The following is a 288,358-nucleotide window of genomic DNA, read 5'->3' as shown; positions in this document are numbered from 1 at the left end:
TTAGCCTTGTCAGGGACACCCACTTCCCATAAAATAATGAAAATAAATCTCTAGCCTCACCTTTGATGTACTTTTAGAATCACAACTGATGTTTTGGAATATAATAAGTAAATGCATTCCTGTGCATCTATGCTGTCGTATTGAAGAATAATAGGCTAAGTAAATGTTAGCTGGTTAGACTGTGCCTGCATAGAGACTTCTTTTTTGTAACTTATGATGACATTAAAATAAACCTCTAGAATCTTTAAAATCCAATACAAAGCAGGATTGATGAACATGCAACAGTTATTTTCCCATGGTCATCGAATTATAAAGATTATTGCATCAGACCACACTTCCAGCAGGGTAATGTTCTAATAGGGAACACTGAGTGGCGAAGAGAGAATGGTGTAGACCTAATTTCCAGCCCATATTCTCTGTAAGAGTGGTTTGCCATTAGAAGCAGGAGATGGTGAAATGATCCTTTGTATGTTTAAGCCTCACCTTTGATGTACTTTTAGAATCACAACTGATGTTTTGGAATATAATAAGTAAATGCATTCCTGTGCATCTATGCTGTCGTATTGAAGAATAATAGGCTAAGTAAATGTTAGCTGGTTAGACTGTGCCTGCATAGAGACTTCTTTTTTGTAACTTATGATGACAGCGTATAAACATCCATATAATATTGATAGAGGTAGGAAATGTGTTCTAAATCACAGCACAATGTTGTATTACAAAAAAGTTAAATTTCTATAAGCGATAAAATGATTGCCTACAATTATTCATCTGCAATTTTATGTAAGTAAGTAAACTTCTTGCATCACATATACTCAGATTAATTGAGCCAGCCACCTTTCCTGTTATCATTTTTTGGTCATTCTTAAGTCCATCAAGGCAGCAATGTCATCATAATGTTGTGAGGTTAAAGCCCTGCTGTTAAACACACCTAAACTTGGGATAATGCTAGAAATTGCAGAGTGGTTGTGGTGAGTAACATCAACTTGAAAGGATAGAAAGACCCTAATGGGAGTTATCTACAGACCTCCAAACAATAGTCTTGTTGCAGGGTTTAAGTTGAATAAGGAGTTGAAATTGGCGTGTTGCAAAGGTATTACTACAGTTGTTATGGGGGATTTCAACATGCAAGTAGACTGGGAGAATCAGGATGGTAATGGACCCCAAGAAAGAGAGTTTGTGGAGTGCCTCCAAGATGGATTCTTAGAACAGCTTGTACTGAAGCCTCCCAGGGAGAAGGCAATTCTGGATCTGGTGTTGTGCAACGAATCGGATTTGATCAGGGACCTCGAGGTAAAGGAACCATTAGGAGGTTGTGACCATAATATGATAAGTTTTAACCAGCAATTTGAGAGAGAGAAGGGAGAATCGGAAGTGTCAGTATTGCAGTTGAACAAAGGGAACTATGGAGCTATGAGGGAGGAGCTGGCCAAAGTTCAATGGTGCAATACCCTAGCAGAGATGGCAGTGGAACAACAATGGCAGGTATTTCTGGGTATAATGCAGAAAGTGCAGGATCAGTTCATTCCAAAGAGGAAGAAAGATCCTAAGGGGAGGCAGGGGTGGCCATGACTGACGAGGGAGGTTAAGGACTGTATAAAGATAAAAGAGAAGAAGTATAACATAGCAAAGATGAGCAGGAAACTGGAGGACTGGGAAACTTTTAAAGGGCAACAGAGGATAACTAAAAAGGCAAAACACGGAGAAAAAATGAGGCATGAAGGCAAACTGGCCAAAAATATAAAGGAGGATAGTAAAAGCATTTTTAGGTATGTGAAAAGAAAAAAAAAAGGTAAAGACTAAAATTAGGCCTTTGAAGACAGAAACAGGTGAATTTCTTATGGGAACAAGGAAATAGCAAGAGACTTGAACAGGTACTTTGGATCTGTCTTCACTGGGGAAGACACAAGCAATCGCCCAGATGGCTGAAGGACATAGGGTAACGGATGAACTGAAGGGAATTTATATTAGGCAGGAAATGGTGTTGGAGAGACTGTTAAGTCTGAAGGCTGATAAGTCCCCAGGACCTGATGGGCTGCATCCCAGGGTACTGAAGGAGGTGGCTCTAGAAATCGTGGATGCATTGGTGATCATTTTCCAAAGTGCTATCGATTCAGGATCAGTTCCTGTAGATTGGAGGGTGGCTAATGTTGTCCCACTTTTCAAAAAAGGAGAGAGAGAGAAAACAGGGAATTATAGACCGGTTAGCCTGGCATCAGTGATGGGAAAGATGCTGGAGTCAATTATAAAAGATGAAATTACAACTCATTTGGATAGCAGTAACAGGATAGGTCAGAGTCAGCATGGATTTACGAAGAGGAAATCATGCTTGACTAATCTTCTGGAATTTTTTGAGGATGTAACTATAAAGATGGACAAGAGAGAGCCAGTGGATGTAGTGTACCTGGACTTTCAGAAAGCCTTTGATAAAGTCCTACATAAGAGATTAATGTGCAAAATTCAGGCACATAGTATTGGGGGCAAAATACTGACTTGGATTGAAAATTGGCTGGCTGTCAGGAAGCAAATAGTAATGATAAACAGGTCCCTTTCGGAATGGCAGGCGGTGACCACTGGGGTACCAGAAGGTTCGGTTTACAATATATATTAATGATATAGATGAAAGCATTAAAAGAAATATTAGCAAATTTGCTGATGACACAAAGCTTGGGTGGCAGGGTGAAATGTGAGGAGGATGTTATGAGAATACAGGGTGACTTGGACAGGCTAGGTGAGTGGACAGATGCATGGCAGACGCAGTTTAATGTGGATAAATGTGCGGTTATCTACTTTGGTGGGAAGAACAGGAAGGCAGATTACTATCTAAATGGAGTCAAGTTAGGTAAAGGGGAAGTACAACGAGATATAGGTGTTCCTGTACATCAGTCAATGAAAGCAAGCATGCAGGTACAGCAGACAGTGAAGAAAGCTAATAGCATGCTGGCTGTCATAACAAGAGGAATTGAGTATAGGAGTAAAGAGGTCCTTCTGCAGCTGTACAGGGCCCTCGTGAGACTGCATCTGGAATATTGTGTGGAGCTTTGGTCTCCAAATTTGAGGAAGAACACTCTGGCTTTTGAGGGAGTGCAGCATAGGCTCACGAGGTCAATTCCCGGATTGGCGGGACTATCATATGTTGAAAGAATGGAGCGACTGGGCTTGTATACACTTGAGTTTAGAAGGATGAGAGGGGACTTGATTGAGACATATAAGATTATTAAAGGATTGGACACTCTGGAGGCAGGAAGCATGTTTCCGCTGATGGGTGAGTCCAGAACCAGAGGACAGAGTTTAAAAATAAGGGGTAGGCCATTTAGAACAGAGTTGAGGAGAAACTTCTTCACCCAGAGAGTGGTGGATATATGGAATGCTCTGCCCCAGAAGGCAGTGGAGATCAGGTCTCTGGATATTTTCAAGAAAGAGATGGATAGAGCTCTTAAAGATAGTGGAATCAAGGGTTATGGGGATAAGGCAGGAACAGGATACTGATTGAGGATGATCAGTCATGATCATAATGAATGGTGGTGCTGGCTCGAAGGGCTGAATGGCCTACTCCTGCACCTATTGTCTACTGTCTATCACTCTGTACTGCAGTAAGGAAACACTGCAGTTTAAACTGATCAAAATAAATTCTGCTCTCTACTGTACTTGAGATGTGGGCAAATTCATTCTTGTTAAATTAATTTCAGGAAATGAAGCTATTTTAATTTCATGCAGTCATAATAATGGAATGTGAAGCATTCATCTCCAGGATAAACTGTTTCCCAGTAGCAGGACTAATGGCTATATTATTGTTTTTTTTTAGTGATGTAGTATGATGTGGCCTTCATAATTTATGTGGGAAGGAATGACATTGTTACTTATGGCAAATGAGAGAAATGGACCACAGGATTATGGGTAATTTAGTGTGCATCTTGTATTGCGTTTATCATTTTATTTATTTCTGTAGATCATGTGTAAAAGTTTCGATTCAAACTCATGGTAAATCATGGAAAATGTCCAGCAGCCTTTTCATTTGTTTGAACTGCATGGCTCCCTATTTATACATCATAAAATGCACCACCCCACATCATTATCAATGTGGTATTGCACCTTCATTATATTTGCCCGCTTCCCATTGTCCGCATATATAAATAGGTAAAAACACTATGGACAGTGCACATCACTTTGTATAACACAGAGGAGTATCTGGTGGGAGGGAATCACACACCAGTAATAAAACTATTCAATAAAACTCAAAGATTCCATGATTCAAATTAATACTCTGCAATGCTATTGGAAATGTTTTCCTGTTGATATGACATTCGATCGAGGCCCTATCTGACTGAACCAGAATGGTAATGATGCCATGACATAATTCAGAGTACTGTGTTCTGTCCTTTCTTGGGGTCTTGCTACCTTTCCTACACCAAACAATACAATACATCTATCTTGTTAGTGTGTGGAAGATCTTTTGTTACTTGCAAAACATTCCCATGATTATCTGTATAATGACAGTTGCTGTATTTCAAAGGAATACATCGTAAGTGAAGTCTTTTGAAATATTTGTAATAAATAAGGTGTGATTCTTTCAGAATAATTTGCCTTTGACTTACCAAAGCTTTATTCAGGAGTGAATTCAGCGTCCAAACTTCACATTTGGTCTTGAGAACACATTTTTATTGCATCAATTTCAATGGAGTTGTCTTTGTCACTTTTTTTGAGAAGCAGTTGGGGGACAGAATATTCCTTTGAAAGGCTGTCCTGTGACATTACAAGCCTTATGGCAACACCTTTCTAAGCATCTAATAACAATGTGTTTTTACTGACAGACTTAAAATATCATTTGAAAATTCAAAGCAGTCTCAGTGCATTGTTTAGAGGTTTCTATTCTTTCAGTAATAATTCCATATAGGTTAAATGTTTTTGTAACAGTTTCCGTTGGACAATTCTCTGGACAGTTTTGGACATATTTTGGTGCAGTTGCGGTTGAGTATTGCCTCTTTTCACAGGGATGGTAAAGGAATAGATAAGTTATCCACATAAGGACATCACCAGATAAAGAACACCAGCAGTAATGCTTCAGATCTATTGTAAAACCAGAAGTCAGAGCAGACCTCCAGTGAGGGTAAACTCAAGGCTGAACTCACCCCCCCGCATACTCCTTGACAGTGACAGGAGTCAGTCCAGGACATTAATTAATGCATCCACCCCCTTGGTGTGAATGTCCATTCATTGCTTTCATTTTTACCAACCAATGGGGTCCTTACCAGAGATCTTTGGCTCCAGGCTCCAGACTTTGGCTCCAGGCTGTTAAATGAACCATCCTTTCATCCTGGACACCCTGTAGCACACCCGTGTCCAGCGACTTAGTCATCTCAATTCTAGAATTAGAATTGGTTTTATTGTCACGTGTACTCACTTGAGTGCAATGAAAAGTTTGAAAAGTATCCACTTACGGCGCCATCTTAGATACAAAGGTACCTATGTATGGGATCTTAGGACTAAATTAGAAAAATAAAGAGAAAAAATACGAAGTTCAACATTACAGTCCTTCAGTTCCGGGCCTTGCCTCACTTCCAGATTGTGCCAGGCCTCATCTCCAGACCATGCCAGGTCTTGTCTCCGGACCATACCAGGCCTCACTTCCAGACCACACCAGGCCTCACCTCCGGACCGTGCCAGGCTTCATCTCCGGACTACACCAGGCCTCATCTCCAGACCACACTAGGCCTCACTTTTGGACCACACCAGGCCTCACTTCCAGACTATGCCAGGCCTCATCTCTGGACCACACCAGGCCTCACCTCCAGATCACACCATACCTCATCTCCAGACACACCAGGCCTCACCTCCAGATCATGCCAGGCCTCGTCTCTGGAACACATCAGGCCTCATCTTCGGATCACATCAGGTCTCATCTCCAGACTTTGCCAGGCCTTGTCTTCGGACCACACTGGGTGTCGTCTCCAGACCACACCACGCCTCACGTCCGGACCACACCAGACCTTGTCCCTGGACCACACCAGGCCTCATCTCCAGACCACTCCAAGCCTCATCTCCGGACCGCTCCAGGCCTCATCTCCGGACCACACCAGGACTTGTCTCCGGACCGTGCCAGGCTTCATCTCCAGACCACACCAGGCCTCGTCTCCGGACACACCAGGCCTCGTCTCTAGACCACACCAAGCCTCATCTCTAGCCCATTCTAGGTCTCATCTCCAGACCACACCAGACCTCATTTCCAGACCAAACCTGGCCTTGTCTCCAGACCACCTAAGGCCTCATCTCCAGCCCACACCAGGCTCATCCGGACCATACCAGGCCTCATCTCCAGACCACACCAGGACTCAGCTCTGGATCACTCCAGGCCTCATCTCCGGACCACACCAGGCCTTGTCTCCAGACCACACCAGGCCTTGTCTCCAGACCACATCAGACCTCGTCACTGTACCACAACAGGTCTTGTCTCCAGACCATGCCAGGCCTCATCTCCAGACCCCACCTGGCCTTGTCTCCGGACCGCACCATGCCTTGTCTCCAGACAACTCCAGGCTTTGTCTCTGGTCCACACCAGGCCTCACCACTGGACAACACAAGGCCTTGTCTCCAGACCACACCAGGTCTTGTCTCCAGACCACACCAGGCCTCATCTCCAGACCACACCAGGCCTCATCTCCAGCCCACACCAGGCTCATCCGGACCATACCAGGCCTCATCTCCAGACCACACCAGGACTCAGCTCTGGATCACTCCAGGCCTCATCTCCGGACCACACCAGGCCTTGTCTCCAGACCACACCAGGCCTTGTCTCCAGACCACATCAGACCTCGTCACTGTACCACAACAGGTCTTGTCTCCAGACCATGCCAGGCCTCATCTCCAGACCCCACCTGGCCTTGTCTCCGGACCGCACCATGCCTTGTCTCCAGACAACTCCAGGCTTTGTCTCTGGTCCACACCAGGCCTCACCACTGGACAACACAAGGCCTTGTCTCCAGACCACACCAGGTCTTGTCTCCAGACCACACCAGGCCTCATCTCCAGACCACACCAGGCTTCATCTCCAGACCAGACCTGGCCTTGTCTCCAGACCATGCCAGGCTTCATCTCCAGACCACACCAGGCCTCACCTCCGGACCACATCTGGCCTTGTCTCCGGACCACATCAGGCCTTCTTCAGACCACTCCAGGCTTTGTCTCCAGTCCACACCAGGCCTCACCACTGGACAATACAAGGCCTTGTCTCCAGACCACACCAGGCCTTGTCTCCAGACCATTCCAGGCCTTGTCTCCGGACCACACCAGGCCTCACCAATGGCGAACACAAGGCCTTGTCTCCATACCACACCCGGCCTCATCTCCAGACCACACCAGACCTCATCTCCAGACCACACCAGGCCTCATCTCCAGACCACACCAGACCTCATCTCCAGACCAAACAAGGCCTCATCTCCAGACCACACCAGGCCTTGTCTCCAGACCACACCAGACCTCATCTCCAGACCACACAAGGTCTCATCTCCGGACCACACCAGGCCTTGTCTCCGGACAACACCAAGCCTTGTCACTGGACCACACCAGGCCTCATCTCCGGACCACACCAAGCCGTGTCTCCAGACCCCACCAGGCCTCATCTCCAGACCACACCAGGGCTCAACTCCAGTCCCCACCAGGCCTTGTCTCTGGACCCCACCAGGCATCATCTGTGGACAACACCAGGCTTCATCTCCGGCCCACACCAGGCCTTGTCTCCAGACCACACAAGGGCTCATCTCCAGACCACACTAGATTCTAAATTAGTGGTTCTGGAACAGCACAGCAGTTCAGGCAGCATCCAAGGAGCTTCAGACCACACTAGGCCTTGTCTCCGGACCAAACCAGGCCTCATGTCAGAACCACACCAGGCTTCACGTCCAGACCACACCAGGCCTCGTCTCCGGACACACCAGGCCTCATCTCTCACCCACACTAGGCCTCATCTCCAGACCACACAAGGCCTCATCTCCAGACCAAAACAGGCCTCATTTCCAGACCACACCAGGCTTCATCTCTGGCCCACACCAGGCCTCATCCCCGGACCATACCAGACCTCATCTCCAGACCACACCAGGCTTCGTCTCCGGACCACACCAGCCTTGTCTCCAGACCATGTCAGGCCTCATCTCTCACCCACACTAGGCCTCATCTCTGGACCACAACATGCCTCATGTCTGGACCACACCATGCCTCACGCCTGGACCACACCAGGCCTTGTCTCCAGACCACACCAGGCCTCATCTCCAGACCACACCAGGGCTCGACTCCAGCCCACACCAGGCCTTGTCTCCAGACCACACCAGGCTTCATCTCCAAACCACACCAGGCCTTGTCACCAGACCACACCAGGGCACATCTCCAGACCACACCAGGCCTCATCTCCAGACCAAACCTGGCCTTGTCTCCAGACCACATCAGGGCTCATCTCTGGACCACACCAGGCCTCATCTCCGGACCACACCAGGCCTCATCACCAGACCACACAAGGCCTCCTCTCCGGCCCATACCAGGCCTTGTCTCCAGACCAAACCTGGCTTAATGTTCAGACCACACCAGGCCTCATATCAGAACCGTGCCAAGCCTCGACTCTGGACCACACCAGACCTTGTCTCTGGACTGTGCCAGGCCTTGTCTCTGGCTGACACCAGGCCTTGTCTCAGGACCACACCAGGCCTTGTCTCGGGACTACACCAGGCCTCATCTCCAGACCGCACCAGGGCTCAACTCCAGACCCCACCAGGCCTCATCTCTGGCCCACACCAGGCCTTGTCTCCAGACCACACCAGGCCTCATCTCCAGACCACACCAGGCCTCATCTCCAGACCACACCAGGCTTCATCTCCGGCCCACACCAGGCCTCATCCCCGGGCCACACCAGACCTCATCTCCAGACCACACCAGGCTTCGTCTCCGGACCACACCAAGCCTTGTCTCCAGACCATGTCAGGCTTCATCTCCAGACCACACCAGGCCTCATCTCTGGACCACAACATGCCTCATGTCTGGACCACACCATGCCTCACGCCTGGACCACACCAGGCCTTGTCTCCAGACCACACCAGGCCTCATCTCCAGACCACACCAGGGCTCGACCCCAGCCCACACCAGGCCTTGTCTCCAGACCACACCAGGCTTCATCTCCAGACCACACTAGGCCTTGTCACCATACCACACCAGGGCACATCTCCAGACCACACCAGGCCTCATCTCCAGACCAAACCTGGCCTTGTCTCCAGACCACATCAGGGCTCATCTCTGGACCACACCAGGCCTCATCTCCGGACCACACCAGGCCTCATCACCAGACCACACAAGGCCTCCTCTCCGGCCCATACCAGGCCTTGTCTCCAGACCAAACCTGGCTTTATGTTCAGACCACACCAGGCCTCATATCAGAACCGTGCCAAGCCTCGTCTCCGGACCACACCAGGCCTTGTCTCTGGACTGTGCCAGGCCTTGTCTCTGGCTGACACCAGGCCTTGTCTCAGGACCACACCAGCCCTTGTCTCGGGACTACACCAGGCCTCATCTCCAGACTGCACCAGGGCTCAACTCCAGACCCCACCAGGCCTCATCTCTGGCCCACACCAGGCCTTGTCTCTGGACCACACCAGGCCTCATCTCCAGACCACACCAGGCCTCATCTCCAGATCCCACCAGGCCTCATCTGTGGACCCCACCAGGCCTCGTCTCCGGACCACACCAGGCCTCATCTCCAGACCACACCAGGCCTCATCTCCAGACCCCAACAGGCCTCATTTCTGGACCACACCAGGCCTCATCTCCGGCGCACACCAGTCCTTGTCTCCAGACTAAACCAGGCCTCATCTCCAGACCACACCAGGCCTCACCTCCAGACCACACCAGACCTCATATCCGAACCGTGCCAGGCCTCATCTCCGGACCACACCAGGCCTTGTCTCCGAACTGTGCCAGGTCTTGTCTCCAGCCGACACCAGGCCTTGTCTCGGGACCACACCAGGCCTTGTTTCTGGACCGCATCAGGCCTTGTCTCTGGAATGTGGCAGGCCTCACCATCTTGCCTCCATGACCTATCATGTGCCCGCTGTGGGCCTATCACGGCCCTGCTCTGGGCACAGGCTCTGCCGCAGCTGACAGCCCACCAAGTTAACGAGTCCAGGCTCCAGGCCTACCGACGCCAGGAATCCTCGATCCCATCACCGCTGCTGCCAACAACCCTCCTACATCGCTTCGGCTTCCCCATAATGTCAGAAGATGAAAGAAAAAGAAGGAAAAGGAGAGAGAGAGAGAAAGAAGGAAGCAGCTGGCCTGGAGCCTATGGGCACAGGAACATGAACACTGCCCATTGTTATTAGCAAAAGACTAGCCTGCAGTACTATGCCAGTGTCTGAGCTGCTGTCAGAGAGTACCAAATCAAGTGAAGGCACCTCTCCATCAGAACTGTGATGTTGTTTTCTCACCTCCTCCTGGACCTGCATTAGCTGGACAGGCAACATTCCCAGGTGTCTGAAAGCAGACAGTCAGATGGAGAGGGTCATTGTTTGGTAAAGAGATACTTAGGGAAGCAAGAAGTCAAAGGTCACCACACAATCAGCAGACAGCAGGATGAGGATGGTCTGGCTGTTGAGAAATGGCATCAGGCAGGATTTTCTTAGAAACACTGGATACTTTGAAGGCCATCACAGTTTGCCCCAAGGTGTAGACAACTGCTTCCACTGTTGGGCTCCAGGGATGCAGGTATCCTTATCTCATAGCCCCCAGAGGACCACCTGAAGCATGAATGCCTCTAGTGTTCCATTCATGATTATGAATCCTTCCGTCTGCTCTGGTATTCAGTCACAGACTTTCCAATGCAGCAATCTTGTTTGTTCCTCTCAGAGACAGACTCCCTTTCAGTCAGAACTTTAAAAAGAAGAGGGAAATGCTGGAGATTTAGCAACTTGTGCCAGAGTCATTCAGATAGAAAAGTAGACAAATACAGTCATTGTGTCAGGCAGCTTAGAAGAGGCCTTTGGCCCACCCACCGAATCTGTGCCGATCTATTGACACGAATTCCACTTTCCAGCACTTGGCCGTAGCCTTGAATGTTATAATATTTCATCCACATACCTTTTAAAGGTTGTGAGGTTCCTGTCTCTACTACTCTTCCTGGCAGTTCATTCCAGATTCGCACCACCCTCTGACTGAAAATACTTTTCCTCAAATCCCCTCTAAACTCCCTGTTGTTCACTTTAAAATTATGCCAAACCCCCATCCCCATTATTGACCCCTCAACTCAGAGGATCATTTGCTTCCTACCGCTCTGTCCAGGAGCCTCATAATTTTATACACCTTACCGGCTCTCCAGACAGCCTTCTCTGCTCTAGAGGAACAGCACAAGCCTATTCACCCTCTCTTCATAGCTAAAATGCTCCATCCCAAGAAATATCTGGTGAATCTATTCTGCACTCCAGTGTAATCACATCCTTCCTGTAGTGTGGTGACCAGAATTGCACTTAGTACTCCAGCTGTGGTCTAACCAAAGTTTTTTACATCTCCAACTGTGACCTCCATTCTCTTGTAATCTGTGCTGCGACTGATCAAGACAAACATCCAGTATGTCTTCTTAACTACTCTATGAACCTGTCCTGCCACCTTCAGGGATCTGTGGACCAGCACCACAAGATTCTTCTGTTCCTCTGAGCTTCCTAATGTTCTGCCTTTTATTGAGCACTCCCTTGCTTTGTTACTTCTCCAAAGTGTATCACCTCACACTTTTCAGGGTTAAATACCATCCACCATTAATCTGCCCCTCTGACCAATAAATTGATATCTTCTTGTATTCTTAGACCTTCTTCTCTACTCTTAACCACCAAGGCAATCATTGCATCATTTGCAAACCTACTTATCATCCCCCACATTCTTATCCATATCGTTTATACATATTTCACAAACAGTAAGGGACTGAGCATTGATCCCTGTGGTACACCATAGCACACTGGCTTCCTGTCATACACAGGGTAAAAACAAGGACTGCAGATGCTGGAAACCAGACTCTAAATTAGAGTGGTGCTAAAAAAGTACAGCAGGTCAGGCTGCATCTGAGTAGCAGGAAAATCAACATTTCAGGCAAAAGCTTTTGCCCGAAACGTCAATTTTCCTGCTCCTCAGATGCTGCCTGACCTGCTGTGCTTTTCCAGCACCACTCTAATCTAGAGTCCTGTCATACACAGTCTTCTCCCACCACCTGCTGTTGCCTAGCACTTAGCTAATTTGCATCTATCTTGACAAGTTACTCTGGATCCCATGTGCTTTCATCTTCTTTATCAGTCTCCCACATGTGACCTTGTCAAAGGCTTTGCTAAAACCATACAAACTGCATCAATTGCACTACCCTCATTTACAAAACTGATCACGTGCTCAAAAAAATCCAATTAAATTTGTTAGCCCTGACCTCCCTCTGATTAAGCCATGCTGACTATCCCAGATCAAACCTTATTTCTCCAAGTGGAGATGAATTCTCTCCTTCAGAATTTTCTCCAGTAGTTTCCCTGCCACTGATGGGAGGTTCACTGATCTGTAATTCCCTGATTTCTCTCTACTACCCGTCTTGAAAAGTGAATCCACATTAGCTGTCCTTCAATCCTCTGGCATCTCCCACATGGTCAAAGAGGAACTTAAACTTTTGGTCAGAGCCCTTATAATTTCCTCCCTGGCCTCCCACAGCAGCCTGGGATTAAATTCATCCAGGTCTGGGATTTATCCACTTCTAAGCCTACCAAAATCTCCAATACCTCCTCACTACCTGTGTTGATCTGCTCAAGAACCTCACAGTCCCCCTCCCCAACGATGAGCCTACATCTTCCTTCTCCCGAGTAAGACTAAAGTGAAGTATTCATTTAACACCTCATCAATGTCTTCCTGCTTCACATTCTCGCACTCTTGGACTCAAATTAATCCTATCTTCCCCTTGACATGCTTAGAGAATATCTTGGGGTTCTCTGTAACATTTTATCCACTGATGTTTCTTCATACCCCCTCATAGCTCTTCTATTTGATTTCTTAAGATCCCCCCCTGTACTTTCTATACACACTTTATATCTGCTGAAAGCCTTTCCTTTCCATCTTAACCAGTCTTGAATATTCCTAGACTTCCAAGGTTCTCTGGGCTTGTTGCTCCTGCATTTCCACCCTGGGTCTGTACTCACCCCATTTCGTTTATACAGTATATGCTACCCCATTGTTCTGCTGTCGATTTTCACACAAGTTGCTGTTCCCAATCGAGTTTGGCCAGATCCTGCCTTATTTTAATAAAATCTGCCTTTTCCTAATCCAAACACCGTTTTTTTTCCTTTCCCTTTTCATAACAAATGTAAATCGTACAGTGCTGTGCTCTCTGTCACTAAACAGCTTCCCCACTGCCATCTCAAACACTGGTTTAGCTTTGGTCCCAGAACTCCCAGCATGGCACCATTGGACCTTCTGCATACTGACATAAAAACCTGTCCTGAATACATTTCAAGAAATCCTCACCATTAACCCTTTGCACTTTGACTATCCCAATTAATTTTTGGTAAAATGATTTCCCCTGATTATTGCTACATACCTCAATGAATTGACTACACATTGCCACAAACTGTTTGGGAGCCTATAATGCACTCCTAGCAATCTGACTGCACTCTTGTTATTCCTAAACTCTATCTGTAAAGCCTTAATTGAACATCCACCCATGGTATCATCCCTCCTTACTGCAGCAATTGAATCCTTAATTAAAAATGCAAACCTATGTCCTCTTTTACACCCTGCCCTATTTCCCCTGAAAATCTGATACCCTGGAATGTTGAGTTGCCAGTCCTGTCCCTCCCTCAACCACACCTATGTGATGGCCGCAATATTGCAATTCCATGTGTCAATCCACGCCCTTAGCTCATCTGTCTTACATATAATACTCCGAGCATGAAAGCAAAGGCCACCCAGCTTTGCCTTACTCCCTTGAATTGCAATGTGGCTGCATTCTCTCTGTCCTAGTTCCTTTACTATATTATACTGTGTCCTTATTGTAATTATCCGTGTCCCCTCCCCCTGTGAAACTCATGTAAGTTCCTCTCAACATCACTAATAAACTTAACCACAAGGATGCTGATCCCAACAAATGTTATACTCGATATGTTCGTTTATTTATCGCTGCTTGAGGGAGCTTGGCTGCTGTGTTTTTTACAAATCAGGCTATGCTTCAAATATTTAATTAGGTATAAAGCAATTTGAGATGCCTTTAGGTTTTGAAAGGCAATATATAAATGTAAGTTGTGCTTTCTTTTTGACAATGCTTGCAACCAACTAATTTATGTAAAGGATAACAACCTGAGCTGGGAGTCAATTCCGATGTTGCAACACGTGTGAAAGACAAGAGCAAAATTGCTTTGTATAGTCAATTGAATCCAGACAGTACTACATGCTCAAACATATTCCCAGCCATCTGTTTTTCTTAATAATCTATACAGTTCTCCTTTTATCCTTTTGCTGAGCTTTCCTGTTGAAATGTTTCCATTGAAGTTTGTTTCTTCTCTGACTGCCAACTTATAACTTATAGTTATGTGTCACCTTGTTGAAGGTTTCATTTCTTAACTGCATTAGGATCCCACAATACAAAGATTTCTCACGTACATTGTGCCGAATTTAACATACTCTGCATATATTCTGCATTTATATAGCATTTATTCAGGACCAGTGGAAATCAACTACACATTTTGTCAGTTCCTATGGAAAATTTGTGGAGTTGTCACAGAGATCTTGGCGCAGAAATAACCTGAGCAACTAAAAAATATAATTGTGGCATTTATGGTGTGTGGATTCCTTCGGATATCCACATTGCTGGTCCGCCTGGAACAGTTTGATTGAGGGAACAATATAAAGTTTATTACATAACTGCAACTATCTACAGATTACACGAATGTGACTTTCATTACTACCAAATAAAACAAAGAAAAGCAAATGCTGGAGATCTGAAACACACAAAAACAAACAGTGCTGGAGAAGCTCAGCAGTGCTGGTAGCATCTTAGAGAGAAAAGAGAGTGAACATTTCAAGTCCAGTGACATCTGACGAAGGATCACTGGAATCAAAACATTAACTCTGCTTTCTTTCTGCAGATGCTGCCAGTATTGCTGAGTTTCTCCAGCACTTCCGGTTCTTATATGTAATTACAGATTCTGTTTGGGGCAGACTAGCTCTGGGGCTCTGTCTCCTATAAGCCCCTTCTTTACCCTGACCAACTCCCAGTGAGATCCCAACAGTGAGTGGTGACAACTGCATTTAATTCAGTATAAACCCATTCAGATCCATTTATAATTATGAGATAAATGGAAGACTAGATTGAATTCAAGCCATCTCACTTTTCAATTGACACACCTTGTGCTTGTTTTATACCCAAAATACAGGTGCAACGCATGCCAATTGCAAGTGTATTGAATGATATCTGAGTGACTGAGCTTCACAAACATATTTTCAACAACAAAAGTGTTGCTGAAGTTCTGCCTGCTGGTGGCTGAGCTTTTCTGAGGATAGTACTGAAAGATTGTGTCTGTGGTGTGCTGGTGACATTACTGACTTTACTGTTGTATCCTTGCTCTGTTTCAGTCAGCCTGATCACTAAACTACTTGTGCCCTTGTACTTAGTATGTGTTGTAAGTGAAGGTTGTGATTTAATGGATTGGCAGAGGATCAAAAATTAGATCAGTTTTCAAAGAACATTTCATAGGTCACCTTGATCTACATTCTACAGTTTCCCAAATCATATTGACCAGTGGAGGAGTCCTCCAGTGTCTACCCGTATGGATTTCATGTGGTCTAGATAGGAGTAGCGGCAGCAACAACTTGCATTTACATTGTCCCTTTATCACAGTAAAATGCCCCAAGGTATTTCATAGCAGCAATTCTTGAACAAATTTGACTGTATGGCTACTAAAGAGAAATTGGGACATAAAGCCCAATGTAGAGGAGAGAATATGTAGACAGATTTTGGAAAGATGTGAAAACAGCAGATTTGTTGTAGTGGGTGATTTTAACTTCTCTTATATTGACTGGGATGCACTACATGCTTGGATAGAGCAGAATTTGTAAGGACCATTCAGAAGGGATTCTTGACATAGTATGTAAACAGTCCAACCAGGAAACGGGTTATGCTTGACTTGGTTTTGGGAAATGAGCTCAGCCAGGTGAGTGACGTTTCAGTGGGGGAGCATTTCAGGAGTAGTGACCATAATACCGTGACTTTTAAGATAGTCATGGATAGGGATAACAGCAGTCCTCAGGTAAAAGTGTTAAATTGGGGGAAGGCGAACTACAACAATATTAGAGAAGAACTGGAGAATTTTGATTGGAGGGCAGCTGTTTGAGGGTAAATCGACTTCGGACATGTGGGAGTATTTCAAGCGGCAGATGATGAGAGTTCAGGAGCAGCACATTCCTGCGAGAGTGAATGATAGGTATGACAAGTTTCGTGAACCTTGGATGACCAGGGATCTTATGACCTTTGTCAGAAAGGAAAAGGAAGCATACTTAAGGACAAGGAGGATGGGAACTGATGAAGCCCTTGAGGTATATTAGGAAAGTAGGAAAGAACTTAAACAAGAAATTAGAAGGGCTAAAAGGGGTGATGCAAAGTTGTTAGCAAACAGGATTAAGGTGAATCCCAAGGCTTTTTATCCATATATAAAAAGCAAGAGGGTAGCTAGGGAAATGGTTGGCTCACTCAAGGACAAAGAAGGGTATCTATATGTGGATCCAACAGAGGTAGGTGAGGTCATAAATGAATACTTTGTGTCGGTATTTACCAAAGAGAAGGAATTAGTGGAGAATGATCTCAGGGAAGGGAATGGTGAGTTTTTAAGCCAAGGTGCAATTAAAAAGGACAAGGTGTTGTGGGTCTTAAAAAGTATTAAGGTAGATAAGTCTGCCTGATGGGGTCTATCCCAGAATATTGAGGGAGGCAAGAGAACAAATTGCTGGAGCATTGATGGATAACTTTGTATCCTCTTTGGCCACAGGTGAAGTCCCAGAGGACTGGAGAATAGCCAATGTTGTCCCACTACTTAAGAAGGGTAGCAGAGATAATTCTGTGAGTCTTATGTTGGTGGTAGGGAAGTTATTGGAAAAAAATTCTGAGGGACAAGACCTATACACATTTAGAAGCAAATGGCCTTATTAGCAATAGACAGCACGGTTTTGTGCAGGTGAGGTTGTGTCTCACTAACTTTATCAGGTTTTTTGAAGAGGTGATGAAGGTGATGGCTGAGGGAAAAGCAGTTGATGTTGTTTACATGGACTTCGATAAAGTCGTTGATAAGGTCCCTCATGGCAGACTGATAAAAAAGGTGAAGTCCCATGGTATCAAGGTAAGCTGACAAGATAGATACAGAACTTAATCATACAAAGTCATGATGTGGAGGTGCTGGTGTTAGACTGGGGTGGATAAAATTAAAAATCACACGACACCAGGTTATAGTCCAACAGGTTTATTTAGAAGTACAAGTTTTTGGAGCGCTGCTCCTTCGTGGGGCAGGATCATGGGGCACAAAATTTATAGTAAAAGATCAAAGTGTCATACAACTGATGTGATGTATTGAACAAACATAGATTGCTGTTAAGTCTTTAATCACTTAGAATGGAGATGCAGGTTTCCATTGATTAATATGTAAATCCCAGAACTTCTTTCAAGTCACAGTCCTGAGATAACTTAAGGTTTTATCAATATAAAAAAAGGTGACATCTCAGCTCAGACAATGCATTAAAGGTGTGAGGTTAGAGTCTGTCTGTATCCCAGACTTGAGTCAGACTGGTTCTATTTCCAAAGTAAAGATTTATAAATAATCATGTGAACTGACTGCCTCCAGATTGTGTGCTTTTTGAACAAAATAGAATATATCTACAAATACAAATCTGCAAATGCAAATTTACACCAAAGACTTGTGTGTGTGTACGCGTGCGTTTGTACATTTGTGCGTACCTGATCGAGTGCGCACGAGTGTGATGGAGTAGATGCCTATGAGAGGGTGTGTATGAGAGAGTTGAAGGACTTGCGGATTGTGAGGAGGATTATCAAAGGATACAGCAGGATTTTGATCAGTTGGAAGCATGGATGAAAAATGACAGATGAAGTTTAATCCAGATAAAAGTGAGGTGATGCATTTTGGAAGGTCAAGTACAGGTGAAACTTATGCAGTGATTGGCAGAATCCTTAGGAATATTGATATGCAGAGGGATCTGGGTGTGCAGGTCCACAGATTACTGAAGAGGGCAGTGCAGGTAGATATGGTAGTTAAAAAGGCCTGTGGCATGCTTGCCTTCATTGGAAGGTACATTGAATTTAAGAAAATACAAGTTATATTGCAGCTTTATAGAAATTTAGTTAGGCCACACTTGGAATATTGCGTACACTTCTGGTCACCACACTACCGGAAGGATGTGGATGCTTTGGAGAGGGTACAGAAAAGGTTTACCAGGATGTTACCTAGTATGGGGGATTTTAGCTATGAAGAAAAGTTGGATAGACTGGGTTTGTTTTCAATGGAATGCAGGAGGTTGAGGGCCAACCTGATAAAGTTTATAAAATTGTGAATGGCATAAGAATGGAAAGTATGAGGCTTTTTCCCAGGGTAGATGGATCAATTACTAGGGGACACAGGTTCAAGGTGCAAGGGGAGATGTTTAAAAGAGATGTGTGAGGCAAGTTTTTCACACAAAGGGTGGTGAGTGCCTGTAGCGTGCTGCCAGTGGAGGTGGTGGAAGCAGACACAATAGCAGCATTCAAGAAGCACCTGGACAAACACATGAGTAGGAAGGGAATGGAAAGATACAGATCCTGTAAATGAGGACAGTTTTAGTGAGGAAGGTCAAAATGTGACAAGATGTGGCAGGGTAGACTTTGAAGGCCGAAGGGTGCTGCGCTGAATTGTTCTTTGTTCTTTGTCCTTAGCCAAAGAGGTAGTTTTAAAGAAACATCTTTAAAGATGAAAGAGATAGACAGGCCGGGAGTTTTAGGAAGATGGCAGGAACAAAGAAAATCAGGAGTGCACAAGAGGCTAGAATTGGAAATGTTCATAGAATCTTGATAGTGTGGAAAAAGGCTATTCAGCCCATTGAATCTGCACCAACCCTCCAAAGAGCACCCCACCCAGATCCAGTCCCCTACCCTAGTCCCATAACCCTGCGTTTGCCCTGGCTAATCCACATAGCTATGGATAGACACTAAGGACAATTTAGCACAGCCAATCCACCTAACCTGTACATCTTTGGAAATCCACACAGGCACGGGGAGAATGTGCAAACACCAGACAGTCACCCAAGGATGGAATCAAACCCAGGAATTTGGTGCTGTGAGGCAGCAGTGCTAATCACTGAGCCACCATTCAGCCCAGGCTTCAGAGCAAGAAAAGGTTTCAGACAGAGAGGGGGTTAAGTTCATGGAGAGTTTTGCAAAGTAAAAAATGATGAGGGCTTTAAAATCTAGGCATTGCCAAACCTGGAGCCAAATAGGTTAGTTAATTATAGGGATATCAGATGAACAGGCCTGGGGGTGGGAGTCACTAGGATATGGGCAGCAGTCTTTTGGGTGAACTCAAATTTGCAAGAGGTGGAAGATGGGAGGCAAGCCAGGAGAGTTAGGGCAGTTGAGTCGAGTGGTAACATAAGAATGAATTTGTGTTTTGGTGGTTAACGCGCTGTGGCAGGAGCAGAGTCAGGTGATGTCATGGAGGTCATAACAGTCAGTCTTGGTGATGGAGAAAATATATATTCAAAAGCTCAATTCAGAGTGAAGTAGAATTTCATGGTGACAAATAGTCTGGCTGAGCCTTTGACAGTGACCAGAAAAAGGGATGGAATTCGGGCTTAGCATTAAAGGCAATGGGTTTCCTATATTTAATTGGAGAAAATTTCTCCTCATACTATACTGAATGATAGACAAGCATCGTTAGATAAATCAGGGTTAGCAGTGGGCTCAAGTGAGCTGGCAGTGAGGTATAACTCCAGCTCATCAGCTACCAAACCATCATCTATTCCCTTGTTGCTACATGTTAGACTATTTAATTCTCCACCTGCTGGCTTCCCAACCTCCATAACTTAGTGTTCATCCAAAAGGCTACTAGCTAAGGCTGGGAGCTTGATAAAATTGCACTGCAGCTAATTCTCTGACTATGAGTGAACCGGCAAAATCTGTATTCAAATAAGAAAGTCCCAGCCAGGTGAACACTTTAAGAGGTCTAAACACAAGCCCTTACCAGTAATACATCCATGTTTCTGTCATGGGTAAGCCCAGAGGCAGTTTATCAAATCTTGTCAAATGGAATTAATTTTTAGGATGACATTTAACAGTAATGGTAGGTCATTGGTAAATTTAAAGTATTGTGGACTCCCTAGTGTAGGCTTATTAACCTGTTATGCATTGGCATACTACCTTTGGGCAGGGTTAAGTATTGTTTATTTTAAACACTGAAGTGCAGTGTTGTGACTCTACACTTGATGTCACCGTGAGGAAAAAGGGTGAACAGTAAGACCTGTGAATGATACATACTGGGCCAACTTTTTGTCTACACTTTAAAATGGTGCTTAAGTCAGACCAGTATGTTCACTTCCAAGCATTACTGTTATTTTTCCTACTGGTTTTATCATCTCTTATCAAATTATACGGCCATTTTTTCATTAACATGTCACTCTTTAATCGAGTGTTATGAACCATCACATTTTCATTGTGTTCATTCTATCACACACCCTGTGACATTGTTGTGGAACATGGTAGCATTCAAGAGCCTAGCTGCTTCAAAATGCATAAATTGTAGGTGAAGGCTTTTGTATATTTTGCCAATTCACATAATGATTAAAGCAACACCATCCATTTTAGTGAGGTGCTCCAGCAGTGATTGGTTTCAAGCTCATGGTTGCGCTTCCCACAGAGTTTCTCTCTGATCTCAGTCAGGCAACTGAGGGAGCTGGGTGAGTGGAGCACAGTGTATTGCTTAAGGGATTAAAAACATCAGATAACTCAGAATTATTTTGTTGGAGCCTTTATTGCACTTCATGTTTCAAGTGTCAGCCTGCTTTGAGAATACAGTGATTCTGTGTCTGTCTCTCTCAGGAGTTAAATTCTGTTTTTCACAAAGATGGAGAAGTGTTTGTTGTGTTTGGTAATTTGTGGCCTCGGTGATGAAATTTCAGCAAAGCAACGTTTTAAAATATGCAATTGGTGAGAATCTGCTTTCATTAGTTGATGATTTCTTACAGAGAAAAACAGGCATTCTCTCACATCACCCCCAACCTCTACCTAATGACAGATATGTGCCAGCTAATTCTGCAGAGAGAGGGAGAGAGAGAGAGAGAGTGACAAAGATTACCCTACAGAAGGCCGAGAACAAGTCCCAAATTTGCCCTCCTCAATGTGGAATGGCTCATGATCCAACAAACCATATGAAAGAAAGAGAAAATTGTATGGTTCAAGAGTTGGGTAAAGCGCTAGATCTCCTGTTCCTGCCTGCTGCCAGCCAACAGTTTTCCAAAGATGGATATTGTGACAGCTGATCCTGATCCTCTGCCATAGCCTAACCCAAAGGTGAAGAATATATTTTAGCTACCAATAAATCTGACATTTTAAATCCAGATCCGATGCCACAAATCTATTGACTGAATCAGCTGAACTACCTGGCCATTGAAGACATCACCTACCATAGGAAGCCATCTATCTTCATGAAACTATATGTGCACTCTGCCTGCTGCTTGCTGGCTACATTTCCTGGCACAAAGAACCTCAGTGCAGCAGAGTACGGTGAATAAGGAGTTGTTATGGAAGTCGTCTGCTCCCCTTTAGGAGGATTGGAAAATAGTCACCTTCAAAATCACAGGCAATGCTATCCTTTCTCCCGCTTCTGTAGGTCTGCCTGCAAGAGGTGATTTCTGAGAGGGTCTCCCATATAAAATAGAGATGGTGCAAATGCTACTTGTGCCTTAAGTTGAGGTGAGAGAAATGGACATGTAAGACCTCAGATGGATACCGCTGAGACACAACATCCTCCTTCTTCTCCCTGTCCCTGTCTAAGCAGCTTGGCCTTTTCAGTACAGGCTTTGTTCAAGACACCTCGCAGACTGCAGCCCAAGGTGGGTGCCAACTGCAGTGCCCATGTCTCAAAGCAAGTGCTCTGACCAGAGCCATGGGAGTCAGAGCCAAAACTTTTATGTTGTTCACTTAAGGAATGGGAGCATCGCTGGCTGGGCCGGTATTTATTGCCCATCCCTAGTTGCCCTTGTGAAGGTGGTAGTGACTGCCTTTTTGAATTGCTGCAGTCCACCTGTTGTTGATTGACACATAATGCTATTAAAGAGGGAGTTCCAAGATTTTGACCCAGTGACAGTGAAGGAATGGCTGATATATTTCCAAGTCAAGATGGTGAGTCACTTGGAGGTGAAACTGCAGGTGTATCAGCTGCCCTTGTCCTTCTAAATGGAAGTGGTTGTAGGTTTGGAAGGTGCTGTGAAAGGATGTTGGTGAATTTCTGCAGTGCATCTTGTAGTTAGACCACCATAATGGTACAGTCCCCAGGACTGATGCCAATGCCTCACAAACTGAAATCCATACCAGTCTCTGAGCTGTGTTAATTTGACTAAACTTGTGTGCTGTCTGCTAATTGGCACATAGCTGATGTAATTATCCAGAGATGATTACCTTTGATGTTCTGTGCTTCAGTTTGGTATGTAGCTCCTCATACTGACTGGCAGAAACTCTTTCCCAGTCCGATCAATGTCATTGATACATTAATTGGCCCTGACAATTGAATTCACCTTCTTCCACTTCAAGTTCCTGTCCAGCCCTGAGCAAATGTCCCGAGCCCTGGCACTAGTTGGCAAGGTAACTTTCTGGACTCATGCTTTTGGTTATTCAGAACAGTATCTATCCTACTCTCTATATTAACCCCGTACCACCATCACATTCTTGTGTATTCCCCCACCTTGATAAATATCCTGAATTAAGGTGCTCTGGTCAGTCCTCTCCTCCTCCCTAGACCTTGCTTTCATCCACACAGCTTGAACCTGTTGGATAGTTGCAAAGACTGAGGCTGCAACACTCCGTTATTCTCCAACCTCTTATCTGCCTCATAAATGGCCACAGACTCCTCCTGTCCCTTACTAGAGATAGAATTGCATCCATCCTAAAACATGTGACCATCTTCTGGATTAGAGTCCAAAGATCTCATAAATAAAACAAGTGTGATGATGCTGCTCCTTGAACAAGATTAGGTTGTCTTTGTTATTTTATTCAGAGGTTCCATTTTGTCTGCATTTATCTACTTGAAGACGCTTTTAAGTTAAAACAAAACACTTGTAGAAAGGGGAGTGGCCAGTTCTCCCAGCTCTGATTTTCTCAGATTTGGTTTGGTTTTAGCAGTCTGGCTGTTCAGAGCTGCTGGTCAATTGTTAGCTGGGTATCCAAAAGAAACAGCTACATGAAAGAAGGTGTTCCAAGGTGAATCCCTCTTCCATCTCTCTTTCTCTGACATCTGTCCTGTAAGACCCTGTGTTTTATGTCAAGGGGTGTTTATGGGGATTGTTGCAGGAATTTGGAACAGCATCATTTAGTTGGGATAATCCATTGGATTTTCAGATAGGTTACATTATTCTGTATTCTGTTCTCTTTTGTTTTTGTTTCATTTGGTACTCTGTAATTAAATTATGTTTTGTGCATCACTCCTGGAGTATCAACCATACACCTGCTTAAAACAACTAGAAAAGTTTGGGTCTGGGCTGCCTTTCTGAAATGTTTTGAGGGGGTCTGGCTTGGTCCATAACATAAGGAACTGTAGATGCTGGAGTTCTGAAATAAATAAAAACAGAAATTGCTGGCCAAACCCAGCAGGTCTGAATGTTTTAAAACATTAAAACAGTTTTAATGTTTCAAGTCTTGTGACGGTTCTTCAGAACTAGAAGAAGGGTCACTGGAACCAGCCAGTTGGTTCTGTATGTTCTTTACAGATGTCACCAGACCTGCTGAGTTTCTCCAGCAATTTCAGTTTTTGTTTGTTCCAAGTATCTCTCTCCATCCTTGATGTGTCACAAAGTATCTGACTCAGCTTCTAGTGGAATCACTCTGAGATGGACTTTCTATTGTTCTCAATGTTTGTTACGGGTGTGTTTGTCCTGGATTGCTTCTGGATGCATATGCTCCCACATTTTACAGAGATAACACAATGTCTCTCCCACCATTATCTGTGCACTAATTAGTTAAATGTAATTAATTTACTTAATTAATCTTGCTCTTCTTAACCACAATTTTACTGAAATTATTAAATGTCAATAGCATTTATAACTCAGAACTCTACACTTCTTAATTAAACAGATAACTGTCTTAGGTATCGGTGTTGAAGTTTAGTGCTTTCTATTTATAAATCTTCCCACTCAGGTGTCTTTAAGAAGGCTACTTACACAGTCCCTTATGTTAAGCACTTACCAACTAATTAGCTGACCACACTCCTATGATATTTACTTTTTGTTAATAACTCAGATTTGTTTCAAATCAAGTGTGTATTCCAGCTCACAACGCCTGAAGTGGTGCACTCCAAAAGGGTTTAAAAATGCAAAGGTATACATCCTTCATCCAACTTTACCAAATTTGCACATTAACCAAATTCCCAAGTTTTCTACTCTGTGCCAACTGAAATACATAGCGCAGTAGTCTGGCTAATAAACCCGAGAAATTTATCTTTGTTGCATTTTGTTGTACTTAAAGTGTAATTTAACGTTCATGTTGAACACATTTCATGCCAATTCATGTTTAATTCATTTTGGTCTTGGTTAAAATGTTAATAAGAACAATGAAATATTGTCCAATGATTTTCTTGTTGGAGTTTTTTTTGATAAATTCAATTATTTTAGTTTTTGGTCCCCAAAGGCATCATAATATCAGCCAGATTGTCCTTGATCACTTCACCCAATTATGGGTCTCATTGAATATGCCCTCAAATCCTCACTCTATATTCGGCACACGCTTTCCCTTCTCTCTGTCACAGTGTCCTCTTGGTCATAATACTGAAAGAAAGAACTCACTAAGGAACCATTCTAAACCCAATTTTGTCAAACTTCAACTAGCAAACTATCCATCATTCCATATAAAAGTCAACTAATCACCCTAATGTGTTCCCTTGCTGTCTGTCTTAAGAGTGCAATTGCACACAGTACTATTCTAGGGGCTCCAGCATGGTTGATGGGAGGGTGTGACTTCCAATGGGTGAGACTGCAGGATGACCTTAAGCAGCTCTAGACATAAATGGCCCCAATTCAGACTGTACAATCTCAGCACAGACAGCTGACAGGGAACAGCAAGTACACTGATGGAGTGACAGGAATGGAAGAACAAATGCTGTCACTTAATTTGATTTGGTTTGATTTATTCTATTATTGTCATATATACTGAGATACAGTGAAAGGTTTTGTTTTGCATGCTATCCAAACAAATCATACCTTACATAAGTACATCAGGGTAATAGAGCAGAAGGTACATAGTATAACAGATACAGAGAAGGTGCAGAGAAAGACCGACTCTAATATACGAAAGGTCCATTCAAATGTCTAATAACCACAGAGAAGAAGCTATTCTGGAATTTGTTGGTATGTGTTTTTGAACTTTTGTATCTTCTACTCGATGGAAGAGAGTAGAAGAGATTATAGTAGGGAAGGGAGGGATCTTTAATTATGTTGGCTGCTTTCACGAAGCAGTAGGAAGTATAGATAGAGTTAATGGAAAGAAGGCTGGTTTTCTTAATGGACTGGACTGTGTTCACAACCTCTGCAGTTTCTTGCGGTTTTGGGCGCAGTAATTGCCAAATCAAGCTGTGATGCATCCAGATGGAGTGCTTTCTATGATGCATATATAAACATTTATAACAGTCATTGTGGACATGCCAAATTTCCTTAACCGTCTGAGGAAGTAGAGGCTTTGGTGTGCTTTCTTAACCGTATTGTCAATGTGGATGGCCTCGGACAAATTGTTGGTGATATTTACTTGTAGAAAATTGAAGCTGTCAACCAAGTCTACATCAGCACCATTGATCCAGATAGGGGCTTGTCCTCCCACTCCACTTCACTTCCTGAAGCCAATGACCAGCATCTTTGTTTTGCTGACATCAAGAGAGAGATGGGCGGCACGGTGGCACAGTGGTTAGCACTGCTGCCTCACATTGCCAGAGACCTGGGTTCAATTCCCACTTCAGGCAACTGACTGTGTGGAGTTTGCACATTCTCCCCGTGTCTGCGTGGGTTTCCTCTGGGTGCTCCGGTTTCCTCCCACAGTCCAAAAATATGCAGGTTAGGTGAATTGACCATGCTAAATGTAGGGGTAAATGTAGGGGAATGGGTCTGGGTGAGTTGTGCTTCGGCGGGTTGGTGTGGACTTGTTGGGCCGAAGGGCCTGTTTCCACACTGTAAGTAATCTAATCTAAAAATGTAAGATTGTTGACTTTTCACTATGCCGTGTAGCTGTCTATCTCTCCCCTATCCTCTGACTTTTAAGAAAGGACAGCAGTTTCTTGGTATACAGAACCACCCACTCCCAAGAGACTGCACCTCAGCAACCCATGTTGGAGAACAAGTTGTTGGACTACTCTGTGGCCCTGCTGCCATGAGAGCATGAGCCTGAGCCTGTTTAACAACAAGATGAGGTTTCATGACCTTAGTCCCAGCACTTTGCAGCACTTTGATGTTAAGAGGCTTCTGGTTGTGTGATAGTAGAAGCTGAGTCCACAGCCATTACAGACTCCATCATGAGGAGGTCCACAAGTGCTGTCCTGCATCTAGATAGTCTCCACTTACTTTCTGGAAAATTGGGTTCTAACTGTGTGCAAAGCTCTGTACCAAGTTGATGTTGGTCTCTTCCATCTTTCTTGACAGCAAAAGGAGACTTTCTGGCAGACCTTCAAATGTATCTTGCTTCACATGAGCATACCCTTCAGCATCTTTCAGAATGCCACCCAAACAAACTTCTCCTCTATGACTTCTGCAAAAGACAAATGTATCAGTGAGTGTGGTGCAATGTGTGAGGCTACAAATTGCTTTGTAAGGATGTAGTATTTTCTAATCTATTTATTTATCTTGATTACTTGTGTAAGGTCATTAAGTGTCCTACTGCACTGCATTCAGCTTTGCAGCTTATTCTGCTGGCTTAAGACTGATTATTTTAACTGCCTCCACAGTGTCTGTCTGGAGGGCTTCCTGCATGGGCTTACTGTGTCTATAGTGTGCCTCATTTCCAGTCCAATTCCTTCACCAAGCCATCCAATGCTGCACCAGAGAAGCTTTGTGCACATTTTCTGCCCTGTTTGTACTATCTTCACTCATCCTTCTATCCAGAGATTCTTCTACAAACAGTCCAAGCACCTGCTCTGGCTGGGATACAGCTCCCTTTGAAGAAGTGCAGGCTGGCTTTCTAACACAGGCTGGCTTTATAATACAGTCTAGTTTTATAGCACAGGCTGGCTTTATACCGCAGGCTGGCTTTATAATACAGTCTAGTTTTATAGCACAGGCTGACTTTATAACGCAAGTTGGCTTTATAACGCAGGCAGGCTTTATAACGCAGGCTGGCTTTCTAGCACAGGCAGGCTTATTGGCAAAGACTGGCTTTATAACACAGGCTAGCTTTATGGCACAGGCTGGCTTTATAACTCAGGCTGGCTTTATAACACAGGCTGGCTTTATAACGAAGGTTGGCTTTATAACACAGGCTGGCTTTATAACGAAGGTTGGCTTTATAACACAGGCTGGCTTTATAACATAGGCTGGCTTTATGGCACAGGCTGGCTTTATAACGAAGGCTGGCTTTATAACACAGGCTGGTTTTGTAGTACAGTCTACCTTTATGTGGTTCTGGCTTCACACAAAAGCAGGGCCCCTTACTGAGATGTGCAGCAAGTCAAATATATACTTTGCACTGGCCTGCACAGTGCTATCATTGGAATGAAAGGCAACATGAGATATTTGAACTATCTATACTGCAACCAACAGTAATGGGTTAATCATGCATTGCAATCTCTGGGCTCATTTTCAGTCCTTATCCATTTTATTCCTTTTAATAAGTCATGAAAACTGAGGGCCTTTAATTCTTCAATGAAGCTATCATTGCATTAGAGATTTTACTCTGGATATGCTTCTGTTAGCTGGTTTACGGTGCTCGACATTATTAAATTTAATTTGAAACCTGCTTTAATGCTGCCAATGGTTAATTTGTGATGAAAAATATTTATGGGCAGTATTCCCGCAATCATGGATTACAGCGATTGATTTAATTGGATTTTCTTGATTCTGGCAAGAACTATTTCTGAGGCCATCAGCAATTAGCATTCAAGAAAATATAATTTCCTCCAGCTGATGTATCAAAAATGCAAAGGCAGAGAAGAATTGAGCTTTCCTTTTTCATTGTTAGGTGATACAATATATGGTTTCCAGTCTACCTGCAAGCCTTAATAAACATATACAAGAATTGTGTTGGTTAGTATGCAGTAATAGTAAAAAAAAGCCCCAAGAAATGGATGAGATGTTCTCTTCCCCACAAACGTTGCTATTCCTCCTACACCCTATAACTCCCCTGACAGCCAGAGTCAGAAGCAATTGCCAGCTGCTGTACCAGATTTGAAATACTGCGCCAAAAGGCTTGACCATTGGCTATAGGTCTAACTGGCTGTTGTTCCATGACATAAACTAATAGAGTACCAGGGGTCCACTGATCCTCTTGAAAGGTTAGAAAAGGCAGAACCTATATTCTGGCAGGTTAATTGTCAGATATATGTAGGCTTGATTGAGATTCTTCGGCATGATGCAGAGATAAGCTGTTTGATGCCTGGTATTAAGACTGTTTATTTCAATGACTGGCAAGTTGCATCAAATGGTATATCCCTTCAGCTGTTCACAAGAAGAATGTACTCACAGTAAACAAGAAGCCTCTCTCCCACAAAATTCACAACACAATGTACAAGATTAAATATGAATCCACAATTAAACAACATTTAATTGTGGATAATCCTGAGTGCATGAAGAATTACACTGATGACGAATTTAGGATTGTCAGTCAACTTCACAGGGTGGTACTCTGGACATTACACATATTAATGCACAGAGGTTTGTTCTTTGCAGACTGAAAGAACATGTAAATGCATTGCATCTGTTCCAACTCAACGTAATAGATAACAGTCCATTTTCTGGCTACTTTCACTGGACAATGCCTTGATCAATCAGAGGCAATCTGCCTTGGTTTAAAATTTAAAATTTGCACAAAGCCTGGCAGTTAATAATCAATCATCATTAACTGGTGCCTTCTCTATGGAGCCACCTCTACCAATCAGAGTCCACTTGCCTACCCATCAACACTTCTCTCACACAGTACAAAAATTGGACTTCTTATTAAATTAGTATTCTTTTGCATTATCCTGATGGATATAAAACAAAGGGTTTTGACAAAATATCTCTTTTTCAGTCATACTCAGATCTTTCATTGTTTTTCAGATATATAGCTTTACTGTTTAATCCTTGCAATTTCAATATTAAATACTGAAATGTGGATCCAGCTAGCTATTTTAGCATAGGCAGGATCAGGACCAGTGGATAGAACATTAGGCTCATTAAGGGCCTTGTTAAATCCAATTAGTCCAAGAGGGATTTTGCAGTTGGCTTCCAGTTTCCTAATAAAGGTTTGAGTTTATGTCCAAGGAAGATGAGTCATAACCTGTCCAGTTTTCTGCGAAAGTGGGGACTTGTTGGTCGGTGTTCCAGCAGGACTAGGAGGGGGGGCAGCAATCATATAGTCATGTCCTGGCTGTAAGACCGCTTTCCCCTGAAAAGGTTGTGAGAGTGTAGCAAATCACCCTCCCTGTTACTTTTTTTTTAGATTACTTACAGTGTGGAAACAGGCCTTTCGGCCCAACAAGTCCACACCGCCCCGCTGAAGCGCAACCCATCCATACCCCTACATTTACCCTTACCTAACACTACGGGCAATTTAGCATGGCCAATTCACCTGACCTGCACATCTTTGGACTGTGGGAAGAAACCGGAGCACCCGGAGGAAACCCACGCAGACACGGGGAGTATGTGCAAACTCCACACAGTCAGTCGCCTGAGGTGGGAATTGAACCCGGGTCTCTGGCGCTGTGAGGCAGCAGTGCTAACCACTGTGCCACCGTGCCGCCCACGATACTTGTTACCATCACAGCATGCTGCTCCTCTCAAGCTGGTAGTCCTTTGATTATCCACCAGCTTTAACAGCCATCCTGCTGCTCTTAATTGAACCAAGAAACCACCTTCATGTGCTCTTGTACCGGTTCCAGTTGAATCGGTTTTTGTTAACCAGTCAATTTGGTGCCAGTTGAGACCAGTGGGCCTGGTTCAAACTGGAAATTACATTAGCTCCAGTTGTGACCAACTAGATAGGTGAAATTGACTGGTTCCATTTGATACCAGTTAAATGTTCAAAACTCAAGACAGGAAATTTAGAGAATAAATTTGCCCACTTCATTGATTTAATACCACTACTAAGTGAAAAAACAATTGTTTAAGAAGGGAGGGAGACAGAAAATGGGAAATTACAGGCCAGTTAGCCTGACTTTGATCGTTGGTTTCCACACTGTAATCTAATCTAATCTAATCTAATTTTAAGAAACTATTATTAAGGATGAGACTGTGGGGTACCTAGAAGTGCATGGTAAAATAGAGCAGAGTCAGCATGACTTTGTCAAGGTAAGGTCATACCTGACAAATCTGTTAGAATTCTTTGAGGGGATAACAAGCAAGTTAGACAAAGGAGAGCCAGTGGATATGATGTATTTGGATTTCCAGAAGGCTTTTGACAAGATGACACACAGGAGGGGTGCTAAATTAGAAAAAGGCCCATGGTGTTATGGTGAAGATACTGGCATGGATAGAGAACTGGCTGACTGGTAACAGGCAGAGAATGGGGGATAAAGGGATCTTTTTCATGATGGCAGGATGGAGTTCCCTAAAGGTCAGTGTTGGGACCACAACTATTCACATTATACATTAACGATCTGGATGAAGGAACTGAAGGCATCATTGCTAAGTTTACAGATGACACAAAGATAGATGGAGGGACAGATCATGTTGAGGAAGCAAAGAGGCTGCAAAAGGACTTGGACAGGCTGAGAAAATGGGCAAATAAGTGGCAGATGGAATACAATATGGGAAAGTGCGATGTGATTGCACTTTGGTCAGGAAAATAGAGATTTAGACTGTTTTCTAAAGGGACTTGGGAGTCCTGGTTCAGGATTCTCTTAAGCTGAACATGTAGGGTCAGTTGGCCGTTAGGAAGGCAAACGCAATATTAGCATTCGTTTGAGACGACTAGAATACAAGAGCAGAGATGTACTGCTGAGGTTGTACAGGACTCCTGTCAGATCGCATCTGGAGTATTGTGAGCAGTTTTGGGCTCCATAACTAAGGAAGTTTGTGCTGGCCTTGGAGAGGGTTCAGAGCAGGTTTACAAGAATGGGAATTAAGGGCTAGTCATATGAGGAGCAGTTGAGGATTCTGGGTCTGTACTTGATGGAGTTTAGAAGGTTGAGGGATATCTCATTGAAACCTAGAGAATACTGAGAGACCTGGACAGAGTGGATGTGGAGAAGGTGTTTCCACTAATAAGTGAGACTCACACCCAAGGGCACAGCCTCGGAATCCCTTTATAACTGAGATGAAGATGAATTTTTTCAGCCAGTGGGTGGTAAATCTGTTGAACTCATTGCCACAGAGGACTGTGTCATTGAGTGTCATTAATAGAGAGATAGGTAGACTCTTGATTAGTGAGGGGATCAAGTGTTTCAGGGAGAAGACAGGAGAATGGAGTTGAGAAACATATCAGCCATGATTGAATGGTAGGGCAGACCTGATAGGCTGAACGGCCTAATTCTGCTCCTGTAGCTTATGGTCTTATACTCTCTCTGTCTGTGTCTGTGCTGTGGGTTATTGGAATATGATGGTGGAGGGATGGAATGTTTAAAGTTGTTGGAGTAATGCCATCAATTGGGCTGGTACATATTGGATGGTATCATGTTTCTTGAGTGTTGTTGGAACTGCACTTATCCAGGCAAATAGAGAATATTGCGTCTCATTCTTGCTATGCATTGTAGCCAATGGGTAGGTTTTGTTGAGTGCCAATGTGAGTTACCCAATATAGAAATTCTTGATCTTTGACCTGTTCTTGTAATCTTAGATTTTTATTGCTGGGTCTACTTACATTTCTGACCAATAATAACATTCAAATTTTGGTGGTTAAAATGAACAAGACATCCCAGTGCAGAAAGTTGATTCCCTATCTGGTAATGATCCTTTTAGTTGAAACTGCATTATCCAGAAATAATTATTAATGATACAGGCCTGCCATTTATAACACATAGGGTGGCATTAATGTGGTTGGTTGCTTTCAGTGGTAATTGGTGAAAATAGTGATAGGAAGGCTGAAGGATACTGTGTGACTTTGTGAAACTGTGACACTGTCCTAATTACTCATCCAAGTGAGAGAGTACAGAAGAGAGGCAGCAAGAAAGGAAAGTGACAATAAACTGAAGTGAACTCTCAAAAATCTGCTGGAAGATGGACATAGACGAGAGATGGACAAAAATTTGCTGCTGGTGGAACAGGACTGAATGGCAGGTCTGCTGGAAGGAACCAGGATGATTAATATACTTTAAGTGAAACCTTTGTAATTGACTTCAATGATACTGGCAAATGATTATTGCCTTTGCCCCTGATATAGGAGGTTTTCCTGATTAGTCGAAATGGTTTGTGGTGGAGCTTATGTTACTATTAATACACTTTAAGAAAATGAATGATATAACTTCATTAACTGTGGTAATGCCGGCATTAACCAGGTCATTTCAAATTTCTGAATGCTTTCACCAAAATAGCAGTTGGACGAATGCCAGATCAACACTTAAACCATACATCTGCTCACATTGGCAACAGTGACTTCATGGTTTAGGAGCAACATTAACTTGTAAGCTATTGTCCCTTGCAAGCAAATATAAAGTTAAAAATTACACAACACCAGGTTATAGTCCAACAGGTTTAATTCGAAGCACTAGCTTTCGGAGCATCGCTCCTTCATCAAGTGGTTGTGTTCCACAAGGAGCAGCGCTCAGAAAGCTAGTGCTTCCAATTAAACCTGTTGGACTATAACCTAGTGTTGTATGATTTTTAACTTTATACACCACAGTCCAGCACCGGCACCTCCAAATCAAGCAAATACAAGGGTGTGAGTTGTTTCGTGAATATTAAAGTCCTCACTGTTTTAACATTGAACCTAATACTTTCTGGAAACAAACAGCTAAGAAGTACAGATTAGCACCATGCAGTTAAACCCCAAGTTAAAGCAAACAGCCAGAGGGATTTTTGCTAAGGGTTGGTAAGCAGATGGAAACATCAAAATTCAGGTTTAGGAATACTTGAATGATTAACAATTGGCAGGAATTGAAAATAAAAGCCCCAGATTTGGGAGAGTTTGGTGTTCTATTTGGGAGAGTTGTTCCAAATATAAATGACGTGTGCTGTTTCTGAAGTACAAAGAATTCTCAAATTTTGACGCTGTATTAAGAGCGAAAAATTAAGCTGCTTTTTCTCTTTGAAGAACTGATAGACCTGTTGTGTATTTCCAGACTTTGAAAACTAGGAGTTTAGTCTATTTAGCACAAATAAGCATTACTTCAAGACAATGTTGATTAGCCATTAACATTAGAATCCCATTCATAAATTTCCTTTGGGTTCTGTCCATTTTCCATTGTAACTGGCAGAAATGCACTTATATCAGGACACTCTGTATTGTGGAGAAGCTGTCTATAACAGGCACTGGACTCTTCATCCATTCACATGCCCCATGTTAGAAAAAACGTTGCAGTTCCCTCTTACAGTTCTGATGCTCTGCATTTATTTCTTATTTGTTGATAGAACCAGTGATGTAATCTCTCGATGTTCAACTGCTAGCATCTGCTATTTCCTAATCTTCCAATTGGGTATATTATGTAGTACCTCCAATATATATCTGGCTTCTTTATGAGATGTGAATTAAGTTGCTTTAGACTTTGTAGTGGTAGTGGCAGTGAAATTGTCAATGTTCAGTACCATTGGTCCATGGAAGCTGACTGCATGCACATATTAAAGAGAAGTCCAGAAGTTGTTGTCAGTGATTCTAGTCTCCTCTCGAGAAATGAACTGCTAAGGTTTCCCCTGTGTGTAATCCCGAAGCAATCCACTGAACTTAAGAAAACATCCACTTTTAACTTTGTTAGTCTTACTGTAAAAGTTATAAATCGTTGTGTGAGGTGTAATCAAGTTTTTGACATTGTTTTAAATCAATAATTAATGCAGAGTACCCTAATTTGCTGTGAAAATTTAAATTGATAATTGTGAAATCAAATTTGTCATTATGATAAAATAGTGGCTTTTATAAATTATTCATGACATTTTAGCATTTATCTTAGTCTCATCATTTATTTTATCTGAAACTTCTAATGAAATGAAAAATGAACCAAATTACTGCTTCTAACTTTCAGATTTGCTGACTATGAAAACACTTCGATATAATTCGCTGCTGATCCTTCTTGTTGATATCATCGGTCCTAAATGCCTGCAGATCCCTTTGACTTGGAGCCTTTGTGAAAGGAAACTTCCTTCAGGGAAGGGAGAATGCATGCCAAAGAGATCATTTGATCTTTATGGGCCACATTCTTAATAGTTGCTTCACCCGTCATTTGACCTTTATGATCTTTATCTTAATAGTTGCTTCACCCGTATATTACAAAATCCAGCCAGTTATGTCAAATTCTGACTCTACACTTTTTCTCACTCCACATTGACCTGGTACCTGGCCTGGTGAGTGTAATGTTGCAGTTCATGATTCAATTAACCTATTTCCACCGGCTATTGGATCTGCCATTGCTTCATTCTCTCTATCTCCATTGAGATTTTTTCTAAGTTTTAACTTTTAGGCAACTTAGAGGAATGAGAAACGTGAGATTCTTCCAATCCATTGTTTCTTTCCAGTCGGTCTCCTGTTCAGGAGAAAGTGAGGACAGCAGATGCTGGAGATCAGAGTCGTGAGTGTGGTGCTGGAAAAGCACAGCGGGTCAGGCAGCACCCGAGGAGCAGGAGAATCGATCTTTTGGGCATAAGCTCTTCATTAGGTCTCCTGTTCAGGGCTACACTTAAAAAGAAAAGGTTGTCAGCACTCATTTTTAACCAATTAAGTTTTATTTCATAAGTGAGTTGATTTTTCACATAATCTTTCCTAAAATCCTTTAGTTTTTCAAATTATTTCTTAGAAGCAGTCAGAACCGCACATCACTTTTAATTACATCGCAAAAATGCTGTAGCAAGTCTGCCAAATAAGAACATTTACTGCATTTATATAAAATCATGAGCGGGCCAAAGAAAAATATCACACAGAAAGCTTGGTACTAATTAAAATAGCATTACAAATTTATCTGGAAATGACTAAATAAATTCCACATTGCTGTTTGATTCAAGATGTTACTTATAAAGTCACATCTGGACATGTGGAACCATCTGGTCTCAGCTAAGAATCAGCAAACCATGAAGAATAATTTAGATGATCTTCTGAGTAAAAACATTTTAGACAATTTGCCCAATGAAAATGTTTTAAGTAGCAAATATACTGCATGATGGAAGAAATCCCAGCAGAACTTTACTGAAACGTAAACTGCTCAGACCTGCATTACACACCAATCTTTCTATACTACTTGGCCTCTTTTCAATAAATAATATTGATGAATTCTAAAGTTTTGTTATACACATGTATTTGACAGCTTTTTTAAACTGAAAAACAATTACATGAAGTATTATCATAAACATTTATTATTTCACGTTGTCACTGAGGCAGCACAGTACTATTTGTTCAGGACTGGCAATTGAATTACTAGTGATCAAGACAGCACATGGGTCACTTCTCATTGTTTGGGTCTGTCATTAACAGGGCTTCAAAAATAACAGCTTCAAAATGGAGTCAATAGCTTACTATTAGTGATTCAGAGACTCAATTTTGAAAGGGACTCACCATTGGCTGGGAAAAGGACCTGCTTGATTCAGAAAAAAGATCACTTTTGAGAAGGAAAACTGGGGAAGGTTTCTCCCCGTGGGTCACTTTCATGCTCAAACAGGGATGAGAAGCCTACATTGTGTTGGAAGCTGTAACTCACATGTGAATCCTTCCAAATTGATCAATTCATGGCCAGTGGGCAGCTTCACCAACCATGGGGATGACAGGCAGAATCTCAAAGCTGCAGAGTCAACAGGGAGCCTCTCCCACTTGAAGGTAGCATCAGGATTCCATGGCAGCTAGGTGAGAGATGTTATCATCTGACATGACATGAAGGAATGCCTGACACTTCGTTGAATGAGGGAACACATGATGGATATTTTAATTAAGGGTTAATTGGGTGTGAATTGGTTGTATTAGTATGAGGAGTTAGTAATCAATGGAGATCACACAGCACTGCCCTTTGATGTGAAGGGCAGTGTTTGTCACTGGCCACCCGGGTGTTTTCCTATCTTCCTGGTGGTGGAATTTGAATAAAGATTGGTGCACTTTGTGTCTTTCACTGTGTCTCACACCTGCACACACACATACCATGGGTGCTGGGGAAGAAATAAGCACTACCACACTTAGGTGGTAGGAAAAAAAAGAAAAAAAAAAGGGAGTCACTTAGGTGGTAGTGTGGGGGTTAATTAAAAAAAAAGAAAAGAGAAAAGAAAAAAAGAGAAAAGTAATCAATGGAGTCATAGCTACTAACTGTCTTCTCTCCTTCCAAGGCTATGATCATACCCGGTTGACTTTGTGGAGGGAGCATGCAGTGCTCACCAATACTCTCAATGCCTTTAGAGAGAGTTGGGCTCTGCAGGGAGTACAACATTTTAGATTAGATTAGATTAGATTACTTACAGTGTGGAAACAGGCCCTTCGGCCCAACAAGTCCACACCGCCCCGCCGAAGCGCAACCCACCCATGCCCCTACATTTACCCCTTACCTAACACTACGGGCAATTTAGCATGGCCAATTCACCTGACCTGTACATCTTTGGACTGTGGGAGGAAACCGGAGCACCCGGAGACACGAGGAGAACATGCAAACTCCACACAGTCAGTCGCCTGAGGCGGGAATTGAACCCGGGTCTCTGGCGCTGTGAGGCAGCAGTGCTAACATCTTTGGACTGTGGGAGGAAACCGGAGCACCACGCAGACACGGGGAGAACGTGCAAACTCCACACAGTCAGTCGCCTGAGGCGGGAATTGAACCCGGGTCTCTGGCGCTGTGAGGCAGCAGTGCTAACCACTGTGCCACCGTGCCACTCTCCCCTTCCAACTCCATTTTGATGTGGAGATGCCTGTGTTGGACTGGGGTGGAAAAGGTCGGAAGTCACATGACACCAGGTTCTAGTCCAACAGGTTTATTTGAAATCATAAGCTTTTTGGAGCGCTGCTGCTTCATCAGGTGAAGTGAAGTGAAGTGAAACTTGTGATTTCAAATAAACCTGTAGGACTATAACCTGGTGTTGTGGAGCTCCATCTTGGTTCAGCCCCTTCCCTCTATCCCAACCACTCCCTCACCTTTGGTGGTCTATATTGTCCATGATAGGTTTTACATGTAAATTAATTAATTGGAAAACACGGGCGATTTACTGGGTGGTTATTAGATGAAAACAAATATTATGGGTGATTGAGTGATGAGTAAAAAAATTCACCTGTGTGTAAGATCATTTCTGGGAAGAGAGAAAGAAAGTAATCATTGGGGTGCGAAGAGCAGTTAACTAAAAATAAATTTCTTGCTAAAAATGTGTGCTTGGACTTTGTTTAAAACCGACGTCTACTTGTGTGTAACATTAGCAATAGAGTCAAAATCTAATTTTTTGACGAATGATTACCCACCTCTGTATTTTTTCAAATGGAGCTTTATCACCAGTGAAATTGTTATGGACCAGGCCAGATCACCTCAAGAAGGTAGCCCAGACCCTGACTTTTCTGGTTGTTTTGAGCAGGTGTAAAATGGATATTCCAGGAGTGATGCAGCTGGTCAAAACCCCTCAGTTTTAAATAAAACAGAATTTATTTGCAAAATTATCAAATGAAACACAAACAAAATACAGAATAACTTAACCTATCTGAAAATCCAATGGATTAGCCCAACTTAATGATGCTGTTCCAAATTCCTGCAACAACCCCCATAAACACCCCTTGACAAAAAAGGTAAAATCAAACACAGGGTCTTACAGGAGAGAGAGATGGCAGAGAGATTCAGTATGGAATGCCTTCCATGTAGCTACTGACTAGTAGCCTCAAAAAACTGACTGCTTGCTCTGAACAGCCAGACTGCTAAAAACCAAACCAGAGAAAAGCTGAGCTGGGAGAACTGGCCACTCCCCTTTCACTGTACAAGTGTCTTTTTTAAACTTAAAAGCTTCTTCAAGTAGGTAAACACAGACAAAACGGAGCCTCTGTCTTTACGCCCCCACTGAAACAAAACACAAGGACAATCTAACCTTGTTCAAGGAGCAGCATCATCTCAGAATGAAGTTCCAGTGTGGGTCTGGGTTACTTCTTTACCTGTAACGAGTAATAAGGTCACAATTTCAAAATTGTCAGCAAGAGAGCTAGGAATGAGATGAGGAGAAGAGAGTTGTTAGGATTTGGATCATGTTGCCTAGGACAGTGGTGAAGGTGGATTGTATAGGAGGTTTCAAATGAGAGCTGGATATATATTGGAAAGTGGTGAATTTAGAGCCATTTTTGAGCCTGTACAAACATAATGGATAAAATGGCCTCCTTCTGTACTGTACATTCTCAATTCTATGATTCTGTAATGAGAGAGAGAGGTGAAACAATACAGTCATGAAAGAGTTAGAGAACAAGAGTAGGAAGAGGACAAGGAACATAGTACAAATCAGGAATATTACCAGGAGCATAGGCACAGATGATCAGGAAAGCTTGGGTGGCTGTAATAAAAAGCTAAAGGACTTTCTAACATAAAATGGCAATTAACAAGAACTATGAAACTGGAGAAAATTTTGGCTGTACTTAGAGATATCAGATAGGGGATAACCAGCCCTATCACATAGATGGATATGCAGAGAATAGGTGGCTTCTGGTGTGACTTGGATATATCTGATTCTGCTTGGCATGCTCTCCTACATTGCTCACTGAACTGCAAGTTCCCCCAATGCTTGATGATAATGATCAAATACTATACTATGAGATTACAGACTGTGATGAAATTCCATTCCACTATTGCCTCTGGTCTACATATTGCCTCATGAATACCCAGGTTAGAGCTGCTATACCTTGTTTGGATTTGCCCATTTAGCACTGTGTTTGCCACCCACAACACAATGGAGGGTATCTTTCAAGTGAAGACAGACTTTATGTGTGCGGTTGTCATTCTTGCCAATGCAGTCATTAACAGATGAACCTGCAAAAGATAAATGGATGAAGACATGGTCAAGCAGCTATTTCCTTCTTGTTGATTTTCTCATTGTTCCCAGAGGCCCAGTCTGTAGTTACATTCATTATGACTTAGATAATAATAGTGCTACTGACCTCTTGGTGAAGGACATTGAAGTCCTAAACCCCGAATACATTCTGTGCTCTTATAGCCCTCAGAGCCTCTTCCAATTGGTGTTCAACATGGAGGAGCACTGATCCATCAACTGACTGAGGCAGTTAGAGATCCAGAGTCAATGTTGAGGATTCCAAAGATGACCCCATTCCCCAATGAATAGTACTTTGTCTCCAGGTCTGCTGGGTCTGTCTGGTTTGTAAGTGAGCACTGTCCAGGGATGGAAAGAGAGGAATCTAGGATTGTGGCTGAAAGGAATGATTTTGTGAGTATACCTATGGCAGCTGTTGCTTCCCTAATCTGTGCAACAGCCCACCTATTTTTAACACAACGTATTCTCTTGGCACAGGGTGTTATAACGATATTCGTTAGCAACAATAATAAGAATTTCCTGAGTCTGGCCATGCAGCATGCATTATTTTACATGCCCCATAAACACTGAGGGCCACCTAACTCCAACTGAAAGAAGCAGACTGCTGGATGTGTGCAGACTTGCAGAACAGTTGTCGGAATGGCTTGAGGCTGAAATTTTGATGGAGTTGACTTGGCAGTTATACAATAATATCAACATCTTACTTAATTCTGAAGTGTCGGTCTGATTTATGTGGCACATATATATTAACAGGGCCTTTGTATCAATCTACAGCAATTGGATAAAATTGCAGTCAACAGAAAAGCCGCACACACACATGCACGCACACAACATGCACGTACATATGCATCCTGCATTGAAAGCACACTTTCTGCCCACAAACGTTACTTCCTCATGTCATCAAGGGTAGATTTAACTCTGCACGGAAACAGGTTAAAATCGATTGGTTTCAATCAGTTCAAGTTATTCTTACACTTCATAGCAGTCAAATTCAATGTTCAAAATTGAACTCTTATTAGTGTTACAAAGCTATTGTCTATTGGGTTTTTCTTCCACTGTGCTAATTCTCACCTGCAGATTTCTTTCCCTCTCCTTTTTTCTGAAGTCTAATGGTTAAGAATTTACCCAAATCATCAAGCTTCTGATGTCAACCAGAAATGTGCAGCAGCAACCCAAGCAGGCAACTGGCCAGAGAGTCCAATTTTACCAGTGCCAACTAATCGAATGACCACTGCCAGTGTTGCCATTCTGATCAGGACAGTCCCAAACCCCGTATGAAAGCTGAATCCCCAATCTGAGGGGCTGAAGGCCAAGAGGCATAAGTGGACATTGCTCAATAAGCCAGGATCAACAGAGAACGCAGGAAAGGTGTGCCAGGAGCAGCACCAGGCATACCTAAAAATGAAGCGTTAACCCTGGTGAAATTAAAGAGGCCCTCTGGCAGGGCCCAACAGCATAAGCAGCAAAGGAAAGACAGGACTAACTGATTCTACAAGAAATGGATTAGATCTGAACTCAGAGTCCTGTCACATCCAATCATGAACGCTGATGGCTGCACTTAAAAGAGGAAAAGGAGACTATAAGACTGTCAGACATAGGAGCAGAAGTAGACCATTCAACCCATTGTGTATGGTCCGTTCAATGAGATCATAGCTGATCTCATAATCCTCAATTCCACTTTACTGGCTTTTCCCCATAAACCTTGATTCCCTTACGGATTAAAAATCTTTCTATTTCAGCCATGAATACTTAACAACATGACCTCAACAGCCCTCTGCATTAAAGAAATCCACAGATTCAACTGCCTGAGAAAAGGAGTTCCTCCACATCTCCATTTTAAAGGGTGAGCCATTAAAGGCAGCAGAGCCTTCAGGACTCTCGCTCACAGCTGCAGAGAATGGTATGTATTGCCATAATGACATTTTCCTCTCCCACTCCTACATTTCTGCTTCCTCTCAACTCGACTTTAACCCTGCAATACAGTGCCACGGTTACTCCATTTATTCTTTATGCAGTCCCCAATTACATTTGCACAGTTTGCAAGATTTTGTAACTGTTGGACAATTGCACAGGCCGAGGCTTCTTGAATGCTCTCACTTGGGTCCCTCTACCTGCCTCATCTGCAGTCAGGTCCTTTTGACCCTGATGACAGAGCAAATTTGAATGACCTAATCTGAAGAGTGTGACTGCCTCCTGGAACAAAGTATCCGGATAACTTTACCCCCCCTTCAAGTGGCACAATGTCTGCACCTTGGACTGCAACTCCAAATTTTTGTTAAGCAAAGGTATTAAGGGATGTATGGAGGTCTATGGAGTTAGGTCACGGATCTGCCATGATCTCACTGAATGTTGGAACAGGCTTGAGGGGTTTGAATGGCCTACTCCTGTTCTCTCATGTTCCTATGTTTCTCAACTTAGATCCAAAGTTGCTTAAGCTGCAAACACTTACCACTGATATGTTTACCTTGGATCAGCTTGTCCAGTAGTTCCCATGTGCTGCAACAGCAACATATCTCCAATCCAGTCACCACCATCGTATTTTATTTATTAACTAATGACTCCAGCATCCCTGCTCTTTATACGTGAAGAACCTGGCATGCTTTACACTTAATATTGTTTGTTTTCCTTTATGTCATGATCAATCTTATGCCTAACAAGTTAGTTTTAAGAAGAAAGATAAAAAAGACCGGAGAAAATATATTTAAGACCTTACTTTTACTTGACAGACCAGAAACACTTGCAGATCCTACCCTCTGATCAGCTGCTTTGTTTAGAGAAAACCAACCAAACACCTCTTTCCTGCCTCCTTGAGGTGTTCTACTCCAGCACTCAACTGCTAAGTTAAATTACATTGCAGCATCAAGGAGTCCTAGCAAAACTGGAGTCAATGGAATCGATGGAAATCTCTCTTCTGGTCAGAGTCACACCTAGCATAAATGAAAATGGTCATTGAAGGGCGATCATCTGAGCTCCAAAGCACTCTGCGGGAATTCCTCAGGGTAGTGCCTGTAGCCCAACCAGTTTCAGTTGCTTCAACAAGGGACCTCTCTCCATCATAAGGTCCGAAGTGGGAGTGGGGGATGTTCACTGAGGATTGCACAATGTTCAGCACTATTCATGACTCCTCGCACACTGAAACAGTTCATGGCCAAATGGATCAAGTTCTATACAACATCCAGATTTGGGCTGACAAATAGCAAGCAACATTCTTGCCACACAAGTGCTGGGGAATTACTATCTCCAATAAGGGGGAATCTAATCTTCACGCCTTGACATTAACTGGCACTTCCATTATTGAATCATGTGCTACCAAAATCCTAGACGTTACCATTGACCAAGAACCAAGCTGGACTTGCCATATAATTAATATGGCTTTAAGAATAGGTCAGAGGCTAGAATTCCTACAATGAATAACTCACCTTGTGATTCCTCGGAGGTTGTCTACTATCTACAGGTCACAAGTCAGGAAATCTCTTCACTAACCTGCATGTATAAAATTACAACAACATTTAAGATGCTCAACACAAACCAGGACAAACAGCCCACTTGATTATCCCTGCATCCTCAAATATTCATTCCCTTCACCACCACAGCAGCATCAGTATGTACGTCTACAAGATAAATTGCAGAATTTTACCAAGGCCTCTTAAACAGTACTTACCAAACCCATGACCACCACCCTGTAGAAAGATAAGTGCAGCAGAAGCAAGGGAGTACCACTAACTGCAGGTTCCTTCAATACCTGCAAACTCCCCTCCAAACCCTCACCATCCTGACTTGGAAATATTTCACTGTTCCTTCACTGTCACTCGGTCAAAATCCTGGAACACCCTCCCAACGGTGGATACACTTACTACACCAAATGACTGCAGTAATTTAGTAACACAGCTCATTGCCACCTTATCAAGGGTAACTACATACAGGTTCAGCTAGCAACACTCACATCCCCTAAATTAATCAAATAAAAATCATAACCTGTGTACTTTACTCAGATATGAGCCACAAGGAAAGGAAGTACTTACTTAATCAGTTAAGTAAATAAATAAACATTAATCCTGAGCTTGGAATCATTTTAAGATGTATAAAAACTGAATATAACAAGTAGAGATTGCAAGTAATATTGTCTTTGGGAAACATAAAATCAATCAAAGGATTATTGAGGCCCCGAAATATGAGACACCATTAAAAAAAAGATGAAGAATGGATACAAGGTTACAGGAAGATCAGAAAAAGAACTCAGCTAATGAACTTGATCACATCTACGACCAGACGGTCAACTTTACATCTGTGTACAGGATCAGTTTTGTAAATAGTTTGGTATTGACAGTCAGTATTGTAAGGTAAGAGATATTGAGTTGAATATCCCAATTTCCTTTTAAATAATTTGCCAGTTGTATTATAATTTCTGTTCCTGCCCACTTTCAAAGGGCTGTGAATTAAGTTTTTCTAATTCCTTTCCACTTCTACCGAGCAATTTCTGTCTTTGATCTCACCTATATCAATTTTACACACATGCTTCAATCTCTAACTGTCCATTTAATCCACTAATAGGTTGTGACATTTTATATCACATGACCTTTTATACCACATGGCCGTTCACTAAATCTCCCTCACACAGCCCAGATATAAGTACGTTATATACAGGTAAGATGCTGTTTTCATTTATTCTCACTTTGATGACAATTCTTTTGCATGAAAGGAAAAAATCAATTACTCCATGGTGAGCTCAATTTCATGTAAAGTTATTAAATTGTGTGCTACAAGCAGTTCACCTTTATGTATCTCTTCTTTGCATGCAAACAATTCCTGACAGCAGAGAGGTTAGAATATGTTTAATTGTATTCTATAAACTTATTTGAGCCTGAAGGTTTTCCAGGCTAAATTGTGCCTTGAGTACTCAATGTTCTTGGCAGCTTTTAAAATATGCACATGTTTTGCATCATTAACATCTGCAGAAATTATGTAGTGTAAATTTTTAATGTTGAATATTATAAAGTAGAAGTTGAGAAATGTATCAAACTGAACAACATTTCTCTGACAATATGATTAGCAAAGCTGTTGTTTTGTAGGTAGATTATTATGACAGTCCCAGTGTCAAAGTTGATGTGATTGCAATATTTTAACAGGAATGGAATTAAATCTTCATTTTTGTGGGAATAAGTTCTTCCTACATTTCTTCACGATATTTATAAAGTATACTGGCTCCTGCACTTTTGGCAGTTTTGCGTGAGTGACTATAGAAGTCAAGTAATTATGTCATTTGAAACAAACCTCGAGGCATTAGGTTGGATTTTAATGAGCCAGAGTAAAATTTGCAGGAGGAAATACATTATCTGTTTTCTCTATCCCAATCTGACAAACCACAATTTTACGTATTAGGTGGCAAACTTTTAATCTGTAAGCTGGCTATGCAGAAGTTCCACTGACACTATCAATGTCCAATCTGCCATTTTAATCAAAAACTTTTAACAGTGGAGACAGGAGATAAAGTCCCAACCAGGTATGCTTATTTTTCCAGTTTCTTTGTGGACCAGGAAGAGCTGACATTCTGAGCTGACAGAATGCTTTGCTTCTGCCTCCGAGTTAACTCGGTGATTTTATATCTTACTGTAGCAACATGTAAAATTGAGTTGAAGGAATCTTGTCATTTGTGACCCTGCAGCAGAGAAAGACAACAAAAGCTTCTGTTCTGTCATACAAACTGACCTAATATTCCTCAGGAAGGGGAAACTGCCATTTCTCTTTGCTCTGGCCATTCTGTCCCACTCGAAATGCTTTATATTTGATCTCCTCTAAAGCAGTCCACAATTTCACTTAGTTATAACACAACCACTTCCAAATAAAGTTAAAAATCACACAACACTCAGGTTATAGTCCAACAGGTTTATTTGGAAGCACTAGCTTTCAGAGCACTTCTCCTTCATCAGGCAGTTGTCATCTGGATGATGCTTCCAAATAAACCTGTTGGACTACAACCTGGTGTTGTATGATTTTTAATTTTGTCCACCCCAGTCCAACACTGGCTCCTCCAAATCATGACTACCCAATAAAATCGCCTTCTCAAAGCTGGCTGATAAATAAGGTTAGAGTGGTGCTGGAAAAGTACAGCAGGTCAGGCAGCATCCGAGGAGTATGAAAATCAACATTTCGGGCAAAAGCCCTTCATCCATTCCTGATGAAGGGCTTTTGCCCGAAATGTTGATTTTCCTGCTCCTCGGATGCTGCCTGACCGGCTGTGCTTTTCCAGCACCACTCTGATCTAAACTCTGGTTTCCAGCTTCTGCAGTCCTCACTTTTGCCTGATAAATGAGATTTTTCTAGTTCCACCTGAACTTAGTCTATGGATGTATTTCTCCCCATAATTTTTCAATTCTGATGTCACATGTTATTGTCTACCATCTCATATCAACCATCAACTCTTCTGAGTTGGAGAATGAATTCCATAGCATCTGACACATACACAAAGCTCAGACAGGACTAGGCAGACAGGAATCAGTTTCAAACCTATACATGCCTCCCATGGATGTATGGTGACACAAACAGTGCCTTTAAGCCAGGAAGTCTGTGTTACAATCCCACCCTGGGACTTGATGATCAAGGAATGTATGTTTGTAAAACGACCAAACAGGGTGAACATAAACTTGTGACACACAAACACCATTGGCAGCTCATAAGTACAGGAGAAGTCTGATCAGCCATGTAATGAAAGGAAAATTGGAAAGTTTGCAGTCACTATTCTTAGCTCCAGACCACAATGTGGATACACTGACTGCAGATTGGCCAGAGCAACTTGAACTCACTGAGTGAGCTTTGGCACACCAGAATGTCTTTCACTGGATTTGGAATTAAATCCCTGTTCATATCTGGCTCACCACTGTATTGTGTTTACCTAAGTTCAGTTCAGGATTGGATACACATTCGTAACTGGCCTAAGTCTTGCTCGATGTCAGACTTTTTTTTATTAACCTTCACCCATTCCAACCTCACTCGTTAACTTTGAAATTAGTATCTATAAACTGAGTAATAAAAGTTTTTTGCCATTACAAAGTTAGCTAATGAAAGCAGCTGTGTTTAAATTATCAGATCAGGTCACAATGCATGAATTTCTCTTAAAGCATGCTTATTTTATAAATAGAAATAAATACATATGAATAAGACAAATTTCTTTACTGTAGCCAACCGAAACCCAAGTCTTAAATCATGCTATGGTGTTTTGAACAGATGAACGCTGCTACTAAAATACAATTACAACAACAACTTGTATTCACTTAGCACTTTTAATGTACTTCACAGGAGTGCTATGAAGGAAAATTGGATGCTGAACCTCAGAGGTAACATGAGACATAGCATAATAGACAAGATGCCTTGGCTTCCTCTCTCTACTGCAAACCATTTGCTTAAATCTCTCACCTCCAGACCATCTATACTTAATTAAAATAATAAGTACTTCACAGACAATCTAGGATTGAGCCCATCTGGCCAGCTGCTCTGCCATACCCCTCCTTTTCACTGTGCCACCTGCGTCCTCAGTATCCTATCCTAACCTTGCAATTTTCTCAACATTCTCTTCTAATTGCCCTCATGCATCTCCAATTTCATCTTCTCCATGAGGCTCCCTCTCCTTCTAATGACCCTATTCTCATTAAAATGCTGACCCCACAACTTCTGCTGCCTCTGCTCCCTTTCTTAGCCAATATTGTTAAAGTCTGTCAGTCTTTGGGCATTGTCCCTCTCTCTAGATCTGTTATCAACCCTAAAGAAGCAGCCTTTGATGCCACTATCCATGCAAACTATCATTCCATCATCAAATTCCTCTCCAAAACTCTTGAGCATGTTGACTTCTCCCAAATCTGTTCCAATCTTTCCCGGAACTCCATGTTTGAATCCCTCCAATCAAAATTCTGTCCCTGCCATTGTGTCAAGATGATTCTTACCAAAGTGGCAAATGAAATCCTATGTGATTGTGTCAAAAGCAATCTCTCCCTCTTTGTACTTATTGACCTACAGTTGTCTACATTCTTACCTATCTAAATGCAGCCAGAGTATTCACTGAATGATTTCTCTTCCTGCTCTCATTTCATTACTTCTGGTGTCCCCCAAAGATCTATCCTTTGCCCCTTCTTATTTCTCATCTATATGCTCCTCTCAAGAACATCATCTGAAACCACAGCATTAGCTTCCAAAGATATAATGACAATACGCAGTTCTACCCCACCACCAGCTCTCTTGACTCCTCCGGTATTGTTAAATTTCCAGAGTGCTTATCTGACATCTGCAGGCCTCATAGAATATAAGTTCTCTGATTGGGGTTGTTTATCTGGTCCAATCAGGGAGCCCTGCAGACAGTTAAGAACAGGAGTGTCAGATATCCTGTTCACTCTAAGAGCTGGCTCTGAGGGAGCTGAATCAGGGTCAAGGACTCTCCGCATGTAAATAAAGGCTGACTTGGTGACAGAATACCGGCCTGTGTGGAGTTATTTCAACATCCAGCACAGAATGAGCAGAAAACTCATCCAATTAAATATTCTGAAGAATAAAGCCTTTGTTTTCAGTCCTCTGTTGCCCAGCTATTGACTTGATCTCTCTCCCAGAAGGCTTTCTGGGACTAAATTAGTCTGTAAAAATGCTCATGCCCATACTTCATCCAATGATGAGCTTCCGACATGTTCAGACAATCACGAAAACAAGTCCTTGGTAACATTGGGCGGGATTTTGTCCTACCATTGCTAAACCTGACAGTGGAGCCAAAAGTAGTTGGCAATCTGGTTTGGGAAGGATACAGCTACCTGAACCAGCAAGCTCCTCAATATGTACTTGCTTTGGATCATATGGCAGGAACATATCTGACACTGATTACCCATCTCACCCTATCCCCTTTGCAGGAGGACTCACCATATTTAAAGAGCAGGAAACCCAAACTCTAAGCTACAATTCTACATGCTGTCAATCCAAGAGATGACTGCAATTGATCTGGCTAGCATTGTGAAAGCTGTACATGACTTTTCTGGGTCTGAGCAGAGAAATTCTCCATCTTTACAAAAGTTCAGTCATTGGCATCAATGGCTTCAGCTGTGTTCGAAAACATCCCAATCCATTCAGGGCATTGACAAAAGTTCACTGTCGCAGGAAGGTCAATGGGATTTTATTTCCAGCTGATTGTCACACAAGACCATCACAGATGACAAAGACAGCCTGCACGAGGTGGATTTCATGTGAGGGATTGGGCTCAGTGGCACAAAGGATGATTGATCCCCTCATCACTGCAAGGGTGAGTTTTAGTTTCACGCTATCAAGTATTCATTATAAGCACCACAATAGGTGAAGTGGTCTATAATTTCCTTCCCAATGTTTTACCAGAAGAGCACTTAGAGTCATAGAGATATACAGCACAGAAACTGACCCTTCAGTCCAACTCAGCCATGCCAACCAGAAATCCTACATTAATCTATTTCTATTTGCCAGCACTTGGCCCATATCCCTCTAAACTCTTTCTATTCCATCCAGATGCTTTTTCACATGTTGCAATTGTACCACACCTCCACCATTTCTTCTGGCAGCTCATTCCATACCTGCACTACCCTCTGCATGAAAAGTTGCCCCTTAGATCCCTTTCAAATCTTGCCCCTCTCATCTTAAACCCATGCCCTCTAGTTCTGGACTCCCTCACCCCAGGAAAAAGACCTTGTCTATTCATACTATCCATGCCCCTCATGATTTTATAAACCTCTATAACATCACCCCTCAGCCCTCAGCCCCAGCCTATTCAGCCTCTGCCTGCAGCTCAAACCCTCCAACCCTGGCAACATCCTTATAAATCTTTTCTGAACCCTTTCAAGTTTCACAACATCCTTCCTATAGGAGGGAGACCAGAATTGCACACAATATTCCAAGAGTGGCCTAATCAATGTCCTGTATATCCGCAACATGACCTCCCAACTCCTATACTCAATGCATTGACCAATAAAGGAAAGCATAACAAATACCTTCTTCACTATCCTATCTACCTGTGATTCCACTTGCAAGGAACGATGAATCTGCACTCCAAGGTCTCTTTATTCAGCAACATTCCCCAGGATCCCACCATTAAATGTTTAAGTCCTGCCTTGATTTGCCTTACCAAAATGCAGTACCTCACATTTACCTAAATTAAACTCCTTGGCCCATTGGCCCATTGGCCCATCTGATCAAGATCCAGTTGTAGTCTGAGGTAATCTTCTTCACTGTCCACTACACCTCAAATTTTGGTGTCATCTGCAAACTTACTAACTATACCTCCTCTCGTGCTTTTCTCTGACCATGTTCAAATCTTTGACAGTTTGCAAGAATGCACTACAGTATTTCTTTTCCCATCTCTTTAAGGGAAAGTAACGATTGCAGATACCGGAGAGTCAGGTTTGAAAAATGTGGTGCTGGATAAAGCACAGCAGGTCAGGCAGCATCTGAGGAACAGGACAGTTGACATTTTGGACATAAGCCCTTCATCAGGAAGAGCTTATGCCTGAAACATTGACTCTCCTGCTCCACAGATGCAGCCTGACCTGCCGTGCTTTCTCCAGAACCACGATTCTTGACTCATCTCTTTATGGATAATGATTCTGTTTCCCTGTATACAAGATGTCATCTTGGGCTATCATTTCATCTCTATACCGTACACCCACTTTCTTACAGCAACATGTGTGTGCTCCTTTCATCACTATTTCCTGCAGCACTTGGACAGTTCCATCTTGTTGCTTAATTTACTTGATCTAACAAGAAGCTTGTCTTTAAGATTCGGTGTCTCTGCTGGCTTGCGGACTTCCAGAGCATGTTGCTTCCCATTGAATCTGAAAGATTTTACACTCTACCCAGCAGCCTCATCATTCTTCATACAAAGGGCTGCTCTTGACAGCAGTTTGGTAATATCCATCCGTTTTCCATGTAAGTCACATAAAAATTATATCTCTGTAAATGACATAATATTCCTTGCAAACAGTTTGGAGCAGATCGAAGCGCTTTGAGAAAGATTCTTTGTAGTGGTTTGTGGTCCAACCTAAATGCAACATTGGCAAACAGGTATTGGTTAAGACACCCACAAGAAAAGACAATTTCTCTTTTTTTATCTCAATCTGAGCATAACATTGGTCAGTTTGGGTTAATATCCTGGATGAAAATGCAATCGATGTACTGGCTGGATTGAATTTCTCCACGTCTGCTTCACTAGCATCACTCTGCAAGGTTTATGTGGTAGTACCTCAGCGCTAGTGTTGTCATCACTGGCTGTTTAATCCTAATGAAAGCTGCTTCTTGTTCTGTGCTCCACATCTTTAGCTGCAAGCTTAGTTATAACCAGTGATGGTTATACATTGCTGACAGATTAGACAAGAACTTTGCTAAATAGTTCACAAATCCAAAAAATTGTTACACTGCATTTCAGATCTTTTGATCACTGCATCTCTGCTTCTCAGCATTCAGCCAACATTCGCTTGCATTGAATACATGACCTACGTACTTGAATTTCAGCATCTTCAATTGCATCTTTTTCTTGATCAGTTTCAGATTCATCTATTCTGATTATGCCTCTTGTAGATGTCTGTGTCTCTGCATCTACAAACTAGCAGATCATCTCCAGTGGCTTCTACACCAGGACGATCGCTGCCTGTGTCATGCTTGTGAATTTTGAGAAGATTTGTAGCTCAGGTTGTGGATCGGGTTATGAGTTTGCTCGCTGAACTGATAGGTTTGTTCTCAGACATTTTGTCACCATGCTAGGTAACGTCGTCGGTGAGCCTCCATTGAAGCACTGGTTTTTTTTGTCCCACTTGCTATTTATGTGTCTTGGTCTGTTAAGGTCGGTGATATCATTTCCAGTTCTTTTTCTCAGAGATTGGTAAATGGGGTCCAAATCGATGTATTTATTGATAGTGTTCCAATTTGAATGCCAGTCCTCTAGTAATTCCTGTGCATGTCTCTGTTTAGCCTGTTCTAGAATGGATGTGTTGACCCAGTTGAAGCGATGTTCTTCTTCATCTGTGTGTAAGGGTACAAGTGATAGCTGGTCATGTCTTTTGGTGGCTAGTTGGTGCTCATGTATCGTGGTGGCTATTAGTTTGCCTGTCTGACCAATGTAGTGTTTGTTACAATCCTTGCAGTGTATTTTGTATATGACATTCAATTTGCTGTTTGTTGGTACAGTGTCCTTTAGATTCATCAGTAGCTGTTTCAGTGTGTTGATAGGTTTGTGGGCTACCATTATGCCAAGAGTTCGGAGTAGTCTGGTAGTTATCTCTGTGATGAACAAAAGACAACACAGACAATTCAGAAGCAAATTCAAGAACTTGTCTGACCAACCACTAACAGACATGAAAAAAGTTGTTGAGTAAAAGGGATGAACTACAACTACAGAAATGCAGACAAAAAGAACTTCCTAGCACCATTGGAACCAACCATGGAAGACAATGGACTCACGGAAGAACTTGCAGCAGCTGATCAGACAGACAGTCGCACCAAGACTAAGCAGGAAAAAAGAAGGCAACACCCTCAACACACAGGAAAGGAAAGTGCTAGAAGGACTCAGAAAAGACAGAAATATTGTAATCCTACCTGCAGACAAAGAACGCATGACCATCATCCTAAACAGAATGGAGTATATTGAAAAGGTGAACTCACTATTCACAGATACCAGCATCTACCAACAGTTGGCGATGGACCCAACTCCATAGCTGGAAAACCATATCACAGCACCACTGAAGAAACTCCACAAATCAAGCAAAATTAACAAGACAGATCTCAAAAGAATGAAACCTGTTAGATCCAACACACCCTGTTTCTACAGATTACCGAAGGTACACAAACCAAGGGCTCCCCTCAAACCCATAGTCTCACTCCCTGGCATACAGACATACAGACCAGCAAAGGAACTTCAGTGTAAACTGAAATACCCAATAGAAGACTCATGCCACTCCATCCACTCCACCCAGGAATTCCTGAACATCATCAAAGATACCAAGATAAAAGAGGATGAAGTCATGGTCTCCTTTGATGTAACAGCCCTATTCACATCAATTAACATTAGCCTGGCCAAAGAAACACTGACCTCACTACTAGAGAAACCAAGGACACAAACACCAGGCAGTACCAACTCCGTCAGCAAGGACAATATCCTCAAGCTAGTAGACTTGTGCATCACAACCCACTTCACTTTCAATGACAAGACCAACAAACAAATCAATGGGACACTTGTGGAATCACCAGTATCAGGATTCTTAGCAGAAGCAGTAATATAGAGACTAGAATAAACAGCCCTCCCCATGATCCAACCCAAACATTAGGTCCACTACGTGGATGACACCTTTTTCATCATGAAAGGAACAAATTAGAGGAAACCTACAAAATCATTAACAGCATCCTTAATGGCATAACATTCACTGAAGAGGAAGAGAACAACAACAAACTCCCCTTCCTAGATGTCACAGTGGAACAACTGGGGAGCTGCAGACAAGCATCCACAGGAAAGCAACACACACACACAGACCAGATACTCAACTACAGGAGCAACCATCCCAACACCCACAAACAGAGCTGCATCAGGACATTACTTAAATGGGCCACAACGTACTGCAGCACCCAGGAACGATGAGCAGCAAAAGAGAAATACCTCTACAGTGTATTCAAGAAGAATGGGCACCCAATAAACACAGTCTGCCGATTCTTAAGCAACAAACCCAAACATGAAGACACAACACGCCCAGAGACTCTAGCCATACTACCATCAAAGACATCTCAGAGATAACTACCAGCCCACTCTGACCTCTTGGCATAATGGTAGCCCACAAACCTACCAACACACTGAAACAGCTACTGGTGAACCTAAAGGACCCTGTACCAACAACCAGCAAATCAAATGTCATATACAAAATACCCTGCAAGGATTGCAACAAACACTACACCAGTCAGACAGGGAGACTAATAGCCACCAGGATACATGAACATCAACTATCCACCAAAAGACATGACCAGCTATCACTAGTATCCTTATATACAGACGAAGAAGGAAACCATTTTGACTGGGACAACACATCCATTCTAGGACAGGCTAAACAGAGACACGCACAGGAATTCCTGGAGGCCTGGCATTCAAACTGGAACTCCGTCCATAAACACATCGATTTGAACCCCATTTACTAACCTCTGAGAAAAGAAACTGGAAACGATAGCACCCTCCACAACAAACCAAGACACATAAATAGAAAGTAGGACAGAACACCTGTGCTTCACCGGAGGCTCACTGATGATGTTACCGAGCATGGTGATGAAACGTCTGAGAACAAACCTACCAGCTCAGTGAGCAAATTTGCAACCTGTCTCATGCTGTCTGCTGTAATATATTTCCAGAGAATTGGAAATGCCAAATGACTGTGCAACCATTTGTTTTTCCTGAATGGCATCCAGAATCTAGTTTGAAAACTACGGTTTTCATCTAGCTTTATTTCAAGTAATCATCCTTTGCATCAAGAGTGGTAAAGATCTTTGTCTTGACAAGTTGTGGCAAAATATTCTCAATGATTGGAATGAGGTAGCCAGAGTTCGTCAACGCTTACTTGAGATGCTTTTGATCTAGGCTTGTTCTCATTTTTCCAGGTTGCTAGATTGCTAGCACGCTGCTAATCCAGCCTGTACAAATTGTCACTTTCCTGGTTACTGTCTTCTTGCACTGCTTTTCTATCTTGTCTTTCCAGCCGGGATTGAAGGCAGCTGGAACATTCCTCAGCAGATATTGGTCTGACCTCATACTTTCATCCACTTCAAGATAATATTTATCCAGAAGATATCTAAGACCTTTGCAATCGTCTTGGATCTATTCAACAGTCAGTGGCTTAGTGACCCGTGAAATGCGGCATATCTGTATTGGCATTTTTATTATTCCTTGTCCAAGCCTTAAACTTTGATTCAGCTGAGATGTGAGAATTTTGCTTCATCTTTGCTGTCTGGAACTCCAGATCTTTGTTTTTCCTGCTTCATTGGGCTGTGTTTCATTTGTTGGGGCAAGTATTGTTCCATTATACAGCCTCGACCTTACACTTGAGGCTGTCAGTTTCAGGTCACTATCTTGAGCTACTTTGTGAGACTGCAAAGCCCATGATGTTGCTAAAAGCACCGGTGTCCATTTAACACCATATTGACTTGCTCCTTGTCTTCTGTAGTCATCATTCTAAAGTCAGAGCAATTTATCCCCTTTTGACCTATCAATGACCTGTTTATGGGTGATTCGGTGGTTAGCACTGCTGCCTTACAGTTCCAGGTTCAATCCTAGCCTCGGGCGACTGTCTGTGTGGAGTTTGCACATTCTCCCCGTGTCTGCGTGGGTTTCCTCCGGGTGCTCCGGTTTCCTCCCACAGTCCAAGGGTATGCAGATTAGGTGAATTGGCCATACTAAATTGCTCATAGTGTTAGGTGCATAAGTCAGAGGTAAATATGGGGTAGGGGAATGGGTCTGGGTGGGTTACTCTTCAGAAGGTTCTGCCACCTCCAAACAGACCCCACCACGAAGGATATATTTCCCTCCCCTCCACTATCAGCATTCCGGAAAGACCACTCCCTCTGCGACTCCCTCGTCAGGTCCACACCCCCCACCAAGCCAACCTCCACTCCCAACACCTTCCCCTGCAACCGCAAGAAATGCAAAACTTGCGCCCACACCTCCCCCCTCATTTCCCTCCAAGGCCCCAAGGGATCCTTCCATATCCGTCATAAATTCATTTGCACCTCCACACACATCATTTACTGCATCCGCTGCACCCGATGTGGCCTCCTCTACATTGGCGAGACAGGCCGCCTACTTGCGGAACGTTTCAGAGAACACCTCTGGGACACCCGCACCAACCAACCCAACCACCCCGTGGCTGAACACTTTAACTCCCCCTCACACTCCGCCAAGGACATGCAGGTCCTTGGCCTCCTCCATCGCCAGACCATGACAACATGATGCCTGGAGGAAGAGCGCCTCATCTTCCGCCTAGGAACCCTCCAACCACAAGGGATGAACCCAGATTTCTCCAGCTTCCTCATTTCCCCTCCCCCCACCCTATCTCAGTCCCAACCCTTGGACTCAGCACCGCCTTCTTGACCTGCAATCTTCTTCCCGACCTCTCCGCCCCCACCCCCTCTCCGGCCTATCACCCTCACTTTAACCTCCTTCCACCTATCTCATTCCCAACGCTCCTCCCCCAAGTCCCTCCTCCCTACCTTTTATCTTAGCCTGCTTGGCACACCTTCCACATTCCTGAAGAAGGGTTTATGCCCGAAACGTCGATTCTCCTGCTCCTTGGATGTTGCCTGACCTGCTGCGCTTTTCCAGCAACACATTTTTTAGCTCTGATCTCCAGCATCTGCAGTCCTCACTTTCTCCTTGAAGGTTGGTGTGGACTTGTTAGGCCGAAGGGCGTGTTTCCATGCTGTGGGAAATCTAATCAAATGCCAATGGTGTAGAGTGATTTGTTCAGCTAATCTTGCAAGCTGCCATTTTTATGGGCTTGCTTTGTTTCTTCCCACTTGCTAGAAAAATGCAGATTCTTGCAGATAAAGCACTGCATTTAGTGGACATCCTTTACTTTTTTGGTGTTGCCCTTTGCAATATTTCCATCCTAATCCATTTGTTAGCAAAATAAACAGTTTCCCTGAAACATGATACATTATGCTAATTTGTTTTATTATGAATTCATTGGGGCAAGCATGCCAAAGGCATCTCTTCACACTTCATATAACACATGAATGTTTAGATGACTGCAGTTGAGGGAAATGATCCAGGAACAGAGGGGCTTAACATACTCATGGTATCCCACCAATAGTCACCTCCCTTTGTGCACAGTGACAATCAGGGTTGAACGTTCAGATTTAAGACTTATGGAGCTACACATTTTAGTTTGAGAATTAAAACTTGCAACTTGATTCACATTGATTCTGATTCACATTCTAAATGATTCAGATTCGGACTGAATCCTATTCACATTTCAGAATGATTCAAATTCAAATTCAGGTTGAGTCCAATGTTCAAAATGACTCAGATAGGGGCGGCTCAGTGGTTAGCACAACTGCCAGGGACCTGGGTTCGATTCCCGCCGTGGGTGACTGTCTGTGTGGAGTTTGCACATTCTCCCCGTGTCTGTGTGGGTTTCGTCCAGGTGCTCCGGTTTCATCCCACAATCACAAAGATATGCAGGTCAGGTGAATTAGCAGTGCTAAATTGCCCATAGTGATTGATGTGTTAGTCAGGGGTGAATATAGATAGGGAAATGGATCTGGGTGGATTACTCTTCAGAGGGTCAGTGTGCACTTGTTGGGCCAATGGGTCCGTTTCCATCTTGTAGGGAATCTAATCTAAAAATACAGACATGCACAATCCATTGTCTCTCTGTACATTATAATCAGATTGAGCTGAGTCATAAAGAGACCCAAATGCTTAATTGCATCAGAAATCACTCCTGGTTGCTACAAACATCTCAATCAGTCTTGTTTATTTCAGCTAAGCAACAATTGGTAGCACCTTTGTGAGGAGAAAGAACTGATGTGGAGCTTGTGGGTTAATTGCAGGATTAAGCTGTGCCAGCACAGAGATTAATTACAGCCGGCAATGAAACTAAGTGAGCTTGTCGCACCTGCACTAAATACCAAAGGAGCGAAGGAAGCCTCAGAGGAAATGGGTTTTACCGCAGAAGAAGGCCATCCATCAGCAAGTCAACTCCTCGCTGCAGATTCTTTTTCAAGTCTCTCGTGGCTGTGAGGGTTTTCGACAATGTGTTGTATTTTGTAATTGCTAGGGGGCATCACCACATTTCAAGCTGTACAAGCACCACGTTATCCTGTCAGCCAACACCACATAAAGTATGTCACTGTTCACAACTTTTTTTTAAAGCAAAGCCTATCAGGTAACATATGGACTTCATTGCAGAAGATAACATTTACAACACCATTTAGTCCAATTGGTCAACACCAGCATTTATGCTCCATGTGATGTATGACATGAATGCACCTAAGGAGAAGATTTTAACTTTCAGGCAGCTGGGCATTCCGGCCCAGACTTATTAGCATGTTTCCCTTGAGCTGCAGGCAGACAATAGCCAGCGGGGTTTCAGTTCATTTGCTGTGAGCCAGCAGAGTATCAGGAAGCACACTGACATAAGGCAGGTCAAGGAGTGAGAGGTGGCCCACATCCTCCTTGTGGAGTGCAGAGAAACAACCATGATCCTCCTAGCTCTGTGAAAATCCTTTTCAGCGTAGCCATTTGTTGCCCTTTCAGTTACTGGCTGAGGCTGAACATGCACAATCCATTGTCTCTCTGTACATTATAATCAGTGTTCTCTGTGTATCATATTCATTTTAAACAATCCTGTTTGAAACAAGCTGTTGAGTGGAAAGAGTGCCTCCCTTTGAATAGGGAAGCAGCTAGAGGATCTGTAAACAAGGTGGAAACATCTTGGGCCAGTGTTGCTCATTAACACTGGTTTAAATTGCATCCTACCATCCTTTGAATCTGATTTCTTTGTTCCTTCTGTTTAATGTTTTTGGATGTAAATATATTTATTCTTAGCATTTCATGATTGGGACCTGTCTTGCTTTATGTCAGGTTTTGTGTGGCTATGGTAATAGCCACTTAAAAACAAAATTACAATATAGGTACTTCAGAATGTTTCGTGAGTAAAAATTGTGACAAGACTTTAAAACTACTTAATTGGCTGCACAGTGCTTCGGATAACCTGAGCTTATGAAAGGTGCTATAAAAATGTAAGTCTTTTCTTTAACAATTTGAAACATCACTTTGCTCATGCCAGTATGAGATTGCAAACCAACAATTCTTAAGCATGTGATCAATGTTCTCTGTCTGTTCTGTGATCCCTGCACAGCTTCCTTTCTGAAAGACACTGGCTTCCTTGTGGGGATACACTCTGCAAACAGCAGTATCTCACCCACACCATTATTTTTCACGTGTGAGATTTGCTAGACATGCCAGCAAGATACTTGACTGTGTAGACGTGTGGCATCACTGGAGACAAAGCACTATCCCTTAAATCCCAGTCATTGCAGAGTGTTTCAACCATGATCCCTCTTGGGTTTATTCATTCCTGAAGAAGGGCCTGTGCCCGAAACGTCGAATCTCCTGTTCCCTGGATGCTGCCTGACCTGCTGTGCTGTTCCAGCAATAAAGTTTCAACTTTGATCTCCAGCATCTGCAGACCTCACTTTCTCCTCCTTTATTCATTCAGCACAGATCGTGGATCATATGGGGTGATTGCAAATTCCTCAGCCTGGTGAAACCTAGCGGGATACAAGTCACGACTGACAGACACCTTTTCCCAGTTTTTACAAAACTGCCTCCACCTCTTTCCACCATGATTTTTAACCCTCGTTGTCAAACCCTCCACCTGAGTCAGGCATCTGTTCAATTACACAGTTTGCTCAGATAGGTTAATGCTGGAACAGACACTGGTTGTACAGAGCAGTGAAAAGTGTGCTGCTGGAAAAGCACAGCAGGTCAGGCGGCACCCAAGGAGCAGGAAAATCGACGTTTCAGGTATAAGCCCTTCATCATTCCTGACTTTTCGACTCTGATCTCCAGGATCTGTAGTCTCAGCTGCTGTACAATGAGCAGTGAAACCTGACAGACAGCAGGACAGGTCCCAAAGCCTCCAAAAGTAAATGTTTTGAGTCCAGTAGGGAGTTCTGAGCTCCTGTGGAACTTCCAGCTACTTTTTCCTGTCGTTGGCAGCCATGCCTTCTGCTGCCTGGCCCTGGACTTTGGAACTCAAACCCTAAGCCGAAACCCCTCCATCTCTTAATTCCCTCTCCTGATTAAAATACACCCCTTTCATCAATTTTCCCAAAAACCTTTTTGTTTTCCTCAGCATCTATCATTGTCTAAGTAAAATTCTGAGAAGCACTTGGGATTTTTATCTGTTCATAGGACTATAGATATGCAAGTGGTAGTTTTAAGTAATTGTGAGCAGGGATTCTACTGCATACAGACCAGATCAAGCCAGAAATAACTCGAGTGTTGAGGCAGGAAGTACTGAAATAATAAAACAAGAGATCAATGGCTAATAGGTTTTTAGTTGCCTATTGATTAATAACATTCTGAGGAACAAAAGTTGATTTGAAAAATAACATTTTTACTGTCAATTTTGTTTTTAATCATCAAAGAGTTGGGGAGGCTAGGTCACTGAAAGTATTTAGGTAGAAGGTAGTTAGATTGGGGCATTAAAGGCTGTGGGGAAACTGGCAATGAAAGACAAGTTGAGGCCTGGGTCAGCTGTGATCCTATGGAACAGTGGCACAGGCTTGAGAGATTAAGTGACCTACTCCTGACCCTACTTCTTATGTTCTTACCTTTTCTTTATATTGCCCAGACCCCAGACTCCTACCCTATTCCTGTAACTCTGCATTTCCCATGGCTAATCCATCTAGCCAGCACATCCCTGGACACTATGGGTAATTTAGCATGGCCTATCCAGTTAACCTGCATATCTTTGGACTATGTCTAATGGATCTATTATGTCTGATAAAATAAAAGACTGTGAAACAGCGTAGCATATAGTTGGATGTGAATGAAGTTAAGAACATAATTTGCCCCTGAAAATTCAACAAGGTTCATAAAATAATTCAGTATTGGTAAATTTATTTCATCATCCAAGACCTTTGATTGAATTGACATTGAAATTGTTTTCTTTGCAGAACAGAAAACTGAGAGGAGATCTGAATAACACATTCAAAATCATGAGGGTCTTGAATACAATAAATCAGGAAAAATGTTCCCACTCCTGAAAGGATTGAAAATGGGAGGATATAAATTGGTCAAAGTAGCAAATATAACATGACGAAAAGCCTCTGAACACAGCAAGTGTTTAAGGTCTGGAATGCACTGCCTGAGAAGATGATTGGCACAGGTTCAATCAAGACATTCAATGGAGAGTAGATGACTATTTGAAAAGGAATCAGGTGCTGGATTACAGGAGGCTCTTATTTGAAAAGCTATTGCAGATACAATGGGCTGAGTGGCCTCCCTTTGCACAGAAAACTTCTGTGAACCCACAATGAGATTCAATACTTATCCTATATTTACATTCATTGAGTTTTTTCTTACTATTCTGATACAAAAAATTTCAGTGCTAATATTAAAATTGTGGTTCTAACAATATTTAACAACTTGCTGGTGAAATTGAGTCTGTTCATCAAACTTCTTTCAGATAAGATGTTAAACTGAGGCCCTATTTCCTCTCTTGGGTGAAAAATACAATGACTAACTTAAAGAAGAGCCATAAGGTTACTCACGGTGATCTGGCAAGATTTATCCCTCAACGACTTCATCTTAAAAAAAATTATCTGCTTGTTATCATGTTGATGACTGTGGGACCTTGTTATATGGAAACTGGCTGACATGTTTCCTACTTTGTAATAGTCAACATCACTTACAGAAGACCTTGTAAAACAATTCAGAATGTCCTGCAAATTCTTTCTTCTTAATGGCACATTGAAAAACTTGGACTTTGCAATAGGTAATGCTGGCCTCAAGTGGACGAAAAGGGATAGAACAACAAAAGTAACTGTATGTTTGCTAAATGGGAGCAAAGGACAAAACAATCTAACACAAAAATGCAGCATTCCCACCAATGACTTATATTGATTTTCAAATGTTGTGATCTTTGGCGAAATGGTTACAAATTTCACAAAAACAAAACAATATCCAATAATGTACGTGTGTCATTAATTGCACAATTTTCTAACCAAATGAACAATAGTTTGAGTTGTTATATTGAAAATCATCACGACTAAATCATGTCTTATTGGGGTAGTATGCTGGAAGTCAATCCTCAATATTCCCTGAGTGATCACAGAAGTTAGAGATTTTATTAAAGTAAGGGAAATTCCACAATATACCTGCCTTTTTATACCCAAGTTAGCAGAAAGCAAAAGCAAGATTTCTGTACTTAACAAGGATTACTATTTCTTACAAATAATGGGTTCTAGCTACAAATAAACAACTATGAACTGTTGACATACAATTCTACTAGTTAAAACACTAACCCCCTTATAAAATGCCAAATGCACACACAAATAACATTTGAGTTGGATTTATTGTTGTCACATGTACTAATAGACAGTGAAAAGTGTTCTTTTGTGTTCTGTACAGGTAGATCATACCATACAAAGTGCATGAGGGTAGCAGAATAGAGTGCAGAATACATTGTTTCAGCTGCAGAGAAGATGCAGAGAGAAAGAGAGAGACAGAGAGATGGAGAGAGATCAGAATTAACATTTGAGAGGTCGTTCAAAAGTCTGATAAAAGCAGGTAAGAAACTGATCTTGAATCTGTTCATACATGTATTCAAGCTTGTATATTGTCAGCCCAACGGAAGAGGGTGGAAGAAAGTATAACTTGGATGGGAGGGGTCTTTGATGATGTGGTTGCTTTCCCGAGACAGTCGAAAGTGTAGGTGGAGTCAATGGAAGGAAGGTTGGTTTCCATGACGGACTATGCTGTGTTCATGACTTGTTATAATTTCTTGCAGTCTTGGGAAGGGCAGTTGCCATACCATGCTGTGATGCTTTCTGTGTTGACTCCATTAAAATTAGTAAGAGTCTTTGTGGACATGCCGAATTTCCTTAGCCTCCTGAGGAAGCAGTGACATTGTTGTGCTTTCTTGACTATCACGTCAACGTGGGTGGACCAGGGGACAGATTGTTGGTGATCATCATTCCCAGGAGTAAGTGAGGACTGCAGATGCTGGAGATCAGAGCTGAAAATGTGTTGCTAGAAAAGCGCAGCAGGTCAGGCAGCATCCAAGGAGCGGGAGAATCGATGTTTCGGGCATGAGCCCTTCTTCAGGAATGAGGAGAGTGTGTCCAGCAGGCTAAGATAAAAGGTAGGGAGGAGGGACTTGGGCGAGGGGCGTTGGAAGTGCGATAGATGGAAGGAGGTTAAGGTGAGGGTGATAGGCCGGAATGGGGGTGGGGGTGGAGAGGTCAGGAAGAAGATTGGAGGTTAGGAAGGTGGTGCTGAGTTAAGGGATGAACTCAGATTTCTCCAGTTTCCTCGGAAGAGCGCCTCATCTTCCACCTAGGAACCCTCCAACCACAAAGGATGAACTCAGATTTCTCCAGTTTCCTCACTACTTGCGGAACATTTCAGAGAACACTTCTGGGACACCTGGACCAACCAACCCAACCACCCCGTGGCTCAACACTTCAACTCCCCCTCCCACTCCACCAAGGGCATGCAGGTCCTTGGACTCCTCCATCGCCAGACCATAGCAACACGACAGCTGGAGGAAGAGCGCCTCATCTTCCGCCTGGGAATCCTCCAACCACAAGGGATGAACTCAGATTTCTCCAGTTTCCTCATTTCCCCTTCCCCCACCTTGTCTCAGTCCCAACCCTCGAACTCAGCACCACCTTCCTCGCCTGCAATCTTCTTCCTGACCTCTCCACCCCCAACCCCACTCCAGCCTTTCTTCCCTCATCCCCAAACATTGAAACACATTTAGAATTGTAATAGCTGGGATTTTTATGAGTGTGAATAGTAAATCAATTGCATGATAAATTATTAATTTGATCAAGTTTCATTGACACTAGTAACAACATAATGCCACCTGCTGAATGAAATGTTTAGAGACAAATAATATTTGAATGGAAAGGTAAATGTGCCTTGGATTAATCTGACATTTTTCACAACTTATTCAAGGTGATCTAGATCTCAGAACACAAAAAAGAGAAGGTAATTACTTTGCTAAGTTGTTTTCCTTCCACAGCCTGTCTGCAGCTTCTTACTTTAAATTATCTTTACTTCATGAGGAATTAGTATTTGGAGACAACCACTTTGTGGATGAAGGAATGAAGTAAATCCAGAAGCAATAGGAGTAGGGAGTGGATCTATTTGTAGACTGTTCAGCAGATACTGAGAGACAGATGTTTTCAAAAAGAAATGTTCAAGATTGGCCCAAAGATGAGATCACTAACCTTTTTTTTTAATTTGGGAAATAATTAACTTTAGTGATTTATGGCATGCAAAATGTGGATGGCTTCTTTGATCTAATGATCTCACTGAAGCACAAAGAGGAAGGGTGTTTACAGTATATATATGTGTCTGTGGTGGGGTTTTGGAATGTTGTCATAATGTTTGGGATTGAGATCTTGTAGTGGTGTAGGGTTTACTGGGAAGATGGGTGTGAGATGGGGAAAATGGTTAGTGGTTCAACCTAAACCTAACCCTATCCTAGATTCCCGAGGGGAACAGAAAGTATTAAAGCCATGTCCTAACTCTACTTTTTCCTATGTCTACACATTCACACTTACCAGTCGGGGACAGGAAGATGAACAAGGGTTAAAAACATAAACTGCTGGAAAAGTTCAGCAGGTCCGGCAGCATCTGTGGAGAGAAATCAGAGTTAATGTTTTGGGTCCAGTGACCCTTCATTAGAACTCTGCGTTCTGAGGAAGGATCACCAGACCCGAAACGTTAACTCTGATTTCTCTCCACAGATGCTGCCAGATCTGCTGAGCTTTTCCAGCAATTTCTGGTTTTGTTTCTGACTTACAGCATGTGCAATTCTTTCTGCTCTTACATTAACAAGGGTGTTCCCTTTTTCAGCTTTGAAGCACTGACATCAATTGTGCCACCACTAAACAAGCAGAGGTTCCAGAACTTGATGGGCCCTATAGGGTTTTCTGTTCACTTTAGTGGTGTTCCCAATGTTGCATGCTCCACATTGATTAAAAATTTATGAAATTCTCCCTCACCTTGTTAACTTCAGCTATAAATAAGCAAGAGTGCAAAACATATTTTCTAGTGCATAACATCAATTATTATCATTGCAACAAAAATAACAAAGAATGAAGTTTAGGTAAATCTGACTTGAAAGGCAAATGTCAGAGACTGTCCACAGTAAACTGGGCAAATCTATTAATGGGTAAAATGATGGTACATCAGTGTTCAAAAAAGAATTTAATATGATGTAAAATTTCCAACTGTCAAAAACTACAAAGATAAACCTGAAAGAAAAAGCATACAAAATGCAAAGCAACAGGACAGATCGTGGCAAGTAAGTAAAATAGAAAAACCATCAAAGGGTGGCAAAGCAGATAATAACAGGTGTAAAAAGAGAGTGTGAAAAGAAACTTGGAAAAGATATCAAAATCAGCAGAAACTTTTCTTACAATTAGGTTAGGAAAAATTGACAAAATCATAAGACACTCTTGCAACTGATAATAAGAAATGAAAATAAGGAGTTGGTGAGTATGCTGAATCTTTGTGTAAGCATTTCCTGTTCAGGAAATGATCAACGCACCAGCCATCTTAATGACATTAATATTGAAACAAAGACATGGACTGACCAAAACTGATTTAAACAAAATCACAGTTATGGAGAAATTAATGCACAAAGGAATGACAAATCCTCAGGACCAGATGGCTTCTATCTCAGGGATTTAAAAAGAAGTATATTAAGATTTTACAAATGTCCTAACTCTCATCAAAATTCAAAAACTACTCCTTTAGATTGAAAATTGTTGTATGTCACTCAGCTTTTTTTTAAAAATAGCTGAGAAAGGAAATTATAGACCAATTAGCTTAACAACTGTTGTTAGGAAATTGCTAGAGGATATAATAACAGATAGGATAATACAGTACTTCGATATGTGCAGCTGACCCGAGAAAGCTATGATGGATTTGCAAAGGATCATTCATGCTGATGAAATTGATCATTTTGCACATGGAACTAAATTTTTGGACAGGCAACTTTCTATGGAGTTCACATACGTGGAATTCCATAAGGCCCTAAAGTTGAAGTTCATTGAATTGAAGGCACGTGATTGACCTGGCTCGGAAATGAGATGAGCAGAAGGAAACAGAGGCTGGGATCTTTTAAAGCATTAGTTGGTCATGGAATATGGGCTTTGCTGGCTGAGCTAACATTTATTGCCCATCCCTAATTGCCCCTTAAGTGGTGGAGGTTGCCTTTTTGGACCGTTGCAGTTGTCAGATACAATGATACTCACATGTGCTTTCAGGAAGGAAATTCCAGGATTTGACCCAGCAACTATTAAGGAACAACTATATAGTTCCAAAGCAGGATGATGTGTGGCTTGGAGGGGAACTTGCAGGTGAAGGTATTCCTATACATCTTTTGCCCTTTGCAAGGTGCTGACAGAGGAATCGATAAAATATGGAGCTGGAAAAAGCACAGCAGGTCAAGCAGCATCAGAGGGGCAGGAGACTCGACATTTGGTGAATTACTGCAGTGCATCTTGTAGATGACACACACTGTTGACAGTATGCATCAGTGCTGGAAGAACAAAATGTTGAAGATTATGGATGAGGTGCCAGTCAAGTGGGCTGTTTAGTCCTGGATGGAGTTTAGCTTCTTGAGTGTGGTTGGAGCTGCACTCATCCAGATCAGTGGAGAGTGTTCCATGACACTCATGACTTGTGCCTTTTAAATCATGGACAGGCATTTGGGAGACAGATGAGTTACCTGTAGCAGAATACCTAACTTTTGACTTGCTGTTATAGCTATTGAATTTATATGACTGGTTTCATTTGATTTTTGGTCAATGGTCATCCCAGGATGTTGATAACAGAAGATTCAGCAGTGGTATTCTACTGAATGTCAAGGGGTGATGGCTAGATTCTTTCTTGTTGGAAACAGAGTCATAGTCATAGTGTCATACAGCACAGCAACAGACTCTTCAGTCCAACTTGCCCATGCCGAACAAGTTACCCAAACTAAACTAGGCCCACTTGCCTGCATTTGGCCCATATCCATCTAAACCTTTCCTATTCATGAACCTATCCAAATGTTTTTTAAATGTTGTAACTCAATCTGCAACTACCACATCCTCTGGCAGTTCATTCCACATAGGAACCACTGTCTGTGTGAAAATGTTGCCCTTCAGGTCCCTTTCAAATCTTTCCTCTCTCACCTTAAAAATGGAACAAATATATCTTAGCACTTATCTGCCCAAATTGGAACAATGTCCAGATCAGAGAACTTGCGAATGATGCTGAATATTGGTGAACATTTGCTGTAGGTAGGAGATCAGCAAGTACCATTCCCAGCCACTGGGAGTATCCTCTGGCGATGGAACCGATTATGAGTTTCCCTTCCTACACCTTTCTTCATCATTTTCTTATCCCACCCAACCAACGGACTGATAAAATCCTGGCCAGATGAAAGGAGACTAATTATAGGCATTAGAATCAGCAGCCTGTCACTAGTGCTGTCCCTCAAGGACTTGGGTTTAGGGACTCAGCTATATCATGTATTTATTAATGACAAAGGAGACAGGATAGAAACACACATAGCGAAGTTGCCAATGACAGCTGAGAGATAAAATTACTAAACTGGGAATGAAATATTACATGGATGTTCTAAACTGTGGCAAATGGCCTTTATTGAGGGAAAATATAAGTTTATCTACCTTGGATCAAAAAAGAATCAAATGGATAAGTAATTTCTAAATTGTGAACAATTACAAATAACGTACATTATGTCTAAGTAATTGATCGTTAAAATGTTGCTGATAGTAACAGAAAATAATCAAGGGAGCCAATGGAATGCTGTCCCTTCCACTCAGAGGAATAGAATACAGAAGGGTCAAAGTCATGCTTCAACCCATAGATTCCTAGTTATACTTCTCTGGAGTACTCTGAACCCTTCTGGGCACCATGCCTTAGGTGGAATGAATTGGCATTGGAGGAGTGCAGTGTAGATTTATCAAAATGATACCTGGATTCAGAGTTAAATTATGAGGAGACATAGTAAGCCATGTATTCCTTGATACTTAGCGTAGATTGAAAGAGATTTGATCATAGGTTCCAAGGGGAACAAATAGGGTAATTTTGCAGATGATATTTCCACCGGATGGGCGGTCTAGGGTTCAAACTGCCACTCTGTGTACACAGAGACAGGAAGTTTTGGGAGACAGTACCCCCAAATTGTTGGATTTTCCTTATGGTAGTGTGAACACTAATGGATGTCGGGCTGAAAAAGTACAGAAGCTGACACTGAGGCTGCCAGATACTGAACTGAGCAATTAAAAAAACTGCCCTCCATCTCTCACCACCACTTCAACTCATGCTATCTCATTTTCCCATCCACTGCCATTCCGCCCATTCCTAACATGACAACCTATATCTCTCCACCAAATTACTTAACCCCTCAACTCACATGCCAATTTAATGCTAGCTCATGCCAATCTATGACCACCAATTCATCCCCAACACCAGTTTCAATCCTATACCAATTTGTGCCAACTCACTAAATCTTGCTGCCATATCTACAAGCCTTTTGCTCTTACAACCTCCATACCTACTCACACTGAAATCTGAATTCTTAGGGCAATCCTGAGATTAAAGCAAGTAAAATTAATTTCGAAGTAGCTATTATAGACTTCACTATATTAAGAAAACTCTCATCGATTAACTGTTTTTAACCCCTTATTAAATAATATATTCAGAACTTCACACCATACACAGATAATCACTTTATAAGTCAATCAAAGTGCAAACTCACAGGCAACCACTAATAATAATAGGTTGTGGGACCAGTCAAACATTAGTCTTCTAAAGATAGCACTCAAGCCTATGTCAACAAACATCTATTGAAATTGCAAGCATTGTTTCAGTTTCAGTTGATAATCACAGCAAACTTTATATTCAAAATTTAAATAACAGTAGATTTAAATGATTTGACAGCTTGACAGTACTGCAAGGTTTATCCAACTTTTAAGTGCATTAATGTCCAATGTAAGTAAATACCGCTAAGAGTGTTTGACCTCTCTCAAGGGAGTATCTGTACCTTTGAAAGAACACTGGCATATTCGGCCTTTAATTCAAATGTTTACTATACGAGGAATTGTGTTTCAGAAACCTAGATGAAACATATTGCTTCTAAGTCAAGGCAACTTCACTTATAAATATTCTGCTGTCTCTATGATTTGCTGGTGTGTGGAATACTTCCTGCCCCAAATGACTCCACCACACCCATGCACCTCCTGGTGAATGTAATAGATGCCTGGTTTGGTGCTGGCTCTTCCAGAATCAGGACTTGTGCAGCATTTTGGCTAAAGCATTGAACATTTCCACCGTGGCTAAAATTCAGCCCTGCAAGTGCAGGGTATAGTCAAAAAATCCAAGCCTGACCTTTCAAGAATGTATTAAGAAGCACTTATTCAGGTAAAGCATGGTAGACGTGTGGAACTGTCTTCTGCAAATAGCATTTCAATTTAGGTCAATTATTCATTTTAGAAGAATTTTAGATAGATAGACTTCTGTTTGCAATGATAGTAAGGGATGTTGGGGAAATGTGGACGCATTGACGTTCGGTCACAAATCAGTCACAATCTCATTGAACATCAGAAACAGGTTGAAGGGACTGGGCAGTTCTGTTCAGTTGCTCTCATTAGTTGTTATTTATGACTCAGCAGGCTTCCCATGGCAGTATTTCTGAGCACTAATTATGTCTTATGGCTTTACACATTCTGATGACATACAGGAGTTAATACAAACTTGAGTCTACTGCACCATCTAAAACTATTTGCAGCATCATGTGTTCCATCTTTGTAAGCTTCATTGTCCTGGGTATTTTCTAATCAATCCTTTCGAGATGTTATTACATACTCCTGGAGCAAGTGGGAATAAATGCAAGCCTTCTGACTCAGAGGTAGGGACACTACCACTGCACAACAACAGCCCTTTAGTTCCATTATCCAAGACCTGTTACATCTCCTACATCTTACAAGTTTGAATATTTTACCAACTGACCTCCTGACTGGGTGCAGCAAGGGAAACCTTGGACACGACTCTGTGACAGGGTTAGCACATCAGCATTACACTTGGACCCTATCCCTCATGCAGGGAGGTTGAAAATGATCAAGTATTTTTCCAGAGTGATTAGTGATTTATGAGACCTTGGAGAAATAGTGTTTCAACTAGTCTCTAAAGTCTTTTAAAATTATATATTTCAAAAACAAATCTTTGTAGTCATTCACTTGAGGGCAGTTTACTTACCTTGGATTATAAATCAGTAATTTTGTTTTCAAGTGATGTTATAGCAGGGAAATCCCTTGCTGTTGTAATGTCAGTGTGCAAGACTGGTCTGGGAATATTTCCTTTGATAATTTATAGCACTCACTAAATTCAGCTTGTGATCCCAAGACTCTGCCTCCTGTTTCTATCTGTTCTGCTGACAAGTCACTCAACAAATACTGCAGATAGGTGCGACTGCCTCACTGTACAGCCTCAGGGAGTAGGCAATGACATGAAGCTATTTGATATTAGATACCTGAACAGACACAAATGATTATTTCAAGTCAGTGTGCTTAACTGCCCTGTTGCTCAAATAGTGTTTCATATTACCTGTAAGTATTGCAAGCACTGTCAGTTCATATAAAAGAATATTTATTATTTCACTTCATAACATTGAAGATAATCAAATCATACTTCGTGGAGGTCAGTGTGTTAATTCTTATCTCTACAAATAAATCTGCCAAGTTAGATCACAATGAAGAAAAATCACAGAAATAAATATTGTATCCCATAGAAGTCTGGATATATTTTGTTCAGATTTGTGAGATGTACTTGAAACAGTCCAAAGATGTGCAGATTAGGTGAATTGGCTGTGCTAAATTGCGCATAGTGTTCAGGGATATGTAGGTTAGGTACATTAGTTAGGGGTAGGGGGAATGGATCTGGGTGGGTTACTCTTTGGAGGGTCGGTATGGACTTGTTGGGCCAAACGGCCCGTTTCCACACTGTAGGGCTTCTAGTTTCTAGTTTCTTTATTGAATTTTTACTATTCTTCAAGACTGGTAAGTGAATTATTTGATGTTGGAGATTAATTGCAAACTTTTATTTGTAAAAATCTGAATTTTATAAAAGCTGTGTGATGGCTGATTTTCTGAGGAGTGGCGATCTCAGGCAGATTACAACTCTGCCACTTCATTTTTATAAAAGTAGGGAGCTCCACATTTCTGACAGGACTCCCTGTCTGCTCAGGGCTCCCTCAGAAACATGGAGCTGTGCTTCCATTCTGACTGTTCTCTTGTTGCCTAGAACTGTCAGTACTGCCCCCTTTTCACAGCAGTCAGCTCCCATATCGTACCCTTTAAAGATTGCCGAAGGCACTAAGTAAAGAAGGTATGTGTGATATTAGAGTGGTGGGAGGGTAGGATGCCAGCTGGCTAGGATGCCAAGTGGGAAAGGTTATGGTATCAGCTATATAGAGTGCTAGGATGTAAAAAGGTAAGATGATCAGGTAAGGAATACAGCATTTAGGGAGAGAGAAATCGAGTTTGGCAAGTGTGAGGTCTGGCAGGGAGGGGCTGAAGGACTGGAGGGTCAGGTCTGGGGGAGCTGGGGTTGAGGGGCAGGGTAGAGGATGGGGTCTGGTCTGAAGGAGCTGAGGGTTAAGAGGGTCTAGTCTGAGGAAACTGGGGGTGAGGGGCAGATGAAAGGTGGGATTTGGAGGTGCTGGGGGTGAAGGGCAGGTTGGAGGGTGTGGTCTGAGGGAACTATCCCACCCCTCACCCCTAGAGTGTGTAGTCCAGGGAAGCTGGGGATAAGGGGAGGATAGAGGGTGGTGTCTGCTCTGAGGGAGCTGAGGGGTGAGGGATGGGGTCTGGTCTGGAGGAGCTGGTAGTGAGGGATGGGGTAGAGTGTGTAGTCCAGGGAAACTGGGGATGAGGGGAGGATAGAGGATGGTGTCTGCTCTGGAGGAGCTGGATGTGAGGGGTGGGGTAGAGTTTGTTCTGTGGAGCTGTGGGGTGAGGGGTCAGATGGAGCGTCTGGTCCAGGGGACCTGGGAGTGAGGGCCAGCTGGAGGAAGGGATTTGATCTGGGGGAGCTGGGGATAAGATGTGGGATGGAGGGTCAGGTCTGAGGGAGCTGGGGGTGGCGAGTGAGGGGTGGGATGGAGGGTCAGGTCTGGCGGAGTTGGGAGGTGAGGGGTGGGATGGAGGGTCAGGTCTGGGGGAGCTGGAGGTGAGGGGTGTGATAGAGAATCAGGTCTGGGGGAGTTGGGGAGGGTGAGGGGTGGGATGGAGGGTCAGGTCTGGGGGAGCTGGGGGTGAGGGGTGTGATAGAGAGTCAGGTCTGGGGGAGTTGGGGGGGGTGAGGGGTGGGATAGAGGGTCAGGTCTAGACCAGGAGAGCTGGGGGGGGAGTGAGAGGCAGGGCGCAGGATCAGGTCTGGGGGTACTGAGGGGTGAGGGGCAGGGTGAAGGATCAGGTCTGGGGGAGCTGGGGGGTGAGGGGCGGTGTGCAGGATCAGGTCTGGGGAGCTGGGGGGTGAGGGGCGGGGTGCAGAGTCAGGTCTGGGGAGCTAGGGGGTGAGGAGCGGGGTGCAGGGTCAGGTCTGGGGAGCTAGGGGGTGAGGGGCAGGTGCAGGGTCAGGTCTGGGGGAGCTGCAGGGTGAGGGGTGGGGTGCAGAGTCAGGTCAGGTCCAGGAGTGAGGAGGTTGATATTGGGTCAGGTCTGATCTGGTCTGGCAGGGGAGGGTGTTGGGAGGAGTTGGGGTTGTTGGACAATGTGCAGCAGCCCGTAGGTGTGGGTATGTTGGTCCAGGTCTGGCTGATGAGTCAGTTTGGGTCTAGTAGCAAGGCAGATCAGTCTGGGTCCAGCGTGGGAGTTTGGGGCACTGAGGGCAGGGAGACTCTGGTCTCCTTGGAGGGTGGTATTGGGCATGGGGGCAGGAGAGAAGATCTCAGAGAGTGGACTAAGGGATGTCGGGTCTGGTCTGGTGGCAGGGGAAGCAAAGGTTAGCAGCAGAGCGAGGGAAGTGGTTTTCTGTCACAGGGTGGGGGTGGAGGGTTGTCAGGGTCTAGGGGTCATATGTTTTGTGGGGTAGTTAGGGGTACGTAGGGTTAGTATGGGGTCAGTTGAATAACTACTGGACTATTAAATATGTAGTTTAACCTCAGTCTAATATTTCCTGAGTAACTAATTTACTTAATTTCATCAGGACCCTCAGAATAATGCGAGATTAAATGGAGATTTTCCAGTAGAGAGTTCTGAGTGTTGGGGAATTGTCCAGTGGCAAGTTTAATTTCCCAGGCAATTCCCTCAGAATGTGGCATAATGAGGATGCCACAGGGTCCCGTTGCACACCTTGCATCAACGCTGGAATCACAACCATCTGTCCAGCGGAAAATCTGGGCATCTGTTATATTTAAAGGAAAATCTATTGCTGTTGGAGTCTTCCCACACATGAAGATTGGGACAACTCCAAAGCACGCTACTGCCAAGTGAGAAAGTCCTTACCAAAGGTCATCTTGTTTCTGTTTTGCTTGGAGAGTTGAATTGAAGTTGTGAGACTAAAGGGAGCTGAGTGTAATTGGAAACCCAGTTTTCGAGCCAAAAACAGAGAGTAAATAATAGCTTAAGAAAAAAAGAGGGAAAACACAATAGAAAATGGAAACTCTGAAAGTTGCCACGAAACTGGGGAACCCAATCTTGAGAGGTACCATTTAATGATAGGAGTGTGTAGCTGGAGACACCCTACCCCTTCATGTACCTTACACGTTTACCTTCTCTCAGTAGCAGTCAAAGTTCTTGTGGATGTTTATAATGGTGGCAGCTCCTGCTCTAAACAGGGCTGTGGTCTCAGTGTTGTCCTACTCCTTCATTGTTTGTGCAGATTGTTGGACTTCACGTGATTGCTTTAGTTAGAACTGCTCCTGTCTTCAAAGTTTAGCCAGAAAACTCCTGTAAAAGTGAGTGGGCATTGTTTTGTCTGATTTGGGTCAGAAGTAGGAATTCTCCGATCGACCCTGATTGTAGATGTAGGCTGTGATGTTTTTATGGATTGCCCTTTTATAAATGTACTGGGGCTATTTTCCCTGGAGCATTAGAGGCTGAGGTTTATAGAGGTTTATAAAATCATGAGGGGCATGGATACGGTAAATAGATAAGGTCTTCTCCCTGGGTCGGGGAATCCAGAACTAGAGGGCATAGGTTTATGGTGAGAGGGGAAAGATATAAAAGGGACCTAAGGGGCAATTGTTTCACACAGAGGGTGGTACGTGTACGGAATGAGCTGCCAGAGGATGTGGTAGAGGCTGGTACAATTACAACATTTAAAAGGCATCTGGATGGGTCCATGAATACGAAGGGTTTGGAGGGATATGGATCAAGTGCTGACAAATGGGACCAGGTTAGGTTAGGATATCTGGTCAGCATGGACTAGTTGGACCAAAGGGTCTGTTTCCATGCTGTAAATTTCTATGACTCTATGACATATAAGGTGAGTGTGTTCTACAGGTGCCAGGTGATGTATGGGTATAGAATCTGGCCTCTAGGGATAGAGCTCCAGGTAGATGAGACATAGGGTAGAGACTGTCACAAACCTCCTTCTGGAATGTATCTTGGCAAAGGAAGTCTGGAGAGAGATGCAATAGTTTTTGTCGAGTTTCGCCTCAAGCAGCTCCATGACACAGGACTCTGTGCTCTACGGTCAGTTCCTCGGGACACACATCGAGAACATACATCAAATGTGAGTGGAGGACCATCAACACGGTGAAAGGCACTCCTTGGTCTGCCCAATACCTGTTGGTCTTCCAGAGCAAGGAGTTGACATTGATTAAGTGTTGTAGACTGGCACATTCCAAGGTCTAGGATTATGTGCTGAGGGACACAGTAACGTTTAGGGCAGCTGCCACCAAAGGGCAGTGGGGAAAGACCACTATTTAAGGTCTTTCTGCCGAAGTTAAATGGGGATCCATTCAGGTATCGGACCCTCTTGATGCTTCAACTGTATATAATATAATCTTGTACAAGTGAGAAATGCCTTTGGTTTGTTGCTGGATCAAGTCAAACTCTAATGTTTGTTTGTTTTTTTACATGCTACTGTACAGAACCAAACTGCTTTAGTGATAATGCATATTCGTGAAGATGTTTTTGTGAATAAAGCATATTTTTGAAATGAGAAAAGTGGCAAGTGAAAAGATGTCAGATGGATAGGGGCCAAATATGGGGGTCACAGCTTAGGGTAGGTCATAGGTGAATCCAGTCAGGAAAGAGGGTCATAGGGTGTATGAGGGATGGATGGTGAAGAGTCAGAGATTGAATTGGTAGAGAAGAGTCAGGTCAGACAGGGAAGTAGGAGTGTCAGGGCACAGCTGGGTAAATGGCCAGGTCTGTGGGGGAGTGGTGGGGTCAAGGGCCCATGAGGGCTGGGAATGGGAAGTTTAGGGTGGTATCAGGGATGGTCAAGTCCAACCAAGCAGGATTTAAGTGTTCATGGGTGTAGGTGAGGATGGTCAGTGATCAGACATTTGTTGGATTACATTTTTAATTGTGAGGTGGTTGGGGGCTTTTGCCCGAAACATCGATTTTCCTGCTCCTCGGATGCTGCCTGACCTGCTGTGCTTTTCCAGCACCCACTCTAATCTTGACTCTGATTTCCAGCATCTGCAGTCCTCACTTTCACCCAGGCAGGTAAAATGGGTTAGTTTACTAGTTGCCCAGCAGTGAGGGTAGGTTTTAATTCTTTTAACTTATCTTGTGTGATAGCTCAGTTAAGGTGGTAAAAACTCTACAAAGTCTCTGATTATAAATCAAGGTGGCTGACTAGTTTGGAGAGTGCCAGATTGGAATTGTCATCAGCCTTGGGAAATCCCATAGAGCCATTGGGTCTTCCATATGTCACTGTGGTGCAATTCGAATCTACACTTCAGCAATGGAAATCCTCCAATTGGATGATCTGGGCCCATGTCATTTTTTAACTTATTCATTCATAGGATGTTTTGGCTAACATTTATTGCCTAACTCTATATGCCCTTGAATAGATGGTGGTGAGTTGTCTTTTGGAACCACTGCAGTCCTTACAATGTAAGTACATTCACAGTGCTGTTTGGAGGGGAGGTTCAGGATTTTGATCTAGCAGCTCTGAAGGAGTTGCAGTATCATTCCAAGTTGGGGTGGGTGTGGCTTGGAGGGCAATCTACATGAAGAGGATTCCCATGCATCTTCTAATATCAAATTGATTGTTAGAGCAAATGAAAGCTCAGTTCTTTGCTTTGTACGGATATTTTTCATTCTCCATTTTGTTCAACTTTGTTTTGTCGCTGTGGAGAAACTATTCTCACTTCAGAAAGGATTATGAATGGAAGAGCCCAGACATAAAAATCATTCGCAAAAGTAGCAAAAGCCTTTGAGAAAAACATTTTCTCATGCGATGTGTGGTAAAGTTTTGGAATTCACTTCTGCATGTGTGGTGGAAGCAGGTTCAATGGAAGCGTTCTTAATGGAATTGTAAAAGGGAAATATGCAGAATTGGGACAGAAAAGCAGAAAATGGGACAAGGTGAGGCAGTTACTTGGAGAAATGGTGCAGATGCATTTCTGTGATCAGTCAATTTTTACAACAATTTCAACAGCACCAACCCAATACATCTTTATTGTAAAAATCGAATCATTTTATTTTCTGTATTTTTGATTGTGAACTGAAATAGAAAAAGAACTGTCTTAAAAACCAAGCATCAGTGTCATAAAGGTAGTTATTAAAGAAACATGTGAAATTGATTAAATTTGTTCTTAAAACAGCTATTGCCTGATAACTTGTTATACGCCTCACTGGGGTAGCATGCCAGAAATCATGGCCTACTTTTCCTGAAGTCCAAGCAAAAGCTAAACATTTTATCAAAGCATGTAAAAGTTCACCAATATAACTTTTTTTATACGCAGATAATTTTATAAATGTAAAGCATGGACCAGGTTTCTTAAAGTTATAGAGTCACAGAGTCATTCAGCACAGAAACAGACACTTCTGTCCAACTAGTCCACGCTGAACATAATTCCAAACTACACTTGTCCCACCTGACTGCTCCTGGCCCATATCCCTCTAAACCTTTCCTTGTCATGTACTTACCCAAATGTTCTTTAAATGTTATAATTGTACCCACATCCACCACTTCCTCAGGAAGTTCATTCCACACGTGAACTCCCTCTGTGTAAAACATTTGCCTTTCATGTTTTTTTAAATCTCTCTCCTCTCACGTTAAAAATGTGCCCTTAGTCTTGAAATCCTTCATCCTAGGGAAAAAAAACAACTAACATCAACTCTATCTATACCTCTCATCATTTTATAAGGTCACCTCTCAACCTCCTACCTTTCAGTGAAAAAAAATCCAGCCTATCCAGCTTTTCTTTATAACTCAAAAATTCCATAACTGGCACCATCTTGGTAAATCTCTTCTGAACCCTCTCCATCTTGATAATATCCTTCTATAACTGGGCAACCAGAACTGGACACAGTATTCAACAAGAGGCCTCATCAATGTCCTATAAACCTCAACATGACTTTCCAACTCCTATACTCAAAGGACCAAGCAATGAAGGCAAGCGTGCTAAACACCCTTTTAATCACCTGTCTATGTGTGACACAAACTTCAAAGAACTATATACCTATGTAACAAGAATTACTCTGTGATACGAATAAACAGATTCTCGCTTCAGGTAAGCAACTATGAACTGTCAACATATAACTTCACTAGTTAAAACTCTAACCACTTTATAAAACTCCCCTGAACAAATAGATACTGACAAAAAAAAAAGGTGTGTTATAGGTGGAACGAAAAATTTGGAAAGTAGTTCAATGCCACCCATCCTCAAGGTTCTCAGAGATGAGCCTTTTGCTTTTCTTTGATATTTCTTTTCCAGGCACTTTTCACTTCCTTGCAGGAAGCACAGAGTCACTGGTTCACAAATTATAAAGTCTCTGACCTATTAGTTAAAAGCAACAGCCTATAGCAACTGGTGGGGGAAAATAAATTGGTTTTCTTCAGCCTTCAGATACTTTCTACTGCAAAGAAACACACCACCTTCCCTTCTCGAGGTCTGGATGCTTCAGGCAACATCATTTACACCCATAAGGTGTTCAGCTACCCAAGAGACAACCATATAGTTGTTAACAGGCAGATGGCCTTTGGCTCTGAAAACTGGTCACCATTTCACAGACCAATCAGCTACTTGCTGCCAGCTGGATATCAGTTTTTACAGATCTCTCTGGAGCCAGCCAGACTCTAGGACCTTTCCTCTCACTGCTTGATCAAACTGCAGGGCAAACAGCACTTGCATCAAGTTTGCTAACTTTCTTTTAAAAAGTGCATTCATGATTTTTTTTAAATAGTCATTTTCCTAATTTAACCTAAAATAGAAAAGAAAAAGGTATGGTCTTTAGAAGAAATATACTTTGCCTTTCAAGTTGAACTAGAGGGAGAGGCTGAAATAGCTGGGGCAGTTTTCTCTGAAGCATGTGAGGCTAAGGGGTGATCTAATAGAGATTTATAAAATCATGAGGGGCATGGATATGGTAAATAAACAAAGTCTTTTCCCTGGGGTGGGGTAGTCCAAAACTAGAAGGCATAGGTTTAGGAGAGGAAAAATTTAAAAAGGATACAAGGGGCGACTTTTTCACACACAGGGTGGTGTTGTATGGAATGAGCTGCCAGAGGAAGTGGTGGAGGCTGGTACAACTGCAACATTTAAAAGGCTTCTGAATGGGTATATGAATAGGAAGGGCTTCAAAGGATATGGGCCAAGTGCTGGCAAATGGGAATAGATTAGTTTAGGATATCTGGTCGGCATAGACAAGTTGGACCGAAGGGTCTGTTTCTGTGCTATATGACTCTATGACTCTAAGTTACTAAACAGGAATCAAATTCTGTGAATGTCTTGAAAGTTAATTTGAATAATATGCAAACATCTTGCTGTTGTCCAAAGCTCCCACGAGGAGGTTGAACAGTTCATCCACTACACTACACTAACACCTTCCACCCCGACCTCAAATTCACCTGGACAGTCTCGGACTCCTCCCTCCCCTTCCTAGACCTTTCTGTTTCTATCTCAGGCGACCGAATCAACACGGACATCTACTACAAACCAACCGACTCCCACAGCTACCTGGACTACACCTCCTCCCATCCTGCCCCCTGTAAAAACGCCATCCCATTCTCCCAAAATTCCTTCGTCTCCGCCGCATCTGCTCCCAGGAGGACCAGTTCAAAATACGTACAACATAGATGGCCTCCTTCTTCAAGGACCGCAATTTCCCCCCCGACGTGGTCGACGGTGCCCTCCACCGCATCTCCTCCACTTCCCGCTCCTCCGCCCTTGAGCCCCGCCCCTCCAACCGCCACCAGGACAGAACCCCACTGGTCCTCACCTACCACCCCACCAATCTCCATGTACAGCGCATCATCCGCCGTCACTTCCGCCACCTCCAAACAGACCCCAGCACCAAGGATATATTTCCCTCCCCTCCCCTATCAGCTTTCCGTAGAGACCACTCCCTCCGCGACTCCCTTGTCAGATCCACACCCCCCACCGACCAAACCTCCACTCCCGGCACCTTCCCTTGCAACCGCAGGAGGTGCAACACTTGCGCCCACACCTCCCCCCTCACTTCTCTCCAAGGCCCCAAAGGAAACTTCCATATCCGCCACAGATTCACCTGCACCTCCACCCACATCATCTACTGCATCCGCTGCAGCCGGTGTGGCCTCCTCTATATTGGGGAGACAGGCCGCCTACTTGCGGAGCGTTCAGAGAGCACCTCTGGGCCACCCGGACGAACCAACCCAACCACCCTGTAGCACAGCATTTCAACTCCCCCTCCCACTCCACCGAGGATATGCAGGTCATTGGACTCATCCACCGCCAAACCACAACAACGCGACGGTCTGAGGAGGAGCGTCTTATCTTCCGACTGGGAACCCTCCAACCACAGGGGATGAACTTGGACTTCACCAGTTTCTTCATCCCCCCTCCCCCCACCTTGTCTCAGCCGAATCCCTCCAGCCCAGCACCGCCTTCCTGACCTGCAGTCTTCTTCTTGACCTCTCCGCCTCCATCCTACTCCGACCTATCACCCTCACCTTGACCTCTTTCCACCTATCACATTTCCAACGCCCCTCCTCCAAGTCCCTCCTCCCTACCTTTTATCTTCTCCTGCTGAACACTCTCTGCTCATTCCTGAAGAAGGGCCTGTGCCCGAAACGTCAAATCTCCTGTTCCCTGGATGCTGCCTGACCTGCTGTGCTGTTCCAGCAATAAAGTTTCAACAAAGTTCAGTTTAAGCACAAAAGCAATAATATCCTACTATGCACCATAAAGATTTGAATTTTAATTTCTCATTTGTTCCAGAATGGAATAATATCCAAAGTTAAAGAAGAAGAAAAAATAATTTCACACATTAAACTTTGGCAAACCCACATCAACATGCATTGCATAAACTCTTTCCAATGAAAATATTCTATAAAGATAAAAAGCTCTTTGAAATACCTCTCCAAACTCCAGAAGTAATGTGGAGAAACTCCAGAATGTCAATTTAACATTACTCGCTGCACTGCATGACCCTGATTAATTGCTTTCCACATCAAAACTCATAGTCTGAACAGGACTGGTTCAAACTGTTCCATAGTGTTTGATCATCATTGTTGATGATCTTTAGAGTTTACTTAAGATATTCATCTAACTCCTTTTAAATGGACTAATTGCTACTGAGTAAACACAGTTAATGGAGATCAACTGCAGAAATCTTATACTTCAAAACTATTACCATACTGAATAGAACAGATAAATACTCAATATATTGAAGTTATCCTGAGCAACTACTGAGAGGAAAACAACTTCTATTTCTTTCTCTTCAGTTCTTTGCCAAAGGCATGCTAGAGCACTATAACCTGCATAGGATAAGGAGACAGGTCCTGAATATATTTCAATGGGAATGGGGGATTGAGCCCCCATGCTGTTGCATCAATCTGATCCACACCAGCCATCCAAGCCAATGTCCAATTTATGATCTGGTGAGAAAAAAAAATAACTGCTCTTCCCAGTTTCACAATAAGACAAGTAAAATAGTCCACATTTACCTTCCAGTAGCTGTGCCTTTAAGGGCTACTGGAAGGATTGGCTGCAGTGTGCACTGCATCTGCAGCATTCATATAAAGAAGCTTAACTTCTGGTTCAGACATGCACCCTGAACTGCTAAGAAGAAACCTTTAATAATAATACAGGCAACTCAGAATGAGCACATTAACAGCTGCAGACCCGTTTACTATTCAATGTGTCACTGACACTCATCTGTCAGTACCATAGATGCAATGAAAATCAGCACAGATTAGTAACTGGCAGACCTAATATCAAGAGTTTTAAAATATTGTTCAAAGTCTAAATTACCTCCTTAGTCATCAATTCCTTAAATAATTAAATTGAATAGATAGGTTTGCTTCAAATTACATTTTTGTCCCGAATCCATACGTAACATATACCCAGAAGATAGGATAACCAGTAACATCAGGTAGAACCAAGGACACATTAATCACCCCTCAGATTTCTGCAGTAATACTCAAAGCTGCTGATTACGGTCCTTGGCTTCAATTCGCCTGTAATTACCTTCCAGATTTATACTACTACAGGAACTCCCTGGAATTGTGTTAGACAGGTTCATCCAGTAAAAGTTTCTGCATTAGAACTGGGGTGAAATAAGAAGGACGAAGCACTCCCTTCTTGTACAATAACTTGCTTACTCATCCATGTAAGTGTTCATTGAAAAATGTAAAAAACAGGATGCTGCCAGATCATGCTTTCTCTGCTCATTTTTATAACAAGGAATACAGATGCCTTATGGAACCTGCAGCCATGACATTATCATAGGTGAAGTGAGCTTTGGGAAGTGGAACATCAGCCTGATTAAATTCAATAATAAAGATTCTAGGACCTACGCCTAGAAACTGGCTATTGTATAAAGCTTTTGCTCTGTCAGTAATTATATAGTTGAGGTATAACTATCAGGACTGCATTACAACATTCCACTTACCCAGACTATGAAAATTATTGTAGGGTAGTCGAATGAGCTCAAGAACAATTTGCATGTCTGATCGGGTAATTAAGAGAGAACTCGTTGCTGTATTAAGGCAGTATGTATCAGCCAAATCAAACAGATGGTAGTGAAGAGGTGACACTGAAATAGTTGGAATATCCTTTTTCAAGGTGAGATTTTTTGCTAACTCTTAGGATTTTAGCCATTGCAAGGACTGTAATCAATGATCTACTGGAACTGCTAGAAGACAGGGAAGGGACAGGTTAGGTGAAAGGTACCAATGATGTTAAGTAACACATTGGCATACCTTGTCAAACAGCAGAGCTGAGGCAAACAATACTTTAGGAATTCTTCCAATTGCCCATTAAAATTTCAGCAAGAGATCAGCAGAACTCCCAGAGAAACAAAGTCAACAGACTTTATTAAATAATAATAGCTTTTCCCCATGGTGAGTGGAGGGTGGGGGTGGTTTGGTTTCGTCAAGGTCCAAACCGGGCTACAGCAAGGTGTACTTTCTTTTGACAAAATGTAGCAGTTCAGTTGTAATTTAGAATGGTGGTTATAGCCACATTTAACTGTATGATGATGGATTCTGGGCTGTTCATCGAGCTAAGCTGTATCGTTCATGTAAGATGGCAAACTGAGGCCGCATCAGCTCTCTTGGGTAGATGCAAAGGTTCTTTGGCAATCATTCAAATAAGATCAGGGGATCTGTCTCCAGTGATTTGGTTAATGTTTGTCCCTCAACAAACACTGCTGTGAAAAGAATAGATTATCTGCTTATTATCACAATGCTCTTTGCGTGACCATGCACATATTGGATACCATGTTTCCTACACTATAACAGCGATGACCCTTTAAAAGTACTTCTTTGGGTATACAGCATGTTGGGGTGTCCTGCAAGATTTTTGTTATTGAAATGGTGGACAGACGTGTACTTACATTTTCTATATTAACGGTGTTACATAAATGCAAATTGTTATTACAAACCAAATTGCCAATTGAAAATCCTCAGTAAATCTTCAATTCAATGCAAACATAAAGAGGTAGCCAGAACAAAGAATATTTTTAGACAGAATCATATAGCATGGAAACAGGCCCTTCAGCCCAACTCAGCCATGCTCACCAGGTTTCCTAAATTGAACTAGTTGTATTTTCTATTCAATTGTCTTGCCTTTTTTTAATATTGATAAGATTTCCTATGCCTTTTTGTCTGGATTTCATGGTTTGAACAATCAGGCGTTGAAATGATGTATATTTTACATAGAAAAGTGCAACATCCATACTGTGATCACTAAACCATAAGGGACAGAGTGTGGATTTATATACTCACAGATTGTTTAACAAAGTACTTGAAAGAAGTTAAAAATCACACAACACCAGGTTATAGTCCAACAGGTTTATTTGGAAGCTCTGGCTTTTGGAGCACTGCTCCTTCATCAGGAAGTTGTGCTTCCAAAACTTGAACTATAACCTGGTGTTGTGTGATTTTTAACTTTGTGTAACCCAGTACAGCACTGGTTCCTCCACATCATACTCAAAAGAAGGAATTCCTTCTTTGTTGTGGTTTCTTTAACTTCACTTTCTAATATTATTCTATTTATGCTTTGGACTCAGGGAACTTTAATCATTTAGGTCACCTCATTACTTTCATCTCATTTGGCTTCCTTCTGAACAACATTAATAGACTGTAATATATTTATGGAGAATTCTGGGTGTAATGCAGCTTATTATCACAAGGTGGGGCTGAAAGATATTAAAATAGTCAAGCTCGTTTGCACTGAATAACTGTTAATAAATATTTAATAGGATAATTTTCATGGAATTTTACAATATTTACGACACAGAAACATTCAGCCCAACTGGTTTCTGTCAGTGTTTATGTTTCATCCTAGCTCCTCCAACCCAGCATTATCTCACCTTTTCAAGTGACATTTTCTTCCTCAAATAGTTTTCCCTTATGCAAATACAGCGTGAAAATATAGACTGTTTGATGGTATCAATACACTACAAGTAGAAGGAGGATTAACACAGCTTATTTCATTTAAGATGCTTATAGTAATCACATGCAACATTGTCAGGCATTTATTAAGAAAGCAGAATCTCATGTCAGTGTGCCTTCAGCAGCTGTCTTTGGCTGATGAGAATAATTTGATGGATTCTGTCAGCTTGCTGGTAGATCACCTTGGTAGGTTTTCTTCATATCATAGCTCATAAAGTGAATTCCATTGGATTTTCCAACCACGAGCAACAACACAGTTGAGTCTGATCTCAGCTGAACATGTGTTGCTGGAAAAGCGCAGCAGGTCAGGCAGCATCCAAGGAGCAGGAGAATCGACGTTTCGGGCATGAGCCCTTCTCACGAAACGTCGATTCTTCTGCTCCTTGGATGCTGCCTGACCTGCTGCGCTTTTCCAGCAACACATTTTCAGCTCTGATTTCCAGCATCTGTCGTCCTCACTTTCTCCTCTGAGTCTGATCTCAACCAGATGGAGGCAGATGGAGCTACAATTTTAAGGGTGATTACCTGTCAATTGTATGGCCTCAACTGCTATCCCAATTTAATCACTTTAGCCAGACTGGGCTTTGCTTCTTTTTTCCACATGAGTTAAAGCTTATAGTGCCTTCAACTACGAGGATATCAGCACAAACTGCACAACTAACAAAGCATACAGACAGAGGACACTTAAACCTGAAGCACATATTCAGTGTGGTAGGTATACACTGGCCACAGGAATCTCCCACCAGTAATTTCAATTCATTTGTGATAAAACTGACCGACTTTTATCCAATATTCATGTGACAGCTTTGCCTTCCTTTATTCTGATGTGTTTCATAAGCATTTTTAAAAAAGCCAAACTTGCAGGAAAATATAAATTGCTACAGGAACTCAGCCAGTTAGGAGGCATCTGTGAAGAGGAAGCAGAGTTTATGTTTCAAGTCCAGTGGCTCTCCTTCAGAACTCCAGGAGTCACTGGACTTGAAACATTAACTCTGCTTTTTCTCCACAGATGCTGTCGGATCTGCTGAGATCCTCGAGCAGATTCTGTTTTTGTTTCAGATCTTCAGCATCCACAATTCTTTGTTTTACATTATTGTAGAAAAATATGCTATTGTTCATTTTTGACATCATATTTCCAGTAATTGTTCATTTTGACTTATCTAATTATCTAAAAAATTACAAAGTCAAAATGTGAAATATCTTATTGGATTGGTTTAAAAGATGTTTGATTACTAACTTATTTTTGTATGTTTAACAATTTTTGAATATCATTTAACATGGTTACTATCACTTTTTGGGAAGTTTTTCCTAAACAGACTAGCTCACATTGGAATCTGAATCCTTTAGGTAAAAACAATGACTGCAGATGCTGGAAACCAGAGTCGAGATTAGAGTGGATGCTGCCTGAACTGCTGTGTTTTTCCAGCACCACTCTAATCTAGAATCTAAATCCTTTAGAGAGTGACAATCACATAAAAATAATGTGATTATCATTGAAAAAAGAAAAACCAACTGTGTAAGAATATAATGTTCAACACAGTGTCAAGCAGTTCAACTGTATTGACTCAAGCAAGTAAGTTGAATGCTAAAGTGAAATCTACATGGGCATCTTTAATTCTCATACATAAATGGGTTTTTACAACACTTCTAATGATGCTACAGAGCAACGCAGTAGGCGCATCCAACTTTTACCATTTTAAAAGTAAGAACTTTTGTTTAAACACAATATTTCACACTCTGAGGGTGTTACTAGGCATTTTATGGTCAAATTTGTACTTTCCACTGTCACCATTGCTTTAAAGTGTGGAAACAAAAGAGCCAATTTCTGTATGGCAAGATCCCACAATCAGTAAAGAGATAATGACCAGATAATCTATTTCTTTAGTGATATTGATTGTGGGATAATCACTAGCTAGACCATTGTATTTTGAAATTCAAGAGAGCAGGCATTTCCTCAGTTTGCTAGTTCTTTCTAAAATCAGCACCTCTGGTAGCATTCCCCTACTTATTTGTGGAAGTATCAGCCTAGATTCTATGCTTAGATCTCCAAAATAAGACTTGAATTTAGAACCTCCAAAACTGGAAGTAGGAGAGCTCAACTGAGATAAGACTGGATCTTTATTTTACTAATCCCATGTAGCTTTCTCTGCTCAAGTGAAAATGAGCCTTGTACAGTGTCTCAAATCTCACTCTACCGCCCATCCTGGCAAGACTTGTAAACTTATGCTGCACTTTTTTTTAATGGCCTAATTTTAAAAAGAAAGAACACTAATCTGGACAAAACACTCCAATGATGTGGCCTATGTAATGATTTGTAGATTTTCTTTTCATTTTTGTTTTACTGTGCAACTCTATCGCTTTTTCTATAAAACCCATTGTTGTTGACTTTTCTTTTGGCTTCATCTACTTGCTTTAATACTTCAAGGAAATTGTGACTGAGAATTTTCTCAAAGCTGTTCCCACTCCGAAGGAATTTACGTTTGGCGGAATTCAACCCCTAAGTTTCTTCATTCACCCTTGGTTTTAAGAGCCTTTCCATTGATCCGATACTGCAATTCATTATATTCCCCCCCCCCCCCCCCCCCGACACCAGGAAGTGAGTTAAGTGCATCCAGGTAAACCGGGCTGTTGCAATGATGTCATATATAGAAAGCGCAGCGTACAAAAGACAAAGGAAGAAAGTTTTAATGAGTATTAATTTCAGAATTATAATGAGGTCCAACACGTTATCAAAATATCTTAAGCAAACACTGCACCGTGAGCACACCCAGCCCCCTCCCCCCCCATTCAAATATACACCGACTCGTTCAGCGTGGAGAAGCAGGAACTTTCCTTTTAAGGTGCAAACAGGAAGGAAGGTATATCAGTGTATCTACTCATGTTTCTTAACTGGTAAAATCCACCACACGCTGCGTATTTCGCTTGAAATAAACATCGAAAATTAAAACCAGCAACTTGAGCAGTTATGGATAGTTTCAGCTTGACTATAAACTAGGAAGATTCCTCTCTAAGGATTTGGAGCATTATTTCAGCACTCAATTAACATACAATGTTCCAAAAGCTCGAACTAATCAAAGCCTTCTGCGAAACAAGGAACGTAGCCATCTTTTCCCCTTTTTTATGAAGTTCAGCATATTTCAGTCATATGGATCACATTAGTGGGAGAACTGAGCACAAGGAAATAAATTGAAGCCAGAATATACATATACGTTAAGCAGTAATACCAAAATACTAATTTTAAAAAACTAAATTAAAACAAAGCCAACACCATTGAAAATGCTGCTCCCTTCTTGATAATCAACCAAATCTTCTGCACTTTTGAACATAAGTAGCGTGGACAATGGAGAAGTGAATATTAATTGTTCAAAACTAAATTATCAACGTTTTCCTCTGTAAATAAAATTCCGTGGTCCAAGTAGAGTTAAGGCCTGATATTTAAAAAGACCTGCCTGCAAAATTAATTAAAAGACCTACCAAATTAAATTGTTATAATAGAATTTTCAATCAAATTCCACAGTCCCAAAATAAGCTCCCACTCACTGTGAGAACTTGAGTATCCACAGAAAAGGAATGTTTCAGAAGTTGTTTTGCTTCAAAACTGTTGGTTGCAAGTGCGGTGAAATGTGTCAGAGATTAGCATGGAGTATCGGAGCTGTACACATGGCAGAAAGGTTTGTATTCAAGCTCTTATGAGTTCGGATTATTCATTTTAGCTGCATTTTGTTTGATATATTAAGAATGATTCACCTTGCAAGGTTTAAGAAAAATCGTTAAAAGTAAGACTTCCTTCAGAAATGCAGAGAACTTAGAAGATGTCTCTAGTTTATGTTATCAAATGCTCATGGAATACAGGGAGAACTAGCCATTTTGATACAGAACTGGCTCGCAGGCAGAAGACAGAGGGTAGTGGTGGAGGGTTGTTTTTCAGACTGGAGGCCTGTGACCAGTGGAGTGCCACAAGGATCGGTGCTGGCCCTCTACTGTTTGTCATTTACATAAATGATTTGGATGCGAGCATAAGAGGTACAGTTAGTAAGTTTACAGATGACACCAAAATTGGAGGTGTAGTGGACAGCGAAGAGGGTTACCTCAGATTACAACAGGATCTGGACCAGATGGGCCAATGGGCTGAGAAGTGGCAGATGGAGTTTAATTCAGATAAATGTGAGGTGCTGCATTTTGGGAAAGCAAATCTTAGCATGACTTATACACTTAATGGTAAGGTCCTAGGGAGTGTTGCTGAACAAAGGGACCTTGGAGTGCAGGTTCATAGCTCTTTGAAAGTGGAGTTGCAGGTAGATAGGATAGTGAAGAAGGCGTTTGGTATGTTTTCCTTTATTGGTCAGAGTATTGAGTACAGAAGTTGGGAGGTCATGTTGCGGCTGTACAGGACACTGGTCAGGCCACTGTTGGAATATTGTGTGCAATTCTGGTCTCCTTCCTATTGGAAAGATGTTGTGAAACTTGAAAGGGTTCAGAAAAGATTTACAAGGATGTTGCCAGAGTTGGAGGATCTGAGCTACAGGGAGAGGCTGAACAGACTGGGGCTGTTTTCCCTGGAGCGTCGGAGGCTGAGGGGTGACCTTATAGAGGTTTACAAAATTATGAGGGGCATGGATAGGATAAATAGGCAAAGTCTTTTTCCTGGGGTTGGGGAGTCCATAACTAGAGGGCATAGGTTGAGGGTGAGAGGGGAAAGATATAAAAGAGACCTAAGGGGCAACTTTTTCACACAGAGGGTGGTTTGTGTATGGAATGAGCTGCCAGAGGATGTGGTGGAGGCTGGTACAATTGCAACATTTAAGAGGCATTTGGATGGGTATATGAATAGGAAGAGTTTGGAGGGATATGGGCCGGGTGCTGGCAGGTGGGACTAGATTGGGTTGGGATATCTGGTCGGCATGGACGGGTTGGACCGAAGGGTCTGTTTCCATGCTGTACATCTCTATGACTCTATGAAAGGTCATGGTGATGGAAAATGCAGTGCTCAGCAAAATGAAGATGAATGAGTGAAGTTACCCCAGGTGATTTTGGCTGAATCTTGAGAAATCCAGAAGCCACACGACACCAGGTTATAGTCCAATCGGTTTATTTATACACACACAAGCTTTCAGAATGCAACCCCAAAGCTTATGTGATTTCAAGTAAACCTGTTGGACTATAACCTGGTGTCACACGACTGCTGACTTTGTCCACCCAGTCCAACCCCGGCACCTCCACATCTTGAGGAATTGTTTCACCTTTGCTTTAAGGTACATAAAAGGTTATCTACTCCATTAAAACTACAGACAAATAGATTTTATTTTAATGCTACTATCCCAATGTTATAAAAGACGGTTTAATATAAATGGTCATTAAAGTGTTAGACATCAGATGAAGATCATTATACTACATGCTCCAGCTGTTTGAGATTTTCCCCTCAAAACTAATTTATGCTATGATAGAGGATTAATTAAATAACAGGGTAAAATTTATAATGTAAATTCTATCTTTAGCAGGAATTGTTGTGGATTACTTCAAATGATGTCACTGAAATAATTTTGCACAGTGCTATCTGTTCTCATTTGTAACTTTCCCAATCCTCCAAGAATCCCTTGGATACAATTACTATGTGTCAGAATTAAGATTAGTGATATATGAATGTGAATGGGCAGTAATGAGTGTGTTACAGTGTATGATTAACTCATTTGCTACAGCTATAGTCAAATTACTCCTGGAAGTATTTCCAGTACTTTGTAACACATACATCTTGCTCCAGACTAGTTAAAAGGATTAAAGGTGTAGCTCAATTTTATTATTTTCCAGCATCCTAATTTCTCATGTGCTGTTATGGAAACTCCTATTTGACTCCTTTTTGTAATATATGTTGCAGCAGTAGGTGCAAACTGCTTAAATTTATTGCTAGTTCATCTCCCATCATGGAAGTTTGGAGATTATTCATCTTTCAGACAATTTAGTGCGGATTCATCTTAAGTTCTTCCTTTTGTCCTATTGCACTTACTCAAGGAGAGAGCAAGATGAAGAAATAACTAGACCATGATGTCAGGTCCTACACAAGGTATATAGGCTTGCCTTGCCAGTACTGAGCATATTGGGCATTCTACTACAGTTAAAGATATCTACATTGTATATCTTAGTCAATAAGGGAATGTCTATATGTTTATGAAGGCAATTGACAAGGTTCCACATAAGAAACTATTTTCAAAAACGAACGTGCATTTAATTGAAGGCAGCCTTTTGACATAGGTAGAGAATTGGAGATAGGAGACAGATTGCAATGATAATGGCTATGACTCCAATTGGCAGATTGTAATGTCCCTCTGCGATCTGTACAGGAGCTTCAGATATTCATCATATTTATCAGTAGGTTCAATATAGGAATAGAGAGCCATATATCCAATTTTGCACATGATATTAATTGAAGTGCCAAGGTAATTAATAAGAGCAGAAAGCTGTTGAGGAATACTATTTAAATGAATGAAAAATAAATTGTGGCAGGTGAAGTTTGACATTCGGAAATATAAGGTCATTTCTAGAAATGTACCATTATTTTGGTGCCTTCAGCATTTAAATTTCTCCTTCACACTAACAAATATTTATATTGTAAATGTAAGTTCAGTCTTTCTTGCTTGCTCAAATACAAACAAATGATTGTTGTGAATACCTGCTACCTAACTTGCAAAGCTCCTGTAACTATTTGTTTTGATGTCATAGTTGTTTAATCATGGTGATTCTTGATTGCAGGAGAAGGTTCCATGGGGAATGAGGAAATGTTAGGAGTGATGGAAGAGGAGGCAGGGTGTCACAGAGGGAACAGTAGAATGCTGACACTGGAAGGAAGGGAAATATTTGCTTTGTGGTGCTGGAGGTGGCAGAAACAGTGGGCAGGAAACAGCAAATGGGGATAAGAGGTTCTTTTTCAGTCTGGGAACCTGTAACCCAGTGGGGTTCTACTGGGATCAGTGCTGGACTGTAACTTTTTGCAATAAAAAATTATTTGGAGGAAGGAAGTGAATGTACTGTAGATAAATCTTCCTTTGAAAGCTGAGACTTTGAAAGCTGGGTGGAACATGCAAGCAAGGGGAACCCTAAGCTTTTAAGGCAAGAAGGGAAAAGGATGAGGGCAGTGGTGCAGGTTTAGGTCAGACAAAGCTGAAGACCCTGTCAACCACAGTGATGGGGCATCTTCCATTGAGGAGAAATGAGGGTGTGTCAGAGGCTGGTGGAAGCTGGTACCATCAAAACAGATGTGACATTTGGGACAGATGAGATAATGGGCTAAAGGCAGATAAGTCCCCTAGCCCTGATGGCTTGCACTCTAGAATCCTAAAAGAAGTAGCTACGGAGATAGGAAGTCTCAAACAGAGTGGATTAAGGCGAATCGGTAGTTGTGTTGTATTGGGATTTTGGGAAGATGTTCAATAAGGTACCTCACAAAAGTAATAAGCTAAGAGAACCTGGAGTTGGAGGTAGTATATAGGCACGGATAGAGAATTGGCTAATGGGCAGGAAACAGCAAATGGGGATAAGAGGTTCTTTTTCAGTCTGGGAACCTGTAACCCAGTGGGATTCTACTGGGATCAGCAATAAAAATTTATTTGGAGGAAGGAAGTGAATGTACTGTAGATAAATTTTCAGATAACACAAAAATAGGTGAAAGGCAAGTTATGAGTTGGATACAACCAGTTTGCAGAGAAATAGCAATAGTTTAATCAATATTACACACCATTTACCAATTTTTTGCCCACATACTTAAGTTCATTTTGGGAGGAAAACAAGAGTATTATTTAAATGGAGAAAAGCTGCAGAAAGCTGGAACACAAAGGGACTTGGGCCACTTGTGGATGAAACACAGAAGGCTAGTACACAGGAGCAGCAGGCAATCAGGAAGGCTAATGGAATGTTGGCTCTTATTTCAAGGGTGTTTGAGAATAAGATTGGGGAAGCCTTACTGCAACTATACAAGGTGCTGGTGAGATCACATCTGGAGTATTGTGAACAATTTTGGTCTCCTTACTTAAAGAAAGGCATGATTTCATTGAATGCAGTCCAGAGAAGATTCACTAGGATGATCCTGGTATGGAGCGATTGTCTTATGAGCGAAAGCTTAACAGATTGGGATTCTACTCATGGAAGTTCAGAAAAATGAGCGGTGATCTCATTGAGCCATGTAGGATTCTTAAGGGGCTTGAAAAATGTGGTGCTGGAAAAACACAGCAGGCCAGGTAGCATCCGAGGAGCAGGAGAATCGACGTTTCGGGCAAAAGCCCTTCTTCAGGAAACCATGGGGCTTGACTAGATAAATGCTGAGAGGATGTTTCCCCTAATTTGGGAGTCTAGCACAGTCAGCATTGGCTCAGAATTAAGAGCCACCAATTTCAGATTGAGATGAGAAGCTTCATTTCTCAGAGAATTGAGAGTCTTTGGAATTCGTTGACACAGAGCGTTGTGAGTAGAGTCCTTGTATACTTTTAATGCTGAGACAGGTACATTTGTGATCAGTAGGGGAATCAAAGATTATGGGGAAAGGGTAGAAAAAGTAATGGGAGGAGAGTTACATGAGCCATGATCCTAGTAAATGGTGGTACAGGCTTGAAGTACCAAACAAACCTACTCCTGTCCCTTTTTATTATGATTGGAGACAGAGAAATGAGGAGAATGGAAAGGAAATTAAGTGTGAGGAGGTCTAGTCAAGGCAGTTGTGGGAGCTGGTGAGCTTCTCATGGATATTCTTAGGCAGCCTGTCCTCAGAAATAGTACACTTGGTTTTTTGTTACACTATTGAGGAGTGGCAGGGACCTTGGGACCAAGGAGTAGATGACTTCATCCAGTGTCCTATAGGTGTAGGAGTCTGTCAGTCACTCGAGAGGCGTTTGTGAGTGGTGGCAATTTCAGATAGGGGTGGGGCTACATCGCTCACCGGTATCAGTTGGTCGGAGAGCCTGTCATTCAGCGGGATTCGGGCGGAGCCTCGGTTTTGGGCGGGCGTAGCTTCAGTCTCCTAGTTCTATTGGATAATAAGGCTGTCAATTATAGTGTCAGGTAGTCGCCGACAACAGTTCGGGACGGGTCCGTTGTGGTTACTGGGATGTTATTGGCCAAAGGGGGCTGTCCTTCAACGCTGCGTGGGCGGGGTTTCCGTCTGGGGATTCGGTCGCCTCAGGAGCCGGCCATCGGGAGTGAGTGAGTGAAGGCAACATGTCGCTGCCGGATCTCTCCTCCCTGAGCCTGCAGGAGCTGAACGAACTGCTGGAGGATGAGGAGAAGCTGAATAAGATGGCGGAGGGGATGGAAGAGGTGAGTTTCTGCGGGGCTGGCTGGTGGGGGGTGTTCAGCGGGATTGAGGAGGAGAGTGGTTCGGCGTTGGGAAAGTTGTCTACCTCCCTCCCTGTCTGTGTGAGTGAAAGGGAGAGGGAACAATGGAGTGAAGGCAGGACAGGGGATGGGGGCAGCAGCAGCAGCAGCCTGTGATGTGGGCATGGTCCCACCCAGAGCTGGGCCCCCCAGCCATGGAAACCCTGACGTTTAAACGCCTGGCTGAGCTGAGGCTCCTCTGTGTAAACATAGAAATCACTGGAGCCCTGTTATGGTTCTGTACTCCAGGCTGCTGCTGCTGCTGTGGAGACCCCATTTCCAGCGTCTAATCTCAGGGACCCTGCTGCAAGACGTGTTGCCTCTTTATTATAAACCCTTAAACACCCACTGTAAGTTACTAGGCTTGCAATCAGGAGAGACTTGCAATCAGGAGACTGGAACTCGAGAAGGAGTCTGAGCTTTCACCTGAACTTTGCACAGATCTCTCTCTCTTTATAGAGTAAAGAAATTTACAGCACGGAAACAGACCCTTCAGTCCAAATCATCCATACCAACCAGATATCCTAACCTAATCTAGTCCCATTTGCCAGCACTTGACCCATATCCCTGTAAACCCTTCCTATTCATACACCCATCCAGATGCCTTTTAAATGTTGTAATTGTACCAGCCTCCACTACTTCCTTCTTTACTTTCCTACTTCTATGTGTCTGCTCTTAGAACAGTTATAGTCCAGGAGGAGATCATCCAGCATGTTGTGCCTCTGCCAGCCTGCTGCAAGAGCAGTTCCAGCTAGACCCATGATCCTGTGCTTTCTCTAGAAGTGTTTGTCCAATTTCAGTCTGAAAGTTAATATGGATTTTTCCTTCACTGCACTTAGCGCATCAAATGTCTTCAGTTTGGAATTGCCATTTTTTTTTTGTATCAATTCTAATAACAAATGTAGTTATCTTTAAAAATGTTTTTATTTGAAAACAGAAATGGTTAAAATGTTGAGCAGTTAGGTTGTGCCCCAAACTTGTAAGCTGAATCAAAAAAATAAGGTGCAGTCGATGCATGTGATCATTTGTTTTCCAAGTCTCATGATCCTGATTGTCTTCCAGAGCCCAAAATGGACATTTTTGGGTGTGAATATTTGTATACTGCCTGTCAATCATACAAAAATTTGGAAGCCACTGGTTTAGCCAGTGTCTCTGATTGATGTTGTGTGCATCTCCCAACAAAGATTTCTGATGGGAAACAAAGCTGCTTTTGCTTAAGGCTGAAAATAATGGTATCTTTGAAAATATCCAAAAGAATAGAGTCATAGAGATGTACAGCATGGAAACAAACCCTTTTGGTCCAACTTGTCCATGCTGACCAGATATCCTAACCTAATCTAGTGTCATTTACCAGCACTTGGCTCATATCCTGCTAAACCATTCGTATTCACGTACCCGTCCAGATGCCTTTTAAGTGTTGTATTTGTATCAGCCTCCAGTATCACTTCCTCCGGCAGCTCATGACACACACAGACACGCTTGTCCCCACTCATCCTAAACCTATGCCCCCTTGTTCTGGACACTCCCACCCCAGATTAATACCTTGATTTAGATAGCTCAGTACCCAACCGTGTAGTATATATTCAGGTTTTGTTTTTTTTTTGAGAGGTTTTATTTGTGAATTTCTGCAACATCAAGCATACTCATGTTTGAGATTTGTTCAGTTGTTGCTCTTGAGAAAATTACACTCAAGTGTGTAGTGCTCTTGGAAACTGAATGAGAAGGTTGAGTGAAAAATACTTGTTTCTAAGCAAATGCTGCCCTTAAAATCTACTACATAAAAATTTGCTTCTATTTGAAGCAAGCTATTTTCTACTGTTTTAAAGTAAAACAGTATTTTAAACATGAGATTGAATTTTGTATCCCCCACAAATTACATATTTGTTAGCGTATGATCACTATGAAATAGCTTTTGGAGTATTCAAGCTCACAGTATGTCTCCACTTGTTATTTTGGGGGGGGGGGATATTGTCAGGCAGGGACCCGGAGTCACAGTTTAATGGTGACAAGAGAAGAGATCAGGTTGGCAGAAGGAATTATGGAATTCTTGAAGTTGAGATTTGACAAGTGCATTAGCTTGTACCATTGTTTTTTTTTGTCTTGAATACTAAATGTAAGTCTCCTTTCCCAAAGGGAAATGGGAAGTGTGATGAGACATTTATAGAATGTTAAATTGCTTTTCTTTTCACAAAAGTAGTTTTGCAAAACTTCTGTTTGTTTTGTTTTTCAAATCCAAAAACTAGAGCTATTTTAGAACAAAAAGGGTTCTTTTATAGCCTATTGATATTGCAAGAGTGGGCAGAGGTCCCTGTGGACTATAGCATTGAGCTGATTTGGTTTGATTCTGACAAGTAAGTACTTTTTTAATAAATTATCCTCCAGTAAGATTATTACTGAACCAAATCAACCATAAGTTGAAGAAACTATTAATGTTGCATTTTATATCTGGATTGTAATAATAATCCTTTTTTTAATATAATGGTCCCTGTTAGTCATAGACTGAAAATGTGGTGCTGGAAAAGCGCAGCAGTTCAGGCAGCATCCAAGAAGCAGCGAAATCGACGTTTCGGGCAAAAGCCCTTCATCAGGAATAAAGGCAGAGAACCTGAAGCATGGAGAGTTCTCCCCACCCCCACCCCCACCCCCACCCCCACCCTCCTCTAGCTTTTCTCTCCACGTCAATTTCGCTGCTCCTTGGATGCTGCCTGAACTGCTGTGCTCTTCCAGTACCACTAATCCAGAGTCTGGGAAATTAGTCCCAACCTATTCAGCCTCTCCCTATAGCTCAAACCCTTCAATCACGGCAACATCCTTGTAAATCTTTTCTGCACCCTTTCAAGGTTTCCATCTTTCTAACAACATCAGGGATGGGAATTTCATGCAGTATTCCAAAAGTGACCTACTCCTGTACAGCCACAACATGACATCCCAACTCTTATTCTCAAATTGCTGACCAATAAAGGCAAGCATATCAAATACTGCCTTCGCTATCCTGTCTGCATGGGACTCTGCTTTCATGAAACTATAAACCTGCCTCCAAAGTGTCTTTGTTCAGAATCACTCCCCAGGATCTTACCATTAAGTGTATAAGCCCTACCCTGATTTAACTCTGTCATGGCCCAAGCTTGTATCAAGAGAGATCATTCAACCTGGAATATGTTATGTAATTCATGGTCAAAATCACATGACATCAGGTTACCGTCCAACAGGTTTATTTAAAAACACTAGTACCTGAAAAAGAAGCAAGGATCCAAAAGTTTATGTTTTCAAATAAACCTGTTAGATTATAACCAGGTGTTGTGGTTTTTGACCTTCTCTAACCCACTCCAGCACTGGCACTTCCACATCATATATGATTCATGTGACATCAAGCTTGATTTAAACTCCAATCTTAAGCCTGATTCCCATTTTGAAAGTAAATTGCTGTATTTGTATCATGAATGCAATACCGATAGCTGAGCTATCAGTTGGCTTCACTCCTATTTTTGAAACTGTTTAGTTAGACTTTCTCAGGGCAAACTGAATAATAGAATTTTAACCAGTTAGTCAGTTTTACTCACCAGTAAATTCATAGAAATATGTTTAGTCAAAATTCATACTTAAATCGCACCTCTAGCGATAAAACTGTCAGGGCAATTCACAGGAGTGTTGTCACGACATTTGACACCAGGCCACGCAAATCGAGGTACGTTTTTAAGGTGTGTCTTAAAGAGGAGAGGTGGTGAAAGAGAGGTTGAGTAAATGCATCAATATTTACTTATGCTTCCTGGATGCATTTTTACAAGTAAGCTGCTTTGGAGCTTCTTTGATTGTAGAACAATGAACTTGTAAGATTGGAATATGATTTGATATCGACTGTCACTTATTAATGCTTGGTATTACAAATACAACTTCCAACTTTCAATTGATTTGAATCAATACATGTTTTCTCCACATTCCTAATTGCTTAAATACAATTTAAAAAAATCATACTTGGCGAAGCACAGTGGATCTATCAGTATTGCCAATGTTTAGTATTTGTTGTTGGAATGAATATATAAATGTTGTATTTTGTCAAAATTTGAAGTCTTATGACCAGGAATTTCCTCAGCAAGAAGTGCTTTACATTTTTGTTGGGAGAAATTTGCACCTACCTACGTTGTATTTTGGAAATTCTGAGTTATTTGCATTGTTTGCATATTACATCTATGAAACCCCTAATCTATTCATTAATGTAGTTTTGCCTAAACATGAAATACCAGTGAACCAGTTTCTTTTGTTAATTCGTTATGAATGGATATAATGCCTGTCCAAACATGCAAATGTAGCACCTAACCTGAATCATTGTGGTTGAGGAATTTGAGGCTTGGAACATGCCCCAGACCTTTCATTAGTGTTTTTCTTAACAATGTGTTTTTAAGCTCTCTGGGACCTTTACATTTTAACATGCTTCTTTACTGCTGAAAAAGTTCCAGAATTATACATTTCTCAAATCATGCACGAGTACAGTACATGTTTTTAGAGGTATAGAGTTGAAAAGCAAGCCACCTTCTATGTAAAAGTTATACCAGAAGGACAGGGCACTGGAGAAGATTCAAAACAGGATTCTCGAGGATGAAACCAAAAGTTAGAATTTACTCGAGGGTTGATATAACTGAGAGGTCTTTAAAAATTAAAAATCAAAAAAAAATTAAGTGCAGTCAGTGTAAATGTGCAGAAAGTTTTTCTACTTAGATTTCTACTTAGAGTCCAAAACTCGTGGTTATATGGCTGGTCACTTTCTGTACTGTAGATTCTACAAACTATGTAAATTATGGTTTCATTACGTGAAATTAATTTCCATAACATCAATAAGATATAAAGGAAGTTAGTGTATGATCTGCATATGTCTTTCTGATTAGTTTTGCTGAGTTTGTGCTTGCATTGTACTGACTATTTGAATAAGATCAGGAGGTTTTGGCTTGAGTTGCTGGTTGCAGGAGCACAATAGGTTTTTATGTAGTATTGGTGCAAGTTAGATGGAACAAGTTCCAGATGAATCCTTCTGTTTATTTAACTACACATTGACCTCTTTATATTTCTTTAAGCCTTTTCTGATAGCATCTTTCCAGAGCAAAGCCATAGTATGCTTTCGAAATGGGAAGAATAAGAATTTTCTAAGGTTAAGCCTCTGATTTGAGACATATGTTTGAGGAATTTGGCTAAATTAAATCACAAAACAACATTCTACTAAAACTCAGTCAAATTGAAGAGCCCAAATCGACTGTAAAAGTAATGCCTTTCAGATTTGTCAAATACCTGATCTGGTTAGCATTGTTGCATACTCTGAACTTCGATGGTTGATATCTTGGGGAAACAGTCACTTTCAAACCATAATGTAGGGTGCTGAGTTCTTTCACCCTTTTACGGGTCATTTGTGTTAACCCGCTGATAGAAAGACAAGGCACATAGATGCTGGAGAATTGAGACAAGCGCAGAAACTGCTAGATAAATTCTCACATTCTGCACATCTGTGGAGAGAGAAACAGTTAAGCATTTCAAGTCCAGTATGACAGTTCTTCAAAATTGAAGTCATGCAGCACGGAAATGCACCCTTCGATGCTGCCAGACATGATGAGTTTCTCCAGCATTGTCTGATAACCTCTGGAGTGATTACTCAAGGGGGGCATTGTTTTCATTATTCAGTTATATTTTATACCCAAGAACTCACTAATATAGGTTTACATTTGTATTTCAAGTTTTAAATCAGTTTGCTACATCTTGTTTCTTAAAATAAGCTGCTTTATCCTTTTATTAACGATCAGCATATTTCCAATAACGTTGAAGTTGAATTGGAGAAATCTGTAGACTGGCTTAATAGGTTCAACTTTGGTCTGTTAGAAATTTGAATACGTTGCAGCATCGTAAAGTCTTTGAGCGCAGGAGGGCACTGGAAAATGAGAGTACAAGTAAGGTTAAATCAGTTTTAGTTTGTTTCTTTAACCTTTTTTATTTTTATGAAGTACAATGAGAATTTGTCTTTTTGGTTTCTCACTTTAGAGCCCGGAGTTTAATGACTCCCTTTTGAATGCAGTTGAGCTTGGAACTGTCACTACAGTATATTTTTTCAATATTGCTGGCAATATGTGGATATTTGGCTTTAGTTATTTGAACTTGTTCAATAGCTAAATAATTAACAGGTGATATGAAAGCTGTAGCTGCTGGAAAATAACAGCTGGATAAAATAGATTCAATGGAAATTTAATATTAATTAAAAGCTCCTGTTTTTCCTCATCTGGGTATATAAAAGTGGTTTTGGCAAATGAAGCATGGTAAGCAAATACTGCTCTTAAAAGCTGAAGGCAGTTGTAATTAAAAATGACTAGAAGTTAGAATTATTCCAACGAATTAATAAATCTGAAGTAAACCCATTTTGGAAATTTCTAATTGCAATATGCAAAATAGCTTGTCTTTAATTTTTAATTTTGGAGGCGGCACGGTGGCACAGTGGTTAGCACTGCTGCCTCACAGCGCCAGAGACCCGGGTTCAATTCCCGCCTCAGGCGACTGACTGTGTGGAGTTTCCACGTCCTCCCCGTGTCTGCGTGGGTTTCCTCCGGGTGCTCCGGTTTCCTCCCACAGTCCAAAGATGTGCAGGTAAGGTGAATTGGCCATGCTAAATTGCCCGTGGTGTTAGTTAAGGGGTAAATGTAGGGGTATGGGTGGGTTGTGCTTCAGCGGGTCAGTCTGGACTTGTTGGGCCGAAGGGCCTGTTTCCACACTGTAATGTAATCTAAAAAAAAAGAAGGTGCCATTCCTGTTTGTGGCATCCAAACAGCAGCTAGTTTTGACTGGAGTGCAGATTGGTTTGCACTTTGCCCAAGTAAACATTCCTCATTGTGAAGTTAATTGATGATTATTATCAGGGGGAATCATTCAATACAAATGCACAACAATTCTATTCTTGCTGTACAATGAGGGATAGAAATTCTTCAGTTTCTTTGGCATAGAGTCTAATTGTAGTTTCCCCACTGGAACCTGGTTAAGCTTAGTTGATTCAGTGCAGATAAGAATTTGAGCCAATATGCTTGAAGAAATTTGTCATCTTTATTTTTCAAGCAAACAGCATTCTCCTGGTGGCTTTTGTCAAAAGCACCAAAATTCCTTCTGTTAAATGTACTGCAAAATCTTCTATGTTTAATGTTAACTGCACCAAACCTAGCATTTGTAAGGAAAACACCTGTCATCTAGGGCAGTTTTAATTTAGTTGTTCTTGGCATGTGAGTGTTAGCATTTATACCATAATTATCTTTGAGAAGGTGATGTCACCTTCTTGAATGATTGCAGTCTATTTTCTGTACATCACTCGCAGCACTGTTGGGAAGGATATTCTAGGATTTTGGCACAGCATTAAGATATGGTCTTATAGTTATAAGTCGGTCATGTGTAACTTGGGGAAACTTTTTTTAGACTCCCTACAGTGTGGACTGTGGGAGGAAACCCACGCAGATACTGAGAGAATGTCCAAACTCCACACAGACGGTCGCCCAAGGCTGGGATCGAACCTGAGACCTTGGTGCTGTGAGGCAGCAGTGCTAACCACTGAGCCACTTGTAGGTGGTGTTCCCAAGTGCTTGGTGCCCTGTCCTTCTAAGTGGTGGAAATTATTTAGTTAATTATGGCATTGCATTTCTTAGATGGTGGTCTGCTACTGTAATGGAGTGTTGGAGGGAAGAATATCTTTAAGATGGTATATGTGTTGCCATTCAAACAGGCTGCCTAAGTGTTGTTGGAACTGCACTAACCCATGCAATGGAGAGTGTTTCATTCAACTCCTAGGTAAAAACAACGACTGTAGATGCTGGAAACTGGATTAGTGGTGCTGGAAGAGCACAGCAGTTCAGGCAGCATCCAAGGAGCAGCGTTCATTCAACTCCTGACTTGTGTGTTGTAGATGGTGGGCAGGCTTTTGGGAGTAAGCAACAAATTAATCACCACAGAACTGCCAGCCTCTGACCTATTAACAACCAGAGTATTGATGTGCTTGTAATAAAACAAAGAACTGTATATGCTGAAAATCTGAAACATAATTTGTTGGTGAAACTCAAGGTCTAGTAGCATCTGTGGAGAGAGAAAGCAGAGTTAACATTAATTCTGTTTTCTCTCCACAGATGTTGCCAAACCTGCTGTGTTTCTCCAGCAGTTTCTGTTTTTACTCTATATGTCTAGTTAAGTTTCTGGTCAGTGGTAATAAACATTCTCTCTAAGCTACTCTGAGTCCACAAATGGCAAACAGCATGCTGATGCTGTCAGCAGCATTGGCTTCTGGTTCAGGAAGTCATTTTCACATATAGACCTTGAAGGTTTGTTCAGAAGGAAAGAAATCAAGTGGTAACCCTTGTAAGTTAGAGAGGAGCCAGCATTGATAGTATCTTTGAATGTCAAGGAAAGATGATCATCTGTTCTCTTTTTCCTGCTGGGCATTGCCCACTACATGTGCAGCACAAATGTTACTTATCAGCTGAAGACTGGATGGTGTAAACTGCTGCATGTGATGTGGTGTATCTGAGAAGTGAGTGGATTAGTGCAGTTGTTATGGAGCTGTTCATTGCTGCATGTAACATAAGTTTACTGGCTGGTAACCACTGATTTAAATTTTAAATAAGACTAGAACTTATTATGACTTGAAATTCGCCAAAAATGGCTGAACATTTACTTCCTTGTACCTTCTAAATTCCAAAACCATTGAAATGCAGGTAGTCTATGGGAAAAGCCTCACCTGGTAGAATTACCCTGGAGTGAATTGAGGTCTCTTACTATATTAGCGAATTATCAACTGGATATGCAACTGGTACAGATGTACCCACTTGGGCAATGGGGCTCTGGCTTGAAAGGAATTCGACTAGGCATCGTCAAGCCATACCCTTTCATCTAGAATCCACTATGTCACAATTATCTTTGAATTAGCTGGCTAATTAGTGAGGCAGTATGTTACAAGCCTTTGGGTTTTTAAGAACCCATTTTCTCTGCAAACTGGCAGAACTAAGTGCCATATTGAAGAAACAAGATCCAATGTAGATGTGTTGCATGTGTACTCTCAACCCAACAGTTGCTGTCCCCAGAAACGCAAATAAATCTTTAAACTACCTCTTTAAACCCAGAAGGATCAATGAAGCCAAGTTACCATCCTTCAAGAGCTGAAACCATTAATATTGTAGGCTTTAATTTACTTAATTTATCCTCACTCTCTCTAACATATTTGTGCATGTGAACTTTGAGCGTATGAAAATTGGTGTGTTTTTATTATTTTACACCAATGAGATTGAGTGCAATTAATTCTGTCTTTGAAACTCAAAGGACACATAAGTTGCTAGACACTTGAATTGGCAATTTTTTTTGTTAAACTGTCACAGTCAATAAAGGAATGTATACAGAGGAGTGCACTCCAACATCTCATTTCAGATCGGCCATCAGGCATTGAATGGTGGAACAGGCTTGAGGGGCTGAATGGCCTGTTCCTAATTCTGTGTTCCTACCTGAATCATAATACTATCTTCTAAAATCAAATATACATTCCATCATTAGATAAGACAATTTTCAATCTAGGCACATCAGTGTTGCAGTGAGATAATTAAGTATTTCAAGTGGAGTTTTCGATTACTTGTAGTTGATTTCCACAATTAAGATGTTAAATTTTTTGGAGTTTTAATTTTTAATACATGAAATTTTGCTTGAGTTCAAAATGCTCAGTTGGAACAGGATGTACTAAATTATTACTTTGTAGCTTGCTTAGTAATTAAAGTTACATGTTTATTAGACTGCAGATGTGTTTAATCTTGGGCACATGAGCCACTTCTATACTGGGCACAGATATCATGTGAGCTTTGTTTAGTTTTTTTTTAAAACTTAAAGACAAAGTAATTCTGTTTTTGTTGCCTGAAGGTAAGTAGGAAATTAATATTTGGTGTAAAATTCAACCCAAACATATTTAGGATAAAATGCCCAAGTGGACATAATTCAGACAGCTTTTTAACCATGCATTTTTGTACTGTTTCACATGCTTCTGAGTAAGCTCAATGTTACTGTTTAACTGAACTGAGTATCAAAACAAACTGTTGGGCTACAACATTTTTTCCTGACACTTCAAGTATCATCAATTTTCTTGGGGGAAAGAATTGAGATTGGGATATCCATACAATTTAACCTAAGTGCATAGTATGACGTTTGGTTATAATTGTCTATTTGGTGGTATATACAGTGATAAGACCGAGCCCTCTAACTGCAGAAGAATTATTATGACAAAGTAAAACTGGGAGATGTTTGTTTCCACTACTTGATGCCATGAAACCAGAGGTAGAACAACACATCCCATTAAGTTGATGCTTCAATCGTTCAACTCAGTGGTGATTCCTACAGCTTCAACCTGCTAAGAAAACTGTAAAGGAAAATAAGTAGTTTTTTGACAAATTGATTGCTTGATGGAGTGAATTAGGAATGAAAGAATAAATAAACCAAATTTGGGACTTAACATTTTACCATTTCTTTACAGGCTTTTTGTATAACCTCTTACTCAAAATCTGTTAACCTATCTGTTAGAATTCGGCTACTGTGAGCTTTGCAAAAATAATTCCAATTATTTGCAGAAATTAGCATCTGATGTGATTTTCTAGCACAAATTTAGATTATTGCAGGCTATTGTAAGTGTTGGTCTTTAAAGAAAAAAACATTGTGCCATGGACAGGAAAATCCAAGAAATGGGAAACCATGGATACAGTGGAATTTGATGTAATTGAAATAAAAGCTATTAAAAGTATCACCGATTTACTTGACTAACAAAGGCAAAAAATGTTATTTTGCAAAGATTTACTAATTCTCCAAATGCAATATGAAATTGAAGATTTTCTTTTGTTTTTCAGGTACGGAATATACAGCCAAATAAAGATATGAGCCTTGCTAGCAATCGTAGTCTAGCAGAACAGAATCTTGAATATCACCCTAAATTGGACTCTTTGAAAATCCAGTTAACTAGGAAATATCAAGAACTACAGACGCTATTTGAAGCATATCAAATGAGGAAGTCAAAATTAGGTAATCTATTCTGTCTCCTATTGTACATAGCACACATTATTTTGAACTTCTGATTCTTTTGTTTCTATTGTTTTGTATGTAGATACCCATAATGCATTTCTCATGAGTCCTGCACTTCGTAATAGAGTCAAAGAAGTCTACAGCATGGAAACAGTCCCTTTGGCCAAACTTATCCATGTTGCCCAATTTTCACAATTAAACTAATCCCATTTGCCTGCGTTAGGTCCATATCCCTCCAATTCCTGATGAAGGGATTTTGCCCGAAATGTCGATTTTTCCTGCTGCCTGACCTGTTTTACTTTTCGAGCACCACGCTATCGACTCTAATCTCCAGCATCTGCAGTCCTCTCTTTCGCTTCCTCTATACCTATCCCATCCCTGTACTAAATGGTTCTTAAATGATGAAATTGTATTTTCTTTTGTCACCACCTCTGGCAGCCTATTCCAGACACTCACCACATTTGTGTGAAAGAATTGCACCTCTGAACCCTTCTGTATCTTTCCCCTCTCACTTTAAACCTATATCCCTCTAGTTTTAGACTTCCCTACCATGGAGAAAAGTTGTTGGCTATCTACCTTTATCTTTGCCTCACGATTTTATAGATCTCTGTAAGGTCACCCTTCAGTCTCCTATGCTGCTGGGAAAAAACGTCTGAGCCGATCCATCCTCTCCTTACAACTCAAACCTTCCAGATCAGGTAGCATCTTTGTAAGTCTTTTCTGCACTCTTTCTAGTTGAAGCATATCCTTTCTGTAGTAGGGTGACCAAAACTGCATGCAGTAATCCAAATGTGGTCTAATCAGCGTCTTGTACGGCTGCAACGAGACATCCCAACTCCTTTTCTCATTGCTCTGATTGATGAAAGCAAGTGAGCCAAATAAACAGTGTCAATCGCTATAAGTCATTTGCCATTATAATATATTCTTTGTTAAATTCTGTTTTAACAATGTCTTCTGATGTCTCTTGAACAGTGCCGCTGGAGTTTGTGCATTGTTGGAAAAACATTATTATGCATAACCAGGCTAAGCTAGCAGTGATTTGCATTTCAAATCAAAAGTATGCTAATTTAAAAGAAATGACAAATTCCTTGCAAAGAAAATCTTAACAGGTACATTTGAATCCTACTCCCTCACCTTTGTTTTCCCTAACAATATCACAAAACCAAATTTTCAGGCAATAATTTGAAATGTTAATCCAATGATTTTGATTGAATTGTTGTGGTTTTCGAGAAGTGTTAAATTTCAGATTTATTTTTTCAATCTGTGCTGTACCTTTCTTTGGCTTCTTTCTCTAAATTAATATTTTTTTTGGAGTGAAGCGTACATCTTGGATTTGAATTGTGAGAAGTCTGTGTATTTGTTGCTTTGCAATGTGTTGAATACCAAAAATGAAGACTAAGAACTGGGGCAGTCATTGCTCTTGTTCAGTCTTTGCTCATTTATTTATCTTTATAATTGTTTTCTAATGGAGACAAAGGAAGGTGGGAGATAAAGTTGTGAAGAGGGCATAAGGAAGCCATGAGGCCATATTGATGGGCTAAATGATTGGGCATAAATTTGGCAAATAGAATATAATGTAGAAAAATGTGAAATTATCAATTTTTGGAGGAATAATGAGAAAATATCTTATCTAAACCATTAACATTACAGAGCTCTAAATGGCAAGAGGTTTTGAGTACCCAAGTACATGTATTGCTAAATGTTGTTATGCAGTTACAGCAGATAATTAGGAAAACTAATAAAACTATTGTATGCAGTTTTGGTCGCCATACTATAGGAAGGATGTGGAGGCACTGGAACGGGTGCAGAGGAGGTTTACCAGGATGTTGCCTGGTATGGTAGAAAGATCGTATGAGGAAAGGCTGAGGCACTTGTGGTTGTTTTCATTGGAGAAAAGAAGGTTTAGGGGTGTCTTGATAGAGGTGTATAAGATGATTAGGGGTTTAGATAGGGTCGACAGTGAGAATCTTTTTCCACGTATGGAGTCAGCTATTACAAGGGGGCATAGCTTTAAATTGAGGGGGGTAGGTATAGGACAGATGTTAGGGGTAGGTTCTTTACTCAGCGAGTCGTGAGTTCATGGAATGCCCTGCCAGTAGCAGTGGTGGACTCTCCCTCATGGGCATTTAAGCGGGCATTGGATAGGCATATGGAGGATAGTGGGCTAGTGTAGGTTAGGTGAGCTTGGATCGGCACAACATCGAGGGCCGAAGGGCCTGTACTGCGCTGTATTCTTCTATGTTCTATGTAATTATTGTCTATTGCAAAGGAATTTAAACACAAAAGCAGGAAGGTAATGCTTCAGGTACACAGAGCATTGGTAAGTCCATCTGGAGTGCTGTATGGCATTGGTGTCCTTAATTGAGGAAGAATGCAAATGTATTGGTTAATGTGTTGAGAAGATTTGCAAGACTAATACCTAAATGAGTGGGTTGTCTTGTGAGGAAATGTGAAACAGGCTAGGTTTCTATCTGCTGGGAATTAGAATAAGCAGCAACCTAACTTGAAACATGCAAGATTGTGAGACATCTTGACAGGAGGGATGTGGAGTGGATGGTTCTTATTGTAGGAGAATGTAGAATGCTGTTCTAGATTGCTATTTCAAAATAAAGCATCTCCCATTTAAGACAGATGAAAAGATTGTGAGAAGATTTGTAGCTCGGGTGCTTGTTGTGGTTCTGTTCGCCGAGCTGGGAATTTGTGTTGCAGACGTTTCGTCCCCTGTCTAGGTGACATCCTCAGTGCTTGGGAGCCTCCTGTGAAACGCTTCTGTGATCTTTCCTCAGGCATTTGTCGTGGTTTAAATCTGCCGCTTCCGGTTGTCAGTTCCGGAACTGACAACCGGAAGCGGCAGATTCAAACCACTACAAATGCCAGAGGAAAGATCACAGAAGCGCTTCACAGGAGGCTCCCAAGCACTGAGGATGTCACCTAGACAGGGGACAAAATGTCTGCAACACAAATTCCCAGCTCGGCAAACAGAACCACAACAACAGATGAAAAGAATTGCTTTCTGAGGAATGATTCCTTTAAAAGACACTGGAAGTGCAGTCTGAGCCTTCTTAAGGCAGAGGTAGTTGATTGTTGAGAAACAAATGGGTTAACTATTATGAGGGAGAGGTGGGAATGTGAATTTGAGGTTACAATCAATCATTAAATGGTGGAGCAGGCTTTTCATTCTGATTCACATTCGTATTGAATGTTTTTTGATTTCTGTCTCTTCTCCCTGCTTTTGTTGGTTCAGTATTGTTGAGCATGAGGTATCATTTTCAGAATAGGAACTGTCTAAGTTACATCTAATAGATATGTTGTGAAGAGACAGGGGCAGGGATTAAGATTTTAATGCATCCCTGCCACTTTGTGTCTCTTCACAATGATGTCATTATTAGTAAACGGTATGTATAGGTAAACAGTATATATAAATAGCATTGCATGTTATATGTTAAATGGAGGAAATTAACTGCATTGATTTAGTTCTAACACACCTAGTTATGAAGAAGGAAAATGTTATTATGATCCTTCGCTCACGAGGGGGCATTCTGATGGTTGCTCAGAATTTATGAAGTGGCAACAGTGGCCACTAATGGCTCCCTGACCCACCAGTGCTGCATTTGTCAACTTTTGATTATATGCAGCAGAGAATATAGCAATGACTTTGAGTCTCACAGCTCAGAAACAGACCCTTCGGTCCAAGTCATCCGCAACAATCGGGCATCCCAGTCTGACCTACTCCCATTTGCCAGCATTTGGCCCATATCCCTCTTAAACCCTTCCTCTTCATACACCCATCCAGATGCCTTTTAAATGTTGCAGTTGTACTTGTCTCCTCCACTTCCTCTGGCACCTCATTCCATACACACACCATTCTTGGCCTGAAAAACTTACCTCTGGTCCTTTTTTTTTATAAATATCTTTCTCCTCTTGCCTTATACCTATGTCGTCTAGTTCTGGACTCCCTCACCCAAGGAAGGGTGAACAGATAACATCTATCTATGCCACTCATGATTTTATAAACCTCTATAAGGTCATTCCTGCGCCTCCAATGCTCCAGGGAAAATGGCCCAGTTTATAAAGCCTCTCCCTATAGCTCAAATCCTCCAGTCCCTGCAACATCTTTGTAAATGTTTTCTGCATCCTGTCAATTTTAAAGGTATTCCTGCTATAGAAGGACAACCAAAATTGAATTCACTATTCTAAAAATGGCCTCAACAATGTCCTGTACAGCTGCAACAAGGCATCCCAACTCCTATACTCAATGCACTGATCAGTGAAGACCAATGAAGACTTAGACATCACTGCCATCGCATATCTCTGTAGCAACAGGAAAAAAACCAAAAGCGCTGAATTTTTTTTCCCCCAAATCAGTTCACCTCCGTATACTATAGTGAAAGAAACCACTTTATGTAATGATTGGACAAATGCATGTAAGGTATATCCGATATAAGACTTTAATAAAACAAGTTTAAAGCTTGGGATTTGCTCCAAAATCACTTGGCATTGTTTAGATATTTCAGAAATATATGTAAGTCTGTTTCATTTAAAACCTGGAAAACATAACATAAATCAAAGCAACTGACAAATCATTGAATGTTGTATAAATAAGCAAGTAACATACTGTGATAATAGCAAACTTCCCAAGTGGCTATGGTGCATGTGTGCCACAATTGGCTGGTTTAATCGCTATATGCATGGAGCCTCTGGTAATGTTCCAAAGGAAATATGAAATATCCTGTATGTTCAGAATGCTGTTAGACTTTAAAATGGACTGTGTTGACTAATGGCAGAAAAAACGTTGAGTTACTGTAGATGCAGGTGTGCTTCCATACTATTACAGATTGTATTGTTTTATTGAGGCCTTTCAGTCTGTGGAACTAAGGCAGAATGATGCAAGGAAAATGCAATATATGTAACACAAATATTATGTAATTAAATAAAACGTAACCAATTTTTGAGTAGACATGTAATATTCATAGACAGAACTTTTGATTTCCAGAAACATTTGATCAGGATCAGGTACCACATAACTATTACATTAAAAGCTTAGAATTAAAGGCAAATTATTAAGCAGGTTGGAAATTTGATAGCGATAATGGGTGTGTACTCAAAGGAGTTGCTTTCTATACAAGAATGTGTTGGGATCTACACTTTTAATGACAGTTGAAACAAAGTGCCATAAAGCCAGGTTTGCAGGTGACACACAGCAATTGTAAGTAAAATGAAGTAGCTTAGAATTACAAGGAGATTTCAGGGGCAAAGCTGTGGTCATGTATGAGGAGGATTTGCAATAGGTACATTAGCTGCACAAATAGATAAAAATGTTTATGGTGCAGTTTTCATCATGGAAACATGAGTGCAGGGTGACAAATGATGAGAACTGAACATTCAGAGGTATTCATTAATTTAGTAGGGCAGAGGAAAAGCGGGTTAAGAAAGGGAGGAGGGCATTGTTAGTTAGGGAGAAATCAATGCAATAGTAAGAAACAATATTAGCTTGGAAAGTTATGATGTTGAATCTTTATGGTTAGAGTTAAAATACATCAAGGTATAAATTTTTGTTTGGTGTCTACAAGTCCCCAATAGTAGTGCAGAGATGAGGGAAAGCATGAAACAAGAAAATGAGAAATAATAGGGTACATATGCAATCACAGAAGATTTTTAATTTACAATTACATAGAGCAAACCAGATTGGAGGAGGATTTTCTGGAGTGTGAATGTGACAGTTTTCAGGGCAATATGTTGAGGAACCAAGCAGAAAGTAGGCTATTCTAGACTGGCGGCTGTAGTAATTAATCATTTCTTATTCCAGTCTTGTATATATTTATGATACTGATGAAAGAACTAAAAGTAATATTTTCAAATTTGCACATGGTACTAAACTTGGCGGTACGATGATCTAAGAAGAGGATAAGGAGATGTTTGTGGTTTGGACAAGTTGAGTGAGTTGGCAAACACATGGGTGAAGTTATAATATGAAGTTATCCATTTTGGTAGCAAAAATAGATTATGATATTAATGACAAGTTGTTGAGAAAGATGGAGATGCACTGAGACTTGTCTCCTTGGTACTCCAGTTGTTGAAAGCAAGCGTGTTGGTGCAACTGGCAATAAGAAAGACAAATGGTATGTTTGCCACATAACGAAAGGATTCAAGTACAGGAGCAGGAATTTCTCGCTGTAATTGTACAGGGCCTTGCTAACCACACACACAGACACACACCCACCAAGAAAAAAGTGTTTACTGTACTTTCACAGGGCTTTCTTCACATAAAAGAAAGCAAAGCCTTGGAAATCTTTACCTTGGAAGACCAAGTTACTGAATGTGGTCAAGAAAGTGATTGAAAGTTCTTTAGATTTTAAAGGCATCAAGAGGTGTGGGGTGAAAGTGGAAATGTAGTATTGAGATCGAGGATCAGCTGTGATCACACTGAACGGTGGAACAAACTCAAAGGGTCAATGCTTCTCCCACGTTTCCATGTGAGATTATCCATTTTTGCATCAAAAAGGATACTTTTGAGCAACTAAGTGGTGAAAACATAGAGCAGTGAGAATCCACATTACTAAAATGCAGCAGTCAGGTGAAATAGATAATCTAATATGTTAATGGAATGTTGACCTTTATAACTTAGGGACTGGAATGTAAAGGAGAGGAAGTTTTGCTACAAAGTTCAAACCTGTGCGTAGACCACGTATGGAGTATGCTGTACTGTTCTCAGGCACTTCGCCTTTTGATATATTGCCCTTGGAAAAGAGTGCAATGCAGATTGACCAGAACTTTACCAGCACTCCAACGATTTATATTAAGGAGATGCTCCATACTTTAGCTTTATCTTATATTCCTGCGTATAAAGCTTGAACAAGAGCAGTTAATGATTTTGTTATGTGAACAGATGGTTTACTTCCGCTGCCCAGATGCTGCCTGACCCGTTGATTATTGCCAGCAATTTTTCCTCTTTGGCATCTGGAAAGTTGACAAGTGATTGTGTTAAAATTTTAAAATGTTGTAAGGAATAGGTAAAACAAACTGGGTAAGGGAATCTAGGAAAGCAGGCTTTAATTTCAGAGACTGACCATTCAGGACATGAATTAGTGCTCCATGAAAAGGGTGCTGGTCATGTGGAACTTGTTTTTTTATCCCCTCAAAATAGATTCCAACTCCATTAATTTTAAATCTGAGATCAGTGGACTTTTGCTGGGCATGGGTATAAAAGGACATGAATGGAGTCAAAATGTAGATCAGTAGTTGATGATTAAATGCAGGATAGGCTTGGATTGAATGAATTACTGATTTTTGAATAAACTGTTTCCACTATGATCTACAAGCATGATTTTAATTTTCCTGAATGATGTGATTTTTTTTTAAAAAGCAGTGACTATAATATGCTAATGCAGCAAATACACAATAACCATTTTTTATATAAAAAAAATCCTTTGGGTTTCACAAAACACAGCAATAGAGAAATTGTGTGGAAAGTATAGTGTGATGAAAGTAATATCCCCATCCCCAGCCTACTTCTTGTCATTCACCAGATTGAGGTTATAATAATGCAGAGTTGTATTTTATCATGCCACATAGTAGAAAGCAGATAGGGATCTCATTAGAAACATGTTCATTTATATATTTCATGCAAGATAATACCAGGTTGTTGGTTTACACTTGACCTTGTTTCACTTAAATGTTTATTAACTACTTGTTGAAAAGGATACTGCATACATGATCAACATATCCACCATACAAAACATGCAGTCCTTTTGTTATCATCTTTGTATCAGCATACCATTTAACTAGCAACTGAGCAGTGTACAATTGAGTTCCATATATAGACATAACCTATCCAATTCTTGTTGGCACCCTTCTGTTTATGAGAGATAATGGCACAGCAAATAGTCCACTCTGGGTGTCATCGTATGGTGTACCTTTTGATAGCTGAAAAGACTAATTCTTGAGAGTCTGGTTATGCAACAAAATGCAAACTGTGTCCCAGATGACATTTACGTTCTTGGAAGTATCTGAATCTGAATTAGACCATCAAACTATTGTTGCTACAAGATTATCTTCTAACCATACATTCACTCTAGCACCTAAACTGCCAATGTCCACATTATCTGACTCCAGTTCTGCTTCACTCCATCTGCTGACTCTTGCAACCATTCCTTTTCTTATCTCGACTTAAATACAGGAGACTTGTTTTCCCATCTTCCTACATAACCTTGGTACACATCCAATATTTCTGGGGTTGACATCTCCAACCCCACTGTATCCGAATCTGAGACAATATCTACTGTAAAACCTGTATTTGTTTTTGTAGATTTGTCTTAAAGCATTTTAAATAATGAATTCTCTTTTTGAATTCAATAAGGCACCTCAAAGGTTAAATCATAAGCTAAGAGCCTGCAGTGTTGGAGATTATATATTGGCATGGATAGAGAATGGCTAATGGGCAGGAAACAGTAAGTGGGTACAGGAGTGTCTTTTTCAGATTGATGACCTGTGGCCAGTGGGGTTCCACTGGGATCGGTGCTGAGACTGCAACTGATAATAAATCTTAATGACTTGGAGGAAGGAAGCCAGATTTGCAAAAATAGATGGAAATGCAGGGTTGTGAGAGGGAAACAAATGGTTTACAGACAAAAATTGATAGGTTGAGTAAGTTGACAAATGGAATATAATGTGGGAACATGCAAAATTTATATTGGAAGGGAGAGCAAAAGAACAGTATCATTTAAATGGAGAAAAACCACAACACAAAGGGTCTTAGGGCATGAAACACAAAAGGTTAGCACACAGTGCAGCAGGTAATTAGGAAGGCTAATGGAATGTTGGCCCTTATTTCAAGGGAGTTGGAAGATAAGAGTAGGGAAGTCTTACTGCAGCTGTACAAGCTGCTGGTAAGGTCATGTGGAGTACCGTGAGCAATTTTGGTACCCTTATTTAAAGAAATATATAATTTTCTTTGGAGGCAGTTCAGAGAAAAATCACTTGGATGCCCCTTGGTATGGAGGGATTGTCTTAGGAGCCAAGGCTAAACAGGTTGGGATGGAATGTAACTTGTTGGAATTTAGATGAATGAGATGTGGTCTCATTGAAACAATTCAGATTCTTAAGCAGTTTGACTGACCTGATATTACCCTTATTAAAGTAATATCTAACCATCTTGATGACTATATCCATGATGAACTTTATTCCTTTGCCTCTGCAGCCTTTGTCACAGTTGACTACACTATTCTCTGCTGCCTTTACTCTGGTCAGCAGGGTGGAACTGCTTTTGCTTGGCTGTGTTTTGACTAATGGAGCAAAACTGCAGAATTGCTTGTAATATCTGCTCAGACTTATGTTGTTACCGCTGGTATCCCCAGCAATCTCTATTTGGCTCCCTTTTTATTGCTGTCATGCATGCTACCTGTCCCTGGACATTAGCATCCTAAAACTTGACAGGTCTCCAATGTACACGGCCAGCATTCACCTCTCGCTCTTATCATCTTTCTGGATCCCATTGCTTTATGATTTGTCACATCTTGTCTGATGTCACAATATTGGATGAACAAAACATTTCTCTAACTAAATATTGGAATGACTGCTGCTATTGCCTTTGGCCCAAACTCTCCTGGTAATCATCTGAACCTGAACCATACCATGCAGTCTTGCTATGCCTGACTACAAGATAAGCTTACAACCATAGATTCACTCAATCACTAGTGTTGACTACATGTAGCTCAATAATATTATCTGACTTCAACTCTACAACATTGTTTTCTGCCATTGATACTCTCAACCATGCCTTTTTACTTGAAGACTTGATAAATACTCTACTGGCTTGCTTCCTATCTTCCATCCTGGATAACTTTGCACGTGCAAAGTTTGGTTGTCCATATCTTAACTACCTATCTAATGAACCTTACACCCATGTGCTTGCTGACCTCCATGTCTCCAAGTCCGACAACTCCTAAATCTTTTACATTCCTGCCTCACCCCTTTCTCTGTCTAACCTCTAGCCAAGCCAACCTTTGAGACTTCTGTTCTTTCAGTCTGACCTCTTGCACCTTCCTAATTTTAAGTATTTCATCATTAGTAGGTGAGCTTTTAGCTGCTAAATGCCTTGTTCTGGAATTGTCTCAACTTCTGCTCCCTCATATTAAAACATTTATATCTCCATAATTCCTTTCCTCTTTTAATAGGTTCTTGAAGGCCACTCTCTTTAGTCAATGCCAAAAGCTTGGTCTGTCTTGTGTAGCTCAGTGTCAGGAAGGATTTGCTGACATATTGCTACGAAAAAGGCAATATCAATACATTTCCAATGATCTCTTTATTTAAAAAAGAGAGAATCCTGTTTTACCATTGATTTAGCATTTTTCTAATTTTACAGAGCTTCTGTGCTCAAAGTAGTTTTGTCTCTTAATGTACATTACCTCGGGCTGCCACCAAATTGTTTCAGTTTTTAATTTGTTAATTTGTAAAATGCACGAGCTGGTTATCACCGTTGCTGCTCTGCATTGACACTGACTTTTTAAAATGTTTCAAACAATCTTCCAACTGCAACAAAGTACAGGGCATTGTAGATAATTGGAATCTAAATCACTGTATGGCATGAAACTTGGTGATGCAGAACAGCAATCTCCTTAATGGGAGGGGAGATAAATGAAACAATTGTTCAGCAGCCAGTGGGTATTCATAGCCCTTCACTACTCAAGCTGGATACGTGCCTAGTTGCTGCAGTTTTACAGGCTCTACTCTGCTTTTGACTGTTGTTTCCATGAAGATATCATGTATTTCTAAAGGGCATCTTGAATATTTTTCCATTCCACTTCTGGTCTGATTTGAAGTCTCTTGCTAGCAGCTAATTGGCCAAAGAAGATTTTTGTGCCTTGGCAGTAGATCTATCATATTGAAATTAGCAAGGCCGGAAGAAATAATTGGTTGGTTGAACTATATTCAAATTTAGTCCCAGCATTGAACTCAACCTAATTTTGCATAAAATAACTGAACTAATGAGAGCTTTTAGTATCACATGTGAGTAGTTAATGGCAGTTTCCTCAGGATTTTTTTTGTTTATTCTTGTAAGCATTCAAACAAAACAAAAATTCGAGAATATGTAGTATGGACTAGTCAACATTTACACTATGAATCTTTGTTATTACTGTGGTGAAAGTAAAGGTAAAGGAAAAATTCCTGAAGAAGGGCTTATGCCCGAAACGTCGATTCTCCTGTTCCCTGGATGCTGCCTGACCTGCTGCACTTTTCCAGCAACACATTTTCAGCTCTGATCTCCAGCATCTGCAGACCTCACTTTCTCCTGAAAGTAAAGGTAACTAAGCAATGAGCAGGTTACAAGATTTTAAAAAAATACACAAACCTTTACACCTGTTAAGCACAACATTAAATACAGAAATGTAACCCATTGCAATACCTCCGCTTGATATGGTGATACGGATCAAGAAAGGTTTGATCTCCTATGTGTAAAGATTGCTATCAAGATAGCCATAATTGATCCTGGTGTACTGTACTTGAGTTAATTGGTCAGAGCTCCCATTCCTACTCACATTGGCAGGATTATGCTCAGCTACAACACCCAACTGCAGATAAGCTGGCTTCTGCTATCCCAGCAACGAGTCACCATCAAATAAAAGCAAAATAGCTGATGTAAAAATCAAAGATCGATTTTTTTTCGTTAGCAAAAGTTTATTTACAAACTAAAATCCTGTTGCCAAGTGCCAAGTATAACCATTCTAAATCAAATATAAAAATGCAAAAGAAAAAGTTGGAATTTTGTAGATCAGCATAATTTTGCATTTTTGTGTCATTAGAGATCAAAGTTTACCAGTTTAGGGTTAATTCATTGTGCAGATTAAATCTGTAATTTTATTTCTTAATTTAGTCAGTCATTTTGAGTTCTGTTAGTGGCCATTGTGAATTCCGTTGGAAGTCAATTCATGAAGTTTGGAAGTAAAGGAATGGCGAAGTGTGTTCAGACTTAATCATGCAAGGCATCTAAGTAACTGTAGTTATTAAGATCAAGCAAAAAAAAGTTTTTAAAGACCTGAGGAAAATAGTGCGGATGCTAGAAACCTGAAATAGAAAATCTAGGCACGAGGGCCTCAGATTGTGATATCAACCCTTTCTTTCAGATGCTACCTCATCTGAGTATTTCTAGTATTTTATGTTTTTGTTTTCATAATACATTTATAGCATTAGTTGGTTTTGAAATGAAATGGAAACTTAATTGTTTTAAATACATTTCTGCATTTGTTCATGCTGACCACCAATTGAAGCTAAGGGAAATGTGCTGCGTTGGATCTATTAGGAGGTGACTGGCAGTGGCCCAAGATCACAGTGCATCAGTGATCAACAACATCCCAGGCATGGGAGAACTAAACTGGCAATCGGTTTTTCAGCAAATGCAAACAAATAACAAAATTGAGATTTCCCAAGTGTTTAACATTTGGTATGGAAAATACATAATTTATCCTGATTTGATTTGACAGCCTCTGTGGCACACAAGTATCCTTTTAAAAGGAAAGCAAATAGTATTTTAATTCATCTCACTGGTCCTATTAATAAAGATTACATGGTATGGAGCCTTGACAATACTTGACAATTTCTGCTAAGCTAACTGATCTAAATTATGGTGTGAGAAATGTTGCCATGGTAACTGGAAAATGTGAGACTTTTACTGAACTGCAACCACTGTGGAGATACTAATTTTTTTTTGTTGGAAGATGTAAACTTGAGGTTAGACACTGTTGCTTATCCAAGGTAAGTGGGATGGCTTAAAGAAAGGTTACAGGTTTAACCGTCTGTGCTAGGGTTGACACGACAGTAGCGGTGGGGCAGCTACAATTGCTGACTGCACCCTGAGCAGCAGGAAAGAACCTTGGCCAGCAATGTTTAGCTGTTGATCGCTATGCAGTGACCCATGTTGGAATTGTGCATTGTAGGTGCAAGTTGCAGATACTATTAGGTTGTCCCAATGATGCCCATGCATTGGACTAACCTGCTGGCTATTAAGGCTGCTATGTGAATAATGTCCTGTTTTGGCAAGATAGCGCTACACTAATTACTAATAGAATCCATTGTGAACCACAGGAATATTTTCTTACTTACAGAATTATTTGCAATGCTATCAAGTTGTTAATCATGCAAGCTGATCATGTTTTTTAATCACCATCAAATTGGGGAAGGCAGCAACATCTTTTGTTGAAGTAGAATTGTTTTGCAGGCTGATCAAATTAGGTTCATAGCATTTGAGTTGTTGATCCACAGCTGTTTTTGGAGTCACATCTGCTACCTCCAGCTTGTTGGTATGGAGGACTATTGAGGTTAATATGGGCTTGGAAGATTGGTAATTTGCAAATGTGTAAGTGGAAGTAAAACTTGACATGCAAGCAAAGAGAAAGGTTAATGAAAAAGAATCATTTGGAAGAAGTAACCAGGATTAGATGCAGCTTGTTTGACTTGCAGCAAACAAGAAAAAAGATCAACAGGTTATAGGCAATAAAAAAATAAATTATTTTGAGTGCACATTTTTTGAGACCATTGTCCAAACTGTGGTGTTCAGTATTACCCAAGATTATTAAATTAGTACAGGAACAGTGTTGATAGTCTCTAGTACTACTTAATGCTGATGAAAAACTCTCTAGAATCATGTGCATCTGAATCTACCTCTTACCAATTCACCAACAGAGGTGACAGCTGCTAGTGGGGAAAGAGATTAATTTACAATCAACATACTTTTATTAACCATTGAGGTAATGACAAGTGCTTGCTCTAATCCTTCAAAGATATTTGAAAGGAAACTTGCTTTGCTCCAATGTAATAAAATGTAGTTTGGTTTTCAGTTTAGTTATGTGAAACCAGTTTAGCAGTAATCAGTGAAGTGAGATAAATTTGAAAGAACTAATATTTGCTGTTGAACCTGCCTTTTTTTTATAAAATAAAAAAATGCAACGGAGAAAGTATTTTCCACTTTTTTTATGCCTAGATTTCCATTCACTGCCTCTTGTTGAAAGGTGGGTGATCTACTTCCAAGGATGCTTTTGCTGTCCCTTCAACTACTGTCCCTTTGGATAATGCTATCTTGTTACCACCTTATCACCTTAGCGTAACTAAAATTGAAACTTTCAGGGGAAACATTGGCATGAATCTGCCTCATCAAAGTGCTGTGTAGTCTGTATTCCAACGTGTGTAGGTTATGCAAGCCTCTCCCTTCACGTTGCAAGGTGGATGCATATTCTAATACATCTGATTCAAAAGGTATTTGGCAACATTTATCAGTCAGAGCATTTGACTTTGTTTCCAACTGTGGAGGTCAGGCTGAGCAAGATGTTTATAGTATATCTTGTTTAGATTAAACTTGTACTAGCCAGGAGAAAAGGTCTGATATAGCTGTTAGTGCTACTTCTCGCTAACAGTTGAGTATTATTTTTAACCTTTTAATTTATTGGACTTGCAACTAGCTGCATTCAGAAGTTCAAACTGCAATTACATATAAGAAAACACCACTTTTGAAGCATGTTAGCGGTTTTGTTTTAGACTTAGTTAAATTTGAAGTCATTGGAAAATTAACCTCTTGAATGCAACATGGTTCCTGCTGAGGGCAGGAAAATACACCCACTTTTATAAACACATTATTTCCAACAAAAAAAAAGTGAAAATTGTCTAGATTAAAAATAACTTGATAGTCCCGTCTGTTTGAGCTGCTTTTTAACCACTTCACTTCTTGTAGCTGTTTGTTTTAACTCCACACTCATGTTCCATTTTGAAATTATTCTTAAAAACTACACTTAATCTCATCTTCCTGTGTACAGTGCCATAGGAGATTGACTGACTAAGATGAATTTGCAGAAGACATTAGTCAAACCACAATTGCACTGTACAATTTTTGTCATGCCAGAGGAGGTGATTGCCTACTAATGGTCACGCTAGACTATTAATCCAGAAACTCTCGGAATGTTGCAGGGACCACGGTTCAAATCCCAACGTGGCAGATGGTGGAATTTGAATTCAATAATATCTAGAATTGTCTAATGTTGACCATGAAACCATTGTTGATAGTAGGAAAAACCCATCTGGTTCACTAATCTCCAGGGGAGGAAATCTGCCATCCTGATCTACATGTGATCCAGACCCACAGCAATGTGGTTGACCCTCAATTGCCCTCTGAAATGGCTGGGCAAGCCACCCGGTTGTATCAACTGCAACATGGTTGACCCTCAATTGCCCTCTGAAATGGCTGAGCAAGCCACTTGGTTGTATCAACCACTTTGAAGTCTCAAACGAAATGAAAGCAGACAGGCCACCTGTGCATCGGAAATGATAATGGTTGAAACAAGCCTGTCAATCCTGCAAAGTCCTCCTCACTGACCTCTGGAGGCAAGTGCCAAAATTGGAAAAGCTGTCTCACAGATGAGTCAAGTAACAGCCTGACCTAATCGTACTTACAGAATCATACCTTACAATACCATCATCATCCCTAGGTACGTCCTGCCTCCCCTACAGAAGAGGCCCAGCAGAAGTGATGGCATAGTCAGGAGGGAGTCACCATGGGAGTCCTCAAGATTGATGCTGGAGATCATGAAGTCTTGGATAAAACATGGGCAAGGAAACCTCCTGCTGATTACCACATGACGTGCTCTCTTGACTGATGACTCTGCTTCTCCACATTGAACAACATTTGAAGGAAGCACTGAGGATGGCAAGGCTACTGTATGTATTCTGGATGAGAGATTTCAATGTCCTCATCCAAGAGTGGCTCTGTAGCACCACTACTGATCAAGCTGGTTCCAGTCAAAAGGACATGACTGCTAGATTGGTTCTGTGGGCATGTTGTGAGAGAATCAATAGAGGAAAGCATACTTGACTTTATCCTCACCGGTCTGCCTGCTGCAGTTACATCTGTCCATGATCGTATCAGTACAAATGACCACCACACCGTCTTTGTGGAGATGAAGTCCCACCTTCATATTGAGAATACCTTGCATCGTGTTCTGTGGCACTATCTCTTTGCTACGTGGTACAGCCTTCAAACAGATGTAGCAACTCGACTGGGGATCCATAAGGATCTGTGGGTCATCTGCAGAATTGTCCTTGTACAAGATCTGCATCCTCATAACCCAACTTGTCCTAACTCAACCACTGCCATCAAGTCAGGAGATCAACTGTAGTTCAATGTAGAGGTCATGCAAGAAGCAGCACCAAGCGTATCTTAACCAGGTTGACAGGTTATTCTGGCCATTAATCTACACTCAATCATCAGTAAGGTGATGGAAGGTTTCATCAGTGCTGTGAAGGAATAACTGGCTGGGTGGCATCCAGTTTGGGTTCCACCAGGCCACTCAGTTCCTGATCTCATTACAGCTTTGGTTCAAACATGAACCAAAGAGCTGAATTCCAGAAGTGAAGGGACAGTGGCAGCCCTTGATATCAAGGCCACAATTGACGCAGTATGGAATCAAGGACCCGTAGCAAAGCTGGAGTCAATGGGAATTGGGGCAAACTCTCCAGTAATTGGAGTCATACATAGTACCTCTGACAATAGTTGTTGGTCAGTCATCTCGGCTCCAGGACATCTCTACAAGAGCTACCCAGAATAGAATCCTAGGCCCAACCATCTTCAACTGCTTTGTCAAATGCTTTCACTTCATCATAAGGTCAGGAGTGGGGACAGTTGCCAATGATTGCATCATTTGTGAATCCTCATACTGAAGCAGTCTGTGCTGAAGTGCAGCAAGACATGAACAGTGTATCAGCTTAGGCTGAAAAATGACAAATAACAACATTTTTGTCATAAAATGCCAGGCAATGACCAACCCTAATAAAGGACAATCTCACTACTGCCCAGTGACATTAAATGGTGTTACCATCATTGAATCCAGCCACCTGCCCAAGCAAACCATTGACCAGAAAACGAAGTGGACTCATCACTTGACCTCCCAAAACCTGGCCACTCTCTGCAAGGCAAGTCAGGAGTGTGGTGAAGTAATTCCCACCTGCCTAGATGGGTGCGGCTCCAACAATACTACAGAAGTTTGAAACTATCTAAGATAAAGCAGTCTGTTTGATTTGTGCCACATCCACAAACGCTGTCACTCTATCACTGACACTCAGTAGCAGTAGTGTGTTAAAATCTCCAAACTTCACTGCAGACATTTGCCAAAGATCCTGGGGCAGCATCCTCAAAACCTTTCCACCAAAAGGACAAGGGCAGTAGATACATCAGAACGCCACCACCTGCAAGTTCCCCTCAAGCTGTTCATCATCCTGATTGGAAACATACTGTTGCTCCTTCACAATTAAATTTCTGGAATTCATGGCCTAATGGTGTTGTGGGTCTATCTACGGTCCCTGGATTATAGCACTTCAACAGGCAGCTCACCACCACCCTCAAGGGCAGCTAAGATGAGCATCTCTGGTTGGCCAGTGTTTATTGCTCACATCCCATAAATGAATTAAAACAAAACAATAGGTGTATTAAAACCGTGGAAAAAATGGTGCTGAAAATTATGTTCTTGAAAAAAGACACACTGCTGCTTCATAGAAGGATGTTTTATGGAATTTTTGTTTTAAATCATTCAGGGATGAATGAGGCAAGACAGATTTCTTGTGTTTGACTGGTAGTTGCTCAGGCAGACAGTTTTGCTTTTTAGGGAAAGATGAATGAGCACTTGAAAGCAGAGGGTCTATGGAAGTGAGCAATTTTGGTTTTGTTCTTAAAAAGATATAGTTGCCTGCTTAGTTTTGTGCTGTAAACTTTAATATATCACTTTGACTCTAGTGCTACTGATTCTGCTGAGAATGTTTTGAAGAGCTAGGTCCTAAATAATGATCAGGACTTTGAACCATGTGCCAATTTGTTTTGGATTAAACACCAGAAAATTGGATGTGTAGAGTAGAAAGAGAGATTTTAATTTGTAGGGTCCTTGCAGCAATACTTCGGTGGGGAGGGGGAGAGAGACTGGGTTGGGGCAAACATAGGGTCAGTTATAGTATGATAAAAATATTAATGAGGAAGGAATGGGAATTGAATTATATTGGTGGGGGGGGTATTAGAATAAGGAACAGTTGAGAGAAGTTGAAAGCACCTCTAACAGTAGCTATACTGTTAGACAGAGTATTACTTAAGGAAGAAGAGGAACTTGCAGCAAAGGGTACTCTGATAAATTATTTAATTTTGATTTAGACTGGACAAATCAAATTGACAAAAGTATTTAAAGAAGGGTCTTCATAAAATATATCCAAGAAATTTCCTGAGAATAAAATGCATTCAACCAAATCGGGAGCAGGCTGTTTCTGATTATGCTGTTAGAATATCACCTGCAGATCAACTGATACGCACATCCAAATCTGGAGTCTGAGTCTTCAACATCAATTGCAAAGATATAAGGGGTGAGTTTGCGAGGTTGAATTGGGAAGTTAAATTATCTGACAATAGATGAACGATAATGAACGTTTAAAAAAAATTTCACAACTCTCCATAAATATGTTTCATTGAGGAATAAATGCTCCATTGTGAAAGTAATTCATTGCAGCTAATCAGAGCAATTTAGAATGGTTTTAGCTTGAAAAGGTGTTTAATGTTTCCAGGAGTGGTAATAAACTCCAAGGACTGGAATCATTTTAGAAATCAGCAAAGGACTGATGAAGACAGAACACCAGCTATACAAGTAAGCCAGTGAGAAGCTAGTCATTCTCCCATTGTAACAACTGCTCAAAACAAAATAACATCATTTAAAAGTCTTTAAAAGCCTGAGACATAATAAATTATAATGGAGAATGAGATAATATACAAATATTTTTGTATTTATTTTTATAGAAGATGTATGCAAATACCAGATATAATGGGGAAACAAGTAATTAATTTCTTCACTCTTTTTTATTACTGGGATTAAAAACTAACCACTAGCTTCGGCCCGATGATTTCCATCATATGGCTCTTAGAGGTGGTGATAAAGGTGTATTCTCTAGATTTTGTAATATGCGGGTGGGGAGAAAGCAAGGAGCCACTTGCCAGTTCATCTGACATTCATCGGTGAAATTGCTGGAGTTTGTCAGTAAGGAATTGGTAACAAAACAATTGTAAAATCATGTGACTAGGTGGAGTCAACACGCCTTAAAAGGAGATTGTCCCTAATGGTTATTGTTTAAGGATGTAACTATTGGGATGTACAATGGAAACTGAGAAAAGGGAATGTATCTCGGTTTTTCGAAAGGCATTTGCTAATGTATCACCTCAGATGTCATAAGAATATGAGAATGTTTTGAGATTTGTTAAGATAACAGGCAAAGAACTGATCATTTTCAACTTGGGAAACTTACTGGTATAATGCTGCAAGGGTCAGTGAGGCCTCACTACTTATAACCTTTTTATGGTAGGTGAAGACACAGTACAGCAAAATTTGCTAACAATAACAAACTTAAGTGCGCAACACACCAATGGGATATTGGCCTGCTAAGTGAGTGGATCAATTGAATGCAACATGAGGAAATGTGAGATTAACTTTGAGAAAAACAGAAATATCTTTTGATGGTATGAAACTGTTAGATATTGTTTAAAGGGATTTGGGTGACCTTGAAACACAAAGTTAACATATAAGTACAGCAGCCATTTGGAAAAGTAAATGGTATTTTAATTGATTGTACAGATGTTGAAGTACACGAGTAAAGAAGTCTCATTAGTACATAGGACTTTGTACTTCAGGTGCCATTTCAATGTGCAGTTTTGGCCACCTTACCTAAGAAAGGATATACATGCATTAAAGATGGTGCCACACAGGATCACTAGAATCCTTGTTTGAAGGTGTCCTGAGTGGAAACATTGAATGGAATGCATCCATGTTCAATGAGGGTTGGTCTCATTGAACCATGTTTCAGCCAGAGGCTGGTTCCCCAAGCTGGAGAGTCTAGAATGAAGTTACATAATCTCAGCGTAAGGTGTTGACTGTTTAGGACTGAGAGGAACAGAAATCTTTTCACTCAGGAGGTTGTGCATGTTTGAAATGTTCTACCCCAGAGGACTGTGGAATTTCAGACATTAAATATATTCAAGGCTAAGATCAATAACACATTACAGGATACTAAAGGAATAAAGCGGTGAACACTTTTTTTGTCAGTATTCACTTTGACAAAGGGCAATGTTAGTGAGAATACAGAGATACAGTCTACTAGATTAGATGGGATTGCGGTTGACAGCGGGGAGGTTTTAGCAATTTTGGATGATCTGAAAATCTGGGTCGGATGGGATTTATTCTCGGATTCTCTGGGAAGCCAGGGAGGAGATTGCAGAGCCTTTGGCTATGACCTTTGTCATCATTGTCGACAGAAGTAGTGCCAGAAGACGAGGATAGCAAATGTTGTTCCATTGTTTAAGAAGGGAAGTTGAGACAACCCTGATAATTATAGGCCAGTGAACCTTACTTAGGTTGTGAGTAAGATGTTGGAAAAGGTTATAAGAGATAAGATTTATAATCATCTAGAAACAAATAATTTGAATAGAGATAGTCAAAAGAGGTCTTGTGAAGGGTAGGTCATACCTAACTAACCTTATTGAGTTCTTCAAGAAGGAGACAAAACTGATGGATGAAGGTAAAGCGGTTGATTTGGTATATATGAACTTCAGTAAAGCGTTTGATAAGGCTCTACACGGTTGGCTATTGCACAAAATAAGGAGTTTTGGGATTAAAGGTGAATTGGATCAGAAATTGGCTAGCTGAAAGATGACAGAGGGAAATGTTCATCTTTGAGCTCGGTTACCAGTGGTGTGTCGCAAGAATCTGTTATGGGGCCACCGCTGTTTTGTCATTTTTATATGGGTTAGTAAATTTGCAGATAACGCTAAGATAGGCAGAGTTGTGGATAGTCCCGAAGGATGATGTGGGTTACAGAGGGACATAGATAAGATACAGAGCTTAGTGGAGAAGTGGCAAATGGAGGTTAATGCTGAAAAGTGTGAGGCAATACACTTCGGAAGAAATGACAGGAATGCAGAATACTGGGCTAATGGTAAAATTCTTGGCAGTGTAGATGAATAAAGCAATCTCGGTGTTCCAGGTGCATAAATCCCTGAAAGTTACCACCCAGGTTGATAGGGTTGTTAAGAAGGCATATGGTGTGTTGGCGTTTATTAGTAGGGGATTGTGTTTCGGAGCCACGAGGTCATGCTTCAGCTCTACAAGACACTGGTAAGGTCATACCTGGAGTATTGCGTACAGTTCTGGTCACCGCATTATAGGAAGGATGTAGAAGCTTTGGAAAGGGTTCAGAGGAGATTTACTAGGATGCTGCCTGGTATGGAAGGAAGGTTTTACGATAAAAGGCTGAGCGAGCTGAGGCTGTTTTCTTTGAAGAAAAGAAGGGTGAGAGATGACTTAACGGAGACGTATAAGATAATCAGAGGGTTAGATAGGGTGGACAGAGAGAGCCTTTTACCTCGGATGGTGAAGGCTAACATAAGTGGACATAGCTTTAAATTAAAGGATGATAGATTTAGGACAGATATCAGGGTTAGTTTCTTTACTAGTAGGGATGTGGAATGGTTTGCCTGCAACAGTAGTAGACTCGCTGACGTTACAGGCATTTAAATGGGCATTGGACATGCATATGGATAAGAATGGAACAGTGTAGGTCAGGTGGGTATCAGATTAATTTCATAGGTTGATGCAATATCAAGGGCCGAAGGGCCTGTACTGTGCTGTAACATTCTATATTCTATGAATCTTGAAAATTAGCCTTGGTTTTATTGAATGGCAGTGAACGATTAAGAAGTCATGTAGACTAATCCTATCATTCACTCTTATATTGTACTTGCCACCCAGGTCAGAAGCAGTTTAATTCTATATGCCGATTGCGTTTATCCCGTTTTAAATTATTGCAAAACGTGTTCTTTAAAACTCCATGGCACTGCTTCAAATACATGAAAATTGTTTTGATCTGTTTACCAAAATATGCAACATGGCTAAGTTTGTGGAAAATTCTGACAATAAAACTATTATTGTCTGTACAGAAAGTCAATCCAGTGGGACTTCACTAGATGTACTACTCGCACTGCTACAAACAGAAGGAGCAAAAATTGAAGAGGAAACAGAGGTAAATGTATCTCCTGATTCAAGTATTTAATTAAAAAATTAGGGTGTTTGTTCAATGAGTAACTGCACCACAAGTTATGTCACAGAAGAAGGTGGAAACATTGAGGAAGTCCCAAGCTGAATCTATTGTTTACTGATTTAATTAAGCCCAGTACTTGGGTTTGGTTTCCCTGGGCTATGAAAGAGGAACATATTCACACTGGCTTCCCACTCCTGTTCATAATCCAACAAATCTATGTGGAGCGGTGAGCTGTTGGCTGAGAATAGGCTTGTGTTAATCTATGATTTTCCCCTTAGTCTCATGAGCTGTTAACATTTAATCTGAATTTCAGGTTTTTGCAGTTTATTTATTTGGTTTGGAAACTTGTGTGGAAGAAAACTGACACCGATTACTAAAGACAAAACTAGTTTCTTCTTCAATTGTACCATTATTTCCACTTACAAATGGATTATTTGTTACAGTGCTTTCTTTTAAACAAAGGTGTCTAAGAGTGTTTTTTTTTTACAAGATTAACAAATGGCTATTTAGATTTTGTTTTAGTATCCATTCCCAATTCAACATTTCTAAAGGAGGCAGAGACCAAGTCTATCGTGTCTACTACATCAGCAACATAACTGATCTATTTCATTGCAGTCATTGAGAAAATATATTGTTGCACGGCAAGAAGCAAGTTTCTTACTAGGAAGTCATACTGAATTAGAGACAGACCCTTATTCTGTTTGTTTGAAAATTTCCATATTCAACAAAATAGAACATCTTTAATTACAAAACAAGTAATGTGCATATGGGCAGCAACTGGTGAGCACATAGTTGAGTGTTAAATGCTTGTTAATTGATACATTAAAGTCTAAGCGTTGAAGCATCTATTTGGTACAGATTTTCAATGATAAATTAGTGATTTTGAATCCAGTTGTTAAACCATAATGAATCTGTTCTACATGTAAAGATTAGTTGTGCCTGTTCATATGAATGTTATGTATTGTAAATGCGTGATAAGATGTGTGAATCACTGTTTTGATTTTCTCCTTGGTTGCAAAATGTAGATATTTTGAGAAAGCTCTTGATGTTTTTAATCTCTCATTTTCAGATCATGGCACAGGAGTTTCTGGATGGCGAGGTGCCATTGGACATTTTCATTGAGCAATATCAGAATAAAAGGAAACTGGCTCATCAACGGCGGGTAAAAATTGAGAAGATGCAGGAGATTGTTTTAAAAGGACCAGGGTTAAATCAAGCACGGTTACCACAGCTACCAAATGAGCCAGTACAGACAAATCAGAACTCTAACTCCATGGAATCAAACACTCCCCCTGTTATGCCTAGGAGGGTTCCACCACCCCCACCTGTTCAAACTGGTGCCTTTCCCACTCCATTTACAAGTGCGGCCCTGGGAGCAGAATCAGTACCTCCTTATCCAGTATCTGCTGCTTTCCCTCCTATCCCACCAAGATCTGGATTCAGTGCTCCAATTTCCACATCTCAATTAGGTTATCCACTACAGTACAGGCCACCTTGTCCTCCACCAGTCGCTCAGAAAGCTGGACAGCGTCCTCCTCAACCAGGTTTTATTTTGCAGTAATTTTACAAAATGGGGTCCGTTGCACTTTTTGTGTAGGTGCTTTTAATTCTGCTGAAGTGTTTAGTGTCTCTCAAAGCATACGTGACCTATATTTCTATGATGGGGAACTACATCTTTTGTGTTAGGAGACTGCAAATTATAAGTTTCCTTCCACATGGCATCTTTAATAAGAATTTCAGAAAATTATGTATAGCAACAAAGTTCTATTTTGTGGCAAACACTTTTTTTGGATAAAATGTTCAAAGACGTAATGGGGCCTTTACCCCACTGTTTCAATTTTATAACTCTTTTTGAATCTGTTGCACTTTTTGGATAGAGACCATTAGTTGAAATTCATTAGATTCAACTGATGCAAACATTTACATTAAAAAAAATACAAGTACTTACATAGGAAGTGAATTAAAATTTAAGATTAGCCCAGTAGCAGCCGATTTCTGGAAATTTTAGAGCTAAGTTGATTTGTTCCTGAAAATTTATATTTTTCAGCTTTTATATACTGTAATTCTCCATAGACTGACCTTGGCAGGTCTTGGTATGCTAGCTATTTTGGTTCCTATAGAAAGGGTGGGGTGAGGACACCGAAGATTTGTGTCTATATGTCTATATGACTGTGTGATTGGGTATAGCTTTTTTTCCAACTTTCTGTTCAATCTGAACTGTTTTTTGAAAGGGGGGAGGTTTGCTCATCTCCGTTATTTCATATGAATAGAGTAAATTGGTTGAATATTGATTATTTTTCACTTCAATGTCATGCTAAAGTTTCTTAACTAGATCAGTTAAACAGGATTGGCCAGAAAACTGAAATATTGGCTTGTCTTATTATTACATGTACCAGCCACTTTAAATCTTTACAAACCTGTGACTATACAGTGCATTGTTCTCTTTAGCCACTTGTGACTTTTGGCTTTAATTATAAAGCTTGATTAAAAACTTGTCTTCACACCAAGATGAAAAGGAATGTATCACGTCAACTGTCTGTTGTATGCCCTGCCTTTTGAAGTCAATGTATCTGAATGTCAGACTTACCACAAGTTTCTGCCTCTCTTCGAAACATTATAATCTACAACTAACTATCCTCCTCAAGTTTTTCTATTGAGAGTTACAGGAGCTAGATTCTATTTTAAGTGGTTACCCTGTAATGAAATTCACTTAAAATTGTGCAAGTATATTGAGTAAAAAAAAGTTCAAGGAAGAGTGTCAGATGACCGTTCCACCAGATGAATTAGGAAAACTGTATTACTTCAGATTTCTTCTAAATCCGTAAGCTGCATTGCACAGTTGTCTCTTTTATCTGATCAATGATGCATATTAAGCAGTTCCATTCAGGGTTTAAAAGCAAATGGGCTACTTCATTTATTAGCAGAGTCATGACTCGAGGTATCATATGGCTGAATATTGAGTCTGAACATATGTTTGTAATGTGCCTTAGCAATATTTGTCATAAGGGACCGTGGAAAATGTTTTACTTCGTAAACTTGTGATGCTCATGCGAGCAGTACTTTTATGAAAATGTATGTATTTTGGGGAAATGGAGTGGGAGGAGGAAGGGGAGTATTGATGGTAATCAGATTATTTGACTATTTAAACTAGTAGTGTGCAGTATGTTGAATAACAAGACTGTAATCTCCTATTGTTGATATTAAAATTGAGCAAATTAGTTTGGTGGTAAGATACCTTCTGTTAAAATGTGCTATTACAAGTGACTGACAGTTCACTCTCTTAAATGTATTTTGTTATGATATTGAAGTTGCATGTTGAGTTGCACAATCTCTGTGGCATATTTTGCCATTTACAGTTCAGTCAAGTAACATAGTAACATTTTAAATCTAACAATTGAGCAGTTTGTTTTTTGAATATTTGTGGGATAACTTGGTCCAATTGCTTAAGTTGGCTTGAAAGATTAATTGTCCGCAGTTTTTTATTCCATCAAAAATTGAAAACGGTTATGATAGATGGTAACTATGTGCCTATAATAGGAAAAACTCAGCACTTCAATCTCAAATGTTTTTGAAGTAAAATATTTGACAACACACTTTTGTGAAGTTTGTAGTTCAGAACTGTTAATATTAATTGTTGTAGTGGGTGAGCTACAGGAAGTTACCTCAGAATATTTTAATCATTCTATTAATAAAATCCAAAGTACTATAAACATTTTTCCTGTGACTCTAGTTTAAATTTTTCAAGATTGTCAGTAATCCATGTCCTTTAATGGCCATGTGAGTCATGAGCTGAGTTTGATCTCCTCTTAACATTACATTATTATAATTAATAAACATGTATCGTGCATATTTAAATGGAAAATTAACATCATTAGAGCGAAATGTGAGATACTGCTAAATATTTTCAGCTTTTAGTTTGAACAAAACAATGTCTTACTGCAATGCTTCATTTCTATGCATGTGTCTTTGTTACTCCATCTAGTGATGATGTCCATAAATAGCCTATTCATAAAGGCTATGACTCACGTTGCAGTGTATGTAGAGTGCACAAAATCCTTACAGCAACAAGCAGTGTTTTAATTGGAATAATTTGTGAAAACTGATGTCCATTGCGAAGCATATTAAGTCAATGCAGATAAATTATTTTAGTATTGGCCTGGATTTCATGCACATCTACAGTTCCAGAAAACACTATCTTTATTGCTCTCTTGGGCTTCATAAGTTAGTTTATTTCAATGATGGGTATTTCTGCAGCATTTTTTAATGTAACAAAGTACCCCATGGTACTATGGATGTTCTTTTGCCAATAGAGGAGGTGATTGATTAAAAGATAATATAGTTGTATTTTTTAATATGAACTAATGAGAGAGGCTTGTTTAGAACCCAAATTAGAGCACCAGTGATTAGATTAAAAGATGGCAGGGGATCTGCTCAGTGGACCAGTCTGGGAAAAGCAAGAATGTACAAGGGTGTTGTGCTGGAGAAGTTTGGAGTGTTCATGGTAATGGATGATTTAATGCGCTGTGCCATAGTGAACAGTGGAAGACTGGGTATGCAAGAAAGGGAAAATCATTTAAGAGGTGAATTTGTGTTATGATGAAACTAAGTCATTACTCAGTGTTTGTTTCAAGCTGATGAGTGCCTGGGTATGGAGAGATGAAGTGGTTAAGGTGACTGAAGCCAGCAGATTGTCAAATTAAAAGTTCAACTGGTTCATGAATGTCCTTTGGGGAAAGAAACCTTGCTTATGTGATTCCAGACACAGTAATATAGCTGACTGAAACAGCCTAGCAAGCATCTGTTTTCAAGCAGGTGATTTACCTTCACCTCCATGAGGGTAATTTGTAAACAGCAATTGATGCTGGCCTTACCATTGCCTATATTGTATGATTGAATCATAATGAGTAGCCATACAGGTTGGTGATGTTCCATTCATCAGCTCGTCTATCATTGATCAATGTTTATGTGAATATGGGAATGAAAGCAACCTGGAAAAGTTTTGAAAGTGATCAAATTGAGTTGTGACAGGTTGAATGAAAGCAAAGATGAAGTTAGCACATCCAGGATAAATATGGGGATAAAATTAGTCATGAATGACCATCCCATTGACTGAATTATGACCCATACACACCAGTAAGTTTACATGTTTAAATCCATAGGGTTGGGAAATCTCATAGGGTTTAAGTATGGGTGCTTTCTAATTAAGGTTTGTGTTTTTTTTAAAAAAGCAGGATATTGGCTGAGGACTTGAGCAGTTTCAATTGTCTTGAGGGGCACTTGGTCTAATTAGATTAGATTTAGATTAGATTCCCAACATTGTGGAAATTCGGCCCAACAAATCGACACCAACCCTCCGAAGGGTAACCCACCCAGTCTCATTTCCCTCTGACTAATGCACCTAATACTATGGGCAATTTAGCATGTCCAATTCATCTGACATCTTTGGACTGTGGGAGGAAACCCACGCAGACACGGGGAGAATGTGCAAACTCCACACAGACAGTCGCCGGAGGCTGGAATCGAACCTGGGACCCTGGTGCTGTGAGGCAGCAGTGCTGACCACAGAGCCATCATGCCAATGTTCTTCCATTGATAGTGCAGAGTTTTGCCAATCTTTGCCCATCTAGGATCTGAACATGGAAGAACATCACATTAGCTGTGGGAGTTTCTCTGTGGACAGAACTTATCCAATGACACCAGGCGAAAGTGAGGACTGCAGATGCTGGAGATTAAAGTTGACAGTGTGGTGCTGGAGAAGCACAGCAGGTCAGGCAGCATCTGAGGAACAGGAAAAACGGCGTTTCAGGCAAAAGCCCTTCAGGAATCATCAAGGTCTTATCCAATGACACTTGAGACAGGTGAGTTTTAAATCATTACATTTTATTTATGAACCAGTAAGATTACATGAGAACAGTTTTCCTGATGGCTCAATGAATAAATGCACTCTGTGGAAGCCTACAGTTGGTTAGAATAGCACTGAAGATGAATAAATTCAGTCTCACTCTTAGCAGAAAGTATACATCTTGTTTAGTGTGGGGCTGAACATGAAATAAATTTGGAATGCACTGTTTGGGAAAGGTATTGTCCATAATTTCCCTAGTTGGGATGAAAGGGAGAAACTAAATTTTTCTTTGCAACAAAATTATTTGTGACAATGATGATGTGTACTGTTTTTAGTTTTCTCAATGGAGCTCGGTGTGAGCAATATTCCCAATGGATTGCTTTGAATGCAGAAGCTAGCTTAAGCTTTTGGAGCTTTCTAGTATGCAATGCTTGATATTTATTGTTTGCCCAACGTGATTGGGTTTTGGGGCTGCTGCAGTAGGCTGTAGGTATTCAGAGGCAGGGATAAAAAGTATTCAGGTTTTCTGCTTTTAACCAATATTCAGTACGTGAAGATAGGACTGGTCTTGAATTCCTGCATTGTCATAACTTTGCTTAACAGTCTGTGCACATAAATGAAAGCAAATTGGATAAAGTTCCTTCAGTGCTACATCATCAGTACAAAACAGGATTTCCTGGTTTCCACTCAGCCTTGAGTGGCATACTGGATGACAGCCACCACTTATACTAAACCCTGATAATAAGCAAACATAATGGGAGAGGGGGAACAAATGTGTAAGCCTTTCAAAGCATTAAGGTAAAGCATTCTAGACATTAACTGAATATGTTGGGGAATGGCTGAGATTCCAAAATCCCATTTTATAAATTCCTCCTTTATAAAAGCATTTGCCCTTGATTAGGATCTGCATGTGCTATTTCTGTTTTATCATCAAAAGTTAGTTGGTGTTGCTGAAATGTCACTGACAGTAAAGATGAGAGATTTATCTAGGGGCTACATTGGGACCAAACTCCAGGCATTAGGCTGGAAGAGGAACAGACAAATGTTTCAAGTAGCAAGTGAGTGCGAGAACGCTGCATAATGTTGTCAGAAATATTAAATCAGTATACACACATACTCAAAATATGAACTTACTAGGGTAAAATTGGAGGTAAGAACATAAAGTTATAGACACTGGTGACCAGATTACTTGCAGAATCACAAGAGGCCTGAGATCAAGACCAAGTAAAATAACACAGACCAAGTTAAATTTTGAAGTTAAGAACATTGATTGAGGAGTCAAAAGGAGCAAATTGCTGCAGTTGTTGGAATCTGTACTGAAAACTACAAATGCTGGAGGTCACAATGGGTCAGCCAGAATCCATGGAGAGAGAGTATGCTAACATTTCAAGTCAAGATGACACTTGAAAGCTGAAGTGAAGTGTGGAGGGGACAGTATTTATGCAATAGTTGGGGTGGGGTGGAGGTGTTATGGTGATGGGGTGCAGACTGCTGGTGGAGAAAGGATGTTAATACAGAGGAACCTCAATTATCCAAAGGACACTGGTGGGAAGTATTTCATTCGGTTAATTGAATGCCAGATAACATTGGGACCATGCGATCTTGCCGGATAATCTGATATTCGGGCAATCGAATGCTGGATAATCGAGGTTCCTCTGTAGTTCAGGTTAAGTGATCGGAATGTGAGAATAGCAGAACACTGGTGTGGCTAGCTGCCAGACTGGAAAGAGAAGCCAGTCCCACTGGGATGAGGGGAGGGGAGAGAGGACATGGAGACAGAGCATGTAACAAGTAAAGCTAAATGAAGGGGAAGAGATGGTAGAATATAACCAGTAAAGTAAAAGAGAGGAAATACGAGCTGATGCACAGTTTAAAGATGTTGAACTCAATATGAAGTGCAGAAGGATGTAAAATGCCTAGTCTGAAGATGAGATGTTGTTCTTCCAGTTTGTGCTGTGATTCACTGGAGCATGCAGCATGAGCACCAAAACCCTTGGCTGCTGGGAAAAAAAACATTAGGAACCAGTTGAGATTGAAGTGAATGGTGTCACACTGGATCAGTTCCATAAGTTCTCTATTTCAGGACAAATAAAGAGCAGATGCAATACTAAAGACAGAAGAAGGTTAGAGATAGCCAGAATTAGCTTTTGAGGTTGAAAGATGTGCTAACAACAACAAAACTCTAGCTTATCACAAGGAACAAACTCAGCTGTTACAAATTCTCCTCTTCCTTGTATGCCTGACAAGTTTGGACAGTAGGTAAAGATCTGCAGAAGAAATCACATCCATTTTTCAAAATGTAGGGTTAAAATTTTCCATCCCAATAAGCCCCAAATGAAGAGGTGTTTGACGTTGGACGAATGTAAAGGACACTGAAATGCGATATCCATGAAAGAAAAATCAGTAATTTGACTACTTGATCAGAACTGAAAAGTCTCAAACTTGGATTGCCACTTTCCACTTTGCTGAAATGGGGGTCAATCTGGATGTAGTCAAATGATGGATACTACAGTGAGTGTGAAGATTGTGTAAGGTAGATAGAGTATGGCATTAGCAAAATGACATCTTTCCTTCCCTTGGTAGATGTGGAGACATCTCATCCAATGCAGGTAACATCAGACTTATGCGTAACCAGCATTATTAATGTCTGCTCTGAATTTTTTAGCCCAACTAATGTCCAACTTCTCTTTGCCTAGGGATGACTACTGCAGAAATTCAACCTTAAAGGCATCAAGACAAAGAAGCTTTAAGTTGTTAATGCAAATGTTCTCAGCTTTTTCTGAGGCAGGATATCGCTAGCCAACAGTATCATCCCTTTCCTATCTATGCACCATTCACTTCCACCCTGTCCTATCTGAAAGGTAGCATTACTTTTTTACCTGGGTATTGCAGATTTTCCAATCCTCAGCTAGTGTGTTTGCATAGCAAAAAAAAAACAATAGTTGCCATTTAACTTGCTGGTGACACTGTGTCTCAACCGCACCCACTCCGTGCCAAGCAACATTCAGTGAGCTGAATAAGAGGATGTGACCCAAGGCATACAATAGATAAAAAGTTTTTGTTTGCATTGGATCAAGTGGGAAACCGGTGACACTGGTCACAAGTATGCATTAGTAGCCCAGTAAGCCACACCATTCTTAATTCATTACTATGGGAAGAGTTTCAGTTGGCGGCAGAAAATTTTGCAAATGATAAATGTACAAGTTACAGTTAAGAACAGGGGAGGGAGGAAGACAAGGGACCAGTGTTCCATAAGTAAAGTCACCTTGGGGATTGACCAGATGTGGGATCAAGCTGAGGTCAGAGAATGAGGGACAGACAGGTAATCGTGCCTGAATTAAAATCTTATGGCTTTTAAATGTTACTTTATAACATTTTACTCACTCATCTATATCTGAGTGATGACCAAGGCTGGCTTTCCACAGAAGTGCCAATGGACTCAGTTAAGGATTCTTAACAATCAAACTTTTTTGAATTTTAAAGAACAGGTGGTCCCAATTTATGAATGTCTGACTTACAAAGAATATCACAGATTAATGCTAAATATCCAATACGCACAAATATTTACTTGTGCTTACAGATTTCAATATTTGATATTTCACAAATTGACTTGGGAATACACTCCAGAATGGGACCTCTGTAATCCTGGGGTTATTGATAGTGAAGTGAATTATTGCTGTTCAAATTTATTTTGCTTTTGGATACATTTTAATTCTTAAATACTAAATAAAATATGTAGCTTGTTACTTATAGATAATGGTGATCTCCTTTCAGCTGACAAAATGATCAGGAGAGCAATGGACACCCTGAACGTTCTAATTAGTGACTTGTAAATTGTTATTTTTCTAAAACATTAACCCACTCACTCCAGTCACCAGGTATATTTTTAGATCAAGGGGCATGTGGTATTCCAGGAAAATAACCTTGTTGCTATGGTTACAGTTCATGTTGCCTGCTACCCCAGAATTGGTCAGTTGCTAGGTTAATTGCGAATGTAGCAGGACTCACAGCTAACAAGTCATTGGAGAGGGAAACCAGGAGCTTGATGGGTTCTAGTTGTCTTACTGGTGGAAATATCATCTCCATATCTACGCTGTCCAAGCTTCTCAATATCCTCAAAGTTTCATTCTTCTGAATTCCATTGAGTATAGACCCAGAGTCCTCAACCAATCTTCATATGACAAGCCTTTCATACCCAGGATCATTCTAGTGAACCTTTTCTGGTCCCCCTAAGGCCAATACATCCTTCCTTAGACATGGGGCCCAAAACTGCTTGCAGTATTCCAAATGTAGTTTGCCTAGAGCCTTATACAGCCTCACCAGTGCACCTCTACTCTTTAACTTCAAGAATATCAGAAATACATGCTAACATTGCATTTGCCTTCCTAACTGCCAAATGAAATAACCTTAAAAGCATCCTGAAGTAGGACTCCTAAATTCGTGTTTCAGATTTCTGAAGCCTTTCCCCATATAGAAAAGTGTATTCTTCCTACCAAAGTGAAATTTGCACTTTTCCAAATGATATTCCATCTGCCACTCCTTTGCCCACTCTCCTAGCCTGTCCGACTGCAGTCACCCCACTTTGTCAACACTGTCTCTTCCCCCACCCCCTATCTGACCTTCTAAGCCCCATTTACCTTTTCACAGTATCTCCATGGTGTCTTTAGAACTGTTCACCAATAGGGGCCACTGCAGCAAAATGGGGTGGGGGAGATTCAGTACCGGTCTGCTCAACTGCTGCCTGTATGGGTGTCCTGGACAGTGCTGCTGTGGCTGGGCAGGCTCCTGGTCCAGATGTTCACTTCAAAGCTCTTCCAAAAGGAAGTAGGTGAGTTTTTATCCAATCTGGGTCAGAAATGGAGATTCTGACTCAGGCTAATGTCACTAACATGGCTAGATCCATATCCATGTTGAGTTAAATATCATCTTTGTGAAGCAGCATGATTATAAATCTGCATCAGTGAGGCTGCAATGATCCATCTGGTGTTCGGGTAGATTTAAGGATTTTCTCATTCTATCAAATATGTCAGATCAACAAACAAGCACAGCTAAGTGTTAATAACCGTTTATTTCCAATTTCACATTTAAAATACATGTTTTCATACATGAAATTCAGAAACATGGCTGAAGACCGTTTATGTAGCAAATTTGTTACACCTTGACTATTCCTAATAAATATACCCCACCCATTAAAATATCCACTTACAAAAAGACTTTCCTCGATAGATTTCAATCGAAAAATGTTGTTTCCCAGGAAGGTATGTACAAAGCTTCTGAAATTATTTTACTAATATTTCATTACTTCATGGATAGTGTTGCTGACACTTTGAAGCAAATCGTCAAATTTTCTGTCCTGGCAGCAATGCTCAAGTGTACCAGAACACTTTAACAAACTTTGTAGAAAAAAATTCAATATAATTACTAACAGTCTGATTTATGATAGATTTCTCTTCACAAAGGCTCCAAATGAATAGTTGCTCTGAGAACAGTTGCTTTGATGTAGCTCCTCCCATTCTATCCCACTTGACCAGTCTGAAAATTAATCTATGCTTACAATAATGTGATTATTCTGTGATAAGTTAGCGCCTGTCCTTTACGTTCCAAACAAATTATTTTAGTTTGAGTGGAAGCAATCTGATAAAAACAAGTAATTTGATAAAATGAACAAGTACATTTCTGGAATGTAACACTGCCGTCTGATGAGCAGCAGGGAGGAGACCATCCCTTCCCCCTTCCAAAACACTGCAGACATTTTCATTCCTTTCTTCAATGATAACTTCGTAAATGAGAAATATAAGTTGCGTCGGCTGCATTTAGCTGCAAAACAACATTGGATAATTACCAAAAGGCAAGATTATGCTCTGGTACAACCCCACTACTACCCTAGCAGCAGGAGTGGTGACGGCGTGGACCAGGGGGCTGTCGGGAAGATAAATTTTCCTGTTAAATACTTACCTGGTGAATAGGTGAGTAGGCGGTAAGCACTCAACAGGAGTGGACGCTGAGACTGCTGGGTACATGAACCGAGCAATTCAGGCTTTGGCTGAATTCATGACACTCCATGTGTGTAATGTCTCCTACCTGTCGTCCTCCTCTAACCAAAAAAAGACCCTGAGTGGAGGGTTGGTAAAGTAAATTTTTTTTTTTCTATTTATTCCATCTCTCTTGGCAATTTAGAGCAGAGGGAATGGAGGCTAGGGCAGTTGCACGCTCCTCTTGCAGAATGTGAGAGGTGAGTGTCACCATTAGTGTCCCTGCTGACTTCACCTCCGAGAAGTGCACCCAACTCCAGCTCCTCTCCGACCACGTTAGGGAACTGGAGCTGGATGAACTTCGGTTCATTCAGGTGGCTAAGGTGGTGATAGAGAGAAGTTATAGAGAGGTAGTCACACCTAAGTTACAGGATATAGGTAACTGGGTGACTGTCAGGAAAGGAAAAGGGAATAGGCAGACAGTGCAGAGACCCCCTGTATACTGTTTTGACTAGTGGAGTGCCACAAGGATCGGTGCTGAGTCCACTACTTTTTGTCATTTATATAAATGATTTGGATGTGAGCATGAGGTATAGTTACTAAGTTTCCAGATGACACCAAAATTGGACAGCGAAGAAAGTTACCTCAGATTGCAACGCGATCTTGATCAGATGGGCCAATGGGCTGCGAAGTGGCAGGTCGAGTTTAATTCAGATAAATGCGAGGTTCTGCATTTTGGGAAAGCAAATCTTAGCAGGACTTATACACTTAATGGTAAGGTCCTTGGGAGTGTTTCTGAACAAAAAGACCTTGGAGTGCAGGTTCATAGCTCCTTGCAAGTGGAGTTGTAGATAGGATAGTGAAGAAGGCGTTTGGCATGATTTCCTTTATTGGTTAGGGTATGAGTACAGGAGTTGGGAGGTCATGTTGTGGCTATACAGGACATTAGTTAGGCTGCTTTTGGAATGTTGCATGCAATTCTGGTCTCCTTCCTATTGGAAGGATGTTGTGAAACTTGAAAGGGTTCAGAAAGAATTTACAAGGATGTTGCCAGGGTTGGAGGATTTGAGCTAAAAGGAGAGATTGAATAGGCTGGGGCTGTTTTCCCTGGAGCGTCAGAGGTTGAGGGGTGACCTTAGAACATAGAACAGTACAGCACAGAACAGGCTCTTCAGCCCACGATGTTGTGCCAACCATTGATCCTCATGTATACACCCTCAAATTTCTGTGACCATATGCATGTCCAGCAGTCCCTTAAATGTCCCCAATGACCTTGCTTCCACAACTGCTGCTGGTAACACATTCCATGCTCTCTCAACTCTGTGTAAAGAACCCACCTCTGACATCCCCTCTATAACTTTCCTCCAACCAGCTTAAAACTATGACCCCTCGTGTTAGCCATTTCTGCCCTGGGAAATAGTCTCTGGCTATCGACTCTATCTATGCCTCTCATTATCTTGTATACCTCAATTAGGTCCCCTCTGCTCCTCCTTTTTTCCAATGAAAAAAGTCTGAGCTCAGTCAACCTCTCTTCATAAGATAAGCCCTCTAGTCCACGCAGCATCCTGGTAAACCTCCTCTGAACCCCCTCCAAAGCATCCACATCTTTCCTATTATAGGGCGACCAGATTTGGACGCAGTATTTTAAGTGGAGTCTAACCAAAGTTTTATAGAGCTGCAACAAGATCTCACGACTCTTAAACTCAATCCCCCTGTTAATGAAAGCCAAAACACCATATGCTTTAACAACTCTGTCCACTTGGGTGGCCATTTTAAGGAATCTATGTACCTGCACACCAAGATCCCTCTGTTCCTCCACACTGCCAAGAATCCTATCCTTAATCCTGTACTCAGCTTTCAAATCCAACCTTCCAAAATGCATCATCTCGCATTTATCCAGGTTGAACTCTATCTGCCACCTCTCAGCCCATCTATGCATCCTGTCAATGTCCCGCTGCAGCCTACAACAGCCCTCTATACTGTCAACGACACCTTCAACCTTTGTGTCGTCTGCAAACTTGCTGACCCATCCTTCAATCCCCTCATCCAAGTCATTAATAAAAATTACAAACAGCAGAGGCCCAAGGACAGAGCCCTGTGGAACACCACTTACCACTGACTTCCAGGCAGAATATTTTCCTTCTACTACCACTCGCTGTCTTCTGTTGGCCAGCCAATTCTGTATCCATTCAGCTAAGTTCCACTGTATCCCATTCCTCCTGACCTTCTGAATGAACCTACCATGGGGAACCTTATCAAAAGCCCTTGCTGAAGTCCATATACACCACATCCACAGCTCGACCCTCAACTTTTCTAGTCACATCCTCAAAGAACTCGATAAGGTTTGTGAGGCATGACCTGCCCCTCACAAAGCTGTGTTGACTGCATTTAATCAAGCCATGCTCTTCCAGATGGTCATAAATCCTATCCCTCAGAATCCTTTCTAACACCTTGCAGATGACAGACATGAGACTTACTGGTCTGTAATTGCCAGGGATTTCCCTATTTCCTTTCTTGAAGAGAGGAATTACATTTGCCTCTCTCCAGTCCTCAGGTACGACTCCAGTGGTGGCGAAGCAATTGCATTTCTCGTTTCCCAAAGCAGCCGAGACAAATTTGGTGTGGACCTGGCAACTTGTCAATCTTAATGTTTGACAAAATTTTCAGCACATCAGCTTCCTCTATCTCTATCCATTCCAGCATGCACACCTGCTCTTCAAAGGTTTCATTCACTACAAAGTTCGTTTCTATCGTAAAGACAGAAGCAAAAAACTCATTTAGGGCTTTCCCTACCTCCTCAGACTCCACACACAAGTTCCCTATGCTATCCCTGATCGGCCCTACTCTTTCTTTGACCATTCTCTTATTCCTCACAAGTGTAAAATGCCTTTGTGTTCTCCCTAATCCGTTCTGCTAAACCTTTCTCGTGCCCCCGCCTGGCTCTCCTCAGACCATTTTTGAGTTCCTTTCTTGCCTGCCTGTAATCCTCTAGAGCTGAGCTTGACCCTAGCCGCCTCCACCTTATGTAAGCTACCTTCTTCCTTTTAACGAGAAGCTCCACCGCTCTCGTCATCCAAGGTTCCTTTATCTTACCCCTTCTTGCCTGTCTCAGAGGGACATATTTATTCATCACTCGCAACAACTGTTCCTTAAACACAGTCTCCACATGCCTATAGAGCCTTTACCATGGAACAATTGCTCCCAGTCCATGCTTCCTAACTCCTGTCTAATCTTATAGAAGTTTATAAAATCATGAGGGGCATGGATAGGATAAATAGACAAGGTATTTTCCCTGGGTCGGGATGTCCAGAACTAGAGGGCATAGGTTTAGGGTGAAAGGGGAAAGATATAAAACACACCTAACAGGCAACTTTTCACACAGAGGGTGGTGTGTGTATGGAATGAGCTGCCAGAGGAAGTGGTGGAGGCTGGTGCAATTACAGCATTTAAAAGACATCTGGATAGGTATATGAATAAGAAGAGTTTAGAGGGATATGAGCGAAGTGCTGGAAAATGGGACTTTATTAGGTTAGGATATCTGTTCTGCATGGACGAGTTGGACGTAAGGGTCTGTTTCCATGGTGTACATCTCTGTGACTCTATGTGGATCATTGGGATACCTTCCGGGGAAGGTGGGACCTGAACTGAAGGGGCACTAATATGCTGGGCAGGAGCTAGACCTCTTCAGGCGGGTTTGTTAGGGGAATGGGAACTGGAGCTACAGAGCAGAGGATGAAGTTGCTGATGAACTTGCAGATACAGCATGCAGAGAATCTATGAGGAGGGATAGACTGTTGATAAGGCCATGTTGCAGTCAGTGTGTTGGGTTGAAATGTGAGTATTTTATTGCAAGAGGTATCAGGAATAAGGGTCATGAACTTAGTTCCAAGTACTGATCAATGGTCTATGATGTTGTGTCCATCAGAGACTTGGATATCTCAGGGGCTGGAATGGTTGTTGGATGTTCCAGGGTTTAGATGTTTCAAAAGGAATAGGGAAGGAGGTAAAAGAGATGGGGAATGGCACTGCTAATCAGGGATTGTATCACAGCTGCAGAAAGGGAGGTTATCGAGGAGGGTTTGTCTACAGAGTCAGTATGGGTGGAAGTCAGTATGGGTGGAAGTCAGAAAAAGGAAAGGAGCAGTTACTTTATTGGGAGTTTTCAACAGACCCCCCCCCAGTAGCAACAGAGTTATGGAGGAGCAGATTGGGAGGCAGATTTTGGAAAAGTGCAGAAGTAACTGTTATTGTCATGGGTGACTTTAACTTGCTTAATATTGATTGGAACCTCCTTAGTTCAAATAATTTGGATGGAGCAATTTTTGTAGGTGTCTAGGAAGGGTTCCTGACTCCATATGTGGATAGGCCGATGAGAGGGGAGGCCATATTGGATTTGGTGCTCGGCAACGAACCAGGCCAGGTGTCAGATCTCTCGGTGGGAGAGCATTTCGGTGATAGTGATCACAACTTGCTAACCTTTACTGTAATAATTGAGAGGGATAGGAGCAGACTGTAATGGGAAGTATTTAATTGGGGGAGGGGGAATTAGAGTGCTATTAGGCAGGAACCAGAGTGCCTAAATTGGGAACAGATGTTCTCAGGAAAATGCATGACAGAAATGTGGAGGTTGTTTTGGGAGCACTTGCTGATAGTGCTGGATAGGTTTGACTCACTCACTGAGGCAAAGAAGGGATGGCAGGTTGAAAGAACTTTGGGTGACAAGGGATGTGGAACATCTAGTCAAGAAGAAAGAAGCTTACTTAAGGTTGAGGATGCAAAGATCAGACAGGGCTCTAGAAGGTTACAAGGTAGCTAGCCAGGAAAGAACTGAATAATGGACTTAGGAGAGCTAGAAGGGGCATGAAAAAGCTTTAGCGGGTAGAAATAAGGAAAACCATAAGGCATTGTACACATAGGTGAGAAACTAGAGGATGGCCAGGGTGAGGGTAGGGCCGATCAGGGATAGTGGAGGGAACTTATGCCTGGAGTTGGAGGAGGTAGGGGAGGTCCTTAATGAATACTTTCCTTTAATATTCAGTAGTGAGAGGGACCTTGTTCGTGAGGACAGCACAAAATAGGCTGATATGCTCGAACAGGATGATGTTAAGAAGGAGGATGTGCTGAAAACTTTGAAAAATGTAAGGATAGGTAAGTCCTCTGGACCAGGCGGGATATACCCTGGGTTACTACAGGAAGTGGGCAAGAGATTGCTGCACCTTTGGCGATGATCTTTGTATCCTCATTGTCCACTGGAGTCGTGCCAGATGATTGGAGGGTGGCAAATGTTATTCCCTTGTTCAAGAAAGGGAATAGCGTAATCCTGGGAATTACATGCCAGTCAGTCCTACGTCTGTGGTAGGCAAATTATTGGAGAGGATTCTGAAAGACTATTTATGATAACTTGGAAAACCACAGTTTGATTAAAGATAGTCAGCATGACTTTGTGAGAGGCAGGTCATGTCTCTCAACTTTAATGAATTCTTTGAGGATATGATAAAACAGTGGATTTTAGCATCAAATATCTCAGGGTAGGCTCATTCAGAAAGTAAGGAGGCATGGGATATAGGGAAATCTGTCTGTCTGGATGCAAAATTGGCTGGCCCATAGAAGACAGAGTGATAGAAGATGGCTAGTATTCAGCTTGGAGCTCGGTGGTCAGTGGTGTCCCAATAAGGATCTGTTCTGGGACCTCTGTCCTTTGTGTCATCAGCCTCCACCGTTCCACTTCCTCATCCAAGTCATTTATAAAAAATCACAAAGGTTGGTGGAGTGGTGAATAGTGGTGAGAGCTGTTGTAAGTTGCACTGGGACATTGACGGGATGCAGAACTGGGCTGATAAGTGGCAGGTGGAGTTCAAACTTGAAAGATCTGAAGTGATTCATTTTGAAAGGTTGAGTTTGGATACAGGTTAAAAGTAGGATTCTTGGGCAGTGTGGAAGAACAGAGGGATCGTGAGGTGCATGTCCATATAGTCCTCAAAGTTGTTACCAAAGTTGATAGGTAAAGTGTATGGTGTGTTGGCTTTCATTAGCAGGGGAATTGGGTTTAAGAGCCATGAGGTTATGCTGCAGTTCTATAGACCTCTAGTTATGAGTGTTATTATTTCCCCCTCTGACTCCATTTTGATTAATCCCTGCCCTTCCCTTCCCTTTCTTGATCATTTTAGCATTGCCCTTTGTTGAGAAGGGCACTGTTTGTCATTGGCCACTTGGGTGTTTCCTTTCTTCCTGGTGGTGGAATATAAATAAAGATTTACACAATTGTTGTTCTTCACTGTGTCCTACACCTGCACACATGTGACATGATGTTGGGAAATGAATAAACACTACTGTGGTTAGGCAGTAGTGTGGGGGTTTATTTAAAAAAAATGGAGCCCTATTAGACAACACTTGGAAATATTGTGTTCAGTTCTGGTTGTCACATTATAGGAAGGATGTAGAAGCTTTGGAAAGGGTGCAGAGATTTACTGGGTTGCTGCTTGGACTGGAGGGCATTTCTTATAAAGAAAGATTGAGGGAGCTAAGGCTTTTCTCATTGGAGTGAAGAAAGGTGAGAGGTAACTTAATAGAGGTGTACAGGATGATGAGAGGTACAGGTAGAGTGAATAGTCAGACTTTTTTCCAGGGCAGAAATGACTATCGCAAGGGGCCATAACTTTGACATCTCTAAGGTGACTGGAGGAAGATTTAAAGGTTGTCTCTTTACACAGTGCATTCCACGCACTCACCATTCTCTGTCAGCAGTGGTAGTAGAGTCAGATACATTCGGGACATTTAAGCGATTCTTGGATAGACGAATGGATGATAGTAAAATGGGAGGATATATAGGTTAGTTTGAACTGAGAGTAGGATAAAAGGTCAGCACAAATAGAAGGGCCAAAGAACAGCACAGCACACTACAGGCCCTATGTTCTACCTTTTCCAAACTTTGACCACCAACTGCAAGCCACATCCCATGAATGAATAAGAAAAAGTCAGTTTGAACAATAAATGCAACACGGTACTCAGAGAACCTGCTGCGTGTCTCACACTTTGTAGCAGTATATAGGTTTCAGAAAGTTCTGAATTTGTCGCGAAACACTTTGGGATAGCCCAAGGTCACAAAGTGCTATGTAAATACAATGGTTCCATGTCTGGCTTTCTCTCCCCTGACCCACCCCCAACATGAACCATTTAAGAATCCTCAGAATCAGGTCCCTGAAATCATGGGCTCATGGGGTAGCGGAATTGCCTTAGGAGGAGAGATGGAGGAGAGTGGAAGTGGTGAGCCTTTGGAATTCTTTGCACTTCCACAGCCCTCTGGAGCAGTCACTGATTGTTCATGACTGCGATCAATAGGATTCCAGACATGTTTTTAAAAATCACCAAGGGATATCTGCAAAAAACAGACATTGAGGGAGAAGATGAGCCATGATCTAGTTGAACCACACAACAGGCTAGAGGAGCTGAATGGCTTACACCAACTCCTATTTCCTATGTTCCGATCCCATTTGCAGAAACAAATACAACTGTTAGAATAGACTTGCCTGAGTATCTTTCTTTGCCGGGATGTTGGGTTTTTGGAAAAGTGGTGGCTTCTTGGAAATTTCCGGTTTAGAAGGTGGCTTTTCATCCTCCAATATTTCATCACACATTCCTCCCAGGTCATAGTGTTTCTTCCTTAAATCTCCCAGTTTCATTCTCTCCTGCTGCAGTTTATTTTCCAGCTCCAACACTTTCACCTGGATGCAGGTCAGAAAGCGGTCCGTTAGAGATTTCAAATCCCTCGAGTGCTATGACATAATATTCCCCAGGTATTCGGAATCAGGGAGAAAGACTCAAAAGCTTAATTCGAAAAAAAAATTGGCAAACTAGATTTTGTTTGTGTAGGAGGAAGAATGATAACATAGACAAGTGACGTAAACCAGAAATTTCAACATATACTGATGTCATTGCCAAACCCTATTTCACAATGTCGCAAGCAATTCAACAGTATGTCTAATGCCAAAATAGGCAAGTTCCTCAAGACCTGAGTTCAATCAAGGTGGCTATTTTGAAAATGTAAAGAGGGCGAGTGAGTAGAGAGGAATTGCAACAATGTCATTAATGAGGGTTTCCTGCTGAGTGGCTGACAAAAGACAGAAAAACTGTAGATGCTGGAATCTAAAGTAAACAAGCAGGGGGCTGGGAGAACACAGCAAGCCAGGCAGCAGCGGGAGATGGAGTGGTCAATGGTTTGGCTGTAACCTGCCAATCAATACAACCAGCTTGGTAAAAACAATAACTGCAGATGCTGGAAACCAGATTCTGGATTAGTGGTGCTGGAAGAGCACAGCAGTTCAGGCAGCATCCAAGGAGCTTCGAAATCGACGTTTCGGGCAAAAGCCCTTCATCAGGAATAAAGGCAGTGAGCCTGGAGCATGGAGAGATAAGATAGAGGAGGGTGGGGGTGGGGAGAAAGTAGCATAGAGTACAATGGGTGAGTGGGGGAGGGGATGAAGGTGATAGGTCAGGGAGGAGAGAGTGGAATGGATAGGTGGAAAAGGAGATAGGCAGCTAGGACAGGTCCAGACAAGTCATGGGGACAGTGCTGAGCTGCAAGTTTAGAACTAGGGTGAGGTGGGGGAAGGGGAAATGAGGAAACTGTTGAAGTCCACATTGATGCCCTGTGGTTGAAGTGTTCCGAGGCGGAAGATGAGGCATTCTTCCTCCAGGCGTCTGGTGGTGAGTGAGTGGCGATGAAGGAGACCCAGGACCTCCATGAGTTTTACTTGCACATCCACTAATATCATTTATTGTATCCGTTGCTCCCGATGCGGTCTCCTCTACCTTGGGGAGACTGGGCGCCTCCTAGCAGAGCGCTTCAGGGAACATCTCCGGGACACCCGCACCAATCAACCACACTGTCCCGTGGCCCAACACTTCAACTCCCCCTCCCACTCAGCCAAGGACATGGAGGTCCTGGGCCTCCTTCACCACCGCTCCCTCACCACCCGACGCCTGGAGGAAGAACGCCTCATCTTCTGCCTCGGAACACTTCAATCCCAGGGCATCAATGTGGACTTCAACAGTTTCCTCATTTCCCCTTCCCCCACCTCACCCTAGTTCTAAACTCAGCACTGTCCCCATGACTTGTCCAGACCTGTCCTATCTGCCTATCTCCTTTTCCGCCTATCCACTCCACCCTCTCCTCCCTGACCGATCACCTTCATCCACTCACCCATTGTTCTATGTTACTTTCTCCACACCCCCACCCTCCTGTAGCTTATCTCTCCACGCTCCAGACTCACTGCCATTATTCCTGATGAAGGGCTTTTGCCCGAAACGTCGATTTCGAAGCTCCTTGGATGCTGCCTGAACTGCTGTGCTCTTCCAGCACTACTAATCCAGAATACAACCAGCTTCCATAGTCCAGAATGCAAATGAACTCTAGAATGCCCTGAATGAGAAGCTTTCTTTGAATATTCAAAACTTTCCTATTTCTAATGTTGATATCTAGATGGTTAATCACTGTGTGCAATAGATAGACGTTTTCTATAGTGCAAATGATGACGTCACCCATAACTGCTGAACCTTAAATGTGTCTCAATTGTGAATGTTCTTATCGTCCTCACTCATCCTCCCAGACAATATAATCTGGTAACAGTTCTTCCAATTAAACACAATGGAGGCCTATTTTAGGAACCATTACTGATTTTTCCTTGACATTTAAGGCAGTATAATCTAAACCCCCTTTCCTTACTAACACAACATCTAATATTACTCAGAAAATGCTTGGCACGCTCAAATCCTACTCAGGCCTGAGCTAGTCTAGAGGGACGGGGAAAAGGGAATACTGGAGTTTCAGAAGTAAATCTCCATCCGTTGGCTTCCATCATATTTTCAATAATCTCCAAATTAAATCCAGCAGTACTACAAAACACTTGTGTAAAAAGAAATAGGTTCATAAATACAAAAGCAAAATGCTAGAAATCTGAAATTAAAATGACTAAAAACATAAAAAGAGAGGAATACAGCTTAAGTTTCAGGTTAATGACCTTTCATCAGAGCTATAGGAAGATGGAAATGGTAAGAGTTTCTAAGCCAGTAGGATCTGCATAGGCCAGCTAGGCCTCAGCTTGTCTTGTAGACACTTTGGCTTCTGCACATGCAAGGGAGTGCCCAGGAGGGGGTGCACTTTGTGACTGGTGGTTCTGGCCCTCACCAGTGTCCAACCGGATCCTGGTTAAAAATCACACACCACCAGGTTACAGTCCAACAGGTTTATTTGGAAGTACTAGCTTTCAGAGCGCTGCTCCTGATGAAGGTACATGTGAAAGCTAGAACTTCCAAATAAACCTTGCACACTATAACTTGGTGTTGTATGATTTTTAACTTTGTCCACCCCAGTCCAACACCGGCACCTCCACATCAACCTGATCCTAACTGCAACTTGCCTCCAAAGCTTCCACTTGCAGTTTTAACGAGGGAGTCAGTGTGCCAAGACACTGAGGAGCTGAGTTTATCACTTCATTATCAATGAGAGAGCCTGCTTCATATTCAGGCAGCACTTTCACATTTAATCCAGGTCAGCCAATGTTTCTGGGCCTCAAAAAATCCTGGCAGTTAAAGGGTCGTAAAGACAATTGGGTTCGGCAGCTAAGTATCTTGCTACAAAACTATTGGAGCCTGTCTACCCGCTTCACTGAAACTTTTAAACCTTCCAAACAACTGGTATCCCCAAATAAAAATTCATAAGAACTGCGGATGTTGGAAAACAAAACAAACAGAAGGTGCTAGAAAATCTGTGCAGGCCTAGCAGCACATTTGGAGAGAAATCAGAGTTAACATTTCAAGTCTAGTGACATTGAACACTGTTCTGAAGAAGGGTCACTGGACCTAAAATGTTAACCGATTTCCCCCACACTTTCTGAGTTTGCCTCTCTGGAATCTATCAATGTCCTCCCTGTCGAGGGAAAATTCTAGTAAGAAACCAGTAATAATGATTGCATTGGAGCTCCATTTTGACATATACTAGACCAGTCCAATGAGTATGTCTAATTTGTAGGCTTTGCTACTTTTCTCTGATCTCTCCCCATAGAATCATAAAGTTCCTAAAGTCTGGAAGCAGGCCATTCAGCCCATTGAGTCCAAACCGACCCTCTAAAGAGCATCCTACCCAGCCCCCAGGCCCCCCCTCCCCCCCACATCTGATCCCTTAGCCCTGCATCTCCCATGGCTAATCCACCTAGCCTGCACATCCCAGGATACTATGGGCAATTTAGCGTGACCAATCCACCCAACCTGCACATCTTTGGACTGTGGGAGGAAACCGGAGCACCCAGAGGAAGCCCAACTTGACCAGCAGTCTGTTAGTCAGGCTTTGTCTGCAATCTCCCCCCTGTCACCAGTTTTCTTGAACCCCTTGCTCTTCTGCCCTTTCCCCTATCAAACTTCCCATTTCCTCGGTCCTCTCTGAGTCCCAGCTCTGACTTTGTGCTGAAGGGATACCTGTCCAACAGCTGGACAGCCTCCCAACCTAGCCAGCTGCAGCTGGAAGAGGAAGTTTAAAAAGAATCCTAATCCCATCCGAATGCTAAATTCAGCGTGTGCTACGCAAACCCCACTCTCCCCGATCCCCTGCCCTCTGAGTTGATGGAGAAATATTCAACACTAGCAGAGGCTTCCCTCAGGAAAAATGGGACTCAGTACAACCATGCGTCCACTACAATTAAATAATGAGGACATTATTAATTCTCGATTACAGAATTTAGTTTTAACAAGTCGAGCTTCAAATTTGGATTGCTGTGTTGCTGTCCTGGAACACCGCACAATGCGCAAACAATTCCTTTTAATGTTTCATAACTAAGGGAGTCCCAAAACAAAGTCTACATTACCTGTGTTTCCATCTCCTCCTTTTTAAGTTTAATCCTCGACATTCCTGAGAAGTCCATAGTATCTAAGGAACATAGAAACAGAGGCACATTGGTAACAGAATCTAAGTGGACACAAGATGTAAAACTTCAAATCTCCACCAAAGCCTTGTTAACCGGCAAACTTCATGTGATCCCAGTACCTTTATCTTCAATTTGGTCCTGCCCTGACTTAGTTGAAGCCACGACATTTGCCGTCATTTCATTCACATGCCTGGAGGCCTGCTGCAGTCTGGAGAGATTTCTGCTGCTCCTGGCAGCCTTCACCTAAGGTGGGAAAACATATCCATCAGCCTCTAGAGTACCCGGCTATCAAATGACGGAAAGCAAAATGCATCCGTCCACTTAACTAGACCATAAAGAAGGTGGACACCAAACTTTGGGTAAAAAGAGGAAAAGCAGAATTTATAAGGGGAACTGGAGTACAGCAAATGCAACATGTTTCAGCAGCCTGAAAATAGGAGTGTGAAGTGAACAAGTACAGGGATTGAGAGGATGAACGAATAACCGTCAATGAAGAAGTGTAGAAAAACTAGGACTAAAAATGTGACAGAGGAGTGGAAACAATTTGAAGCTCCACTGAAAGGGGATTTACAATCAATTCATGGGCCACACTGGGTCACTTCTCATTCCTGCTGAATCCCCTGCTGCTGGGCTTTTGTTTAAGCCATTCATCGCTGAAAGTTTGTAAACTGCTCCATCACATTCTCTCCAACCCAACTGACAGGAAAAATGGAAGGATTACCTTTGCAGTTTGTTTGTGTTCTACACTATCCCTTATTCCAATTGATTCCTATAGTACTGAAAGATGTTGTGAAACTTGAAAGGATTCAGAAAAGATTTACAAGGATGTTGCCAGGGTTGGAGAGTTTCAGCTATAGGGAGAAGCTGAATTGACTGGGCTGTTTTCTCTGGGGCATCGGAGGCTGAGCGGTGGTCTTATAGAGATTTATAAGTTCATGAGGGGCATGGATAGGGTGAACAGCCAAGGTCTTTTCCCTAAGATAGGGGAGTTCAAAACTAGAGGGCATAGATTTAAGGTGAGGGGGAAAGATTTAAAAAGGCACCCAAGAGGCAACTTTTTCACACAGAGGGTGGTGCATGTATGGAACAAACTGTCAGAGAAGTGGTGGAGGCTGGTACAATTACAACATTTAAAAGGATTCAGGATGGGTACATGAATAGGAAGGATTTAGAGGGATGTGGGCCAAATGAAGGCAAATGGGACTAGATCAGTTTAGGATAGTTGGTCAACATGAAGATGGAGGAGTGACACCGAAGGATCTGTTTCTGCACTGTAAATCTCTATCACTAATTGCCGCCCTCTTCCCCATTCCCCCTGGACATCTAAGGTCTCACTTCCTTAACCCACTCACCTTTGATGCAGCCACAAGCTGTGCTGTGCTGGCTGCGACTTCATGTGAACAGACAATCAACTCTTCGTATTTCCCAGTCTTCAGGACAACTTTATCAGCTGAATCTCTGGAATCAGAAAGATAAATGAATGGAAGTTTACAATCTTTTATTCATTTGTCCCCATCAACCACATGTGGGGAGCTGTGTCTATTATCCACCCAGAACTAGATAGGGACTAGGGAAGAAATGAGAGAACCTGGAACAGGCTCAGCGAGAAAGGAGGTGAACAGGCTTGATCCTCCAATTCATTCTTCTAAAAAAATGTCAAATAAAGCTGGGTCCCTTACTGATAATTCCTGGTGCTCAGAAATTGGAAAGTCTATGCTCAGTTCTTGGTTCACTGTTGCAGAAATTCCAATTCAATGGAAAGTTTAGTAACCTTTGTAAGAAATGGCTTCACATCATAAAACACGGAAACAAACTAGATTAAAAAAAGCTTGCATTCAAAAGCATTAATACCAGCAGTGAAAGAAATAACGAAGATGGATAAAAGCATCATAAGCCAAATAGACCAGCATGTCTTTTTTCCTGTCTTGGTGTTTGTTTATTTATTTTCAATGGACTTTGTTTCACATTTTATTTTTAAGCATTCCTGATCAGTTCATTCACAAACAAGATCACCCGGGTGATAAGCACTGAGCTGTCACACAGCCATTGTTTTAAGATTCTGGCTTTGTCCCAGTTTCACAGAAAACAGAAACCATATGAACATGATCTCTTCACACTGCTGTGCTAAGGCCATCTCTATGACAGAATGTGGACTTGGTTCCGCAGGCCTGGGGAGGGGGTGGCTTGCAATGCATTAAGTGTCATTGCAAACAATCTGTTTCATGCAGAGGGTGGTGTGTATGCAATGAGCTGCCAGATGAAATGGTGGAGGCTGGTACAATTACAACATTTAAAAGGCATAAGAATAGGTAGGGATTAGAGGGATATGGGCCAAATGATGACAAATGAGACTACATTAATTTGGGATATCTGGTTGGCATGGACAAATTGAGGGTCTGGTTCCATGCTGTATGTCTCTGTGACTGTAAGGTATTGATTCTCAACCGTTTTTTTGGCCTCGACACTCCCCAGGAACTCTTCTCAGGTTCCAGGGTCCCACTTTCAAATAGGGATACAACACGAACAGATAGACAGAAAATTGAACACCAAGAAAACTTGATTTTCCGGCATACAGGACAAAACTTAAAAAAAGACGGTATGAACTTAAACATCTGTCACGCCTAATGCAATGCTTGAGCTTGGCGCTTTTCTGCAAGTTTCATGATATCAGGCTCCAAATTAGCTTAGGCTTGGGTATTTCATCGGTTCAGTTGCCAGGGCTCCCATAAACCCTTGGGGGACCCCTTCTCATAGTTTTCAGTCTGTGGCCCCCTTCAAATGTGCCTTAGCGCCCGCTGAGAATGGCTGCTCTAAGGGGTAATTAAATAGAAATTGCTCTCATGTGACACCTAGTGGATAGTTACACAACAACATCTACTGTTTCTTGGATAAGAATAACATTGAGTGAAGTAGGTGAACAATGCAAAAATACAACTACATACACTTAGTGCTGCTGAAAATAGTCAATAATAAAAGATGAGGCAGTTCATTATGTTATTGGAAAAGTGATCCTGGACATTTAAAATATAAAACCTCTGCAGGCAAAGCCATTCTTGACATGTGTGGGGCTGTGTTATATCTATTTTGTTTTAGGTAATTTGCAAGCTTTTCGCATATTATCAGTTTCATCAACAGGAAATGTTTCTTCTCTGAACAAACCAGATCACAAACTTGGAATAATTAAACCTTCAATGAGGTGGGTTGCAGTGGTTGGTAAAATCCAAAACAACCCATAATATGCTACGACCTTGATTTTTTTTATTGGAAGTTTAAAAAAAAGACACATGCATTTATATAACCACCAGAAGTCTCAAAGTACTTTACAGTCATTGATGTATTACTGAAGTGTGGTTATTATTGTAAAGTAGGTTAAGGTCTCAATTAACCAGTGAACAGTCAGCTCTCACAAACAGCAATATGCCTACAGCTGGGATAACTGAGTTGGCACAGTGGCTCAGTGGTTAGCACGGCTGCCTCAACACCAGGGACCCGGGTGCGATTCCACACTTAGGTGACTGTCTGTGTGGAGTTTACATGTCCTCCGGTGTCTGTGTCCATTTCCACTAGGTGCTCTGTTTCCTCCCACAGTCCAAAGATGTGCAAGTTAGGTGGAATGGCATGCTAAATTGCCCATAGTGTTCAGGTACGTGCAGACTAGGTGGGTTAGCCGTAGGGAATGCAAGGTTACAGGGATAGGGTAGCAGGATGGGTCCTGGTGGGATGGTCTTTGGAGAGTTGGGTTGGTGTGGGCTTGATGGGCTGAGTGGCCTGCTTCCACACTGGAGGGATAATAGCCAGGTGTCAATTAAGGGATAAAGTTTGGCAAGGACACCTGGGATAACTCCCTTGGTGTCTGAAATTGTGCCATGGAATCTTTCACATGAACCACAAAAGGACCTTGGTTTAAAGGCGACTTAGAAGGATGGCATCTCTGACGGTGCAGCACTCCTTCCCTATTGCACTGGAGTGTCAGCTTTGATTTTTGTGCATAAGTGTTGGAATGGGACCCGAACTCACAATCTTCTGATTCAGAGCCAAGAGTAGTGTAGTGGTAGCATCCCTACCTCTGGGTCAAAAGCACCAGGCTTGATTCCAACACCGGGATGTGGTGGTCAGAGGAGGTGCATCCATAATGTAGTCAAACAGATTGATGCTCGGCTTGTCAATGCTTCCAATGTGCCTGATGGCAAGCAGGAAGAGCAGCCAGATGGAACTGGCAAACAGTTACTGAAATCTGCCCATAAACATGGACCAATCCAAAGGTTCAAACCTTTGGGAAAATGAGGGCAAGAGAAAAGACAGACTACCCTTTTGCTTCTGAAAGTGTTGGAAGAATTGTTATTTAAGAGCAAAGTTCAACTCATACAAAACCTGGTTTAATAAAGAGGGTGTGTGTAATATGATTCTGCAGTCGATAACTGAAGCAGAAACAAGGTCAACATTCGAGAATAGATTAGACAGGCAATTTGAAAGAGAAAGGAAGAAAGGGACATTATTGTTCATGTGGAAGAAACGAACGCACGGGGAGTAAATACAGCTGGCTTGTGCTGATATTCATAGGTAATATTGTCTGATGTAAGCAATATCAGGGTTAGAGTATCAAATACTAAGATTCAAACTAATTTCTAAAGATGAAAACCAACCTGTGAGAAGGAGCTTTGTCCTGATTGGAGAGAGCTGTTCATTTGTACCTCACTAATTTGCAGGGTCAAAAGCCCAGATCATCTTCATGTTACTCCACTCTACTGACACACACTCATTGCTCTGTCATACTGAGCACGAACTGATTTCAGGAAACCCAGTTATTGTGTGACACCAGAACGTCTGTCAGACAGATATTTTCCTCCCATTATCGTGACAGTACAGTAATAGATCAGGAGCAATGAAGGGTCAGGTACATAATTCTTTGAAATTTACATCACACACAGTCAGGGTGGTTTAAAAGGCGTTTAGCTCACTTGCCTTCATTGCTTAGTCCTTTGAGTGTAAGAGTTGGGAGGTCATGTTGAGGTTGTACAGGACATTGGTGAGGCCTCTTCTGGAGTACTGTGTACAGCTCTGGCCGCCTAGTTATAGGTAGGATATTATTGGAGAGGGGTCAGAAGAGATTTACCAAGATGTTGCTGGGTATGGATGGTGACAGACTGGGACTTTTTTCACTGGATTGTAGGAGGTTAATAGAAACTGATAAAATAATGAGGTTTATAGATAGGGTTAATGGCAGTTATCTTTTCCCTAGGATGAGAAATTGCAAGTATAAGGCACACATTTTTAAGGTGAGACGAGAGAGATTTTTTCAAAAAAGAGGGGTATATGTTTCACACAGAGGGTGGTTCACATGTGGAATGAACTTCCTGAGGAAGTCATGGATGTGGGTATAATTACAATATTTAAAAGACATTTGGGTAAGTACATGAATAAGAAAGGTTTGGAGGGATATGGGCCAGGAGCAGGCAGGTGGGACTAGTGAAGTTTGGAATTATGTTCAGCATGGACTGGTTGGACCAAAAGGTCTGTTTCTGTGCTGTATGACTCTATGACTCTATGACTCTATAAGTACATGTGAATATAATTTCTCCAGTAAGTAACTAAAATAGTACTTACACCAGTTGTGTTGCACCCCATCCCACAGCTTTGGAAGCAGATATCAGGCCTTCCGTCCAACGGGAATTCTTAGCATAGAATTCTTTTGGTGTTGCTGCCCCCTGTAAATGCAAACGTTATTTCACTAACTGTATTTCAATATTTCATCACCGAAAGGATCCATTGGTTTTGTAACACCATTGTAAACAGCCAGAGCAGAAGGGATATTCACAGAATTTTGTGTAATTAACCTCAGATAGTTTTCTTTGCGATCTCTTTGTCCCTTCATGGAAATTAGGTGGGCGGACATACAATAAGTTGTCAGCATGGGTTAGGTTCAATTGAATTGTCGGTCTAAATTCTATCATTTACCTTGTGCTTGTAAGACTGTCAACGTGCTGAACTCAGAGTTAATCAGTAACAATACAGATAAAGTGAAACAAAGTGACCACCTGAAGGATAAAGTGATTGTGTTCAAGGTGACCTCTCCAGGTATGCTGAATCCATAGATTAAAGTTCTACTTTGCCACAGGTAGTTATGAATGTGATTCCAAGAATGGCATTTGAAAGAAACCAGGGTGTGTGTTAGAAAAAGAATCTGCATGGATTTGGCATCAATTTAACATAATGACACTGTTACAAGTCCTCAACCCCCAGCCTAAGCAATCTTGAACCTAATTGGTCAACACCCATGATGAAAGGTGTCCACTAGGGTGAGGGCCTCTGGAGTTTGTTATGACTGAGATCATCAGGGAGATGCGACCCCAAAGTGTAAATTGGACACCAGCATCTGTCCTTACCCGTCCACTTTCCACAATCTCCTTCTGCAGACTTGTAGAAGCCATCACCAGTTGTCTTATCGCCTGAAGTGAGAGAGAATGCAGTGGTGAGTGTACATTAGGGTCATGGCAATGGATTTCAAATTCAAGAAACTCCTCTTCAGGAGGCACTACATCAGAATGTTTGTTCAAATGAACCCACTTTACTGATAAACTATCCATCTTCAGCCACAACCATCACATCTCTTCAACACCACTGTACAAGGAAACATGCTGAACTCTCTCTTACAATGAGTAAATATAATAACAACAAATAAAGAGCATAAGGAAGGATTATTTGAACTCAACCTTTAATAGGCACATTGTTTCCAAGCCTAGTAACAGACTATTATATTTATCATTTGATACCTAACTACCTGTACAGCTCAGTTAGCTGGATGGCAGATTTGAGATGTAGAATGATGCCAATAGCATGGGTTCAATTCCCACACTGGCTGAAGTTACCATGGAAGACTGTCCTTCATGACCTCTCCCCTCACCTGAGGCATGGTGACCCTCAGGTTAAACCACCACCACTTGTCTCTCTCTGATGAGGAAGCTGCCCTATGGTCTGGTAGGACTATGGTGACTTTACCTTTACCCTTTTTAACCAAGAAACCAATGTGTATTTCTTACCTTCATCAGATCTGTGCAGGAGTTCAAGATTCTGCAAGTGACAGAGAGAGAAAGGAAAATGAAGTTGCCCCATTAGCATAAACAAAAAGCAATTTCAATTTGTTTCAATAAAATTGGGTTGTGTACGTGATTGGCAAATTTCTAACTGACCTTTCATTGACTTCAAGTTTAATTCCAGAGCTTCCTTTCCGGGCCTGGTTCATCATTTCCTGCAGATTAAATGACAAAGATAGACCAAAAAGGCTGAGCGAGTTATCAGTGTATTGCAGACAGCTCATCCCTGCAAAGAACTATTTGAATGGAATGATTTCCTAATGCTGGATGGATTAAGAATTCTCCTCTGTTTATATGTTTAGATCCTTAAGGATGTCACTTAGAGATTTCTCATAAATCTCTGAAACAAAATGAATGTCTATTGCAAAATAAATACCAAACTTTCAGGCAGGTCATGAGGTATTTCCAGTTTGCTTGAGAAAACTGAATATATTCTCTAAACTTTAGTCAAAATAAAGATCGAAGTCAGTAGGAAAATTTCAAATATTCGTAATTGCTGATGGTGCTGTAAGGTGCTTATATGTGAAATGATGTTGAACTTGTAAGGACTGAGATACCAACTGAAAGGGAGATGGGAACAGTGATAATATCATTGGACTAATTTAGAATCATAGAAATGTAGAAAATAGGAGCAAGTGTAGGCTATTCAAGCCTGCTTTGCCATTTATGATGATCATGGCTGATCATCCAACACAGTATCCTGTTCCACCTTCTCCAACTATCCTTTGACCCCTTAAGTCCCAGGTTAATGCTCTGGAGATACAGGTTCAATTCACACAGCAATTGGTAATTTAGAATTGATAGCAAGTCCCAGTGATGGAATTGTTGTAAAAACGCAACCTTTAGGCAAAAAAAACTCTGCTGTTCTTGCCTGGTCTGACCTACACGTAATTCTCAACTGCTGGTCAGATTTCCAAAGGGAATTAAGGTTAGGAAACAAATGTTGGTCTTTCCAGTGATGCAGTATCCCACAAAACTATTCATTTTTAAAATGGGAACACTGTGTTCTTAAGGTAACAAATAGAGAAACAAAGCGATTGCACAGGAAGAGGAAACCAGCACGGGTTTCCATGGTGACTCATTATCCAGTGATCCCCTTGTGAAATACATGAATGTGAAAGCTTGTTCACAATGCATAAAGAGTCCAGCTCTCAACAACAATGGGCAGAGTCTGGTAGGGGCCTGAGCAACGTGGGCTAAGGTGAGATTTGTGGCAGAGTTAGATGAAAAGTCCAGGAAGGCCTGTCTCGATATTGGAAGCACCGGGTTCAATCTTTTATACTTTTAACAAGCAGTGCAGTAGGTTTCTCACTAGGCAGCAGTAAGTTGCCATTTGAGAGGATTTATCGTTTGCTAATAAGCTTGTTAATGGCACGAATGGCCTAACGAACAAGCTCGGAATCAGGAAATCTCAACATGGAAAACAGAGTGAACACCTGCTAGTCACCCCCACCCACTCCAAAGGGAGCACTAACATCTTAGGGCTTACTCCATGGGCGCCAGTCACATGCACCTCACACCCATAAATATTGGCACCCAGTGTGTGCCAACCTCAGAACCCTGATGACACATCTCCAATCCATTTACAGGACCCTTCTGCATTTCAATGCAGCACCCCAGGCTGCACTAGGAACTCTCATTGTAATGCTGCAGCAGGGATACTGTGTGCTTAGGGACACAGATCCAGCTCATTGGACAGGCTACAGCTCCAGATTCTTCACTCACCATCACAGTGCTCATTTACTCTGAGAATCGAGGCATCTGGGCTTTGCATTGCCTTTCAGTGCTTTGCCCCTCAGCCAGAGCTACCAGGCTCATATTACTTTCACCCTGCCTTGCTGTTTAACACACTCACAAAGCCAGGAGGCTTGGCATGGTTGTCAGCAGGCCTCAGTCCGGTCCAGATGGATAGCCCTCACAGCAGGTCAACGGCAACCTTCAATACCAGTCCAGAGGCTCCTACACAGTCACATGGACATTTGGGATGGTCAGGGTCAGGGTCTCCACACAAGCGGTGAGGAGCAAAATGGCAGACAGCGCATCACCTGTCTTGACTCTTTCTGTCTTATCTGGGAGCTGTTTTCCTCCTGGAGAGAGAGAGAGAGAGAAGCAGGAAATCCTGAGGTGAAATTGGGCGGCAGAGCAGCTAGTTTTGGCGAAGAGTGGAGTTGTGTCCTGTGCGAGTGAGTAGTGGGCACAGAGGCTTGGCTCGGTTAGTGGGGTCGGGGTGTGTGAGACCTGAGGGAAGACATTGCAAGTGGGAGTGGGAGACGGGTGCAGGATTGTGAGGGATCGGAAAGAAGCTGGTAGTACTTACGCTGGCAGAGTGTGGAAGGGCATTGACTTTCTTCCCACAATGCTGTGCAGCCCTCCAGACTGCTGAGACTGTACTGACACATATGGCAACCTCAGACCACATTGGTTTGGTGCCATGGCCTCTCTTGCTGGTCTTGGGGGAAGAGGACATCCTGGGTCTGCCCTACAGCAAGAAATCAGCTCCTCACTTGCAAAAGCGGGCACCAACATTATTCTGCCTCATGCCCAAGACAAATATCAGGAACTGTACAGGGCATCACGGACTGGCATGGCTTGCTTGGGATTTTAAAGATGGCATGGCTTGGGGTAGTTAATGAGATGAGTCTAGTAAAGATTCAGTGAGAAAACTTTCTAGGCCTTGCGGCGAGAATCCCACCACAAAATCTCAGCGGAACTCGCACTTGATCAAAGAAAAGGTAAGATTCAGCCCAATGAGTTTTCACCCGTTGCTGTTCACATCCAGCCCAGCAGATGGTGCACAAAAGCAACATCTGACACAAGCATTTACAATGTACTCTCCCTGAGTCCCTCTCTATAATGGCACAGTTGAGAGACATTGCCGTTTAAGAATTCATGCCATGCTACCCACCTTCCTGCCAGCTGATGCTCCACAATATAATAATTTAATATACTAGCAAATTGTAGAAAACCTACCACAGAAATACACCAGAAACAATGAAAGAAATGGAGATTGCAGCATGAATTCTGCGTTCAAGTCTTAGTGAATAACACATGGCCCATTTTAAGTGAGTATAGCAAAAGGAGGCCTTTGTCTGCTCTAATTGATACCACAGAAACCACAGCCAATCCAAAAGATGCTCATTATCACCCACTACAAAATCTCTCACCAAATCTCTCACATGTGTCTCCCATCATGCTCAACACAACAGGCAATCAACTGGTTTTTATACATTTGTAAAACATGACGAGGGCTCTCAATTAAAATAACTTTAGCGCAGAGGCTAAGTTCAGATATGCAATGAACATTGGCTCATCAAGTTTGACCAAAGATTACATGAACGATATCACCAACAATAAAAATTATTAATTTCTGATGTTCAGGAGAACTTTTGCCTGACAATACAGAACACTGCCCTCCCACTTCCTCCAGACCAAAGGGGTAGCCATGGGCACACGTATGGGCCCCAGCTATGCCTGTCTCTTTGTCGGCTAAGTAGAACAGTCCATCTTCCGTAATTACACCGGCACCACTCCCCACCTCTTCCTCTGCTACATTGATGACTGCATTGGCGCCACCTCGTGCTCCCGTGAGGAGGTTGAGCAATTCATCAACTTCACCAACACACTCCACCCTGACCTTAAATTTACCTGGACCATCTCTGACACCTCCCTCCCCTTCCTGGACCTCTCCATCCCCATTAATGACGACTGACTTGACACCCGCATTTTTTACAAACCCACCAACTCCCACAGCTACCTGGATTACACCTCTTCCCACCCGATCTCCTGCAAAAATGCCATCCCGTATTCCCAATTTCTCCGACTTCGCCATACCTGCTCCCAGGAAGAACAGTTCCATCACAGAACACACCAGATGGCCTCCTTCTTTAGAGACCGCAATTTCCCTTCCCACGTGGTTAAAGATGCCCTCCAACGCATCTCGTCCACATCCTGCACCTCCACCCTCAGACCCCACCCCTCCAACCATAACAAGGACAGAACGCCCCTGGTGCTCACCTTCCACCCTACCAACCTTCGCATAAACCAAATCATCCGCCGACATTTCCGCCACCTCCAAACAGACCCCACCACCAGGGATATATTTCCCTCCCCACCCATTTCCGCCTTCCGCAAAGACCGTTCCCTCTGTGACTACCTGGTCAGGTCCATGTCCCCAACAACCCACCTTCCCCTCCTGGCACCTTCCCCTGCCACCACAAGAATTGCAAAACCTGTGCCCACACCTCCTCCCTCACCTCCATCCAAAGCCCTAAAGGAGCCTTCCACATCCATCAAAGTTTTACCTGCACATCCACCAATATCATTTATTGTATCCTTTGCTCCCGATGCGGTCTCCTCTACATTGGGGAGACTGGACACCTCCTAGCAGAGCGCTTTAGGGAACATCTCTGGGACACCCGCACCAATCAACCACACTGTCCCGTGGCCCAACACTTCAACTCCCCCTCCCACTCTGCCGAGGACATGGAGGTCCTGGGCCTCCTTCACCACCGCTCCCTCACCACCCGACACCTGGAGGAAGAACGCCTCATCTTCCGCCTCGGAACACTTCAACCCCAGGGCATCAATGTGGACTTCAACAGCTTCCTCATTTCCCCTTCCCCCACCTCACCCCAGTTCCAAACTTCCAGCTCAGCACTGTCCCCATGACTTGTCCTACCTGCCGATCTTCTTTTCCATCTATCCACTCCACCGTCCTCCCTAACCTATCACCTTCATCCCCTCCCCTACTCACCTATTGTACTCTATGCTACTTTCTGCCCATCCCCACCCTCCTCTCATTTATCTCTCCACCCTTCATGCTCTCTGCCTTTATTCCTGATGAAAGGCTTTTGCCCGAAACGTCGATTTTACTGCTCCTCTGATGCTGCCTGACCTGCTGTGCTTTTCCAGCACCACTAATCCAGAATCTGGTTTCCAGCATCTGCAGTCATTGTTTTTACCCAATACAGAACACCGTAGCAACAGTCTACAGGGAGTTGACCAGGATTACAGAGACAGACAACAGAAATTAGGGAAATGATTCCAAACCATTAAAAAAAAATTCTAACAAAAGACCATCAGCCTGAAACAATATCTCAGTTTCTCACTTCAAAGAAGCTGCCTGACCTGGTGAATATTTCCAACATTTAGTGTTTTTCATTTCATAAGAAAGGATTTTTCTTTCATTAGAAACAGATGCTGCATTACCTCAATCCTCTTTACCGCATCTTCGATGGCTGCAGATGTTTGTGCCATTTCCTTATCCACCATATCCCCAAGTTCCTCTTGTCTGATATCAATGCTTTTAGGCCTCAATTCCTGAGTAAAAGAACGTTTTTTTTTAAATCTGTCAACTATTTTAAAAATTCAAACCAATGCTTATTCAAAATATCTATAGATGATTATTCAGAAAATAAACCCTACTTCTTTTAAAAAAATACTTTGATTCAAGGTTCATATCCCAAGATTCCTTAATCTGCAATAAAAATGAAACATTTGATGGTATTGAAATTAAAAGGTGGACCCCAACTTGATAAAATGTTAACAAATACAGTACCCTTTTCAAGAAGCATTTGGACTGCCACTTTCACGTTGCTGTACAGTAGGTCCCATTCCAGAAAAGAGACAGTAAAATGCAGAGTTAGAATTCAATTTCATTCAAACACTCCCAGGTTTGAGTAATCTCTTCATGCCCATTTGCAAGAGACATCTGATGGATTGCAACAGACTGCAGTGACAGGGTGGCATGGTGGCTCAGTAGTTAGCATGGCTGCCTCACAGCGCCAGGGTCCAAAGTTCATCCTCGGGCAACTATGTGGAGTTTATACGTTGTCCCCGTGTCTGCATGGGTTTCCTCCAGGTGCTCGGGTTTCCTCCCATAGTCCAAAGATGTGCAGTTTAGGTGGATTGCCTAAGGTAAACTGCCCATATTGTCCAGGGATGTGTAGTTTAGTGAAGTAAGGGTACCGGTAATCAAGTCACCCATTATTTATATGTGACAGTGCGGGAGGGAGAGCGTGTGACAATGGGGGAGTGAGTGTGACAGTGAGGGAATGAATGCGACAGTCAGGGAGGAATTGAATGTGACTTGGGCTCTGACATCCAGCTCAAAGTACAGCCCTAGACTGCGGAGACCTTCTGAATCTCCAGTTTATTTTTTTTCTTTATTTTTCTCTTTTTTTTTTCCTACTTTTTCCCCTCATACTACTGCCTAACTGCTGTAGTGCTTATTTTTTTCCCCAGCACCAACGTGTGTGTGCAGGTGAATCTCCAGTTTATTTTGGTCAGCCAGGGCTCCCTGATTGGCCCGTGTTAACAATCCCGACCAGGGATCGCATAATCAATTAGATCCATATGGGCCTGGTTTCATTCATTACAGACGAGGTGGATTAGCCATGGGAAATACAAGGTTACAGGGATAGCTTGATGGGGGAGTGGGGGGTGCGGATCTGGGTGGGATGCTCTGCGGAGGGTCATTGTGAACTCGATGGGCCTAATCGCCTGCTTCCACGCTGGAGGGATTCTATGACAAGTCACTTTTTTAAAAAGGTGCAGGCAATTTGTTTGGGTCCTCAGATCTCTTATAAACACATTTATTCTGGTGAGCAGCCACTTACAATTTCCCTCAAAGTTCTTCAAGCTTCATGGTGGGAGTAGAGATCCGTGTGCAAGACTGCAAGCACAAGATATTAAAGATGCATGGAACTAAAGTGAGTCAATGGAATGAAGATGATCTCCTTAAATAACAGACCAAGTGCAAAGCCAATTCGCATTCCATGTGGCTTTCTTGTTAACTTCCAGAGTAGCCACACAAACAAAATTGAGCTGCAGACTGCACTCTGTAGGCAACTGGGCCTCGAGCCCAGCGCTGGAGGAACACAGACACTGAACTACGGGATTCACTCAGTTCTCTATCCAGAGGAGCAATTGCAAGCATTATTGGGTTGTCTATAGTCTAGTAAGACATCCCATTCCTAGTTGAGGATTAGGGGTTGGTTGTTACCTGTCCAAGATCGAGAATTCTCCGCATTACTCTCCTCACTTCAGCTGGATCAGCGTGGGCAATTGACTGCCTATCCTTCAGATCATTCAAATAGCGTACACTCTCATCACCACACTCTCTGCAGTTATCAGTCAGTCCTGCAGGAATGAAAAAAAATTAGCAGAAAATTATTCTTAAAACTAAGCCTGTGTTGCTGTTCAAAGAATTTGTTTCCCTACATGAGGGAAAAGTAAATTTTCAAAGTTAAAACATCTGCATCATCCATACTGCCTTCTTTACAGAGATCCTCAGGAATTGACAATGTTACAATCAGAGTCCTGAAACAGGACCTTCAGCCCAAAGATGACACTGGAGTTTTGAAAAATATTGAATTATTGTAAAGTCCTTCCATGGGATATGTGGCAGAGAGTTCTACAGATTCACCACTCTCTGGGTGAAGACATTTCTCCTCACCTCAGACCTGGATGGCCGAATCCATATCCATAGGCTGTGACCCCTGGATCTGCACTCCCTAGTCATCGGGAACCCTTTCTGCTTTTACTTTATCTAGTCCTGTTAGAATGGTATGAGATTCCCTTCATTCATCTAAACTCCAGTGAATATAGTCCTAACCAATCCAGTCTCTCATAAAGCGTCAGTCCTGCCATCCCAGGAATCAGTCTGATAAATCTTTGTCGCACTCCCTCCACAGCCAGAACATCCCTCTTCCTCAGATAAGGAGACCAAAACTTCACTGAATACTCCAGGTGTGGTTTCACCAAGGCCGTACACAACTGCAGCATGGCATCCCTTCTCTTATACTCAAATTCTGTCACTATGAAGGTCAACATGCCATTCCTCACTGCATGCTTACTTTCAGTGGTAGGTTTATAAAGAGCAAGGTCTCAACACACCTCCACCTTTCCCAATCCATCATCATCCAGATAATAATCTGCCTTCCTGATTTTGCTATCAAAGTGGATAATCTCACATTTATCCACATTATACTTCATCAGCCCTGCATTTGCTCACTCACTCAACATGTTGAAATCAGACTGAAGCATCTCTGCGTCCTCCTCACAGTTCACCCTCCCGCCCAGCTTTGTGTTGTCTGCAAACGTAGATGTAATGCATTTAGTTCCCTCATCTAAATCATCAAATCATTAGGATTTAAAGTGGATGTTTGAACAACATGGGCAGTGAGTGAAGAAAAGGGTTAGCAAAACCACAGTCTCCTCCAAATAGTTTCATGGTCACTACCCGAGATGAGTTGTCAATTGCAGATTAATTACCTGAATTGAAATTTCAGCAGCTGCCAAGATGGAGTTTGAACCAGTGCCTGCAGTGCAGTAGCCTGGGCACTAGCCTAATGACACAATCCACTACACTGCTTGGCAGCCTCTTCCTGGTGAAGGCATTGCAATAAGAAATTCCAGGAGCAGATGGATTCAATACTTACTGTCAGCGTGATCAGTTGGAGCCAGATGTGAAGTGGCACTGCCGTTGACTATGGTATCTGCAGTCAGGTGTGCAAACCTGGTCAGTGCTTTAAGGAGGCCACTGGCATCTAAGGAACAAAGGCAAGCGGTTTTATATAGATGCCCAAGGGAAAGATCCAAGTGAATGCTATACTTTGAGTGTTTCAAATCATATTTGCTTATCTGTACAGAGTATCACAGAGAATTGAGAAGGACAATGGAGATGTAAGAAATTCAAAGATGATGCTTGTTCAACAACAGTACAACAGAGGAACCTTCTTCACATCTGTAATTTATCCTCGGATTAACCTTTCAGTATTATTAATCCATCATACAAAACTTTTATTACACTTCCATTAGATTTATATGAAATGATAGCTGCTTTTAATAAACTCAGGCTCCTTATTGACTGAGTGTATTAATCACTGCATGGACTGACACTGACACATACTGAAAAGTAAGATTCCGGAATTCTACCCTATGTCTGGGTCAGGTTTACACTGTGCATGGATAGCTGAAATTGGATTTGTTGTGCAAACAGTTCCCAATATCCACACTGTAAAGGAAAGTACTCAATCACCCAACTCCCTAGCCTAGTAACCCATTGGTTAAAGTGCACAGGCAGTTCAATTGAAGACAGGGTAAAGCTCAGCTGACATGCCAACACAGTGGACTCATCCAACAGTGTGGAGGCTCACACATGATGAGGTGAACAAGGCACTGCTGGAGGACCAGCATCCACTGCAACTTACCACAGCCTGGTGTAATTGGGAAAGGGAAGGCTGGTGGGGGTGGGGGTGGGGGTGGGGTTGGGGGGGCATAGTCCAATTAAACTTTCTGTGATAGACTTTGCTTTTAGGTGAAAGAGATCCAATTGGAGCAAGCATGTGTCCCAACCTCTGAGCTGGGAGGGAACAACAAGAGCCAAAGCAAAAAGTATGTAAGTTACTCACCTTTTGGTGGTCAGAATCCTAACTTCATAAATCAACAAACATTGAAATTATTGGGGTGTGCTGTCCAGGAGATTGAGTGGTCATACCTTCCATGTTCTTCAAGTACTCAAAGTGTCCCTGTTCCATCAAATTCACCGACTCTAAGGCAGCTTCTGTCCTATTTATCAGGTAATCTAAAAGTGATGGAAGAAATCAAACTCCTTTAGTTTTTGATTCATCACAGACCTGGATGAGATGTATACAATCAAGTACAGGAATTGTGCACTCTCACATTTACACAATACCATGCAAACGACACTAAGGCCTGAAGGGGTCTCCAATGCTATTCTTAAAACTCTGTTCTCATTTTTTGCTCTTACCCTATGGATTTTGTTCACATTAAAGTTAGTTTATTGTCTGGTGGTCCTCAATTAATATTCGGGTGATCAATTATGATTCCTCTTCCTCTGCAAGTAGGACCTTAGTGTGCAAGAAATGCAAGGGGAACAGGGTAACTGGGAGGATGGGGAGGTAGGTTATGGATACTAGGTCAGTTTATTAAAATTACTTGTGGATCTCTTATAACATCATTATGTGGATTTGGAGAATACATTTGATATAATTTCTTAGCACAGCATGTTTTGGAAGCAGCCAGAGACCAGGTTTTAATAGACAAGGTACTGTGTAATATGACATGATTAATATCTCAGAGCAACAGCACCTTTAGTGAAGAGCGATCATAATATGATTGAATTTTACATCCAGTTTGAAAGGTAAAACAGTGGGTTTAAGGCAAGTATTTTAATCTTAAAAAACAACAAAGATGTGAATGTGAAAGCTGAGCTAGCTGAAGTAAAATGAGACATTAGGCTAGGAGATAGGTCAATAGAGATACAATGGGAGAGATATAAGAGGATATTTCAACATCATCAAGATAACTGCATTCCTACTAAAAAGAAAAATAGTGAGGGAAGACACACTGTGGCTAACTGAAGAATTTAAGAACTTAAGCATCAAACTTAAGGAAAAAGCATACAATTGCACAAAGCTAAATGGATGGTCAGCTGACCAGTCAGAATATAAAGAACAGCACAGAATGACTGTAAGGTTAACTAGGACAATTGAGTTTGAGCATGAAATGAGACTAGTCAGAAATTTAAAAACAGGAAGAGTTTCTATAGGTATCGAAAAGGAAAAGAATAACATTTGTTCAATTTTGGAAAGGTTCCATTAGACTGGAAAGTAACAGATGTAACCTCTCTTCAAGAAAGGAAGGAGACACTAAACTTGCATATCAAATGTCATGGGGAATGAGTTAGAAGAAGTCACTAAAAAGATCATAATTGGGCACCCAGATAAACTCAAGGAAATTAGGAAGAGCCAGCCTGGATTTGTGAAAGTGAAATCATGTTTAATCAATTTATGGGAATTCTATAAAGATGCTGTGGATGAAGGAAAACCCTGTCGATGCAATGTATTTTGATTTTCAGAGGAAATTTTCAAGATTCCACATCACAAATTAGGAGCACATGCTGTTGGGGGTAACATATTAGCATACATAGAAGGTTGACTATTGGCAGAGAATATGCATAGATGGGTCTCTGAGATTGACAGGATGTGATGCGTGGGATCCTGCAAGGTTCTGTGCGGGAGTCCTTATTTTTTACAATTTACATTAATAACTTAGATTAGGGAATCAAAAGCATGGTGGTTAAATTTACAGAAGATAGCCAGGTAAGTATTTTGTTTGGACAACATAGCTTAACCATAGTATTCTGCACCCTTGATTGATTGATTAATTTATTGTCCTGTGTACCGAAATACAGTAAAAAAGCTCTTGTTTATGAGCAATACAGGCAGATCACAGGAAGCAAGGAAATACAGATCAAAGGTTGTACAAAAGCTTAGACAGAGGTATACAGGTTACATTGCACAGGACAAGATCGATGTTAGTAAGATCAGTTAGAATGCAAGTTTAAGAGTCTAGAATGGTTATAAGAAATGTTAGAGTTAGATCTGCTGTAGGGAGCTCACACAGAGTTGTACAGGTCTCAGCGCCGTCTTAGGGAGTTAGGTGAGTGAATAAAAAGCCGGCAGGTGTAGCATTGGGTTGGAAAACATGAGTTCTCACTTAGTCAGGAAAAATAAAAGAATATTACTTAAGTATCACTTGATGGTGAATGGCTGTGGAATTCTGAGGTGTAGAGGGATTTATGTGTTCTCGTGCAGGTCTTGCAAAAAGTCCATATGCAGGTACAGGAAGTGATTAAGAACCCTAACGGAATGCAAGAGGAATTAAACATTAAGGAAGTTTTGCTTTAGTTATACAGGGCACTGGTGAGACCACACCTTAAATATTGTGTCCAGTTTTGGTTTCCTTTGGAAGATGGTAAATGCATTGAAGGTATTTCAGAGGAGGGTTACTAGAGGAGGAAGAGTGGACAGACTGGACTTGTTTTTATTAGCATTTAGAAGAGTGAGGGGTGATTGGATTGAAGTTTATAAAAGATCATGAACGGACTTGACAAGGTGGATGTGGAAAGGCTATTTCATGCTGTACGTCAGTCCAGAACGAGGCATTTTAAAGTGAAAAGTCACCCAATTAGGACAGCTATGAGGAAAGCTTTGGTTCTGACACACTTCAGAATCCTCTGCCTCAGAAGATGGTGTAGACAAAATAATTGAATAAGCAAGGCAATCTGGGGAACAGATAGGAATGGGAAATTCAAAGCACAAACAGATCAGACATGATTCAATTGAATGGCGAAGCAGATTTCAAGGGCCAAATCGTCTACTGTTGTTCATCATCTTCACTGTCTCTTCACTGTCACTGGGACAAAATGCTAGAATTCCCTCCCTTTTTGGTCAACTCAACTGTAGCAGTTCCAGAAGGCAGCTTCTCAAGGGAAACTGGGGGCGGGCAATAAATGCAGGCCAGCCAGCAATGCTTACACCTCACAAATGAATAAAAAAATTCATTTGTTCACACATTGGAGGTGACGGTGAGGCTGTAGCCTTGTTATGTGTTGGCAACTGACGTGTTAGAACAGAGTGGACTATGGTAAATTACACTGTAGACTTTCTACTTCAGTGTGAAGTACTGAATTAGTATCTGACACTTTAGATGATAAAATAAAGTGGTTGGCATGTTGATTCTGTGAGGAGTTTCAGAATGTGTGTTGGACCTTTCCCAAGGAATTAATACTATGAAGCTAGCTCCAAAAATGTCACTAATGAGGTGGAAGGAACAAGGAAAGGGACTACAGGTTGTTCTGCTATAATGCACGTATCGTCAATGCAAATTTGCTGTAATGCAATTGACAAATTGGGGACACTGTTTCTACAGCGCAAGTTTTTAAAACGTGTATTAGCTGTAATATGATTACATCGCCAACAATTTAAGCACGGTTTCTAAAGTGCGATTTTTCTATAACGTGGGGTTGCACAAGAACGCAACCATCACATTTTCGAAGGACTAACTGTATACTGGTTCTGTGGAGTTCAGTGTTGGTATGGAAGAGTATAGAGCTCATCAACTATGGGGTAACAGAGGTAAGGAATGACTGAGTAACTGCTGTCCTGTCATATAGCTCTGCTGGAATAATATGGGAACAGTTACCACTGACTACAATATGTGCAAGATGACCCAAGACATCCAACAAACACCAAGCCTTCATCAAAGTTTCATGAGATTAATTTTAATGAGTGACAGACTGTATAGGACAATGCAAGTCAACCTTTGTTATAACTGTCTTACTCCTTGTAAGAAACCTTCCAGTCAGGTTGGCAAAGTCGGTTTGCATACAGGGATATGAGGAGGGGATGCAATGTGGGGTCACATTCTCAGTAATACAGACATGCTGTAAAGAACCACATTAGTTCAAGAGACTAGGAATGACAACAAGAGAATCTTGTTTGAATACAATGAAACATCACTCAGTAACTAGTTGTGTTAGAGAGTGGAATTTAGAATTACATGAAGAGTAGGGAAAAAGAAATTGAACACTTTACAAAGGTTTATTGGCTATATCAAAATGTGCTTGGAAACTGTACGAGCCATAACCAATGACATTTTCAAACAAGTTCTGTAATTAGGTCACGCATTTGTAACTAAGTATTTAATGAACAATTTCTACTCGCACAGTGCCTCTTTAAAATGAAACATTCTCTTGAATAATTGTTTTGTTTGCTTAGGATATATATTCTTTTCCTGCAAAGCTAACAAATTCCTTGTACATCAATGGCCAAAGTGCCACATAACAAGACACATGAGGATGCTGTTTAAGAGTTGATGGCAGTGTTCAGACCTGGTGAACTGGTGCATCTGATGTGCAGTGGATCGTCTAGTTTCGCCACTGCGTCTTGAATGATGTTCTCAGCTTCTCTTACAGTTTCCTGGACCAGATTGAACTGTTCATCCAGAAGCTTCTGCTGCAGCATCTGCTCTCGATTTGCCTAAAATATCAACCAACATGCAGTGAGCAGCTGTTACGTTTTCTGCATAAATGGAATTAGGGAAAACAGGCTCTGGGCCTCCCTTTCTTATCCATCACTATCTCAGCTGTTAACACAGGCTCTGTGCATATCAAGTTACTCCCACCGTGCCTGCTATTGTTTCATAGTAACATTACTTCAGGCAGTTGACCATCAACTTCTTCCCATTTCACAGATTAATCCGTTTCCTCTCCTGTCTGAAAATATTTCCCACCTTTTCATCTACGTTTTGCTTGAAATACTGTTATCTGTAATTCCTTCCAGTTCTCAAACGCCTAAATCCGAAACATTAATTTATCTCTTCACAGATACTTATTAGTATTCTGTTTAGATACAGATTCCCAGCATTTGCAGGTCTTTCTGTATTATACTGTTAGCCATGTCCTTGATGATTAAACAATCTAAAATTTGGACACAGCTTCAGGTAATAAACAAAGAGAAAATGTTATAATGTTTCACAGCTAATCAAAGACTGTTTTGAAGTGACGATATAATCTAGGGAAACACAGCCGTTAAGTTATGCACAGCAAGCTCCACAAATAGGTATGAGATTGATTTAGCTATTTTCAGTGACCCCAATTTAGGGATTAATGTTGGTCCAGATGTCAGAAAATGTAAAAAGCAGCTCCTCAGACAAAACAGCACCCCTTCAGTTCGGCCCCAACGTGTCAGCCTGGATTTAGTGCTTTCAAGTCCCTGAGTAAGCACTAAACCCATGATCATTTGAGCTGGAGACAAGAGTGCGACTGAACCACAGCTGATGCTTACATAACAATTGGAAAATGGGTATCAAAAGCTGAAATAGGAATTGCTCTGGATTCTGACCTTCTCCGTGAATTTGTCCTGGAGTTCTTCCAGTTCCCTCAAGCTCTTATCTTTCTCAGTGCGCATCGTCGTCTCTTTTTCCTGAATCATGTTCCTCAGGGAATACGCTTCTGCTTCCTTTGAAGCCACTGTTTTCCTCAGATTGTCCTTCTCTGCCTCCAGGCCCTGCAGCCTAGAATTCATCTCTGAGCTGACCTGCAAACAAAGTGCCAAATCATGTGTGCTACAAAACATCACTAAATGGAACTCCGAGATCAGATCACCTACTTCAGTCATGAAAATAAATCTTCACTTCCAACAGAATTAAACACAGATAGGGAGCAATCTCTTCTACAGATGACAAAATCAGAACTCTCAGCCTGTAACACATCCCCATCCTTTACACAGAATGATTCAAGAGGCCATTCAGCCCATTATACCCATGGCTCCATAGCCATTTACAGTTGGCTTTATCCAACTATATTTATGATATTGACGATACTTCTTCTGGAAGTAATGTTGGACAGTTACGTTTGTGCCAACTTTGTCCCTTAATCTTCCTCAACAAACATTAATGAGGAAGCGTTCCTTTTAAAGTAGTCATCCGGAGATCAATTTATTCGCTTGGGAAATGAAAATCCAGCCTGCATCGTGCAACTCAGCAATGCAGACCTGGCAGATTGTTGTTCTATGAACATTTTATCGAGAGTCGTGGTGAGAGGAAATGTAATGAGTCTTCATACTCCTGAGCTAAAAAGGGGTGATAAACAACCCCATTCACCACTCCATGTTGCTATCCAGTGGCTGATAGAAGAACATGCATGTACAGACATAGAATCATAGTCAGAGATGTACAGCACGGAAAAGACCCTTCGGTCCAACCCGTCCATGCCGACCAGATATCCCAACCCAATCTAGTCCTACCTGCCAGCACCTGGCCCATATCCCTCCAAACCCTTTCTATTCCTATACCCATCCAAATGCCCCTTAAATATTGCAATTGTACCAGCCTCCACCACTTCCTCTGGCAGCTCGTTCCATACACGTACCACCCTCTGTGTGAAAAAGTTGCCCCTTAGATCTCTTTTGTATCTTTCTCCTCTCACAAATGTACAGGCTCACAATTAAATAATGGTTAACATGGATGAAGTACCTCAACATGAGTCAGCACCCTCTGGGGAAGAGGGGAAGGAAACAGAAGGAAAAAATGCAACATTTCCACTGGGGCACCTTATCACCTTCTACCTTGTACCTGTTCAGAGTTCCGCAGTGAGACCTGGATGGTAGACAGTTCCTCCTTACTTGCAGCCAGTTCCCTTTTCAGCTGTTCCATTACAAAGTTCTGGTCCTCTAGCTGTAAGTAGTGATATCAGAGAATATCAGAGAAAATCATGCAGATATTGTAACCCAGCCAGGTTCCAGGACAAGGAAGACTGGCAAACAACTGCAATATGACAAGAGTTGGACTTCAGACAATCGTATCAGAACAAATTTGACAAGTGTCCACTGACATAACCAAGCTGTAACTGAGAATCTTAATGCAATGCAATCACATCAAGAACAATCAACTGAGAGACACCAGCAGATACATTTACATCATATTTAAACGGTTAGGGACCAATCCAGTAGAATCAAATACTGCTGTAACTTGTTTATGCTATTATTATGCACAGAGTTTACTGTGCAAAGAAGCAATGATTTAGTGTTTTATTGAATTATTTGAATGCCAATCCATTCATAGCCAAGTGAAACTTGGGTCAGGAAGCTATTTGACAGCTAAACTGAATCTTGACACTAGAGGGCACTATCTGATACCAAAAACACCTCAAGCATGTGGTTTTGAGTCAAGGAAGAGCAAATTAACAAGCAGCACCCAGAAAGGGCTTGAGAGAGAAATAGATTATCCCCACTGTATGAATATAATGACATTATATCCACAATTACCCCATTTACAAAATGGCATCATCACATAGTAAAGAACCAACACTGTCAGGGAGAGATTTTATAGCATTTTGTAATACACTGCACTGGCAGGTTGCTGCAAAGCCAGTTTTTAAAACTGCAAATGTAACAAAGCTATGTAATGCACCACATAATAGGATTTTCCTCATTTGCATTTCATCATTTAAAGTCATTTCAACAAGGATTCAGTAGCTACTTAATTCTGAGTTTCCCTGCACTCTGATGTCAGAAAATGTCACTCTGATGGGACAGCTTTACACAGAACAGAATCAATATCAACAGAAAACACAATGGAAAATTATCGATGCAAAACACAACATTACAATGCAGCTTTTTTATGAAGTTATCAATCACAGCTGCCCTGAGACTAATCTGGGGAGGTTAAGTGCACCAATGTGCAATGGTATGGTACAGAGGAGTAAGTGAAGGACCAGCTTCTTTTGATATTAATGAAGGCTTATAATTTGACTCAGTGTCCTTGAGTGTGTGAACGAAGGCTTTTAGGAATCGCTATTGATTAAATAATTAAGTTAGAAAGAAATTGATCGGAAGAGAGCCTTAAATATTGTTCCCTAAATGAATTAAAGGATTGAAAGGTGCAGTTCTCGAATCCAGATAGATTTTAGTCAGGGACTGAAGGCCTCTCTGGATAAATCATTTCATCATTAAGAATGAAATTCCACAAGAGTTTTCCTAATTGCCTGCCAGTGATTCTTTGCAACCTTTTAGTAGAGTATATTTGCCAGGAAATGGTGTTGGAGAGACTGTTAGGTCTGAGGCTGATAAGTCCCCAGGGCCTAATGGTCTGCATCCCAGGGTACTGAAGGAGGTGGCTCTAGAAATCGTGGATGCGTTGGTGATTATTTTCCAGAGTTCGATAGATTCAGGATCAGTTCCTGCAGATTGGAGGGTGGCTAATGTTGTACCACGTTTTAATAAAGGAGCGAGAGAGAAAGCAGGAAATTATAGATCAGTTAGTCTGACCTCAGTGGTGGGAAAGATGCTGGAGTCAATTATAAAGGATGAAATTACGACACATCTGGATAGTAGTAACAGGATAGGTCAGAGTCAGCATGGATTTATGATGGGGAAATCATGTTTGACTAATCTTCTGGAATGTTTTGAGGATGTAACTCTGAAGATGGACAAGGGATATCCAGTGGATGTAGTGTACCTGGACTTTCAGAAAGCCTTTGATAGAGACCCACATAGGAAGTTAGTGAGCAAAATTAGGACACATGGTGTTGGGGGCAAAGTACTGACTTGGATTGAAAATTGATTGGCTGATGGGAAACAAAAAGTAGTGATAAACAGCTTCCTTTCGGAATGGCAGGCAGTGACCATTGGGGTATCGCAGGGAACAGTGCTGGGACCGCAGCTTTTTACAATATATATTAATGATATAGAAAATGGTATTAATAGTAACATTAGCAAATTTGCTGATGATACAAAGCTGGGTGGCAGGGTGAAATGTGAGGAGAATGTTAGGAGATTACAGGGTGACCTGGACAGGTTAGTGAGTGGACAGATGCATGGAAGATGGAGTTTAATATGGATAAATGTATGGTTATCCACTTTGGTGGCAAGAACAGGAAGGCAGATTACTACCTAAATGGAGTCAAGTTAGGTAAAGGGGCAGTACAAAGAGATCTGGATGTTCTTGTACACCAGTCAATGAAGGCAAGCATGCAGGTACAGCAGGTAGTGAAGAAGGCTAATAGCATGCTGGCCTTCATAACAAGAGGGATTGTGTATAGAAGCAAAGAGGTTCTTCTGCAGCTGTACAGGGCCCTGGTGAGACCACACCTGGAGTACTGTGTGCAGTTCTGGTCTCCAAATTTGAGGAAAGACATTCTGGCTATTGAGGGAGTGCAGCATAGGTTCACGAGGTCAATTCCTGGAATGGTGGGACTATCTTATGTTGAAAGATTGGAGCGACTGGGCTTGTATACCCTTGAGCTTAGAAGACTGAGAGGGGATCTGATTGAGGCGTATAAGATTATTAAAGGATTGGACACTCTGGAGGCAGGAAACATGTTTCTGCTGATGGGCGAGTCCCGAACCAGAGGACACAGCTTAAAAATAAGGGGTAGACCATTTAGGACAGAGATGAGGAGAAACTCCTTCACCCAGAGAGTGGTGGCTGTGTGGAATGTTCTGCCCCAGAGGGCAGTGGAGGCCGTCTCTGGATTAATTTAAGAAAGAGTTGGATAGAGCTCTCAAGGATAGTGGAATCAAGAGTTATGGAAATAAGGCAGGAACAGGATACTGATTGAGGATGATCAGCCATGATCATAATGAATGGTGGTGCAGGCTCGAAGGGCAGAATGGCCTACTCCTGCATCTATTGTCTAGAGAGCTATGTGATTAGGAGATTTCAAATGAGAGGTACGTATTGGGCAACTTAGGTTGATTGATGGGAAATCATTAAAACCATCAGAGAGACTTAACTTGCATGGTCACTGTTCAAAATGCAGAAACGAATGAATGTTTGTCAAGGTTCTATGTTATACTGAAAGTCACTGAGGAGAAGCATTTTATTGCTTTAGCACTGAAGATTTTGGTGAAGATTGTAATTACTGAGAAATGCTGTTTGTATTGAGTGTTAGTTATTCATCTGCTTAACATTAGGTCAATAAATGTATCAGTTAGATTATGGCTCAAATCTTGATCCGATAAGATTGTACTGATGGTGTGGAGGTCTTATGTTGGCACATGACGTCTCATAGGTTCCCTGTGTGATTTCAGGATCTCACTACATTCACCTTACAAGCCATATACAAGGACTCACTAGTTCTAAGGAAACACATGAACCCTTTATATGGCCAATGCATGAGCCCTTTATATAGTCATCACTGGTACTGAGCCCAAATCTATGAATCTATGAGTCTCAACTCTTCGATTGTGCATCAGACCAGAAGATAGAAGAACAGAAATAGGCCTTTTGGCCCATCGAGCCTGCTCTGCCATTCAAAAGCATCAGGGCTGATCCAAAACTCCTTATATTTACTTTTCTGCATTTTCTCCATAACCCTTGATTCACCGACAAATTAAAAAAAGATCTATCTCAGCCTTATGTATACACAAGAATACTTCTCCCACAGCTCTCTGTGCCAAAGAGTTCCAAAGAGTTATAACCTTCAGAGAAGAAATTCCTCTTCATCCCAGTCTTAAATTGGTACCCTTTTATTCTGAGACTATGCCCTCTGATCCTAGACTTTCCCACAAGGGGAAACATCCTCTCCGCATTTACCCTGTCAAACCCATTAAAATTCTGACATGTTTCAATGAGGTCACCTCTCATTCTTTTGAACTTCAGTTAGTAGAGTCCCCACCTGCTTAGCCTTTGCTCATAAGTTAATCTCTCCACAGCAGAAATCATCCTAGTGAACCTTCTCTTAACTGCCTCCTATGAAATCATATATTTCCTTAAATAAAGGTTCCAAAACTACGTCCAGTACTCCAGATACTGTCTCAACTGCACCTTGTACAGCTGCAGTGAGACTTCCCTACATTTATAATCCAACCCCCTTGAAATAAGGGGCAACATTCCATATATCTTCCTGATTATCTGCTGCATCTGTGTGCTAACTTCCTATGTTTCATATCCAAATAGCTTCAACTACCTTTGCGTTGCAGCGTTTTGCAATTTTTCTCAACTTAAATAATACTGTTCTTTCGTTCTCCCTTCCAAAATGAACATTTTCACACATTATACTCCATTTGCCAACTTTTTGCCCACTCACTCAACCTATCAATAGCTCTCTATAAACGTTTTGCATCCCTCTCGCAACCTGCCTTTCCATCTATCTTTGTTTCATCTGCCAATTTGGTTAGAATACACTCGCTTCCTTCCTCCAGAGATCTGAACTGATACTGCACTCTGGGCCTCAGTCTGGAGCATATTAGACGTGATACAGTTACCTGGTTCAGGCACCTCAAAGCCCACACTGAGGGTTTAGCAGCTCAGCCTTACCTTCATCTCTGCTTCCCTTTTAGCTTCCTCCATGGCAAATTCAAGCTCTTGTTTTGTACGGGCCACCTCTTCCCGGGTCTGCTGTGTAACCGTCAGTTGCTTCGTTGTCTCAGCACTCTATATGTAGCAAACAAATCAAAATCTTTTTTCCATCATGGCGCAGTAACCCACTTATGATGCTGACGTTACATTGTCTTAACAACCTAGCCCAGTACAAATTCTGAACATTTACAAATAACATTCAAGTAGTTTAAGAGCTCAGCACAAGCTTCTGTTCAAGGATCAGCAAGTTGAGAATCAGCCTGGTACACAGATAGCAGAAACCTGCGATCCTGAGGAGACACATCCTTGAATGATGATCATCCTTGATGATGACAAAGAGCTTTACCCTGTACCTTATCAACTCTTCCCCTTCCCCAATACAACACAGAATCAGTTACCAATATGAATTATAAATCACACAACACCAAGTTATAGTCCAATAGGTTTATTTTAACTTTATCCACCCCAGTCCAACACCAGCTCCTCTACATCATGGTTACCAAGATGAGGCAGTATGATTCTGTCCCACTTTGCAATCAATATATGTTTCCGTGAATAGCTTTTTTTTTCCTAATCAGTCTTCCAGATATGGGTGTCACTGGCTGGATCAATATTTATTTTCCATCCCTAATTGCCCTTTAAGAGGTGGTAGTGAACTGCCTTCATGAACTGCTGTGGATAAAAGAGGGTGGGTACACCCACCAAGCTGTTACAAAGGGAGTTACAGGATTCTGACCACACAACAATTAAGGAACTGTAATACACTCCAAGAAATGTGTCGTAATGTGCATCAGTGAGTCACAGGGGTCAAGGTGCGAAAGCTGAATATCTGATCTATACTTGTTGACTAATCTCAGCTAATGCACCAATGCAAGATGAAGCAATCTCCAAGTCTCAGGCTGCAAGGAGGAAAACATAAGCTGGACCTTCCATTCTGATTGTTATGAAGTGGCTCGTAATGGATAAATGCTCTTGTGGAAACCATCAAGTTTGATTCTTTTGCAATTTATAAAATACAATAAAATGTTGAAATCCAACATTATCACAGAATAGTGGGGTCTCCAAATTAATGAAAATAATTAAATTGGCAGGTCAACTGACTCAAAATCTGAAGTTTCTGAATTCAGTGCATTGCTGGATTAACTAACACTGAATCCACGTAGGTCACGGCAATTTAGAAACTGGTTCATCCCGGCAATCTCCAGAAAAGGAAAATGACTAGAAAATATTCCATGATGCAATAGCTGTGGTAAGAGCATTGTATTAATCTTCAGTCATACCTAGTAAATATAAAAACACCACCATATACGTGCCCCATTATCAAAGACCAAACATCTGATTAAAATCCATAAAGTCACAAATGCATAAGTGCTGACAACCTGCTCTGAATGGCTGACATCACTTTGATGATTCATGCAGATTAATGGGCCTAAATCTGATAAGCAGTAGAATGCAGTGTTTTATGTTGCCAGGCACTAGGCACACAAAAAAGCAGAACTTTGTCACAACACATTATGTGCTTATACACAGTCCGGCTTTAATAGAGGGCTTCTTCAATGGGGTTAAGGACAAGTTAATCATAGAATCATAAAATGGAAAAGGTCCTTTGGCCCATGCAGTCTGCACCAACAACAAACCACTCTGAATCTGCACTAATCCCCCTTTCAAACTCTTGGGTCCATAGTCTTGAATGTTCAGACAGTTTAAGTGTCAGTTTACCAAGTACTTTTTAAAGATTGGGAAGTTTCCCACTTCAACTCCCGTTTGAGGTGGTGTATTCTAGATTCCCACACCCTCTGGCTAAAAAATGGTTTTCCTCAAATCCCCTCTAAACCTCCTGCCTTTCACGTTAAAAGTATGCCTCTTGTTACTGACTTTCCAACGAAGGGGAACAGCTGCTTCCTATTCACCGTGTCCATGCCACTCATAATCTTACACGCCTTAATCGGCTCCCTGCTCAGCCTTCTCTGCTCTAAAGAAAACAAGCTGAGCGTATCCAGCCCCTCTTCGTAGCTGAAATGCTTCATCACCTCACATATATTAAGGTTAAGTCCCAGCTATCACTTACCTACCCTTCTGACCAACCCAGATAATATCCTCGTAACCTAAGACCTTTGGCCCCACTGTCAACCACACAGAGAATGATCAAATCATCTGCAATATTGTTCATCAAACCACCCCCCCAATTTTCTTCTACATCATTGATATGTCATGGACAATATGGTACCCAGCACTGATCACTGTCATAAGCCCATGGACACTGGGGTCCAGTCACACCAATAATATGAGACATTTAAAACTAGGTAAATGTTGCACTTGGCTTTTCCTATCATTTACTTGCAACCAAACAACAGCTTATATCCCACGCAGTCCATGCTACAAGCAGATACTTGCATTAGACAGGCAAACCAGCATTCCACCTTTCACAACAGCACCTGGTCAGGTTTTAATAGATGCAGTTAATTAAGCAACACCTTCTAAAAAAGCCCTCAAACTCTGCCTAAAATGATTTCTATATGAATAAATTCCAAACTGCAATCAGCTGCCCTAAGAAGGAAGGAATCTAGTTGTGTAACTGAGCAGGTTTTGATTCCAACATTGACAGCGACCAATTGGGTTTATGCTGGTTGCCATATGCATCAGTCACTGACCCCAAAACTAAATTCTAAACCACAGTTTTATCCATCTCCAGGTTTTCCAGCTGATACATCAGAAACTGAACACTGTGTGCAGCAAACAGTGGAGAGTAGAGACATACTTCAATTCAATTTTCTCTACTGAGAGCCAGACTGACATTTCCAATCTATGAAAAGTAACAGGGCAAATTACTGTTGAAATTTGTTCAGCTGAAAGCCAGCACGGACACGGCTTTGCTGTCTTTAATAATGGATTATGCACCAAGTCACATCCCTCAGAAAGGCTTTTCTTACCTTTCGGAGGAGCTCAGCATGGGTGTTGACGAGATCACTGTGTTTTTCTTTCAGTTTATTGTAGCGTTGCTCATTTGCTTGTACCTTTTCTGCAAGAATAATTTGAGTGAATATAAAACGGATGGAGTAAGTGGATTCAGTCACTTTTTCAGAAGTTGCTTATTCAGTAACTCTTCAAGGAATTTCTTAATGAATTATGCTCATGGAGTGAAAACTGAATTTGAAAGAAGCACCATCGAATCCCTACAGTGTGAAAGCAGGTCATTTGGCCCATTGAATCCTCACCGACACTCTGAAGAGCATCTCACCCAGGCCCAACCCCCTATAACCTTGCATTTCCCATGGCTAATCTACCGGACCTGCACATCCTTGGACACTGTGCAACTTAGCACAGACATTGCTAAGTCCATGCAGATTGGGAGAATGTGCTAACTCCACATAGACAGTCGCCGAAGGCTGGAATCAAACCCAGGTCCCTAGTACTGTGAGGCAGCAGTGCTAACTACTGAGCCATCTTGCCGTCTCCAGTTCTCAATTGAAGTGTCAATAATATGGAGATAGAACAGACTACAAGAACAATCCAACAGTCAAATTGAGTGTTATAGCTTGTCTCACTGTGATTAAAACCTCAAGAAGAAGCCAATTAATACTTTGTGTATACTTCGATGACATTGACTGGGAACATTTCATTAACTGTGACTGGAATAATTGTGGGATTATCTAATCTCCCTGCTCTACTCCTCTCATCCTTATCACAAACAAAAGGATTGGATAAAAACACAATTCTGACCACTTATGTTTCTACCATTTTTGTGGCTTTGCTGCTCATGTCACTGATATGCACGAGACACCTAGCTGGACTACAGTGGGGAGAGGTACATCTTAGGCCTCCCGATGGCTGTCAGTTGCTGACTCAGAATCCAGTTGCCCCTTAGCAACATTGCACCTTAGCTAATTCAGAGAGGGACTGCCCTCTGACTCCAAATGGGGAAGGCTGTTCTGCTCTGGAAAGCTGCATCCCCATCAAGATTGGCCAGTGTCCATTTCTGATCCCTAAGGGTAAAGAGTCATAGGGCCCAGGCTCAGACCTATATTCAGTATTTTGGACAGGCCCAGCAGGGGTGGGGCAAGTTGGAGAGGCCAGGGTGGGAGAGGGGGATCAGGGTTAAAGTAGGCGGTTGATCTTGGGGTGCAGGTGGTTGCCTCCTTTGGACACAGGAAGGCCCCTAAAAGGAGGTTCCTGACCTATTCTTTCCTAAAAATGCCCAATGAAAGCTTCTTGCCTCCACCATCGACTGCTGCATGTAAAGTAGTAGCAGAAGCTGAATGAAGTCCTTCAGTGGCCACTTTGCTTTCATTTTGTTTTTAATCACCCTGATCGGACATGTTATGACACATCTCTGGGGCAGGTGGGAACTGAATGTGGACTTTGTGGTGTGGAGTTAGGGACACCATTATCAGACCCCAACACCACAAATGGCCATTTCTCAAAATTGTCCTTAATTGGCCACAAAAAGGTTTCTGCTGACACAAGGATGGACAGACCTGCATAACACGATTCCCACCTGCTATAATATGGAAGATGGGTTGGGGGTGCAAAAGATGGTGATGGGAAGGGCACCCATTTTGTTTTGCAAAATACCCCTCACCTCTAAAATCCAGTCCATGCAGTTGTTTGCAAAAGTATTCTGGAATTTCCAGCTACCGATAGTAGCAGTTTTCCCTGCCCATTTACTCAGTGCTTGCCTTGGGCAAGATCCATTCTCTGACTCAGGGGCAGAGACAAAGATGTCAACAAGGTTGGAAAAATGCAAAAAATCCTTCCAATTAAAATAGTCAGAGAGTCAAGATTACTTGCTGATTCCATCTGAGGCATGTGATAATGATAGCTCCTTGCCCTGGTTTGTAGCTTGCAAGGTCAGCAACATATCATTGACATGTGAGGTTCATGAATTGGTTATTAAAAATATGACTTTAAGAATCACGAATCCTTGTTAGCATTGAGGCTGACAAAGAATGGTAATGAACAACGTTTAGGGAAAAACTAAGCCCTGAAACAGGTTCTAGACATGGAATGTGTCGTCTCTGAATAGAACTGTAATTATTAATGAAGTAATAAGAATAGTAATCCTAAATATGGTATTAAAGCAGGGTGTGTTCTAATTGATTTGAAAGGCACACCCATTGGATCAACAGACTCCTGAAGCAATTAATGGCCAAGCATGGCGAGAATAAAACTCACTCTCTGCCTCGATCAACATAAACTGTGCTTTATCCGTATCGCATTTCTGCTTCCGCAGGTTCTCCAGCTCAACGCGCAGTTCCTCATTGTCAACCAGGGCCTTCTGCTTCAGTTTACGTGTCTCCTCCAGCTCGGCCTCCAAGGTATTAATCTGGGCTTTCAGTTGTGCAATGTACTTCTGGGCCTGGCAAAAAATTAGCACAATTGAAAAATCTCTCTGATGCAACTATCAAAACCTAAACATAGGCATTAGTCTCTTTCTGTTGGCTGATTAGTCACTAGCAAAATAAAGTATTATCCTTTCCTGTGTTTACAATGGGTCACGAATAATGCTATTACAATCAATCAGGAGGTTTCCATTTCCGCTTTCACTAATTTGAAAGCAGATACTTCACTGTGTTTGTATCTGCAGGCTGCGTATTATCTGGTACGTAATGTCATTGAATTTTTTGAAGAGGTGACCAAAGTAATGGACAAGGGAATATCTATGGGTGTTGTTCATATGAACTTTCAACATATAAGATAGAAACTCAGGGAATTGAAAGTGCAAATCTCTGGTTTGGCTGTTAACGTGGCAGGTGACAGAGAGTAGGGATAATGGGTAGGTACTAAAATTGGCAGCTGTGACCACTGGTGTCTCACAAAGATCTGTGTTAAGGCCTCAATTAGTTACAATATTTATTAACAACTTAGATAATGGCATGGAAAGTCATGTATCCAAATTTGCTGATGACACAAAGTTAGGCAACATCATAGAGAGTGTAGATCATCGCCTATTAATATCCCTTTGTAATTTTATGCTAAGTGAATGTAGGGGAGAATGTAGGATAAGCCAAACAAAGACACACACAAGAATTCCTAGAAGCATGGCATTCCAACCAGAATTCTATCAACAAACACATCGAGTTAGACCCCATCTACCAACCCCTGAAAAAAGGAACAGGAAGTGACTTCACCACAGGCAATAACATCACCACAGGAAATGACATCACCAATCCAAAGAAACCCAAAAATATAAATAGAAAGCAGGAATTTTTAGCATTGCTTCACCTGAGGCCCACTGAAGATGTTACCTTGTAGGGTAACGAAACGTCTGGAAATGAACCTTCCAGCTCAGTGAGCAAACCTACATCCAATATTGCACATTGCTTGATAGCATTAAGCAATAAAATCTACTTGGGAGTGAATACAGATCAAACTACATTTTGGCAGCAGGTACTCTATCAGGTTTTGACAACTGAACAGTTATTGTCATTTTTCAACTGACAAACCAGAAAAGACTAACTCAGTTTCACAAGTTGCCATAGTTCGATTTAAACTTGATGGCCAGTCTCAGCCTGTATCTGAAATATCACACCTCAAGAAAAATAAAGTGTTGATTCTGCTGTGGACCAGACTAGTAAGGCAGAGCATTCCTATTTGATTGGCAAAAATTGGACCAGCCAAGGCTATAACACGGGACCAATCCATTACTAACAATCTTCCATCTCCATTGAAGCTGAATGTTTTGACCATTATGGCCCCATTCAAATCAATTACTTTTGTACATTTAGGAGAGATCCAGGGAATGAATTCTGCAGCAAAGGCTGTAGGCTACCAATGGTAGAGTGTTGAAGATAAGAAAAATGCACAAGGGCCAGCATTGGAAGAATAGATATCTCAGAGGAACTGCAGTAGCCAACCTGCACAAGATCATCCCATAAATAGCAAAGCAGAGGAGTAAAGTAGTTCACCTGTTTTAGTTGGGGGGAAATGTGGACCAGGACACAGGGAGAATAGCCCATTCTTAACATGCTTGGACTCTTTGTTTCACATTTTATTGCAAAGTCGATGACCCTATTTAATGATGGAGCAGGCTCAAAGTCCCAAATAGCCTACTCCTGTTCCTGTTCCATTGCTGCTCACATGTATACACTGAAGTCTGTAGGTGGCTTGCTCACAAGCTTCTGAATCATTTCTAGGAGGCATTAGTAGAAGCTGTTATGCTCTTTTCAACAATAGTTAGATGAACTTGATGACATCATGACAAATATTTTCACACCCCATGTTAGAAAATCATTAACAATAATCTAAATGAAATTTGAGTATATATCTTGGGGTAAGGAAATTGATGCAAAGCTAAGGTAGTGTGGTGCTAGAAAAGCACAGCTGGTCAGGCAGCATCCAAGGAGCAGAAGAATCGACGTTTTGGGCATAAGTCCTTCATCAGGAAGTCATCAGCTGCCTGACTTTTCCAGCACCACGCTCTCGACTCTGTTCTCCAGCATCTGCAGTTCTCACTTTCTCCTCTGCAAAGTTAAAGCAGCCAGAAATATCAGCATATAAAATATATTAATAATTAGATAGCTTGGAGATATGCTGAATTTAGAATGCCTCTAATGTTACATTTTATCTCTGAACAGATTCAGGGGAACCTCGAAAGCCCAGTCACAGTCTGCTTTTGGTAGCACCACCACAGATTCATAATTCTATTTTAGACTGGCTGCTATCTTAGAACAACATTTCTCATCAATGTGGTCGTTTTAGGCAGATTTTCAGCTGTTGTTATTCATCTTCCACTGGACCAAGTCTTCCAGTCTCCAGATTGTTGGAGACTAGACACATGGCTGAAGCTTGCATTGGGATCCTGTGAAGGTCTGGACAAGCAAACCAACATGGAAATTACCCAGGACTTCTCAACTTCCGATGGGCATTTCCAGCTCCCTTCAGACAGCATGATATTGAACAAGGTAAAGTTAATGGAGAGGTTAAGGTGTAAAATCAGCCTGGAAAATATTGAAAAAGCAGAATCAAGAGGTAACAAAGACATGTTTGCATTTCTGAGTAATTACTCACCATTGCTGGAAATGACAGGGCAATGAAAGAGTAAATTCATTGAAATGTGGTTTTAACTGGACATAGTGCAAAAGGTAATAAAATGGCAACCCAACTTGGAGGCACAAAGCCCGAAAATACAATTAAGTGCAATTTTCCTTTTTTTAAAATATAACTTTCCTTGGTTCCAAATGAATTGTACAAAAGGGATCCTACCTCAGACTTTACTCTTTCTATCTCAGCTTTCAGCAGCTCCACCTCCTTTTTCAGGTTGTCAATCTGAAGATCTCTATATGAAGGATGCAAAAAGGACTATCTAAGATTCAAACCAAACAGCATTGTTTAGTAGATCCATTAAGTCTCTGAGCTCCAGCCATCTTACCTATCATCTTTCACAAAACCATTATTCTTTGGGGGACCAAATGTAGCGTCAAATATGTCCACGTCCACCAAATTCTAGAAGAAAATAAATTCATGATTAAAGCAGTTGGATCCACAGAGATTTCTCAAGTCCTTCAAAGCTGCCTACTTGACTGGATAAGCTTATCAACAGAAAAGCAGCTATTGCTTAAGCAAGAGTCTTATACTAACTTGAGGCAAAAGCACAGCACACAGGAGCAGCAAAGGCAAGAAACTAGGGCTCATTTAACAACCAGGTCTAATTCTAATTGTTCACTTCAGGACCTCACCAGGACCTGGCAGAAACGAAACGCTGGTGGCTAGCAATAAATAAATGTTGATACTGGAGACCTAAGGAAATAGTATAAAGGGAGGGGCAGTGAGAGCTGGGAGCTGTGACAGCATCTAAGATGTTCACAGCCGAGAAAGGCAACAACAACTTATTTTTATGTAGCACCTTTAAAGTAATACACAACACTCGAGGTGCTTCCCAGGAGCACTCTAAAACCAACCACAACACATAAGTAAATATTAACTCAAGTGCTTGAACAAAAAAGGTAGGTTAAAGGGACGAAAGAGACATAGTGAGGAAAGAGACACAGTGAGGGGCAGAGTTTAGGGAGGAACTGTGAAGCTCATGAGCTTGGAACTGAAAGAATACCAGCATGAACCAACACTGAAAGCAAGGAAAAGAATTTTTGGAATTGAGAGACTGTCAGGCCAAACCTACATAGATCAGCGAGCACAGGGCTTAGCATGTCAGAATAGAGATGGCAGAGTTTTTGACAAGTGTTTGGTTGATAAAGGATGGAATAACTAAGTTCAGAAGAAGCAATGGGATGGATGAGAATTTGAGCAGCAGGTTGACTGAAGTCTGGTGAAACCTACAAGAATGCTACATTTTTAAACATACTTGAACCACCTTTAACCATGGATTCAAGAGTCAGCAGAATTTACAAAATAAAATTCTGTTCTCCCAACAATATAAAACCATTAAAAGTCCATATGTTGGCTAGGAGGAGGATTTCAAGTAGCACCTGGGTTCCTTGTTTGATTTGAATCTCCTCAGTATTGAGCAAAACCTCACAATCCCCATGAATGTAGACATATACCAACCAGGTTACATTGCCTCTGCCTAACTTGCCCCATTTTAATACCACCTACTTGGTAGGACTTTCATGGTGTTTTTATATTGGATTGGGATATCATTTTATAGTCGCTGAAAACAACTTCCAACCTACTAGAGAGCTAAAAGAATCTCATTTGCCTGTTACCTGAGATTCGGTCACTGGAGCTGTCGAGACCTCGATAAGACTTTCTGGTTCTTCGATATCGTCTGCGGGGGCCTCATCTGGGATAATCACCACTGGCTTCACATGTTCTGCCAGGGCAGAAGCTCGCAAAAAATTTGGAGGACTCTGAATGGGCACAAGGTGAAATGCACAGGACAGTGATTTATTCACAATCTATTTGGGGGGTGCCAAGAAATGTTATTTAAATGGTTTGTTTCAATAAACAGGCAGAAACTTCTCTACATTTGAATGCCTCACCAAACTCAAAACTGTAACAGCGAGAAGATTGAGGGAATCATAGCACATAACAATCTGATTCGGCTCTAGTATGTGCAGGGGGAAATGAAAAATATTGGACATGTATATGAGGGGATCTGTTCAGACATTTATTCTGTAATTAAAGAGGATATAGGTAGAATTCACCACCTTCAGAATCAAAGGGGATCAAAGGATATTGCACATGCGTTCCATTAAAATTAATATAACAGAAGCAAACACTTCATAAGAGCCAAAATAAACATGTTAAGACCTCATTAGTCTGAACTATCTATCTATTCTTACAAGAAGGTTCCATACCTCAGGCAATTTTGGAATCTGGATTAGCCGCTTGAAATATAACATGTCACGAGATCGGCTAAAGAAACTCTTTAGGCTGTAACAAAATGTTTTTAAAAATGCAATAAAAAAAGAGACACATTCAGTGTAATGTTACAGAAAAAAACAGCAGTGTCATTTTACTCAGTGCACTATAACATATTACTTTATACCAATAACAAAATGTAACCTCCATCTAACTGCACATTCTGCTGTTGTGTACCTTGCTGATGTTTTCCACTGTATTTTACAAATTCATTCTATATGATCTGTTCTTATCAAAATATGAAGCAGAACCCCAGCACCGTGCCTAAGATACACCATAAGATGTCAATAAGTCGAATTGCTGATCCTGGCAGTCATCACAGAGCACACCACAAAAGGGCAGTGCAAAATATTCAGCACTTTGACTTTGTCCTATATTGCACTGAAAGTAAGAACTTCTCTCAATCTACAAATACATTTCAATATACAATAGGTCTGAAGACCTTGCACATCTTTTCCTTCTCTGGGGTTATGCATATTTGTAAAGGTGTTGGATCTACAGCAATACAAACAATACAAGTCAAAGACTACTTAGATCTCTGACAGCTTTTCAACCTGCCGTGAAAAATATGCACCCATTACTAACGTGTCTTGAACTGAGATTTCCAGTTCAGCCTTTCCTGATTCAGTAAAATAGTCAGCAAGGCTGATTAGCAGTTCTTTGTTACCTGTGAAATTCATCATAGAATCGGTCCCTGTGTCCTTGCAAAGTATCGGCTGGCAGACCTGTTAAAAAGGTGCATAATAATGAACTTTCCCCCATAACCAATTCTACATTAATTTGCTCACGTCATGTATTGAAAGCTGCATGAAGAGTTTTCAAAGTCATCAAATTGAAGCTTACTAAACAGGAAGGATAGTATAAAATCATCATTATTAAAACAAAGAATTAGGAATGAGTATGGTGATGAAGCAACTGTTAAAGTTAGAGAATCAGTGCAACTTTAATAGTTAGAATCAGACATGGACAATTTGAGGTTATTAAGATGGACAGTGCTACCAATCTAGGAACAGTCTTCATTCAAACAGAGATAACCAGAGCCCCCATTTTGAAAGGTCATCAACGATTAGGGGTGATGGCACCAAAGGAAAGCCGCCATGTTTTTAAAAGTGTGTGGTAAGTGGGGATCCCTTTGCAATTTCTGTACTTTTTCTCGTAGGAACCTTCCTTTGAGGTAGTATCCCTCCACTCCATGCCTCTCTTGGAGATTCTCATAAATGTTGGGCTACAGTGCCATGGCATTGAGGGCACCAGCATTTCACTCAAATAGGAGGAAGGGAGACAAGCAGGGCCAGCCTGATCCAGTCCACAATCAATATCCACAAGGGAAAACACATAAGAGATGATTAAAAATCCAAAGATGTGCAGGTTAGGTGGATTGGCCATGTTAAATTTGTCCCATACTGTCTAGGGATATGCAGGCTGGATGGATCAGCCATTGTAAATACAAGGTTACAGAGATATGGTAGGTGGGTGTAGTGTGTCTAGTGGGATACTCTGCGGAGGGTTGATGCAGACTCAATGGGCCAAATGGCCTCTTTCAGCACTAAGGGATTCTGGGATTCTGAAGTACAGTGAATTCCAAGGGATCAAAAGTTCAGTGGAAAAGCAGGAGATTATACATAGGGGAACCTCGATTATCCGAATATCAATTATCCGAATTTCGGATTATCGGAAGAAGCTCTCAAGAAACATTACATCAGAGAGGTTTTTCCAACACTGATCGCGTCTTTTGTATACAATTATTAAAACTGAACCTGGCTTGTTGAAATGTTGCCAAGAACAGTCCTGGTCATCGATGGGAGCACAGGCACTGTCTCCAAATGACTGACCACCCACCCTTTCTCTCTCCCCACACTTTCCCCGGAGTTCTACACAGGGGTGTACCCTCAACCCCCCTCTTCCCCAGATAATCTCTCCAACATTTCGCTGTACAGGGCAAAGGTGAAACGTGTCAAAAAGTTGCAGTAAAATGGTCTGTGTGTGTGTGTGTGTATGCATGCTTGTGTGTGTGTGTGTTAATTTGAGACTTACCCCCCAAAGGCAGCAGCAGTCTTGCTGTTGGTGTCCAGTCCAGCTGCCCGGGGGTTGGGTAAGCCGACAGGGGACATGGTGGCCTGGGGACATGGGGGTGGTGAATGGTGGATTAGGGTAGACTGGGTGGACATGGGGGCTGACAGAGGGCAGAGGTTGGGGCAGACAGTATTGGGGTCTCACATGCGGTGTGCTGCTGCTGAGTCTCCTGAACTCCTGGACTTAGCAAGTGCTCGCTGTGTCAATCCCATTGAACTGACTGGGTGGTGGGGGGGGGGGGGGGGGGAGTGCAGGACCCACAGTGGTGCAGGAGGCTTCAGCAATGCTGCAGGTCCCTTACACATGAGTGTGTGTCTGCTCAGAAACAAACCCTGAGACAGAGAGAGGGAGCAAGGCAGGCAGAGCGAGGAAAAAGGAAACTTCAGAAAATGCTGAGCCCCAGAGGAGAGGCATTGAATCAATTAACCAAATAATATATTATCCAAACAAAATAGTGCCCACCCATCTCGTTCAGAAATCGAGGTTCCTCTACATTATATTTTGCATTCTGCTGTCCCCTTGGATTATATGCTATAACCTTGGTAGTCATGGTGAACTCATGCAGTCAGTCTGTTAGCAAACTGCTGAGGTTCACAGTGAGGTCATGGAAAGTTGTTTGCAACAATGAGAAAAGGGGTGGGGAAAGGACCAGGTGTGGGAGGAAAAAGAATGCATTGACATGAAAAGAATATGTTCCTCATCACAAAAAGTGTGTCATTGTGCAATATTGTGGCTAGTGAACTTGTAAAACCAGATTTTCCACACAGCTCCCTACTCATCTTTCAAGTAAATGTCACACATCTATGCAAAGGGACCATGCAAACTTGTAGGCATCTACCCTGAAGTGAGAATGTTACACCGCTGACACTCCTATTTGAGTCCAACCAGTGTGAAGAGTAACTGATGAATCAATGTCAGCTGAGAACAGGCAATCACATTTGGAAATGGCTCACATTCCGAAATATATTAAGACGTCTAACCAGCTCCATACACCACTGCTTTTAAAGAATGGATCTGAACAAATATGTCTGTAGCTTTTCCACATCACAATTAGTGTGCATATATATAAAACCTTGGTGGTAAAAGTGCATCTGAAAACAATGCTATACTATACACAAAGAGAACCAAGTACGTTCCTGAGGACAATAAGATACTTACATCAAGGGATTTGCAGATGAAAGCCAGCACCAGTTTTCTTGTCTACGTTATTTTCCCCCCAATTGTACCACTGATGAGCAGCCATTTCTCTCCCCCATTCTGTGCCCTTCCCACAATCCAATCCAACATGGACACAGCGTTTATATTAATGCAGGCATGTGAACTTGTACACCCTCCATTGCTTAATTGTTGTTCATAGAGTCGTACAGCACGGAGACAAGCCCTTTTGGCCCAAACTGGTCCATGCTGACCAAAATGTCCGTCCACACTAACCCCATTTCCCTTCTCTTATCCCACATCCTTCTAAATCTTTCCTATCCATGTATTTGTCCAAATGCCTTTTAAATGTTGTTAATGTACCCGCCTCAACCACTTCCACTGGCAGCTCATTCCATTTTACACCCTCTGTGTAAAAAAAAAAGTTGCCCTTCAGGTTCCCTTTTACTCTGCTTGTGCTGTAGACTCACTACACATTGTAAGTTTTTTATTCATTCACAGGATGAGGGAGTCATTGGCTAAGCCAGCATTTATTGTCCGTCCCTAACTGCCTAAAGGGCAGTTTAGAATCAACCACATTGCTGTGGGTCTGGAGTCACATGTAGGCCAGACCAGGTAAGGATGGCAGTTTCCTTCCCTAAAGGACATTAGTGAACCAGATGGGTTTTCCTAACAATCAACATCATTAAACTTTTAATTCCAGATGTTAACTGAATTCAAATCCCACCATCTGCTGTGGTGGGATTCAAACCTAGGTCCCCAGAACATTTCTTGGGTCTCTGGATTAACAGCAATAGGACCACTAAGGCCATTGCCTCCCCTTATTCAGAATGTTAAAAGCTTTGATGTGCAGTAGAAACAAGCTCCTTCCAAGATTGTGACTACTTGGATTCTAAAAGTCTTTCACCTGTTAGCTAGTTCCTGGTGTGTAAATTAGTCAGCACACACTGCCAGCCTTGGGGTGGAACTGTGGCTGCAGTTTCTGGGTCTACAACTTGATCTGCCAGCAGGATTAGGGAGTTAGGTACAACGCTGAAAGCACATGATAAAGTAGGACAGGCAAAAGACCTGCCCGTCCATGAAGCTCATCCCAGTCGAGTTTAATGTGACTTCTGTCCATCAGCATTGTCCTTTCTCCTGTCACCAAACAGATACCCAATCAACTACAAAAGGCAAAACAAAAACCAAGAGAAATAAAATCCTTGCCCATTAAAATTCTTTTCCAGCTTCTGATCACAGTCGCACATGATGAATGATGACTGGGATGACAGCACCTGACAACCTACCTGCTTTCCACATGTCAATACACCAGGTACTTTTGGGAACTTAGCCAGCTCCTTTCTATATACTTATTTTACTGCAGATGACATCAACTAGTACTTTCTTGCATATAACCTAATTCATTCTACTCATACACACAGTTTCACTCTCTTTCTGGTACTCCATAGCCTGTCCAGCTCAAATAGGTTCTTATCATGAAGCATGGGCACTATGGACCTCCCCATGACCACCAGTATTACAAAACCCATTGAAACTGCTACAAGTATAAAGTGCCTTAACAGAGCTTGAATTTATTGAAGCACTTAGAGTCACTTTTTCTATAATGCATTCTATTTCCTATGCCAGCACTGGAACACTCTTTATTAGCCTGTTATAAAAGCTGTCAAATTAATAACATGTTTGCTGTGAATTTAATGTGCAAATTGAGGATGTCGAAAAGCTTTTCCTCAAAGTGTTGTGCTGTGTAATTTTATTAGGCCTATCTGCAACACAACTCTAATTACTGATATACAAAAACAAAACAATTACAGTTAATGAGGAGTCTGCATCAACCTTTAAATGCAGCCACAGCATTCTGACACACCTTACAGAGCTCTAGAAACAATAATGTGAGGAGGATAGATCAAATATTTGAGGATTTTGAGGAGCTTATTATAGAGCCAACCAGTCCATACTGACCATGTTCCCAAACTACACCAATCCCACCTGCCTACATTTGGTCCATATACTTCTAAACCTTTCCTATTCATGAACTTAGTGAATGTCTTTTAAATGCTCTAACTATACCTGCATCCACCACTTTCTGATAGTCCGTTCCCCACACAACCACTCTTTGTGTAAAAGTTACCCCCCACCCCACCCCCGCCCCGTGTCCTTTTTAAATCTTTCTCCTCTCACCTTAAAAATATGCCCCATAGTTTTGAACTCCCCCACCCTAGGGAAAAGACCCTTGTCATTTGCCTAGGTCAACATTTGTAAAGCAAAACCAATTGTTCATCACTGCAACATTTAGAAATTTTTTACTTAAAATCAGCATTTATCTGTCAAATACCTTACATTCTCCAGGTCACAGACTTGAAGAAGGGGAGGTAAGATATGAGGGCCAGAAATTCATCGCAAGGTCAAACAAAATGCAGCCATTTTGTTCAGCCCAAGATCTCAATTTTCAAAAAGCCCCTGATAAGGTGCCAAAAGTAGATTAAGAGGAGAGTTCAGAGAATGTGGAGTCAAAGGACAAATAGCAGAATGGAGACAGAAAACAGACAGTGGGAGTAAACAGACAATTTGAAGCAGTTTTAGGCCATTCTACCCCTCAAACCTGCTCCACCATTCAACATGATTATAATAAACTACAGAGGAGGAACACTGAATTTCTTCCTGCACCAAAAACTACTTGAGTAATCAAGCTATAGAAGCATAATGTTTAAGGGGATTAAAAATAGTTTCCACAAAATTATTGCATGTAAAGAACATTTAATTGAGATCTCTATTCTACTCTGATAAAGGTGACTTAGATCAAATCAATATTTCTTGTAATTTATTTTACTTATAACTTCCACCAATGTCAGATAATACTGTAGAAATCCCAGATACTTACAGGAATGGAGCTTGAACATTAGTGTTACAGTGTAGTGGTAAAGGTGGCTGCAATCCTGGATCACCTGAATGAGAGGTGCTAGGCGACACTGACCAGAGGGTGTCTGTGATACTGCATAGGAGGTATCCAGTGATCTGAATACTGGGAACAAAACAGTAGTGTTAAAAAGAGGTCCTTTAACTCCCCTTGATTATGTTTCTTTTCAGTCTGTGGCAGCAGGGACAGAGCAGTTTATATTGTGACAGGTATTGCCATTTTAAACAGACCTTCTGTCCAAAGTGAAAAGAGGCAGAGAAGAAAATTAATTGCATGAACACATTCTATAGGGCCCAAGAGACATTGCATAATTCACAGTCTCATGCAGTTTAAGCCAATCCCATACCAAAAGGCTCATTTTTCTGTGACCTTTGCTGGTCAGGTTTAAATACAAATTGCAGTGGTTTGTACTTTTTTTGTAAAAACAGGAGTGTCAGACATTCTCACCTTCTGATCACTTAGTCTGAACTTTAAACATTTTCTCTCTACCAGCACTCTCCACCCACCAATCCCATACCTCTTGCCCCCAGACTATAATCATAAATGCTGTCCCCTCCACACTTCACTTCAGCTCTGATGGAGAGTCATCAAGACTCGAAACGTTAGCTTGCTCTCTCTCCATGGATGCTGTCTGACCCGTTGCGATCTCCAGCATTTGTTGCTTTTAGTACAGATTTCAACATTTGCAGTAATTAGTTCCTACTAGGAGTGTCAGACATCCTGACACTCTGGGAGTTGACGCGAACGTGGTTGTATCAGAGTCAAGGAGTAAAGGTGACTTGGTGATGGGATACGGGCCTCTGTGGAGTTATTTCACTCACAGAGACAAAGCAGGGCCATTATCTGGATGCACCATATGACATGCTGCTCAACACTGCAGCACTATGGAGGCTCCGGGTTTAATGCCACATCTTTGCTGAATAATAACAGAAATGTTGTGTAGCTGCTTTAAAGTAGCAAAACATCCCAAGGCACTCCAGGCACACAATCACACATTAACAGCAAGCTGCATAAGGAGATTTTAAGGCAAATGATTAAACGCTTGGTCAAAGATGTAGGTATTAAGGAAGCATTAAAGTATCAGAGAGGTTAATGAAGGGAGTTTCACAGATTAAGCCCTTGGCATCAACCAAGATATTGTTGATGACTTCAGAACACTGACCTCATCAACTACAAGGAATAGAACAGCTAGAGTTCCAGCTACTAGTCTCACCCCTGCAATAGTTTGTGTGTGTGCAGACACCTGGTGAGTGGCTTGACTATGACTTACACCACCATGGTCAAATGGCTACCCACAGTTTCGGCACACATCTAAAATGACCACGCGGGGAAGGAACTCAGGTGAAACCAATACCTATATAGCTAGGATGAAGGCAAAAAGATGGAGAGAAATAAAAGCAGAGATCAACCACAAACCTTTCCCTCCCGGCATAAAGTCCATGTTGCATGTTCCTAATGTCACCACAAGAAACTGACTATCACTATGGTGGTTTTGGGTCCATTATGGCCCTATTTATGTTTGGATACTTTTGGCTTCTTAAATTAATTTCAGAGTTGGATAAAAGCTCCTTACCACCTTGAAATCATCTTCATTGACCCTGATCTAGATACATCTTCAATGTTTATTCAGAAATTTGTACAAAGGCCCTTCCCGTATATGACTATATTTACTATTCTGCTGCCCTGGGAACATTACCTTTTTATTGTTATAAGAACGGCCTTGTACCCATTTGCTTTATCTCACTATGTGCTTTCCCCTTCGAGGATCTATGATCATGGCCATGCGGGTCCCTCTGCCTGCACACTGCTTTAGTATGACATTATTGTGTCTATATTGCCTTTTCCTGTCTTTTTATCAAAATGTTTCACTTTCTGTCATATTTTTCTGTACTAAAGTTCATCCACGTCAGGTCTGCCCACTCCATCAACCTATGGATATCTACTGATGCAAAGATGTCATGTTAAAGCTGTACAGGACTTTGGTAAAGCCATATTTGGAGTGCTACACACAATTCTGGTCACTCTATAATAGAAAGGATATTATTAAACTGGAAAGGATGCAAAAAAGATGTACAGTACAAAAGATGTTACCAAGACTAAAAGGTTTTTGAGTTATAAGGAGAGCCTAGACAGGCTGGGGTTTTTTTCGCTGTAGATTAGGAGGCTAAAGGGGCATTCCTGTAGGGTTTTTAATTTAAGAGGGGCATGGATAGGGTGAATAGTCGAGGTATTTTTACCAAGGTAGGGTAGTCCAAAACTATAGGGGATAAATTTAAGATGAGAGGAGAAAGATTTAAGAGGGACCTGATGGGCAACTTTTTTAACACAGAGGGTAATACATTTATGGAACAAGCTGCCAGAGGAAGTGGTGAAGTGGATACAATTAGAACATTTGAAAGATATTTAGACAGGTATATGGATAGGAAAGGTTTAGAGGGATACAGGCCAAATGGAGGCAAGTGAGACTAGTTCAGTTCAGGAAGCCTGGTCAGCATGGATGAACTGGGCCGAAGGACCTGCTACCATGCTTTTTAACTCTATAACTCTATGACTAATAATCACCTCTGCCTGCCCACTCCACCAGCCTGTTGAATGAAAAATGCCTCCACTAAACATCCCTCCCATCTCCGAAAAGAGTATCATAATATCAGATATTATTGCAACATTGAATTAAAAAGTAAATTCAAGTAAATTCACACAATGCTTATTTTTACTTCTGTCTCTGCCTATTTATGCAGACACAAACACACACTCAACTATGTACATTCATACCTTTCAGTTTTTATTTCAAAGTAAAATTTGGAATATATCCCTGTAGCCCTTCTAGTTATAGAAGTTATAGGGACCAGACCTATCCAAATAAGTCAAAAACAAACAAACCCGCAATCTCAAAAACATTGGCAAGGGTTTCTTGAATTTGAATAGCTATCATCCATTATGAAAAGCAACAGCCAGTCATACACATGACCTAACAAATCTTACTGAAAATGTCTCTCTGCATACAGCTCGGCTCAATCACTCAACTTTAGAAACTGCTATCAAAATCTATTAAAAATTGGATTGGATTGCCATCTAAACTATTGTTTTTACTTTTGTACAAGGACTGATTTACAAAATTAAAGCACATGGGATAGAATTGGTGCTAGAGCACGGAGACAAAATTGGCTAAGAGGCAGAAAGCAAACAGCGATGTCAAACAGTTGTTTTCCAATCTGGGGCAGGATCTTACCAAACGTACCTCATCACGCAGCTCCCTCACCCTTTTGCCATCTGTCACAAGTAATTTTGGCCCAATCTTACCATGCGCCATTCCTGAAACAACTCACCACTCAGAGGATATCCCAGAATAGAACAGCGTATATTGTGTCCATGCAATCTTTAAACGTTCATTGTCCATGCAATGTCAGCCTTCTAGAGGAAAGGCCAGCACTGGGAGAAGTTTAAAGTGCTTCTCCACTCTACTAGCATAAGTGCCACCGTCTTCCCTCTGACCCTCATACTATCTGCAATTGTACCCAACTCCCAACAAGGCCAATGTCCCAGTACTCTCATGATTACCTGCAAAATCTTCCCATACTCACTCTCATACATGCAACCACCAACCCCACTTCCCTACATACCCTCCATGTCTCCTAATCACTCGTTCAGGGCACCTCCCCACCCGCACCAAAAGTAACAATTGTGCCACACTTGCACCTCCCTTGCTACCCGTCTCTCTCTCTCTCATTCAGAAAAATGGCCAAAAAAAGGTCGGTAAATCTGGGCTTGATGGATGATAGACTGCCTAACACTTCGCTCCTCACCCTAAAGGGTCCTACCTCTGACCATTCCGAGCAGCTGAACAAAACCCCCATGACTTGATTGATGACTGCGGACAACCAAGGGAAGCCTCCTGGCTTTGTGTCTGAGCTAAGTGACGTGGCAGATGTAATATAGTCCTGGTATCTCTGGCCAAGAGGGAAAAGTGCAAAAGGCATGCCAAGGCAGACACACTATAAGCATCCAGTAAGGGCCAAAGTGAGTGAGCGCTAACACAGCAAACAAGGAGCCTGGAACTGCTACCTGAGCCGATTGATGAGCTGGGAGCATGTCCCTGAGCACACAATGTCCTTGCTGCAACATCATGAGAGTAAAGGTGCAGCATTGAACTCCAGAAGCGTTCTGTAAATGATTTGGAGATCACAGATTCCTAATAGTACAGGTAGCAGCTATTTGGCTCATTGAGTCCGCACCAACCTTCCGAGGAGTATCCACCAACAGCTCGTAACCCCAAATTTATCAAGGTTAATATACTAAACCTGCACACCCCTGCACACTACGGCAATTTAGCTTGGTCAATCTACCTAACCTTCACATCCTTTGGACTATGGGAGGAAACCGGAGCACCCAGAGGAAACCCACGCAGACACGGGGAGAACATGCAAACTCCACATAGATAGTCACCCAAGGCTGGAATTGAATCTGGGTCCCTGGCGTTGTGAGGCAGCAGTGTGTCATAAGCGTTTGTGAGATTACCACATGTCCGATGTTGAACATGGGGTGCCCTGAAATGTCATGCTTATCTTCAAAGATGGAGGTCCTTTGGAACACCTGGCAAGCTGAGGCACCTTGCTCTGACTTCCATGTCGAGCTCTCTCAATGCCTTACTTGTTTGGCACATTTGGAAAGATGGAAAACTGAACATTAATGAGGCAAGTTGAGCTGTTAATAAGACATTTAATAATCCCCTTAAAATTGCCAACTCACTGTTGCTTAGTGAGAAACCCGCACTCGCCATGTCACTCATCCATAGTATATAAACAGGGAGAGATGCTCCCAATGTTTGTGATCAGCCTTGCCAGACTTCTTGTCCGATTCTTCTACAAATCTCACCTCATTGCTCAGATCCCTGTAAGATTCTGCCTATTGTAACTGCTAAGAAGGCTAACAATGAACAGGAGACTGTCAGGAGGAAATAAGCTGACACATGATAGATGAAATTTAATGCAAAGTAGTGTGAGGTGATACATTTTGATAGGAAAAATGGGCAGAGGCAGTAAACGTTATAATAACAGGACAATTTTAAAAGGTGATGCAGGAACAGATAGAGCCTGATGATGTATACTGTACACACATCTTTAAAGATGACAAGACAAATAAGCAGAGTATAAAACCTTCATGAAATACTACCTAAGCCTTAGAGAAGAACATAAGAAATAGAAGGAGCAAGACAATCGACAAGATGCGTTGCCAAAATTCACCAAAGATCCTTAGTCAACATCTTCCAAACCCAGAACCACTTCCATCTAGAAGGACAAGCTGCCTTCTTGAACGGCTACAGTCCATGTGCTGTAGGTTGACCCACGATGCCCTTAGGGTGAAAGTTCCAGGATTTTGACCCAGCAGCAAAGTCAGGATGGTGAGTTGTTTGCAGGGCATCTTGCAGGTGGTGTTGTTCCTGTGTGTCTGCTACCCTTATTCTTCCAGAAGGGAATGGTCGTTGATTTGGAAGGTACTGTCTCAGGATCTTTGGAGAACTGCTGCAGTGCATCATGTAGATGGTTCACACTGCTGCTACTGAGCATCAGTGGTAGGCATTGAATATTGTTTGTCAACGTGGTGCTAATCCAATGGGCTGATTTGTCCTGAATAGTGTCAAGTTTCCTGAGTGCTGTTGGAGCAGCACTCATCCAAGCAAGTGAGGACTATACCATAACACTCCTGTCTTGTGCCTTATAGATGGTGGACAGGCTTTGAGCGGTCAGGAGGTGAATTACTCACTGCAGGATTTCTAGTTTCTGACCTGCTCTTAAGCCATGGTACTTAAATGGCTAGTCTAATTCAGTTTCTGGTCAATGATAACCCACAGAATGTTGATCATGGGGAATTCAATGATGGTGACACCATTGAATGTCAAGGGACAATGGTGAGAATTATTCTTGATGGAGGTGGTCATTGCTTGGCATTTGTGTGGCACGAAAGTTACTTGCCAGTTTTCAGCCAAAGCCTGGATATTGTCCAGATTTTGTAGCATTTGAATATGGACTGCTTCAGTATCCGAGGAGTGACAAATGATGCTAAACATTGCACAGACATCAACTCACATCAAAACTTCTGACCTTATGTTGGAGTGAACAGCATTGATGAGGCAGTTGAAAGTAATTGAATCTAGGACACTCCCCTGAGGAACTTCTACAAAGATGTCCCGGAACTGAGATGACTGACTTCCAAAACTCACAACCATCTTTCTTTGTGCCAGGTATGACTCCAACCAGTGGAGAGATTCCTCCCACCCCCCCAACCCTTTTTCCTATTGACTCCACTTTTGCTGGGCTCCTTACTGCCACACTCAGTCAAATGTGACTTTAAGGAATGAACCTTCACTATTCAAATAGTTAAGTTGCTAGGCCAGGGAGAGATGTCATTTGGCATTGTCTTAACTATTAGGCTCCGCTGAAGCCTCAGCTAAATATATGGATGGTAAACGTATATATATTTATACGAATATACGAATGATTAATTCCGATCTCTGTATGTAAAGAAATGCAAGGTGTGCCTATGAATGGCACCACCAATTGTACAGATCATCAAAATATTTTTTATGAATAAAGTATATTTTTGAAATAAAAAATACTATTATGATCTTCCTAACAGAGTAAGTACCTTTTTAATTCCCAAACTGAACATTCCATGACAATTTGCAACTCCATAAGGTTATTTAAAAATAACAGAGAAACTAAAGCCATTTGCGGGTAAATCAATAATCAGTTCTCAAAGCCTGAACTTGCTTGCCAGTTTGTATATTAACAATAGCATGCATCATCGATAATTCAAAAAAATAACTGTCGGCATTTTATTCTGGTCAGTACCACTTCATGTTATTGGCCAGTCTGTAAGGAACAACTCCAAAATGATTCAGAAACCAGATTAGATCCATGACTAATACCTCTTTAGTGTTGTTCAAGTAATGTTAGAACATTACGTGAATAACAATTGTGACATTCATTTGTCTTCCTAATCCTCTCCCATCCCATTCGATTAAGTTGCCAAATTTTAAGATGCCTGTGACTACAGTTACTTTGCAACAAGAGTCAGCAAATAAAAAATGGCTGGTGTTGCACTTTTATGATGTTTATTATAGATTTCTTGCCATTTGCTGCACCCTTTGTTGCAGCTGATCATATCAAATAAACTGGCTCTTTGGAAAGACATGCGTGGACTTTTGCTTCCTGGTCAGATGAACAGAGTTGGGACATTTTCTGGCTCCATAAATCCAGTCCAGGCAAAAGTGGCCCAAGCGGTTGGATTCTTATTTCAAGATGTTGAAGAACCCTGGACATTGGGCAGGGCAATGCTGGAACAAGTATGATGGTTGCCAGCTGTGGAGCTGTACTGAACCAAAAGCAACTTTGCAGCATCAATATTTACAATCCTTCCCATTGCCCATGCCCCATTCATGCCGACCTATGCCATTTCATGTACACCTACCATCTCCATAACCCCCTTTATTACTCCACGGCAACTCAGGCCAAACCATCACCCTGTGCCTTTATCACGTCAAGTGCAACACCACTTTTTAAAAACTCATTGATTAAAAAAAATCAACATTGAAATTCCCTCAACTAATCTCTTATGAAAAAAAAATTTTATTTGAGTTCTTTTGTTTTATACCATTCATAATTATCAAATCAGTGTCACCTCAGTAATAACATTACCTTGTAAAGTCAGTCATGCAGCACAAGTCACACTGATAGACCCCGGCTTATGTCAATGGAATGAAGTAAAAAGCACTGATTATTTTTAAACTCACACCTTTCATTAAAATTTTGAATCTTATTATCAATTTTAACAATTCTTTGACTACTTGATAGATCTTTAACACCTCAATGGTCTTTGCTTCACACACACTGATATCTCGTAATCCCAAAGGGCACCTGAACACTCTCAAAAGCATCCTGGGACCATGTCCAAATGGACAATTTACCTTTCCAGTAGGGCAGCCTGGCTATTCAAACAAATCCACAAAGTTCAGATGTGCTGATTTAATGAGGCAGCTATCTCCAGAAACCAAGGATATGCAATTTAGAATGTTCTGGACAAAATGGCAAGGCTGGATTCTGGGGAGTGGGACATCGGGATTCAGACCTGCTAAGGCATTTTCAAACCCAAGACTCTCAGACAGAGGCTGCTTCCCTGCCTTTGAGGGTACAATGAAAAACTTGCCATTTATACTGAGCAGTAACTGGGTCTGACTGCTTAACAAGGGAACACAGGCAAGAGATCAATGCTGGTTCAAACCAGCAAAGGATAGCTACAGTATTTAGATTAAGCCACAACATGTGTAAGATCAAGAATCATTTATGCGAAACGAACTTGTCCAGAGCCTTTTATCACACAGCTAAACTGGGTGTATTTTTTTTTACCAAATGAATTTGGAGTTCCATGACATTTATACCTTTGCAAAGCCAGAAGTATTTTCTTGCTTGGAATGTACCCTTTCATGGGCAGCATTTACTGATTAGATTATGATTCTGTTATTTCTTCAGAATTATGTGAAATATATCTCCACTACTGTCACTTCTGCAGAACTCCAGTTGGAATAGTTTTGTTCTTAGTCAGTGAGTATTGCGCTTCAAACTTGTTCAACTGAAGGAAATGCTCAGAAATCTATCAAATACTGATTACTATCTACAATAATCATGGCATTGGCTGCCAAGACTATATCAATTGATTTGCTTAAGGATCACATTTGTTGATGGAAGTTACATGGGGCATGTAGCATTGTACAAGGTAAAGTTATTGTAAGAGTTAAAGTTGGAGACTGTATTGCCGTATAGTTAGTAGACCACTTGTTCATAGAGGGGACACTCCTGTACAACATGTATCATTGGATGTGTCTCTTCATACATGCACAAAGGCTGAGCAGTAAAGTTTGGCTGTACAGGAGAATTGGCTTATCCTGAAACTGCAAAGACTATTCTCAGTATGACAGTTCAAAGCCACTTGACAAAACCCCTGTCTGTGACTACCTGTGTTTTTGAATCCTCAATCCTGGAGACCCTGCTGAGGAAGGTTGCTCCATTTAGGGACATGAAGATGGATGGCAAAGGGAGACAGTGGTTGCATTGACCAGGTCATCATGCAGCAGACAAGTGAGATGTAGCAAAGATAGGTTGAACCAGTTTGTGGGTTTGCATCAGTCAGTGAATGTGTGGGCATGTAACATTTGGCAGGAAGTCAGGAAAATGGTGTTGAATGGAGAGTTGCAGTTGTGATGCACACAATCTCATTCAATTGACTGTCAACAAGGCGTTTGTGTATTGAATAGACAGGTGTACAGTACTGTGCTGCCAAGAATGATAAGGGAAGTCCTGAGGTCTGGAATATTGCAGCCGCCTCAATAGATCCTCCAAATTTTGGTGCGTAGATTGTTTCTGCTTTTGACCTTTACCGTTTTGCTGCAATGAATCAGATTATGATCTTTTCTCAGTATTTGCCAATTGGAAAATGTATTGTGACAGTGAAATATGATGAATGAGTAAAATTGAAAGGTGTCAGGCAGGGCTCAATGCAGCAGTTGGAAGTGATCGCTCGAATATTCGAGATTTCTTTCTTACAGTTCAGCATTTTGTGAAAAAAACAACCAAGTTCACAAAGTCATACAATCACTCTCAAACCTCTCCTCAGGACCAGATGAAAGATTGCAGCATAGAAATGCTCACAACTCACTAACATCTGCTCAGGTAAGAGGAAAAAGATATTACTTTCTGCTGCTGTTCCTTCAAAACCAAAAATCACCTCTTTAGTCAGACTCTGACCTCTGGACCTAAAGAAGAGTGGAACTTACATTGAGTGTTTCTCACGTCATTTTATTGTGTGCAGAAGTAAAAAGTAGCTTGTGTGTGTAAGAATGCGCATTCTCATGCCAGGGAAATCAGCCTGGTTTCTCACTTTTTCTTGAAAGCGTCCACCTGTGATCACAGAATTGGTTCTCATCTCTGAAGGCCTTCTTGATTGAATGACTCTTTCAAGCTTTAATATGTCAAGTAGGTTAGGTTGGATGGGACACCCAAAGGCAGCAGCTGCCTGCGTGAACACGGGCTGGCAGAAGTCTACCTCTATCCATGTAGTCAGGTTTTGCATAACTAACTGCATTCAATTCAACAGAATTCATAGAACGTAGAACAATACAGTGCAGAACAGGCCCTTCGGCCCTCGATGTTGCACCGACCTGTGAACTATTCTCAGCTCGTCCCCCTACATTATCCCAAAATCATCCATGTGCTTATCTAAGGATTGTTTCAATCTCCCTAATGTGGTTGAGTTGACTACATTAGCAGGTAGGGCATTCCAGGCCCTTACCACTCTCTGCGTAAAGAACCTGCCTCTGACATCTGTCTTAAATCTATCACCCCTCAATTTGTAGTTATGCCCGCTCATACAAGCTGACATCATCATCCTAGGAAAAAGACTTTCACTGTCTACCCTATCTAATCCTCTGGTCATCTTGTATGTCTCTATCAAATCCCCTCTTAGCCTTCTTCTTTCCAATGAGAACAGACCAAAGTCTCACAGCCTTTCCTCATAAGACCTTCCCTCCAGACCAGGCAACATCCTGGTAAATCTCCTCTGCACCTTTTTCAATGCTTCCACATCCTTCGAAATATGGGGACCAGAACTGTACACAATAAATTCAAGAAGAGACATTAAAAGTACAAAAAAACTTTCAAAACTTTCATGGAATTGGAGAACGAACACAGCACAATGTCTGAATGAACAGTGTACAAATTTCAAATTGATACAAACTGATAGTCCAAATAACTTTATGTTCTAGACCATTTCACACTTAGCTGCGACATACACCAATCAGCTTAGATTTTAGTAACGAGTCACTCCGAATTTTGAAATGTCAAGTTCAATAAATATTTAGAAATCGGAGGTAGAGTGCTCCAATTTCTTGAAAATAACTTTTTTTACTTTCCTACAAAATTGTCATTTTAAACTGCAAGTCTTCAAAATACCCACCGGGATAACAGAATAAAATTAGAGTGCCACTAATAGACTTCCCCAGCATCTCCACCCACAGCGTCCAGATAATGAGGACATGTATAGAAGACGGGTGTCTGTGGGGTTAGAATATTGCACATACAGTAAGTAGGTCTTTTAAATGTTCAGAGACTCTTTATTTGAAAAACACTGAAAGATAAGCTCGAAAAGATGGAGCACTCATTGATTAACGTACGTTATCACTTTTTACTGAAGTCAGTAACTCGTACAAGGGCAACCTGCAGCACCTTATTTCAGGTTCTCATCTCTCTTACATTTCTCTGCAAAGATTTTGTGCTTCGAGAGACAATCAGATCAATCTTGAGACTGCGCCACAGTAACAACAATTTCCATTCATATAACATCTTTAAAATGGAGAGACATTTCAAGATGGTTCATAATAGCATAATTAAACAAATATGGGCATTAGGAAAGTCAGTCAAAATCCTAGTCGATGAGATGAGCTTTTAGGACAGTCTTAAGAAGGAGGTGGCTAGTCAAAGGATTTGAGGAAGGGAACGCCAACGCAGAGATCATTCCAGAGTGGAATTGATTCACAAAGATATAAATATTATTTTGAATCTTATTTAGGCTTTCTTGCTCCCTACCCCAGCAGAGGGATGATAGTAAAAACCAGTAATGCTTGGAAATGAACATACTGCTTGGACAAGAGTAACATTTTGAGGTATATGAACTGAACCAATATGCATCATGGGAGGTTTTACTAATTCTCCCTTCTGGGCTTGTATACACAGCACAGGCATCAGGTATTATGGAATGTAACCATTTTAAAAATTAGTCAAATCCCTCTGGGATAAAACTATATTTGTGAATGCCACAAAACAGACAGCATTGCAACGACTGCTTGTTATACATACCAATATTCAGTCCACTTGGAATGGATGGTCAAGTGATGTGTATAACAGATAGGGACCTCTATCTTGTTCTTCTGCCCAGGATGAATTTTCACCTTTTAACCTCTGATTACCTCCTAAAGGACAACCACCACCAGAAAGAAAAGCTGTAATGTTTCGCTCTGTGTACCTGACTGAAGGTTTAGTCCATTTCACAGTCAGGCACACAAAGTGTTTCAATGTTTACCCATCCCACTGTACATCTGCAAAACAAACCAGATTTATGTTTTCCTTTGTGTGAACGAAGAATGCAGGCTCTCTCAATTTCAGATTCTGAACACAAGTCCGATTTAAACTATCTCATGTAACGGAGACAAATTTTAAAATTAGTGTTGAGTAATGGGAACATGGTAATCTGTGTGCACTGAAATAAAAGTCAGATAGCTTTGATAGCTGGCACAGGGAAACAGAGATGATGCAAAGAATATTGTCCAACATGTACGCATTTAAACCCAAATGAGTTTCACATTGCGAGCCATGCTGCTTACTTTCTGCTGTTATATAGCGGCATACACTATTTTTCTTTCTCCCAGTGATCTCCTTGCCCTGACTGCATTGTCACTGCTGGAGTGCAGTTCCACATGCACCAGCAACTCCTGGTATCTCTCAAAGCTAGCCACCTTCATGTTTAAGCCTTGTTTTTGATGAATAGGCCTATTCAACTTTGGTCTCCATTCAAATCCCCACATTCGGGCAGTAGGGTGGCTCAGTGGTTAGCACTGCTGCCTCACAGCACCAGGACCAAGGTTCAATTCCAGCCTTGGAGTTTGCTCATTCTCCCTGTATCTGCGTGGGTTATTTCCCAGTGCTCCAGTTTCCTCCCACAGTCCAAAAATGTGCAGGTTAGATGGATTAGCCTTGGGAAATACAGGGTGACAGGGGATAGGGTAGGGGAGTGAGTTGGGGTGGGATACTCTTCGGAAGGTCAGTGTGGACCCAATGGGCTGAATGGCCTGCTTCTACACTGTAGTGATTCTATTTTTCTCATGTATTTGCCTGCTGGGTGTAACCATACAGTGATCATGATTAGATATTTATCTAGTCACTTTTCCGCAATGCTTTATCTAAAAGCATCTCTGAACAGAGAAACTAGTTCCTTCTAGGTGTCTTGCTGAGATCCACCAACTCATCATATATAGTGATAGGACCTGAAAACTTTCTGTTCTGCATTAACACAGTGGTAAACAATGTGCACTTTTTCTCATCAGCTGATAGGGCAACCAGTCATGTTTAGATCTTGAATGAATATAGAAAGGATCAACAAGTAACCCTTTGGTGGTTTGTTCTGCCCACTCAGAATATGATAAAATTATCCCATCCCAGTCTTATGGGTCAAAAAGGTTACAAATCAAAGCTAATATAAACAGTTAAATGAACTTTTTAAAATTGTCGTATTCTAATGTGTATGCTAGAAGTTGGATCAGGAGCACTACAAATAAAGTTGGTTTAACAGAGAGATGGGAACCAGCATTGAGCATTAAAATGGTAAAAGGCTGTGCACAAAGGATGGAGAAAGACAGTTAGCACTAGAGTAAGAAATAGTAAGAAAGGATCAGAGTATGAGGGAATGCAGGAAGGTCTAAACTAAGTTTAGAGTGCATTTTTAAATGTCATCCTTGATGTAAGCTTCACAGGTCAGGCTAACATTAACTATCCATCTTGAGTTGGTAATGGTGGATAACCTTCTTGAAATACTGCAATCTGTGTGGTACAAGTACACCAGGAGGGCTGACAGGGAAGGAGTTCCAGGAATTTGACCCAGCGACAGTAAAAGAACAGCAATAGCATTCCAAGTTAAGGTGGTATGCGAGTTGAAGAGGTATTTGTATGCTGTGGAGTTTCCATATATCTGCTGCCCTTGTTTTTCTAGATGGTAGAGGTCGAGGGTTTGAAAGGTAATGTTGAAGGAGCTTTGGCGAATTGCATGTATGTAAACATACAAAGTATGGTCAATATAGTTGACAATATAGGTGATGGCAAAGTGGGATTATGATCCTGTCACAGTAATGGACATAACAGTTGAAAACAGTCCAGGGCAGGGGAATACGCATTACTGCATACAAGATGTTCATGAACAATAGAGAAGGAAAGAATGAAGGAGGCATGGCGATATTTACTGAGTGTATATTATAGTGCTGAAGATAGAGGATATCCTGGAGAGGGCAAGGAAAGAATCGATTTGGTTAAAGCGAAGAAGTGAGGGGAAGTGATTTTTTCACTACTTGTTGTATTCCCTCGGCTAGTGGGGAAAGTATGAAGTCGCAAATTTCTACAGAAGTTACAGAAAGGAAAAAAAGCTCTTGAGGAGTCATGATGGGGATCCTTAATTAACCAAATATAGACTGGGACAGTAACAGAGTACATGGCAAAGATGAGGAAAGAGTATGTGAAGTGTGTCTGTAAGAATATTCTTAACCAGTACATTTCTGACCCAATAAGAAAGGTGACATTGCTGGATCTGCTCCTTATTGAACAAAAGGCAGGTATACAGTGAGGGTCTCTGGAAGTCAGTACCACAACCACTGTTGCTTATATAGCTCAACAATTTTGTCTTTGCTGTACAGAATGCAAATTATATCAAAATTTTCAAAATACTCAAAACTAATTTGAACTATGAGAGTGACACACTTTAAGAGGAAATAGACTGGTTACAAATAGACTTAAGAGGAAATAGACTGGTGGAGTGGTTACAATCTGGAATGCACTGTCTGATGCCATGGTGGAGACAGATTCAAACCTGTCTTTCAAAAGGAAGTTAGTCAAGTATCTGAACAGAAAAACAATTTCCAAGTTGCAGGAAAAGTCGGGGATGTGGGAATTCTGGAGTTGTTGTTGGCACGAGCAGCACAGACACAACCAACCAAATGGCCACCTTTGATGCTGTAACCTTTGTATGGATATCCAATCCAATCCATACATGCAACTGGCTTTTGGATGGACAGTCACAGCTCCAGCTGACTAATGTAGATCAGCACAAGCAGGAACAGTCAAATACAACAAGTAGCACATGCATATGAAACACAAAAGCAGCTAGTTTTACTTCTGGCTGAAAGCTCAAACTACGTGTTCTTCTCTCTCAAAATTTATGGAAACCCTGTTATTCAGCCGCCTTAGATACAATTCTCTAAATTAACATTTTAGTCAAGGGGTGGACTAATAACATCCAACTGATTAAAAACTTACCACTTTCAGCAACTTTCAGCTCGCAGTCCATATAATCAAACATTTCCACCGTAAGCTGGAAGCTGCAACAAAATGTTTTTTTCATTTTAATGTTGGGTCTGCAACAAAATAAATGCCAACTTTTCCATATGCATCTCATTATTCTTTATAACCAGGATCTAAACAAATTGTTGATTACCTACAACAGAAAGAAGATGGTGATCTGACCCATTGAATTCCCACAAAATCAGGGGTTCATATCCACCTTCTTACACACCCACCCAGGGCCCATTCTCAATCAGATTCTCACCCTCCCTCCCACACCCTTATCCATAGCTTGCATATAGCCCACTCCCATTTACCCATAACTACCGTTTCACTCACCCACTCTTCCACACCCACTCACGAAAACCCTACCACACAACCTTCTCTTACATCCATCCAGTGATACCATCCACAGTCACCCAGCACACACAATCATCCCATACCCCACCCACTTATTATCCTAATAAAAATTCCAGTTTTGAAAGGAAAGGAACTGATCCTCTACAAAATAAAAATCAGCATCAGTAATTGAGGCATTCCAACAATTTATCTAGGCAGACACGTAGACAGCAAAGTCTATTGATGTATTTTTTTTCAGCTGAGGGGTAACACAGCCAGTGTATACCAACGTAAAAAGGACAATTTGTACATCATGAGTGAAGAAACTCACTAAATTTGTTAAGCTTTCAGCTCAGAGAAAGCTGGCTCAATGGCCACTAGTATGGAGATCAGACAATAACCTCAACATTCAAGCCCTGCATGAAATTTTCTTCACATTAGGATGATGTATGACCAGTCAATGTTTGGAGTAGGCCAATTTCACTTTGAGAGAATGAGGATGAGTGAATTCTACTGAGGACCACTTTTAAAATCATATTTGAAGAGTTTCATTTTCCCCTTTCCAACTTTCTCACCTCATGTTCTCTCCTGAAATTTGCCAGTTTAGGTAAAGTGTAGCTTAATAGTGAGCTTGGTGTGTCATGCTGTATTCATGGCCTTAATTTGTCTATTGACTGTCATGCCTATTTAACAACATTTAGAGTGGGAAAGGAAAAGGAGAGCACTGCAGCCAAGGCCCTGTCCTAATGTCACCCAGTAGTTGTACATGTGGATATAAAGCAGAGATCAATACATCATCATCAGAGCCTTAACTCCACCCCATCTCAGGCACCGAGGTTCATTTTGGCTTCCCTATTTCAGATATCAGCTTATTCAGCAAACAGCAGGAATCTAACACAAGAAAGACATGTGTTCCAATTTATTAACTACAGTTAATGTCTAGTCAAATCCTTGTTAATGTTGGGCAGTCACTGTAATAAAGGGGCAATAAGATGAAGACAAGCATTCAGCCATTACAGTCAGTTCCAGTATACTGAGCTCACCATACAGGTTACAAAGTACATTCACAAATACTACACAAAAAATTCAAAATGCAAGTCAAAAGTAAGCAGCATGCCTTTAGATCTTTCACATCCTACAAAAATTATGGGTTTCATTACAGACATTGCTTTAATCTGAATTGTTGGATAGTAAATGCCATGGATAGTTTAGTATTTCAACACTTTACAGTCGTGGCCATGGAGAATGCAATGTCTCTGTAATCTGTTCTGCTTCAGCACTTAGGCTAGGGAAACCCCATTAACTGAAAATACGAGGAAGCTCACTGTTTTGTTGTTAAAAGCAGCTTCAACGGCAAGATCATAGTCTTGGGTACATAATGCCATCAGGATGAGGAAACCGTGTTTGTTTACAATATTTGCTGCAGTCAACTCAAAGATTGGACCTGCCTCAATATAAATGTGATGGGACCTCCAACAGCAGGTGGCAGTATTGAGAAAGGGCATCACAGACAGTACCCACAGACCCTTCCTGAAGAAAAGGGGGGTTTGTGTCAGGTAGAGGCCTCACATAGAGACTGATAAGATTCTTTCATCAAGATACATACAACAGACTCACTTCAATACACATACTGCTTTTCATCTCATTTTGATTTCTCTTAATATTTATAAAGACCTGATGTTCACAGAATCATAGAATCCCTACAGTGTGGAAGCAGGCTATTTGGCCCATTGAGTCCACACCGACCCTCCGAAGAGCATCTCACCCAGACACTCTCCCCTCCCACCCATTAAAAAGTATTACAGACACGGTAATTTTCCCCAGCAGAATTCATTGGTAAGTTCAACCATGATCTCGGTAGCAGGTCTTAGTTACCACATTTATGCCATAGGTTTCAGCTGCTGTAAACAACTCCCAGTTTTTTTTTAGATCCAACACCCAAAATTCCCAGCAGGCATCATAAAATTGTGGAAAATTGGGTTATTAGCAAGTTCGTAATTAGTTTTTTTTTAAAATGGCAGTTGGAGGCCTGGCCAGGCTGGCTACAAACAGGTACAGGCTGTGGAGGTGGTCATCTCTGCCAATTGCCTGCTCCTCTTCTGTGGTTATGTACTTGGAGAGGGTGCACATTATGTCCAAGAATGCTCTCGATGCTTTTAGAGAGAGGTAGGTACAGCCGGGGGGCAGAGTGCTTTAATTCCTCCTCCAATGCTTTTTTGATTTAATCCCTACCCTCCCCTTCATTTTTTTCATCTAAACATTGCCCATAAAAGGCTTTGTTCTTGCACAACAGTGCCTTTTTACTGATTCGCTACACATTCACACACAGGCACAGGTGATGTAGGGAAAATATAAGTACTATTGCTATGGTTCCTTTGGGTGTAGGGGAAAAGAAAAACAAAATGGCAGGTGGGCTGCCACTGGTTCCCACCCAATATCTGTATTGTCAAAGGCCAGTCAACTTTTCCACCCATTTGCACCAGACTTTACAAAAGCACGGCAGGGAAATTAATTTAATTTCTAAAATTAAAATTAAAATTAACAACCTCCTCCCCAAGATCACCCCCCCCCCCCCCACCCCACTCCCACTACCACCCTCCGCTGTATCTCACGTGGTTCAGTGTTATCTGACTACCTTCATTAATACTCTACACGGGATCAGCATTAGTTATCAACACAGACTGATCTTTTGGACTAAAGGTCAACTAAAAGATATATCTACAAAATTAAGAGAATCCTGGAGAAACAGAGTTTCAATCTCTGATTTCTCATAATCCACTTGTTGCTCAGTCAGAAGATCAAAGATTTAGGATTTCAACCATGAAACTGGACATCATATATCCCATTTTAATTTGGGCTTGGCAACAGTTCTCAAGTATTTGGTTTTCCAGTGCTATCAGTCTTCTAAGTGAAACATGTCTTTTCCAGTGATACACACCGATGAATTTCCTTGCACCTGCAGTGTCATTATTCCTTTATTGTGTACAAGCGTTACATTTCGGTCTGATAGTCATGATCTCAACATAGAATAATTATTGAATAGTAAGAAAACACCTGAAGTGTTATAAACTGGATCTCAAAAAAGATTCACATCATAACACTAACCAACATATTTTAGAACATATCAATAGAAGCACAAAGTGCAGGCTCAAGCAGTTGATGTTAATGGGGTAATTTGTCAGTTCATTCAAGCAGAAAATTGCATCCAGTTCTTTTTTAAGCTTACCTCCAAAAAGAGAGCAATGCTCTATAGGGTGTACAAAAAAAATGACAAAGATAATCCAAGACATTAATATCCTTTTTCTCTCATTTTTAACATGAATAAATAGGCTTCATAATTTTATGCTTGCATTAACTTTTTCTATTTGCATTGGAAATTAGCAGGAATTATGGACATTTGTGAAGATAATATACTCCATTAATATTCAAGTATACCTGGAATCCAAACCACCTGTTCTTACACAATACAAGCTGATGAATGCTGTGTTTGACTGAACTAAAGTCGCACTCAACTGCATAGCGCAACTAGGCACAGATTCTCTTTTTGGTAGTCCACTGAAATAATGACATTTATAGAAGTCATGCAAAAAAATGTGCTGTGAGCATAGCACCATCCATACCAGCAATGGATACAGCCTACAAAGACAAAGATACTTCTACTCAGCCACGGGTCTATATCATGAGTCCTATCCACTCAATTTTCCAATTTAAAAAGGGTTATTTTGGTGTTCACATATTCAGTGTGGCTTAGCTGGTACTTCTGAATCAGTAGGTACTCAAACCTGGTCATAGGGATTCACCTCACTCTAGTGCGCATTAGAGAAAGTACTATCCTTGAACTGAATCACTGCCAAGGCTCTGATTGTCTCTGATCATAATTCAGGCAGATATTAAGTATCTCATGGTACAGCTTCAAGAGAACTATATAGTCTTCCCAGTGTCTATATCATTCCACCCTTTCCAACAAAAAAAAGATTAACGATTTATTCATTTCATTGTTTGTTCTTACTGTGGACTGGGTAATAATCATTACATTTCAAAATAAATGATTAATGAAGTATATTACAATCTCTGTCAAGAACAATTACTTTTTAAAGAGATGTAAATTTCAGGGACCAACTAGAAAGATCACATGACACAATTTCAAGGTTTTAAAATTTACAGTAACAAACTAAAAGCAATGTTATCTTAGAAGCAGCTTGTATTCTGAACTACAGGGTGGCACGGTCACTCAGTGGTTAACACTGCTGCCTCACAGCACCAGGGACCCATGTTCGATTCCAGCCTCGGCCACTTGTCTGTGTGGAGTTTGCACATTCTCCCTGTGTCTGTGTGGGTTTGCTCCAGGTTCCTCACACAGTCCAAAGACATGCAGGTTAGGTGAATTGGCCATGCTAAATTGCCCATTGTGTTCAGGGATGTGTAGATTAGGTGCATTAGTCATTGGTAAATGTAGAGTAATAGGGTAGGGGAACGGGTCTGGGTGGGTTATTCTTCAAAGGGTCGGTGTGGTCTTGTTGGGCAAATGGCCTGTTTCCACACTGTAGGGATTTTATAGATGGGTTTCTGTTATTTAACTTTGTAAATGACGAAAAATCCCTGTCCTTCGTTATTTTTTAGATATCCCTTAAATGGGCACCTAATTATCCTAGAGCCAGTCCAAAGTAATTCTCCGCTGCTGGCCCGCTTCCGTTATCTCTTCCTGCTAACTCCCACTGTAAGGGTCATACTGGACACTCTTCCTCTTTCATCTTGAGGAAGTGTATCTTCCAGTGTCTTGTAAATCCTCACTTCATTCTGAGTGCAAGATCTAACCCACGTTTTGCCTCATGGAAAATAAAGTCAGCATTTTCTTTGCTTCAGATGCAGGATGGACTACTTCAATTTCCCACTCTCACTCAGGTTCTTGGAGATTGACTTGGGTCTGTGAGGTTCAGCGAGGAAATTCTTCCCTTCGCAAACTCTATTTCCATGACAATATAAATCACATGGGCATTTATCAGATAGACATACAAATAAACTATTCTCTAGACACCTAACTCTGTTCTAGGTGGGACTTAAATACAGTTTAAACATAATAATTTTTAAAACCTGACATTCCTAACACCTTCTGCATGATTTAGAGTCCAACACTCCACTCACAGAGAGCACAGATGTTCATGCTATTGTCCATGGCTTTGAACATTTTGCACTTTCTCTGCAGTCCCCAGATCTGGGCTCCTCTTGTGCCAATACAAACATGCCACCCAGATATGTCATTAGGCAGAGTTTGGAGGTCACGTGACTTTCTTTATTCCATCTTAAACTGAAGAAACAGTTTGAAATTGTAAAAATTTCATGAACTTTATTTTTACAGCCAGTCTTTTGAAAAGCTTAAGGAAGTATTTAGGTAGCTTTGAGGCCAATTGATAAGGTAACAGGATTCATGATGCAACCTCTAATAGAAACGCCCACTTCAATCTGAGAAATAACCCATTCTGGTTTTTGGAATAGAATCTTAGTTTTGAAACAGCCTGCCACTCAACACAGTTAGTACTGTTTCAGCTATTATCTTCAAATGCAATCAAATGGATTTAATCATGGAAATACAAAATGGAACAGCCATGTATACAAAGCAGAGGAGAAGAAAATACAGTTAGGCTCAAGACTAAATGAAAGAGGGTTATATCTGTATCTTTTCCATATTTCCTCACAAACCTAGTTGTGGAGCAGCACTGGGAGTATCTGTTTGTCCTTCTGGTTAACAAGTCCTGTACAGGCAAACTCTCTTACTTTTTGAAAAATAACAAGAGTCATTGCAAGGTCAGAAACTAATCTCAGGATTTCTCAAACCTTAATAAATCATCCAAAGTCCACTCATCCAGGATATTACTGAAACCACTTAATGAGATCTTAATCACGTAATTAAATCTGAGAATTAGCAAAACAGATTAACTGGGTTGGAGTTAAAAATAACAAATCAGTCATGCATCAAATTTGCAAAAGTACTCCCTCAAGAAAATCTGGGTCAGGTATTCATGGCTGATGAGGATTCACATGTTTCTTGGTTACTTCACACAGAAAAATAATGATTCTCTGAAATCAGAACAGACTTGAAAATCCAGGAAGGATTGAGTTATCCTCTGAACAAAGTATCAAAAGTAGAAGATCTGAATTCTGTGCTTTGGTCAGACTTACATGTTGTTTACATCTGTGCCTGAAGCTTTATCCAATACTTCATCAGTTACCTCCAGATTCGGGGGGAACTCAGAATGCTGCAAAACACCAAGGCAGAAGGGAAAAACGTGATCAGAAAAACTCCTCATTCGAGTGTTAATCTTCACTGAGTAGTTACCATTCAATAAAATGGAAACATGCTTCATTTTCCCTTACTAAATTAAATTTAATGGTAACTCTACCTAAGGAAAATTTCCATCAGCTCTGCCTATTGCATTTCTCAATGTCCTTCACGATTAACATTTCATAACTTAAATCGTCGCCTTAATAGTTACAGCCCGTCATTTTTTTTTATTCATTCATGAGATGAGGCCATCGCTAGTTGGGCCAGCAGTTATTGCGGAGAGGGCAGTTAAGAGTCAACCAAATTGCTGTGGGTCTGGAGTCACATGTAGGCTAGACCAGGTAAGGATGGCAGTTTTCCTTCCCTGAAAGACATTAGTGAACCAGATGGGTTTTCACAACATTCAGCAATGGATTCATAATTTCAGATATTTATTGAATTTACTCAAATTCCACCATCTGCTATGATGGGATTCGAAACAGGTCCTCAGAACAGCAGATGGCAGAATCTAAATTTAAAGAATCCTTGATTTAGTCACTAAATGTTATTAAAGCTACAGCAGTCTGTACACAGCCTCACTATTTATCACATTACTGCACCAATTCATTTGAAAGCATTAATACTGTCCTTTCAGCTAAAACTCAATCATTGAACTTCTGTTTGGTTTCTTTAGAAATATTTAATTGGGGAACCACTAGATACATGATTATATCTGAAAGTGTTTGACTGTTCTACAATCATGCATTTGACCAAAGTTGGAATTATCAGCACCATGAAGTTTCTATGATGCACCATAGCTTAAAGGTGCAGCTCAAGAATTCAAGGTACTAATTTTTCACCTGGGATTGTCACAAGTTGAAATCCCAAAGGCCATTGTACAAATTTCCTCAGATAACATGGGAACTTAAAGTAATCCCCACAACTATTTCAGAGGACACTAGAGATGCTAGTTGTTAATGATATGTTGTCTGTTTTATCCATTAGATAACATACCAACACTACTACTGGACCATCAGGAAACCAGGAGATATATGGAAGGAAATAAAAGACAGTTATTGCACTCCAGCACCAGCTGCTGACAGCTGTTCTTAAAATGCCAAGGAATGCTTAAGTGCTGAGTAATCCTAAACTGTTCCAACATTTGGCACTTGGCTACTACACATCTAATCAGACAGTGCAAATTCACCTCCAACCTAGCTCACTGGATAACTGATCTGCATTTTCAGCTTCACTTTTACAGCATATCGATTTTCTTTCGAGATTGTGTTAAGCTCTTCTAATCATCATTAATCACTTAACAGCATAATCCCATTTGGCAACACAAGAAAATGCAAGACCGTCCGTTGAATTTTATGTAGCTACTGCATGGACAGCTGCTGACGCAATTTCAGCTCTATGTTCAATATAAATGATGCCACAGAGAACTAGAAATGGTCAGTCAGCACACTCCACTTCAAAATAAAGGATAAATATGTGGGGTTGTTAAATTTTGTAGCTTAAACAATGGGCAGGATTCCCATTGATTTTCAGCAGCCACTGAGGGTGTGTGGGTTCAGGTAAGAAGGAAATCAGTCCTTTTCTTTGCAATGTGCTTTCACAGTTGAATGAACTTGGGACACTGTCTGTCTGGAATTGCACATATAACAAAATATCATGTGAAAGAGGTACAGAACACTGACCAATGTCTATGGAATCAAAAGTCAGTAATTTTAGCTGAGGAATGGAAAGAAATTTCCACTCTGAAGGGAACAATCAAGGATTACTCCTTGATTTTGGGGCTAGATTAGAGTGGTGCTGGAAAAGCACGTCAGGTCAGGCAGCATCCGAGGAGCAGGAAAATCGACGTTTCGGGCAAAAGCCCTTCATCAGGAATAGAGGCAGGGTGCCTGCAGTGGAGAAATAAATGAGAGGGGGTGGGGGTGGGGTGAATAGGTGAATGGGGGTGGGGATAGAGGTGATAGGTCAGAGAGGAGTGTGGAGTGGATAGGTGGAAAGGAAGATAGGCAGGTAGTACAGGTCATGAGGGCGGTGCTGAGGTGGAAGGCTGGAGCTGGGGTGAGGTGGGGGAAGAGAAAATGAGGAAACTGGTGAAACTCACATTGAATCCCTGGGGTTGAAGTGTTCCGAGGCAGAAGATGAGGCGTTCTTCCTCCAGGTGTCAGGTGGCGAGGGCGGCGGTGGAGGAAGCCCAGGACCTGCATGTCCTCGGCAGAGTGGGAGGGGAAGTTGAAATGATGGGCCACGGGGTGGTGGAGTTGATTGTTGCGGGTGTCCCGGAGATGTTCCCTAAAGTGCTCTGCGAGGAGGCATCCACTCTCCCCAATATAGAGGAGACAGCATCGGGAGCAACAGATACAATAAATGATATTGGTGGATGTGCAGGTGAAACTTTGATGGATGTGGAAGGCTCCTTTGGGGCTTTGGATGATGGTGAGGGAGGAGGAGTGGGCGCAGGGTTTGCAATTTCTGTGGTGGCAAGGGAGGGTGCCAGGAAGGGAGGGTGGGTTGTTGGGGGGCGTGGACCTGACCAGGTAGTCACGGAGGGAACGGTCTTTGCTGAAAGCGGAAATGGGTGGGGAGTGAAATATATCCCTGGTGGTGGGGTCCATTTGGTGGTGGCGGAAATGTCGTCGGATGATGTGGTTAACTCACTCAGATTCAAGAGACATGGTAAGGTTGTAAAACAAATCCAATTTAGGTGAAGACAAAACCCAATATGTTTCCAATTATCATTAAAATAAATACATCTTAAAAACTCTTCCAGTAATAAGAGAAACCCCTACAAATGTCAGCCTTGGCTCAATGATATCTCAGCCTTGTCTTTGTAAGGAGGTGTGTTCCACCGATTTGAGTATGTAATCCAGACTCAACCCTCAGTGCAGTATTGACAAACAGGTCATACAAACAGAGATACTATCATTCATAACAACACAGGAACAGGAGGAGGCCACTCAGCCCACTGTGTCTGCCCTGCCATTCTATACATTCATAGCTGATCAAAAACTTCAATGCCTTTTACTCACCCATCCCGATAGCCATGTATACCATTAGTAATTGGAAATATATCTGTCTCTACCTTATACATGCCCAAAGTTTGAACCTCCACAGCCAGCCGTGATACAGAAGTCAAAAGGTTCACAACTGTCTGATTAAAAACATGTCTCCTCATTCTTAGATCTAAGTGGCCTCCCCCTTATTTTAAAATTGTGTCCCCTGGTTCTGGGGAAACATCTTACCTGCAGCTACCCTGTCTGTCCCTTTGTAGATTTCAATGAGATCACCTCTCATACTTTCAAATGCCAGAGAAAACAAGCCCAGTTTATCCAAATAAAAGTCAATAGAACTGCAGCTACTAATAATCAGAGACAAAAATAGAAATTGCTGGAAAAGCTCAACAGGTCTGGTAGCATCTGTGGAGAGAAATCAGAGTTAATATTTCAGGTCGAAACGCTAAGCTGAGCTTTTCCAGCAATTTCTATTTTTCTCTCCAGTTTATCCAATCTCTCTCGTGAAGGAGAATGACCAAAAGATTCTGCACTCTGTTTATAGATTTACAAAACCTCTTTCTTCTTACCAATTTGTTTTTTGCAATAATGAACAGTGTAATTTATTTTATTTTCATTACTTATTCTTGACAATCAATTTTTAAAGGATACCAAATTAAACGTTCACACTTCATAGGGATTCAACTGACAAGGTATTAACCGGCTTCCAATAGTTAATTACAGAAACCAATGTTTTCTGTCAATTACATATGAACAATTACATTTCAAAAGTCGTTTGTTGTCTGTAAAGTGTAGGGAGTACTTTGGAAATGAAACTTTTTTTTCTTATTTCTGACTGAATCTGTGAACATCTTGTTTTGCTTTATGTGGGTAACGAAACATATTTTAGACACATTAACCCCAATGTGAGAGACATATGTGAAGCCTTAAGACATTAGCTTTAATAGAAAGTGTCACTTGGACACTTCAGTTCAAATAACTCCAAAACTTCTGTAAAACCTCTCAGAGTTTATTTAGTCCCACAAAAATATATCAAATCAACCAAGTCATCCAATAGTACAATGTAGAAAATACCTTTTTATGAAAATCCATCTTGGTGCTGAGAAGTTTGACATAGACACTTGCTAACTGCCCATACCGATCATGCATATGGCCCTAGAGGAAGATTTTAGCAAAATTTTAATCACAAAATAAAGGATAACCCTGAAAGGCATGTACAATAGCACTTTTACAAAATAGTGAAAACATCAAGAAAATATTAAATGCATATTGTTATGATCCCAGCTGATGGCAATGTTGGACAAGTCAGATCTGAGAGTGAAACCTGGCTTGATAGATCATAACTTTATTAATTTTTGCAGATTTTTACTATGGTGGTTAGTCACTGAAACGTATGCACACAAAGCTACAAATATTTGTCAACAAAAGGCAAACAAAGATATTATATGTGTACATAAATAGCTTAAGATGGTTTAGACTTTAATTTAAACACCAAAGCAAAGTTTCAACTTGTTTCTCAGTAATATCCCTTACGGATACTCAATACCAGTAATGTATCACTCCTATCTGAACTCATTCATTTACTTTCTCAAATAACTCTTTCCAGTGCTTCTTCTTGAACTGCTGAGAAAGTTTTATAACTTCTGGCCTCAACCTCCTTTCAGTTCAAATAACTCCAAAACTTCTGTAAAACCTCTCAGAGTTTAGAGGCTTCATAAATTAAAACTCTACTGCTATAAAGGAAACCACTCACCTGAATTGAACTCTTGATTCTGCTGGTCTGAAAGCAAAATTAAACAAATCCCTTGGTCTGTCTTTTTTACCTGTTTTAATCTCAGCATCATAAACATTTACTCAATAAATATTAGGTATCCTGCAAGGCACTTGACTGAATCACATGCTTTCTTAAAAATAGTACATATAAGTCAGTGTTCAAAATAACTTTAATGATGTCTTGAAAAATGTTAAGAAGGTTTTTAAAAATTATCTTCATCGAACTGAAACAACAATCTATTAAGTTTCTATTTTAAAAATTCAAATTTACAAATGATAATATTATAAACATTTATCATACTATCCAGTATCATCTGTCTACTAATTTACTCATTTGTGACCATTAGTTGCTAATGAAATCAAGAGGTTTGACTCGTGATTTTTTTTTCTGCTTGAACATTGACATCTCAGTCTTGGATAATTGTACCATTATGCAAAAGTGAGGACTGCAGATGCTGGAGATCAGAGTCAAGATTAGAGTGGTACTAGAAAAGCACAGCAGTTCAGGCAGCATCCAAGGAGCAGAAAAATTGACATTTTGGGCAAAAGCCCTTCATCAGGATTCCAACACCATTCCAATCTTGAATTGCACCGCTATGCCACGGTGCAAAGGAAACGAACACAGTTATTAGTGTTAAACTTTTACTTGTTTCCATTTTGATAAAAAAGTGAGGTGAGAGTGACAGCTCTCGACATCAAGGCAGCATTCAACCAAATGTGGCATCAAGGAGCCCTAGCAAAATTGGAATCATTGAGCATCAGAGGGTAAACTCTCCACTGGTTGGAGTCGTACCTGGCATATAGGAAGATGGTTATGGTTGTTGGACGTCCGTCATCTCAGATCCAGGACGTCTCTACAGCAGCTCCTCAGTGTAGTGTCCTAGGCCCAACATCTTCAGCTGCTTCATCAATGACATTCCATCCTTCATAACGTCAGAAATGGGAACGCTCGACAACGATTGCACAATATTCAGCACCATTCGCGACTTCTCAAATACTGAAGCAGTCCATGTTCAAATGCAACACATTCTGGTCAATATCCAGAACAAATGGCATGTAATATTTGTGCTACACAAATGACCACTTTCAATAGGAGACAGTCTAACTATCGTCCTTGACATGCAATGGTGTTACCATCATTGAATCATCTCAACACCACGAACATCCTGCGGGAGTTACCATTGACCAGAAACTAACTGGACTTGACACAGAAATGCAGTGGCTACAAGAGCAAATCAGAGGCCAGGAAGGCTTCAGCAAGTAACTCACCTCCTGAATCCCCAAAGCCTATTCACCATCAACAAAGCACAAGTCAGGAGTGTGATGAAAAGCTCCCCAGTTGCTTGGATGAATGTAGCTCCAACAACACTTAAGAAGCTTGACAGCATCCAAGACAAAGCAGCCCATTTGATTGGCATCATATTCACAAGCAATCCACCATCTTTAAACACCGACACTGAGTAGAAGAAGTATGTATCAACTACAAGATGCACTGCAGGAATTCACCAAAGATTCTTAGACAGCACCTTCCAAACCTATGACCACTTCCATTTAGAAGGACAAGGGCAGCAGATATATAGGAACATTGCCGTTTGCAAGTTCCCCTCCAAGCCGCTCATGATCCTGACTTCAAAATAGAACGCCATTCCTTCACGATCACTGAGACAAGATCCTGGAATTCCCTTCCTAAGGGCATTGTGGGTCAACCTACAGCAGGTGAACTGCAGTGGTTCAAGAAATCAGCTCACCACCACCTTCTCATGGGCAACTAGAGACAGGCAATAAATGGTATCACAGCCAGCGATATCCACGTCCCATGAATGAATTTTTAAAAACTCTATGTCTGGAAATGTAATCTTAGGTGTATCACATACAATATAGTGCGTTGTAATTTTCATGCAATTTTCTCCCCCATTATAAACTCCTGTTACAAATTGTTTCACTGCAGAGGTAAAGGTAAAAATAAAATTCCCTAGTCCTACTGGACCGTTAGTTCCCCCCTCTCAGTAGAGATGATTTAACCTGAGGGTCAGCATGCTTCAGGCGAGGGGACAGGTTGAAAAGGAGAATCCTTCATGGTAACCTCAGCTGATGTGGGAATTGAACCCATGCTATTGGAGTCACATTGCATTGCAAGCCAACTGTCCAGTCAACTCATCCGACTGATGGATAGGGTCAAACATAAAATGCTTCTTTCCTAATTTGAATGAACGAGCTCAAAAATGGAATTGCTTAGACACCAGGAAGACAGGAGATAAAAGCCATTACAATAAGCCCAACAAATCAAGGAATGGATGTTAAGGGGTTAGTTAAACAAAATCAGTCAGCAAAGTCTCTTTTAGCTTCATGGTGAACTTGAGATGAAAGCAATCTAATAAAGGAATATGCAACTTGGTTTCTCCGTGAAAACAGACAACAATTTAAGAGCCATATAAATGCAAGCATAGGATGCTTAATTTGTCACTGACAAAACAAACCATTAATTCACAAATAGCCTCATATATATTCTTGGTCCACTTGCACTGAAAGCCACTGTGTCAATATCACTCAGCAAATTGCCTTTATCGAACAATTCCTACTATCTGTTAGCAGGTTGCCCCGGGTAATAAATGTTAGAGTGGTGATAAATATTAAACGGTGGTGATAATTGAACCATTTTAACGTTATAAATTCTTGCCTCTACTTTTACATTTTCATTCTAGACTTCCTTGTCCATAATTATAAGGAAATCGCCTGTGTAAACTTGTCATGTTGCAATTTTCTCCAGTAGTAACTTGCTGTTACTGTTTGTAATTTGGCTTCCTCGCATTTGTCCTGACGGGTACACAACAAAGTGCTTCAGTGACTTATCTCTCTTTTCTGCAATATAATTAACCTTTCCAACAAGTAACAGTGCTCCAACATCTGCATTCACAGTGCAAATTACAGCAATTTTTGTTATAAATGTGAGCTTTGGAATTGATAATGGGAAACATTGAAAAATTTACATGTGCTTGCTCTTTCTAGCAATCAAGACACATAGATAGATAGATATAGACAGACAGACAGACAATGTATCCTAATGTACATAATTAGAGTAGCTTTTACATAAATTACATGATATTCATGAACTGGAGATTGATTCCTTCCAAATATGTAGATAACGTTGTACTGCTGGGCCTATACATAACATTTCACATTTTAACAGCATTGAGTTTACTAAGATGTCACAGTACAGAGGGCAAACTTTAACTCAGCTGGGAACACACTTTAGAAACTCCTATAATCAGTGTTTCATCTGGAAAGTTTAATGCTGCCCACTCTCCTGACACCAACTTTACTGCATAAAGTGTCAGGAGTGTTGGCTGACTCAGTGTAATTTCAGTTAATGAAAGGGTGAGCAGAATGTCACAGTGTTCCTGATGTGCACCCTTGTGGGCGTCACTAATAGATATTTATTCCTTGGTGGCTGCTTCACTGGAGACTCAATTTCTATATATAGACTAACAGGTGGTCGTGAGTATTGCACAATTTGAAATATTTATTCAGCGCATGAACAATAAAAGCCCATCTATAAGTCCAGCAGCAATGAGAGGATACATTTGAATGGAGTCAACCTGGATTCAGCAATAGCAATATTGACACTCACTACAATATTGAGGGCCACTGGAATGATGGGAACACTGTCTTTCAAATGAGATGTTAAATAGAGACTCCATCTGTGTTCCCAGGTAGACACTGAAATAGTGTTGTTGGATCTTCGATGAGCTCCCTCATAGTAACCTGGCCAGTGTTTCTACCTCAATAAAGAACTGGAATTAACTTATTAAGGAAATAATAGCAGAACAATTAGAAAAAGACATTATGTGATCAAACAGAGTATGGCTTCATGAATAGAAAATTGTGTCTGACTTTTTTATTAGAGTTTTTTGAGGAAGTCTCACCCCAAGTGAATAGAGAGGAACCAGGAAACCAGGCATTTGACAATGTACCTCACAAAAGGTAAAGTAATAAGAGCCCACAATGTTGGAGGTAGTATATTGGCATGGATGGAGAATTGGCTCACGGGCAGGAAACATTGAGTGGGCATAAGGGGTTCCTGTTCAGGTTGGTCACCTGGGGTTCCAAAAGGATCAATGCCGGAACCACAACTGCTTACAATATATTAATGAATTTGAGGAAGTGAATGTTCTGTAGTCAAACCTGCAGACAACACAAAAATAGATGGAAAGGCACATTGTGAAGAGGGTGCAAACCATTTTGAGAGATCTTAATAGGTTACTTAATTATGGTAATAAGTTGGCAAATGGAGTATAATGTGGGAAAATTATGCAAAGTTGTTCATTTTGGAAGGGAGAACAAAAGGAGCAAATGATTTAAATGGAGAAAAACTGCAGAAAGCTGCAACACAAAGGGACTTGAGGATACTAGAACACAGTGAAACAGGTAATCAGGAAGGCTAATGGAATGTTTGCCATTGTTTCATGGAATTGGTGTATAAAAGCAGGGAAGTCTTAATGCAACTGTACAAAGTGCTGGTGAGGCCACTCCTGGAGTACTATGGGCAGTTTTGGTACTCTGATCTATGAAAATAGATTATTTCATTAGAGACAATTCAGAGAAGGTTCTCTGGGATGATTTCTGGTGTGGAGCGATTGTCTTACGAGCAAAGGTGAAACAGGTTGGGTCTGTACTCACAGGAGTTTAGAAGAATCAGAGGTGATCACATTGAAACACATAGGATTCTTCAAGGGTTTGACAAGAAAATTGCTGAGAATATGATTCCCCTCATCGGAGAGTCTAGGACCAGAAGGCAAAGTCTCAATTTAAGACAGAGATGAGAAGTTTTTTCTTCTAAGAGTGGAGAGTCTTTGGAACGCCTTGCCACAGAGAGCTATGGGGGCAGAGTCCTTGTGTATGTTTAAGGCTGAGACAGGCAGATTCTTGATCAATTCGGAAATCAAGGGCTATGGGAAAGGGCAGGGAAGTGGACGGGAAGAATGTCACATTAGCCATGATCCTGTTAAATGGTGGAGCAGGCTTAAGGAACCAAATGACCTGCTCCCGTTCTTGTTTCTTAGGGTCTTAGCTGGTCATTGATCTTATGCTGACTATGGGACTTTGTGTTGATTGGCTGCTGCATTCTTCTCAAGTGACTACATTCTTAAACGTGTCTCATTAGCTGTAAAAAAGACACTATGGGGGTGTTTGAGGTCGGGTAGTAGGCTCGAGCTATTTATAAACTGAAACAAGAACCCAGCTTGTTTTAAACTCACCTCCTTTCAATGTTACCAGAAGCTGGATGAGAAGCAAGAGCCTGACCTGCTGACAGGAGGAGCGTCAGTCATTGAAATCTTTTAAAATCATGGCTGAATGTTTGCATTTTAACCATGTTTCAGTACATGCTACCCAGGTTTCATTGGCCTCAAAAAACTCAACAATTTAATGATGGCCTGTGGGCTGGATCCAAGAACAGCACTGTTTGTTGGTCAGGAGCACGACTTTTAAGCACGACTAATCACTAATTTCCCACCCTCACAGTATTCATGCTTCTCAACAACTTATCCTCTGCAGAACATTCTGCTCCAGCCATCTGTCCTCCCTTCACCGCAGACCACCTTCTCTCTACCTGATCCCAGCTGCTTTTTTCCTCAGTTCCTGTGGAGCACTTTTTTACCTCCCAATGAAAAGGTTACCGGCCTTTTAATCAGACCAGTTGTCAAGGTAGGAAACCCATTGAAAGGTAATTATAAAGACAACCTGCAGCTAATAACTGCAGGATTTCTGGGAAACAATCTAGTCTGTGTTTCCTGCCCTCACTTCTCCACACCATCCTACATCTACCCCCTCTTCACCTTCACATCTGAAACCAAACATGAAGACGCTGTGAATAATTGGGGACAAACCTTTCTGGACAATGGATTTAGAACATGAAGTGGCGAGAAGGTCACCAGTAACCATGTTCTATTGTTTGAAACTCATAACAAACTTTGCTTTATATAGCAACAACCATACATATGAAATCATTAATGCAATATTTTATGGTAGAGATTTAAATGAACCCGTAAAACAGGGACAAAATGAGGCTAGCCACAATGATATTCTTAGATGCAATTCATAAGGAGAATTCTGAATTTCTAATGGTTTGACATTTGATAACATCATCAATAGCAGTTTAAAAGGGCTGGGGCATCACAAATATATGTGCTTTGAGAATTCACCTTGCTGAATCTGTTTTCAATTTTCTCTTTAAAACTGATGGTAACATTGGGCACATGGCCTTATCTTTCAGTGATGTCAATTCTGTAACCTTCATCTTTTACCACTGAATACTAATTGATATTTCTGAAGAGGTGGTTTCACATAAGTTTAGATTGATGTGATTCAAGACTGGGAATGTATTGGCTGCATTGGTAAATGGATTTCTGACGTGGAGTACAACAAGGTCCTTGTTCCCATTCACAATTTGCTTTGGTAATTAGTTTTAATCCAAGTTGCTATAGTGACGTTACAACTGTCCTGAGCCTGCCAAGTAGAAAAATTCAGAATTCCTGACCTTATTATTATCCAATGACTCTTATGGTTCAGTGCAAATCCACAACTATTGAAAGAGGAGCAAGGATGGAGTCCAGAATTGGAGGCCACGTGACTGAATATCAGCTGTCAATCCAGTGACATAGTAGAGGAAGACTGACAAACGTGTGACTCATTAGAAACTCAGTATCTTCAGAAGTGGGTAGAAGAAAATTGGACTGGGTTAGAAGGTCCCTCGATTCATTTAAAATGACTTAGTCCTTGAAAACACTTTATGTAGCTGCTTTCACATTGAGTTTAAAGAGTGGAGCACATTGATGTTATAAATCAATTCACTAATGTTGAATCTTCCCCACCAACAATTATGCTTCCCCAGATCCAGGGGTAAACAGAGCATTGCACCTTTCACTTTAGCAAGCTCCTGTGTCCAATAGAATGTAAGGCGTTTGGATTTGGAGACTGGTTGCAATATGGATCTGAATTTTATGGGGGAAGAGGTTGGGAACTAAGAAATTCAAATGACAAACTCTCTGAAACCACAGAATTCTCAATAGATGGTTTTTAACCATCCATATCCACTAACACCACAACAAGCATGCTGTGGGCTGCTTGAAAATTCATGCATGTATGCCGAGCAGAACTGGTGCATGTACATTTAAATAGCTTGCTTAAATATGCAAGTCCCAATACACTCACCCCCCAAAGCAGTGAACCTCCCCCAGATGATGGGAGGTGGGTATCACTGGTTCGGCCAACACACTCACTGCCCATCCCTAACTGCCCTTGAACTGAGTTGCGCATCAGGCCATTTCAGAGGGCAATTAAGAGTCAACCACACTGCTATGGGTCTAGAGTCACATTAGACCAAACCAGATAAGGATGGCAGATTTCCTTCCCTAAAGGACATTAGAGAATCAGATAGGTTCTTATAATAAATCAGCAATGTCTAGACAGTTACTCTTAGACTGGATTTTAATTCCAGATTTTGTTTTAATAAATTCAAATTTCTCTGTATCATAATGGGATTCAAATTCATGTCCCCAGAACATTAATCTGGGACTCGGGATTACGAATCCAGGGGCAATACTACTGCACCACCATAGATCATAGAACAATACAGCGCAAGTACTGGCCCTTCAGCCCTCGATGTTGTGCCGACCTGTGAAACCGATCTGAAGCCCATCTAAACTACACTATTCCATTATCATCCATATATTTATCCAATGACCATTAAAATGCTCCTAAAATTGGCGAGTCTACTACTGTTGCAGGCAGGGCATTCCATGCCCCCTACTACTCTCTGAGTAAAGAACCATCTGTCCTACGTCTATCACCCTTCAATTTAAAGCTACGCCCCCTTGTGCTAGCCATAACCATCTGAGGAAAAAGGCTCTGTCCACCCTATCTAATCCTCTAATCATCTTGTATGTCTCTATTAAGTCACCTCTTAACCTTCTTCTCACTAATGAAAACAGCCTCAAGTCCCTTCGCCTTTCATCATAAGACCTTCCCTCCACAGACACCAGACAGAAGACAAATCCCCTCTGCACCCTTTCCAATGTTTCCATGACCTTCCTATAATGTGGCGACCAAAACTGTACGCAATATCCAAGTGTGTCTGCACCAGAGTTTTATACAGCTGCAATATGACCTCATGGCTCCAAAACTCAATCCCTGATCCATGAGATCCACCAGGCTGAAACCAGGGAATAAGAATCTAAAGTTTAGCAGACTAAGTGGATAATAGACAGCCTCTTAGCACGAGGACTTTTCTTATGAGAAGAAAATTGATTGGAAAGGGATTGTATTCTGTGGCGATTAAAAACATAAACATTGACTTGATCATCGGAAAGTTTTCTGCTGCACTTCGCCAAAATAGTACCCATCAATTATTTTCCACTTATTCAATAGCACCATGTGGGCCTCAGTTTGAATATCTTGCCTGAAAGATAACTTCCTCAATATGTGTCAGTGTCAGCTGAGATTATTGTTCTGAAGACGAGTGGAATTTGAACCCACTTCCTGAGAGATGAGACTGGTACCAGCTAAATCAGAGCCATTGCCAACCTTCAGAAACAGCATAGATAATATAAAACCAGCTTCAACGTCAATGGTGAGCTCCACTATGCACACTCAAAACAGAGGTTACATTGTTACTAACAGTATACACTCTTGGAAATAAGTCATTTGGTTTCCTGCCACAAAACCTTTTTGAATGGGACAAATAATTCTGACATGCTGACATCATGATTTCAAAATTATTAAGTCTTGATACACAAGAACTCTTCTTGTAATGCCATCAGAACCACTCTGTGAGAAGAAGGTCCTTTTGATAAAAAAAAAGTATCAAAACCTGCTTTGGAAAAGACACAACTGAAATGACAACAAATTTGACGGTTCAACCGACGTCAAATATTCCAATGAGCATTTATAACAACAGTTGGTCAATCTCATGTCTTTGTTTCTAATTACCACAGATTGTGATTTATAATCTACCTCACACTTTAAACAATCCCATTTTATTGGCATCAAAATGCATGTTTAAGCCTGTTTTCAGATGAGCCCCATTTTCAGCTAACAAATGGATTTTTAGAACTATACACAACATTAGAATTTGGCCTCAATTTTTCAGCTCAATACATGTTTAGGATTATACCCACCTTAGAAAATCAGTGCATGGAATTAAGTGGCAAAACTAGTCGGGTTGCCAGAAAGACCTGCAGGCGTTTAAGGGTCAAATAAAGCACATCACATAAACGTGGTCCACTTGTGCCAACACTGCCGGTTCATCTCATATACTCAATATATAAGTCAGTGGCTGCTATTGGTAGGATTTCTTGTAACTTTTGAGGTCAACTTATTTTTCTTTCATCCATGAGACACTGGCATCACTGGCTAAGCCAGCACTTAATTCCCATGCTTAATTGCCCAAAGAGTAGTTCAGAATCAATCACGTTGTTGTGAGTCCTGAGTCATATGCAGGCCAAACAGGATAAGGACAGCAAATTTCCTTCCCTAGAAAGACACTCGTGTACCAGATTGTCGTCATTTTTTAAAACAATCAACAATGAATATGTGGTCATCATCAGGCCAGCCTTTTCTGCCAGATTTTTAGTGAGCTCAAATTTTAAGACCAGCCGTGATGGAATTGAACCCCATATCCACAGATCAGCAGCCTGGAGTTCTGGATTATTAGCCCTAGTAACATTATCACAATGCTACCACCTCCCTAAATATGCCACAGTCTAAGATGCAATTGACTTGCATGCAAGCCTCTTGTGAACTGTGTTCACCATAAATTGCACATTTCCCTCATAATGGAAAGTATACATGTAAAATGTGTCAGTCCATAAATATACATGCTTCTCAATGGAAACTACCCATGACAAATAGGTCTTGTTGGACCTACACTCTTATCCGACTACCATTTCTAAGTGTCGGAAACTTACAGCAAGGAAAGCTTATATACTCAGTTTCCAAAATGAATGTAGACAAAGAATCTTATTTTTAAAAAAGACATCAAAATAAAGACTGAATTATATCTGAACAGTCTGATCCAACTATTTCCCTCTTGCCTTATTTTACTTGAAGACTAAGTGTCATGATAACTCCACATATATAATGCGAGAGGGGATCCACAAATATGAAAAGTCTAACATCTACTCAACTTATTGACAGATACTGTCAAAGATGCATGTTAACATTTTTCAGTAGATATCCCCATATGCCATGGAAATTACAGATTAATTGAAAAGAAAGAAATAAATATCTAAAAATAATTTCTGGCCCCATCTTTCTGAAATAGACTGCCACAATTTTCAAGCTTAATCTTACCCATAAGTTTCCCATTTCACGGATATTACTTTTATGCCTGGTGAAGTCATGAAGAACCTAGAAATAAAATAAGAACAGATTTTGTGACACAAAGAATAACTTTTCTCAACAGTAAGGGTATGAGACAAAACACATCTCCAACAAACTGGCCTGGCCCTCTCAGGAAGTAACGTGAATCCTTAAAAAGTGCCTCAGTTTTCAGACTGACAAAGTAAACTAAATGTTACATAGCCTTCAAAATCAGTGCATACCTTGCAGCTAAAATGGCAAATATTGTCAATTTTGAAACTAGACAAGGCTAAAAGCAGATAACCAAATGAATAGATGATCTCAGTGTCGCCCTTAAATGTTTTGCATGAACTTAATAAAATGCTCTTCTTCCCTCACAACTAATGCCTCAGTTGTACTCAATACACAACAATTCATTAACATATTAAGAGTGCAGAAACTAATTTATTCATGGGCATTTTGCTATAATCCCTGTGAAATCCATTATCTTAAAATATTTGAGTCTAGTTAACAGTTGAAAATGACGACACCGGATTTCAAATTTTAAGATTTGTATTGTAATAAATAGAAGATAAGCAACACCCACTACACACTATTTATATAGTTAACTTATATTTTAAACAGAAGTTTTTAATTTTTACTTTTAACACAGATGAAAAACACACTTCACAGGTATGCTTTACACTGTCCCTCAAGTACTCTTTGGATTTTCCCGGACACAGATAAAAGTGATTGTTAGCTCTCAAGGGGTCAACTCTGTACTTTTCATTTCCCTACTCGGAACTTTTAATCCCTGAACTTTCTTCCACAGTGGGAGATTTTTCTAGAAATTCCCAGTTAATTCCCATTCCCATTTAGCTCAAGTGGCCTAAATATAAGTCCTCACAACTTTGATCTTTTCAGTTAGATCATGAGTTCACATAAACATTTCAATACAGTGAACCACAAAAGCAAACACCCTCTAGCTGCTCCCCTCTCTCTCAGATCCTGGCATACTTAGACATCCTTGCCATTTCAAAATCCAGCTCTGTGTCAACATGAATCATATGGGCCTTATATCCAGGTAGAAATTTGATTAGCTATCCTTAAGACCTTAACTCTCGTATGATGCAAATGAACAGTTTAAGCATAACTGCTAGCAATCTGATATTCTCAACTCTAGGGTAGCTATTGTAAACACAGATGCTGCCACCAAGATGTCTACGTGAATACTTTGCACCTTCTTTCCAATAAACAATCCGGGTGTCCCTTTAACATCATCACCCAGGTCTGCTGTCAAGCAGATTTCAAAGCAAATCATATGCCCACTTATACCCCAAAGTAAACATACAATCTCAAAATATAACAATAATGTAGTATTTGTTTTGGTAGCATATAAACTTTTTTTTGTTACAGCAGTGAGACTCCAAAAATGTTCAAGACGTAGCTTCAATCTATGAGTATTGCATGAACATTTTTCTTCAAAGTTAAAAAAAAGCCAATGACTCTTTCTGATAAAGTCATATTGGACATGAAAGGTTAACTCTGTTTCACTCTCTACAAATGCTGCCAGACCTGCTGCGTTCCTCCAGCATTTTCTGTGTTTGTTTCAAATCTCCAACATCCACAGTGTTTTACTTTTGTAAGATATCAGTTTTCCTTGGACAGCATTGTTTTCCCATTCCACACCATTAACCTCTATTCTTGGGATTCAGGAACCATCAGTAATGTGTGTAGGAGCCACATGGATCACAGAAATGGGAATACCGTACACATGCTGCCAACAGTTCATTATCCATGTAAAAGCACCTTAAAAAATACTTTCACTAGATTCCCTCATCTCCTTAACCTACATCCTGCTGACAGCCAAACAAATCTTCTCTCAGGGTAATTCATTGCTAAAAGCCAGCCTTGCTTCACAAAAGTGCTGCAGGCAAGAATAAATGCAGCTGAGAAAAGGGAGCTTTTCTGATCATGGGGCTTCACATCAATGGATGCAACAGCAAAATGGTGCAAACAATAATTCACTACATTTCTAATAACTTGCCATCGATCCCATAGGCCGATGTTCAATAATCAGGAGAAACCCCAATATGTTCCAGGTGGGTTTTTTGTGTGATACCCCTATTTGTGCTGGCACGTTAATGAAGTAGTACTGGTCTTCGATGGAAGTCAAGAGATAACCTTAACCAAGAACAGAGGTCAGGGTTCAACCTGACAGTAGAATAAGGCAAAGAGAAGAAGGGGTCCTATCTGTACCATTTTTGGGATTCCTTTAGATTTAGGTTTAGGTTTTATTGTCAGGTGTATCGAAGAACAGGGATACAGGAGTACAGTGAAAAGTGTACAGTGTCACCATCTTAGGTACAAAAGGTATGTATTTGAGATGTAAATACAGCATTAATTTCCAACACACTGCAAGTCTCCTATGATCACACTCCCCATTTAAACTAGCATCTCTGGACCAATTTTAGTTATCATGTAAGACAACCATAATGACAGTCTGCAAACTTGACCAACTGGTCAAAAAAACACACATACTAACCCAGGAATAAAAAATGTCATGGTACTACATGACCAGCAAACTTTCTCCACAATATTAATTCAGTTTAAAGCAGAACAAAGATAACGAATCATATCTAACACTTCATGTAATCCATAATGAATGTTACATCTTAGAATTACACTCAAGAGATCAGCAAATGGAAAAAAAAAAAGAGTAATTTGTTCCATGCACCAAAAATGCCTTCTATGAATTTGACAAAACTGTTGTGTCAAAACATTTAAAACTACCAGTAAAGTCAAGGACTCAACAGTTTTGCATGTTGAGCAATCTTTTACAAAACTTCGAAAATTAGACAAAAAATGACTTACATTTGGATGCCCATCTCGGAGGACCTTGTGCAGGACATGACAGAACTTCCAACTCATAATGGAACTGCTGGATAATGGAAGACCAATGGCATAGGACCAGAAGGTAAATGCACCTTTCTCATGATGTGTTCCCAGTATAATTCATTCAGCGGAGTCAAGAAACACAAACAAAATGGCAAAGACAAAATGGCAAAGACAAAATGGCACATCTAAATTATGTATAGTCATTAGGCATTTGTCTCATTTTACCAGTTCCTGATAACATGAGTAAATAAGGAAATTTTGCCTTAATCCACAGGGGTTTTAGTTAAAAAGGGCTTTCAGTTAGATTCAGCACAATATTCTTTTAGAAACAAAACCTAGTTAAAATAAGATCCTCCTCCAAGAATAAAATTATTTAAATACACAAAGCTGGGTGTTCTCATCCCGTTTATTTCATCAGATTTTGGCAGGATTTGAGGTTCAAGGAAGAGACACAATGGGAACTTGTCCCATATTTAAAGAAAACATTGCCATAGCTTAATTCAATTGCACCCCATTCCTACAAAATGACCACCAACGTCAACATTTAGAAAGTGGAACGCTCCATTCTTTTTGATGGATATAGTTTTATTTGGGCATACTTGGGCAAGCCACTCATTTTCTTATCAATTCTCATGATAATAATTATAGCATTGTGTAAGAAAGGAAAGAAATAATCAAATTAGACTAATGTCAAATGGAAAATCTGGTTACATTATAGACAGGCAAGTAGTCAAAACCAGTAGTTAGCATTTGCAAGTATAAATGATGATGTTTCAGGAGCTATCAATGCTTAATTGCTTCTTGATAATTCTTTTTCTCTTTGCATTCAATCTTCAGCTTTGTATGCATGACATTATATACACATTACAAATGAAAGAAAGGATAAAGGGAAAAGAAATATGTAAATATATATCTAGATTAACAGTGTGGAAGCAAGAAGATAAATAGAGACAGAGGATTTGGTTTATTTGTCTAAAGACAATTCCCTGTGTAAATGTAGTCATAAAAAAGGAAAGAATGTAGGAGACATGGATGGAAATGCACTTCCTTTCACTCCAAGGAACACAGTTTAAACCCAAAGTAAAAAGAAGACATGATAAACTGCCTTTATTGCCAGGTTTCTGACAGTGCTAAACTGGTGACCTCTGGCCATAGATCCACAGTATGAAATTGTTAACAAGTTAGCCCTAATCGGAATGCTAATAAAGGATGTCTGGTCTGAGAAATGGAATCAACATATCAATAAAGTTGTAAGAGGTTCCAGTCACAGTTAATGCTCAACAGTGGGGGCATTGACGTTTTCTTTATCTCATCTATTTTAACAGATATGCTAATGATTGGCCAAAGGCAAAAAAACAATGAGTGCCCAGGCTAACAGAACTTGACCAAGGAGTACAATGGCCAAAGAAAGTCACTTTAATCTTTGCCAAACAAATTAATCAAATGAATTTTACCTCAAGTTACTAATAAGAATCCAGAAACAAACTTTCTCTAAAATGAAAAGGATACTTCGTGCATGCTTCTCTTTGACGGGTACCTCCTGGCTATTAATAGCTTTGCTGATGCTGGCAGCCTGAAAGAGGGAAAAGAAAGCAACAGTAAGTTGGATCACATCACAGGTATCAGCAGAATTTAGACAGGTTCATCTACAGAGCTGGATGAGGGCAGTTCACATTTAAAAACAGAACTTACATTTCCTCATCTCATTGACAGGGGAAGAAGGTAATGTAGTGGTAAAAATCACTCAGCTAGACCTCCAGTGGCCCAAGCTAACGACTCTGGGAACAGGAAATCAAATCCCGCTCCAGCAGCAAGTAGAATTTAGAGTCAATGAATAAATCAAAGTTATAAAACTAGTCATGACCATGATAGCCATTGCAGTGAAAAAAAGACATCTGGTTCACTGCTATCCTCTACGGCAGGAAACCTGCTGTCTTACCCAGTTTGCTCTCCATGTGACTCCAGGCCCAAAGTAATATACTGATTGTTAAACACCCTCTGAAATGATTCAGCCAGCTACTCAGTTCAAGTGTAATTAGGTACAGACAGTAAATGCTGGTTCTGCCAGTGATGCCTATATCCCACAAAAGTATAAATAAATGTTACACCATCATTGTAGTAACGTACACATTGTAAGACATACAACACTGGTTCACCATACACCAGCATAGGAAATTGATTTCTGATAATGTGCTGTGGTCTACTAGAAATTCTTATAAACCTATCTCTCTGGAGTCTAAAGGACAATTATTTTGTTCTTTCAAAGTGGCTGACGTCTTAGGAATTCCATCAAGAAACAAACAAGAGGTGTTGTCAGCAAATTGACCATCATTCTTAAGAAACCAGTCAGAAACTGGGCACACTCTGCCTAGCCAATCCAAGACTGATGATGTGCTGCTCATGTCAGAGCAAATGTATCAGAGTTCAGGGACGTGACTGACCATGCACAGAGATCGAGGCTAGTGTGATGGAAACCATGGGGTTTATCTGTATAATTTTTAATCTTTGATGCTGTAAGCATGGAGTCTGAGTTTTAAACTAAGTAGCTTTTAAGGTGTTGTGTGTGACTAAAGTTAATAAATAACTTGTAAGTACTCAGTAACTGTGACAATTTCTTTAAAAAAACACATTTTGAAACTTGGCCGTAGAGTGGATAAATTTGTGCATTCATGGAATTTTGTTTATTTTAGATTGTTTGCAACACAGCATGGTAAATAATGAGGCCTCAAAGGTTTGTTTGTGTGTTCCGGGATTTTTTTAATCTTAAGGGAAGCTCCCATAACTGAGACAGAGACTTTTACTTCCACTTTTACACTTTCGGTCATGTTAATCATGTGGAGCCCATGGAACAGGATGGCTACATACAGCAGTGCTCCTTGGAAAGGAGTGATGGAGATAGTGAATGAGATTACCTTGGAATGAAAAGTTCATCATAGTCCCAGACAAGAAACATTGGATAAAACCCAAATATTGTATTTATGCTGAGTATATTGAAGCTTAAGTGTATGACAATTCCACCAAGAAGCAATCTGCAGTTCCAGTTTAAAGGATGAAGTCACAAGTGAAATAAATCTATCAAATGTGTATGACAGGGATTCTGGTCTGAGTAACATATGACTGATTTTTGGGAACTTTACCAGAATTGATGTTTTGGGAAGTATACAAAAACGGTTTTGTTTCTTTTCAATTTATAAAGGAATATTTTGGGATTAATGGGAGTATTCTTTTACTGCATTTAAAATCTTTGAATTTGCATTTTAAGTATGCAGTTTGGATTATCGTGTTTTCTTTGTTTCTTTTGTAATAAAATTCTACTTTGTCGTTAAAGCAAAATCTGCAGCATTGTGTGCTAATGGCTCAGTGAAAAACCTCTTTGCTAAACTAAAACAAATTTTAAGTCAGGTTCCTGTCTGGGATCTGACTTGGCCAGTAATATCATCCACTAAGATCATAACACTTACAAGGGTTAATAAGCAGTAACTTTTAGCAGTCAGGTGTACACTAACAAAACATCAGTCAATAGATAGAACAAACTAAAAGATAAGTACTCCATCACCTACAAGCTGCGAGCTGTTGTTCCAGAATGAACTGACTGATTCACTGCCTTTATTAAGTACCACTCTGTTGTATTTACTGTGAGATCACGTGTTAAATTCTGTGAAATTTGTGAAAGCATTCATGTTCCTGCAGTGGTCTAGTCAGGACTGAAGGACCTTAATGTAATTGACTCAAGTCTCATAATGAAAAATTGAAGATCTTGCAGCTATTCGTTGATAACTTATATGATGCACATGTACAATGTGAAAGACAAATACTCTTTATACCTATTAGAAGGCATGATATTGTATGGTAACTAATTAATGTAATAAACTGATTTTTTTAAATTACACAAAGTGCACCAAGTCTGCCACTGTTGACCAGTCCTTCAGGAACAGCTTTACTTTCAAAGTGAATTCCTGAACACCAGCTGGTTTCCTAAAGTGTAAAATCCAGTTCTGGTGTCTGAAAGTTATCACCCGTCACTCCCTTTCCAAAGCCTTTCCTGTATTCTGGCTGGATGCTGCACTTCTCCAGACCACAGCTAATGCTCTTCAGTGATTCTACAATAACTTCCCAGTAGGAAGGAAGGGATTCTCACCACTTTCTAATTTGGATCTCCTCTCTTGTTATGAGAACAGAGAGAACTTGTATGCATGTAACATACAACAGAAGTCCACACAATTCTCCCTCATGGTTCAACTCCCACCCATACAACGGAATGGATTTTTTCAGCCTGTCTTTGAAATCAGGCCGCAACATATGTTTGTGTCATGTTGTTGCTGTGAAGGAGGCCTTCAGTCTAATCAATAAGGTCAGCCAATACCCTGTAGGTGAATCAGCCTCAAAGCTTCTCATATGAACATGAACTAGGTGGCTGGTGATGAACAAACCCGACATGTCTCATTGGGCTGGGAAGTCGAGAACATCAATCTGGCGAATTGAACAAGCTGCTCTGTGCATGTCCTTCCATCAGGCTGAGGGTTAGGGATATCTGGTGATACTGCACTGTTGGTCACTGATGGGCCTAGGAGAGGTACATCTGACACGAGGCTCTGGCATCCTTCTCAAATCAGCACACCACCTGGGCAAAGCTTTAAATGGATAGACTGTTGATATCTGGAGTATGCAAAAGATCAAGGTCACACTGTACATGTTAACAATTAAAGCCCAGTGGTACAGACAAAACCCACCAGGCACTGACACTATAAGCAATATCAGCTGAGGGCATTGACATCATTTACACAACCTGGAATCAATCGCCAAGGTCAAACAATCAGTAAAGTTCACTCGGTGCTATTTATTGTCTTATATCCTTCACACTGTATACTATTAATATAATGCATGTAAATGGTGTAAACAAACCCGACTGCAAAGATGTTATAGAAATGTAGAATAAAATGAAATGTGCAACTAAATGCCAATTATCCATTAAATCCCTATTAAAATTCGTATTTTTAAAAAACTATAGTCTGGTCAAGAGGAGCTCATGGTAAATTACTCTTAGTTAAAAGACTATAAGACCATACGAAATAGCAACAAAAGGATGCCTTTTGGCCCCTTGAGCCTGCACTGCCATTCAATAGGGTCAGAACCGATCCAACATTCCGCACATACAGTTTCCTGCAACCCTTAATACCCCAACTGATCAACAATCTATCGATCTCAGCCTTAAGTATACACAAGGACTCTGTCCCCACAGCTCTGTGTGGCAAAGAATTCCAAAGACTCAAGCCTGTGAGAAAATAAATTCCTCCTCAGTAGAGTCGAAAATTGCCACCCCTTTGTTCTGAGACTATGTCCTCTGGTCCTGGACTCTCCAATGAGGGAAAACATCCTCTCAGCATTTACCTTGTCAAACCCTTTAAGAATGCTACTTATTTCAATGAGATCACAGATCGTTCTTCTAAACTCCAGAACATCCCAAGCTGCTCATAAGACAATTCCTCCAAATTAGGGAGCTTCCTCATGAACTCTCTCTGTACTGCCTGCAATGAAATAATACATTTCCTTAAATAAAGGGGACCAAACCTGCTCACAGCACTCCAGATGTGGTTTTACCAGCACTTTGTACAAATGCAGTAAGTCTTCCCTACTCTTATATTCCAAGTCCCTTCAAAATGAACAACTTCACATTTTCTCATATTAAACGTTTTGCCCACTTACTTAACGTATCAATATCCTTCTGCAAACTGTTTGCATCCCTCTCACAACCTGCTTTTCCACCTATTTTTGTGTCATCTGAAAATTTAGCTACAATACATTTATTTCCTTCCTCCAAGTCATTAAGATATATTGTAAGAGTTGTGGTCCCAGCATTGATCCCACTGGAACTCACTAATTACAGGTTGACAAACGGAAAATAACCCCTTATTCCGACTCGCTGTTTCCTGCCCATTATACAATTTTCTCTCTAGGCCTATATATTACCTGCAACACCACGCACTCTTATGTAACCTTTTATGAGGTATGTTGTCAAGCTCTTCTAGAAATTCAAATACAACATACCTACTGGTTCCCATCTAACCACTCTGGTTGAGACTCCCTCGAAAAACTCTAATAATTAGTCATAGAGATGTACAGCATGGAAACAGACCCCTTGGTCCAACTTGTCCTTGCTGACCAGATATCCTAACCGAATCTAGTCCCATTTACCAAATCCCTCCAAACCCTTCCTATTCATATACCCATCCAGATGCCTTTTAAATGCTGCAATGGTACCAGCCTCCACCACTTCCTCTGGCATCTCATTCCATACACAGACCACCCTCTGTGTGAAAAACTTGCCTTTAGGTTCCTTTTATATCTTTCTCCTCTTACCCTAAACCTATGCCCTTCTAGTTCTGGACTTCCCAACCCAGGGAAATTAGGTAGACGCGATTTCCCTTTCTTGAAGCCATGCTGATTCGTTTTATTAGATTATTATCTTCCAAATACTGCCTTAAAAATTGATTCCAAAGCAGCTGCTACATGAAAAGATTTGATGCAAGAACTGTAGCTCTTAAAAAAACGGTGTAGATGCATGTTCAGTAGCATGAAGCAGACACTGGAAACTAGAGAATACAAGAACAGGTCAAGTCCTTTCAGCCTTTCTAGCCTGCTCTGCCATTCAATATGATTATGGCTGATCATCCAACTCAGTACCCTGTTCCCATTTTCTTCCTCATACCCTTTGACCCCTTTAGCTCTAAGACATACCCCCACAACTGCATTGATGGAAAAGAAATTGTGAAGCTAAACTCAAAGTAAATGCAGTCAGTATGTCATTGCAGCTGCTCGGAGATTTTGTATGAAGTAATCCTTACGCCTGGCTGTCAGGGACTGCAGTCTACTTTGACAACGTTTGGAAGACAGCACCAATTCTTGTGCATGAGTGAAACAGAAAGTTACAACAGGGGTTTATCATTAAACTCAACAACTGTTTATCAAATCACGTGGAAGAGAGAAACCAGAAAACAGGAAAATGTTTAACTCTGTAACACGGAAAAGCTTTCGATCCCAAGGTGGTCTGTGCTTCACCTGGAATCCTGTACCAAATTCCCACCAGAAATTTCACAGCCCTTGTTTTCTTCACCTGCCTTGCTGTGACAATGTGCAGGCGGAATCTCTGCTGGCTGGTATCCAGGCAGAATCTACCGGTCACTCTAGAGAACACTGCCACTAATGAAAGGCTTCACAGGGAAAGCTTGTTACCATAGTAACGTATTGGTTAGGTTAGACACATAGAATCATGGAATCATAGAACAGAATCATAAAATCCCTATACTGCAGAAAGAGCCCATTCAGCCCATCAGGTCTGCAATGACCCTCTGAACAGCATCCCACATAGAGCCAGATCCCTACCCTATCCCTGTAACTCCATATAATCCATGTACCTTGCACACTCCTGCAGACTATGGGCAATTGATCATGGCCAATCCACCTAACCTGCACATCTTTGTAGTGTGGGAGGAAACCCACGCAGACACGGAGAACGTGCAAACTCCATACAGACTGTTGCCTGAGGATAGAATAAACCATAGGTCCCTGGTGCTGTGAGGCAGCAGTGCTCACCACGGAGCCACCGCGCTGCCCTGTAGGTCTGCCTCACCCGTGAAAAGGTCATGGGTTGCTTCTGTTTAGATCTCCTAATAGTAGCTATTTGTTAACACTCCGCTCTACATGCATGTATGTTGTATTCCAGGGCTATAGATATCGATGGTAAACAGTCCAAATTTCTTTCCACGGTACATCTGACCAAGAATCTCTCCTGTTCTTCCTGCTCTGCCTTTGGCAGGTGTTGAAAGCAATTTAAAAACAGATACATGGTTGGCCACATTCAGACTGCAGTTGCCTTTGCTGCCAAATTCTGGGGGTGGGAGTGGAACCTGTAGCTTCAGGTACAGAGACAGAGACATTTTTCATTATACCACAAAACTTCCTCTGGATCCCATATCAGGTGAACTTCATCAGTTACACATTTAAGTCATTCACAATGTAAAGGAAATGAACTATCCAATAGAATAGATATAGATTTGCATTTCACTATTCATGTTTTTAAATTAACTAGTTATTTTCAAACTTAGTGCAGGTGCATGTCACCTGAGGAAGGGCGATAAATTTCACCTTTACAAGCAACTCACACATCCCAAAAAGGAATAAAAAAAAATTGTTCAAAGTTACCTATCTCAACCAACACACGATCATAACATATAGGACAGATGTAGTTAAAATAACCTCAGCAAAAGGAAAGAATGGTTACATTCTAGCTATGAAAAGGAAAATATAAGCATCTCAAGGCACAATACAAACACATTGCATGTAAGATGTACACATAGGACTCAATCACTAAACTGCAAGCGATTTTTTAAAAAGGTGAACAGTGAATCACTGGCAGTTGGATACAATGACTCAGCAAAGAGCAAAACAGAGTCATTGATCCACAACAGAGAAAAAGGCCCTTTGGCCCATCACATCTGCACTGATCAAAAACAGCCACCTAACTATTCTTCTGCCATTTTCCAGTACTTGGCCCATAGCCTTGTATGCCTTGGCGTCACAAATACTTCTGAAATATTATGAGGTTTCTCCCCCATCACCATTACAGGCGGTGAGTTCCTGGCTCCCAGCACTCTCAGGGTGAAAATGTTCCCTCACATCTCTTCTAAATATTTTGACCCTCAGCCTAAATCTACGCCCCCTGTCACTTTTCCCTCTATCAAGGGAAAAGGTTTCTTCCTAGCTACCTAATCTATGCCCCTCATAAGTTCTTACATCTCAATCATGTTCTCCCTCAGTCTCCTCTGCTCCAAGGAAAACAACCCCAGTCTAGTCAATCTTTCTTCAGAACTGAAACTCTCCAGGCCAGGCAACATCCTGGTAAATCTCCTTTGCACCCTCTCCAGTGCTATCACATCCCTCCTTTAATGTGGATTCCCGAGCTGCTCACACAATTCGGTATTCCAACTGTGGCCGTTTATATAGTTTCAGCATAATTTCCCTGCTGTTAAATTCTATGTCCTGGCTAACAAAAACAAGTCTTAACCACTTTATCCACCTCTCCTGATACAATCAGGGACTAGTGGATGTGTACAGTAAGGTCGGTCTGACCCTTGCTGTTTCTCAGGGTCCTACTATTCATTATGCATTTCGTTGTCTTGTTTGTCCTGCCCAAGTGCATCACCTCACATTTATCCAGATTGAATTCCATTTGCCATTAATCAATACATCTCTCTCGCCAGTATATATCCTTCTATAATCTAAAGGTTATCATTATCACCATTCACCACTCCACCACTTTCTGTAAACTTACTGATCAATTGTCCTATATTCAAGCCTAAATCATTCATATAAGCCACAAACAATTTAATAGATTTCATGTTAATAAAAGCAGGAGTAGGCCATTTGGTCCATCAAGCCTGTTCCGCCATTCATTAAGATCATGGTTGATCTATCCATCGTCTCAGCTCCTCCTACCTGCATTATCCCCATAACCCTCAATCCCCCTACCATGCAAAAACCCATTCAATTGGGTCTTGAATATATTTAGTGATGCTGCCTCTCCTACTTCTTTGGGCAGAGAATTACATAGATTCACTATTCTCTGGGAAAAGCAGTTCCTCCTCATCTCTGTCATAAATCTATTCTTCCTAATCTTTAAGACGTGTCCCCTAATCTTAGTCTCACCCACCAATGGAAACAACTTGCCTGCCTCTATTTTATCTACCCCTTTCATAATGTTATATGTTTCTATAAGATCCGTTCTCATTCTTCTAAATTCTAGCAAGTATAGTCCCAGAAGGCTAAACCTCTCCTCATAGGGTAACCCCTTATCAGCAGAATCAGCCTGGTGAACCTCCTCTGCCCCGCCTCCAAAGCCAGGATATCCTTCCTCAGGTAAGAAGACCAGAACTGCGCACAATACTCCAGATGCGGCCTCACCAATACCTTGTACAATTGCAGCAGAACCTCCCTGCTCTTAAATTCAATCCCTCTAGCAAGGAAAGCCAATATTTTCTTTGCCTTCCCGATTACCTTTCGCACCTGCAAATCAACGCCTAGCGATTCATGTGTGTGCACTCCTAAGTCCCTCTGCACAACAGCATGCTGCAATCTTTCCCCATTTAAATAATACTCTGACCTACTATTTTTACTTCCAAAGTGGATAACCTCACATTTACCAACATTGTACTCCATCTGCCAGACCCTTGCTCACTCACTTAACCTATCTAAATCTCTCTGGAGACCCTCCACATCCTCTGCCTAGTTTGCCTTTCCACTCAATTCCACTCATCAGTAAACTTGAATATGTTACACTCTGTCTCCTCTTCCAGATCATTTATATAGATAATGAACAGTTGCGGGCCCAACACCAACCTCTGAGGCACCCCACTCACCACTGATCTCCATCCAGAGAAACATTTATTCCAACTCTCTGCTTTCTACTAGTTAACCAGTCCTCTATCTGTGCTAGTACATTCCCCACAACTCTATGCATCCTTTGTCAGGGACTGCTGTCACCCTTGGCAACCTTTTGGAGATGACACCGATTTTTGTAAATGTGTGAGAGAAAACGTTATAACAGGAGTTCATCATTAAACTCAATAGCTGTGTATCACATCACGTGGCAGTGAGAAGCTGCAAAACTGGAAAACATTTAACTCTGTAACATAGAAAGCGAGTGAGTGCAAACGTTAGAGCAAGAATCAAAGCAGAATCCCCTAAAGAGTAAAATGTTTGCCAGACACAGCCCAATTCAGAAAACAAAATGTAGTATGTGCTTGAGATTTAGTATAGAGACTGTCTACAGTTTAGTCATTAAGTCCTTTTGTATATTTCACTGATTGTAATGAGAGAACAAACTTTCATTGATTGTGTTAGAACACTGGATTAAAAAGAATACAAGAACCAGATAGGAGAAAGAAAGAAAACTAACAGCTAATGGACAAATCAAATTACAGGAAGTTCAAGTTAACTGTACAGAAAATATTTACATTAATAACATAATGGCTTTGTTTCAGGTTCAAAAAGAGGCCAGTGCATTTCCTGAAGGAACCAACCCAAGCTAAAAGATGGGAGCATTTCTCCCCTTCCCAGACTCACCCCACACCCCACGCACCGAAGACTAAAGACCCCCGCTGTAAAACACTGCTGTTCCATAGTAGCTGTTTCACGGGAAAATCTGTAAGGTTTCCTTTTTCTGAAAGACAATGGACACAGATTGTGCTAATTCCTCCATTTAAAAAAGAGAATTAAGGTGGAATATCACCAATTTAAAAATGCCATGGTAAAATCTGGAAGAAGTCATTATCTAAAGTGAAGCTTTGATTGTTAAAAATCTGAAGACTGCAGGTGGAAAGAAAGACTGGAGGAGGCAAGGAGTACCATTCCAGTTTTAGAAACTCTGCAGCTTACTGCCAAAGGCACAGAAGGTGTTATATTTTACGAATAAAGTAACAAGTCAAACAGACAGCACTCTTCAGATGACTATACAAAACACAGCGATTCTCTCCTTTTTCAATCCGATGATACCAAGCCAACACAGATCACTGCCAGCTGGGTCTTTTTTCAGTTGTCATTGCCATTTGCAGCTGACAATGGCTGACCTAGATCTTTTACATGGCACTTTGAAAAGAAACCCATTCACTCCATTCCTGGAGAGTACATTTGCAGATATTTCCCAACTCACCCACTGAAAGACAAGAGGCAAAAAAAATTCACATTTGGTAGCACCCATTGCTTAGGAATCAAAGTGGTGTCTGCAATTTGCCTGAACATTTATGTACAAAGTACTTGGTACATTTTTTTTTTTAAGAAAAGGTAAAATATTCATCATTTGTGCATTACTATACTTAACACCAAATGACTGCTCTGTCCCTTGCCAGTTCAAATTCAGAGAATTACAGACTACAAGTCGCTGCCACATGGATTTGTGACTTCCAGTCCCTTATGACCTAGGCTGCCTATCTTTGATCACAGAGGGTGGTGAGTGTATGAAATGAGCAGCCAGAGGAAGTGGTGGAGGCTGGTACAGTTAGAATATTTGAAAGGCATCTGGATGGGTATATAGAAAAAGTTTAGAGGCATATGGGCCTAGTGCTGGCAAATGGGACTAGATTAAGATATCCAGTCAGCATGGACAAATTGGACCGAAGAGTCTGTTTGCATGCTGTATACCTCTATGATTCTATGACTCTATGACCTTCCAGAATGCAAGGACATGGATACCCAGATCTGGGTAGGAATAGATGCCTGGGTGGCAACATTAGTGTGAATCACATGGCTTTCTTAATGTATAGGCGTTTCAGTGCTCAGTTATAGGCTGCCAACCTCTGGGACTTTGCTGGTTTGTTTGGCAAAGAGGAAGAGGCAGGGAGCTGATGCCATTTCCAGTGGATAGACACTCCTGCACAGGATTATGATAATACTTGAAAATGAACGAATGAATTAGCACTCCATGACTGAACATGGCCCACTCCTCTACCCCACGAAAGGACTGCTCCCCATTAGCAACTTGCTTGAAGCACGTGCCATTTGTTTCCTGCCTAAAGTAGTAGCACGTCATACAGATATAACACTGATGTGGTATGGTATCGCATAGCATCTCAGGACTGTTCAATTCTCTCAAATGGGACGAGCTGCTGTTACTGTCCCTCTGTGCTAAAAAACCAATGCAAGCCATGGAGACTGGCAGCTCAAGTGTGTGCTGAATAAAGCGAGCGTGTGCTAAGAAAGCAATGTGAAGTAGTCAGAGGCTAAGCACAAAGCGAGTGAATGTTAAGTAAGCATGTTAGTAGCTACAAGATGCATCCTGTGAGAACAGTGTGTGACCCAGCACACAAAGTGACCTGTGAGAAACATGCAAGTCTTATGTGTTGCTGAGCTCCAAAGTCAAATGTTGAAGGGCTGAAGTGGTGAGAGTTGGTCTGGGAGCAGCCATGATTATTTGGTGAGGCTGGTATTTTCCCAATGACGATTTGTGTGAACAAAGGTTTGTGGGGGATAATGTCCATGGAGCCTGTAGGGACATTGTTGTGAACAAGCACTTGGATAATGGCCAAGAAAAGTCTTGTTCAGTGAGCTGCAGACAGGTAGTCCCTCTGTTTTACACGGCCCAGTTCATTGAGGAAGGAGAGATAAATGATGACTTGGAGCTTTAATGAGAAATACATATCTTGCTGCTCAATGGTGAGATTCTGAAGTCGTCATTTAAGGCTTGAGAGGAAAATTGCAAATCTCATTCTCAGTGGCAAATGTCAGACTTTTATTTTCATTCTCTCTGTTTCTTCCCCACCATTCTCACCATTGCTCACACCACACCCATTGTATGTGTTGATTCGGAGACAAATGCAGCAAACAGTATATAACATTGAGATTCCATATCAGAAAATGAGGTAAATGACTAAAACGAAAATAGAAAATGCTGAAAATATTGAGGTCAGACCAAATATGTGGAGAGACAAAGAATGAACTTTTCACGTTGTGAAATATTAATTTTGTTTTGATGGTATGAGGCAAGAACTTTCAAAAGCTGATTGAAGGCAGATGTTCGCAGGTAAAGGGAAGCTTCAGAAGTGAGATAATGAGAGTGCAGAGACAGTATCTTCCTGTCAGGGTGAAAGGAAAGACTGGTAGGTGTAGGGAATGCTGGATGACTAGAGAAATTGAGGGTTTGTTTAAGAAGAAGAAGGAAGCATGTGTCAGGTATAGACAGGATAGATCGAATGAATCCTTAGAAGAGTATAAAGGCAGTAGGAGTATACTTAAGAGGGAAATCAGGAGGGCAAAAAGGGGACATGAGATAGGTTTGGCAAATAGGGTTAAGGAGAATCAAAAGGGTTTTTACAAATACATTAAGGACAAAAGGGTAACTAAGAAGAATATAGGCCCCTCAAAGCTCAGCATGGCAGCCTTTGTGTGGAGCTGCAGGAGATGGGGGGGATATTAAACAAGTATTTTTCATCAGTGTTTACTATGGAAAAGGACATGGAAGACATAGAATGTAGGGAAATAGATGGTGACGTCTTGAAAAATGTCCATATTATAGAGGAGAAAGTGCTGAATGTCTTGAAATGCATAAAGCTGGATACATCCCCAGGACCTGATCAGGTGTACCCTAGAACTTTGTGGGAAGCTAGGGAAGTGAGTGCTGGGCCTCTTACTGAGATATTTGTATTATCGATAGTCACTGGTGATGCACCAAAAGACTGGAGGTTGGCTAACGTGGCACCATTGTTTAAGAAAGGTGGTAAGGACAAGTCAGGGAATTATAGACTGGTGAGCCTGACATCGGTGGTGGGCAAGTTGTTGAAGGGAATCCTGAGGGACAGGATTTACATGGTTTGGAAAGGCAAGGACTGATTAGGGATAGTCAACATGGCTTTGTGTGTGGGAAATTATGTCTCAAACTTAAGAGTTTTTTTTTGAGAAAGTAACAAAGATGATGAGGGCAGAGCGGTGGACATGATCTATATGGACATCAGTACGGCATTCGACAAGGTTCCCAATGGGAGACTGATTAGCAAGGTTAGACCTCATGGAATACAGGGAGAACTAGCCATTTGGATACAGAACTGGCTCAAAGGTAGAAAACAGAGGGTGGTGGTGGAGGGTTGATTTCAGACTGGAGGCCTGTGACCAGTGGAGTGCCACAAGGATCGGTGCTGGGTCCTCTACGTTTTGTCATTTATATAAATGATTTGGATATGAACATAGGAGGTATAGTTCGTAAGTTTGCACCAAAATTGGAAGTGTCGTGGACAACAAAGAAGGTTAGTTCAGATTACAACGAGATCTTGATCAGATGGGCCAATGGGCTGAGAAGTGGCGGAGATAGTTTAATTCAGATAAATGCGAGGCGCTGCATTTTGGGAAAGCAAATCTTAGCAGGACGTATACACTTAATGGTAAGGTCCTAGGAAGTGTTGCTGAACAAAGAGACCTTGGAGTGCAGGTTCATAACTCCTTGAAAGTAGAGTCACAGGTAGATAGGATAGTGAAGAAGGCATTTGGTATGCTTTCCTTTATTGGTCAGAGCATTGAGTACAGGAGTTGGGAGGTCATGTTGTGGCTGTGCAGGACATTGGTTAGGCCACTTTTGGAATATTGCGTGCAATCCTGGTCTCCTTCCTATTGGAAAGATGTTGTGAAACTTGAAAGGGTTCAGAAACGATTTACAAGGATGCTGCCAGGATTGGAGGATTTGAGCTATAGGGAGAGGCTGAACAGGCTGGGGCTGTTTTCCCTGGAGCATCAAAGGTGACCTTAAAGAGGTTTATAAAATCATGACGGACATGGATAGGATAAATAGACAAAGTCTTTTCCCTGAGGTGGGGGAATCCAGAACTAGCGGGCATAGGTTTAGGGTGAGAGGGGAAAGATATAAAAGGAACTTAAGGGGCAACTTTTCAAGCAGAAGGTGGAGCTTGTATGGAATGAGCTGCCAGAGGAAGTGGTGGAGGCTGGTACAATTGCAATGTTTAGAAAGAATCTGGATGGGTATATGAATAAAAAGGGTTAAGGGGAATATGGGCTGGCAAATGGGACTAGATTAGGTTTGAATATCAGGTCAGCATGGATTAGTTGGACCAAAGGGACTGTTCCATTCTGTACATCTCCCTGACTCTACGACTGTGACCCCACAGCAGCTGCATATTTCTACCATTTTCTATTTCAGATTTCCATCTGTAGTATTCACTTTTGTAAAGATAAAAATGACCAATTAATCTATTTTTAGTTGAGGAGTACATATTGACCAGCTTATTGGGAGATCTTTTCTTCAAACAATGCCAGGGTATCTTCTAAGTCGATCTGAATAGGCAAATATAAACTTCAGTTTAATGCCTTATTTGAAAATCAGCTACTGTGATAATGCAGCATTCCTTCGATAGAGTCATGCAGTGCTCGCCTACACTATATAGCTAAGTCAAAAGTGGGATTTGAATTTTCAGTTCTTTACCTCATAAGAACATAGGAAATTGGAGTAGCAGTAGACTATTCAGCCCTTCAAGCCTGCCCCGCCACTTTCTGTCCCAAGTCTTAACTCCTCCTTCATGTCATCTTATCATCGGCTGTTGAAATATCAGGCAGTTGTGGGCGATCTACCTCCTGTTTGAATACTTTCAGCGATTTAGCTTCTGCAACTCTCTGGAGTAGAGAGCTCCAGACACTCATTGCCACCTGGGAGAAGAACTTCTTGTTCATCCCAGCTTTCAATGGAGTGCGCCTTTTTCTGTCACTGAGTCCCCTTAGTTCAACGAGCAAGGAGCACCAGAATTGTCCCAACATATGGGGCTCCCCAAGACAGGAAGGGGCAATCTTAGTAGAAAAAGCAATTTCCTCCCCACAACGCAAGCTGAAAGCTGATCATGGATCTGCCTACGTTGATGACACCTAAGTCAGAGTTTGTGAGTTCAGGCCCATTCCAGGAATTGAGCACTTCCTGTAGGTGAACATTCCACTGCTGTTTCTGTGGGAGCGCTGCATTGTTTGAGGTGCCATTCTTTGGATGAGGCATTAAATCAATGTCACAACCCGAAATTTCAAATGGGACATGAAAGATCCTGTAGCATCACTTTAAAAAGCAGTTAAATCTCCTTATAATAAAACATAACAAGCTACCTGGCTATTCAATGATCGCCAAAGAAGTCCTGTTCCTCTCCACAGATACTTGGGTTCCTCCACACTTTTTTTAATGTTAGAACTGGTTTTTCACCTGTCTACTGGTTGGAACATTCCACTGTGTTCCAAGTTATTATTACATTGTGCCAGGTGTCATCAATGACTGCATGTCCAAGGAACTTGCTGTCAGCAATGCACATTGAACATCACAATGGCTTAAAAGTGTTTCTTTTCATTGCAAATAAGTGGTTATTTCAAAACTCCTTGTACTCTTTCCATGCTCCAGAATTCTAGCCATCAAAGCCAATTATATTGCTAATACAAAAGATGACATTGTAGCAAAGTCAGTGTTGCAGTAAGTTGTGCAGCTATCTTAAATACACAAAATGAAACAATCCGCATATACATACTCACACACTGAGCCTTGTCAGCCAGTTTATTAATGAAACATTGGAGAGTTATCACTAATCCAGTCATGAGGCCAAGCTAGTACAGAAATTGCATTCAGCAAGGTCACTGCGTAAGCTACACATGCCCTCTACCTCAAACTGCTAACACAGGGTTATAGATTGCTCTATATGGGAGTAGCAAAAAAAAGATCAAATAGCTGTCACCTGAGATGCATATAAATCATCACAACATTGAGAGAGAGAGATCCATTATATGCTCAGCATTGTCATTAACACCAAGCAATAAACTAAATCTAGCATTTCATAATTATTTTGTGAAGAGTGCTAGGTAGTTATGAAACTGTTTACCAACAAATTGGAGCATCACAGCATTTGGTTGAGGCAATGGTTTTATTAACTGATAAAGACGCTTAAACTGAAAAAAAAAACTGTGATGTTACAATAAAATTTCTGATGACCTCAAGCTTTTGTATCATCTCCCACGAAATGTCTAGCTTGGAAGATGAGCACAAACACTTTGTAATTAGATACACAAGTAAAATAGTTGTGGCCTTGTTCTAGAGAGTAAATTCAGAGAAACAACGGATGAATAAGAAGTTTCAGTTATGCTCTTCGCCTCTACCCAGTATTGGTTAATGATCCTGTTCCATTAAAAGGTTAGCAAGCCTCTTATCTATATGATCTGTACAGATTCTGAATCTGAAGACATAACATTAGACATCCAATGAACATCATTTCAATGGCTACAAAACTTTAAATAGCTTGCAAAGACACTTGTATGATTAATTTGGTAATGTTACTCAGCATAAACCATAAACAACATTTTAAAATTATTGTTCTCAAGTTTAAATGTTGCAATAATGCAAGAGACCAGACTAATGTAAGTACAACAACTTTCTGGATTTGTTTTATAGGAATGAAAGATACAACATAAGCATTCAGTTAGGAATTGAAATAAACTAGATATTTAAAACTGCAGCCAAGGTCCTACTGTCTTTAACACTCTTGGAAAGGTAAGTGTATTCAGTTGAACGTATTGCTAATCAGAACCATTCATTAAGTGTGATTCTACATCATGCAGGAAGTAAGTCAGCTTTACCAGCTGTAACCTGGTTCCAAAATGGGATGACCACATTCACAGGAGTTTTTGACCTACCAAAAAGTATCTTGGTATATTATAGCAGCATTCTAGAGTTTGTACGAGTCTTTGAGACATTAAGTGTGTTTACAACTTTTCTAGTAATTGCTTAACAATGTATAAATCAATCCTGGGCTACAATATGCTATAGAATAATTAAGTAGCCATTCCAACAACAAATAATATACATTCACCAAGATAAAAATGTTAAGTTCCTAGTTATGTGGAAAAAAATATTTAAATCTACCCCAAAGAAATAAGACATATAAACAAGTGTTATAAAAACATACTTAAAATCACAGTATAAATTTGTTAGTCTTTTGTCTTGTCTCTAAATTAGAGTTCTCTTTTCAGAGAGGTCAACACTATATTTGTGACCAATTTGTCTCATCTGCAAAATATAGTCACCTTAACTTTAAATAAAACATCTGTGCCACTTTGAAAACATTGTCTTGTCCTTTATTTGCGCTGGGACAGAGAATTCGTTCAGGTTCAGTCAAGTCTGTACGCTATCATGTTTTTTGCATTTTATCTGAAGGTTCACGTCTCCCTACCATCAGCTACAAGGCTGTGAAATGGTTTTTAATTTCTCTTTTGGCTAAGGTTCAAATGCTACATTAATTGCTTTATTTTGACATAAATATTTTAACATTTGAACTTCTTAAGTAATTTGATTTCCTATGCATAGTTGTATCCAAATCTGCAATGATAATAGATAAAGGAAGCCCAAAATGGAAAAACAGAACCCCTACAGTGCAAAAGCAGGCCACTTTTTAGATTAGATTACTTACAGTGTGGAAACAGGCCCCTCGGCCCAACAAGTCCACACGGGCAATTTAGCATGGCCAATTCACCCAACCTGCACATCTTTGGACTGTGGGAGGAAACCGGAGCACCCAGAGGAAACCCACGCAGACACGGGGAGAATGTGCAAACTCCACACAGTCAGTCAGTCGCCTCAGGCGGGAATTGAACCCGGGTCTCTGGCGCTGTGAGGCAACAGTGCTAACCACTGTGCCACTGTGCCGCCCACAAATCCTGTAAAATTCAGCCCATACCAATCTTCTGAAGGGTATCCAACCCAGACCCATGCCATAATCCTACATTTCCCATGGCTAATCCCATGCATTTTTCAGAGTACTCTAGACTAGAATTGAACCTGGGTCCCCAGTGCTGTGAGGCAGCAGTGCTAACCACTTCGCCAGCATGCCACCCAGGCTGACACTTAGTAGAAATGAGTAGATTTAATGTGTGCACTAATGTTAATGTTCCTTGCAGGATCAGTGGAATATTACCTTACAAAAAGGCAACTTCATGAGAGAAGCAGACTAGAGAAAAAGAAAAAGAAGGGACAATGATGAAAAACTTATAAAAGAAAGGATTTCTTTTTCTTTTTAAAAACAGCTTGCAATGAACAACTATTCAACTTAGTTTTGTAATATTAAGTTCACACACTAATTTTACAGGATTTTTGGCAAGAATACTTTGGGCGGCACGGTGGCACAGTGGTTAGCACTACTGCCTCACAGCGCCAGAGACCTGGGTTCAATTCCCGACTCAGGTGACGGACTGTGTGGAGTTTGCACGTTCTCCCTGTGTCTGCATGGGTTTTCTCCGGGTGCTCCAGTTTCCTCCCACAGTCCAAAGATGTGCAGGGTCAGGTGAATTGGCCATACTAAATTACACCGTAGTGTTAGGTAAGGGGTAAATGTAGGGGTATGGGTGGGTTTCGCTTCAGCGGGTCGGTGTGGACTTGTTGGGCCGAAGGGCCTGTTTTCACACTGTAATGTAATCTAATCTAATCTAATACAAAACAAACTTATTTAGAGCAAACCTTTGACAATTTTAAAAGCTTATAAATCTTTTACTAAAGGACTGGTGCAATTTTCTAAGGTGAACAGAATCCATTTTTGTTTTAGGCTCCGAATACAAAATAGATTTGTATGGCCACTTTTGCTATATTGTTCTTTAATTAACAAACTCTCCCATCAATGTCTGAGAAACTGTAAATGTCAGGCCATATTAAAGTACAGAAAGCTTTTCATAATAATTGATTGATTCCAGAAAAGTTGAGCAGTTTTCCTATTCATAACACCTGGCACAAAATGAGTTTTATTTTCAAGCTGTTGATGAAAATATCAACTAGTGACAGCTTTTTTTTATAAGTCCAATTCAACTTCAATGTTTTTGAGTTGTCAATTTGGTAGGAGTAACCAAACAAGTTCAGCAACCAATTCAGATTTCTCACTGAAGAACAAAGCAGTCAACACCATTTCCAAACCGGTTCAGGCACCTTTAAACTAGTTAACCTAGATCCATGGCAATCCCAAGTTCAGTTCTGAGTTAGCAGTGATTCACTTCGTGACACTTGCCTCTAAATTACCAGCTTCTGGGTTCAAGATGGTCTCCAGGGCTCACATTTCAGGCAGTACTGATTGCAGGAAGTCCTACACAGTCAGAAATGCCTTATTTGAACTGAAACATTAAAACATGGCTGTATTTGCTTGCACAGGTCAATGTAAAAGATCCAATGGCACAATTTCAAAGAAAAACAGAGGTTCAATCCTCAGTGACCTGGCCAGTATTTATCATCCAATCAACATCACAAAAACCAGTCATCTGGTCGTTATCTCACTGCTGTTTAAGGGAGTTTCTAAAGCCTGAGTTGCCTCCCATATTTTCTACATTACAACAATAACTCCAATTTCAATATACTCCATTGACTATAAAGCACTTTGAGACACTGGTGATGGTGAAAATGTAGTATTAATGCAAATCTTTGTTCTTCTTTTATAAAGGCACCATAATCTTCACTGAACCACTGAATCTGGCCAATTACTAGGAATTAACAAAGCTATTGAAAACAACATCTCAAGACAATTCTGGTTCTGATGAAGAGCTGACAACCAAAATGTCAATCTGACTGTTCTTTCTGTAGAATCTGCCAAGCCTGCTGAATATTTGCAGCAAATTCTGTTTTTGTTCTGAAATTACTTTTAGGAACATACAACTGCTTGTCATTTACAATCTCACAAGTTGGTTTTTGAGTTGGTTAAATAATAGCCAGTGTGATGAAAGTGGTGGGACAAACCTATATCTGCATGCCATTCAATATCACCTTACGTTCTCTAAATTGAACGTATTACAGGATAAGAATCTTAATTCTTAAGGTTTAGGAATGTCTCCCGTGACTGGTAGTTGTTAATAATTTTCTGGATATTTTCCTCTAGGTCCTGTGGGAAATGAGAAAGCTTACAACAGTGTAATAAAAACAAAATGCTGCAGATCTGAGATAATCAGAAAATGCTGGAGAAACGCAGAGGGCTGACAACAGTGGAGAGAGAAACAGAGTTAATGTTTCAAGTCCAAAGATGTGCAGATTAGGTCGATTGACTGTGCTGAATTGCACAGTGTCCAGGGATGTGCAGGCTAGGTGAGTTAGCCATCAGAAATGCAGGATTATAGGGATAGGGTGGGATGCTGTTTGTAAGGTCGGTGTTGACTCGATAGGCCAAATGGCCTGCTTCCACACTGTAGGGATTCTCTGATTCAATTTTTGTTCGTGCTGAAGAACAGTTGTATCAGACTCAGAATATTCTCTGTTTCTCTCTCCATAGTTGCAGCCAGACCTGCTGAGTTTCTGAAGCACTTTTGGTTTTTATTTAAGCTTACAACATTAGGTGCTTTAGCCATGCTCAGTTGAGGTTAGAAGGGAGTACTGATCTAATTCAACATGCTGTCATCTGGCAAGATTTGGATATATACAGCCTGATTTACATTATTCAAAAGTAACTACTGAGAACATCACAGTACTCAGCTAAACGTACGCAGTTAAGAGTTAGCTACATTGCTGTATAACTAGATTCAATAAGGACACCAGGTGGATTTTCACAATACTCAGTGATAATTACATGGTCCTCTGAAATAGTTTCTATTTCAAATGTATTAATTAATTTGAATTTCAATTTCATTAGCTGCAGTGCTGGCAATTGGGCTCATGAGATGAAAAAAATCAATGTCATTCCAATTGTACTACCAAAATCTGTGCATATCCTGGACTGTTAAAACATGATTTACTATAGCAAATAGCATTCATTACAAGCAGGAAAAAAAAAGTCATGTACACATCTTGCTTGCACTTCACAAAGAAACAATACACACCCTAATGCTACCTACGTCACTCTGTCAGTTCAGCCTGACTCAATTCAACATTAGGAATCTAACATCTTTCAGTAGTTACATTCCTCACTGTTTTTATTTGCACAAGTATTATTTACTTTACTGCAGCTTAATTTAAAGACAGCAACACATCACAGACCATAAATTTGAAACTGGATAACACCTAGCTTATTTTAACATTCAATGGTTTTACATGACTCTTATTTAAAGTATGAATGCACTAGTTGAGTTTATTAACAGCATACTTCATACCCTTAATGCAAATGACATCTGTCCAAATAGACGGAACTAAAACATTACAGATTTGCTGGTAACAACCCTACCTTCAACATTGCCATTCATTGAATTGCTTCACAACTTTTCCTCTTCCTTTGGCCAGATATCCTTTCAATTTTAACAATAGGTGCTTGCACAATACATGTGGGTACAGAGGCTGCAATGCCTAATTATAGCAGAGATGAGTGCACTGGCAATGACCTTGGACTTGTAATTGCCAATGCCCTGGGAACATAGGTTGAAATGCCAGCACTGCAGCTAATGAAATTGAAATTCAAATTAATTAATACATTTGAAATAGAAACTATTTCAGAGGACCATGTAATTATCACCGAGTATTGTGAAAATCCATCTGGTGTCCTTATTGAATCTAGTTATACAGCAATGTAGCTAACTCTTAACTGCCCTTGGAAATGGCCTAACAGGCCATTAAGTTGCTAGAACATGGTATCTCACCACCACCTTCTCTTAGGGGTTGGAATGAATGCCGGCCTAGCAAGTGAACATTCACATATCATAAAATATGTCTTTAAAAAACAACAAGATACCTAGTTAATAGCTTCTCAGTAAAACAAAGTACTGCAGATGCTGGAGAAGGGAAACTAATAAAAATATAATTTGCTTGAGAAACTTAGCAGGTCTGGCAACATCTGTGAGAGAAAACAGAGTTAACATTTCGAATCCAATTACCATTCTTCAGTAATTTGTCAAGTTGGTGTGTATTAGAAATTTTAGCGCTAATGGTTTCCTCCATCCAGACCTATGTCAATGAATATTTAAGACTTTTTCACGGGCATAAGTATGATGCTTTCAATTGCAGTGATGTTATCATCAGCGTTTGCCTTAATAGATTTGAGAAGTCATAATGTTATGCAGCAACATGCAGAATCAAACAACAGGAACTACAGCCTCTGATAAAACCCTCAGATACATCACAGGGGCTTTTACTTACAAATCAAAATGTATTCCTTTAGCCTCTCTTGCTCATGTTTGGAATTTAGTAATTGAGTACTTCCTTTTCAACAGGACACAGAAAATGAGTAGTAAAATGGTTTGGGGACATAAAACACTGATTTGTAATCAACTAGTGGAACTGAACTTATTCTTGATGGAGAAAATACTGTTAGCAGACGTAAGTGAAGTATTTTGGGATACCTTCTTATGTTACATGGTGCTTTATAAATGAAAATGCTTGCTGTTGTTGAAATAGAAACCCAGTTTAAATATAAGTTCCCTTTCAATGCAGTTGATTTTAAAATATAGATCACATATCCATTAAAATTACTTAACACTTTTTTTTTCATAATTTTTCACAAACGGTGTAGCTAGTTTAGCAATCTTCATTCACCAAACATCCCTAATTGGCCTCAAAAGGCCTGAATAGATTTCTCCTTAAACAAGGTAATATGTAAGTGAGGCGATGGCCTTGGGGTATTATCATTGGACTGTTAATCCAGAGGCCCTGGTAATGTTCTAGGGACCCAAGCAGTGGGATTTGAATTCACTAGAAAAGAATCTGGAATTAAAAATCTAATGATGCCCATGAATCCATTGTCAGAAATACCCATCTGGTTCACTAATGCCCTCCAGGGAAGGAAACTGCCATCCTTACCTGGTCTGGCCTACATGTGACTCCAGACCCACAGTAATGTGGTTGACTCTTAACTGCCATCTGGACAATGGTGGATGAATAAAGTTAAAAAGTGTAAAAATGCTCACTCGATGCAGGATTATTCATATGTTCAGAGCAGCATATAATTTGGGAGTGCTAGCCTCCAGGAAGTGGTGGGTGGTTTATATACTGTTTATAGGTTTGACCTCATCAGTGAGAAAGGTTGTGAGCCCTGCTGATGCTGTCAAAGTAACTCCCTTAAACTGAACCTGTGAATGTCCAGTTGCAAAATGAACTGAAGCCTGTAGCGATAAGAGGAGCCATTGAAGTTAATAAGTCACCATGACAACAGCCTTACTCTGACAGCTGAGTTCAATGCTACTGGGGTCAGATAAAATGTATGTATTAGAATGTTAGAAATAATACCACAGTTTTTTTAAAATGCCTATCTGAGGTCTGATATTCACTTCATGCAAGGTCCTTGATAATGCAAATTGCATAGTAACATTGTCCTTTAGAAGGACAACAATAAATATTTAACTGGGGTTTTATTGTTCCAACTTTCTGATCTATGGCAGTACCTTATCTATACTAAAAATGTGCAAGTAATAGTAATAAACAGGCAGGAAAGTGGTCATGTGTGTGGTGGTGGGGAGCACTAAAGGGACGACGATGCACGATAAAAGAGAATGGTAGTGGAGCAAATAGAAAAGCAAGGACATTGTTGCAAAGTAAGTGCAAATGGGAATAGCAAACTCATCACTGACAGCTGCTGCTGCAATAAAATGTGGATTATGATCTGAAATTTTTGAAATGAGAGTTGAGTCCAGAAGGCTGTAAAATGCCGAATAAAAATATGAGGTACTGCACCTCCAGCTTACATTGAGTGTCATTGGAGCAGGGTAAGAGTTCAATGGCAGAGCACTAGTGGAAAAGAGAAATATAATGACAGAAAGTTCCGGGTCATATTTGCCAGCTGAACAAAGGTGCTCTACAAAGCAGTCATCAATCTACCCTTATTCCTTCACTGTGGAGGGGACACAGGAGCAAAGAATACATGTACAAAATTGAAAGAATTTCAAGCAAGTTGCTATATTACACGAAAGGAGTGTTTGAAACCCTGAGCCAATGAGAAGGGAGGAGGTGAAAGGATAGGTGTTGCTTCCCTTGTGCTTTTAAGGAAAGAGCGAAGAGAAATGGCTGAGGGCGTTGGGGATGCCTGTGGGTAATGCTGGACTGTCCCAATGTTCCTGAATAACTAGGGAATTCAGAACCAGTGGTCACAGTCTAAGGTGGAGTTTAATTTAGATAAATGTGAAGTGTTGCATTTTGGTAAGGCAAACCAGGGCAGGACTTACAGAGTTAATGGTAGGACCATAGGGTGTGTTGGCAAACAAAAAGACTGGGGTGCAGGTGCATAGTTGCTTGAAAGTGGGGTCATAGATAGACAGGGTGGTGAAGGAGGTGTTGTGACACTTGCCTTTATTAGTCAGAACATTCAGTATAGGAATTGGGATATCATGTTGCGGCAATACAGGACATTGGTGAGGCTACGTTTGGGATACTGTGTTCAGTTCTGGTCTCCCTGCTATAGTAAAAATGTTGTTAGACTTAAAAGGGTTCAGAAAAGATTTACTTGGATGTTGCTGGGGTTGGAGGGTTTGAGTTATTGGGAGAGGCCGAATAGGCTGAGGCTGTTTTCCCTGGAACACTGTTGGACACTGTGGGGTAATCTTATCAAGATTTATAAAATCATGAGGGGCATTGATTGGTTGAAGAGCCAAGGTCTTTTCCCTAGGGTAGGAGGTCCAAAATTATGGGGCATAGAATTAAGGTGAGAGGGGAAATATTTAAAAAGAACCTGAGGGGTACCTTCTCATGCAGAGGGTGGTGCGTGTATGTCACAAGCTGCGGTGTGGTGGAGGCTGGTATAACTACAACACCTAAAATGCATCTGGATGGGTATATGAATAGGAAAGTCTTAGAGGGATATGGGCCAAATGCTAACAAATGGGGCAAGGGCAGACTGGGATATCTGGTCAGCACGGATGAGTTGAACTCAAGGGTCTATTACCATGCTATATAACTTTAAGATTCTATGACAGGGGAGGCCATTTATGACTGAGATGAGGAAAATTATCTTCATACAGAGAGTGGTAAACTTGTGAACAGAAAGTGGCTGAGGCCAAACTATTGAAGAAAGGAGCTAACTAAACTGCTTAGGACTAAATCTATCAAAGTGTATAGGGAGAAAATGGGAACAGGGTACTGAGTTGGATGATCAGCCAGCATCATATTAAATAGTGCAGCAGGCTGAAAAGGATGAAATGGCCTACTCCCGTTCCTATTTTCTATATTTGAATGCTGTCTCGGACAAAACTATTGGAAGCAAGGTGGCATTATCAGACCTTGGAGAAACTAGCAGTGTGCTATTGAATTCTTAAGATTCAAGGTAGGAGGTGATGGTCAGGGTAGCTCTGAGAATCAAGGATCATATATTGGAGATTGGTCTATAGGCTATCTCAGAAATGAAGACATAAGTAGTGGAAGGGAAGAGAATATATAGAACATAGAAGAATACAGCGCAGTACAGGCCCTTCGGCCCTCGATGTTGCGCCAATCCAAGCCCACCTAACCTACACTAGCCCACTATCCTCCATATGCCTATCCAATGCCCGCTTAAATGCCCATAATGAGGGAGAGTCCACCACTGCTACTGGCAGGGCATTCCATGAACTCACGACTCGCTGAGTAAAGAACCTACCCCTAACATCTGTCCTATACCTACCCCCCCTTAATTTAAAGCTATGCCCCCTTGTAATAGCTGACTCCATACGTGGAAAAAGATTCTCACTGTTGACCCTATCTAAACCCCTATCAAGTCACCCCTAAACCTTCTTTTCTCCAATGAAAACAACCCCAAGTGCCTCAGCCTTTCCTCATACGATCTTTCTACCATTCCAGGCAACATCCTGGTAAACCTCCTCTGCACCCATTCCAGTGCCTCCACATCCTTCCTATAGCATGGCGACCAAAACTGCACACAATACTCCAGATGTGGCCGCACCAGAATCTTATACAACTGCAAAATGACCTCAGGACTCCGGAACTCTATTCCTCTACCAATAAAAGCCAGTACGCCATATGCTTTCTTCACCGCACTATTTACCTGGGTGGCAACTTTCAAAGATCTGTGTACAGATGGATTGTACTAAAGGTGAGGGAATGATGGATATTAGAAAAATAATTGTTGAAATTTCCAGACGAGACCAGGAAACAGTGCAAAGAAAGTCATCAAAATACTGGAAAATATATATAGGTGGAAAGAAACTTCACAAGAAAGAGATTGTCTAACTTCTTTTCTCAACATTTACAGCATTAACATCACTGTATCCCCACTATCATTTTCTGAGGGTTACCATTGACCAACCGTAGAAATATTGTAGCTACAAAACTAGGTCAGAGTCTGATGAGTACAGAAAAGAATAACTCCTCTCGTGTCTCCAAAAAGCTTGTCCACCATCCACAAGACACAAGTTAGGATTATGATGGAATACTATCCACTTGCCTGGATGAGTGCAGCTCCAATAACACTCCAGACTCTTGATACCATCCAGGACAAAGCAGACCACTTGACCGGCACTCTTCCCACAACATTCAACATTCCCTCTCTCCACACAGATCCTCAGTATCACCAGTGTGAACCATCAACCCAAGATGCACTGCAAAAATTCATGAAGGCATCTTTGAATGCACTTACCAAACCCATGACCACTACCATCTAGAAGAACATATGAAGCAGATGCTGGGAATACCAGCTCCTCGCCAAACCACATAGCATCCGGATTTATTCCAACCTAATATGGGAGATCCTCCTCCTCAGTGGCACAGAATTAGGCATTTTTCCTATTTCTTGTCCATTCCTATTTTCCACTCCATTAGGATTTCATAAGGATTTGATTCATTTTCAGCTTAGTGATATTGTAATTGTTTGGGGGAAAATACTGAATCTTCTGACTAATATTCTTCTCAACATTCATAGTCTTTTTTCTAATTACTTTGCTTAAATTTTGTGCTCCCTGCTATGGATGTTATTTCCCTGCTCCCAATAAGCTTTATACATCTTTGTTTTATTACCACCCCCCCCCCCCCCCAAATTTTGCCAGTTCAGCACAGTCATCAATCCTGACACTGTTCTCTTTCCCTACATGTCTGCACAATATTTCAAAGCACATTGTTCTCAATAGATCTATCCTTGAATCATGTCAGTCTAATTTCCTGGGACTCACATCAATTTGTCAAACCAAGGTAAAATAGGGCACCGTTTCCACACATCAGACTGAATATTGTTTTACCATGATCTTCTGCCCTAAGCAGTATCCAGGTCACTCCCAAACACCAAGTCAAGGAAAGAGCCACATCTCATTCTCTACTTCAGGAAACTATGATGTCCAATAATGGGAAGCTCAGACTTGCTTACACTTGGCTTTCCAGCTTATATTGAGCTGGTTGAAATCCTTCACTCATCCTAGTTTCATGATAAAGTGAAATCTCATTCTCCATATTTTGGTATTCAAACCTTGAATCTATTCTTGGTCTTCATGAAGATCGAGAATTTGACACCACAAGGTATTTTTTGTGTTGTAGCCTCCGAGGTGTCATGCATGTAGAATGACATCCCTTTTAGTTTTCCTATCCAAATTGAATGGGCTGTACATTTCCAAGTTATATCCATCCTGAGATACTCGTGCCATTGTGATGCCTATGGCATCATAATTACAAGGGACCACCTTTGCTCCAGATTCCATTCACAATTCTACAGAAGGTGTTCTAGCTGGTCTTTGATCTCTGATTCTCCCATGATTATGGAAGGGATTATGGATGGATCTGCCCAGCTGCAAAAGTAGACCCTAAGTTGGTTTCGTTCAGACATTTTTTCAAAAATCCTTCTTCAGATATTTCCGACACAACTACGATAGTCATTCTGCATTAAATGAGGTTTCGGTTGACTGCTGAGCAAACCAAGTAGCTTTTGTGACTTGCTAGTAACAGGATATTTCTGATCACAGTTACATCAGCCAGTAGATATAGACTGGAAGCCAAGTGTTTCTTTAAAATAAAATTGGTCCAATCACACTTACACAACTACTCACAGATGGCTTGGAAGCAACACTTCTAAGATGTGGGAGCAGCTTTTGCAGAGGAGTGTAACAAATGGAAATAGTAAAGAGAAAGGGGTAAGTAGAACAAATTCTCCTTAACATCATTCATTTATCAAATAGTCTTAAAGCCAGGAAAGATGGTGGTGCTTTGATATATTTTTACTTTGTAGAAAGAATAATTGCACTTTACAAATGAATAAAATGTAGATTATCTTCAATCGATAGATAGAAACTACTCTTCACATCACAAGAATACAAATTAAAGTATCGAAAAAGCACACAGTAATTACAGCTGTAATCAAAATCAGTAGGATAGGCAATCCAGTCGAGTGACTCACTACAAATGTTTGATTAGCATCATCTTGTGTATAAGGTTTATCTAGGAATTGCACATTTGTAACACCACATGCTTCATGAACAGAAATGACAATTTCTGACTTAGAATCAATCACTATCTTCAGAGGCATTTGCTCAATACATTCAATGGGGACATTAAATTCCCCATTCATCACCTATTATTGTTGATAAAAATTTGATCAATGCAAAGACTTGCGAAACACTCAAAGTGGTAACACCGGAAAAATGAAAACCTTGAAACAATTTCAGTTAGACCATGAAAGTTACTAAAAAAAGGTGGAGTTACTATCAAATTTAACCAAGGCCATGATATCAATTGTGAAGAATCTACAACTATTTCAATCCCTCAGCCACATGGTTAATTATTTATAGCTACTTGTTAGCACTCCTCCATTTGATAATCGATGAACATTAAGGAGTATTTTTTTTCGCAGCATGGACTATAAGGGATAGGACTCGTTCCTTCTGCCTTCAGCTATCTAGTTCTCCCGGCTTAGATTTCTCCATAATCCTTACCAACTCTCTCTCTTCCTTTAAGAGGCTCCTCTTGACTAGGCTTTTGGCTACCTGTCCTTAAGTGACTCAATGTTAAAATACTGTCTAATACATTCCTGCGCAGAACTTAAAGACATTGTACTGCGTGCTTACATTAAAGCGAATTTAATGTTTTATGCACATAGAGTAAGTGGAGGAGCAAATAACCTGTAACACTCATGAACAACTTGCATTTATATAATATCTCTCAGAAAAATGTGCCAAGGCATTTTACAGACATGTGATAGCATAAAATAGATGTGGAGACAAAACAAATGTTAGGAAGTGACCAAAAGCTTGTTCAAAAAGATGGATTTTCAGGAGGCGCTTAACAGAAGAAGTGGTGCTGGATGAGTTTAGGGCAGGAATTCTAGAGCGTACATTCTGGACAAGTGAAAACAATATCACCAAAGATGGCGTAAGAAATGTTGGCAAATGCATAAGGCGGCAAAGTGAGAAGAATGCATAAGAAGCCAACATGAGGAATACATTTTAGAGCTGGCACAAGCTGAAAAGATAGGGAAGGGCAAGACCTTAAAAAAACTTGAAAGGGTTCAGAAAAGATTTACAAGGATGTTGCCAGGGTTGGAGGATTTGAGCTATAGGGAGAGGTTGAATAGGCTAGGGCTGTTTTCCCCGGACCGTCGGAGGTTGAGGGGTGACCTTATAGAAGTTTAAAAAATCATGAGGCATGGATAGAATAAATACACAAGGTTTTTTTGGGGATGGTGGAGTCCAGAACTAGAGGACATAGGTTTAGGGTGAGAGAGGAAAGGTATAAAAGGGACCTTAGGGGCAACTTTTTCATGCAGAGGGTGGTATGTGTATGGAATGAACTGCCAGAGGAAGTGATGGAGGCTGGTACAATTGCAACATTTAAAAGGCATTTGGATGGGTATATGAATAGGAAGGGTTTGGAGGGATGTGGGCCAGGTGCTGGAAGGTTGGAATATCTGGTCGGCATGGACGGGTTGGACCGAAGCGTCTGTTTCCTTGCTGTACATCTCTATGACTCTAAGTTTAAAATAGGAGGATATGAATTTTAAAATCGAGCTGTTGGGGAAAGTTGTGAGCCAAAATAGGCAAATACGAAAAGGGCTGATAGGTGAGTTGGATTCAATCTGGTGAGTAGGACACGAACAGTGGAGATCTGGCAGAGCTATGTTTTAATAACAATGGAAGTTTGGGGGGACAGCCGGGGGAACATTGCAAGGATCCTGGCTGGAGGGGAGAAAGATTTCAATAGCAATGAATGGGGTCTATACCAACAAGAAGAATCAAGGTGTGAGAGAAAATAGCTTGTGCTCGGGAGTAGGACAATGAACATGGAGACAAGGGAGTTGTTGAGCAGACTGATGACTACAGGAGTGTGACAACAACAGTTTGTTTAGGTGCCTGAACAATCATCATTCACTTGTTTGCTTGCTAATGCTGTGCCACTGACTGGGAGATTTGCTGGAGTTGCTGAGGAAACCTCCTTCTATAGTTTTCCCTTCCACTATGTGGAATGACAACCAATCACCACACATTTGGACAGCAAATAGAACATGGAAATTTAGAAGACTGAATCTGTATCTATTTTTAATCCAACATTCAGCTCATTAAAGCTTCAGTGTCTTGCTTCCATCTCATTAAGCTTCATTATAAGGAAGGCTCAGCAAATTTATAAAGGAGCTTGATTGAAGATTTTAAGCTATCTAGACTTTTATATATTTTTGACTGGCTTTATGAGCTGTTTTGCCTGAATTGTGACAAAGTGCTTTACAAATATAATCGGGAAACTGGCTGTAGGAAGTCACTACCCCAGCAAAGCAAGGAAACTAAATTAACATAAATTTAAAATGACAAAATCACTGAAGCATCCCTAGTTAATGACTGCATCTTATGTTGTTGATTGTACTTTTTCAAACTGTCGAGCTCAGTAGTCCACCATGCCAGACCCCCATGAGGTTTAAAACACTCACTGTTTAAAGAAAACTATTCCCATGCTCACACAAAATAAAAATCAAGCAGTATGGACAGGAGTAAAAAACAAAAATGAAAACCAACATCCTTTCAAACCAATTGTGCTCTCAAAAATAATGCATTTGACAACATCTATAAATATGTACTTGTACTTCACAAATCCTTTGCCAATATTCCGTTCCCACCTTATCTGATTTATTTATTATTCCTGAGGCAGTGACTCTTACTGGATAAATGATCAAAGTCGAAACACTAGCTGATTTTGTTTGTCCTCCACAAGGCTAACTGTAATCATAACATCACTATGAGGAGCTAATTCATGAATCAAACCAAGCACCATCTCTGCATGGCTCTATGAAATCACACTGCATCATTAGAGTCATCCTTTTCACATTCACTCAATAACCAGTTTCAACACTCAGGAAGATTATTCAATTTTCTTCGAGTATTAAGAACAAAAACATTCACAGTAAATCCAATCCACAGTTTACAAAGCTATTAAACCTACAAGTGATCCAGTAATACAAGACTGTTAGAACTCATCAAGCAAAGAATCTAACTCTTGAGTTAAAGGGCTTCTGTGTGCTGCATTCATTAGCTGCAGCTCCTGAAAATCAATGGGTTCTTTCTAACCAAGAAAAACTTTTTTCTTTTTATTTAACTACTCCACAATTCTGAATTCAGGAACACATAAGATTTTATTCATGTGCACAATATCAATGGGTTCCCTTTATATCTCTCACATCACTTAGTATAAACATGCACAGTGGGGATTCTGTAGCACAAGGCTTATCACAAAACAGAGTATGAAGTGTTCCTAATCATAACACAAGAGGGTATATACTATTCTAGAGTCATAGAGATGTACAGCATGGAAACAGACCCTTCTGTCCAACCCGTCCATGCCAACCAGATATGCCAACCCAATCTAGTCCCACCTGCCAGCACCCGGTCCATATTCATATACCCATCTAAATGCCTTTTAAATGTTGCAATTGTACCAGCCTCCACTACTTCCTCTGGCAGTTCATTCCATACCCGTACCACCCTCTACGTGAAAAAATTGCCCATTAGGTCCCTTTTATATCTTTCCCCTCTCACCCTAAACCTCTGCCCTCTAGTTCTGGACTCCCCGACCCCAGGGAAAAGACTTTGTCTATTTATCCTATCCATGCCCCTCATAATTTTGTAAACCTCTAAGGTCATCCCTCAGCCTCTGACACTCCAGGGAAAATAGCCCCAGCCTGTTCAGCCTCTCCCCATAGCTCAAATCCTCCAACCCTGGCAACATCCTTGTAAATCTTTTCTGAACCCTTTCAAGTTTCACAACATCTTTCTGATAGGAAGGAGACCAGAATTGCATGCAATATTCCAACAGTGGCCTAACCAATGTCCTGTACAGCTGCAACATGATGTCCCAACTCCTGTTCTCAATACTCTGATCAATAAAAGCAAGTATACCAAACACCTTCTTCACTATCCTATCTACCTGCGACTCCACTTTCAAGGGGCTATGAACTTGCACTCCACGGTCTCTTTGTTCAGCAACACTCTCTAGGACCTTACCATTAAGTGTACAAGTCCTGATAAGATTTGCTTTCCCAAAATGCAGCACCTCGCATTTATCGGAATTAAACTCCATCTGCCACTTCTCGGCCCATTGGCCCATCTGATCAAGATCCTGTTGTAATCGGAGGTAACCTTCTTCGCTGTCCACTACACCTCCAATTTTGGTGTCATCTGCAAACTTTCTAACTATACCTCTTATGCTCGCATCCAAATCATTTATATAAATGACAAAAAATGACCCAGCACCGATCCTTGTGGCTTGCCACTGGTCACAGGCCTCCAGTCTGAAAAACAATCCTCCACCACCACCCTCTGTCTTCTACCTTTGAGCCAGTTCTGTATCCAAATGACGAGTTCTCCCTATATTCCATGCGATCTAACCTTGCTAATCAGTCTCCCATGGGGAACTTTATCGAATGCCTTACTGAAGTCCATATAGATCACATCTACCGCTCGGCCCTCATCAATCCTCTTTGTTACATCTTCAAAAAACTCAATCAAGTTTGTGAGACATGATTTCCCACTCACAAAGCTCCATGAAAAATTGCCTGTTCGCAATGACTAGGTTTGGGCACAGGTCCTTTTATCAACTGAGCTTTGCAGAGTTCAACAGTCTTATTTGTAACAATTCTGAATAGTTAAAAACTAACCCCCTTCTTTAAAAGGAAACTCAATTTTGATACTTCAACCTACAATATTGTCTCACCTACCTGGGCCTCTCCAGCTCCATTTACAACAGCTAACGGAAGAAGCACCTGGATGTTTTTGTCACTAAGAATAAAATCATCTAACAGCAACATTGGACATATCTCTTCTTTCCAAAAGTCCAACTGGCCAAAATTCTTTTAATACCGCCCCGGCCTAATCCTATACTTGAATCTTTCTCCAGATCTTTTCTATTTACCTTTGTAGTCTCTCTGAGAAAACCTGGTCCATGAGAACTAAATCCAATCACTTGATTCTAATCCCTATAAACTGCAGATCTCACAACTTGGACTCCAGTTAATTGATGTTGAAAACACCTCTTTAAATTTGTCATCCTGATCACTCTCCTCAAAGAAATCATCTATCCATGAAACTGGTATTCCACCTGCAACCTCCCTTCCCTCCCAAAAGTCATTCAACATGTGGCAATTCCAAAATCTGTTGCTATCTTTTCTTGAATTCCATATCTGAATCCATCCTATCAGGTTTCTGCTGCTGCCAGAGTAGTGAATCCTCATTTAGAATTGTTGTTAAAGTCATGATTTTCAGGAACCCAAGTGAAAAGTCTTGAAGCAAATCAAATTTTCCCAATATATCCAGGGAAAGCGAGGGCTGCCATGCTGCCCACATCTTAACTCAGAGCAGGTTCTGTTCAATTATCATCCCTGTGCCCAATGACCTACATTAGCTGCTGATCATAAGATATAGGAGCAGAATTAGGCCATTCTGCCCATTCAGCCTGCTCTACATTCAATCACATCTAATATGTTTCTCAAACCTATTCTCCTCCCATCTCCCGGTTTGTTCCCTTTAATCAAGAATCTGTCTGTCTTAAATACACTCAACAATTTGACCTCCACAGTCCTCTGCGCTAATAGGTTCCACAGATTCGTCATTCTCTGGCTGAAGAAATTCCTCAACTCAGTTCTAAAGGGTCATCGCTTCATTCAGAGGCTGTGCCCTTGGGTCCTAGTCTCACCTATTAATGGAAACATCATCTAGTTAAGCAACAGCTCAATCTTAAAAGACTAATTCTTGTTTTTAAACCCCTCTATGACTCTAGTCTTCCCCTAATCTCTTCCAACCCCACAACCCTTCAAAACATCTGTACTCCTTCAGTACTGGCTTTTTTGTACAATTTTAAACTTTCCACCATTGGTGATCTTGCCTTCAGTTTCCACAGCCCCAAGCTCTGGTTAGTCCCCTAATCCTATCTCTGTTTTTAAGACACTCCTTAAAATGTTCCTCTTTGGCCAAATTTTTGGTCATCTGAACTAATTAAGCCTTATGTGGCTTGGAGTCATATTTTGTTTTATAATGCACTTGCAAAGCACCTTGGGACCTTTCATTACATTAAAGGCACCATATAAATATACTGTTGTTGGTCTTTTAGAACACAACACCTTAAACTTAAGCTATTGTTTGCTACACTAGTGACAGTTATTCTAATGTAGCCACTTTAATTAGAAATTATTTCAACTTCAACATATATATTTTAAAAGCAGTGAAAATGGAAAATAGGAAGGACTGTATTATTAGTTAGGATAGGGAGTGGGTGAACTATTCAGTTGTGAATAAGGCATTAGACATGAAGTGTTACAGTATCATTTCAACCATCTTTGTGTTTTCTGGTCAATGCTGCCTGTCCTGCTGAGCTCCCCCAAGAGTTTTCAGGTTTTGATAGAGATCACGAAGGTTCACAATCGTGGGGAGCGAATTCACTGATTCCTATTAGCACAGTTGTTCTCATTGCCTGAGTTAGAGCGGCAAGGGGCAAGTTAATTAAAGAATTAAACCGCCTGTGTCAACATAGTTCCAGGCTCAAGGTCTGACACACATCAAGGAAACATCGTCCTAAAACAAAACTATTTTCTAGTCAACCAGTTTCAAGATGTTAGTAGGAGTTGAACACTGGGCTCGTGGCTCCAAATTAGGGATACCACCACAATCTGATACTCTGTCATCTCATACATAGATTGGTTACTCTGGTGAAATACTGAAGGCACACAGCACCCACTGAACTGCAACAATGATTTAACATGTTCAGTAGAGAAGGTGGAGAGATTTAATATACAAAATGCAAAGTCACAAAACAAAGGCTTTCTTATGAAAGCATCTGTAAGTATTTCTGTCTCTGAGCCATGGTTTCAGACCTCATACAATTGAATTGCAAAGATAGCATACAAATAAAATCAACACTTCGAATCTAATTTCACTTTCTACATATACCTCACAGGATATGAAAATCGAAATGTCACCTACTCATGATAAAACCATAAACCATTTCCTCTTCTACACATTCGGACTAATCAAAGGCCAACATTTATTATTTGCATTCATTTGATTCATTTTTCCAGTGATCTCTTCAGACTTTTAACTGACAAAGGGCAACTCTTTTCTTTGAAGAAAAGGCACATTTTAACCAATTTTATTATGTTACATTCACACTCAAGACGGATGCGACATCAGCAATTTAGATCAAACATGGTCACACTGAATTGCACATAGTACTTTTTCCATTTGGTGTAACAATATCCATGTCAGTTTCAAGCCCTATGCCTAAAGTAAACTGGTGCACAATGTATACAGAGAAAAAATACTTTAAGGTTTACAAACACAAATTTGGATTTTGTAATTCATTTATATACTAAAAAGAGCATTATTTGGTATAATACTCAAAAGCGCAATACTGACTGATTTCTGTATGGTCAGTACAATTGATCTCAATCTCACAATAAGAAAAAGAGGACGTAATTGTGAACATAATCACCTTATGTGATTGCATTTACAGTGTAAAAGAACACTTCAAGACTGCATCATAGAAGGGTGAACAATGAACAGCAAGTCATTGGGGAGGGAAACAAAAGGGAAGATCACATCAATAGATAAAGGGAAATTTTTGGCCAAAGCATTTGTTCAAGAAAGGAAGGTCAAACAGTGAAGAGGGGCACAATATTTCTGGAAAAGGAGATAAAATGACTAAAATAATATCCTTCATTGATGGTGCAGAAGGAAAGAAATATAGTTGGAGAAAACAAATTCCCAGATGGTGTGAGTGAGGATCTAAAGGCAGAGAGTCAGGGAGGAATATACCACACTTTATGCAAGATTGAACTCAGGTCACCACATTCCAGATTATCTGAAGTTTGTCAAGGGTAGGCAGAAATACCAATCCTGAACAGAAAAATATTTCAGCAGAACAACTTTTAATGTGATAAAGCCATAGTTAAGCTTTCATCACCAGTTTTGAGGTAATGAAGGAGAAACTGGAGTCAGCAAGTGAAAATGAAATTGCCCCACAACAAACTCAGGTGGACGGTCAGCCAGGGTAAATAGTAGAGTGAGGGCACTTTGGTCTCTCAGAAAATGAAATGGTTAGGTTTACATTTATAATATGAAGCAACTTCAAATAAGGCACAAATTAATTTAGTTTGAAAATCTATTAGTGAATGATACTGGAGAAAATAAATCATGGACAGTTGCATTTTGACAGACGTCACGAGGAAAGGCAGGGTGAACTTGGTTCTGAAACATATTACCTATATCCAGAAGTATTTATGCAGTCACAGTAATATTTGTACATCTAAGCATTCCCTTTATTTACAAGATGCTGCCTATTATTAAAGGACATCTTGGTCTTCCAAACAGTATTTGATAAGGGCGTAAGCATCAGAAGCTAAGTAGGCAACCTTATGGATGAACTAATTGGAGCCCCATATTGTGTTTAGATTTCTGATTATATACAGCAGTTAGGATTTCTCTGCACAAACCATTAAAGTAAAATCACCAATATTCTTTATTGACTAATTACTTCTTACATTCTTACTTCTGGCTTTAATTACATAGAAGACAATAGTCTGAACGAGGCACGTGATGGGTCATATTTATATTAGTACCCTAACCAAGGGATACTGATAACTTATTCAGTCTTTTGCCATCACAGAGAATGGAAATTGTTCCAAACGTTTGCTTCAATAATAGCTGTGCACAGTTTTTGCTGTAGATTTACAGACAAAATAAACAACTTACATTGATACACCTGGTGAAAACAATTGCAATGTTTTGTGATATCAACAGGGTTGTCCTGGCACTTGCCCACACATGCTGTGAAAATCAAATATTTCCAGTTTAAAGTAGATTCAACCTTCAGGCCAGAAAAAAGTACGCCCATTACAACTCATTTGAAATCAGACTGAGATACAGGTGTTACAACTGTACAATGTTTTGTGAAGAAATGATGATCACCTTCACTCATACAGGCAAATCAGACATCACAAGTTTAATCAGTGACAATATTTAATAGATCACAATGTTGTCATAAATTATCTTGATGTCATATGAGCTGTATCACATAAATTCAGTCTTACAATAGATACAGAAGGATATTGTTTTCTTGATGGTGTTAACTTAGAGTCAAACAGCATGGAAACCATCCCTTCAGTCCAACCAATCCATGTCTAACATAATCCCAAACTAAACTAGTTCCACCTGCCTGCTCCTGGCCCAAATCCCTCCAAACCTTTCCTCTTCATGTACTTATCCAAATGTCTTTTAAAAGTTGTAATTGTTCCCACATCCACCACTTCCTCAGGAAGGTCATTCCATGCATGAACTCCAATATACACACTGTGAAAAAACTTTGTCCCTCATGTCTTTCTCCTCTTACCTTAAAAATGTGTCCCCTAGTCCCAAAATCCCCCATCCTAGGAAAAAGACAACTGCCATTAACTCTATCTACACCCTCATTATTTTATAAACTTCTATCAGGTTGCCTCTCAACCTCCTACGCTCCAGTGAAAAAGGTCCTAGCCTATCCAGCATTTCTTTAAAGCTCAAACCTTCCATATCGGGCAACATTTCAATGAATCTCTTCTGAATCCTTTCTTGGAATATGTGTGTCCTGAACTGGAGATAACTTTATTATCTGCATTTGCATACCATCAAAAAGTTCACCCTTCGAATATCATGATCTAAGAGTGATTTACAAGGGTTGGGTATTTCAACGTAATGGGTTTCAGATTCTGTGATTACCATTGTTCTTGCCTGTATTCACAAGCCCCATTTATTTCATGAATGTAGAAAATAAGGGAGAGGCTAACCCTGAAATGTGCACTGTGCGCATATTGTTGAGATTGGTCCTGAAACATTACCTACACCCAGAGGAGATAACATTAAATAGTTAAAGAAAAACGTATGACAACACACTACATGAATACAAACTCAAAATTCTGTTACATATTTGGTCGGTGAGATTGATATGTGAGAACAGGAGAAGCTCCCATTCAGCCACACAAGCCTATTCTGCCATCCACTGAGACAATGGCTGACTTCTATCTCAACTCTATTCATCTTTGCTTGTTCTTATCACTAGATGTCTTGCACAATAAAAATCTATTTCCAGTTTAAAGCAGATACAACCAATTTCCTCAGGCCAGAAAAACACACCCATTAAAACTCATTTTAAATCTGATGAGATACAAGTATTAGAATACGATTATGCATTCTTTAAAATATAAAGCCATCAACCTTAGCCTATGACATTGATCTGGTATTCCCAAAATCCATTATTCATACAATGCTTTCTCATTTCCGACTGAAATGGCCAGCTTGTGATTTAATGTAATGTTGCCTTCTTCCGGATTCCCACATCAGAGTTAAATATTCCTTACTATCTGCACTATTGAATCCTTCCATCATTTTAAATACCTTGACTGGACCACCCCTCAACCTACAAAACCCAAGAGCTAAGCTAAAATTATCCCTGTCTCCATAATTTATGTCCTTAAACCCTGAAATATAAAATGGATAATTTCAGATCCCCAACATTGAACTCTGTAAGCCACAGTTATATCTGTTCACTTAGTCTGTAAAGTTCTTTTGTAATTTCCTGCTCCTATATACATGATGTCTGGGTCTTCTCACTTTGTTTCATCTGTAAATGTTTTATGTAGATCCAATGATACTTGATCCAAATCATTAATATCTATAGTAAAATGCTGTACACACCCATGATGAATGCCATTTCTCAGAGCACAGCAATCAAAGTACAAACATTTTATCCATGCTTTGTCTCCTATTGGCCATTTGATTACCAAACTACACGTTTTCACATGCTGTCATAATATCTTGTATGGCAAAAACCAACATCCATAAAGTCCATTTAAAAACGTCCATTGACACTCCCCAGCCTCCACCTCAAGCAGAAATTTATTTCGAAACAATGTCACGTTCACAACTTAGTACTGATCTTTGTGCAGATAACACTTCCTGTAATACTTTCCCACTCTGTCTCGGATGATAGGTCCCAATAACCTCCCCATAAATGACATTAAACTGACAGGTCTGCAGTCTGCTGGTTTCTCTCACCCAATCTTAAAAAAATTGAATGGTATTTGCAGTGTTTCAACGTTAAGGCAGAATGCCTGAGTCAAGAAAAGGTTTGGAAATCTGTGTTGAATGCTTCTACAATCTCCTCAACTATTTGTTTTAAATACTCTAGAGTTGAAATATCAAGGACCTAATATATTTAAGTCCCGTTATTTTCTTCATTACTATAATCTTACTTACATTGAGTCTAATAGCTCCCCAACTTTTTTTTTATATTTTGTTTTCTGCCTCTACTGAAACAATGGATAAAATGTATTCATTTAGTATTCATGAGTACTCTGCCATTTTCTTATTATCAATTATGGACTCACATCTGCCTTTAATATGCACTAAACTTCCCTTTATCACTTTTTTATGCAATATGTAAAAGTTTTGATTCTTAGCTTCAATATCCTTTGCTATTACTTCATTTACCCTTTTGTCCCTTTGTTACCTTTAGGTATCGGTTGGATTGCCATATAACTTGCACTTGTGTAAGTTTTTTTAAGCTTGGCATATTTCATTTTCTCATTTGTTGACCAAGGTTGTAGAACCACACATACTTTTAAAGACATGTATTGGTTTTGTATCATACCAAATACATTTTGAATATTCCCCATTAGTTGCTTGCAGGTTTGTCCATTAATTGTTCAGTCAGTTAACGGTGGTTAATTTATCTGTCACCCCTTCAAAATGTACCTTAAATTCAAACCATTAGTTTGTGTTTCTCCCTCTCAAAACCAATATCAAATCCAATCCTATTTCAATGCTTCCTTATGGTTAGATTGTTACTCTGCACCAGATCCAATATTGTTTGCTTTCTGTGATGTTAAAAACAACGTCCTTTTGCTTATACCATCATAACTATAAGCACCACGATAAGTACAATGTTAATATCCTTTGTTTGTTGTACAAGAACAACATGAAAGGCTTCATTTTCAATGTTTTGAGGACTAAAATTGTCGGTATTGAATTAATTCAACTGTTGAACCAGAGATTAATATGTGGAGAAAATATTAGGGAAATAATGATAGTTAATGTGACAGATCATGGATTGTATACTATAGTAACACAGAAATGAATTAGTATCGAATGCCATCAAATTAAAAAAAAAAGCGCTTCAACACTATTCCCCTCAAACCTGTGAGAGAAAGTGGATGTCATCAAGATAATGCTTGGAATCCAACAACAGCGTACACTGTGACGATGTCATAATGAAAGTTACCTTCTTCAGTCACTAGTTGTTCTCCTGTTTTGTGTTTTAGAACAACAAATTAGAGCCTGATAGCTTAATGACAAGCATTTAACCTTCATGGGCTTCTTAAACAACAGAGACCAAGAAGTCACATGTCAACATTAAACTAATGTGTCATTAAGTTGCAGATACAATAGATTTTCAATGTATCCACCAATTAAGCAACAGCATTAAGAACAGTTCTTTCCAAACTGACAAATCTATTAAGTTCAGAGAGGATAATATAGAAAGTTTGGACTCCATCAGCCAAAGGGAGTAAACAACAGAAAGTTAAATAGATACTAACTTTGATTCCTAATCTGTGCTCATCTATCTTATCCCTTATGGATCTGCAGCTAGGACAAGGCAATGGCAGCATTGTAGGACATCTGGTATCTCAAAGACTCCACTGGGAACTATGTATGCATAGACATTGTGAGACAGCAGTTTTAGCTCAGCTGATCTGTCCACCGTTGAACAGTTACTAACACCAAGGTTTAAGTTCCAACATAAATAAAAGGCCGATACCCTCAACAATAAGCAGCTTCAGGAAGATAGGAACCCAGAAAACTGGCAGAAAACAAATCTTTAGAGGTCAAAAGGGAGCCAAAATATGGAAAAAGGCCACATTTTATTTTCTGCTCATTTTACGATATGGTCATACCACACCAGGGACTGTTACAGCAGTTCATTCAACATGTTTTCCCAGATTCTTTCTTACTGGCTGTTTTGGGGCAATGATACAGAGCAGAAATATTTATGTTTCTCTATAAAACACGATCTAATGTAACATCCAGCAGAGTGTCTTTGACCTTCCAGAGTTATTTACTGTATATTTTTTCAAAAAATGTTTTTTAAACCTCTCAGACTAAGCATTCCTTACAGTTTGAATATTAATTCAAAGCCAGTTCAAGTCCACGTTACACCTTCAATTTCCCAGTGCAAATTCCCAGGCAATCATTCCAGTCATTATATAACAATATTAATTTTCTTCACACACCATAATTTTCCTCATAATAGAGACACATGCTCACAAGGAGCAAGTAGACTTTGATTCAGCAAAATAGGGTGTCTGCTAATGAGCCACAGGGTGATAAACAAAATCTGAGATGATCTACTTTCATCGGTGGCTGCCAGAATTAATCCCAATTAAGCAAATATTAGACGAAATAAGTGGGGCCCATGCGACTGCAGAGATAGGTGGGCAACATTTTAAGTTGTACCTTCCGAATCGGCCTCCCATTTCAAATGAAAAGACCTTGAACGCGTTTGCTCCCGCTTAGGCTTGTGTCACCTTCATTAAAAGGTGATTTGAATTCGGTACAAAGGGTTATATATATAAAAAACAATGAAGAACACGATTCCGGGGATTACGTGCAGGTCAATATTTGCAGGATCAAAGGTGTAAATACTGGGGGGGAGGGGTACACTCGCCGTGTCCAACCAAGGTTTACGGAAATCGGTCAGAATAAACAAGCCGCTCTGTCTGTTTCAGTGGCAGCTCGGTGTCACTTTCAGCCGATTCGTGTCATTTGCGATTAACACCCAGCGTTTGGACAGGTCAAATTCAACACCATGTTTGGACAAACGGCAAAAGCCGGCTGAAAACCTGACTGCTTTGAGCTGCTATCTTGGTTATAACAAGGTCCCGGACTTCCTGGAAAGGCGCTGATAACAAGCCAGCTTTATATTCCCAAAGCCAACATTTAAAAAAAGGTTTTTAAAGAGAGTGAAATGAAAATGATTTGCAAAAACAGAGGTGAACCAACAGCTAGGCTGACTATACAGCAGGGCAGTATCGGGATCACTGGTTCAGTAGCACCGATATACTGTATGTATGTCTTGTTTTACCTGCTGCCTGTCAAACTGCTCTCTCTCTGCCTCCAGACTGTGCACCGAACGGCGGTGCAGCACCTTGGCTGGGACCTGTCTGATGGTGTTCATGGTGGACACCCGGCCAGCGGACTCCTGCGGGCGCTGATCCTCAGTATTTGAATGGGCAGCTCCTGTGTGACTCCCAGTCCCGAGCCTGATCGTGTCCGGACTCAGCAACAATTCACAGGCAGCTACACACAGCCTGCGTGCATGCTGGGAAAACGCAAGGAGGCTGACTGACTGCCAGCCCAGCTCTGACAAGTCAATGCTGCCTACTGCAGGGTGGTACAATGTTATTTATAAAACGGATTCAAAATACTATTAGTGTTTTCTTACATGTTCAAGATAAACGTTCCGTCAATTCTGTTTGATCCCCAGATTAATAAAATTAGGGGAGTTTCAGATTTTTTTTGTCTTTTGTTCTTTGTAGCTTTGTCTGCAATTATGTTACACCATTCAGAATCTCCTCCATTTTTACAAATAAAATATTATTTTTTAAGCAATTTATATGTATATTTTATACATTTTATAGTTATACTTTACCTGATACTGTCCAACAGCTTTCCTATACTGTCATTATTCCATTGAAAGGCAATATTATTTTAATTATAAGCTAAGAATTTCTTTACTTTATTTAGATTAGATTGCGATTACCTACAGTATAGAAACAGGTCCTTTGGCCCAACAATCCCACATCGGCCCTCTGAAGAGCAACCTACCCAGACCCATTCCCCTACTCATGCACCTAACACTATGGGCAATTTAGCATGGCCAATTCACCTGGCCTGCACGAGGAAACCAGAGCACCCAGAGGAAACCCACGCAAACACGGGGGGAATGTGCAAACTCCACACAGACAGTCGCCCGAGACTGGAGTTGAACCTGGGTCCCTGGTGCTGTGAGGCAGCAGTGCTAACCACTGAGCCACCATGCCACCCCAAAACATAATATTCGTATTGTTAACATAATCATTTATATTATCATTAATTTATAATTACAACACTACCTTTCATCAGAATATTGAGAATGGTGAATAATGTTCCATTTCAGAAAAAGCAAGTGGCAGTTAAATTGTATGTAAATAAGGTGTCGAGGAGAAAGTGAGAAAAACTGGTAAGCTATTGGGACTTTAAAAAGTCAGCTTCAGTTCCATTCTCAAAACAAGTTTCAAAATCAAATCTACTCACTTTTATTACGTATCATGTATACTTGAAGATACCACAATTTTAGCACCCACATCTCTAACATCAATCTCAAAGAGCCTAAACACCATTTAAATGTCTTACAGGTACTACTTAACTGCTAATGCAATCTCAGAAATTGAATACATGTTTTGCTTATAAGAAAAATTATAAAAATGAACTGATTTGAGAGGTTGTATGAAGAATAGTTTTTAAAAAGATAATGTATTCCCATGCCCTCGGATGATATATTTTAAAATTAAATAGACCTAAAAATTGATAGACCTAAACACTAATCATCCAACCTTCTTTCAAATCAGTTAATGTAACACTCAACCTGCTAAGTTATTAAAATCCCACTAAGCACCCACTGAAAATATAGGCAGCAACAACTTCTATTTATAATAGCACTTATGACATAATAAAAGATCCCAGGATGCTCACAGCAGCTTTATAAAGTCAAATCTGGATATTGAGTCACATGAAGCTACATTGGGGTAGATGGCAACAGATTTAGTTGAAGAGATAGGTTCAAAGGAGTGCCTTATAGGAGAAGATAAAGATAGAAATTTGGAGAGGTTTAGGGAAGGAATTCCAGAGTTAATGGACTGCACAGCTGACAGATATGGCCACCAAAGGTGGAGAAAGTAAACTCTAGGTTGCTCAAGCCCAGAATTAGTTGGCTGCAGATATCTAGGTAGGTTGTGAGGCTGGAGGTGACTGCTAACATAGAAAGGGGCAAGACCATGTGGAGAGTTGATAACAAGGATGAGATTTTTTAAATTAAGGGTTTGCTTGATTTGGAGCAAATGTATGTCAACAAGGTAGACCTTAAGACCACAAGATTATAAGACATAGGAACAGAAATTAGGCCATTTGGCCCATTGAGTTTGCTCCACCATTCAATCATGGCTGATAAGTTTCTCAACCCCATTCTCCCACTTCTTTCCCCATAACCCTTGACAACCAAGAGCCTAACTACCTCTTGTTTTAAATATGACATGGCCTTCACAACCTTCTGCAGCAATGAATTCCATAGATTCACCACTCTCTGGCTGAAGAATATTTTCCTTATCTTCATTCTAAAGGATCTTTACTCGAAGACTATGTCTTTGGGTCTTGGTCCCCCCTACCAATGGAAAGATCTTTCCAATGTCCACTCTGTCTAGACCATTCAGTATTCTGTAAGTTTCAATTAGATCCCCTCTCATCCTTCCAAACTCCATCAAGTAGAATCTCAGAGTTTTCAAATATTCCTCATAGGTTAAGCTTTTTATTCATGAGATCATTGGGTGGCACGGTGGTACAGTGGTTAGCACTGCTGCCTCACAGCGCCAGAGACCTGGGTTCAATTCCTGCCTCAGGCGACTGACTGTGTGAAGTTTGCACGTTCTCCCCGTGTCTGCGTGGGTTCCCTCCGGGTGCTCCAATTTCCTCCCACAGTCCAAAAATGTGCAGGTTAGGTGAATTGGCCATGCTAAATTGCCTCATAGCGAAGGGGTAAATGTAGGGGAATGGGTCTGGGTGGGTTGCTCTTCAGTGGGTCGGTGTGGATGTGTTGGGCTGAAGGGCCTGTTTCCACACTGTAAGTAATTTAATCTAATCATTCCCATCAACCTTCTCTGGACCCACTCTAGAGCCAGTACATCCTTCCTGAGATATGTGGCCCAAAATTACTCACAAAATTCTAAATGTGTTCTGACTAAAACCGAGAAATACGTCCCTGCTTTTATATTCTAGCCTTTTCAAAATAAATGCCAACATTGTATTTGCCTTCCTAACTATTAGACTCAAGCTGCAAGTTTATCTTGAGGGAATCCTGGACTAGAACTCCCAAGTTCCTTTGTACTTCAGATTTCTGAATTTCCTCCCCATTTAGAAAAGAGACCATGCCTCTATTCATCTCACCAAAGTGCATGACCTCACGTGTTCCCACATTTTATTCCAACTGCCACTTCTTTGCCCACTGTCCTAACCTGTCTAAATCCTCCTACAGCCTCCCACCTTCTCAGTGCTACTTGCCCTGTCACCTATCTTTGTATCATCTGCAAACTTAGCCAGAATGTCCTCAGTTCCTTCATCTAGATCATTAGTGTTCAAAGTGAAAAGTTGTGGTCCCAACACTGACCCTTGTGGAACACCACAAGTCATCGGCTGCCATCCTGAGAAAGACCCTTTCATCCCCACTCTCTGCTTTCTGCCAGACAGACAAGCTTCTATCCATGCTAGCACCTTGCCTTTAATACCATGGGCCCTTATATTACTCAGCAGCCTACTGTGTAGCACCTTGTCAAAGGCTTTCTGGAAGTCCAGGTAGACAACATCCATTGCCTCTCCTTGGTCTAACCTGCTTATTACCTCCTCAAAGAATTCTAGCAGATTTGTCAGGCATGATCCCCCTTGATGAAACCATGCCTTATTTTACCATGTACTTCCAAGTATTCAGAAATCTCATTCTTCACCATAGACTCCAAAATATTACCAATGACCAAGGTCAGGCTAATCAGCCTGTAATTTCCATGTTTTGGCTTACTTGTTTTTTAAACACAGGAGTTAGCAATTTTCTAGTCCTCTGGACCCTCCCTGACTCCAGTAATTCCTGAAAGATCACCATTAATGCCTCTACCATTTCTTCAGCTACCTCCTTCAGAACTCAGGGATGTAGTCCAACTGGTGCAGGTTATTTATCCATCTTCAGAACTTTCAGTTTTTCTAGCACCTTCTCCTTGGTGATGGCCACCATACTTACCTCTGCCCCTCACCCTCTTGAATTTTCGGGATATTACTCATGTTTTCCACCATGAAGACTGATGCAAAGTACTTATTCAGTTCCTCAGCCATTTCTTTGACCCCCCCCACTACTTCTCCAGTGTCATTTTCTAGTGGTTCAATGTCCATTTTTGCCCATCTTATGCCCTTTAAATATCTAAAGAAAGTTATGCAATCTTCTTTCACATTACTGGCTAGCTTACCCTCATATTTAATCTTCTCCCTCCTTATTTCTTCGTTGTCTTCTATTGGTCGATATAGGCCTCCCAATCCTCTAACGTCCCCACTGCCCTTTGTCATATTATATGCTTTCTCTTTTGTTTTTATGCTGTCCCTGACTTCCCAGTCAGCCATAGTTGCCCCATTCTCCCTTCAGTATGCTTCTTTATCCTCAGGATGAACTTTTGCCGTGTCTCCGAATTACTCTCGGAATATCCTGCCTTTGCTGTTCCACTGCCTTTTCTGCTGGGCTCCTCTCTCCTCAATTCAGGTCAGCTACTCCCTCATGCCTCTGTAGTTTCCTTTATTCAACTGTAATACCATTACATCTTATTCCATCTTGTCCCTCTCAAACTGCAGAATAAATTCTACCATAATATGGTCACTGTCTCCAAAGGGTTTAGATTAGATTCCGTACAGTGTGGAAACAGGCCCTTCAGCCCAACAAGCCCATACCGACCCTCCGAAGAGTAACCCATCCAGACCCATTTCCCTTTGACTAATGTACCTAACACTATGAGCAATGTAGCCCGGCCAATTCACCTAACCTGCACATCTTTGGACTGTGGGAGGAAACTGGAGCACCCAGAGGAAACCCACGCAGACACGGGGAGAACGTGCAAACTCCATACAGACAGTTGACCGAGGCTGGAATCAAACCTGGGACCCTGGTGCTGTGAGGCAGCAGTGCTAACCACTGAGCCACTATGGGTTCCTTCACCTTAACCTCCCTCATCAAGTCTGCCTCATTTCTCAACACTAAATCCAGAATTGCCTGTTCCCTTGTGGGCTCCATCACAGGCTGCTCCAAAAAGCCATCTTATAGACATTCCACAAATTGTTTTTCTTGTGATCTAATACCAACCTGATTTTCCCAGTCCACTTGCAAATTGAAATCTCCCATGATCACTGTATCCTTGCCTTTCTTACACACCTTTTCTACCTCCTAGTATATCTTGTGCCCCCATCCTGACTACTGAATGGAGGCCTGTACATAACTCCCACTATTTTTTTTAACCTTTCTTTACCTATCAGCACAGAGATGATTGTTGTAAAGGGAGTTTTGCATGACCTCAAGTTTACAGAGTAAACTGTGGGTTGCCAGCCAAAGTGCATTGGAACAATCTTGTCTAGAAGTGGCAAAATTGATGAGCTTTCAGTAGCAGGACAGCCGAGTCTGGGAAAAGTCAGCTGAACCTATAATTCTATGGAAGTACATCTTTGCAGACTCAATATTACAAAAAAAAATTGTGTCTCTAATAATTTTGCTCGCAGTAACTCCCTTAAACCCATGTAATCCTTTCCAATTCTCACATAAATCTTCAGGGTTTATGCTTGGCAGGGCAATCTTCTGAATTGAAAGGAAGGTCTGTGTTTTTATTGCAAAGAATAATGAAGAAAGACGTTAGATTTTACTGTTTTCGGGCAAACACTCTAGTAGGATCAACAAAAAAAAAGAGAACAAGTAAGTCGATAAATTATCAAATTAACTGTTTTCTTTATGAATGGCATGAAAATTAGTTGGAGTTCCTGTTACAGGAAAAACTAATCTGGAGATTGAGACTGATGCTGTATTAAGCCACACAAGCCCTAATTTCCAGCTCACTTTGATTTAGCTTATTAAATCCATTTTAATTACCCATAATTTGGTTTAGAAATTATCATTGTCCAAGCTGGAAAAGATCAGCTAAGTTGTAATTTCATGATCACTATCCACTGATCACAACTTCTAAAAGGTTTTTTCATGGTTTGTATGCATTGCTTGCTAGACCAGAATTTATTGCCCATCCCTATTTGCCCAAATGACAATTCAGTCAGCCACATTGCTGCAAGAGTTTTAAAAAATTAACTTGTGGCACGTGAACATCGTTAGCTGACCAGCATTTATCTCTCCACCCTGGAGGCTCCATGCTTTCAGTCCTGATGAAGGGCTTTTGCCCGAAATGTCGATTTTCCTGCTCCTCAGATGCTGCCTGAAATGTTGTGCTTTTCCAGCACCACTCTAATCTAGACTGTGATTTCCAGCATCTGCAGTCCTCACTTTTGCCTATTTTATTGTCTCTCCCTAGTTGCCCTTGGGAAGGTCGTGGTAAGCTGTCTTCTTGAAATGCTGCAACTCACAATGCCCTTGGGAAGGGAATTCCAAGGATCATATGTAAGCCAGGCCAGCTAAGGATGCATAAAGAATGTCAATCAGATCTTTTTTACAACAATCACAGTGATCACCATTAGGCTAGCTTTTTATTCCAAACTTCTTTAAATTGAATTCATATTTCACCATCTGATATGGTCCCACATCACAAAACATTAATCTAGTGTTCTGGATTAGAGTCATAGAGATGTGCAGCATGGAAACAGACCCTTCGGTCCAACCTGTCCATACTGACCAGATATCCCAACCCAATCTAGTCTCACCTGCCAGCATCTGGCCCATATCCCTCCAAACCCTTCCTATTCATATACCCATCCAAATGCCTCTTAAATGTTGCAATTGTACCAGCCTCCACCACTTCCTCTGGCAGTTCATTCCATACACGTACCACCCTCTGTGTGAAAAAGTTGCCCCTTAGGTCTCTTTTATATCTTTCCCCTCTCACCCTAAACCTCTGCCCTCTAGTTCTGGACTCCCCGACCCCAGGGAAAAGACTTTGCCTATTTACCCAATCCATGCCCCTCATAAGTTTATAAACCTCTACCAGTGACATTACCCATCACATCACCATCTCTCCGTGAAATATTGGTTTCTCAGCTGGTAAGGCCTTCACCGTCCAAATACTATATATCCCTCATACACTTAGAGAAATAGAGTCTAGCATAGAAAGTGCTGTGGCACTGCAGATAGGCAGTGCCAATAAAAACACACACTGCTTGACAGGGAATGAAAGACAGTACTGTTGGCTCAGAAATCGACAATAATGTGGGTTTGGACCAGAAGACAGCAGTTTTACTGGCAGTGAGAGATGATCAACAGCACACTGCTCTCTTGTGACAGCCTATATGTCTGCCATGCGTTTCATTCCCCAATTCCAGACAACCACCCTTTGCTAATAGGTTTTTTAGCACAATTTCATTTTTAAGTGGAGCTGCTGCTCGGGGTTGGGATTAAAATATGATCTTCTATTCTCATGCCTGACCAAATTCACTTACTGCCCTAACGAGGTTGGAGACTGGCATTAGAGGTCTAACACAAGAAAAAAATGAATCTTCAGCTTGCAAAGAGAACAGTCACATTGATGCAAATCTTTACACAGCATAGAAACAGAAAACCACATGCAGTGCTGTATCATAATACTTTGTGTGTATATTTATCACTTGGTTTCACCAAATCTATCAACTGCACGTATAATCCTGCAGTTCAAGCAAGATATTGTCCTGTGTGGAATAACCTACCCTATAGTGGTTAAAAGAAGCATTTTGGCAAACAGGGCTACAGCAGATTATGACTTAAATTAGTATATGAACCGTGTAGCCTTTAGGTACGGATTAATAGCAAACAACTTATTCTGTCCTATGTTTGAAAGAATATTTCTTTGCAATTACTATGATGGAATAACTCTATCATTGTCACATTTATTGCCCATATTGACTGGCCCTGAAAAAGTGATTGTGAGCCTTGTAGTGACAGTACTCCCTTGGTGATTTCACATAGAAAATTTCAGAATTTTCACCAAATGACTGTGAACAAATAGCAATACATATTCGAGTTGAGATAGAACATGCATTAGTGATAAATTTGATGAAGAAGTTGTCAAGATACTGCCGTTCTGGCCCTTCTGGTAGAGGACGTCATAGTGCTGAGGATCAATGTTGAAATGCCTCAGTGTGGCAATACTGGAAAGAATGGATATTGAATCAATGGTAGGGTGCCGATCAAGCAGACTGCATTGTCCTGGATTGTATCCAAACATGTAATGAATATTCCATTCTTTGGAAGGCTTTGAGTAGTCAGATAAGCTTTAGCACAGACTACTAGCCTCTACCCTACTTTGTTAATATGACTTGAACATTTAAATATCTATTCAGTGGCGACTCCACAGATGGGGATACTCAGCAAACTATTGTTCGTCTGACATCCAGCCCTAAGTCCCTGCCTGAATTGAAGCTGTAATAATGTTTCCAGCCAAAGGCTCTGCTGGAACTCAAACCAATGTCAATAACAGGTTAATGTCAAATAAGACCCACTTAATTAGTTCCACTGATGACTCATTTCACCATTATGCTGAAAATTTGGAAGAAGCTGATAGCAAAGTAATGGCCAAGTTAGGTCTGTTCTTTGTCAGCAGGTCATACCTGAGCAACATTGCATTTTATTGGAGAGGTACCAGTATTGAATTGTATTGGAATGACTTGGCAAGGAGATCCAATAGTTCTGGTGTACAAGTGTTCAACTGCAGATGCACACAAAACTTCCTTCAAGTCACATGAAGAAACAAAACTGACTGGACACACTACTCTTTATGATGGAATGGATCTTGGAAGGAGGCCATATGGCTTTGGCCATTTGACATCTAAACAAATTAACATTTCAGCCTCAGTTTGGTCCCTCATATGCAAGTACTGGTACAGCTGATAATGGAAGTTGTACTTGTAGCTACCTTCTCTCACTAGCTACTGTATTTGATTATCCACTAATATTCTGACTGGATATGGTACTGACTAGCTTGCAAAGTTGATTTAGAAAGAACCCAGTCAACAACATTAAAAGAAAGTAGATGTGTTAAGTTACCTTTCCTGAAGGGAACTAATAAATCAGTTGAAACTTTATGAGCAGCTTTGATGATGATTATTTTTATTGTTGATTACCAGCTGTATTCAGCTTCAACTCCCTTCAGGGGAGTTCAATCCAGTTTTTCAGGTTGCTGGCCCATTACCTGAACAGTGGTTAGTTTGGCTGTCGCACCCTATTTGATACACAGAGGTCATGCATCATGAATTCCTGGACTAGACTACAGTAAGCAATCAGGAAAAAAATTTCCGATATTTCCTTAAGATCCCAGATGCGTTTTGCCTTCCTCGGTAAAAAGGATTACAGCAATTAGGAACAATAATGCATGAAATTGCACCATCCTGTGGCCAGAACGAGTATTGGTTGAACTTGATGGTCTTCCTTCAGCTTATTGTTCATGTGCAGAAGGTTCAGATGATGCCCAAAGCCAATAGCTGCAAGTCTGCTTTGGAAGGAGGAAATCCAAGGGTACACTTCTGGCAATTAGAATCCAACGAGAAATCTGATAGCTGGTACTACAATCAAACAAACCTTTGGCATCCACTGAGAGATAGAAGGCCGAAATATCTAGTAATCAACTATAAGGGAGTTTGTTTAAGATTTAGGAACATAATAATCTTCGGATTTTCATAAAATCAAAGCAATTGTCTGGGCAATAAAACAATCAACTCCACTTTGTCTCTCTGAAGTGCAAGTTGCTGAATGCTGTATGAATCATCTTGAAGTACCTCACTAGTGAATTGATTTCTTTCAAAATCCATTTTGTAAATTGGAGATTTTGGGAAGGTGAACTGGAGATCCTGAAGTCAGCCCACCTGAGCCAATGAAAAAGTCCTGTCACAAACCACCTGATGAAGGAGCAGTGCTCCGATAGCTAGTGCTTCCAAATAAACTTGTTGGACTATAATGTGGTGTTGTGTGATTTTTAACTTTGTCAAAACAAATGTGGTTGACAGATGTTGAATTCTGACAAAAGCTATTGACTGAAACATAAAAGTAAAGATTAAGATAAGAAAAGGTCTTTTGGAGGTCACCTCTTTTAGCAGGACATAGTATCCAAGTGACTTCCTGTTAACAAAGCATCTGGTAAATAGGCTGTCAGGCTACAGGTTTACTTTAATAATATAGGGTGCCACAGGAAATATTCCAGCTGAATAATTTGGTCAACAAATCCATAAACTGTACCCAAAATATAATCATAACTTGTGTTTTGAAGACAGCTTTAATAAAGTAAAATGTTACAAAACATTTCAAAGCATTATTAGAAAATTTAGCACCAAGTCATATATATAGGTGACCCAAACCTGGACAAAGAGGTAGGTTTTCTGGAGCATTTTGAAGAAGAGCTGAAGAAGATTAGAGAGGAAATTCCAGAGACACAATAGCCAGTGGAAATCAAGAAGCACTGTAGACAAGAATTGAAGCAAGAGACCTCGGGGCGTGTCGATCTATGTGCTCTTTAGGAAAGATACCCATTGGAAAGGTAAAAGGGAAGTTTGACCACTGATTGATGTAAAAGCTCAATCACATAAATGAAGTGTTTTTACCCTACAGCAAAACCTGAATCTTCCAGAGCAACAAGAAATAAAACAAACTGGAAAAGTCACATTAGCACCCAAATATCAAGGCTGATTGGGAGTAAGAACAAAGGCTGAACAGGAAACTTGATGAATCATTTTCTACTGGGAAAGTATAGGACACAATATATTCAACGGGGGAAGAAATAATCAGGCTTGGCATTTGGTTAAGCATGGTAGAAGATTACAATACCATAAGGAAAGTCAAAGGATGTTCATTCAAATGATTTTGCTCCTCCAAAGCCCCAAGTTTAAATATTGGACTAAAATGATGTATATGAATGTTGAGAGAGTGCAAGAATGGCAGGCCTGGG

At 41.1% G+C, this 288,358-nt stretch overlaps 2 protein-coding genes across 3 annotated transcripts; one reads left to right on the top strand and one right to left on the bottom strand.

The window, feature by feature from the left end:
• Positions 1-92,495: 92,495 nt before the first annotated feature.
• vps37ba (VPS37B subunit of ESCRT-I a) lies at positions 92,496-129,544 on the top strand. The gene is made up of 4 exons (XM_043715783.2): positions 92,496-92,638; positions 103,570-103,741; positions 125,730-125,812; positions 126,900-129,544. The coding sequence occupies exons 1-4, from the start codon at positions 92,540-92,542 to the stop codon at positions 127,389-127,391; spliced, it is 846 nt and encodes a 281-aa protein (XP_043571718.1). The 5' UTR covers positions 92,496-92,539; the 3' UTR covers positions 127,392-129,544.
• Positions 129,545-136,721: 7,177 nt separating this feature from the next.
• Positions 136,722-277,763, bottom strand: hip1ra (huntingtin interacting protein 1 related a). Of its 2 annotated transcripts, XM_043715781.2 has the most exons (33): positions 277,549-277,763; positions 235,065-235,128; positions 233,532-233,674; positions 230,670-230,726; positions 219,624-219,704; positions 215,442-215,518; positions 212,491-212,511; positions 208,902-208,963; positions 193,744-193,884; positions 188,305-188,362; positions 187,574-187,649; positions 186,980-187,123; positions 185,689-185,762; positions 185,523-185,595; positions 182,493-182,676; positions 180,251-180,339; positions 177,279-177,395; positions 172,593-172,694; positions 171,362-171,556; positions 170,350-170,497; positions 166,150-166,236; positions 165,092-165,199; positions 163,654-163,790; positions 161,859-161,969; positions 156,747-156,805; positions 156,597-156,627; positions 155,943-156,005; positions 155,164-155,264; positions 150,912-151,017; positions 149,679-149,802; positions 149,500-149,561; positions 145,171-145,365; positions 136,722-137,489 (listed from the first exon to the last, which is right to left on the bottom strand). In XM_043715781.2, exons 1-33 carry the CDS (start codon positions 277,639-277,641, stop codon positions 137,439-137,441), a joined length of 3,234 nt encoding a protein of 1,077 aa, XP_043571716.2. In that variant the 5' UTR covers positions 277,642-277,763; the 3' UTR covers positions 136,722-137,438. The 2 variants fall into 2 exon arrangements, with proteins under 2 accessions (XP_043571716.2, XP_043571717.2); XM_043715782.2 differs by lacking the exon at positions 212,491-212,511 and having other exon boundaries at positions 277,549-277,762.
• Positions 277,764-288,358: the final 10,595 nt, after the last annotated feature.

This window comes from Chiloscyllium plagiosum, unplaced genomic scaffold (assembly GCF_037043375.1).
Source record: "Chiloscyllium plagiosum isolate Xiang-an unplaced genomic scaffold, Cpla_swu_hap1 HiC_scaffold_24, whole genome shotgun sequence".
Lineage (NCBI taxonomy): Eukaryota > Metazoa > Chordata > Chondrichthyes > Orectolobiformes > Hemiscylliidae > Chiloscyllium > Chiloscyllium plagiosum.
The sequence above is the reverse complement of the archived record's forward strand: the minus strand, read 5'-3'. Positions and strand labels throughout refer to the sequence as shown.

Coding starts and splice junctions, on each gene's coding strand:
- hip1ra (XM_043715781.2), bottom strand. CDS start 277,641: ATGAACACCATCAGACAGGTCCCAGCCAAGGTGCTGCACCGCCGTTCG. Junction 193,885..208,901: donor GCTGAAAGTTGCTGAAAGTG/GTAAGTTTTTAA, acceptor TTTTGTTCCCAG/TATTCAGATCACTGGATACC. Junction 137,490..145,170: donor CGGCAAAGAAAGATACTCAG/GCAAGTCTATTC, acceptor GTTGTTTTGCAG/CTAAATGCAGCCGACGCAAC.
- vps37ba (XM_043715783.2), top strand. CDS start 92,540: ATGTCGCTGCCGGATCTCTCCTCCCTGAGCCTGCAGGAGCTGAACGAA. Junction 92,639..103,569: donor TGGCGGAGGGGATGGAAGAG/GTGAGTTTCTGC, acceptor TTTGTTTTTCAG/GTACGGAATATACAGCCAAA. Junction 125,813..126,899: donor AAATTGAAGAGGAAACAGAG/GTAAATGTATCT, acceptor TCTCATTTTCAG/ATCATGGCACAGGAGTTTCT.